Source organism: Dufourea novaeangliae, unplaced genomic scaffold, assembly GCF_001272555.1.
Source record: "Dufourea novaeangliae isolate 0120121106 unplaced genomic scaffold, ASM127255v1 scaffold57, whole genome shotgun sequence".
Classification (NCBI taxonomy): Eukaryota; Metazoa; Arthropoda; class Insecta; order Hymenoptera; family Halictidae; genus Dufourea; species Dufourea novaeangliae.
Window position 1 is genome coordinate 1,291,712 of NW_015373937.1, and position 265,679 is coordinate 1,557,390.

The 265,679-nt window shown below is 43.0% G+C and overlaps 10 protein-coding genes and 1 long non-coding RNA gene across 18 annotated transcripts; 9 read left to right on the plus strand and 2 right to left on the minus strand.

Moving 5' to 3' along the window:
• Positions 1–612: 612 nt before the first annotated feature.
• Positions 613–2,967, plus strand: LOC107185369. Its single transcript, XM_015573035.1, has 6 exons — positions 613–731; positions 792–961; positions 1,035–1,283; positions 1,345–1,505; positions 1,573–1,662; positions 1,727–2,967. The coding sequence occupies exons 1-6, from the start codon at positions 613–615 to the stop codon at positions 2,798–2,800; spliced, it is 1,863 nt and encodes a 620-aa protein (XP_015428521.1). The 3' UTR covers positions 2,801–2,967.
• A 425-nt stretch (positions 2,968–3,392) lies between these two features.
• On the plus strand, positions 3,393–5,793 carry LOC107185392 (cysteine desulfurase, mitochondrial). The gene is made up of 10 exons (XM_015573058.1): positions 3,393–3,568; positions 3,657–3,736; positions 3,811–3,927; positions 4,016–4,153; positions 4,237–4,442; positions 4,522–4,643; positions 4,709–4,866; positions 4,934–5,205; positions 5,281–5,370; positions 5,582–5,793. Exons 1-10 carry the CDS (start codon positions 3,463–3,465, stop codon positions 5,643–5,645), a joined length of 1,353 nt encoding a protein of 450 aa, XP_015428544.1. The 5' UTR covers positions 3,393–3,462; the 3' UTR covers positions 5,646–5,793.
• Positions 5,794–5,847: 54 nt separating this feature from the next.
• Positions 5,848–6,824, minus strand: LOC107185393 (ras-related protein Rab-6.2). The gene is made up of 3 exons (XM_015573059.1): positions 6,645–6,824; positions 6,229–6,473; positions 5,848–6,147 (listed from the first exon to the last, which is right to left on the minus strand). Exons 1-3 carry the CDS (start codon positions 6,822–6,824, stop codon positions 5,949–5,951), a joined length of 624 nt encoding a protein of 207 aa, XP_015428545.1. The 3' UTR covers positions 5,848–5,948.
• Positions 6,825–7,916: 1,092 nt separating this feature from the next.
• Positions 7,917–10,670, plus strand: LOC107185419 (COP9 signalosome complex subunit 8). The gene is made up of 4 exons (XM_015573088.1): positions 7,917–8,100; positions 8,216–8,286; positions 9,247–9,425; positions 9,957–10,670. The coding sequence occupies exons 1-4, from the start codon at positions 8,044–8,046 to the stop codon at positions 10,211–10,213; spliced, it is 564 nt and encodes a 187-aa protein (XP_015428574.1). The 5' UTR covers positions 7,917–8,043; the 3' UTR covers positions 10,214–10,670.
• Positions 10,671–35,823: 25,153 nt separating this feature from the next.
• On the plus strand, positions 35,824–75,622 carry LOC107185417 (nuclear receptor subfamily 4 group A member 2-like). The gene is made up of 8 exons (XM_015573085.1): positions 35,824–36,079; positions 69,407–69,633; positions 71,430–71,665; positions 71,928–72,452; positions 73,192–73,528; positions 73,749–74,051; positions 74,459–74,693; positions 75,333–75,622. The coding sequence occupies exons 1-8, from the start codon at positions 35,824–35,826 to the stop codon at positions 75,587–75,589; spliced, it is 2,376 nt and encodes a 791-aa protein (XP_015428571.1). The 3' UTR covers positions 75,590–75,622.
• A 5,269-nt stretch (positions 75,623–80,891) lies between these two features.
• On the plus strand, positions 80,892–84,642 carry LOC107185465 (importin subunit beta-1; the record flags this gene model as incomplete). The annotated part of the gene is made up of 5 exons (XM_015573149.1): positions 80,892–81,350; positions 81,916–81,974; positions 82,064–82,246; positions 82,330–82,683; positions 82,756–84,642. Coding segments are annotated over exons 1-5 (2,544 nt in total), but the record flags the coding sequence as incomplete, so codon positions are not given.
• A 3-nt stretch (positions 84,643–84,645) lies between these two features.
• On the plus strand, positions 84,646–86,364 carry LOC107185466. The gene is made up of 2 exons (XR_001516164.1): positions 84,646–84,692; positions 85,124–86,364. It is a non-coding gene; the product is annotated as an uncharacterized LOC107185466 (long non-coding RNA).
• A 7,803-nt stretch (positions 86,365–94,167) lies between these two features.
• On the plus strand, positions 94,168–99,053 carry LOC107185416 (organic cation transporter protein). Its single transcript, XM_015573084.1, is given in 12 exon segments — positions 94,168–94,239; positions 94,758–94,979; positions 95,356–95,529; positions 95,606–95,709; positions 95,781–95,935; positions 96,026–96,194; positions 96,290–96,384; positions 96,387–96,477; positions 97,016–97,230; positions 97,803–97,984; positions 98,090–98,268; positions 98,804–99,053. Coding segments are annotated over 12 exon segments (1,875 nt in total). The 3' UTR covers positions 99,021–99,053.
• A 221-nt stretch (positions 99,054–99,274) lies between these two features.
• On the minus strand, positions 99,275–104,645 carry LOC107185449. Of its 3 annotated transcripts, none has more exons than XM_015573127.1 (8): positions 104,488–104,645; positions 103,821–103,928; positions 103,437–103,646; positions 102,303–102,830; positions 101,227–101,296; positions 100,982–101,144; positions 99,542–99,772; positions 99,275–99,461 (listed from the first exon to the last, which is right to left on the minus strand). In XM_015573127.1, the coding sequence occupies exons 1-8, from the start codon at positions 104,512–104,514 to the stop codon at positions 99,434–99,436; spliced, it is 1,365 nt and encodes a 454-aa protein (XP_015428613.1). In that variant the 5' UTR covers positions 104,515–104,645; the 3' UTR covers positions 99,275–99,433. The 3 variants fall into 3 exon arrangements, with proteins under 3 accessions (XP_015428613.1, XP_015428611.1, XP_015428612.1); XM_015573125.1 differs by having other exon boundaries at positions 99,275–99,479; XM_015573126.1 differs by lacking the exon at positions 104,488–104,645 and adding an exon at positions 104,285–104,453 and having other exon boundaries at positions 99,275–99,479.
• On the plus strand, positions 99,766–120,556 carry LOC107185448 (4-coumarate--CoA ligase 2-like). 4 transcript variants are annotated; one of them, XM_015573124.1, is made up of 12 exons: positions 99,766–99,931; positions 112,215–112,542; positions 113,227–113,434; positions 113,871–114,040; positions 114,316–114,511; positions 114,597–114,751; positions 115,113–115,296; positions 115,383–115,711; positions 115,883–116,078; positions 119,369–119,842; positions 120,062–120,187; positions 120,260–120,556. In XM_015573124.1, exons 2-10 carry the CDS (start codon positions 112,294–112,296, stop codon positions 119,392–119,394), a joined length of 1,713 nt encoding a protein of 570 aa, XP_015428610.1. In that variant the 5' UTR covers positions 99,766–99,931; positions 112,215–112,293; the 3' UTR covers positions 119,395–119,842; positions 120,062–120,187; positions 120,260–120,556. The 4 variants fall into 4 exon arrangements, with proteins under 4 accessions (XP_015428610.1, XP_015428607.1, XP_015428609.1 ...); XM_015573121.1 differs by lacking the exons at positions 119,369–119,842; positions 120,062–120,187; positions 120,260–120,556 and adding an exon at positions 116,241–116,918; XM_015573123.1 differs by lacking the exons at positions 119,369–119,842; positions 120,062–120,187; positions 120,260–120,556 and adding an exon at positions 116,241–116,918 and having other exon boundaries at positions 99,766–99,877.
• LOC107185450 lies at positions 120,548–243,585 on the plus strand. Of its 3 annotated transcripts, none has more exons than XM_015573129.1 (7): positions 120,548–120,576; positions 176,040–176,184; positions 213,795–213,905; positions 219,351–219,464; positions 233,846–233,916; positions 241,531–241,806; positions 243,150–243,585. In XM_015573129.1, exons 4-7 carry the CDS (start codon positions 219,395–219,397, stop codon positions 243,264–243,266), a joined length of 534 nt encoding a protein of 177 aa, XP_015428615.1. In that variant the 5' UTR covers positions 120,548–120,576; positions 176,040–176,184; positions 213,795–213,905; positions 219,351–219,394; the 3' UTR covers positions 243,267–243,585. The 3 variants fall into 3 exon arrangements, with proteins under 3 accessions (XP_015428615.1, XP_015428614.1, XP_015428616.1); XM_015573128.1 differs by lacking the exon at positions 120,548–120,576 and adding an exon at positions 129,463–129,647; XM_015573130.1 differs by lacking the exons at positions 120,548–120,576; positions 176,040–176,184; positions 213,795–213,905 and adding an exon at positions 214,987–215,006.
• The last annotated feature ends 22,094 nt before the right edge of the window (positions 243,586–265,679 follow it).

Here is a 265,679-nt window from a genome sequence, read left to right on the forward strand (position 1 = left end):
GTTTTTAATACCATTGTCTCGAAGTTTTCAAACTGCCGATGAGTTCCTAAACGCCATCTGTGGCGACTATAGCCCCTCAACTCGACAATAGCGCCAAACTTGATGAAATGTCCGAGTGATGTTGCCAATTAAATATATAATAGATTAAAACTTTCCCCCGTTGAATGAAAGAAAAGGTAGATTTGGTATTTCTGCAGAAATTTGACTAGTTGAACTCGGATTGGGTCGAATATAACTCCTAAATTCAACGTTATTGCAAAGTAGAGGCCTTTAGAATCACAGTCTTTATAAGGGTCGGTACTGCAGATTCCTTGGTCCACGTAGTCCGTAGGGTGATAAGTCTACTTTTACATGTACCTTGTTTATGGTAAAACTACCTTACAGCCTTACAGTGAGAAAATACTTTTCAATAATGCATAATATATGATAGTATACAGAATTATGATTAACTTGCAGTATTTACATTTTTCTTCCACTGCTTAGTTAAAGTATACCTATTATCATCATGAAATGTAGTGTATTTTATAATTGTCAGTTATGGTTTGATATTAATAAAATAATTATTGTCTATTATATCTACTAATTTAAATATTAACTTATAAAAAACAAAAAATGGAAATAAGCACAGAGCCTATGGAAGAAAGTCCTGAGAAGGTCCAAACTAGTCCTCCAATGCAAGTAGTACGGGTACCAGTGAAGCATGCAAATCTTGGAATAAGAAGCCATGCTATGTAAGAGAATGTAAAAAGTAAATATTTTGTAAAATATATTAATGACTATGTATGTTGCAGGGACATGAGTACAATGGTAGAACTTACTTCCTTTAGTACACTTGGGAAGATACAACCTTTTTTAGTTACAATAACAACTACTGCTGCTTTGCTAGTAGACTTACATTGCCATTTAACAGATAAAGAAGTTTGTGGCTATCTTGGTGGTCACTGGGATATTAATTCACATAGTAAGTGTATCCATAAGATATTATATAAATATGTTTTTATAAAAAGTAAGAAATGAACTTTTTTTAATTATAGATTTGTCAATATCAACTGCCTTTCCATGCCGGTATTCTGGTAAAGACAAATCAGCTGCAGCTGCAGTTGAGGCTGAAATTGCAAGAGCTATGGAATGGAAGCGGGTCACTCTAGTTGGATGGTATCATTCTCACCCTAGGTCTCATGCATCTCCGTCACTCAGAGATGTTGACTCTCAGTTAGATTATCAGATTAAAATGAAAGGGCCTAGTGATAATGGATACACTCCATGCGTAGGATTAATATGTTGTAAGTATGTTTATTCTATTGTAAGTTTACATAGATTGAAAAGTAATATGCTTGGTTTCAGCTCCTTACAACACTGATGGCAGTTGCTATGAATCTAACTTCAATGTTTTTTGGTCTTTGCCACCCCCTGAAAATCGACCTCATGAATATCCAAGGCCAATGCTGTTAAGTTACACATTATCTCAAGAACACTTTCTTTCTCAAGACACATTAGAAGAAATAGTAAGTATACAATTATTGTAAGTGTCACAATAGATCACACAATATAGTGCTATGTCCATTATTACAGAGAAGATGTATAGAATATTATAGAAGTGAGGGAGGTATTGATTTTACTGCCAATTTTAACAACAATACAACATATCTTGAACGTTTGAGGGTAGGTATATAATAAATAATGTTCAAGTTATACCATGTATACTAAACCATATTTATATTAACAGTGTTCTCTCGCGTCAAAATTACCGGGACGAAATAGATCGAATGGTTCTTATTGGGATGTAATTAGAGAAATGATTTGTCCTGGTTCTGAAGATGAAACTTGCCCAGAATTTCTTGCTGTGAAATTTCCACTGGTACCAGTCTCAGAATCACTTATTCCTTCAGTTCCACCAGGAGTTGGACTTGCACCCAATAATGCAGCTGTCTTCCTTACTCCTGTGAACTTTAAACCTGATAGTGCAATAATTACTCCCACATCTAAGCCTTTTGTAATGCAGCCATCCACTTCTAGAGATAGTATTAAAAAAGATAGTATCGTAACTACAGATTCTGCATCAATCACACAGATCAAAGATGGAAATTCTACAACATCTAAGCAACACATATCGCCCACGGAAGTAATGCCCAGCTTTCAGTCTGGAGAATTGACTGTCTCTGTAAAGAATACGAAATGTGACTACGATTTTCCACCAGCTGATTTTTCCAAGATGCCGAATCCTCTCGGGACAGATAATGGTGTTAATAAAACACGTTCATCTACAACGCCCGATTTTCCTTTAGCGGACATAACTCAACAAATTTCGAAGTTCTCGGACTTAACGAAGTTGGCAAATTTTTCTACTGCAGATCTAGCGAAGCTTTCCGGCTTTTCCATTGCAGATTTTACAAGAACATCGTCGCCTTCGCCATCTACGTATATGCGTAATATTGCAAATTTATTTGGACCAATTGGTAAAATTTCTCCTGCGAGAGACATTGAAGGAAACGAACGTAAACCAAGCGATTTCACAATAGTGGACTCCATTCAGTCGCCATTTAAATCGGCTTCTAATTCTTCGGAATCTTGTAGGAATTTTCCTGAAGATTATTCAACCGATCGAAAGAAACTGGATATACAAAACGATAATACTAAATTGAATAGATCAAATGAGTATCAAGGAACCGAAGATCTGTCGATCTCAAACGTTAAGTCAGATTTTGGTGGAATGTTAGACATGACGACATTGCATAAGAAGCAACAATCCCAATCCAGCGATATTGTCGATTCGCTAAACTTATCGAAGGATCGCCAATAGATTCACCGTAATAATCAGTATTTTGCAATTGTGATTATTTCTATACGTTTGTATGTTGTATCGTATGTCTGAGATTAACTATCTATTATATAAACGTATTCAACGTGATTTGTACATTTATGTTTACTACTGGCGCCATGTTTTCTGCGTGATTAAGTTATTTTGTTTAACTTTGGAGGAATACAAATTAGTAATTTTGACATATATATATATATATATATATATCTATAGTGTACTTAATAAAGAAACATTTTTTATACTGACTTTCATTTACCAATCACCATTTTCAACGAAGTATACAACGTATATACATATTTGTAGGATATACAAAGAGATAATTGTGAAACAGAGTTGCATCATTTTCGCCGATAGTTGGCTGAGTTTGAAACGTCGTACTGCATCGTACATAGTATCTAAATCAGTAGTTGATAGACTATTAGATCTCCGTTAAATAGTATTAAATAAATCTTATTTAGCGTCATCGGAAAAGGAACAAACTCTGATATTTATAGTTGTATAGATAGTCTTGAAGATATTTGGATGAAAGTTGGAAATAGAATTGAACATAATATTATTTACTTAGGTTACTTATGGTTAGAACATGTTCCGGTCTGAACTGCATGGGATAATTTAAATGTATCCGTGTTTCCATAAAAATTAAAATGTTTCGACCGGCAAGAAGCCTATTAGTGGCATTAAATCGCATCAAAGAATGTCGTGCGGTGCAAACTAGTTGTCAGAATTTAGCAGAAATCACAGAATATCAATGTAAGTATTGCCTATTGTAATAGTGTTATGTGTTAAAGTCTATAATGTTTCCCAGATTTTTATATCTAAAAGCATCATTTAATTGCAGCTGTTATTACTGATGAGTACAAAAGGGGACCTGCTGAAGGCAGGGCCCTTTATTTGGACGCACAAGCAACTACACAATTGGTATCTATATCATGACAAAATAACTTCCTCATTTTCAAGGTGAAAATTTAACTTCTTCTGTAATTTATCCATAGGACCCACGTGTATTGGATAAAATGATGCCTTATTTTACATCCTTTTATGGGAATCCGCATTCCAGAACTCATATGTATGGATGGGAAACAGAAACAGCTGTGGAACTTGCTCGTAATGTTAGTTTCATATAACTTTGATCTGTTACATTTATTGATGCAAGCTATAAGTTAGAAAAATACTGATCTAATATTTTATTTACAACAGCAAGTGGCTAATTTAATTGGTGCAGATACGAAGGAAATAATATTTACATCTGGTGCAACAGAATGTAATAACATAGCTGTAAAGGGGGTGGCAAGATTTTACAAAGGAAAAAAGAATCATATTGTGACAACGCAGACAGTATGTTAACAACTTTTTTTAATGTAAACAGAATACTGCGTGTGTTGTCATGACTGTATTTGTATATGGTTTTATTCATACAGGAGCACAAGTGTGTATTAGATTCCTGTAGAGCTTTACAGGCAGAAGGATTTAAAGTGACTTATCTGCCAGTGAAACCCAATGGTCTCATTGATCTCAATGAATTAGAAGCTGCAATTAAACCTGAGACTTCTCTAGTGTCTGTAATGATGGTAAATAATGAAATTGGTGTGAAACAACCTATTGCAGAGATTGGTGCTATTTGCAGGTGAAGCAAAATATATTAGTGTTCAATGTTAGTGGTCACAATGAAAATCACTTTTGTATGTAATAGATTCATTTTACAGGAAAAGGAAGGTATTTTTTCATACAGATGCAGCTCAAGCTGTTGGAAAAGTTCCAATTGACGTTAATGCTATGAATATTGATTTAATGTCAATTAGTGGTCATAAGATATATGGCCCTAAAGGTAATATTAAAAGTCACAAATTATTTCCCACTATATATTTCCTATTTAATGTGTGGAATTTTAAGGAATTGGAGCTTTATATGTGAGGAGAAGGCCAAGAGTTCGTGTTGAAGCATTGCAAAGTGGCGGTGGCCAAGAGAGAGGTATGAGGAGTGGTACTGTTCCAGCACCTTTAGCTGTAGGTCTTGGAGCAGCTTGTGAGTTGGCACAATCAGAAATGGAAGTAAGTGTAATTAGAGATATTACATATTTTATCACATACTAGATATAAAATTTTGTATATTTTTTAGTATGATCACAAATATATCACAATGCTCTCCAACCATTTAATTAAAAAAATAATGTCAAATTTGCCACATGTTATACGTAATGGGGATGCTGTTTATTGGTATCCTGGATGTGTGAATTTATCCTTTGCATATGTGGAAGGTGAATCTCTGTTAATGGCACTGAAAGACGTTGCCTTGAGCAGTGGTTCCGCTTGTACTAGCGCTAGTTTGGAGCCTAGTTATGTATTAAGAGCAATTGGTGCGTCGGAAGATCTAGCACATTCCAGCATTAGGCAAGTTACATTTGTTGTACAATATCAAATAATGTATACGTACTGTTCCGGAGTTTACTTTATTCGTTTGTATAGATTTGGTATCGGTCGTTTCACGACGATCGAGGAGGTGGACTTCACCGCGGAAAATACGATCCGGCATGTAAAAAGGCTTCGGGAAATGAGGTACGTTTTGTTACAATATAAGTATTTACTTAAAGCAGAATTATTATATTTTATTGTTGTATATTTGGCCGTGAACGGTAAAAGTACGATAGTCATAATAAACGGAGGGAACAATTTTGGACGTTTGTTACTTTTCGATATTGAGTATTAACATAACATATTAGTCGCTATACTTAAAAACTAATACTTATTTGAATTCCTTTTCTTGCAGTCCATTGTGGGAAATGGTTGAAGAGGGAATTGATTTACAAACTATCAAATGGACTCAGCACTAGGGACTTTCAACCACATAAACTTGACTCGTATTATGTATATAGCATGGATTAAGTATAAATTTTTATTTAAACTTGTTTCCTTGTGGAAAGTTTAAAATTTACCGTAATTGTGTATAAATTTCATGTTAATATTCCCTCTCTACCCTCACCTTATGCTTCATAATACTTCCCTTCACAGAAAAATCGTTCTTAAGAATTACTTGATACATAAAAGGTACCCTTACTCCTCCTACTGTATTATTGTGTGTTGAATTTTTCAAGTTATAAAAACATTGTTGATAAGCATCATCTATTGCTAACTGCTTAACATAAGCAAGATGGATCAGCAGCTTCATCCATGTAAGAAATCTTAAATCTGTCCTTGTCCATTTCATGCAGTTCCATGCGCGATCTGTTAGCTTCAACCAAATGTTGAGCTATGTCCTCAAACATTTCATGTATTCCTTCTCCAGTTTTACATGATGTTTTATATATACCAGATATTAAGTTGTGGCATTGTTCACTGTAATTGAGAATACATAGTTAATTATTATAGAATTGCATTGTGTGTTAATGTCAACAGCTAAATTTTGATCAAATTTACCAAAATTGTTCCATTTCTGCATCTGTAACTTGTGGTCCCACACTTTCTAGATCACTTTTGTTGCCACAAAGGAATATCTTTGCATTTTCAGCATATGTTACAATATCCAATAAATGCTGAGATAAAAGGTGGAAAGATGTGGAGTTGTCTAATGCAAACACTAAAATAGCTGCTTCAGCAAATTTGTAGTAACTTGATGTTACAGATGCAACCCTTTCCATACCACCGGTATCCCATAATTGCAACTAAAGCATTAAACAATTATGTAAATAAAATTTTGTAATTGATTCATTATGTGGTTAAAATAAATAAAGTTTTGTTACATAACAATCTTTCACCCACATACTGGTTATTTATGGCAGATAAGAATATTAATCTAACTTCAAGGATTGGTGTCACATACACAGATACGTTACCCGTATGTGCCGATCTTCAACAACGTATTCTTTGTCAATATTGTCGAGACCCAGCGTCGATTTTCGATCGTTGCTTGCTACAAAAGTATTGTTTGAAAAACGTCTAAATATAGATGTCTTTCCGACTCCATATTCCCCGCACAGAATAACTTTCTGCTCGGTTACTTTAACGGTAGCCATGTCTTATGTCACTTCGCCGGTGGAACCGAAATACGAAAGCAACGTCCGTAACAACTAAGTATTCATCATACTGATATGCATTTTCTACGATAATGTGAATATCCTATGCAATGGTTGTTTGCCTCTACATGGTCACTGATGGTCACTAATAACATTAAAACGGTGACAGTCGTGACAATAGAAATATTGACACCAGCAACGGATTATAGAATGCCGCTACTACAAAACACCTATTCACATCGAGAAGAGTAATTGTTCCTATAATTACTACGTTTATATATTAATATATGTATACATTATACATTGTAAAATATGAAAGCAGTAGACTGGATGATGACCGTTCAGCGGTGTAACTGCAAACGAAACCAGGTGCAATTTGGGTTGCCGCTCCATAAGGGTCGACGTTAATACAGTATAAATATCTTTACTAATTCTGGGGTTTTGCTGTATTGGGTCGATGTATTAAGCCCTTAGAAATAATGTAAGACTAACGGCGTTCATTTTGAATGTTTAATTACTGAGATATTCGCATTTTTCCATCACTAGAAATTTTCATTCACCTGTCGATATGATTTCGCTAGCAGTTTGAGCGAATTGCCACGGGTGGCGCCACCATTCAAAAAAGTAGTGGTACTCCGCGATTAAATACGATTTTAACAGTGTTCTGTTCGTTTATTGTTATTGCCAATGACAGGGGATTAATCTACGTTCTTTACGCTACACGTCGAGTGCCTCGTCAAGACGAATGCAGTCCATATAACGCCGTGAGAACTGTCCAAATATGAAGTAAACGAGGTGTGCTTGACGTTGCCCAGTGACCCTCACGAGAAAACTCGGCTTCCACTAGGGGAAAAAGTGACGTAGGAGAAGGGCCTCCTACCACTTGGTAAGTTTATTTCAAGCACTGAAATAAATGTGAAATTGAGTGATAATTTGGCATAAATTTCAGTACCTCCCAAAACTAAACGGTATATTAAGATTTTAACATATTAAGATTTCGAAGGAAGCGCTACTTAGTGGCTCCATCTACGACGTTTTAACTCCCGTCCCGTCCACTCACGTCCATTCCCGTCCCTCAGTATGTATGGTGTGTGTCGTGTATTTAGTCCTCAGCTGTTTAGACTTCTCGTTTGACGTTCCTTGTTTCAATGTTGGCGCGTATTGTTAACACAATTACTTCTAAGTCGTTTTTTTCGCCGAGAAATAACGAAATCCCGTCATGGTACTGAACGAAGTGGATAAATTTTGTCGCGAGCTAGAGAAAGCTGAATTGGAGGTATGCTGTTCGAGCATTCGCAAACATAGGTTATGCCGAATGTTGCACTCACTTTTTTACATTAATAGTACATAATTTGAAACATAGTTTTAAAAAAATACTTATTTCTTTATAGGCTCCTGGTGGGATTGCAACGGCACGGACTTATGCTCAATTATTAGCTGTATATCTTTACCAGAATGATTTGTAAGTTTTTATATACATTTATCTTTGATATATGGTTATATCGTATACAATGCTTTAACGACAGCAGTTAGGTAATATTTTCTGTTGCACACTTATGATACAATTTCGTTTTACTATTTTTGTGACAAAATGATCGTTTGTGGTAATTGTGCAAACACTATCCATAAGTTCAGAGCTTATACTTACAGAACTTTAGTGAAATATATTAATACCGTTTAATGATAAATTGTTGGAAGTATATCTTTTTCATTAATTAATACGTAAGTATAACATATATTACATTTTTTAATCAAACTTAAACGTACTTGGCGTATCGTTTTTTTGTACTTCGAACGAATGGCGCGAAATTTGAAAGAGAAACCAACCGCGTCAATTGTATCACGTTTTTTCTTCAGACTGCGGTTTATATTTTGTTGGAAAAGTGTTCGACTCGTAACTAATTGTGGATTTTATGGATGAAATTATGCGTTGTAACTATTTTTGTGGGTGCAGTGATTTTTTATCACGCGACCGTCTATCCATTGCGTCACACCGTTGATTTACAGTTAAGTTGCATGCCGCTTTTTATCGCGTTTACGTATAACGCGTATACCACGTAATTTATCGCAAGCTCTGTCAGTCACGCCATTATATTTATTACACTCTGCGCTTCGTTGTACTTCATTTATTGTTAATTAACGACGTCGCTATGCATTCGTCTTTATGGGTTAGCGAAATGAAAACGTTACCTTCACGTTCTACCTTTTTGTTTCACCTTTCGTTTTATGGATTCACTGGAATGGCTGATGTAATTTAAACGTGTAAACTGATTCGGTCCTGTTCACCGTACGAACCTTTAAACGAACGTTTGATTTCGTAATTCCTCTTATAATTCCTTCGTCACGAAAATTCCTACCATGAAATTCCTGTACGAATGAGATTTCGATCTCTGTTGATTTGATCGAAATCTCGGCATCGCAGATGCAACGCCAAGTACCTATGGAAGCGGATACCAGTGGACGTGAAAACCGGATGTACGGAACTCAAGCAAATATGGATGGTAGGGCAGCGTATGTGGCAACGGGACTGGGCCGCGGTTCACGTTGCCCTCAACGCAGAGTGGAGCGAAGATGTTTCCGACATCATGGCTGCTCTAAAAGGTATATGTCGCGTAATATGCTGGGTGTCTGCAGTTATGTAACAGAACCACAAAGGATTTCTCTTGTCCATAGTAGGAAGCACCGTTGCAGGTATCTCTACATTAAGAGTAGCATCGCTATAATAGCTGTGTTAAAATTTCAGTTCAAATCCCGAAATTCGCGTGAAAGGTATCGCAGAACGTTAAGAAATGGCGATGGAATTAAGAGGAATATTTGATTGGAAGATGCTTACAAGGGCTGCTCTCAATTATGACATTCAAATCGTATGTTAAAACAGACTTGGGCATCAAGAGTTCTGTTTCTTTCCTAAAGCATTGTGGACTTGGTAGACATGTAAATTATTAAAATACCTTCCAAGTGTTTTGATCGCTTGAGTATATACCTCGACAAAGTTATCTTCCATTACTTTATACCAGTTTTTTTTATCGTCTTCGGTGAAACGTGCCCAACTCTGTTAAGTCTGAGGGATGTAAAACTACCTCAGACTCGATGCGACCACGTCGGTGGATCAATTTGTACCGATTCTTTCAGATAACGTTCGGGAAAGGGCGATAAAGTTAATATCCAAGGCATACTCGTCGTTGGGATTGACTGTGTTCGCATCGATGACTGGACTAACACTGGAAGAAGCGCGTCAGGCCGCCGTCGGAAAAGGTTGGACTATCGATGGAACGATGGTGCAGCCGTGCAAGATGGATAAAGATGAGCGTATGCTCGACAGCGACATCTGCCTTACCGAAGATCAGCTGTATAAACTCACGCAATTCGTGTCCTTCTTGGAGAACTGAACGAGTAGCCCGCGGGCCGACGATGACGAGGCAACCATCACGAAGACTCGTATCGACAGTACTTTAAACTTAGTTTTACCTCGTAATCGTATTATATAAAGGAGGAAGTGTGCCTCAAAGGAAGCTCCTGTGTCCTTGCCCTAAGTATACCTTGGTTCTACCTACGCGTTCTGCCCATTCGCATGGAAGAATCATTCGATGAAGCAAACGTGATGTCAACAACTCGATTAATCAATAATCGATCGCCGCGTGGAAGAGATGACGGACTGGCATTTTCCAGAAGGGACACATCCCAGAAGAAAATCCATCAACAGAATTACGGGATTCTAACGAGTATATTTCATTCATTGGTGTTCATCTTAGCGTTGACCCGCTGGAACGAATTATTCGATTGTACAAAATAATAATTACGGACGCGATAACTACCGTCCTTATACAATGTTCCAAATACAACACTTTCTTTGCCTTATCATTGAATGATCACTAACGAAATGAACCCGATATCGAACCAATTCTCCCACTGTTCGCTTATACAGTGAATTATAGCGATAGTTCTATTATTTCTTTTTCTCAAAGAAACGAAATCTTACATACATCTAAAAAAAAACCTTACAGATTTCGAAATTTTCTGAACTAATTGTGCAATTATCCAACACAGGGACTGATAAAAGTCACCGGTAACAGGGAAGAGGGGGGGGGGGGGAAAGGGTGATCTCGAAACGAGTGGCTTCGATCGCGCGTGAAAGCAAGCGGGTGTTGTATCGTGGCTTAGGTTAGGAGACCTGAAAAATCAGCGCGCGAGGAGATTCTGCCGCGCGCGAGCATTGCGTCACGCAAATCGAATCATCGCGGGTCAGAAAAATCGCGGACAGCCAGGTATGCCCGGTTTGCTTGTGCACAGCCTCGTGGCCCCCGTCGACATACCGGCGAGTAATTCTCTATGAAATCGATTCTGACCGTCTCGCATTGTAAACGCTGAATATGCACAATCGCGGCCCGATTACGTAACGTCTGGATATTCTCAAAGAAATCGTTTCCAACCAAGTCGGCAGGTAGCTGGTGTGTTCACCCACCGTCATCGGTGTCGGTTGCTCTTTTTTGGCTCTACTACACTCTAGAAAGTTGTTGCACCGGTATCACACCAATCCTACACGCTACCCGCGTTTCATATTTTACGTGTACATTGCCTACCGTGAATTTCCGTATACACATCTCGCCGGTGAACCAGGTGCTGGGGCGATGTGTTTATATTTCTAATTTTCATATTTGCGATTGCTAACGTCCATGGTCTACTTTTTTTTATTTTTTTCCATCGAACTCTGTGAATCAAGGCCTGCGTTCGGATCGATTCTCACGGGATGAGGAACAATTTATTCGAAAGTATATATATATATATATACATATGTATGTACATGCATACCCGTCGAAGAATATTACTTCCGTAGAAAATATTCGTGATAGATTGCAGATTGTCCGATACCGAAATATTCGTCAATTCACCGTTGCGGAAACGTGGGAATGAATGAAAAGAAAAGCCTCCTCGGACGTAACTGGAAGGCGTTCCCACGCGTTTGTACCACATCAAAGCGCCTATCCTAGCCAACTAGTTTATTATCAGGAACGTGCGATCGGCGCAATAATCGGTATCGAAAAAAAGGCGTTCAGTCAGCGGGGGGTTGCAAAGCGGTTAGGATGTAGCTTAGAATGAGGATGACGGTGCCCGGCATCCGTGGTACTTGCAATACGTTCGTTTCCACGGCGTATTCTGTTCACCCGTGCCTTTGAATAATGCAGATTCATCGTCGTTTCAACGAGCGATGATTGTATCGCGATATCGCGCCGTTTCTTCTTCTTCGATCCTCTTTTTTTCTTTCTCTCTAACTCGACCCATCGTTGCCTCGATAGGCGGAAAGCACGATCGCCGGGGGAGAGTATCATCACGAATTGTGCAGGATCCTCGGTGTTCCCTGTTGAATACACGAATAGAGGAATCTCTCGTTAGCAAGTGCCATTGGATCCGTCCCAGTGTAAAGAAGACCTGGACTAAGGAAACGGAAGAAAACATTCTTTTTAGCGAGACTGATACAAAGAAGTTGCTTCACGAGTTTTTTTCTTCGTACATCACACGAATGCCTGGCAATGAGCTCCGGGGGAATCGACTTATCGCTGTTCACATCTTGATACGATGGCTCCTTGTAAATATACAGTGTCCGAGGACGTGGAACAAGCTGATGGAACCCGGTGCAGTTCATTGATATCGGAACCGTTTATGCTTGGTCATATTTAAGACATTTTCACCACTGGATCGATATTCCTCCTAACATCAATCTCTTCGTGTTACAAAAAAAAAAAATAAGTGCAGGGATAGAAATGCATTTCCATCCGCGTCCAATGTGACTAAAAGTTTTCTAGAAGCTTGAGAGATGGGTACCAATCCAGGTATTACTAAAGACGAGTACCAGTTTGCAACATAAAACGCGAAGGTGAGAGGCAAGAGGGAAGGAGCCGGGTTACCAGTTACCTTACCTGACCTCCCCTCGCAAGAAGTACGCGTCTGTGACTCGCGTCTTCTTTCCCGCGAGTGTAGCTGCGCCGCGGCCTGTTGCGGTGACCTTTGCACGTCGCGGAAAACGCCGATGCTCCGTGAGGAGCGAGCGAGTGGCACGAATCGAACGCGACTAGGCGATTTCGAAAGTCCTCTGCCGCGGCGGAAGAGCCATCGGAGGGTAGGGTAGGGGAGGGGAGGGTTGGGGGGGTGAGACGACGGGGACGAGGAGGATGATGATAATGATGAAGAACAACTGGAAGGCCGAGAGGAACACGTTCCCCTTCGTTTAACCATCGACGTTACTTATACCAGTTGATCGGTATCCCTTCGGGGCGAGGACAAGGAATGCGAGATCACGACTTCGATCTATGCGTTTATTTCCCTGACTCTCCTCCCTTGGCAAGGACACGAGGGAAATTGGTTAAATACTTGATTTGGGTCCCAGTACCAGGAGGATTCGTATAAATAGAGTGACAGACAGGTGGCTTGTAGAAGATTAAGGTCAATGAATATCTACAGACATTTGTCTTGTAATTGAGGGAATTAAATGAAACTTTGAATAGAAACGAACTGCTTGGAACTGTCGAACTAACGAGTGAATATAATGTATGATGAAATTGAAGGCACGAGGTATTCAGGGAAGTATGGAGCCAAAGATTTATTCCAGAGGGACGTAACCAAATATGAATCATTCTGTTTCTGTTGTTCCCTCGTGATTCTATTTACCGTGGACGGAGAAATGAGGAGCACGGCTGCTACGACAATGTTGTACCACGCTCAATCATCCTAGAGTTGCATAATACAGCAATCCACCTAGTCAGAGATTACATCTGAACTGTGAACCCGGTGAATCTTTGATCATTCCTGTTTCGTCGATTCTGCTTCCTTGCTGCTTCACTTTTCCCTTGTCTCAACCCCTGGGTAATGTCTTCGTCGATCAGAGGGACCTGTTCATCCGAGCCACATCGTTGAGAGAGAAAAAAAAAAAAGATAAAACAGTATTGCCCGTTATCGAAATTAAAAACCGTTCGAATAGTCACGGAACAATGAGCTCTCGCGGGGCCACTCTCTGCGGGGGTTGTACCGTTAAAGTTAAGAGAATCACGACGTGTCTACGGGTCCGAGCTGAGACGGAGAGAGCCACAACGGAAAAGAGAGGGAAAACGGCACAATTGAATGTTGGCGGACTCGTAGGCGGGACGCGGTTCGATTGTTTCTTTATCGCGATCATCCACGCTCCTTCTTCTGCGGGACGGCAATGGCAATCTCACCACCCGATCCGCACAATCATTCGTCTACTCGCCGCCGCGATTTCTATATATCGTTCCCTCTGGTATCATTGTCCTTCTCGGCGTCGCGCGACGCGTCCCGCCGCGCGTGTTGGTTCGCGCCGTGCGCGCGCGGTGGGTGCGCTCAGAATGCACCTTCTCCGCGGCATTCCACGTGGAAAGAAAACCGATCGTTACCTTTTGCACAATTGCATCTTGCGGAACGTAACGGTGACTCGGGCCAGGGGATCATCGATTCGTCTCGATCCAGACACCCCCGCAAATCTTTTGAACCGTGGCTCGATCCCGTGTGGCATTTGTGAGATCGCGGCACGTGAGAACCGAAAAATTTTGAGAACGTTGGGTCAGCCCTGTGTGGAGGAAAACTGGTCGATTGAACAGGTGGTTTGTAAAGGGTGACGAATACGTTCGAAATTATCCACTGATTAACACTTCGATTGCCACGTCACCCATATATGGGTGATACGTACATTGCAGAGAGATTGGATTATTTAATCTGTGAAATTAATATCGCAGTATAATTTAAAGCAGGACCAACAACATCTATTAACTTTAAAAAAAAAAAAAAATAATAAAGCGTGTCTGGCTACGTACGACCTTTTTCACTGCGGTAGTCAACGTGTTAATAAAACGGTGTTAATATACGCAGGATCGTGCAAAGAGCGTACGGTGTGCTTGAAAGATTTTGAGGTGAAGAGATCCTATTCGTATCGAAGATGTATTATACATCGTTGATGGATCTCGATAAGTATAATAACATAGATAATAAATGGTAGTTTCGGTTGAAGCATTGGATATCTCGTAGCGTAAGACGCTTGACTTTTGCAGTCAAGTTTCCAGCTCCTTTGTCTGAGAATGTCCGATCAAAGTATTCCCAACCTGAAATCTAATACGCAACAATGCTTTCCCGTGGCCCCGCATTCGTTGGACTCCGGCCACCCTTACTTCTGCGATTACGGTCGATCAACGATAATCGAATTACCCTGGCTATGAAATATTCTCGAATAAAACGTCCTACTTATTCTCGAAGATGGATAATTAACCCAGTTACGTAATGGGATCGAAGGCGAAACGGAGAAACCCAACCTATAACACCGGTGAATTTACCTTGCATCAGGAATTCATGACTACCGCGGAGAAATTGGCTCTAAGGCGTTTCCGTGACAAATACGTAGCTATGGTATCACTGACACCAGTGACACCCCGATTGACACGATAACCTTCCTCTTGTTTGCAACAATGTTTGGTCGTGACTCACTCGAGGAAAGGAGATTCCTTGCTACCTTGTAACGCATGTTCGATTTCCACAAACAGGACATCTATCAGGAACTGAAAAACTACCAGCTATTTTTTTATTTTTTTATTTTAGTAATTTAACGGGTATTCACCCAGTATATATATAACAATTAATGACAATAAGATTACAAACAGTTATATCAATATATTATACAGTATGGAATTAGTGACAACAGGAAATTTTTTAATGAAATATTAACAAGATTAAACAGTTCTTAGTGCTCTATGTAGGGATGCCTTAAGCTATGATAATAGAGTAGCATGAAGTACCTACGGCGCTATTCTCGAATATCAAATCATGTTCAAAGAAGCTCAAGTCAAAGTAACGACTGTGATTCTTACTCAGACTTTAAGCTTGGTCTTGACTGGAATTCATATATCGATTTTCGTTTCACCAGAGTTTCAACTGAAAATCGTCTCGAATCATCAGGCTCGATACGCTCAGCTTTTCCGAGGGTTCCGATCGCCGTTTCTGATAGCTCCCTTCCTTTCGGTTGCATCGGTGGAACGCCACGAGTCAGCCGCATAGCGCAGCGCGCGCGGCGGGCGCAGACTTCTGGGATTTCGCAAGCGGCACTCTCGCCGCACTCTGGAGATAAAGAGAAATACCTGAGAAGGTGCAGGTGAGGTATGGGGCAACGGGACGGCGAGGGGGAGAGGAGGAGGAGGATAGCTTCGCGGTGCAGACCTAACACAGAACGGTCGTGGAAAGAAGAGCGAAACAGATAGAAAGAGATGGACGAAGAATCGGTCGAAAGAGAGACTGAGGGAGAACGTGCAACGGGAGAGAAGGCAGAGAACGGAATATGGGATCACCTAAGGTTAGGGTTCGCGATGCTGCGCCCACGTACCTATTGTCTCTAACTTTCGTGCGCTGCGGGAAAAAGGACGCGAGTTGCCTACGGTGTATTGCCGCGCACCACGTGCATCGACGACCCCTTCTCGCCATGGGATGCTCCGATATTCTATTTCCTTGAGTGAGAGAGAGAGATAAGGATGCGTCTACGACACGTGAAACGAAAGTGGATCCGTTGACACGATATATCTTTATGTTTTCGTTTTCTATCGTGTATTCCCGTGGAATCAAAGGATTTTTCGTGTAGGTGCTTTTAATCGAAGTCTTCAAACTGTACTCTTATTGGCGTGTAACTAACGCCGGTTGAATAACCGGCGATGTAACCGTTCTATTCTCGTATCGATATTGGTGATCCGAGTTCTACGGGTAACTTGTACATTTGTTTTTTATCCACGCACCGAAAGCAACGCGCTTCGTCTTCGGCACGCCGAACCAGAGCTAAGATGATTGCGCAGCCGTCGGTCGATTAGCATACTGACACGCGAACACGATGGAATCGGTTTTTGTAACCACCTTCTGACAAGATCGACGTCTACGAGCTAGTAAAGATGAGATGATTATGCATCAATCGTAGGAACTTTCCTTCGAAAACCTCTTGTATTTTTGGCCGGAGCGACTGACGAACAACCGCCAAATCGCGATTATACGCCGATTATGCATTCTGCGAGGTTGTTGCTGTTATTGCCACCATAATAATTTACAATGTCTTCGAGCGCCTCGTATTTTTTTCCCTCCGCGGTTATTATGCAGTTAATGGAGTTTGTAAATTACCAATAATGAATGATAATTGTTTACTTATCGGTTAGGGAGAGGCCACCGATTCGGACGAAAGTCGACAGGTGTAGCGGACGCAGGTACCTTTTGGTGGATAGATGGATCAAGATAACGTTATTACATCAGCCGAAAGCGGGAAAACCAGTCGCAGTGTTTCGTATTATTCTGGTTCCGATACATTCCGGCGAATAAAACAATTGGTTCGGTTGATTAACTGGGCATTCGTCGCGGCGTAAGGCCGTTCCGTTTATGTTCTTTTCCAATCTTTTAATTTGCGAAATGTTTTTTGCAGTGGAATGTCACCTTCCACGATGAATGTTTCGAGTTTTAGCCTGAATCGATAAAAATCACCATCGGGGAATCGAATTGAGTAAAGTCCCATGATTCATGAAATTCGAGGAAGTCACCAGTTATATGTTTCGAGAAGCATATTAGAATTTTGCATGGATGTTGGACTTTTTCTCAATGACCTAGAGATTTGCTTGTAAATAACAGTAGATTGTAAAGGTACGGAGCCCAAGGAAATCTGGTGACTACACTCTGTTGCGCCGGGTGGCGGCCACCAACGTTGTGGCACGATTTTGCCCGATGGTTCCCACCTACCGTAGCCGCCGCTATCGTCGGCTCTAAACGTATCACAGTTCTTTAACAATCGTCCCGAACCAACGTGCTTGTAATTAGACACGATATTCGTGTCAAACGCGAGCTCGAAAGACTTTCACGAAAGGCAGAGTGTCGGAGCGTGTACGGTGTTTTGTAATCTGTGACCGGTCATCCGTGCTCGAATCGGCACTACCACGATACTTTTACATATACAATCAATTGAATTCAACACTATCAGACATTAGAAGATACACACAGGTGAACAAATGTCTGAACCAAACTGTATTCTACTTAACCCCTTGGCTTGTGATTTTTTCAATTTCTCTCGTCGGAGTTAATTTAATATTAATTATGTTTATTTCAACTGTACGTTCACTCCAAAAGCTGAATATCAAAATCAACAAAGTGGTGTTTTATTTCGATTTAAAGAAAATTATCAATATTCATATTTGCTAAATCCAGTTTGGCACTCTATCGTCAATCTCTGACAATTTTCGGGGGTGTCGACAATTTTAAAGGGTGAATTCAATTTGATAGTTTGAGAAAAATACCGTGTACATTGTGCTTATTATATTAATCCACGTCGTGACGATAGCAGACACCCGAAAGTGATCAATGTCAGTGCCTTCACGCGCACGTGGGAGTGTCATCCTGATTTCTTTGGATGTCAGTGATCGATGTCGAATCACACCGACCGGTATACGCCTATCGTAGACAGGCTTACGTAAATTTAAAGGGCTAGAGGCTTCGAAAGTTCCGTCGATGACGCTATTCTGAGAACCGTTAAGTGGCGAACGCTTACACATTGTTCAGTCGCGGTTCGATCCGCCCTCCGTTGTTGCGGCCCGATATTCTTTAAACGATCTTATTGTTCGGTTTCGCTCGCGTCTTACTTTTACACACCGGAGAAAATAAATAGCCGGGTTGCATCAGCCGGCAGATAACTCTTGACGAGCTTTTTTATCGCGAACGCAACACGGTTACGTGGTTGTTTCGCAATCGGGCTTAATTTCGTTTCTTATTCGACGGTTTCCATCGTCGTTTCCGGGTGATCGTGCAGCACCTCGCCTCGAACCGTGGATTCGCATCGTGACCGGGTCCCCCGGTTTATCTAGAATCTAATCGGTTAATTAAACTTTTAACAGGATGGGCATCGCGCTGCTAGAAACAAGGACGTCGTTAAGTCGCGAAAGTCGAGAATTATTCTTTCGTTCCACTCCTTGTTCTTTCCTCATAAATCGAATAAATTATCCCCCTGATCGGTACAGATGAATACGGTACAGTAAATCATCGATGAGTGCTTGAAGGCTCCTTGGCACTGAGTGTTCAGACGTCATCCCCACTATAAATTCATAAATCCCGGTTGGTCCTGTCGTTACTGTTAATCTTCTCCGAGTACCGTCCATTCATCGACGGCCAACCAGCGATGGTAGACTTTTTCATAGACAGACCTAGCCCTTACCTCCCTCTGCCGGTTATCCCAGCCTCTCTCTAATCGTTCACGCAGTAATCGTTTCTGTCCCACTTAACTTGGATAGCGTGGGATAGGCCCTTGGGAGATGATAATTACACGTCGCGTAGCGGGTCGACCTACGGGCATGCCGGCACGACCGTATCGTACCGTACGTTATACGGCCCCGTACACTCTCTGTCCTCGACATCTCTCTCGCTTCCTCTCGCCTGGGCCCCGAGAGTCTTTTCATCTCGTTCGTTGGAAGCCCAGCCGTTCGACAGACCGTGCGGTACCTAGTCTCTGTACTATCATCGCCGACCGGTCCCGTGTCCTCGCCACGAGTAGTACCGGTTAAGTACCGGGGTCGGACGCGCTCCGCGACCTCTGTATCGTCCGGTATCGTCGAGTCCTCAGCGGCGAGTAACGTGACGATTAGCGCCGCATAATCGAGCCCCGTTGGTCGCTCCCCCGTCACGGAAACAGCTTTCCATTAAGTGTCTCTTACCTACCACCTTCCCCTGGTCCATTTTAGCGAGAAAATCTTGCGAGTCGTTCGTTTTTCCCACGGAGCTATACAGATACATATACACGTTCCATCGAAGATTGAAAAGTGTGAGAAACAACGGGAAGTTTGTCTGCCATGAAGTCTCTGGTTTCTCGTAATCCAACTTTATTATCCCCTGGGCGTATATCGTTTGACTCGGAGGGGGATGAAAGATTATTTTTTTTTTTTTTTTTTACGATTTTCGTGTAAGATTGACAACGACGCTGTGGCGTCGTCGTCACGGCATCGGTGAATTGGCCATAATATGATAATAGCACGAGGCACTCCCCACGGCGGGTCCTGTCTCTATATACGTTCGCCTTCGTCTTCGAAGTGAAAGGCGGGCGAGTCGCGCAGCGAGCACGCTAGTTTATGCCGCGGTTAGCCTATGTCTATGCCTATGCCTGAGCTATGTGCCGGCACGGCACGGTTGCCGCAAGGTCCCCGCCGCCCCTCTGTCGGGGTCAGAGGTCGGCTCACCCACTCCCCTCCTGGCCCTTCACCTCATGTCCTCCATCCTCTCGCCTCTCACCTCTATGGAGCTCTTACTGCTCCATGATCTCTCGTTGTCTTTTCACTCCTCTCCACCAGCATTTCATCTCTGTCCCTCTCTAATTCTATTTGTATTCTCCGTCTTCGCGACTTTTTTCCCCATCTCCTCTACGATTTCTGTCTCTTTCTTGCACAGTCGAGATGCAACTGTTCTGTCGTTCCTGTATAAAAGACGGGCCAACAGGATCTAGCCTCGCGGACAGATGCGCGATCGGGTCGTCTCTGACACGCTTCGATTCGCTGGGATGATCGTCGATGGCATCGACAGGGCGGATCTGGCACGGTTCGAGAAAGTGTGTAGAATAATGATCGGTTGGCTGAGATGTTATTAACCGCGTCACTGCGGGGTGTACGGATGGACGTTTGACGAATCTGTTGAAACTGCGTTTCCATTTCGAGATGCATCGGATTATTCGTCGGGATATCTATTTTATAATTCTAGGCTCAGAGTCACCTGAATCAAAAATTCTACTTATCCATAAGGATTCTTATGTATCACTACGATTTTTTTTTAGGTAACTCTGAGCCATGCAGCTGCAAGCCTCAGCGTTGTACGCAGGCTGTGCTTGTTGTAGACACGTTAGTGCGTATCTAGCATTCCACCAGCTTACACGAACGCTTGGGACGCGTGCATATCGTTACGGGATTCCCGAGGATGCACCCTGGGTAACACGTGCTCCGCGGTGAATACCGTGTATGGATGATAACGCGTTCCCTGTAAGAGGATTATGAGAGGCTTTTAGAGGCATGGACAGGAAAAATATTGGCAATCGTGAGTTCTACATTCTATTTGAAACTTTGGATGCTTCAGACAAAAATTCCGTATCATTTGATCTTAATTTATTAAAATAGTATCTTTGGGATCAATACTGTTCAAGGTCGTTTTGAGCCTGGACAAGTTACTAATAAAAGAAAGGGTGTCAAAGGTTTTTCGGGACGCGTTCCGTTCATATTCTTATCCATCCTCTTGGAACCACTCGAAAGATAGTTATATAGGGCACGGAAGAAGAAAACGCAAAATGGATAAAATATTCCCGTTAATCCGGGGACGTTCTCATAGATGGATGCTCGGATCTATAGATCAAGGAGAGGAGCCTGCACCGGCCGGATAAGATAGATGGCGTCGGTTGGAGTAAAAGCGCGTTATAACTACGGGGGGAATAAATATTGGAGTAGGTACACGGACGGTATTACCATACAATACGCATACCGCGTAGAGTGATTTCGCGGGCCACGCAAGGGTGCGACGCTCGAGACGTTGCGTTGTTTGTTGCTCCTAGAGACCGTTTCAACGCGCGTGCACACCACCGTCGGTCCCCCGTACATATATCCGTGGCTCTCTCTTTCTCCGTTTAATCGCCATTAATCACCCGCGATCTTCCACCCAGTCCCACGCAAGCCAGCCTCGCGAACACGATATCGAAATACCGGAGAATAGGTCTTACCCCGGCACCGAACTTACCGTGAAACGCGAGCTTGTGTTCCGTTTAGGCTCGACACGCGGATGGAAAATGTTCCTCGAATGGAAATTGCCCCGGCTTGCATCATCGAGCTGGAACTTTTATTAAACGCATCATCCATTCTAGACCTGCCCTTTCGGATAGTGATTTCACCTGATTCAGCGACTTCGGAGGGTTGCATTTTTACATACAACCTTGCGTTTAACAGAGGACTCAATTGTAACAGAAAGTGATTTGTAACAGAATGTTCGGTATTGCTGCGAAAGGAAGTTAAAAGATTTTGAGATACCCTAGCATTCGTACATGGATTGTTCCATAAGTTTTGTCATAACCGAAAAAGGTTGGGTTATTCAGTGGTATTAAAAGAAATTTTTCTGCTCTTTCTACCAAGGTCGTACGATAAAAATGATATAAACAACCTATGTAGAAGTGTAATATCCTAGATCATCGAGAAGTGATCTGAAACTTGACTTCACGGATACACGTTAGTTACATTTCATCCTAACTGATCAGAATGCAGAATTAGGTGGTCCCCACGTCCATCGTGATTACAAATATATTTTTCTTCAACACTGTCCATTCGAGGTCGCTTGGGCTAGGAAGAAGAGGTCCGTCGCGTTGCATCCCCGATTCCGGTCGATCCTGGCGTTCGCGCGCGTCCTTTCCTTCGTCGCCTCGGGGCGATCGTCCTCTCTCTTTCATTTCTGTGCAGGTGACAGGTGAAACGACCTATACGTGCAGGACAGCGAGGTCGTGCACCATTCGCCAGGGGATACCTAATTCCGGAGAAAAGGAGAGAACCGTTGACGGGGGACCGAGCGTAGGAGAAACTGTTGGCTCTCGCTGTAACCTAGCCATACCGCTTGCCGTTTTTAACGGAGAACGGTAAGGTGAATTCCGGGGGGGGGGGGGGAATAAGAAAAACGTGTCGTTTCGCGTTAACGACACGCTCGCGATCCGAAGAATATAATTTATCGACCGTTGTACGGGGTTTATGTCTTTCCAGTTGCTACGCGATATGGAAAAGTGTTAAAATCGTGATATAGCACCGCTTACGACTCGGTATCGACTGTATCCGATAGCGTGTAACCACCTTGGAGAATGTCGCGAATGAATCAAGGGTGAAATGTGATTTCGCGTCTCGATATCATGTCGATTACTTTTTCTCTTGTTCTGGATATTATACAAGATACGTAGCGAGATAACGGGGGGTATTTTAGATCGAAGATATAGTTAAATTAATTATGATCGAACGGAACATTGAGTTCAGTATCATTAACTTCACACGTTGTCTGCCGTTGAACGTCCGGAACTACTGAATTCGTGATCTCTTATTAAACGAAAATACCTATGGCTGGTTTGGTTCGTTGAAAGATGGTTAAACTATACAGTTCTCCAGCGATTATAAATTAGTTTCTTTCCGTTTAATCCTTGAAATACTCGACAGATGGATCACTGATCGTACTGCATTCCATTCCGTCCGATGAACGCAGAGGTAAACAGTGATTTTACAATTATCCACCGTTGGATGATACAGACGGGCGTAACCTACGATCGGTTAACAATCCAAGTGTCTATGAATTTCCTGCTCGTACCGCGAAGATTCTAATCCGGCCCAGCTAAAGATTATCTTCCGCCGTAATTAGAGAGGCGAAAGTGGCAGGTACGCGCGTCCTCGTAAACGCATAATTACCGCTTGTCTCTGCGTCGGCACGATCAAGAAGTCCGGGCGCACATGGAATCTCTTTACGATTACTTAATGTAAGTAATTGGCGACGGGCGGTAAGTAATATTACTTAACGCGATACGCGTACCCTGGCCAACGAGCGGAGCATGCTTTGAACTATTTGCGACATGAACATTTGAAACGCTGTTATATACGTTAAATCGATAAACGTTGACACGGCTCGTTGCGAAACGCTGCCGCGACGTGTGCTCCGTACAGGGCTGCTGGTATCGCAGTAGTGCATGGAATATTGCGTATCGTACTGCACGGAGAGAAGCCATGCGACTTCGATGTGTGCCATTTAATCGTCTGTTCGCTACCTAACCAGGGGAGACCCGATCTTTATATGTGACATTCAGGAGATCGAGCGGATTGCACGACGAAACATCGAAGGGATTCGAAATTATTCTAATCGGTTGAAATGGACTCGGTTAATTAAGAGTTCACGGGTAGAAACGTTCGAGGACAATGATCAACCGTCCAAGTCACATTGTGGAGAGCAGGAAGTAGATACGTAATCTAAAAAAATGTTCAACCCGTTAACTATTCCTGACCAAGGCCAAGCAAAGTTGTTAACGACTTTGTAGGCTCGGCTGAGCGTTGCCTGTTGCGGCGGGTCAGCATTAGTCATCCGTCAAATACGATGAAACCCGTATTACGTGCATCCGCGAGTCACCACCGACTCAGATCGCATCTTGTATTTCCCTCTCGGTTCCCCCGTTCTCCTTTCTGCCTTCTACCGTCTGTTACGATAAACCTATATACGTGTCTGCGATTTCACGCAACCGCTAACGGGCTTTCTGCTGTTTTCCCCATGGCGTAGCAGCGGCGACCGGTCGCGGAACCTTTTGTTCTCCGTCAGATGATCGAACGCAGGGGCGATAGTCTCGAGTGGATCGTAAATCAGCGAAATTACACAGTGGCGTAACGGAAACTTAAAACCCTCCTTTGGACAAAACTCACACAGACCTGAACCGTTCTTGCGATTTCCAGTCACGCGACGCCGGTTTTACTACGATGTTCGGATCCTTTTCTTGGGTATTTATGTGGAAACTGTTTAGAGGATTGTGCCTGTTCGACAGGCGATTTTTAACCGTACTCTCTCGATACTGTGCAGTTAATTATGGGGGCGGTAGAGAAGTGTGTGGAAATGGATAGGATAGAAATACCACCCATGAAATAGCGAAAAATTATATTTTTTAAGAGATCAGATTTCGTAGAACGAGTGCAAATATTTTTTCACACCTAAGCGGCCATCGTTGAGATTCAGCTTAAGATGGATAAAACTTTCTTTTATTCGATTTCCCCGAGTCTGTCGATTGGAATCCCCATTGTCGGTATTTAGTAACATTGAAGTTTGCTTAAGAGCTAAGTTCCGTCCGACCATGTTTGGATATTCAGATGCAGCAGCGCTGTATTTCCATACGCTTTCATAGTAAAATCGGTCGCGAATGCTTCCGGTATCGTTCACAAGAGGACGTAAGAAGAGTGGTTTCTATCTTGAATGTTTCAGAGAATATTCCCTCGGGTATTCAGCTTAACACCTTTTGTGTGACCTTACTTGGACAGTACCAACATGTCCCGTCGATCTTCTTGAATGGTCTGACACGTTAGAATCACTTATATTCATAAACTTCTATACTTTAAAGCTCATGCTGCCTCCTGTAGTCTCAGACGAGATTTCCCTAGTGTCTATAACAGAGAAACGTTCGAAGATATTCAAGATTGACTGACGCCCAATAGAAACCAGGTTCAATCATCTTTAATATACGGTGACGTCACAGCAACTTGACACCATTATGGATATCCCTTAGAGTCCTTGTAGCATCATGTCAGCCGGGACTACGCACAAAAGAGCCTCCGAGAGTGGCGCTTGTCAACAGTTTACCGTTCCTTTAAATACCCCATACACCAAGCCAGGCATTTGATATAACACGTGGAGAGCCAGCGGAACATTCGCAGCAGCAGCGCGATCGGTTGCTTCTGTCCCATTCAGCTTCCAGGATCGCGAAATCGGATCGGGCGATAGCGGTAATCCACCAGCCAAACGATAAATTCCCCCACCGGGGTTCCACGCGTGATTTTTCACCAGCGAACCTGATAGTTTCTCCGTGTGCACGGACCATTGACCCACCTAAACACAGGAGGGACACGTCTTGAATCGCATCGGTCGACGACGACGTACCGTTGTTCAATGGGGCATAAACAATCTTGATACAAGCACAAGGAGGATCCTGACCGGGTTCGGTATAGAGCGGAGGCGTTGTAGCCAGGAGCCTCGACTCCGTTGGAGATCATGCAAAAGACGACACCGAAAAACTATGGGAGAAAGTACCTGTGTGTCTCTTCGAAGGCTGAAGGGGGACGACCTTCCCGCGGTTCCCCTGGCATCTCTGTGTCCAATCGCGTCTTTCTCTTTCCTTCTTCCCCTTCTCTGCTCTGCCCTCGCGATTCCTTCCTTTCTCTCCCTCCTACCCTCCCGTTTTCATTGCTCTCCTCGCCCAACAATTGCTCGGATAGACGACTCGTAGTTGAGTACGTGTGTGCACACACACGAACACAGTGAAATCCACGGCGAAAGATAACGAGGCGACTCGTTAACGACTCCACTGCAGATCGGGTCGCGAAACGGTGCCCGTTGCAGCTCCGTAAATCGGCTCTCCCACAGAGGAGCTTATTCCTTTTCCATCTTCTTCCTCGTGTGGATCAGTCGCGAGGGTGGAGGTGGAGTGAAGGAGGAATCGAACGGCGCGGTACAACCCGTGGACGACCCCGCGTGTGACCCCACGACTCCACGTCGATTCTCTATATGGCGTTATAATCGTGACCGCGGCGCTACCAACCGGGAAGCTACTCTCTTAGGATAGAAAATCGTCGATACGACCGTACGTTAACCGAACGTCTAGCTAGAGAGATCTTGGGTGTACCGCGGGTTAAAAGCTCGTGGGGGTCGATCGTTCTGCGGTCGACAGGCTACCGGGGTACAGGGGGGTCGTAATGAACAATTGATGTCGCGATTTCAATCGGATATTTGTCTTCTGGTATTAGTAAATGGTATATACATGTTACTTCGAGAATGTTTTCTCCTTGGGGAGTCTTGAAGATTCCACTCTTAACCTGCTAACCTGGGAGGATGAGTAACTTGTCATTCTATGGTATCTACAGCAACAGTAAACCAGATCCGAATTAACACTTAATTATCCCTTAATCTAGGCCTGCAGTAAACGTTCGATATTTATCTTTAAAACATTTTTGTAGATATTTACACCCAATTGAACTTCTTCTATTTGCTGGAACCACCGATGTTCAATTATACCGATCATACTAGATTCTGGAAACAGTAGATCTCGGCTTGTCGATCGAAGTTTATCCAAGGATGGTCTTCGACGATCTCTCATTAGCATAGCAACGCGGAAACGTACGCATGGAACTCGTGAACCCCGTCTTTGTGGCTCTCGCGACGAGGATTCCGCGTGCGTGTTCGTGCCTCCGGATCGATCATCGACGATAGCGCGAACAAACCGTGGAAACAGTGGCCCGAAACAATGCGAATAACAGCTGTCTCCTCGTGTCCCGAAGATGTCAGGCGCATTTGAAATTCTTCCGGCGGTCGACCCGTCTTCCGAACAAAGTATCGATGGTGATGGGAAACTTCGAGCATTTGCGGTATTTCAGTTTGCTCGCTCTATCCTCACGCATTAGAGGGATTCTATGGGACTTATAGAGAGAGGGCAGTGGATACAATTCAGCAATTGTACCGTTGACTCACGACCGGATTCAAATCTTTTTCCATATCAATCGTTAATCGTTAATCCCATTATACAATAAGGTTAACGACGCGTTATAGAAAGAGAAGATTCTAATTTCCGTACAGGATACAAAGCTTCCGAAGAATCCTTAGGTTTCCTTGCCCGAATCCTGACCCACATATCCATGATCCTCGAAACGTAGAAGAAGGAGGTTTCGCGGTAACTTCGCAATTAAATCATCCTCTAAAAAGTTGGCCCGACGGTGCATGGGAGGTGGGGGGCCTGGAAGGTGTTCGCCAGGAGGAAGAGAGACGGGGACAGATGGAAAGGATGCAGCGAAAGAAAGAAGGAGAGAGAAGGAGTGGGCGCGCAGGAGAGACGACGAATACATTACGTACGGAGGAGAGAGTCGTTTCGAATCGTGTGCCGGGTCGATCGTCCTCCTCCGTGAACGCCGACCGCTCGCTTTCCCTTTCACACGCGGCGCTAATCGCCCATCGTTCTCTGATCTATCTGGTGGGAGGCAGAGAAAAGAGATGGGCTGGGGGAGGGCGAACAGGAGTTGAAGAGAGAAACGGTGTGGGGAGATGGTTGGCTGAACCGTGACAGACACACAGGAAGAGGAGAAACTGATAGAAAGGGAGAAAGAGAGAGGATCGTCCTGGTCCAGCGAGGCGAGAAGAAGCAACGGGGAGCCGAAAATCGTCTGCTGTGTGTATATACACGAGCCGCCGCGACGGATGCGACTTTCTTCGGCGGTCAGCCGCCACACGCTGTCCTGTCCGGTGAATTACGTAGGCGGTATGCACAGAGAAATCATAATAAACCGCGGGGGAACGAGTTAAAGTTTGCCCGTCGGCGATCCACTTGAATTTTATTCGATAGCCCGACCGTTGCAAAACAGATCCTTTTTTATCGGCGAAGTACATGAACGGGCTTTATGAACGTCGTTCCCTTGATACACGATCGCGTGCAGGTGGTCCAAGGAAGATACGTTTGTTCCATGGTTTAATTGCGCAAGCACTGATCGATTGAATTTCTGTTTTACGTAGAAGATCAGGTGTATCTATAGAGTGCCGTGTAATTGGTGGTACAACCGGGTATGGGGGTGATACTACGTGAAAAAATATGTCGAAAATATAGAATATATTAGTCGAAATATAGAAAATTAATCTGAACGTGTGTATGGTAGTAAGTAGAAATGGAATGCAATGAACAGACGCGCCAGCCAAGTCCGTATGCAATTCTTGTACCGCGTATCCAGCAGATTTGTAAAGTTGATTTTCTCGAAAATGAAGTATGAAATGAACAAAATTTTGTTCTATATTTTCAACTTATTTTTTCACGTAGAATCACCCCCTACCCTTATATTTACTACCAGTTACCTGACACTCTATTTTTGACTAGTGGAATGATAGTGTGAAGCGTCGGATGACGACATTTCGTACAATACAATTGGAACGAGATTATTCGGAATTTGAAGGCATCGAGGCGAGCATATGGCCATGATTCCCAATCAGCAGTATCGAAAACGAAGATAAGCCTCGGGGGTGATGTGCGACATCAATGAGGCAAATTAATTCAAACTGTCAGCATGAATGGAGTCATAAAATTGGTCAACTGTCTCTCTGGAATTGATCATTGATCTCCTTTCATTGACCTGGTTGTGAATACAGAAGTAGATGATATTTTCGTAATTTTCGATCTGTACTTTTGAACGTATATACCGACTATCATGTGTTGTGTCTCGCGAAGCGTTCCGCCAGCCACCGTTTCCGTCTAGCGTTTCCTTGACAGGCCTGCGCTGGTTTCGCGTATATTATACAATGTTCCACGTGCGGTTCCGTTAAAGACTCGCCGCCCACGCGAGACTGTCGCCGGCTTGAAACGACGCAGTGGAAATATCGGTGTTGCGGTGAAAATGAAAGTGCGCCGCGTTAACGCGTTATTGACCACCGATACTCGATGCTTTATGAACATTTTCATTCATGACCAAAGGACCATTGAATTGAAGCGTTTTTTTGTTTCTATTCTAGAGCAATACAGTTGTATAGGAGAAAAAAATCATGCTGAGAATATCCTATATAATCAATCCTCCATGAGTGTTTGAAGGCTCCTCGGGCACTGACAAGGATAGGTTCCCAGGTGCAACGCTGATTTTATAATAACGTTTAGCACAGCGATAGAGTTTGGAATTCCGAAGCCAATGATATTTTCACATTTCAGCCGCATATGGCCATTAGGGTATGAAATATTTAATGTTGAGTGCCAATGAGCCCTCGAAGACTCATCGGGGGCATTTATTAAAGCTTGATCACAATCGTTGAAAGCGTTGTTCGCTACCAGATTGATCGACGGAGGAAAAAGTGTATCGACTCGTACGTCGTCGTCGTCTTTGGCGTAAAGTCTACGGATAACGTAACTGCAGATGCGATCCATCGTTTTCGCCACGGTAACAGCCGACGGCGATTCGTATCGGGATATACGATTAAAAGTGGCCTGCGATTATTATTAGATGCCCGTGTGATATAATATCCTGCAATTGTAAACAAAATTTTAGCATCATTTTGTACGGCAATCGGGAGCAATTACGGGTTACACAATTGAGTGTAGGGTAATTATATTTACATATACGTTCCGTGCGTGTTGTCATTATGGTAATGAGAAGGAGGAACCGATCGTGACGATCCCGGCGTCTTCGATCGCGTCCGACGTGGACATCGTCTTGTTCGACAGTAATTCCAGATCGTCTTCGAACGTCTCGGAAAATTCAATTTAGAAAGTTTACACGGAATTCGTTCATCGATACGATGTAACGGGCCAACACGATTAAACTCTCGTGAATCGTAATTATATTCGTTCTTGTTCGGGGAACGATTTCTTCGAATCGGATGATACACCGGGCGACATAAATAATAATTATACCGTGTAACGCGTATATGCGGGCAGCCCGATGAAAAATGTCTGTCGACTTGGATTAATCATACCGATCGTGTTTCGTACGACCGCCGGTGTCTTCTCGTTTCGACGATCGTTCGGTGCATTAAAAGGTGAACGTTCAACGTCTATAAATAGTAACGTAAACGTGCGTAAACTCTCGTTGCACGAATATCCGCGCGACACTCTCCTTTCGTCGTGTATACCCGACGTTGCACGCCGGCCCAGGACCGTTGCATAATACCGTCTTGTAGAACCTCTCACCCTCGCCGGTTCTTCCTGACTACGCGAGAACCCAACCGGTTCCTCCTTCTCCACCTTCCTCTTGTTTTTTTCGTTTCTTTCTTTTACTCCTTTTCGCCGTCTCTTGCTCCGTTCACGCATCCTTCTTTCCGCGATGGACCTACTCTCCCGCGAAAGCAGCTCTCGAGATTCGGCGACGATTTCCTCATTCCGCTCGGAAACTAATCATTTTAAAGCTTTATAGAAACGGGATTAATATGAACACACGAAGCCCGATCGATACAGTTAGATACAAATATTATATTTATCCGAGAATCAATCTGCCCTTATGAAACATGCTTATTAAGATGGGTCTTGGTAACGATTTTCTGATTCCGTGCACCGTCATCAATGAAATATTAATGGAGCAGCGGATATAATAAGAAAATTTGGTTCACGACTGTTGAACCGATAGGTCAGGTCTCGCCTCTAGTCTGTACAGTGGAACCGCTTCTCGCCGAATCAAGTCGTTCAATTCGGGTTTCTAAATACTCGTGGATGGTCAAGGTATCAATCAGTTCCTTTCCAATTGCTAAATTCCGGCATGGGTGCAGGTTCCTCTTTGTGTACTGCCTCGCGAGAAACTGATCTTGAACAACTTTCTAAAAAAAGAAAAAAAAAACAGGTGGCCAGACCTTCAAGATCGCCTTGAACGAAATTGGTAGAATTTTGTGAAACTGGAAGAACTCATCTGCCGGATGATCGGAGGTTGGGACCAATGGTAAACTTGACGGATGACACGTTGATAGTCGATGTATTTTCAGAGAGATCTCTGTCGATTTGTTTCTGACACTTTACGCAATGAACACGTGCAGAATCGACTTGGGAAGGAAAAAATGTTAATCGATACTGGGAAGCTTGGATTACAGTGATAACGGGAAGTCTTAGAGTGAAAAGCGATATCACGGAGGGATGCTGCTGCTGCTGATCAAGAGAGAAAGAGAGATTCACGGGCATCCGTGCTTTTCCACCAAGAGCGCATTACACGGGAGAAAGGTCATCCCCACAACCTAATAAAAAAATTACGCGCGGTGTTGCCTCCCGAGTAACGTTACACGGTACAATGATCCTCAAGCATCGGCCACAAAGCGGCCCGGTGAAGCTTATTAAAGAAAACGAGTAAATAATTTTGAGTCGATCACGTGATCGTGCAAACAGGCCGTCAGAAGAGACGATATCCATCCCCGATATTAAAAGATAATTCCATTCTGGAATTAATAGAAGTATCCTGCAAGAATTTTTTTCCTCACATTCACCGTGCGAATGTTGTAAATTCTTTTTTTTTTTTCCTTTGTCCAGTACATCGTTACCAAAAGTGTCAGCACAAGTTCCCCCGCGCGGGCGTTGCATATTCATGAAACGATTGGATAACGCTCGGTTTCGTTGATCTCCTTGGAGTTCCAAAAGTTCTCTGTCCATCATCCAGTTCGTCACTGTGTCACTAGAGCGTGCCGAGGCAAACGAGTTTTTTTTTTCTGTGATCCTCTGCCACGGCCAGAAACTCACCGATGCTTCGGTGTGGCCGTACTCTGCAGCCGGTTGTTTCTGATAGTTCAGGCGACCTTCGGGCCGGCAATGTCTTACCGGAAGATTCCGATCCACGGAACGATCGAATCAGTGCGTAAGGCCCCAGGTTGGGAAACACCCTATCTTTAAAGGGAGACCACAACGTACAAACAAGACGTTACCGCGTGTAACGTAAATCCTCATGTTTCCAAGAACCTAGAAATTACCAGTCAAAGGGTGTTGCGGCTCGGTTCTCGGCAAAGAAGTGCCGTCTATCGAACGACCTTATACTTCTCTGCCTGGTCTCTTCCAGATCAGCGGTCCTTTCACAGGTGGCCGACACGACACGAACCACGACACGAGCCCCACCGTTTCGTCACGTGTCGAAGTGAGCCTCGTCTTACGGGTGATTAACTGGGGCGACGTCGGCTTACGCCTCCGCGTTGCCACGCGTGCACCAGTCACCGCGGTTGCCTGTGGTCGCCTGAGGATATACACCGGGTTGCTGAGGGGTAGCGGGGTAGCTTTGGAGCGATGCATGAATGAAGGCTGCAGAGGTGGTGTGTGGAGTCGTGAGGGAAGAGGGAACTGGAAGAGAGCGGGAGAACGTGGTGCGAGGCAACCCCTCGGCACGGTGAATCGTAGCTACATCTCTTTCCAATCCACCGGCAAATGGACTCTTCCCACTCTTTTCATCCCCCGTTTATTTGCTTCATCCTTGTCTGATCCCTGGTACTCCCACGTAGTTGCTTTGCCGCCAGTGAACCACGCTCGTACACCCAGAAAAGCGGTGGTAACGATGCCGCAGTAACACGCGCGCGCACGCGTTCGCACGTTAGAGAGGGTGAATTGTGACGTATTTTATACGGTGCAGATTCCAGAAGAATCCAAGTTTTAGTTCAGTCACGCGTCTGTGCGTCAGCCTGACGCTTCCATTGAACGATTTATAGAAATTTTAGTCTAAACCAGACTATATTTGTAGTCTGTGAACTCTAATTAGATAGTTTTACGACGAGGAAAATGTTGTATTCAGAGACGTCTGAGTATCTGCCAGTATCACCCTTAATGGCTCGTAATCCTTAGCAACAACGCGAACCATTGAGAGGCGTTTTACCTGTTCGATCGTGAATTAACCCAGACCCTTCGTATCGATTTTCCTCGCTCCACCCGATGCGGCTTCATTCTGTAATGTTAATAATAGAAATTGATTTATGCGACAGCAAAGCTGTCATTAAGCTCGGGGACGGGATCGCGACAAGAATGAAGAAAGGCACGCATCTCTCGAATCCTTCTGTAGCACACCGCCTACGGGCGACCGGGAACACCTGTAACTGAAGTTCGATTCGTTGCGTTTATGAAACCACGCAATTGTTTCCCAACATGTCGGAGACAATCGACAAAATTAGCTCGAAAACATATAACTTTACTGATAATAAATATACTTATATTATAATACTGTGGGATTTGGATGGGCTTCATGAAATAAGGTTTGCGAAGTGTATATAAATTAAAGTATATTTAACTAAGTATAAAATGATACATTATGCCTAAGATTATATGTAACCATTCTACTTCGCTGCTATGCTAAACTACACTGATCCACGCTATACAGTAAATCATCGATGAGTGTTTCAAGGCTCCTCGGCACTGAAGGGGGGGGAGGCGTGCAATTACTCAGTATTCTGCAAATACTCAGGTCACCCACTTCTCTCTCTCTCTCTCTCTCTCATACCCTTAAAACTACCAGACATCACCGTGCAGCGCCTATAGGCCATCGACACATCGAGTGACTCTGCAATACATTACCCAAACCTAAACTGAAGACTATGCACTTGCAATAGGCAAGCCATAAACCTGTCGCACTCCTACAATACTTCCCAACAGTTCATCAGGGTAGGATCCATAGTATCTTATAACGTCAATCCACCTGAGGACTACGCCCTCAATGGGCAGGGAACCGTCAATTTATTTACAGTTCATCGATAATTCAGCGGCGATCGTCGCTGGCAACGGCGGTGGATAGCCCAAGAACATTCTGAGCGTGTGAATCGAACCGAGAGAGAAAGAGGGAAAGAGAGACAACGGAAGATGCAAATAGTTCGTTGGAGCGACGAAGAGCGCGCCGGTGAGCAGGGAAGAAAGTTTCCGAACAGTTTCCAGAATGTTAGAAAGAGACGGGACGAAGTGTATCACATCGGTAGGTCCGCGTGCCGCTGTTGTTGGGTCGAGTCGAGTCGGGTTGGTTTGGGTTCGGTTGCGTGGGGTTGGATATCCGGATGGAAGGAGGAGGACGGGTCGGGTGGTGGTCGGTAGGTGGTGTGTTGACGTCACTGTAGCGGCATCATCGGCCGCGTGGGCCAATAGGGGACGCTCACTCCGTAGCCCAGGTCCATCGATCCGCTGCCGGCTGCTGTCGTGTGTCCCGGGTTATGACGTCCGAGTTGGGTGACGTCATCGTTAGCGCCGTTCGCCGTTCGCCGCTACCACCGCCGCCGCCGTCGCTACACACGCTACGGTTTTAATATAGCGGAGGAACGCGCGCGATCCGGACTCAGTTACGCGGCGGCCGGCCACCCGTGCGAGAGCGTGTCGCTTTCTTGTCGAAACGTTTCGGTGCTGTTGTTTTCTCTCTCTCTCTATCTTCCATCCTATCTCTCGCGCTAGCAATCGATTCTATTTATCTCTCTCTCTTCTAACCACGGCTGTCTTGTTAACAACCGTTCCCGTGGATTCCGTTTCTTCCCTGGTGCAGCGATAATTCAGCTGTTCGTAACAACAGTCATGCGCCCTGAGTGAGAGAAGGCGTTGGGATTACACACGAGGAAGAAAACACGTTGGTGCAGCGAAGGACATTGTTGTGTTTGAGTTTCGCGTGAAAAAGAAAGAGAGGTTAAAGCATTTTGACTCGCGTGGTTCCGCGTACGGGACTCGGTTGTGCCTTGTGCCGACTGGTTGGTACAACCCCTAAGGAAGAGAAAAGACTCTTCCAGGGACTGGATTGTATACGAGCCGATGCTGAAGAGGTTCGATTCCACGATCGGTTGGAAGAACTCGGTACACACGACGACGAAAACAGTGAAAACGATGTCGAACGTGTTGACGGAGGAACGATAAATTGGAGGAAGTTTTTCGTGGCAGAGGACTGAACTCAAGGAGTCTGCATGCGAGTGCCCAGGGCAGAAGTGTTTGGGCTCCTTGATGGAGCGCTGACTTCCGAAGACGTCCGGAAGAATTCGTCTAGCCCTACGACGACAAATACAGGTCGGTGATCCACGTGTTGTGTGTCACGCATCATCGCTGTTTCATCTCTGTCACTCTGTTTTCCGTGTGTTGTGGTTGAGTTGGTGTGTGTTTGGGCGTTTCGGGTGAATCGGTAGAGCACTTACGCGTTCCGTTCTCTTGTCCCGCCTTCGATCTTTTTACCAACGTCGATAATGACACACTGCTGACTGGTGCATAACCGGTGTTTACGGATCCCGTAAGAAATTATCGACCCGCGAGCTTTTCGTCGGCACGTTCCAACTATCACGTTTCATCCCCTTTCACTTTCACCCGGTTCGCTCATCATCTCCTGTTCCGTTTCGTTCGATGAATCTTGCGAACTGTACTCAGAATTGCTCGACAATTCGAACCCAGTTAGATCAGAAACGGAAAAGAACGTATCTGTTCGTCGTGAACTTCATCGATTTCCAATGATCCTATCCAGAGTTCGTGGCGAGGTACGTAGATCAGGAGTCACGTGTTAACATCTCGAACTCGCTAGTCCGTTTAGCTTGTCTCTGGTTGCGCGCACGTGTGCGCGTCTGCGTAGAGGGGCACGGGGGCGAAGGGGACGAAGGAAGGAAACGAGAAAAAAGTGTCGAGGATCAGTTCTGTTAGGATGGTCGCGATCGTCGCGGCCATCGATCGTCGTTTGCGCGGGGACATTTAAAGTGGTCCGCGGCAGGAGAGTAGCCGACCGCCGTGTGGTCGACTCGTTGGCCTGGTGAATGAGACGAGCAAAAACGAGGCGCGAGAGTGCTGATCGTACGTGCGATGCGTACCGTGGAGGACACAGCCACGGAAGCGGCCGCGGCCGATGCTGCGACCACCCATCAGCGTGCTACCACCGGCAGGCATCTACTCGTCGATCACGAACGCGATCACGATCAACGAGATCGTTCGACGACGATCCATCTGCCCGCTACACCGTACCACCAGGTCACCATCGCGGCGGACACCAACAACAATCATGACCATCATCGGAACCTCGAGCATCACGCGGCGCAACGCCACGATCATTGGAACAAGTGTAAGTTAAGATTTAAACAAAAGCAGAAAACGCAGAAAAGAGAAAAAAGACTTTGGGACCGTCCTGTAATAATTTACCCCATCGGTGCACGAAGGATTGTACATGCTCGCTCGATGGCTGGCAGGTTGTGGTTAGAAGGTGTGGTGGTGGTGGTGATGGTGGTGGTGACGGTCGGATTGACAGTGGGTAATGATGATGAAGATGGATCGATCGACACTGTAGTTTTCGTGTTGTCACGGACTGATCATCTTCATTTTAACGCTGGTTAAATTTTATGCTCGTTTTTATGTAATTGTAAAGATGTAGATACGAGAAGCTAGATTAACTAGTGTCTCCTCTCGAACTTATTATCGATCAATGTACGATTCTGCTTGGTCCCATCGATTTTGTCTTAATTTGTCTGTCGTTGATCACCGTTGCCGGTGATCACGGAGACCTTTAACAGCCCGAAGACGGGCCGAGAGACGCAAAGACAATAGCGTGTCGAGCGAAGTCGCGTGCGTTCTCGCTGGAAAACGAAAAAGGTTAATGGGTATGGCATTAAGGAGGCAAGAACGAGCGAAAAGGAGACGAGGTGCGAACGATAGAGCCAAGGGACGATTTCTCCCCCTCCTTCTCCTCTCGTTCGTTTCTCCTCAGCCAATCGATTCGAGCTGCGTAAAGGATCTAAAGGTTGCAACTCCGCGATTGGCTGTGGATCCGCTTTGGTGAGAATAGTAAACCGATTCTTATAAAAACAGCGTTAATACATCTGCAACCGCGTTCCCCGTTTAACACATTTATTGACTTCATTTTGCAATCACCACCATCATCATTATCGTCTCGGTCGTTAAATAGCCTTCGTTTAAAAAAAAAAGAGATATTTTCTTTATTGAAGAGTTGAATCAGTCGTCACGGGTGTGTTGATCGGTCACCTAAATTATTCATCCGCGTCTGTTTCTTTGCACCTAGCGACAGATTCCATATTCGTGCTCGGTTACGCGGTTTAGGCCCAGGACCTCGATACTTCTAAGCAACTTCAAGATGCTTAAACTCGCTTTTAGGTCAGTGTTTCCTAATCTTTGTAAAGATCTCGATGCCTACCATAATATTAAACGAAGCTCTGAAAAAAGTTTAACATTAATAGCTACTTCGAATAAAAAAAAGCACACATGTAGAACTGTTCTCGACGAGGTGACGAATGTCAATGTTTCGCTAGTCAAGACGTACGCTCCAAATTGGGAAACACTGTTTGAGAATCTAGAAATTCACAAAAATTCTCAAAACTTGCACGTTTCGAAGACTTCCTCAGCTTTCCGTTGTCGCGACCATAGACACCATGATCCGATCTAGACGTCTCAGGGGTGTTCGATCGGGCATAGCATACCGACAGGGGGGAGGGCCGTTTTACAGGTGTAATCGGCACGTTAAAGTAAATATAGTCTGGCAGTCGGCCGAGCGCAAGCCAGTCAGGCAGGCAGGCAGGCAGGCAGGCGGACCGTTTCTTTTCCGTGTGCATAGTTGGCCCGCACGAGACCTGCCCAAGCGCAGGAAAGAAGAGAGCACGAGAACGAACAAATATAACCACCGTGTGGAAGAGAGCGCAGGTGCGGTCACCGTGTGTCTCGTGCAACCGTGGCCCCGAGGGCTCTCCGCGCGAATTGCGAAAACCGCGATTGTCAGGTTCGCGGGAGAGTAACGGCCGTGACAATGGTAAATCACAGCCGCTTATGACTTCCGCGGCGTTGAATCGATCAGTTTGTGCCTGCGGTACAGGCCAGTTAACCGGCCGTTTCTCGAACGATAGCCTATCAGACCTGTCAGTCTGATCGTTACGTGGGCACGTGATCGGCGATATACGCCTGGTTTCGGCGATTGGAAAAACAGTGGGGAAACGTACTCGAGAACACGGGGTGTAGGGAAGCCTCGCGAATCGCGATTACAGAGACAGAGTTCTATCGAGAACGTTTACTCCCTTCCCTGGAGGATCTGTTAACCCTTTAACGGCCGGACTCTTAAATCGTTATTTGCAAATTATGAGAATAATATATATGGTATATCTTGTTATTTTGAAATCGAAAATATCGATATTAAACAGACCTATTTTGTTTCACTTATTTTTTGAGGGCATACTTGAAGTGCTCGACTGAAAACGTGATCTACTTTACATCAGTGAAACTATGGATCCTCGCTGAAAAAGTTAGATATTAACCGGGGACATAATTTGATGGACTTTAAAAATGAGTGTTGCATCGGTGCAACACGGGGCGTTAAAGGGTTAATAGAGGGCTTGAAAATTACGCGGGGTAAAACGTTTGCAGCTAAAGTTCAAGTTTCCACTATAACTTACTTACTGGGGACACTGAAAACGTTCAGTCGTCAGTTTCGTGATTTCATTCCGAAAAACATTTCGAGCCCGAGGCACTGTTCTATATTTCAATTTCCTAACCGTTCACGTGTTAACGGCGGACACGTCTCGTTCGCGAGAGTAGATGGACGTGAATAGGCCCCTCGGTGTAATCGCGCGGTTGGCGTTTCGACGCGCAAGTAGTTAGGCGCAATCAGACTCAGACATTAGCGGGACGTTCGTCGAGCCGGCGCGGCCGTCTGAGCTGGCACGTCTGTAACTACTTAATTCTTTTTAAACGCTCACGGCGCAACGCGCGCGGCCAGCCAGGCCTCTCTATGACCGAGACACATACGCAATCGACGATAAAATCTTCTCTGGTTATTGCGCGAAATAATGAAGAATTTATTCGGAATAATTATGGGATCGGTATGACGGAACGTGGTGTCGTACGATTAACATGGTAATGAGACTGTATATGGGGTTCTACAATTTCCAGATAGTAGAAATAGAGGCATATTTTTGTAGATTGACGTTACTCGGTACTGCAGCGAGAACAATGAGGTTCGAAAATTAAAATATACATTACAATAGCATTGTTTCATTCATACTTTTCGTCGTTCTATTTTCATTCTTGTATCTGCAGAAAATTTCGAGCTTTTAAAAAATGCCGAATTCATAAATATACCTCGAGTTGACCTTATTCGCTCTCTGTAGGCGATATTTCTTTTCTTAGACAAAAATCGACGCTGTTACGTAACGGCCCGCGCGAGTATCTAGAGTGTAAAGTTATGCACCCAGTTGGTCAACCGTACGCCACTATGTGAACGAGGAAAATAACCGAAATCGTTCGTAGAATCATAAAATTGGATAGTATTTTGACGGCGAACGCTCGTGGGACGGGTAGCGCTTCCTAGAGGCCAATTGCATTGTTTTACTGGCCAGACTAAATATACGTGCGAGGCGGGCGATCCGCGGCTGCTTGGCTGGGACACAAAGGCGACCAAAGAGACGTCGACGACGCTGGGCATCACGTGCCGTTACACTTTTCACGTTTTAGACGTGCTAGAACGATGAACGATCGACGATTCATGCACGGCTTTGACTGCCGTTCGTCGCCGGTGGAATGTAAAATCCGAAAGGGGGTTGTTTCACCCTCTTGAGCCAATTCCTCCGATATATATCACTCTCTCTATATTTTTTACTGCAATGAAACTAAATTACTTCTATTCGTGATAAAAAATGCAAATAACATGTTTTACACGTACTTTTTTTAATAATTACGTCGTGTATGATAACTGCGTTGTGTCTGAGTCTCATTCGGGATAAACTGTTAATGGGTTTAGTGCATTTTTACTGAACACTATCTGAGATGTTTAAGGCACTCTACCAGGTGAATCTACAGGTAAAAGACTCTTGACTTGTCTATATATGATTCTTCACATTCTCCCCAACAATGATTCACATTGCATTAAATATGTACTCGTCCGCCTATATCATCGATCTTTTCATCCCTTTCCTTCACTAGAAATCCATCCTTGTCATCTGAATCCTAAACGAACTCCTCGAATCATCTTTCCACCGATATCCCCCACGAAAAATCGTTTTCTACTCGCGAGCAGGTAATTGCGATCGCGAGTAGCCAACCGTCAGGGCATCGACATCGAGGCGTCGATTCGGGAAGGCAGGCGATGACAGGTTGTTGCTCGAAACGTGGCTCGATTGTGGCGTTGCGTTTTTCATGAAGCTCTGCGGTCTCGCGTGGGCAGGAATGGCCCCTTGTTTCCGGCGGGAGACACGCGATCAGGAAACAAGGAGAGACCGCCACGGCTCCCACCTGGGGGAGGAGGTTGGAAAGACGCGGCGACGGTGGGCGGGCCATCGATTCATATTGCATAAATGCTATACCGCTTTTTCAATTATGTATCGGCCCGTAATTCGACCGGCGAAACTTTCGAAGCGAACGCAACGCGGAACGTCCGTCGGACACGTGGCCCGACGATAACGCGAATTCCGATGATAATTAATTCGAAACCGATCGTCATTGACACGTACTCGTCGAGCGATGGGTAATTTGGTTGTTGCGTAACGACGAAATTGTTCGCCTCCTTGAAATCGTTTCAAATCAAGCGTCTCGAGACGAAAGTACTTGGAAACATGCTCCTCTTTTCGTGAAGGTTCATTCAAATTAATTTTATCCTACATTGTTCACTTCCACTGCCTGAAAAGACTTACTTACTTATTTTTATATGTCCACCCCTCTCTATAATCGCGTTCTGATTCCCGATTGATACGACTATAAGAAGGGAATACTCTACCGCTAATCGGTCTGTGGTAGCTGCAAGAGTAACATTCCACAGATTTCCAGCGGATCAGACAGGGAAGGATAGAGAACGCTGGGGACGAGGTTCGAGATTACTCGAGCCGCGTAATGAGATTGTGACTCGCGCATAATGACTCTGGAATCGATAAGTGACGTTGATGCATATGAACGCGCGTGCCAGCGGTGAAAGGGTCAGTAGTCAGACGGTGGCGCTATAAATACCGGGAGGACTTAATTCGTTGTGTTTCAGCAATGGTCGATTAACGACGGCGATCGATAGGGATCGCGGTTCGGGCCCCCCTCGTTCGATTTGTACGCAAAAGAAAGAGACACACACTGGGGGAAAGGGGGCAGAAAGAAAGGAAGAAAAAGTGGCGAGGTGCATGCAACGTCGTCGCTTCGACGTCCGCGTGCCCCGAGTGGGGTTTATGGTAATTCGGGCGTACCGAGTAAAAATGTGTAACGCGACCGACCAGCTGACGCATGGCCTTGTTTCACCTGAAATAGATTTCACCGCGGAAACGTATTCCGCGCGCGAGTTTTGACACGGTGCAACGATGCCTATAATTTCTCCTCTCGAGCCAGCCCCCTGTGGCTCGCGAGCCTCTGCGCTGCCATCCAAACGCTTTGAATTTCTCTGCGCTTTAAGGGATGCAGAAGAGTTCCTGTTTACGTGATACGTTCACTCGGTGGATTAATTAATTCAAGGTACGATGACTACACCGGATCAAATTGTAGTAATTGGATTGGTAAATATTTTATGCCGGTCGAGTTGTAATTATATAAATTCAAAAATCTGACGATTTGTCAGGGGCTGTGGCTTGAATGAAGATTGGAAAATAATTCGAACATTTTTGGCTAGCGGATAGTTGACGCAGATGATTCATATCCTCTTTATTTATGTACATGAAATATTGTCGTAGCGTCGGTTGTCCAATTATTTGAAGTGTCTGGTCTCCAACAATTCTCCGAGCGATCCTATCCTTCAGCCAAGATGTTTAGACGACTTCCATTCTCATTTGCAGTTATTTCCATAAAGCCTTATCGATGATGAACCATCTATGGACCGGTAACTATTCTTTCAAGAGACTTTTCCAAGAGAACGACCATTCCCCACGACCAAAAACATCGTGACCAATTTTGTTTTCCGGTATATACCGCCGTTTTCCACACGTCGTTAACCAGCCGGTTCGGTGATTCGCCTACGTAAGAACGCCGCTCGAAATTCACCACGGGACTATACCCAGGAACTGACTGCGTCACAGAGACGCAATCCGTCGTTGCAATTTGCATAGTCGAGTGTTTATTTAATCGATTTTAGAGCCCACGTCGTCTCCCTCCCCTCTCCGTGAAAGAATACATAACGACGCCGGATGGCGCGCGCGAGACTATTACCTCGCGGTGGTGGCTAAGTTCATTCAAACCTGACGCACGAACGGATTGTTCGCGCGCAAACTCCACGGCGTCGCGACGCTGCCAGGGTCCGGCATTAACTCTGACGTCACCGCGCCGCCCCCGTCCGTCATCGACCGACCGACCGACGGCATGACGACGTCACACGTACCGCCAAGGACGACGCTATTTCGGGCTTTATGCATTGCCGTCCTCGTCGCCGTCTTCGCCACCTCCTTCGACGTTCGTGCTTCGTTGTTCCTAACGCGTGTTTCTCTATTTAATATCGTCGACTGGTCCCGTTTTCGGAATCTCTAATCACCGCGTGTGTGTGTGTGTGTGTTTCTCGTGTCACGATCCTCGTTGCAGTGGGCCACGTGGGCCCTTTTTTTCATCCAATCGCGATCCAAGTTTGCGACCCGTCGATCCGACGAGGCAACAATGACGCGGTGAAACCATTCGGCACGAACTCTGACGGCCACGAAGTTTCGAGTGTTTCGTGAAATGTTTTTGGAACCGGCGCGTCCCTTCTCACGTGCCTCGAAGGACAACCCGCGCCCCCGACTTGGTGATAACTGGGATAACCTGTCTGGTTGAAATGAGGTAACCGAGATAGAGAGTTTCTATCGATTACTCGGTGTATCGCGAACCACCCGTTTTTCTTATTGATTCTATAAACCTGGGAGTCGACTACTTCTCTCCAGGTTCTTTATGACCTCGCGGCCAGTGTTGTTAATCGACGTAGGCGCGCCGGTAAAAGTTACCGGAGGACACACGTCGAGACTCTCGAACATAACTTATCGATTCTTCGGGGCGTTCGTTGAAAAGTTTTATCGGAGGAACGCTTTCTTGCGAAACTACCCCCCCAAGATCGTTAGACAGGAACTAGTAACGAGGTAAACAAGTTTTTTGTCACTATATTGTCAACATATGATTGATCTCAGTGTGCATTAACGTAATTCAACAAGAAGATTCTATTATGTCCATCCTTTGCTCCATGAAATCACCCATGTATTCCCTGTCAAACGATTAACGAACGATCGATTTAAATATGGTACCAGTGAATTAAAAGAAGAAGTTCCATTTTCATCGAAACACCTGAACGAAGAGCTTCCATTTCTACTGAAAAACGTCAGAATATCCCCCATTCAAGAAGAAGCGGCGCATTTCGCGCGACCTTGCCGCGCGTCACGTGGTGACCATCGTAATTTTTCGCGTTGGTGGTGACGGGCGCATGGTCGCGCAATAGTTTCCCGGAAACAACGTCGAAAACGAAGTGAGATAGAGAAGAGGATGGACGTATTTGACGGCATTAGTAGCCACGCGAGATTACCCTGCTCGGTGCTCGCGTAATAGTCAGCGTGGCAGTGGTTAAATTTAACGGCGAAGCTCGGGATTAGCGCGTCGCGAGAGACCGGGTTCCGCGTGACGTTGCCACGAAGGCAAGGGACATGAAGGGTGCAGAGGGAATCGTTGTAACCGGTGCCAAAGCTGACTTGTGACGACGCATCGCGCGCGTGCTTTGATGCTTGAGCTTTTTGCGGCTGGTCGCGAAACGTAAATACCGGTGCCCAGTCTTTGGTGAATGACCGACCTGGCGGAAAAAGATTTCTTTAGGTGATAACGTGTAGGAAGGACCAGCTGATGAAATTTTAAGGGGTTGGTCAGTTAATCTTTATTCAGGCAGTGTCGTTCAAACCTCACGGAATTCCTGTTACCGATATTTAAGAGGTCTGGTAATATACTTCACTTGATTTCTTTTTGAGAAGTGGACAGTTGGAAGCATCCATCATTCTCGAGATTTAGGTGGCACCTAATTGGTACTGATATTTTGTTAATAGATAATTGATTTAGGGAGCGAGATGGAAAGATCTAGATTAATTTTCCGTGAACTGCCACAAAGCGTTAATCGATCGAAGGTAAATGTGTCATTTCTTCCGCACTTTCTCGTCAGAAATATAACGGAACTTTTAACCTCCTCGAAGTGATTCCGTGTGATGTCATCAAGTAGAAATGCAGGAGCTATCGGAGGAGGAGGAGGTGAGGTCGCAGCTGCATCGGGACTGGTTGTCCACGATGGATCGTGTGTGTGTGTGTGTATGTTTGTGTAGAAACTTTTCCGAATGATTCTCTTTCAGATGCAAAAAAGCTGTAGAAGCTTCCTGGTGTTCTGAATCCGTGAGAATATTCAAACCTGTTAAAGAATGAATGTTAAAATTAAAGTTAATATTCTCTTGGGGTAAGCCTAAATAGAAGGGTAGTTGTTATAGAAATAAATTGGATGGTGTCTATTCGGCTGAAGCATTTGTCTGACCAGGGACAGGGACACTCCCCTTACACTCGTCCCAGTCTGGATCTTCGATTCGGTGTTTTCCACGCGACCTATTTACCGAGTTTACTATCGCGATTGTAATTTGAATGGATCCCCGCGCCGATGACAGATGATATTCGACTATGGTAGAAAGGAATAAGTTAATCCGTCTACGTCCCGCGGTGCATATACGCGACGCGTCATTTAATTTTCATTTATAAAAAAAGCTGTCGTCCTCTTGCCGTGACCTCGCCGGGGAATGCTCTCGGGGACAGTTATTTGAAATGTTGTCGATTTACCACTGTCGATACCACTAATAAATTTCTACACTATTCTATCTTGTCTCCGCGAACGGAGATTTATCGTTTTCTCTTCGATCCCGGGCTACGTCGCGCGGTCGGTAATGGTTGAAAGTCGGCTCATTAGCGTTCCCAGCGATGCATAATAATCGTGGCTCCAATCTTATTCAAACACGTGAGGAGCAATGGAAACGAAAAGTATGATGTTACGAAGGGTAACGGAAGGGGGGGTGGTTGGCGAGCCAGTTCTGTGGAACGAGTCAAGGACAACGGTAGCGGTGGTCTCCGATACCGATCGGAGGGGATAATTTCGAGTCGAAAGTTTCGCCGGAATGATAACAGTAATAATCCTCGCGAGAATAGAAGCATAAGTTCCTCCTGAATGGATAGGTATGTACATCGCAACCTCCCGAAATACTTGTTTTCTCGATTACATAATACAACGATCCTCTAAAAGGATCGACGAAGCCCTGAGAAACTACCCAAATATTGCATCACTGAATCCCGAATTGAATCGCCGGAAGATTAAACGGAAAAACTATCGAAGCTTCGTGCAACCTTCGGCTGTCATCGTAATCCAATCGGTTCTAAAATTGTAGGTAAACGATATTTCTACTTCTCGCGAAATTTCGAAGGTTCTCTCGATCGTCTCTGTTATGTCTCGAACGTCCATCAATCGAATCAACATCCGATATCCTTCGCGTTACAAGGACAACCGGAAACGAACTCGAAATATCCACAGACGTTGTCGAAGATACGTCCTTTGATGATGCGACCGTGTCGAATATGCTTGAACGAAATCCAGGAACGCTTTTGAAGTCGCGGAAAAACGAGTTGAGGACGCGTGGGCAACGGGGCCATCAGGTTTTCCGCCCCTGAACGGGCGCGGGGAGGGTAACGATCGATGAACGGAACTGCGGTACAACAATGACGTCATCGACGACGTCGCAGTATGACGTCACGAGTTCAGGGGGAGTTGGGCGGCGATCGTGTTGGAGGGAGGTCGGGTCGAAGGGGTGGAAAGCAGCTGTGCAAGGGTGGACGGGGGGTTGCCTGGCTGAACGTGTGTTGACGGCCCACACAGACGGTGATCGTCGTGTAGTCGTACGTGTCTGTGTGTGTGTGTGCGCACCTGAGTCTGTTTAACGGGGGCGAGCAAGGCCGCCGGTTAAAGAGGATAGACCGATGCGTTATCGAGCGTCGAATTTTAACAGGTGGAAGCCGGAGGGATGATTTCTTCCGTCATCGTCTGTATTTCCATACTCTCAGAATCTTCGTAAATAATTTAACACATTAATTCGAACTCTTTTTAAATTAAACACACTTCGAGAAAGTTGCGAGGACTACAGAAGGATGTAGATTTAGAGTCTTTAAGGCGAAGGGGTGAAACTAGGTGAGAGACGATGTCTCCATTAAAGGTGTCCTCGTTCTTCAGTGTACAGGCTGATTTATAAATGTTGTTAGGGAACTCAGAATCTATTTTACGCCTAGCAACTGAACGGAATCTTTTTCTGCTAAACTCGAACACTCCATTGCGACGATGCATGGTACAGTTGCACGTCAAGGAGACATGGTTTTGCAGTCTATATTTACTCTTTCCATTCGATAGATTTTGTGGAAAGGCTTGGACGATTAAGAGAAATGTTTGCACCAACAATCATTAATCCCAAAAATTAGTTCGGTATTATATCGTATGAAAATGTCCACATCTTGCCCCAAATGTTACATCATGACTAATTGAATGATAATATTTTTATTTGTTTATAAAAATATTATCATAATATGATAGAGAATTGTTATTTGTCTGGTGATGTTCCTAAGACTCTTATAAATAATTTTTGATATTCATGAACCTAGGCGTACAGAAAGTACCAGAGGGGTGGGTTCAAGATCTAATAGCGGCCAAGAATGTCGCGATAAACACATGTCCGGAGTGAAAAGGGCGGCGTTCGATTGTTTCACAATGGAAATCGGCGCGTAAACTCGGCGGTGTCGATGCGGCGTTATCAGATATGTTGTCGTTCTGCTTTTCCCGCTCGTGATCCGACGTCGAGCGCGTGTGTGTCTTGCCTGTTTGATTTGCCCGAGCGACTTTGATCAGATAAATTTCGTGGAATCGTGCTACGTGTCCCAATTTACCGTGCCCCCGCGCATTTTCTGCTTTTCTACGGTTTCGCCCGTCGCGGAACAGACGCCGAGAAGCGTATCTTTCTCGTGAATCTAGCTTTCCGCGAGTTGAACATGTTCGACATTGTTAAATTAGCGTACGCCGAGAGCTCCTGGCGCGGAAAAGTCTTGAGAATTGGACAACGAAGTGAACACCGTCAATCTTTAAATAATTTATTTTCCGTATTTATTCTGTTAACATTTGGTGTATCAGGGGATCATCCTCTATTCTCCTGATCATTGTATCTTGTATTCATTGTTTCTAGACGATACGATAACTCCCGAAGTGAGAAAGTCGTTTAGAAAATTGTTTACAACTTTAAAAAAGATTATTCTCTCGACCCCCGTTTATTAGGACTTTTTCTCATCATTTGGGGAGTACTATCTACCCAATGAGTTATGAATCCTTTTTTGTTTTCATCTTGTATACTCTAGAGAAATTGTCTCGTTGGAATTACGGCGAGACAAAGTATTCTTGGCTTCCGCCGACATAACGCGACGATTTGCAAACATTAATGTTAACGATGAATACTCGTTGGGGTACCGAAGCAACGGCGGTCGTGTCGCTCGCGACAGGTTGCAAGCGGACTCCTCGCGTCTTCGTCCCGCGCGATGAAAATCCGCTTGGTCGAGCGAGGGAGAGGCACGAATTCGCTTTACGAGCTCGACGGCCTTGAGGCCTCGAGGCCCAACGGGGTCTCAGTCGGTCACAGTCGTTCGGTATGCGGACCTCGATCTAAGCGGCTAAATCACTTCGTTCGTTTGCTTGTTGCACGATACGCTATTCGTGTACGAACGAATCCTCTTACCGGTGTCGACCCGCTACGGAGATCTCCAAGGGAGACGATTCCTGGATCTTCGGCTTACTGTCGGCTGCATTCGCGATTTCTGGATCCTCTCAGATTCTTTGCAGTTCCTGGATTTTCTACATTATTCTCGAGAACACTTCGTGCAGAAGGCATTATTACAGGGTTTTGTGTTACAAAGTAGCCTTGTGAAAATAGAAATTTGCAGAAGAACATTCGTGGGACGACGTTTATTTCTGACGATTTACAGGGTTCTCCGGTAAAGTAACAAGTCTGGGCAATTAATCTCCGTTTCTCATTACGCAGTCGGTACTAGTGACATTTATAGTAATATTGATATTAATCAGTCAGTCGTAATGTGTCCGAGTTATCGGTGCTCATCAGTTGTCCGATCGATTTGCCGTTAAAGAGCGTTCATAGATATCTCGGACCGTGATTCTTTGTCAGTAATCCCGTTACACAGATTATCGCCGCTCGTTTTCAGCGATGATTTATGTGCGCCATTTCGATCGAATCGAGCCCTCGTATTTACATCCAATTACGCGTTTGCGGATGCATCCGCCCGCGGCGGCGTTATCGAGCGAGGCGCGAGCTGTCGAACCGAGGCTGAAACGATCTAAACTTACGGCTTCGGTCATTAGGCGTTTGTCTCCAGTTAATTAGACGCGACTCGGCCGATGATCTTCGTGGATCTATACACAAACGTCGCTGCAATTTTTTCACCATGAAATAAAATACACAGTCTACGAACTAGAACCATTATTAACTATTACAACGATCTTAAGTCTATTGATTCAAACTCTAAGGTCGTCGACTTGATCACCTGCCAAAACACACCCAGAACCCAGCATCGTCAAAGATCAATAATTCTACTCTCATGATAAATTCCTTCTCCACCGAATGACCATTTCTCCTCTAACCGGTCGCGTATCGCGTTCCCGCCACAAAATCAAAACTGTCCTCCTTCATTATCGCCAGCTTTCTTCCTACGGAACGCGAATCTCTCCCCCTCGATCCGTTACCTGTTGAGAAAGCACCTGGCTCCTCGATTCGGCTCAGATTCATGGTAATTTTATTCGATTTCCCGTGGTATCGACCATAACGCTACGATTCCATCCGCATGCTACATATAATGAAGCGGTTCGATCGTCGTTTAATTACGCACGGATGTTTATCGCGTTAATCCCGGTCCTCGTGGGATCGAACGCCTCGGCGATCGGCGAGAGATCGTGTCCCCGGGTTTCGGGGTCACGGAACCTGCAGCTTGTTTCCGACCACGGTATGGGTGTCGCGTATTGCCCGCTTTGGCGCATACCAACCAGAGAGATCCTATCTAGCGCGTTGTCGCGCAGGCACGCACGCACACGTGTGCACGCTACCGCGATCGAGCGATCGAGCGAGCCGCCTCATGCTTCGGACCCAAGCCGTCCACCATCGCAACGCGTTCTTTTTCGTCTCGATCCTTTTTTTCCCCTCTCCTTCGCCCCTCCCCCATCGCTCTCTCTTTCTTTCTCTCACTTCCACGACCGTGACCAACGTGTGCCGTTCCGCGGCGGTCCGTGGATCACCAGTAGAGAAATTTCAAGGAGAAATCGAAATCGATACGGGATCGACCCCGAAAGCGGTTCTCCGATAACGCATTTCCTTCGTATCCTAGCCTTCGTAGACGTATGTAGTCACGATCGATGCCGATTTTACGAGGGAAAGTGAAAAAATAAAGGGTCCCCGTCAACGATTTATGCTTTGCTAGTTGGGCCGCCCGAACATGATAATGGAACTTTAATGGGCCCGTCTATACTGGATGATCACCGCGGAAAGTTTGGATGCTGAAACAGGTTTTGTAGAAACTGATATCGGAACGGAAGTTTGTTTCGAAGGATTTTATCGGGGCGTAAAATATCGATTGAATGTTTGTTTGACTTCTTATTACGTTGCTGGATTACGTCAGAAATATATAAATATATAATAATATTTTGATGCCGAGTGAGGTAGTATTACGTCTTTCGTAAATATGAACTAGAATAGTAAAAAATAGGAAAAAAATAAAGTTTGACAATTAAAAGATAAGTAGTAGTTTCGAAATATGTTTAAAACACCTGAAGTTGTACATATGCAAACACAGAAATCCTACCGCCAGCAATGTGTTAATCGTATCAGGTTGAGTTACAGCAGTTTTACTTGAACGGAGAACTTCGTCGTCTGCGTTTCCGCTTCTTATTTCCTGGTACCATCTTCGTCTGTACCATAATTTATATTTGTAGTGCCATTTCTTCCTTTCCCTTTTTGTACATCTCATTTAAATCTCTATTTTATTGTACTTTCTACTTCTGTTCATCTTGATTGTATCCTATTTATGGATATTTTTTTTTAATCGAGTAGCATAATTTTCTTTTTCAGTCTTCGTCTCGAAAGAAATACGCAGGATAGGTGTTATGTTAAGGAGTACATATATTAATTGAAGTAACAGAGAGCCTGTATCGATGAGCGAATTAAAAAACGTTTGACTGAAAATTGTTCGATAAACTCCGTCGAATATATTAACTCGTCGAACGAGACAGCGTTAAGTTCCTCCACGCCTTCGTACGTTGGTTTTCTTCATTAACGTTAATGCTAGGTTGCGGCTGATTAATGAGGCTAATAACTCGCTTGGATCGACGGTGAACGGCGCGGAACGAGATGGCTCGCGAAATTGTTTGACAGGTGGCACCGTGCGTTCCTTAATTCACATTGATTCTTCTGATTAATGGGCCCTATAACTCAACCGCTCGAGTCTGGTGCGTACCGTGTACATCAAGAAATCGCATCTCCCTCGGTCTCTCTGTGTTCTCGATCTCGAAATAATTCTGTTCAGTATTCGTCCCGTTGAATAAACCGTGACGGCCATTGACAGTTACGATATAGTCTCTCGATTGATTGATTGGCGCCTGTTATCTCGCATAGCAAACGAATTCGTTCTATTTGTCAGGTCTAGTATGTAAATAGACATTAAATAGGAAACCGGACGCGACGAGTCTGAAGTCTCGAGCATTTCTGAGAGAAAAACGCAGACACGGAAAATGTCGTGGGTGTGTTTTTTAGAATTTTCTTCCAGGTTACGGTGAATTCCAACCGTATAATGGATCGCTTGGTCCATGTAATGTTATTATAAGGGTAGATGGATAGTCGTTCATCATCATTTCTATGACGTCGGTGGAGGAAGGTGGTGATATTGCAAGGAAGCAAAGAAAGCACGATTATAAGAAGAAAATAGTGAAATTGCAGATCATTTTTGGCAAGTTATGGTATCGTCTGGTGGAAGATTTTTACCGTCGTTAGGAGCCAGCTAACCTGGTCAATCGATTTTTCTCGACAATCCGCAAGGACGATCACTGAAGACGATTACCGAATACTTGTATCACCCGGTTGCAACGCTCGTCCTTCACCTTCAACCATTTCACTATACTCGCGTATCTCGCCACGACCCACCACCAGCTTCACCATCGATTTTCGTCGCTGGCTCTCGTACAACCTTCTCCAAGGACATTCGAACCATCCACACCCCGCAATTTCAGCTTTTTCTTCGAATTCAGCTTGGATTTTCGCCCGACACTATGATATTCGTGTAATCATCGGTATTTATTCTGAACAGAGACCATATTTTCACGTAATTTATACAATTGCTTTAAATATTACTGGATTCGTTGGTATTTTTTCAATTTCACGTCGAATTGATCATCGGAACACAGTCTGGTCGGCTGACTTTTATTGGAATATCGCGTAGAAAGTGGAAACATCGTGAAAAAAAATGTTATTCGACTATAAGTGATTCCCTAAAATGAAATATAACTTTGTTTTACAGTTAAAACGCTTATGTTCGTTCGACGACACGTTACGGGAAAAAAATCCGTGCATCTTTTATTCATCATTCGAAACTTTTTTATCCGGGCAATAAATTTTGCCCATCCTTCGGGTACCTTAGACTGTTCCCGACCTCCACCTCCGCGTTCGTATCGCGTCCGGTCGTGGCCTGCAGTCGCTTTTAAAAGTGGGCGAGCGACCGGCCGGAGTTGCTCGTTCGCTCCTCGCCTCGTCTAAATTTACTCGTGGCAATTACACGGATTGCAACCGGTTCCGACTTTTGCTTATTGCGCTCCATTGACTCCGCCGCGAAGCCCTCGTGTTGGTCGCTTCTGGCCGTCTTTTTCCGATTTTCATCGTGTCGACGGCTTTTCCGGGATTCGGAACACGTTCTTGTCTATTATCTCGCGCCTTGGTTGCTCTGAATCATCCAAACACATATACATATGTATGTCTGTTCAGAACCTTCGTGGAGGATTTAACGGTAGACACTTTCGTTGCTTCCATTAGGTCCGTAGAAACAGCTGAATTAACACTACGATGCCAGAGTAGCGTTACGTGGTGAAAAATCATATTCTGTTAATACTTGACCAAACCAGCCTGCTACTGGTGAAAGTTATTCGCGAAACTAGCCCAGGTCGGCGTACCGTTAACGATATCAGGAATAAGTTTTATTCTTCGAAGGGTGTTCCACAGATATCAACCTACCCCCCTCCATTAAAGAAACAAAGTACCAACACGGGATCATTAAGAGATACAATCGCGCGGATAGACAATTCGCGGTTTCTGAATGGCTAGAAAATACCAGTAACCCCCGAGGAATATTCGCGGATGCGAAAGCTCGATCCTACGGTGCATAATGGGACGCGTAAGGTGATTATCGTTTACGACCCAGCGCCCGTTATTAAAAGCCACGATAACGCGTCGAGTAATAAGGATCGCGCGCAGGAGAGAATGCGCCGGGGATGGTGATTATGATATTAAACGGAGATGTTGGACGATAAGCGGTAATAAGCAGGCTGGGCCACGGCGTTAAAAGGGGGTGGGTGCGACGGTGTACAGTAATGTCCGCGTATATGACCATGCGCTTTCCCTATCAATTCCAATTCAATCAGTATTGAATTACAGGAATAAGAAAAGTATAAATTTTTAATATTTTTATTGTATTGGTACAAGAAGGTCTTAGTTGGATTATTGAGATTCGTACGTTGAACATGACACCAATCAAAAACGATCACGAATCGCTGTGAAAAATCATACGTGATTCATAAGTAACAGTTCACGCTACCTCTAGTGACCCTATACGCGGACATCACTGTATCTCTGCGAAATAATAGTACACGCGTTGATGTATTAATTGGCCACGTTGTAATAAGCCGGTCACGCCCCATCAGCGCGAGCGCACGCGAGCGCGGACCCGTTCTCCTCCGAGATTCGATAATAGGAAATCGCACGAGGTGAAAGTTCGCGGATGGAAAAGTCCGAGTCTCTCACGGGGCCGTGTGCGTTTCGATTTCGTAATGAAATCGCCGCTATAATTTGCCAGGCCACGATGCTCGAGAACATTGTATCGGCTCGCGTTCATCGCGTCGGATCGGTTCGAATCCCGTTCAGACTGTCTGCATTGTGTCGAACGATGCTTATCTTCTCTGATTTAGGATCGGTTATTACGATTCCACGCAACCGGAAAAGCTTTTTCTTTTTCATTTTTCACCTCTTATTCGCGACACAGGTGTGGCGGAATATTTATTAATTAATTTATTTAATGTAAGTATACGGGCGTAGCCCTTTTGCAGAGAAAGTTATAATAAGATGAAAATGAACAGGAAACTTTGTCTATTTATTCTTGTCTCCGGCTGGAAAAATCCTTCGAGGCGTCGAATGGCATCCGGTGGCTCTTTATGAATAAATCGGGCAGTTAAATGCAGTTTCGTAATTATAGAGAAGCTCTTACTCTAGAATTCTATATAAGTCTGTTTCCGATTCTCGATCTTTCATTCTTGAATTCAACACTCCATTCAAAAGTTTTACTCGTGATACCTGTATACATATAGGTAGTCTACACGAACCGAGCAGTGTTGGACGACAGTCTACCTAGGTGTCAACCTATTGGATATTTTCGACACTCCAGTGTATTACTCTCCGTACGCGAACAGGAAACGATATTCACAGCGACGTCGAGCTGTTTCAATATTCAGACGCGCGTATCGGATTTCTTAATTACCAATCGGCGTACCTGCAATTTTCGCCGACCAGCCACCCCACCAGACAGGGTATAGCTCTATGTTTATCGCGTTACACGCTGTTCCAAGGAATGTCTGTCCACGTTTTGACGACCGATTGTCTTCGTGGTTCGATCAAGGCATCGTCTGGTGTAACCAACTTCTCGCAGCTGACTAAAACGTATCACGTATCGTCGTGTACGTGTTCGCCACTTACTTGGCGCGTACGCGATCAACGTCCCTGCAATTACTCCCTCGTGGCGATTTAACGTATCATTAGCGCGAGTTACGTGAGCAAACACGCTCGTGAGAGACAGCCGCGAACGTTTAGCCGTGTGCCGTTGCCTCGCTCGAGGGTGAGCTTTTTTCTTTTTATTATTTTTAATATCGGCTAAACGACCGGGCCAAATTGTCGGGTAACTTTCCACGGTGATCCATTGTTCCCTCGTTTCACGAGAGATCTCTCCTCTGAATGGGAGAGTTGCGACACCTTCGGTAGATAGACGGGGTACGTGTTTATTGGAGATCTTCGGTTATCGAATCGAGACAATATTCTCTAACTCTCTGGAAGTCTCACATTTCCGTGCTGGTTTAGTTGTTTCGACACCGATTATGGTCTTTAAAACATCAGTAGAAATTAAGTGATGTCTCCTTTCATTAAATTAGATCCAGAAATGTAATATGACAAGCGTTAGCGTCATGGAAACTAGAAAAATGATAGAAGAGAATAAATTGTATCTGAACTGAAAGCTCAATAACAAATTACTTTAAAGTTACAATCATCAAGGATCAAGGGTCTACCAATGAAATTCACCGTATAGTTCCTAACGTTCATTAATAATGCCGTGTAGAAACGTTCGTTGGTACCGTGTGTTTGACACTATCGGTTATATTCCACGAATAAATCATTTGTCTATCAACCGTCTCGCTGGAAGACAGTCGAATTTGTCACGATTCTCATCCGAATCGCGTCTTCGACAGGAGAGATTGGAAATTCCCTGTTACCGAATCCGCCGCGCACGGAACAACGAGGAAGAAAGTGTGAAACGGTACTTTCGATCGGCGCATCTCAGCACGCTTGGATCGTACACTTGTTGGAAACGATATATTTAATATAATATACGTGACATGGTATTACGTAAAACACGATAATCGGATTTTATTGACCTCAGAAGAATCAAATCTATATTGTTCTATCCCTTCAGGAAAATAAAAGTTTGAATTAATAGTAATTTTTTTACTGCTACGATGACTAGAAATTCTAGTTAATATTTGGAACCTAATGGAGGCTCAGAGCACTTTACACGACAAGTTTCTGTCGATTCTTTCGTCCCAATGCTCCAAGATAGGAGTACTTCCTGTTCCCAATCGATTTCACGAGCACGATGTATCTCTTCCAGCAAGTGTACAGCGATCTATGCGTCGTCGAATCGAATGAATATGTATGCAGATGCGTGTGCGGGGGATCTGCGTGGGGAAATGCTCGGCCCTTGAAGCGTGTTTTTCTGTCGTGCGCGAACGATCGTTCGCCGCGGGCGGTGTAGAAAGCTGGATGGGATTAGGGTACCTATTACGATATTCGTTGGATTACGTCTACCTGTTCCGTCCACTTCCGCACTCGAATTCGCCCGGGCCGGGCCCGCGCTTCTCTCCAATCGCATCGTGAAAGCTGTTTCGCTGGTGGAGATCGTGAAAACGATTCGGGAACAGATCTTAACGCTTGAATGTAACGTCAGTAGTATTGGTAACGTAGAAGTATAGGTGGTGGAAGTGATCGATGAAGTTCTCAGAACTTGAATATTAGTAAGGCTTTGTGTTGCTTCTTGGTGGTAAAGCGAAATAAAGTCCAGTTCGGAACAGTTCATTGTCCATTATATTTTTTCTAAAATTTGGACCATTGTTACTGTGACACCCTGTAGAAGGCCAATGATTATTACAGATATATCTATAGAAATATACATTAGTTGTTTCCGACGAAAGAACGGAGGATCAGTTTCACGGTGACCTGTCTGGCTAGTGACCATCCCATTCTACTGACCGAGTTGCAGACCAAGCAACGCTTTCCATATTATTTTATACTATTGTTTCTTTGCAAAAGTCAGACTATTGTGAATTTATTATAGTTCCATTTCCATGTAATAACACATCACTTCGATAACTCGAAGAAGTTACCCTGAAACGCGAAGTAGACATTAATCGATATGTATTCATTCGGTATTGCCGCTATTATTAGATTTATTTCCATCGTAAAGTGACGAGGATTTTATTGAACTAATTCGATACATGATTTATTGACACATTATCTACGAAATCATCACATATGTATACCAGATATTTTGTATCGAAACAAGAACCACTTGTACCAAGATTCATTTGGATATTCATAACTTTATCGAATCTCATCTATCTTGTTCAGATTAATCTTACACGAGGGAGTATACGACGGTGCATGTAAGTGTGAAACCAGCCAAGAAGAGAATTTCATAATTTGTATATCAAAGTCGTTTCCAATGAACAAAAAAAAGTCATCTCGATCTGCTACCACGAGCCCGATTCCACGTCTGGTCGCTTTCTACGGGACGCATTATCATATTTATCCTTAAACCGGCATGTAACCAGCGGACACGTGTGTCGTTATGCGGCCACGCAAACAGGCGTCAGTGATTTCAATTACAGTATCGGGCCGGCGCGGCGGTTCTCGATTTCCTCGGATAGAGAAGCATTAGAAAACAGCGTCGGAAAAACCGGATCCCTTAATCGATCTTTGATCGCTTAATCGAGCGAGCCTGATGCTACCGGCTTGCGACATCCGACAGGCAGAAAACCAGACGTGTGCGACGAGTGATCGGTGATCGAGAAAGGCCGTCGTTGCAACGTAGTTTCTTCCTTCGATCGTACGCTTTTTTTTTTCTGCGGAATCGTCGATCGATCTCATCCCATTCCACACCGCCTATAGGCCATACCCGGCGAGATCGTTTATTTTTCCCTGTTAGCTCGCCGTGAATGGCAATCGACGGTGTCCCGTCTCCACCTGCCCGCGCATTACCCTCAAACCTGAAATCGTGGTCGATCTCGGAGATCAAAAGATTCATCGTGACACAAGATTATCGAGTATTAAACTTCTAATTAACTAAATTAATTAGAATGTATGCTCTAACTTAAGTAGAATGTATTTTACATTTTTATTCTCATATTTACAGTATTTTGCATTAAAGTATATAATTATCATTTTAGTATTATTGCGATTTGTTCCAACAATTTACCTTAGATTTCAAAGTATTGCTTTTGGTCGGGATTTCGTGTGTAACGTGTCAACTTAGCAGCTGTTGAAAAATTGAAAAATTCACCAGACTTCATAAGTAAAACAAGCATTACTCACAGTTTCATAGGTAGAAAAGTATCCCCTCTACGTGGTCGTTCAAATTTACAGGCGTGAACGTCACGTGTTAAGGATTCATTCACCACCCCTCCCCTACCTCTCGAGACACCGTACGAATCAGTCATCCTGTGGCACCGCATTAATTAATCGTCCCACCGGCGGGCTTGTCCGTGGTACGTCGATCGTTAGCGACAGGGAATTTTTAATCGATGCCCCGGCTCGTACGGGACGTTGAACGTTAGTCAGACATCGGTCAGATGGGGATTTACGATCGTTGGTGTACAGAGGAAGATCGCGGCTCGCGATACCCAGCTTCGTAAACGTTTCCCACGAAGCGGTTGTATACCCTTCGGTCTATGGCCGAGATGTGTTGCACAGCCAATACCGGCCGCGAAGAAAACCTGTCCGACAGAGTTTCTTTTTGATTGAACACACACGCTTTAGCCTAAGTGACCCTATTAGTCGGCGGTTATCTTCCTCGTGACGGGCCGCGTAGACGACGAAGCCGCCGTCTGTGACCCACGGTAAATCCTTTCTCTTCGACGTGTCGACCGGTTGCGGTCTGATCTCGCGAAGGTGCCAAGCACGTCCTCGCTCGAGCGCGCCCGCGCGTGTCCCGTCTATACCTGGCCACCAAGAAGACGTCTCCTCTCTTGTCGGGGGCCGCTGATTTACACGCCGACGACGCGAAGATTGAGGGTTCGGTCACAGCCGATGATCCTTCGTTAAGGGACCGACCGAGTGTTACGTTCCCCTTCCAAGTTTCTTCTTCGGGATCGACAAAAGGCATTCGCAGGATGCTGTGCTCGATGGTAAGATCCTCGTGATGCAATCGAACGATCGTTAACTCGTAACTCGATGTGGTTTTTTCTCTGGAATTAACCCTTGAATGGTAAAGGTGGGTTTTAAGGTCGTACTTGGTAAGATGTGGTCTGAACCGATTCGAGCTCTTTTTCGCTATTTTCAGACGGGTAGAAAAGGTTATTTTTTCTCTAAAAAACAGAGACCAGAGAATTTACAAAAACTATTACTACTATACAGGAAGTTTAACAAAAGTTCTATAGAATTATCTAAAGAATTAGTATTTACAAAAGTATTTACTAGAATATACAGAAAATTATGATTGTGTAGATAGAATTTAATTTGAATCAAATTTGAATTTCCATCAGTTCATTTCGGGCGGTTCTCTATGTTTTCACAAACGATTCAATCACTAATTTCCGCGACACACGATCCCAGAAACACACGCCGCGACGGTGAGGATAAAAAGCACCGAGGTATCGTTCGGCGTACGAGACGAGCCGATGAAGCGCGATTACAGCCTTTCACGGAGTTGATCGGAGCCGATAGGGATCTCGTCGGTGGTTTTTCAAGTCGTCGACTCGAGTCAGGACTCCCGTGGATCCTTCCTGTCCCACTTGATGACGATCGAGCCGATCCACACTCGTGACGAGGGGCTGTCGTACAGTTTGTCTGACGCGCGAACCTACAGGGTCGCGTAATTGATGGCGCGATTCGCGCCACGGAACTTTCGTCGATCGTCGTAAAGATAAATCATCTCGCGCGTGCCGGCAACGGCGCGTAAACCGAGCCGTTTTTCTGGTATTGTTTACGTGGAGATGTTGCATAAATTACCGAGTCTGGCACCTTCGGCGGGCTTCTTCGTTACGTAAACGACAACTAAAATAATTGTGCGTTTGAATCGATCCGTTTTCGATTCATCTTACGACTCTATAGAATAGAATAATATCAATTACATAAAACGTTACCGTAGATTCTGATAACTTCTACTTTCGCTATGCTTTCACTGCCAGCTGTTTTCTTACCTCTTTTTACATATACATATACATTTATGTCACATCAACGGAAAATGCATGGTTATTGGCGATAATTACTATGGAGATGATTCGTACCAGGTGTTACAGGTACCTGCTATCCAAGAATGCAAATATATGTGTAAAATTTGACAGGGTGTTAATTTTATGTTTAGTTTGTTTGAATGTACATTTCATCCATACGACAATGACTTGAAATAACAACTTGGAAACAAACCGCGTGTGCTTCTCTGAACAGACATAACGTCGCCAATACGTGTATTTAACGAAGAGGATCAGGTTTGATCGGCGGTTACGACAGCATAAAAGTCTCGTACCGGTTGTACTCCATAAATATTTCTCGCGTCTCGGTTGAAGCCGAAGGGTCAATTCGCCGATCGCCTCGTAAACATTAATTGGCACCGCGACGAGCTTCCTTCGATGCTAAGACGATTAGAAATTCACGCTTGGATCCTGCTGTGATCTCTCTCTCTCTCTTTCTGCTCGACTCGGTTGAATTTCGTTTCTGTCTCGATTTCGATGAAAGCGTTCCAGCGCCCTCCCGTGCGTACATCATCGATATCTTCGCGACGAGAGTGAGAGGAGACGAGCAACCGGTACCGTACGCCGGAACGGGGAAAGGAGATATCGGTCCCACACGAATATATGTACATATACGGATCACAGACACGCAGGATCGAATGCAGAGAGAAACAAAATTTTATTCGAGCCGCGTGAATGATGAATAAAGACAGCGTAAGGAAAAAAAGAGCCTCCTCCTACCGTTCAAGTTTAATGGAATGGTAATGATTTATCGTGAATAAGAATATTACACATACTTGACACTTTCGTATTTTGGCACGACAATAATTTTATCATTCGAAGAGAAACATTTCGTACCATTCTATAATTAGAATTCGTATTTTCATCTACGGATGAGATACGATCTTTTGTTCGTTATGTAAAACTGTGTCCGATCTGATCTTCGAGAAGGCTTTCTGGTGAGGCGAATTCGCGTGCGTACGCACGTGGACGCCGGGTTTTATCGAAATGAACAAGGAATATCGTGGTCGTCCTTGAGTCGAAACGGCGAGAAATCGCCTCGAAAATGTCCCGTCCAGCATCTGCCGTGGAACGATACATTTTATACGTGGATGGAGCTCGGCTAATGTAGCAATCGTATATCGTAACTCCTTTCCTCCTTATTTCTCGAAAACGGGCTCTTTTCATGGCCGACAGACGAGGTCTTGCGACGATCTTCTGTTATCTTTCGGATAAACCTCTGCGTAACGATACCAATAACAATAGACAAGTAAATAACAAACTCATGTTACCAAGAACAGTACAAAAGAACCATGAATATCCTGAATTTTTTCTTTCGCGGTAAAACATTCCTGTTTACCTAAAGACCAATTGCATAATAAAACTATTTACTTGTTTCACGTAATAATAACAATAAAAATCGAGGCCGATCGTATCGTCATCGGCGCCTATAAAACGCTACCAAGATCAATTTATCGTATAAATTGGTATAATTTATACTAGAACAAGAACTCTATTCTATTACGTCTTTGTTACGCAAATAATTAGTAAGAACACACAAGCCAACACTCGGCTAACAATTAATCGAATCACCGCTTGAATGGCGAAACTCCGTAATAAAATATGACTGTTGTCTAAAGGAAGTCTGGCCGGAAAATACTGAGCCATTTTGCCAGTTCTAATTGGTCACGTTGCGATCGAAGGACGAGCACGGTCCGCCGGACGAAAAAACACCTCGAGAAATCCCAAAGCTGTCGGATCACTTTCCGGCTGTCTCGATCAAACGGGGAGAAGGAGGGGACAAAACAAGAAGAAAGCGAGAGTGTTACGAGATGATCCACGTTTCGTGGATCGCACGAGATCGCGCGCGCATCCTGCGAAACGCCGCACGGTGGACAGTTATGCAAGAGGCCGCGTTTGGCGCGTCCACTCCGGGCAGGTTCAACCGGTCTTAATTGCAATCGAGCTGCCCGAACCGCTTCGCCTTCGAAACTAGTCGGGGATCTGGGCCTAGGAACGGCCGCGACAGATACGTACACACACACACACATACTCGATGCAGTGAATATTAATAAATTGTTTTCTGTCGGCACGTGTCGGCTACCGTGTTTCGTAGCCGCGAGTCACGGTACGTCGATAGTACCACTCTCCTTACGATGAAAAACTGGTCCATTTGCGTTCCTAAACGGGAGGTTTGCACGGGCTAGAGCGACCGGTGCGGTCTACCGAAACAATTTAACGTTAATACGATCGATTCCGTTTGGTCTCGCGAACGATAATTCTTAATGAGAATGTTCCATGCTTGAGGGGAGGCCGCGGTGGAGAAAGGAGCGAGCTTGTAACGTGTAACAGAAAAGTAGGAGAGACAACATAGGGACGAACGTAACAGTCTTTTTGTGTCTGTAACTTCCAAATTTTTCGTTTACGGTACATCCAGTGACATGAGTCCACGAATGATTTTCCTCGATCGAGTAATTCGATTCGGAACTGGGGATCTTTCCGGAATCCCCTCGATCGAATGGGTATTGCCAATACAGTGGATCCTCTGGCGGATGTTTGCGACAGATTTAATTACGTGTTCGATCGCGCCATAGTTGATTTCGTTATGGGGCGCGAGAATTTGGAAGGACCGTGTAGTTTGACGGAAACTCGTGTCGAAACATCGGGATTCGCGAGGAGGAAACCGGGAAAATCCCCGATTAGTCCCGGGTGATTTCGACGCCTGACAAGAGATACAACCTTACAATGCTCTGACGTCTCTCTTCTCGGTCCGCTTCTCTCTTTCCCCTGGTCTTCTACGAAGGAAACCGAAGGATCGATATATGAGAGCTTGGAACACGCATGCGAAGATCGGGATGTGGGTGGAGCCGTTTCGTACGGCCATTTTGCGTCACATCGCCATTCGATGGAATCTTGTTACTTCGCAATTTTAAACAAATGCCACTCTTGGTAAGAGGTGCCAATTCAATATCTACTAATAAGTATGATATTAATACCGCGTCTATATCACGTACGAAAATTGAGAAATTATACTCTATCTGTGTTCGAAAGTGTAGTCAAGATTCGCAGTTCATACATGAGCGTCGTTATTCTTTTTCAAAGTATTCATAGATTGATCGAAACCGTTTTCTTTCAGAGTGTTCCACATTCAAAGGGTTAAGTAGGATTAAGGGTTAAAATGACGTCGCTATAAATCCCGAATCTCCCGTGATACATACAGCACTGACATATTACGTCGAACTTCACAGGCCCACTCACCAGCCGTATATATAATTGCAACGAGCTGCCCAGCCAGTTTTCTATTTGCTTACTCTTTCATCGGAAGTGTACGGGGAATCGTTCGACGTCTAGAAAAAAAGTTGCCTACGTCCGCGGCGGCCGCGTTTCTTCAGGCAAACAAGAAAAGAGAGAAGGAAAAGACGATAACGACCGCCAGGAATTAACCCCGTCGATTAGCATGATTGTGAATTACGCGCCAACACTGCTTGGATTATCGTTACCATCTTCGATCCAGCGGTTTATTCATTGGATGGTTTATCAGGACAGGTGTCAAGCAGATCCTCGTAAAATTCCGTGATCTGCAATCACGGTAACTCCCTCCTGAAATCTTTTTTCCAGCCGTTCGTGATTTATGCGTGATTCTTGCGTTCTCTCGTTCACGGTTCATCGATAATTCACCGTTTCACCACGCGAGACCGTCCAAATTTCCTATCGCGCAGAGCAACACGGAGATTCTTCCGCGGAAGCTTTCTTAGACGTAAACTTTCGCCCAGATTTATTGGGTGTCCGTTAAACGATTCCATCAGCGAGGTCCACTAAACACGATACATATTGCGTGTCGTATAATTTCCAAGTACTTATATCCTCGGTGTCACGACTCGCGACATCCGCGACCATGAGCCCCCGTCACTGTCTTTCCCCCGGTGTCGACGCCTGCAAACACTTTCTCTCCTATCCAACGATTAGCAATCCGGAATATCCAAAAGTCATTAAACTCCGTGAGAACGGGTATTTTTTTATTACTTCTGTAAGATATTCCCGCGCGAATCGCTTGCAGTTTCGATTAGCCGTTCCGAGGCGGCCCGAAGGCCGTCGCTTTCTCTTAAAAACGATGGATCGACGGTTAATTGAACGATCCAACAGAGGCGTCGTTTTGGAATGTTAGTACGTAGTCTTTGAGGATCTTCGCCTCTACACGTACAGCTGGTTTAATTCTTCATCTCGTCCGAGGGAAACAGTACAACTATTGGGTTGAACGAAAAGTTCGTGTGTCTCTGGTGTGATGTGTCTGTACCACGGAAATTTGACGAAGATGGTATTAAAACACTCGTGGAACGGTAGGGAAGAGTAATAGAGACTAATGCAGATTAATGTCTGTGAAAACAATACAGTGATATTTATTTAGAATAAGAACACACGAACTATCCGTTTCACCCAATATGTACATGGGAGATAAGGTGCTAGTTTCGATGACAGGTTTTATGAATGAAAGTTATCAACCAGGGTCACTATTTGTACGGTCAATTATAGTATATAGCTTACAGTTTATGAAACTGTACCAGTTGCAACAAGAAAATTAGTGGAACATCGTTTAAAATCAATCACAATCGTTGCTCTTCAACCACTAATCATTCAACAAGGATCTAGCAATTCGCCAATCGAGGTGTAATCGAAACGAACCGACAGAACGATCTGTCCCCAGTAAAGGAAGAAGCAAAACCTTCAAGCACAAATCCCAAAGCACGTCGACAGACTGGGAACAATCCCCGCCGCGAGAATCATGCTTCCAGCATGTTACGAAATTCATCGGAGCGTGTGTTCGCGGAGCCCAGGATAATCCTGGCGTGCCATCGGATAGCCCCCTCGGATCGTCCTGCGCGCGGCCACTGAATGCAGCCGGGCCGCATTGCAGCTGCACCCACGAGTCACAACACATCCTTCGTCGTGTCGTTCCCTTCTATCCTCTCCTTTCTGCCTGTGGTGGTCGTGTGGTGTCACGCCAACCCGTAGTACCCTTCCCACTTCTTTATACCACGGCGCCATAGATGCACACACGTACGTACGTGGTGCATACGCGGGCGCAACCGCGAAACCGAGAGACAGCTCAAACAGAGAGAAGGAAAAAGATAGAGAGAGAGAGCAAAGGAGAGTGCTCCGACCGGAGCTAAGCCGGTCTCACGGTAGTTCTTCGGGGTCAGGGGGCGATATACCTACCTACCTACCTATCAGCCTGGCTGCTCGAGCCTGCGTGTCGCAAGCGACTCTCTGTATCCTCCTTCTTACTCTCTCCCTCTCCCTCCCTCTCTTCTCTATCTTTCTCTATCACTCCTCCCTCGCGAACCAACGTCGAACCTCTTCTTTCACCTCTCCTTCGACACCGTAAGCCGCACTCTAACCCGGACCGCTTCGCGAGTCTTAAGGCCGGGGCTTTTGTATTCTTGTTGCTGCGCCGGGGGAATCTTTTATCGAGAGAGGTCAATCCACCGGGAACGTATCTAATCTTTCCAGGGTATCTGGACAATTTGTTTCAGCCGGCTTTCCTGGTCCCGGTTGCCACTTTCACAAATCCTTGATTCCTCCTCGTCTTCTTGCGGTTCGAGCTGCTTTGGCTCTCCCTGCGACCCGGGGATTCGTCTTTCGATTCGAATTTCAGGAGACTTTTCCTTTCTTTTGGAAATCTTTTGGGGGATATCTTGAGATCGATGTTCGTGGAAGTATCAGTGTGATAAATTGTGATGTCGCGTAGATACTTAAGAATCACCCAATGGCCCCCGAAAGTAAACGATGGGGTGATGATAAACGATTATTGGAATGGTGATACGAGGATGATACAAGAGTGTACCGGTTGCCGAATCTCTAATTAGGATGTCATCAATCTTTCGCCGGGGATTTAACGAGGGAGAAAGCTGTGTGCAGCGTGTACATACGTCGGACCAATTTTAGATTGCTACCTGGAAACTTTCAGGTTAATTTATGTACGAATCAAAGATCATCGATCCCATGATTCACTTGGCTTTCCAGATTGCGGGGAAAATCATGTGACGTAATGTGCTACAGGATATCAAAGGTCCACGATGATTAACTAATCGACAATCACTACCGGAATCGTTCAAATCCTCCTAACGGGTTTCCATTAATGTCTTTCTTCTCAGTCGAATTACAAAAAAACGAGATATTCATCAAAATTCCAAGTCTGAAAAAGGAATTTTACAGATTCATCTACAGAAACATCCACTTCAATCTGAGAACTCGATACCACGAAGATGGTACCAATTGCAGGATCTGAAGCGAGCTGGTCCCAAGGTAGAACTAGTCCAAAAAATTCGGATTCAAACGGAAAGCCGAGGATGAGTCGGCACGGGACTGCTTCTACTTAGCAGTGAAAGGGTTAATTACGAGCGTCCAGCTGGAGAGACGTCTGGCTTGTGTGGGCGAACCGAGGCGAGCTTGAATCGAAGATATCTCAGTGCGCGATTATGTGTCGTATGACTCCGGGACACGATCAGGTCCTACTTTCTCTCGTGCACGCACGCGCGCACCCACCATTACAGTGCCTAATGTTGCTAGGTGAGGTGTGCCTGCATGTGTAGGGGACCAGGTGTAACAATTAAGGAAAAATATCATTCTATTATTATGTCATAATCTCTGGTCCCACACTTTTGGTCGGCAGTGTCTTCTATTAGGTCGTTATTACAGGTAATAATAAATGGTCCAGTAAATTCTCGAGAGAATTGATCATATGTTGCACTCGATAAACGTTTGCAGTATCTTTCCTCGATGGATCATCAAAGGCCCACGTAGCGAAAATGATCACGAAACGTGTTAACTGAAATTCGGACGTGAAGAATATTAAAGAAGCTGTCATAGGAATTATTGACAGACCGCACCTAGGTGTGAACATCCGCGTTGCAGTCGGAGAAATGCGTATTGTTGTGGGTCGTCGCGTAAACACGAGGATTCTCTGGCAGATTGCGCAATCGAACGCAGGTATTCCGTGAATTCGAGTGTTGCGATAGAGACTTGTTCGACCCGTCACTATCGCGTGAAAGTATCTGCATCTAATCTCCAATTCGGCTCGTCAGTCACTCGAGGAACACGATGAATATTATCCAACGTGTATATTCGCCAGAAGAAGTCTGAAGTTCTCCGTGGCAAGACCGTTTGTCGTGAAGTGTTGCACGCTCGTCGACGTCACAAAATGATTCGCGGGATTCTTACCGACATTGACGACCTACATTCGGCGATTCTATTGTAATCAACGTCGGTGACGTCAAACCAGGGAGGCACCCTTTACCGATCGTGTTCTCCACAATTAGGCATGGAAATTCCTATAAATTATCCACTAATTGCAACGATCATACCGGCATGTTTTCTCCCAACCGCGACGTTTTCATGCATCGTCGCGATAATTGATATCCCTTATGAATAATTCATCCTATCGGCGAGTTTCTTTACAGTCGGGATCGTTTTTACGAGAAAAACCGACGGCATGGAAACCGTTTATTTATAGACAGGACTTTTCTTCGGTGGCGCGTCACCTTCGCGCCTCGATGTAAAAGTGGAAACCGCGTTTCTGTCGTTGTCTCCTGAACTCGCGTGATGTCACGAGACACGGGGATTCTAGTGATTGCTTTTAGAATACTCGCTGATGTCGTCGTTGGCCTGAATATGGTGACAATCGGCGTACGTTCGGGATAGATGGATGTGAAGAGGTAAAAGGAGAACGAGAAGAAAGCAAAAGGAAGGCAGAGTTTGTACAAGGCTAGTGTCATCTTTACTTCGAGTACAATTAGTTTCTGCTTTACACGTTTCACACAAATGAATTTCAAAGGAAATAAAAAGGAAGGAGTAAACACTCCAATTGCAAAGAATTTCCCTATAGTTCACTTATTGAAAATCAGTCTCGCACTCTCGATATAGGTAACCCACAGGCGGCGCTAATATTTGAAGCATTTCAGGAATTTCTCGTTATTGCTATTTACAACTGTTTCATTGAACCACGACGATACCCGCACGCCAAGCTTCAATGAATGAATCCAAGAACACATCGTGTACACCTCGTCTGTACCTTCGTCAAAAACCGTTGAAACGCATCTATCCACGAGCCACTGATCGAACTATGCTCGAAAGAACTCAAACTCGCCCCGTTACCTCGATTCTAGAGAGCGTCCTGTTACGCTCGGGGGCACCAAGCAAGGCAGACGGAGGAAGGTACGAGGAGAAAGGGAAAAAGAGTGGTTAATTCACGAGAGCAAATCGACGAGGGAAGCGGCGGTGGTTTTGCGCGGCGTGGCTCTGCACGTGGTGGCACGTGGAGAGGCGTGGTTCGTGGGAGGGCCGTGTATACCGGTGTAATCCACTTGGCACACGGGCTGTTCGGCTAACCCTACTCTTTCTCTGCCCCCGTTCGCTACCCTACCCAGGCCACCTCTCTACCTTTACCCTGCCTACGGTGTACCGTGACGGCGCGGCGGCTAGCGTGTTGTGTAGTAGAAGTTAATCGAGTCCTTCCGTGCACGTGCACGAGCCCGCTCAGGTGCAAGGCAAACTCTCGTTCCTCTAGTATGCGCTCCCGTAGGTGGGATCGGGTACCACACTCGGCCCCTGGCTCACCTCCGTGGAAATTGGCTGCGACCACCTTACCGGCGCGCCGACAGGTTACTCGACGGGGAGAAAAAACGAAAGGTTAGAGGTGGGAGAGAGTGGGCCCCGAGATGCATTCATGACTTTTCGTCCTGGACGATCATTGGCCTAGCGAGATCGTTTTCCGCATTAGTTACAGGATTTATGGGAATCTCGAGTTTTGCGTGGATTCGTTGTATCAGGGGGAGGCGATGATCTTCCCCTCGTTGTCGCGATTTTAATTCACCGTGACGGGGTACGACCATTGTGTCTAATCGCGTTGCACCCCTTGCACCCCCCTCCCTTGCCAGATTAATCCGATATTGTCTAACAATAAGTGTGGAACGGCTGGATCGTACGTTTTACGGCGTGAAAATCACTGGGTGGTCCGATTATGTTCGCTGTTTTGAAATTAAATCGAACCTGCAAGTCGGGTGACCGTAACTATCTGCGATTTCGATCTTCTTGTACGGTAAGGGTTGAGAGACCCCAGAGATAGGGACATCTGTTCACCTGTATTGTATTACCGTATTACCGTCACCTTTCGATTACACTTTGCTGTATCTTAGTATATTCATCTTGCTGGTCGTGAGCATTTTAATTTGAATGAACAATAAAATAAAGAGCAACTGAAATGGGGAAGTCATTTTGATTGAAAGTACGCCGACTCGTACTGAAACTGTAACTACTGAACTTATGTACAAAAAGGATGTAGAAGATTTAATATAAAATTGTTCGTAATTGCCCATAGACGTATAATATAATAGTATTGCCGATCGTCTTTTTCAGTCTCAGTCTATTAATCCGCACACTTCAGTAAAACGAAGCAAACATCGTCCTTGTTGACGGCAGCATAGTCATCCCCCGGGCGTTAGGGATAATATCGCGTAATAATAATCGAGGGGGTACGACGGCTGTCTGTATAGGACGGGCTAGTATTTTAAATGCCAATGATTTCATGTCTCCCCGGGGTGTCAGAGTCACCCCTATATAGGATGAAACGCCGACGTCTAGGACCTCAGTCGACGACCAGGATTCGACGACCAATAAGTCGATCCTCGACTAGTGTTACACAGGAACGGTACGAGTATCATCAGTCGAGAGTGGAATTCGAGCCAGTGAAAGTGGTTTCCGAATACCATCGGCTGCCAGGCCAGTCTTGGCCTGGTGGTCCAAATTTGATCGTATCTCGCAGAAGCTGATTCGAGTGACACGTTCCTTTACTCAGACGATCTTATTCGAAATTTCAATCGGTAGCAGACATGATCACCATGGACACCGGCCATTCGCAATACCGTAGATACTGTACGTAACTCGTGAAACCGATTCGTTCTTGTCGCAGAAGAAAAAAAGGAATGTCCTTTTCGCGTTAGGAAAATATAGACACAGGCTATAGAAACACAATTCAGTGCAGTCTGGCACGCATCAGAAAGTTTCCATTCTAAAACGTGAATCGTGTTGTTCCATCGGGAACAATGAACGTCTTTCGTTGTGACGGCAACTTTGCAGACAGCCTGGAACAGTGTCCCTGATAAACGGTGTACGTTGCTGATGACACCATTCGCTCTGTCTAATCAATCCCATGGTAGCTAGTTCGAATATTGGAATGAAGAGTTCATTATTCAGCAATCCTATCAACCTTCTATTCGAATTGAAAGTAGTGGCAACTAATAGTGCCTGAAGCTTCTTGGTGTATGAGAGATTGAAAGTGTTAGTTCTAAGAATCTTACGAGAATTGGAATAGACAGGAGAGGAGATGTTGCTAGAGGGTGTACGATTCTGTTACAGGGCAGTTGCATTCGCCGAACGGCGACAGCGATAACAGCAACGGTAGCCAGCGTGCAGTGGCTGTTACAAGAAACGACGTAGAACAGCAGCAACAGCCGCACCGCCAACGGCACCAGCGGCCCCCAGCAGCTACTGTTCCAGTTCTCGCCTGCACGAATCACTCTTCGACGACCACCACAACCACCGCCTTCACGGTAGCGTCAAGTATGCTTCTTTTGCAGACACAGGTCAGTTAATCCCCCGACTTCCCTGTTTCTATCGAATTGTCCCTCGTCTTCTGTTTAGAATCCTGTACATGGAATCGCTGACCACATTGATCCTTTTGCAACACCCTATTTTCAATTGATCCATGACGGGAAGTTGTTACTCTCAGGAGAGAAAGAACTATTACTCAGGTTTCCTCAGGTCACCTTCTTTAGATACTCTACCCTTCGTCTCTCTTGCCCTATTCTACATTTACATGCATTGTCTGTTTCTTCTCATTCTACTGCTGTGATTATAGTTAATTTAATTTTTGACTTGTTCTCCGAACGTTTTCTTCACTTAAAACCGACTATACCCCCTGAACGAACCGCCCGTTAGCTCCGTGGAATTTGCACCGTCTAGCGAAGTCAGGCCAGTAATTATCGAATCCTGTATTTAGAGGCGCGCGATACTTTCACTATTTCAGTATCTTATCCGACACTTCGTCGAACCCCGCGAGTCTAGGCCCGACCTGTAACAAGATCTGCCCTCCTACGTCCCGGCGTTCTTGATCGTCATCTGCATTCGCTTATCGATCTTTTTCTCTCGAATCGCCGGGATTGTCACGGGTAATTAAATAGTCTCGTTGGTTAGCGTAATTAGCGGTCCTTGCCAGCGGGTGACGCTGTATGGTGTCGTAATTGCTTAGGCTTAGAGGAAGCTCGTCAGTGGGGGTGGATGGTGGGAAGGGGTGACGCTTTTAGAGGCCGTTTAGAGACCGTAGGGCCACGGAAGGCTGAAGCTTCGATCGTTGGTTCTCGAGGGAGCGATAAACGAAATGTCAGCCCAACAGCGGAACCAACCTGGTAAATTGAATATCCCGCCCCATCCTTCTTTCCTCTTTTCTGGTATCCCCCTTTCGGTTCTTCTGTCTCTAAAAATGCTTTCTTGCTTCTTTATATTTTTCCTGGTAATCGTCAGGTTTATTTTTCGGAATCGTACGAGATTCGATGTCCTCTTTTACTGACATTGATCCCCCCAATCGCATTATCTCGCGTTGAACTGCACCTGGATCCTGATTTTGAAATGTTTGTTGGATATTCATAGTTCGGGCTGATCGACCAGGATTATTTATAACAATTGATGAGATGGTGCGTCGCGAGGAGGAACGTTGTATGAGATATCGATGCCGGTGTTCGCTCAGCGTCGGGATAATAGAATCGCTATGGAACGACTGTGTTCAGGGACAACCAACCAATGTATCGACCGCGTATTAGAGGGGATTTGAGAATTCGTTCGACGCCTGTACGTAGAAAGATTTCTATGAGGCTGTCTAGGCAATGAGTTATAGACAACACGCGAACCTCGGTTCGCCAATCCTCCCCGATATCCTCACTGCGCACCTCAACTGTACATCGACGTCTCGACATAGACTGCAATTGTGGTCGGGCAATGTTACCGCCTTGCAGTCGAGTGCTTCGATTTGCCGCTCGCACGGCTCAGCCCGGGCTGTCCGACGTCGAAAGGCAAATTTGAAAAAGTGCGAATAGTTGTTTCCTTGTCTGTGACCATCTAATATACTTCACTGTATTCTATTGTAAAGGTTCTCATTGTTACTCTCTAGTGGATTTCACTGTTAGAGATAATCTAAAAATACATCAACCTATTTAAAAAATTTGGATGCTTCTTGATACGAATGTGAATCTTCTTCGATTGCTTCTTTGGATCCAGTTCCCGAAGTGACACACAGAATTGTTAATATCCAAACGTGTGCCATTATATTCGACTCGTTCTCGTTGCGAAACATTGTCTGACCAGAGTACGGAACGTTTGCTTCCAGAGTCCTTTCGGATGTAGCACTTTGGCGGATTTGTTGAGCGCGTCATACACGGATCCTGCAGATGCGGGAAGCCTGCCGGAAGAGCTGGACCCGTTCCCGGAGCTGCAGCTAGGCAATCCTCAAGTAGTACCCACGGCAGACGAATCGGCCCAGCCGGCGGTGCACCACCAGCAACCACCGCAGCCACCTCCGTCGGCGGCGCCTCTTCCTGAAGATGTTCAGGCAGATTCGCTTAGGTACCGCTCTACTGTATAATCATACTAATATTACAAAACATAATTACGATGAAAGACAGAAAAAGGAAAACAAAAGACGTGCACTATTTGGTAATATCGAACAGATTCAGCAATTTTCTAATCAAAACCTAGAGTTCAGACGTGTAAACTAACTATAAGACAGATGAATATAGAATACTGTCGAGGTGCAAGAGCAGAAGAAGGACAGTTCAGAGAATTCGGGGAGGACAAAACAACTGACTTCTTGATCTGTCTGACGCAGCTCAACACCATTGCCGAGCTTCCAAGAGACGTACACGGCTCCACGGTACACCAGACAAGAACTCCAAGTTCTCGGCATAAAAATGGACGAGGAGTGTTACGACAACGCGGTCTATCCCTGTGCGACCGGCCACTATCCCACCGAGTTCTCGCCGTCGATGCCCTACCACGATCACCAGCAACAGCCGCAACAGCAACAGCACCATCATCATCACCATCATCCCCATCAACCGCAGCAGCAACCGCCTCCCCAACAGCAACACCATCATCATCATCAAGGTTACTTCGCCACTGAAACGGCCCCCACACCGACAACGGCTGTCCCCTCCCCGTCGAACCATCGACAGGATTCTCCGTACGGTGCGGCGGTCAGTGTGCCCATGGTGTATGGACCGCCACCAGCCATCACCGGCGGTGCAACCCCTGTCGCGCCCACAGAACTTTGCCCTAATGTCGACAACGTCGTCGTTGGAACGTCCCGAGCACGGAGAGCATCCCTACCTACGCAGAGGTTAGATTCCACGAGGTAATAATGCAAAATTTGGCGATTATTTTTTTATCGCAGTTCCGTGGATAGTGTGCAATGCGTATAAACTGCTTTAGTAATTGGCATTGTACTCTATAGCTAGATCTATACACCGCTACATTCATAATTTTCATGGAACAAAACAATGGGGATTAAGATATTACCTTTGATCGGTGTCTCGTGCTTTCGTGACGTTTTCCGTCGGTTTTTTCCTCGTAGCGAGTATTAAGATTAGTGAATTACAATATTTAAATGTACACAATTAACTACGATTAAATTGAACAGTACATCGAAGAATCATAATCATTCAAGGTGCACGCAATTGTGTTACTGTGACTATAATCTTTTTGCGTGTGTCACTTACCGATGATGAGTTTAATTGTATCAACTAGTCACTCTTTACGTCAACTATGGATTTTATTTCCGTATTCGTATTATTTATTCGATGATACGGCAGGATGATGTTTCGCAATTTATTTTCCTGTAATTCTCACCACTTTTTCCGTGTGTTCGTGCCTTCCTTTTTGTTTCGATAATCGTTAGTAACCCTTGAGACATAAAAATTTAAAGGTTAAAAATTAAAATCTGTGTCTTGCATCTGCAGAAGCGATAAACTCATGTTTCAATAAGATTACCATAAAATATAAAATGTTTCTAGAAGTATGTTGAATGTTATTCACAAACTACTGCATCTGTTTTAATATTTCCATAATCGAATAACTGGTTGTTTCGTTAACAGTAGTGGCGGCACAGACTCCCCGAAAGCGCGGGGCGGAAGCGGTGGTTCCGGAAGTTCCGTGAGCTCCCTCTCCCCCGGAAGCGGAAGCGGAACCAGCAACGAGAGAGCGCCTCCGAGTCCAAGTCAATTATGCGCGGTTTGCGGTGACACGGCGGCGTGTCAGCACTACGGGGTGCGCACCTGCGAAGGGTGCAAGGGCTTCTTCAAGAGGACCGTGCAGAAGGGCTCGAAGTACGTCTGTCTCGCCGAGAAGGCGTGTCCCGTGGACAAACGTCGGCGGAACCGTTGCCAGTTTTGTCGCTACCAAAAGTGCCTGAAGGTCGGCATGGTGAAGGAGGTGAGTGACAGACTTTCTACCTCTTAATCACCACTTCCATTGACCCGTCGAAAATTCCTGATAATGAGAATTACAGTGGAACACTAACTTTACTTTTGTGTACACTGTGAAGAATCCAACAAGCGGAGTTACTTCTAACTATGTAGAAATCGAAGCTTTTAATCGATCAACCGATTCAGAGATAGAAGACTGTTCACCTGAATGGTTTTCTGTTCTTCAGGTCGTCAGGACGGACTCTCTAAAGGGACGTAGGGGTAGGCTACCCTCGAAGCCGAAATCACCGCAGGAATCACCCCCCAGCTCGCCAGTGTCTCTGATAAAGGCTTTGTTGCGCGCACATTCGGACACCATGCCTTCTAGCTTGGATTACTCGCAGTACCGGATACTCAGCCCGGACGATCCACCGATCGACGACGCGGAAAAGACGCAACAATTTTACAATCTTCTCACCCCGTCCATCGACGTGATACGGAACTTCGCCGACAAGATTCCCGGTTTTACGGATCTCTTGCGGGAGGATCAGGTTCGTGTATTGATACAGCCAATGCATATTGTCTGTCCGCAAATTTAATTAAACACCGAACGCGTTAAATAATTTACTTGTGTCGGAATACGAGTAGATGTTAATCACGTTATACATATGTGTACTTATTACGTATCGACCGGCGGACATTATCTGTGGATAGAGCTTTTGTTACAGAGATCGATAGCTTGTACATTTTATAAAAGGTCAGTCCTGTGAAGCTTACGACATGTTTAATCGACGGTCTGATTGGCCAGTTGTCTAACAGTAGCCTCTATCCGCTGGTGAGAATAACGTTTTCCGTTTGGGCAGAGTCTTTCAGAGAGTTTCATAGCAGGATTATCGGTGATCGTTGAGTTTATAGACGTGAGAATTAACAGGTTCTTCTTTTTCTTTGTTTCTCGTAGGAGTTACTTTTCCAATCAGCGTGTCTGGAACTCTTCGTCCTACGGTTGGCGCACCGTACGGAACCGGAACCCACCCAGCTGACATTTTGCAATGGTGTAGTCCTTGCGATCGAACAGTGCCAGCGTATCTTCGACGATTGGCTTCACAGCATACTCGAGTTCTCCAAGGCTCTTCATGTTCTCGACGTAGACACTAGCGCTTTCGCCTGTCTGTGTGCTCTCACCCTGGTTACTGGTAAGTTTTCAATAAAACGACGAATTTGCATGTCTCCTAATCAGTCTACTTCTCAGTCGAATATAAAATTATCATGACATTTCTGCTCTCTTAATTTTCATTTATATTTCCAGTATAATAGATCGCGAAGAATTCTGACATCAGTATCTGCATCGTCCCCTTTCATACTCGCATATGTATATGTAAATCACAATTTCATGCATAATACAAACAATATTCTCTAGTCGATCTATTTCCGTTTCGTCCCCTGGTCGAACGGATTCTTCATTACGCGCGGCCGACTTCGAGACAAATTATTTACCCATCGGTCGGTTAGGTATTAATGCGTCGACGAACGAAACCGCGATCGTTCGTCGGCTGCACGCGATACGTCTCTGTGATTTTCAGCGCGCGTGTTGCACATGTGCGTGCGCGTTTTCGGCCGTAGATCGCACGCAATATCGATCATCCGAGGCTTGTAGGAAACAGATTTGGCTGTAAATTTGATCACGTACACACGCACACACACATCCTCCATCGGTAGAAGACAAAGACTTGAATTATTAAAAACTTAAGTATAAAAAAAGAAACAATCTTCCGAATAACTGACCTATTAGATTGGTAACTGATGGAAACGCGTCCTTCTGTTTGAAATTACAGAAAGGTACGGCCTGAAGGAGCCTCACCGTATGGAGCAACTACAAATGAAAATCATCTCATCCCTTCGTGATCACGTCACCTACAATTCCGAGGCGCAGAAAAAAGCGCACTATCTGTCTCGGCTGTTGGGAAAACTACCGGAACTTAGGAGTCTTTCGGTGCAGGGGCTACAGCATATCTTCTACCTGAAATTGCTGGACCTGGTCCCGGCGCCGCCGTTGATCCAGAAGATGTTCGTCGGTAGTCTACCGTTCTAATCGCCTTTTGAGCCGCAAGCATAAAGGCTAATCACCGCGTAGAACAATTATCACTCCCGAGACCCGTGCGGTTGCGTACACCGATTAAGTTTCCTTAAGTTCTAAAAAACGTACACGTAGTATTTTACTATCTTCTTGGCGTGTGTCCTTGAACGGTTCTCGACGAACGTCGTATCCACCACCAGGTTACGACGTTCGTTTCCCTGGCTGGATACGTTTGTACGTCGTGTGTGTGTGTGAGTCGTCTGATTAGATGACGAAACAGATGGACGTGTGAGTGTGAGTGGACCAGGTGGAAGACGTTGTGCGACGCTAAACTTAAGACAAAGTTCCCTGTGAGCGTGTGTGAGAGGGAGAGATATAGGTATGTGAATGAATGTTCGGGCGCGTGATTTCGTGATGTGTCCAGACGGGCCAGTCTCGCTGCCCAAACTGTTACTATTGTTACTACTACTATTACCGCTATAATTACCTTAAAACTTATACGATGTAATAACTATTCTTGCTATCGAAAGTCCAAGCAATGAAGGTCGAACCAAATTGTTGGCGGATCATGGAGGAGGTAGTACCCCTCTCGGGGACAGCGACGGAACAAACGGTAGATCTCCTTTTGACGAGAGACAGAGTGAGGCAACGGTGTTCCGCTCACCCTTCTTGCGTCTAGAGTCCTAAGCAAGTACAGTCGACATAATGGATGGAGCTTTCCGAGAGACTGGCGACTCGTCTATTTCTCGCAAGCGTGCACAAAGGAAAACGTTGAAGAAAGAAAAAAATATATACACGAATTTTTATCACTTTTCTACCTACTTTGTATACGTCGCCACGTCGTCAACGAACGCTACGTTTCATTCCATCGCTGGTGCATCCCTCGATGATCCGGCAGGAAGATATCGATTCTCTTCTAAACGTTGAAATAAAATGTACTTATCCGTGGGTGAGGAGCAAGTGAAACGCAATTGACGACTCGGAACATATCAGAGAGCAACGACGGAAGAGCATAGGGCGTGACTGTGATGACCACACTCGAACGTCGCGATGATGCTAAACGACTGTCGACCGAATCCTTGCCATTTATGTCCTTAACACGTCTATAGTCGCTCGAGAACGCGTGTCATTTAAAGCTCTGAGGCTAAACCGGTGCTCCCCGACTCTCTTCCTCCGCCCGTAAACCTTCTCGATCGCATGAGATTTAGTATCATTGGAAACGTGTGAGTGTCTTCCGAGTCACGCGGCCGGGATCGCTCGGCTCAATTACCACTACTTTTTGCGTTAATGTGATTTTAGAGAGCTAAGGGAAAAACGAAAGAATGAAACAGAGGACTCTGGTTTGGTCGATCTGCCGACGGGCAACCGATGTACAGGAATGTAGAAAGACGGGGAGGGGGCTGGGGGTTCGGGACGATGAACGGTGATCGTCGTCATCGTTGTCGTCGTCGTCGTCGGCAGGGAGCAGCGACGGGTCCGGCATAAAGTTACCTATTACGTTATGACATTTATTTTTAAACAAACTAACGTAGAAAGTCCTATTTATACGTATACCGCGCCGCTGCTACTTATACTATTTACTTACTACTTACCTACTACTATTACTTATTACAGCATAACGCTCGGGCGTTACGATCTTACGGCGTTTACTACCGCTACTACCACTGTTACCATCTGCTACCTTCTTACCAGCACCTTGTGTTACCATTGTCCGCCTAATGCGTAAGAATCACCCGTCGAACGTTAGCACTCTCCGCCGCAATTTCTCCAATATCCATGGATCCAGATCGAAATCACAGGAAGAAACTTGAAGCAGAATCAACACGATTCGAGGAGAGCCATAGGATCGTCCGTATTTGTCACCAAGAGTGCTGACGTCGCCGATAAGTTATTGGTCGTCGTTCAAACCGATTCTGGAAGAATCATCAAAATGGCCGCCATATCCTCTTGTCGTATGTCACCTGTCGGCGTAAAAGTACAGCATCAAACGCAGCATTAACTTTAGGATGCACCTTATCGGAGAGTACCTACGGCCTCCCACGCGCGGTCGTTCACATAAAGAGAGGCAGAACACGTTGAAATATATTTATGTGCACAATATGTATAAGGTAATTACGTGTGTATACGTTAATCTAACGCCGTGTGTATCCGCAAATGTTCGACGCTTCGTGAGTGTACGTCCTCGACCCGTGATCGATGTGATCATCGATCGCGAGTTCGGGATGGTTATTCTTCGATTTCTGCGTAAAACCATGGTTCCTTCGAAAGATCGATCTTTTATTTTATACTGTTCATTCGGTGCTGTTTGTAATTACTACCCTAACCTTCCTGTAAGTACCGATCTCTCGTTACCGGACGAGTAACACGGAGGAAAGGGCGGGGAACTTAATTTATCCAGGGATCGACGACGCGTGTAAATTGAATTTAACCATTTTTGGACTGTTTGACCAAAAAGTTTGTGATTTGTTTGGATGGCGAACGCTTATCTCCGTGTGGAACGAGAGTTTCATCGGGCAGGTGAGAAACGTTTGCGGATGGATACGATATCGCAGGTGTTCGGAGAACAAGAACAAAATGCCCGGCAAGAAAGCAAGGTACAAGAATGTCCGAGAGGGAGGCGTAATCGGACGCGTTCCTCTCGGTCGAAAATGAGGCCAGCGCGGCGGAAGCGAATGGTCCGGAATTACGGGTGTCCGATCGTGTGTCTTCGATTCGTGTAATTAAGGATCGTTAAACTTTTAATTAGCGAGAGTGGTTTTTGTATTTGCAACGTAAAACGGGCCAGTCGCTTCTTACCGCGTGTGTAGATCGTGTGGAATCCGGCAGAGATTTAGCGGCAACATCATGAATTCGTCAAGTTGAACGGTGCTATTAGACTAATTCCAATTAACGAATGTTTAATGAATTCGAGTGTTCTTAAGTTTCATGCCCTATCGCGAGCAAATGGAAAATGGGTATTTTCGTTCCTATTACTTAAGAAAATTGAAGGACGCCTCACGATCGTTTCTGATCCCCTTTTGGAGCGGAAACAAATGATTCGTGATTAACGTGTTCTGGTTTTGATCATGCTGGATCTGTCCCGGACTCTGCACTAATTAACGATGTATTATTTTCTACGACGCTACGACGTGTAATTTCGCGCGCTCCTTTCTACCGTTGAAAGGGAGTTTTAAAAGAAAGACATAAAAATAGATAAAAGCGAGATGGATTAGACAGGATAGAGAAGAGAGAGAAGATATCTCGGATCGTTCGGAGCTGTAGAAATATCTCGATGAAGAACGAGGGATCGTCCCGATTATTGTTGTTACCTAATTAATTGTCATCGCTGTAACGAACAAACGGCCAATTCCGTTAGGTGTACTGTCCTCTTCCCTCGATGTAATAATAAATGTTCAATCAACGGATGAGATCACTTCTTTTTTATCGTAGTTATTTTGTTGAATAAAAATGATTTCTTTGATCAGCCACTGCGTTATCGTACACATTCGAAGATCGTTCTCCTCTTGCCTAGGGTAAAATACATAACAGACATTCGTTTTTGTATCGTTCTTAATGATTTCTCCTCCCCATTCAAATCTCATAGAATTGTCAAGGGAAATAAAAAAGAAAAAAGATGAAGACTGAAGTGGCGGATTTCTCGTTCTCGTACGGACATTTCTACAACGATCGATCCGTGGCTCTGTCGTACGAATATCTGCGGGTACAGCGTACCAATGAATGCACGATTGTCAAGCATTCGCACATCAGGAATTGTAGACGTTGCACCAAAAGTAACATTTATATATTTCTATACGGGAAATGTATCCACATGACGTTCTGGCGAAACTGCCGATCATCCACTACGCGGGAAGCATTTGTAAACAGTAATCGTATCCGAACCTTCCCTCGAAATGTACCGATCGATGCAATAATCGCGTGCATTTCCGTAACGAAAACCACGAAGAAAGGGTAATTAATGAGGAAAATATAACGTGAATGGATAAATAATATCGATCGATTGTCAACGTATTGACGGCCGTACAATTGAAAAGGTGGTGCTGATCGAAATCGATCGTTAGTTCGCCAATGATCCTTAACCGATCAATCACTGTGTTCTCCTTGCATCCGTTTCGGCGACGACAATAAAAGGAATTGCAAGGCAAGTTTCCCCATCATCGGCCTTTTCATCCCTACGACCGTCGATATATTCAACAAAAGTTTCTTAATATTGTAATATAATTTCCTCGTGTTGTTTATACGCGTGCACATTCACTGATTTTCGCAGCCTGATTCGCTATAATTCTGTGCCGAGCCACACACACACACAGATCCCTCTCGCTTGAATAATATATAAATATAATAAAATATAATATATATACATACTTATAAATATAGAAATATAAATATATAAAAAGCAGTTCAAAGGCATGACGTGCGAAAAAACATTATGACCATTATATTTTATAAATAAAAGAAATTGACATGTGATATAGATGGTAAGGCACGCGGACGATGCGTTGCGATGCATTACGAAAGCAAATGTATTCTGTATATCGTTTCATTAAATCTATTAAAATAACTGATGATTCCTCCTTTCTTCAAAGCTCGACGGGTTTTCAAGACATTGTATCTTCCTTGGTGGCTGTGTACGATGGAATGCTATTCAAGAGATTATTCAATAGTCCCGAGGGAATCTGACGGTTGTAGGGGCCCAACAAGTTTGCATAAACTGCACCTGGTACTGGAGACCAGTTTTATACCTCAAGTTCTTATGGTATATGTATGTATATATATGTATGTATGTATATGTATGTATGTACATGTATGTATAATTCTGTCCCTAAAATATACGTGTAACTTTCATCTTGTGTTTGCAAAAAATCAAGGTATAAAATTTACTTTATTTAACAATTAAAATATTTGTTTATTAAGTTGATTCTTTACACATTTATTACAGAAAAATTGAAATGAACATGAAAAAAAAAACATTCATGTATTACTCTTACAGATGCCATAATACTTATAAAAATTTCTTATTCAGGTAGAGGAACATACATCGGAAGTAGATAATCGATCGACGAGAAATTGAATAATTTCTAGAAAGAATGATCTATCGCTTGTGGCACGTGCTAAGTGAGCGTGTGAATGGAAATCGCGTGAAGGCGTGCAGATGGTAAGCGTATACAATTTCAAAATTCGTGGCATAATGGTTATTAATAATGCGCAGGCGCAGGGCGCTGGTTGAGCTGACAGATGGCGTTCGCGAATCGAATGCGCATGCGGGGAAACAAAATTCGCAGATCGCACAAAGAAAATAGTCCGCGCTCGAGGAGACACGACGATCGCGTTAGGAGAAACTTGACACTCGTGACAGTAGTTTTGCATCGTTCACGGGATTGAACCTAACCGCCTGAAGTCTGAACCACGTTACTGAACCAGTAAGGGAAACGTAAGTGAATCATATTATCGTTTCGTTTCGACCATCAAAAGAGTCGGGTGTGTGTGGTGGGCGCGAGAAAATCAAAGGAGTGCGGATATTACTGCGCGGCACGTTGTGGAAGGAAGCAGAAACTGAGCACTGGCAGGAAGTGGGTAGAAGGGGGGTATATCGTTGAGCCAGTTGATTCGGTGGTGTCTACATGTGGCTGTCCGCCGGTCGTGACAAGGAGACGTTTCGTATCAGCGTATAAAAGTTACGTATCGCAACGGTATCAGCTGAAACCAAAAGCCGAAATCATGCAGATGGATCCAACGACGGTGCAACTGATCCAAGTCCTCGAAAGGACCGTCTCGTCAGGTAAGTGCGGTTTGATTAATCATACTCCGATTGGCGACATCATATGAAACCGAGACTAATTTTTCTCGGTCATTTGTTGGGTCTCTTTGACCTTGCATTCGATCTTGTCACACGAAAGGTACTAATACCGCTTAGTCGACGATCGTTCTTCATTCGTACTCACGACCTTGCCGGAAAAAGTGTCGTCCCGCCGCGTGCGCGTCCCTTTTGTATTCTGTCCAGTATATCTGTATAGTACTCGATATCACGCATTAGTTTGTACTTTCGGCGACTTGATGGGAATTCCTGGAAACAGAACGTTAGTATTTCGTCTGAATATCATGTTTGAACGACAATATGCCGTATTGTCTTCCGTTTGGCTGTTGCTAAGGGCTTTGTTCGCGACAGAAAAAGTATTGTCCCATGTGACGGTTACTCAAACCGCACGTTCCCGTTGTCGGTTGGCACGGCGAGTATCAATGCATCGTGCTTGTCTAACCTCTCCAGTTGATATGAATATATTGAGGCGTTATTTCTCCCGATTATCGATAGTTTTAGTTAGCCTTACCTGTATTTGCGATTTCAGACAAAAATGAGCTTGAAGCAGCTCAGAATTTTCTGGAACAAGCAGCACAAGCTAGTCTTGTAAGTTATCTAATCACTTTGATAAAAGCTTTTGAATGATGGTAATAGAGTGTTTAAGAATTACTGTGATTTGCGTACAATATTTTTAGCATGAGTTCATGCAAAGACTCAGTGGGGTGTTGGTTACGGCTGCTGCAAGTCCAGTTGCCCGTATGGCAGCAGGTCTACAACTCAAAAATCAACTCACATCCAAAGATACCCAGTTGAAATATCAATATCAGCAACGTTGGCTTGCAATTCCTGTAGATATCAGGGAATTTATCAAGAAAAATGTAAGAAATCACTCGTGGAATTAAATATTCCTTCGAATTCAAATGTAATGCATAGGTGGGATAATATGTCGGTTTTTCAATAGATTTTGGGAGCACTTGGGACAGAGAACAACAGGCCAAGTTCAGCGGCCCAATGTGTCGCATACGTTGCGGTTGCTGAATTACCTGTTGGACAGTGGGGTGATATTATTCAGTTACTAGTCAACAATGTTGCGAATCCAGGCAGCACTGAGATAATGAAGGAGGCAACATTAGAAGCCATTGGTTATATTTGTCAGGAAATAGAAAGTGATGTTTTGGTACCTCAGTCTAATCAAATTCTCACAGCAATTATTCATGGCATGAATGGGTCTAGTACTTCGAATCACGTTCGTCTTGCAGCTACAAGTGCACTCTACAACTCTTTAGAATTTACAAAAGGGAATTTTGAAATAGAGGTTAGTATCAAGGAAACCTAATTTTTTAAGGTGTAGCACATTATTATTTAATACAATCATTTGTACTTACAGAGGGAGAGAAACTTTATTATGGAAGTAGTGTGTGAAGCAACACAATCCTTGAACACTCAAGTTAAAGTAGCTGCTTTACAGTGTCTTGTGAAAATTATGTCCTTGTATTATCAGTTCATGGAGCCTTATATGGCGCCAGCTCTATTTCCTATTACATTGGAAGCTATGAAATCAGACATAGATGAAGTTGCACTACAAGGAATTGAGTTCTGGTCAAATGTATCGGACGAAGAGGTAGATCTATCCATGGAAGAAGGAGAAGCTACAGATGGAGGGAGACCACCTGTAAAAGTATCAAGGCATTATGCGAAGGGAGCACTGCAGTATTTGGTACCAGTTCTGATGAAAAAACTAACCAAGCAAGAAGAATTTGACGATGAAGATGACTGGAATCCCTCTAAAGCAGCCGGAGTGTGTTTGATGTTACTGTCTTCTTGTTGTGAAGGGGCTATTGTTCCATTTGTTCTTCCATTCGTGAAGGATAACATTAAGAGTCCAGATTGGAGGTATCGGGACGCTGCTTTAATGGCCTTTGGATCGGTTCTTGGTGGCTTGGATCCTGGAACTGTAAAACCATTGGTAGAACAAGCCATGCCAACGTTGATCGAACTGATGTATGACAGCAGCGTCGCTGTAAGAGACACTGCTGCATGGACATTCGGTCGAATCTGCGAGATTATACCAGCAGCAGCGATCAACGACACGTACTTGAAACCTCTGCTAGAAGCTCTGATAAATGGCTTGAAAGCAGAGCCACGTGTGGCGGCAAACGTTTGTTGGGCGTTTACGGGATTGGCGGAAGCCAGTTACGAGTCTGCGGACGCGTCTGAACGTGGGTCACAACCAGAGACTTACTGCATGTCTCAATATTTCGATTTCATCGTCCAAAGACTATTAGAAACGACAGATCGTCCCGATGGAGCTCAAGCGAATTTAAGGTCTGCTGCGTATGAGGCTTTAATGGAGATGGTCAAGAACTCTCCCCGCGATTGTTACGTAACCGTGCAGAAGACGACTATGGTGATCTTGGAGAGGTTGCAGCAGGTACTGCAGATGGAAACACATATCCAGACACACTCCGATCGGGCACAGTACAACGATCTGCAGTCGTTGCTCTGTGCCACTTTGCAATCCGTACTACGTAAAGTTACTCCAGAGGATGCCCCTCAAATATCAGACGTAATAATGACGGCGTTATTATCCATGTTCAATTCGAACTCGTGCAAAGCTGAAGGTGTCCAGGAAGATGCTCTTATGGCTGTATGTACCTTGGTCGAGGTGTTGGGAGATGGTTTCCTCAAGTACATGGATGCTTTCAAGCCTTACCTCTTCCTCGGTTTGAAAAATCACGCAGAATACCAAGTCTGTTGCGCCGCTGTCGGTCTGACTGGCGACATTTGCCGAGCTTTGAAGAACAAAATGCTACCTTACTGCGACGAGATCATGACTCTGTTGCTCGAGAACCTTGGTAATAACACGGTCCACCGTTCCGTGAAACCACAAATTTTCTCTGTTTTCGGTGATATTGCTCTCAGTATCGGACCCGAATTCAAGAAATATTTGGACGTAGTATTGCAAACGTTGACGCAAGCCTCGCAAGCGACCGTCGACAGGAGCGATTACGATATGATCGATTACCTGAACGAACTCCGGGAGGGTGTCCTCGAGGCATACACCGGCATAGTGCAGGGTCTCAGAGGCGATGCTACGAATCCTGGATCGGACGCTGCGGTTGCCCTCGTGGAGCCACACGTACCTTTCATCATTCAGTTTATTACCACGATAGCTCAGGATCGCGAACATTCGGAAGGTAACATATCGGCCTCTGTTGGCTTGCTCGGTGACTTAGTCACGGTGTTCGGGGTAAAATTATTGCCAATGGTAGACTCTAAAGAGGTTCGGAAACTTCAAAATGCTACTAACTCAAGGTCCAGTTGGTGAGTAACATTTTATTTCTCCTATATATTCGTTATATTGAAACCATTTTTCGTGTGAACGATGTGTGGTGAATGTACTCATCTTTTATTCGTATCGATTCATTATTTATTAATCGCTTAATTCATCCATACTCTGTACCCTTTTCCGCTTTATGATATGTTTTCGTATTGACAATGTGCTCGTTGCCTCGTAAAAGATCATCAATGGCGCATGATAGGGCATTGACGGCAAAGTAACATGGAAACAAACGCGCGGTGGGTGGGCGTGATATGGTTAATTGGTATTAAATCCAAATCTGCTTTTGTAATCATTCTTGATAGGCATCCGTCCGACAGAAAAAAGCCCATCTAAAAGCAAAAAAAATTACAAAAGTATAATTATACCGGTGAGCGACGGTTATTGATATTTGGCTCGCTTTTGTTGTTTACAGATCACCCCACGGTTGTACTGTCGTGCAATTTGATTTGACTAGAAAGCTATCAAACACAATACAAAGACAACAAGATTGGATGGTGCGGATGCGAGTTGATGGATGTGCGTGAGCGTTCCGAAGCGATGACGATGATGGGGTGATGAGTCTGCACGTGTCCCTGTCTGGCGACGGTATTCGAGTACCGGCGCCTGAGCGCAGCCCATTGGTCGAGACAAAAAAAAAAATATAAATGATATACCTGTCTGCCTGCCGGATGCCGAGAACCACGGATGATGAGGAGTGCAAGTGGATGTTGCCGATGAATGAAGGCCAAGGCCGAAGCCTGTCCGAGGTGTTCCGGTGATGCAAGTATGCCTGATAACGAGCCTGGGGCTTCTACCCGCGCGTGATTGAGAAGTTGAACCTCAGGGAAAGGACGACTTCGATGGACAGTGATCGTGGCCAGTGAGAAAGAGGGAGAGAGAGAGAGGGAGAGAAAGGGATGAACGGAAGAGGACACGAAAGAATGAGAGACATCAGAATGCGACAGGGAGACCAAGAGAGACTGCGAAGCTGAAAGTCTGAGGAATAATTGAACGGGAGAATGTTTCTTTCCATGTTCATTTTTTTTTTCAAAAATGTATGTATGTATGTAAGAGAGCAAGAGAGAACGATAGTTAGATAGAGTGTCGTATAAATAAAATCGTTGTCACTATGAAAGGACGTTCGAGTCTGGGTGAGAGTAAATTATGTTGATTCGTTGCGAGCTTTAGCCGCCTAAAGCTCGTCAACGTTTAGCGTGTTATGATTTTCTCGATTTCTCGTTTGAACGATCGCATCGCTCGTTGGAGAAATCGAAGGAATAATGTCGTTTTGTCGAATGGTTGTTGGCGTGATTTGCAATCAGGCGAATAAACGAAAATACTACTAAATGGTTGTCGAGATGCTGCTGCTGACTGTTGTATGCCGATGCAACCGAGTTTCGTGAGAAAGTGAGCTGTGCTCGAAAGAGAGAGAGAGAGAGAGAGAGAGAGAGAGAGAGAGAGAGAGAGAGAGAGAGAGGATTGAATAGAAATGGATGGTCGAGTGACTGCCAAATGCTCGGAAAGGTCCGATGAAACCTGGTGACCCCTGGTCCGATCGTGCTGCGCGAGAATTGAAATGAATCAGTTGTAGTATGATGATGAGTATGTTATTTTTACCCGTATGTGAATGTCCGTTCCTGTTGATTCATTAAAATTAATATTTTGCTGGCATAAGTTATTGAGTTGTACCGAAGTCCTCGTTCGGCCTGACGAAAGTTCGAGAACAAAAAAAAAAACACGAACAACATACGACTGAACGATCGAGTGCCCAGCCCCCAAACTACCCCCTATGTAGACGTAGTCTTGCGAGTAGAATGATTTCACGTGATCACTGTATCGTCAAGAATAAGCATTACCAACGAAAATGGAATATTAGAATGAGAACATTTCACACTGCCATTATCGAGACGATACCATATTTTTTGAACATTTCTCTTACTTTCCTATCAATGCTTGAGGATCGATCAAGAATATTGTCTTGGGAATAAATCTTCCTGGCCTCCTGGTTAGAAGGGCGAGTATCGAAAATCCATCTAACAATTTTTGTAGAATATTGGTCAGATATCGTAAGCGGCTGTTACGGTGATCGCGTAAATCGGCTAACCCTGTCGAACGAGAAAGATTATCGATATAACCTAGTCTGGTAATCAAAGAATACGATTGGTTCGCGATACAAATCAAATCTGAATAGACGAATTTACCCTTTGAAACTCGGACTTTAGTCTAGATCATGTCAGATGCCTCTTTGACGAACAAGGGTTTACAGCAGTTCAGAATACCATTTCCTTTCATGCACACAAATATTATCCTGTTATCATGTGCTGTTGACGTCCTGGGACGTCCTAGAATCGAATTGGGGACATCTCAGGATCGTTCGCGTACACGAAATTCTACGATATTTCATTTCTTGTTCATATTCAAATGTTTGTGTGGCTAGGACTCTGTTCTAAGAGTAGTTAGGTGGCCGTGGTCGTTTAGCAACATTTTACGTGAAAGATTAAACGGACGGTGTGGTCGGTCACTCTAATAATACAAAACGAAGTTACGTCACGTGGTTCGAAACGTGGCTCTGGTAGTGCCATGCATTCCAAATACTTTTGCCAGCGGAAACACATACTGTGACCCGTACACTTTCGAGATATTCGATCGTTTTGTAGCGATTTAATTCTTCTACGTGTTTCTCTTTTTCTTTGGGAACGCCTCGTTCATGTCACGCTTTTAAGTGTCGAGACGCGATTAGATGGAATTGTTGTTAGTAATCGCCAGGAGGTTCAGCCAAAGAACGGGGCGAACGTGTTTCGTAAGAAAGAAAAATACCAGAACAGCGATGGGATACAAAGTACATTGGCGTAATAACAACAGACAACCAAACAACAAAAACGAGGGAATTGACTGTGGGACGACTAAACTGGGGGAAAAAAAGAGAATACAAAGGAAAGAGTTTTTATTAAATTGATTATCTTTTTTACAATTTTACATATCGAGAAAGAAAACAGAGTCTCTGCTCCACGTCTAAGTATAAATAAATATATATACATATATAATTTTTTTACTGTTAACGATCGATATTGCCAAACTTAGCGTGTAAGGGATGAAAAAGAAGTCGATCTAGTTTTTAAACGTTTGACAAAACAACAAAGCGGTATAGGGGAGGTGGGAGGAAAAATAATCGTTTTGGTGAGCCGCTGGTGGTTAGACTGGAGCCTAAAAAAAACCTTGATCTCTTTGCCGTTTTGCGCACGAATTCGCCGTATTGTTTCATTTTTCTCATCGACGGAGGATCCTGAACCCGAAATTCCATCTGACGGAAACACGGTGTCTTCCACTAAATAAACATGAAACCTCCTCGAAAGAGCTTTGTCTTGTACCGCGATCAGACGAAAACGTTACACACACACACACACACATACACATACACTGTCCTCGCTGAACCCCGTAGATTCACCGGTGTGAATCCAAATCCCCCCCCCCTAAAAAAAAGAAAAGACAAGAGAGAGAACAGAAAGAAGGGGAACCGAAAAGAATGAAATGCCGAGGCGCAAAGTATCCTTTTTTATTTTACATTCCACGTAGCAGAGAATATTCAGAGAAGGAGAGTAAGAGAGAGGGTGAACGAGAACGAAGGGGAGAGAAAGGAAGAGAAAGTGAGAATTTGAAAGTGAGAAATGAGAGAGAACAAGAGAGAAACCACGACGGAGAGGACAGCGTTGCGAGTATTTTTTTCACGCCCTGCATAAGAACTTGATCGCTCTTGCCTGTGATTCTGATTCGCAAATCAATTCAAGGATTCCGTTTTTGACGTGTGGTACACGATCCCCCTGTAATTTGTTCGTTGAACAATGTTGAAAAAGTCAATCGAGGGATAAGTCATCCAATTCGTCGTGGGGAACAGCAACAATGGTGTGTTACAATTGATCCCGGTATTTCTGAGGAATCATTTGCGAATCACGGGTTATCAGGTCTGCCGACAGAGGAGAAAGAAGCCTACTTAGGGCGACTGAAAAGGGAAAAAATGGAATAGTAGTAGGTGTCGTGGAGAGAGAGAGAGAGAGAGAGAGAGAGAGAGAGAGAGAGAGAGAGATAGAGTGAGAGAAGGGATTCGTTTAAAGAGGGTCCCAAAGAGGTAGAGAGAAGATACTAGGAAACGAAACGCCGGTCGTGCCGTGTTCGAAGTAAATGAGTGAGCGAAGTGAGATGAGAAGACTACAAAAGAAAAGAAAATTATATTATATACGCGACTGTGATCTTTTGGAGAGACTCTCGTGTGCGAGGGGTCGATGTTCTACCTTGAAAAATGGGGCGCGCGGTTTCTTACCGGGCGGTTCTCGTCGTGTCTCTGGCGTGTGATCTCTTAATCCTCGAATGATCGTCGAAGTGCTCGTGATCTCGAGCGCCCACCGATTTCGCTCCTCCGATGGTAATTATTTTTGTCTATTCACCGGTAAAACGAGTCGGGTCCGTACTCGATCTAGCCTAACGCGCACACTTACACTGTTGCTCGAGATCATCGGGACTTTCCTAATGTTTACGGAGAAGCTTGAGGTGGTGGCGCCGTTACTGTCACTTCGCGTGTACTCGAACAATAGTCTTAACGAAATACGATAAAAAATGTGTCTTACAACCTGCAAGAAATATATGCACACGTGTGCATTGTGCTGTACAACGTCAAACTTCCTAATCACAGACATCGGAGAATTTCTATTATAAATATTTATATTCTTGCCAGTTCGGGGAGACTTGTACGTGAAACGATGAACAGTAGCAAATTGTTAAATACACGTGACAGAAATCGCGTTACAACGTTCGGAGGATCGCCCGGAACCGCGCCCCCTGAATGAATAAACTCATACATGATAATATACTTATCGAACTATTAGTTGTTAGCCTTTTCATCGTCGAGACTCCTAGAGTGCGTGCGATGCTTCATAGGGAACGTACGTGAGAGCGTATTAGGTATATAAGCATTATTAAAAGGAGGAAAGGCGTCTGCATTACGCTGTATCAGTGATGATGTGCGCTGTGATCGAGTAAATCACAATTTTACATGATGGTGTGTGCTCTATCGATTGCGAGAGTGTGGCGAGAAAGAGAGAACAAAGAATAACAGAGTATGAAAGGGAGAGAGTGAGAAATTGGTGACGAAAGAGGGAGAGAAAGAGAGAGAGGATCTTTTGTGATGGAAGGATGTTGAGGAAGTTGGCTCGTGATTCGTCGTTGTGCATTGCGGCGACATTATTCACGGGAAAGGGACGAATCGTCGACTTGTAAAGTGAAAAGTAAATAAAAACGAAAATAAGAAGCAAAAGAACGGAAATAAATGAAAAAAGTTATATAAATTTTGTATCGTGACGCGGTTTGAAGCTCGGAGAACTGTACGCGACTAAAGGGAAACGTAATCCAGGTCCGGCGGTCGTTGAAATCTTTTAAGCAATTTATAGAGCGAATATGAAGGAAGACGAGGAAGAAGAAACGTTCCAAGTATGTACAGAATAAAACAGTTGAAATGTACGATAAAATGTCCACGCACGAATTATTTTTCGAGAGATTTTAGCGATATCGCCGGCCTGCCCCTAAACACAGTTGTCTTCGTTCTTTCATTCTCGGGACCGCGGTGCCGTTGTACGTACGAGACAATATTTTCGATAATATTTTTTAAACGATCGAGTCGCGAAACACGAAGCCAACGCGTATAGAGCTGTTGTTGTTCCAAAGCGTCAGAGATTCGCACGGTAATGGTGGAAAGCGTGGAAGGATCGACGACCGCGTGCGTGTAGCCTACTCGTGTATATGTGAGTGTATGATATGGTTGATGATCCTCGATATTTTTCTTCGATTTCGGGCGGATCGATCACCATTACCGTGCGTACCGTGTGATTCCAAAACAAAACAAAAATACTGAAGAACGAAGCAAAAACATACAAAAAAAACGAAAACATAGAAACGAAGTAAAAAAAATACCAAAAAAAAAAAGAGAGAGAGTGAGAAGAAGAGGAAGGAAGGAAAAATCGAGCGTGTGAGTTTGAATTTACCTGTGGCGATGCGGAGAGAATGCTGCTGTCGAGTGCTGCCGATCGACGATCGGACCAACGATTTATGATTTACGCATGTGAACAATTGGGACTATAAACGAGGGTGGAAACAAGCAAGAGAAAAAACTACAAAAAAAAAGAAGAAAGAACGAAAGAATAAACGACGAGTGTTGGATGATGGGAGTCCTGTTTCGCCTGCAATATGTAATTTGCTCACCCTCTCCAATTTTTCCCTATCGCTCGATATTCACATCGAAAACATCCTTATGAATCGGGATCTTGAGAAAAAAAACGAATTGTCCAACTAAGGCCTACTCTCGTATCGTTCAATGATCTTATGTATCCTAAATTGAACGCGCACTGCCGATCAAAAATAGGGAACTACCTGGACTGTCGTCCGAAGGTGAAAGTCTCAGAATTTAAAAACAAATTTTAATGTTAAGTAAAAATTTTCAATTAACTTCCATTCGCCAAATTTTAGTTACATCTACTGTATTTTGAAAGTCTTATTCTTCATTTGTTACAAAATTTAATCTAGCATTTTGATTTGTTCTGTGGTGTAGAAGCATCTAACGTCGACCCATCCTGCGCAATATATTATTTTATCTGGTCCCATACTTTTGTCCGATGGTATAACTCATACGAATCACTGCGATCGCCAAGAAGATGCCTCTCGATGCACTCGACAGATTATTTTTCTTATCGATACGAGATCGAGGATGGCTCTTCCTTACAGAGGGGAGACATTCTTAAGTTAGTATGCGATGCAAGGGGGGTGTAACGCTCAAAATCGTAACTAATCACGAAGACGCTTTATTCTGCTATCGAAGGAGATTTCTACGGAACGATCTCAGGCGGGCTTACCTTTTCAACCTGTCCTGAACCGTTTCGATACTATACGAAAAGAAAAAAGTAAATCATGGAAGAGGAGAGGGTGTGGCATACTCACGTACCGGTGCGAGATGTCTAACCGTATTTCTGTTTCCTTTTCGGTTTGCGTCAGAGTCGTGTGGTCTGCGAATAAAGCCTGTGTTCATGGTGAAAGATTTTCTAAATGACAACGACTATGTGACTTCGGCTATATATCGCTTGAATCTGAGTGGCAGAGCGATCGTGGAATGACTGGGAGACGATTCCTTTTTGAGAAGTGTGTTCAAACGTATAATTGGTCACATTAATGCCATGATTCCCGTGGAATTTCATGCAAAAAGAAAACACGGCAGGAAAGAGGAATTCATTTTCGACGAAATCTCGTCGATTAAACACAAAATTCAAAGGTCGCGGCTCGCGAAGAAGGCGGATCCAGATCAAAACACGTTTCTCTTAGATCTGCTCTCTCGTTCAGCCAATTAATTTCTTATCCTGTTAAGCGGATTCCTTATCGCGGGAACGTTCCGCGCGAATCTGTTTACGGGCACGTTAATCGGTTCGCGCGTAAACATTAATGTGGCCGAGTGTACCCTGTCCAGTGTGTGCAAGTAAGACCGATTATACGAATCGCCAAGCGTCAGTGCCATACGATATCGAAATAATTTCGACTGCTATATACATCGCAACCTTCAATTCGTCGTCTTGATGAAAGCATGAAAAAATTACAAAAAGATAAAAAAAAACAGAAAATATCAAACGAAGGAACAGTAATGAAAATATTAAATGCGTTAGCTGCATAACGTTCTCGGTTCCCGATATCTGTACACCGAGAGTAAAACCGAGATCGTTTCGTCCCAGAAAGATTTGATCCGCGGGAAATGCGAATTGCTTCCTTATGATTGTTTTTTCGCTGAATCCTTTCGTTCGTTTTTTGTGGAGAAAAGTAACAATGAAACAGAAAAACCAAACCAAGCTAATTGACCGTGAATAAAATTCAATTTGAATCTGTACACACGCAGTGATGCCATTATTACCAGTCGTCGCTCTTGCATCGAGCCTCCGTAGCTCGTTCTCTCTCGTCTTCCTTCTTTCGACGAATCGTTCACCTTGACCCATCGGGGTACCGATACCACGATAAAATATAATCGCGAAAGATACGCGAGAAATTCATCGTTCGATTGGATGTTAAACTTTGAACATCCGGTCGACGCGAAACTTCACAATTCCCCCGATTAGTCTTTCACTTCATTAATTGGATTAGCGCGGATCAAGACGAAGCCGTATGCTTCGTGATACAGAGAATTCTCGTGATCTTCAGTACCGTACGAAAATAGAAATTATTACATTCGAAATTCTAGAATTTCCATCGCCTTTCAACCGTTGAACGCAGTATCGCAGTATAAATTGAGGAATAGGAAGAATACCTTAGGAGTTGACAATGCATATTTACATATCTCAAGCATTAATCAGTAGTCACTTTTTCAATTAGCATTCCAATTAGACTAAAAGAAAGATCAAAATAGTCAGTTGAAGACGCTCAAAGTCTACAAAAGTTAATACCATACTTCTGATCGGTACTCCAGCAAACGATATAAGGACACGAATAGAGATGTGTGGAAGAGCAATTCTGTAGAGGGCAAGTATAGAGGTATTAGGACGAAATATTGGAAAGAAAGTTCGAACGACATTTAAATCACGTTGACGCGAAAAAGTCACGCGTTGTGACCGAAGAATGAATCGCGGCCGTCACGCAGCATGTGTCAGCAGTGTTCCTAATCTCTTCTAAGTACCCTTAACCCAATTGAATTAGAAGGGCAGACCTCGTGGCACGCGTCGCTAAAGTCTGCTATCGCCTGCATTTCCTCGATTCTCTTTTCCGCGCGTGAAACGCAGCGGCCGCGAGTGCGTATGCGGCAGAGTTGACTTTTCGAGTGTTAGAACAGAAGCCCTTGTCTCGTGCTTGATGTACTATATCCGGGAGATGAACAATATCGGTGTTTTCGCCATCAAAATTCTTGAGTGCCTCGATTCAGCGCCTTACGATTATTCCCATTAAATTCATCCCTCTCCATAGAAAGTAGAATCCACACAGTGAACCAGTATATCATTGAGACGCATTGGTTTCTTTTATACTTTTCTGTATCGTCACGCATTTGTCTCTCGCTTCACGGAATCTCCCTTTAGTTTTTCACTTTTCTTGAACGATGTGACTAGTGTTACGATTGTCAAGGGTGGAATTAACAAAATTGAAAGGTCGTCTTAGTCGAGCTGTTACGGTCGATTTCTCTGACAACGTCCGTTTCTCGTTTATTATATAGTTTTGGATTCGTGTCTTACCAGAACTCGGTAAATCTGCTGCAAGAACTGGAATACTATCTAAATACTTATACCACCCCGAACCCGGTCCACGGTGGACACTCTCACCATCGGGAGGGTGAAAAACGAGGACACGCCAGGATGGAACGAATGGCAGATTGGTTGAACCATCCACGGAAGGGAGCTAATGCACGTCACGTAACGCTTTTCTAAGGTATCGCCGACGTTTCGGTAGCCTGGACGCGGGCCGAAGTTCACGAAAATGGAGCACCTGGATGATTATCAGACCGCGGACCCTGCGAACACCAAGGAAACGTCGAACGTCGACGATGAAGTAAGTCCTCTGAATATACGTATAGAAAAGATTGCTTCTTGTAGTTGCACATAATATTCAGGGGCAGTTTGATTTTTATATACCAATTGTGTGTGGGACCATTAAACACGAAGATTATCTTTTAACATCTAACACATCTGCTGTTACTGGAACACTCATGTATTCTTAACAAAGAATCGGGAAGAGTCAAAATAGTTAGGGTTCCTTTGTCAGGCATGTTAAAAATCAACTGACATAACTAAGTATACCACGAATTCCTTATTATAAACGTCTCGAATCATCGGAAAAATACTGAACGGGCAGTGTAGTTGTTTTTCAAGACCATTTCCATGGAAATTGGCCTTGTTCGTTTCCTGTTATCAGAACAAATCAGAATTATGATTAATTACGATGCGTTATTGTTTTTTTTTTTTTATTGTTCGTTATCGATCGATCAATACGGATGGTGTACGTAAAAAGTATTTTTTACAATGATTCGTTGATCACTGCGATTAAGAGACAGGAGTTTGACATTGTAGGACGGTTTCGATCTCGATGATCTCCTGCCGATTGTCGGCGAGTTCGGTCGATATCAAAAGAAACTTCTTTGGCTGGTGTGTCTTCCGGCGTGTCTTCCGTGTGGATTTTGCGCCTTCAATCAACTGTTCATGGCCGACACGCCACCCCATTGGTGCAAAGTGCCAGGTTTGGAAAGTCTGGATGTATCCCGTCGACGAAGACTCGCGATTCCAACCAGTCAGGTGCAAGGAAATGATTGAAACTCATCATCAATCATGTTCATTATTTTATTAGTTCTATATAGGTAGTCATTCAGAATAAAAATTATCCTCCAAAGTCAACCCTTTATGCTTCTATGCGCTAGGTAGTCTGCAATTTGACGCATTCAACTTGAAGATAGAGTTCTTCTGGTAAAACCCATCCCCTGTATCAGTGCTTGTACTATATCCCGTTTGATGCATCTCACTTGTGTGTTGGACATCGAGAAAACGTTGATTTTCGAAGAATTCCTGTCATATTTCTGCATTTCCGTCCACTATCATTGGTAGAGTATTAAAGCTACTCCAAATAGTGAATTCTGTTTTGATACCGCATTCTAACAATCGATTTCGTAATTAGGACGACAACGAAACGTACAGTCAATGCACACGGTACGACATCAATTGGACAGCGGAAAATATTTCCGTCGAGACGGCACCATTCTCTATGCCAAATACATCATGGCCCGTCGTTCCCTGTGATCACGGTTGGGAGTACGATATGTCGGATATAACATCCTCCATTGTAATTGACGTACGTGTTTCTACTAGTTCCAATCAACCACGTCCTTTGTAATCTGATTATTGATATTTAATTCGAAACGTTACAGTTCGATCTGGTTTGCGATCATGCGATTTATCCAACGATTGGCCTGGTCGCCTTGAACACAGGTGGTCCTATAGGGGTGTATCTGTTCGGTACGCTGAACGACAGGTAATCGACTTCGTTATTTTTCTCTGAATCAAGTATACGTATTGTCTCATAAAATATATTTGTTTCGTTAGAATCGGTAGGAGGCTGTCTTTCTTCACTTGTTTGGCGACTCTGATCACAGGTGGATTTCTAACATCGATATCGAACAGCTTCTGGACATGGGCGGCGACGCGCGTTGTCGTGGGCTTGACTATACCGGCTATTTATCAAATACCATTTATCATATGTAAGAACGATTTAAAACCGTAGTGAAAGGAACACCGGTTTACCAGAACGCGCACGGTTCCTAAAATTCATTTTTAATTTCCCGTAACAGCTCTGGAGCTTGTCGGGCCGAATTATCGGTCGTTCGTCACGGTAATGACTTGCAGCTTTTATACAATGGGTCTGTGTATGCTGGCCGGCGTAACGTACTTGATAAGAGACTGGCGAACGCTAGCCATAACTACGAGCGCTCCGTTTCTCTTATATTCGTTGTATTGGTGGTGAGTGGTTGTCCTCGGCTGGGCCAAGATCCCGGCCAGTTCTCCGGTCATTTACACGACGTTATTCCTTTTAAAAACGTGCAAGATCATTTCAGGTTCCTGCCGGAATCACCAAGGTGGCTGCTGGCGAAAGGTCGCTTGGTCGAAGCGAATGATATCCTCGAGACCCTGGCGAAAGTTAATGGGAAAGAGAAGAGGAGAGATTACGCAACGGGCCCGGCGTTCTCTCTCTCTTCAAAACGCCGAACATGCGTTTGAAGACATGCTTGATCACCTTAAATTGGTAAATCAAAGTTCAAGTGGCCCGATAACGTCGACAAAATCCGATAAAAAGGATACCCGACCATTATTGAGGTGACAGATTGTTGTGACAAACGCACGATGATCGTGTCCGATATCCTTCAGGTGGTAGCAATTAAGATCGAGAATTGTTCTTGAAAACGTTATTGACAGAGCTTCGATGTAATCTGTCGGTTCTTCTTCTTGGTTCAAATTATTCATTAATTAACGGAACGAAATGTTCCGTAGTTTCTTAATGATGTATCATAATGTTTGAACCCGATAATGATATTAATGACATAAACACTTCACGTCACTATAGGTACAACGATTCTGTTTACGTTAAAAGTTAGTTTGTTGCTTGTCATTGCGCGAGACCATCCAAAGTTCAACAGCAGATAAAAACTGTAAAATGATTTAGATAGACTTCGTGTTTTCATAACAAAATTAAATTCATTTCGATACCATCCGAATTATCCATTTTACGATACATAGGTCTCTGAAACACGAAAATCTTTCTGAAAAGTTATGTTGTTTCCTAGGTTTGCCAATAACATGGTGTACGTCGGTTTGTCGTATTACGGGCCGGCATTAGGGAACGAGGAACATCTGAGCTTCTTCTTCTCATCCCTCGCAGAAATTCCCAGCTACATGGCATGTTGGGTCGTGATGGATCGATGGGGTCGACGATGGCCACTTTGTTTGTGCATGGTCGTTGCTGGAGTCTCTTGTATCGCCACCGTTCTTCTCTCATCCGGTACTCTAACTTCACACCTAATTGATCCGATCCTTTGAGCTCGATGACGTGTATCAACTACAGTAAATTCTCGACAAGTATTCGACGGATTCTCGGCACTGAGTCTTCTAACATCTTCCCCATCACTAGGCGTTTAACTGTATGCACAGAGACCCCCAGTGGTGGGGATGACGTTTGAACACTTAGCGCTGGTGAGCCTTTTAACACTCATCGATGATTTACTATATCCTTTCGACTATGTCCGATATCATCCAGACAGAGAACGATTTACGGTTCATAGATAGCATTCACCCCTTGTTATTTAGCGACGTTGAATTAATAGTTAATTAATCGCAACGTTAAACAATCGTAAATATAATTAGACAGCTTCGATCGAGAATTATGAAGTGACAAGTACAGATAATGGTAACTGCCCCAGACAAAAAAAGGCCAACTGTACCCCTTTCATCAAACTGCTGTATGTAGATCTGTGTTTACGTCGAACGGGTATCCAATCGGTATCCACGTAGAAAACTCATCCGCATGATCATCTAATAGCGTGCGACGATTTTAATCGGTGTTTCCCTTTTCAGACGCCGTAGCGGTCACGCTGATTCTATTTCTTTTATCGAAATCCGCGATATCGGCCTCTTTTCTAATTATATATCCATTCGCCGGTGAACTTTACCCCACGCAATTGCGCGGCGTAGCAATCGGTTTCTCGGCGTACATCAGCGGTCTAGGGCTTATCATCATTCCTTTTGTTACATATCTGGTAAGTGATCGTAAATAAAGCTCTTATCGAGGAGGGGACAGAGCGTGACCGCATGGTCATGCTACGTTACCCACTAAGATCGCACTGTCATTTTCGTCATTCCAGGGTAAGGAGAACTTGGTCTTGCCCCTCGTGATACTGGGATGCGTGTCGGTGATTGGTGGACTGTCCGGTCTCCGTTTGCCCGAGACGCTGCATCATCGATTACCGCAAACGGTCGAAGAAGGAGAGCTGTTCGGGAAGGATTGGACTTGTGCCGACTGCTTCCGTTGCGTTCCAATAAAGTATGGAGCCATTAATAGGCGATCTAGAGACAGAATTCGAAATCTTCATTCGCGTTGAGTCAGAGTTGGGCACAATTTTATTCAAATTATTTATACTATCTAAGGGCATCATTCTGAGCTGTAAGTGGTTAATTAGATTAATGGAATTTCCACGTTTAAACGATTCAAAATGACGAAGTACTTTTTCTTATCTTCTATTCGTTATTCGAAACTGTTTATCTGGATAATGAATTTGCCCATCTTCGATTCAAACCCCTCCGTTTTATCTACAATGTCATTCGAGCCTCTTACCCTGAACTTGTCGGAATCAATGGAACTATAAAGTTTACTTATCTATTCCTAGGACCTCCTGTTATAGCAGTGGAACTTTAAACACTTGAGAAACTTCTGTGAAGTCATTCGAATTACAAACTCCAATTACATACTTCGATCGCAGTGTAAACGTTCCAGTCGAATCGTTTAGCTTTCCTACTCGCGTTCAGATAATTGATCATAGAATAATCTATTATCTTCTGTCGATTTTTCCTCCTTCCAGACCCTCGTCCGCCGCAGCCTCCTACGAGGATCTATCGGCCCGGGAGACGGTAGAGATGCACGAGGTACCGGAACCACCGGTTACCGTTCCTCAGAGACTTTTGGAGGAACAACAGAGGCCTAGCGGTGCAAGCGTGCGTCGGTTGGTTCGCCAGTCAAGCGTGATGGACACGCAACGGGACTCCGACGGATCCATTAAAATGACTTACTGGTTTTAGAGTTGAGTCTTCGTGGTTCAAATAAAATTTAAAGAAGGAATCATAGGAGGTTTATTGCCCGAGACACGTTATTTTTCCGCTTATAGGAGTGATCTATGAATTTTTCATCTAACGAATCATTTGGTTATCGAAAGGTTACAAAATTCCGTGTCTCTTAACAAATTGAGTTCATAGATTGAATCCCATTTCGAAGAACCGAATTATTTCATGCCGTGTAGATTGGAAGTTCAAAGAAATTACGCAAACATTTCGTGTACATCTTGCAGTTTATTCCCAGAGTTGGTATACAAAACACGAAGGTTAGGGGGCCGAAAAATAAGAAAGTAGATCGGACCGACGTGTGTGATCGATCGAGCCGCTCGCCGTGTTCCCGATCGAATCTCTGCCCTTATCCTCCTATCCCTCGAGTCGGTTCAGAGTCGAGTGGTTCTGTTGTAGCAGCTGTAAGCAGGAGGATCACTGTACGATTTCGATGCACCGGTCTGCGTCGATTCGCTGGATATTATCCCGGTTTTATTTACCTCTCCAGTAATCGCCGCTTTAGCTCTGGTGGATAGGCTACGTAGATGTAGTGGTCGGGCATGTCCTCGTTGGACACGGGCAGATTCTCATCCCCGGATTCGCATTTTCGCCTTTCGCTCGTTCTACCCTCGCCAGGACCATTCGGATCGTGTAACGATGACGTAGTCGCGTGGTCCCCATCCGGATAGTCGAGATTTCCGGCACCGTCCAGTCTGTCCTCGTCCGCTGAACTGAAAGGACGTTCGGAGTGTAGTTTTGTTATCCCGTGACGTACATTTATGACAGACTAGTATAGTGTCGCGTGTTTCATTAGCTGATCATATATGAGGACAACGGTAACAGTTTTGTTAACGTTTCTTTGTTATGGCCAGAAGCTTTTCAGCCTAACAGTAAGTCTATTTACGAATGATCGTTCAACATCGAAAATATTGTCGGTAAAGTTTTTTTGACACTAGAAAACGAACGAAAAAGCAGAAGGATTTCACAGTGATGGTAGAAATGTGTGTCGTGTTGATTAGCATAATTAAACAATGAACGCGAATCTGACGTGTAATGTTTTTTCGGATTCGTTTCGGACACTTTGACATGCTAATAGAGTAAATAAAAATCAGCATACTTTATTCGAGTGCTGCGAATTAAATCTCTTTTACTATCGTAACTAAGTGACACGTTTCTTCTCGATAACACATATGTATATCTTCTCTTGTGAATTAATGGTGATTTATGGGTCGGGGAGTCGGTTGTGTTTTGGTGTAATATTTGTTTGGAATTTGGAAGCAAACAAGGTCGATGCGTCTTTCTCGCAGCAATTTAACCGTGTTTGTAAATAATAGTGTAATAAATAACCTGTTTTCGGTTATATTTTATGTACCGTATAAAAGGTTTTTTGGAAATATTTTTCATAGAGCACAATTGAATGTAATTTTCAGAGAACATAATGGTAAGAATATTTCTCGAACTACAGTCGCAGATGTTTTGTTTATGTCAGAGACATCAGTGTTTTACGCAACCTGCTAGACTACACTAAACGCGATATGGTTCTTATCGCTGCACTTGAGTAAATAACGAGTGAAATCAAACACTAGAAAATCGTACGACGCATCAAACTGTGTATAACCGAGCAAGTTATAGGGACATATTTTGTAAATATTGTTCTGTTCATACTTTGTGCGCGTTAAGTTAGTTCGTGTGTATTCGTTCCTCCGATCTTAAAACAACAAATTAATGAAAACTGTAATTAAATTCTCAAACAGGATAACAATACGATACATGGTTCTCTTACGAATGAAAACATAATACAGATAGGCTCCCTTCATTTGTTTCTGTTACTTGATAATAGTTTCTCAAGTGAAATTGTTTGATAATTCTGTACAACTGTGCGTGCTACAAGTCGTAGGATTTATATAAGTAGGTAAATATTATGGATTTAACGTACGTACTTGAACAGGACCCAGATGACGTAGTAGCATGCATAAATCGACATGGACAGAACAGCGAAAAAAATAGTGAGCAGGTACCAAGGTGTGTGCCTCTGTTGCCTCTTCGTGTCCTCCCAGTACCTGTCGCAGCTGAGGTACCAGCATATCGCGCGGTTCAGTTCCCCTAGATCGTGGTCAAATCACAGATAAAGTCACATTACATCATCGATCCCTTCGAGTTTATACACTCCTCTATAATTACATACCTTCGATTTCTTGGAAATCTCGTACCGAGAGATTCGTCAAAAGTCCAGCGATGCAATCGCGTACGAGTATCTGTTAATGGTATCAATAAAAAGCGGATAATCGTGAATACCAAGTTAATCGTGTCATTCGTATGTGCGTCTTATTTTATTCTACTCTATTATTCGTTGAGAACGATGATAGCGGTACCTAAATACGATTTTGGAGCTAGATACGTTGAGAATCAGATGTATTGATTACCATTGATAGATAAAAGCAGTTCACTTTCTACAAGGGAGATTCTTAATTACTTCGAATTATTATAATTACTCAATGGTTCAAGCAGTTGTGCGAAAATCGGAGCCTCCAAACGTCGACTGGTACCTGTACATTAATTTCATGCAGACTTTCTTCGAGCTCCATAGAATTCTGTCTTCCATCCGCTATCGGAATTTATTATCACGACGAGAGACCCATCGAGATTTATCGTAAAAAGAGTGTGCCTATTCCAAGACGGTAGATCTCTAGATTATATATGAACAGTCTCATTCCTATGTGTCACAGAATCAACAGAATTTTACCCTTATTATCTCTGTTTGCACGCGACGATTTTATTCCTGTTCGTAGAAGCACGATATAGGCGTCACAAGTTGAACACACAGAAGGAACGATAAACTTCCAAAAGTGTTATCAAACAACAGAATTGGACCGCTTCGAGTCGAGATCCACACAGATGTTGTGAATCATACCCTAGATGGCCAATAATACTCTCAATATTTACTATATCTTTGATGAGATAAATACCATCCCCTGACAATACTATCAATATCAGTACTACTATCATTATCATTGTATAGTAAATCATCGATGAGTGTTCGAAGACACTGACGAAGAGAGGCCCCAGGTGTAACGCCGACTTTTTAATAAAGTTTAACTTTTGTAGCCAACGATATTTGTTTCAGTTCCATATGGCCATTAGTTTACGAAATATTTAATGGGAAGCCTTGGAACACTAATCGATGATTTACTGTATACGCTTCGCTTGACGCATGTGTGCCCCATAAACTCCGGGGTTAATTTTCTCACGTTCTCAACTAACTTCGCATTGCAACTTCAGCTTCTGTAGCTCCTCTGGCTTGCAGTTGGACTTCAGCTTCCTCAGATGCAGTCCCTTGCGCCTTTGCTTCTTGTCCACGGCTGGCAGAGCCGACTCGACCAGGTTCTCCTCGTCGTCCTCGTCCTCCTCTTCATCCTCCTCCTCCTCGTTGTCGCAGGCGTTGCTCTTGTTGTCCGGCCCGGCAATCTCCACGTAATACGCCGTGCCTGGCAACCGATGATTCTCGAGGGCTCCGCTATCCTCACGGTGACAGTAACGCTGTATGTTTCTAACGGCCCCGCCGCCAGACATTGTGCACGATTTCTCCACCGGGTATGACCTCGACAGGCCGCGCAGGTTGCACGGCATCACCGAGGTGGAACGTTGCTCCGTATTTTCTTTCCACACCTGGATGTCCGTGCTGTGATGGCCCGTCTCGTCGTCCACCAGCGAGCTCTCGAAGTCACGATTCCCCAGGACGTCGCATCTCATGATGTCGCAGTAGTCCGCGAGGCACACCGCGTCCTCCGCCTGATCGTAAACATTAATTCTCATCAGTAAGTGGTCGATTCAATTATTTTCGAGGAATATGTAAAATTCTAGCAGTTCTTTAATCATTGTCAATAATACACGAAGAAGTCGTTATGTCACATGCATGTGACAAGGTCCCCTACTGGGTTTCGAATAAATGGGAATGATAGTTTTTACTTATATGTATTATATATGTATGTCTAGTGTTGTGCCTTTTCGGCCACTTTTGATGTGTACATCGCGAAGTTTAAGTCTAGTGTAGATTTCCTTTCGTTTTTTCTGTCAGTGTAAATCAGTCTAGCACTTCAGCCCATAAAACTGTCTGTGTCTGAAGAATAAGTAGTATAAGCAGACGATTAGTCAGAATTGGAAATTCCTTTCGCTGGAAGCACTGGGTGTAGCGTTTGAATCTTTTGAAACTGTTCGTACATCTTGGTCAGTTGGCAAAGTTACGCGAACAAGTACAGTTTTTCCTCAAAAGACAATCAGTTTTCTAGAAATTATAATTACCCCGGTAACACCTTGAACGGTCTCAATCTTTATATCTCATTATTCAATAACACCATATGGTTTCGTTGAACACTTGTTGTATGGTAGAAGACTCACCGTATTAACGTTACTCTTGTGTCTGTTATCGAAGTGGGCATCCAGGTGTTTCTCCGCATAGAAGGACTTGCCGCAAAGTCCGCAAGTCCATTGTGACGGTCTGTGCTGGTGTTTCGCTCTCTGTTGCGGCCGAAATATGTCTCGACTCTCGTGAAACGGGCACTCCAACGGCAGCTCTACCTGATACTTCTTCAGAATGGGCATCCATCTCTGAAATCTCGACAGAGTTGAGGGAATTGCTTCGCCAATCGCGCGTTCCAGTAATCGCTTCTCGATTGAAAACACTAAGAAGCTACTAAAGTCCGCCAGGCAGTGCACCGATTCAACTATATTCGTCGCTAGTCACGCAATTCTACCAGGTAAATAAATAGGGAATATCTTTACCTTTTGGACTATCCTCCTCACCACGGACGCTCGATCGCGGGGGCATGATATTTTAAAGACGCTGGGTCCTGGCCAGGGGATTACGGACAAGAGTAACACTATCAAAACCTATGGAACGTAAAACAGCACGTTCACACAATGGTCTTATTTGTTTGTCGTTTTGCGTAGGAATATATAGATCGGTGACGTTCGTTTTATATGGAAAAAAAAAAACAAAAAAATGAGTAATGTAGCAGGGTTTATCGAAAGTAAATCGAGCGTGAACGGTCTTGTAAAACTGCGTCGTCGTTTGGACTCGGTACAATCTATTGTCCTACATTCGCGTGACGTCTTTCGGTCGAGAAATCGAATATTCCGCCAGCGATCACTCGGGGAGAATCGTGCGTTCCGGCGGGGCAATATGTTAACGTTACAACGATGACACACGGATGAACGGAATTAAATAACGAAATATATTCACGCACACTGATTCTTTTAGTCATCGTTCCGCAGCTCTCACGGGGGGCTCCCTGATAAATCGATCGTTCGACGTCGGTCCGATCTCGACGGGGCGACGAAAAAATTGATTCGTAATGACGCAATCCCGATGACGTGACGAAAGATGACCATTCTGGCACATCGATGCAACGAAAACCAACCCCCGTCAACACCGTTCCCCGTTAATTACCTCGAGGTGAAAGGGTTGGGTCTTCATTCATAGCCCAGTTTCTCCTCGGGAGAGCGCACTGCCGCGACCGGACTGGCACTCGGCTAGAAATTGCCAACTTTCTTCGACGAAAATCCGCTTGACTCTATTCACGGTCAACTGGGGACGTACCGGGGGTTGCGGCGTGGACGAACTATAGGGATGAACGTCGACATGGCGTCGTCGTTACCCTCGATTCAGGGATGAACCGTCGAGGGGCGCTGGATGGTATGCATAAATAAATTTATCAATAGAAGTTCTTCTTTTTGTGGTATATTGTTACTCATACAGAGCCGACATTTACATTCCGATTATAAAATAATGGAAAAAAGGGATAAAGTTTGACGTAGCCTTCGTTGTCTATTTCTCTTTCAAAACACTATAAATGTTTTGATGGATATTTCTCTTTAACAAATATCTATTTCGGTTCTATCTATATAATACCGATTTTAATTACAGAATCACAATACAGTTGAAATTTCGATTCGGTGTTTACTATTCAAATGAAATGGTTGTCTAGAGTTGTCAGACGTTTTCCATTAGACTGTGGAATTTGTCTTTGAATTAGTACCCAAATACTATTGAATGTTCGAACGATCATATTCATAAATTCGTGCCCTTGGTGATAAACAGCGGTTCATAACAAGTTACTTGTAAAATCGTTCCCATTTTTCCAAAACAATGGATTTTTACGATGAATATTAATCAAGGAACGTATATGTCCGGTGTTTTGATTCAAGTACACGATTAAACAACGCGCCGATTTAATGCGGAATTTTTTAAAATGCGAATTTTCCGACACGACGTTACGGTCCTGGCCGCGCGCCGGAGGACATCGGAGTCGGCGTCAATGACGGCGCGCCGACGCAGCGACGTCTCGGCAATATGCCGGGCGCAAACGTCGCGAGTTAAATGCGTAACCGCGATCGCAAACGGGAAGGAAGAAACATAATTTTCATCGATATACGGTCACGTAGTATAGTGCATCGAGACATTGCAAAGACAATAAACAGTCGAAAAACCAATTGTTTGGCCATTCTTTTAACTTTGTTTCAAATATTCCAGAAAACGACTACAAACGTTTTCGTTTGTAAATGTTTCTATTATCACAAGAATACATATCTTCGTTAAATACTGGATAAAATAAAATCAAAAATTTAAATAACTAGATTGCCATAACCTTGACACGAAATCGAATATTACATATATGTAATGCTCGGAATCCAGTAGTACCTAGTTTGGACGAGTGACGGAAGTGTTATCGCTTTTCCAAGGAATGTCTGTATCTCTTGTAAGAATTTTCTAATTGGGAAAATGTTGCAGTCTCCATTTCGTGTGCTTGTTGCGTTTCGAATATTGACTGTTGGCTGCATCGAACGCGTGACGCGCTTTAATCGGGGCTCTTTTACCATAGCGATTTTCATAAATAAATATCGGAGACGGTCAACTGGTCGAGGTCCAATATTGCTGGGGTGTATCGTCTACCGACGCACGATAACACGGATACCACGCGACGGAAATTTCGTCGACGGATGGCAAGAGGGCCGGCATTTCCGCAGGTGACCCCGATAATCGTCCGGAATGATTCTTAATTCCTCCCGACGAATGACAATTTTGCCGGAATAATCATTTTGTTTTGTTTTTTTTCTTCATGATTCGCGAGTCGAAGCAAACAGCGTATCGATTATGTAATCGGAGAATCGAAATCTCCGCGATTCAATTACATAACTTGCAGTCGTGCACGATAAACCGTTTTGAAGCTGCAACGAGCGGTGCACGAGCGATACTCGAGGAAATCAGTCTGATTGCTCCATTAAAATAAAATTTTGATACGTCGTAGGTTCGTCGACGGATTTTCTTGCGATACTTTAATCTTGAATGGATGGCTCCATGTTTCAATTGATTTAGTATATTTTTTCTAAATAGACGAATAATAATTAGACTATGATTGCGTAATGGGGTACCATTATATGTATACCATTGTTGATATAACTGCTGTGACATTCAAAAAGATTCGTGTAACTTTTTTCTCGTAATTTCTTATGTTAATAATGTTGGAAAAAAAAAGATAGCATTTTTTCCGGACCACTGCACTGGTTTCCCCTCTTAGTATAGATCATCTACACTGATCATTTTGATTGCTTAACTGATAATCGAGCGGAATCCATCGAAGTCATTGATAACTTCGTGTGTAGGAGAAAGGCGGGTAGTCTCGGACATTTCAGTATTTTCATTATTAAACCATAGCCAACGAAGCTACTCACTGTTTACCCTGTCTAACCCTGATCTACTTAAAAAAAACACGACGCGAGGGTTACATGTAATTCGAAGGTGAAATCCTTCACATTCTCATAGAGTATATTCGATTTTTCGTATCGGAGATGGGCAAACTCAATATTAAATTTGTTTATTTATTTATTTATTGATATACGGGTATATAACCCTTTAGTATACAATCTAGTTATAATAATATCCGGACAAAGAGTTTCGAATAACGGAAAAATCATAAAAAGAAAGAAAATTCTAATTTTTATAATTAAATTATATTTTTCCAGGATGAATAGACGCTTGGCGAACTTATTACTGTCTTTTATCCTACAGTTTTATCTAATCATACCTAAAAATTCACAAAACCAAGAACAACCTATCGTACAGAGCAACGTGCGATAGGCTCGTCCCGCGGACGGTCACGATTGCACCGATCGCACGGCGGGTGATGTTTTCGCGAAAAGCCATACTCTCCCCGCTTTAGGTTTTCATCCGCAGGGTGGGACGTAGGGGATGGGGGAGAGAAGTGGAGGGCGATTGCGGTGCTTCATTCGCATGCAGCGGCTCCGCGCGCGCGGAGTTCGTTGTACACGAATAGCCTTCCTCGGGAATGTAAAATCCTTTCTTTCCGAGCACCTTGTACACACACGTCTCTCCTCGCGAGCATCCGCGAGTACGGTATGAGAGAGAGAAAGAGTGAGAGAGTTAGAGAGGGGGGTGGAGGCGGTATCTACAGGCTAGTAGAAGTTAAGTGGTTCGCCGGAGAATCCCGTAGTCTGTCAGTGAAAACAGACACGCGAGCCACGTTCGTCAGCCCAACACACGGTGTTCCATCGCCAGTGTCCGTGATCGGTATACCCCGTGTACTACGATCGAGAGAATTCGTCCGGTGTTGCGTCGAACGAAATCGAAGGTCGAGCGGTCCCTTAAGCTCGCGGGATCAACCGAGATCGAGTTGCGTAGTGTTATCGTTTTGTTTTCTGGAAAACACGAAACGTTTTCGCGCCGTAAAATCCTTCCGTTTCCTCGCCTGGGGGAACGATAGGTGCCCAAATCGATCTTCGTGGGCCCGCTCTTGCATCACGGGGGAACCAGCCGATCTCCTACAGGGTAAATTTTCTCTCTGTTCGTTATATCGAATCGTTTCCATCGAGTTCGACCGGTCCCAGTTCAGCGTCCGGTTCCTGTACCCGGGGTCCCATGTACGCGACGGTGTGTGCAACAGGTTATTCATGAGGCGAACGATCGATCGGGGAAGAATGAAATCCTACCACTTTCATACGGGGTTCCACTTGCATCTCGTTTGGATATGCATAGCTTGACACGGGGAAGAAAAGTATAGTTTTACGATGGTGAAGCTCGTCGTCTTTGATGAACGATGGGGAATTAACGCGTTTGATGTGTCGTCGGTTGATCGCAAAACTAGTACCAGATTTGTCCTGTTCGTGGTGTTAGTTTGAATTTTATATACCCGTGAAACTACAATGGACGGTGTAGATTACAAATGCACGGCCTGAACGATTGAATGTTTCTTTTATCGCGAGGATCTATATCACGCGGATAGGTAAGGATATCAAGCACGACTGCTTTATTAATTATTAGTACTTTGTTTCTTCGGTTTAAGAGTCCTGTTGGGTTTAAACTAGAGTACAGAACGTACGTCAAGGTAATATGTCATAGTTATTATTTTCCACTTTTCCGGCATATGTATACTACTTCTCGATAGATCATACATCACAGCACTCAAGATAGATGTCGCTTCTGTACGAGCATTATACGCAACTATTTTTAATGCTTAGGCCTGCTTCTCTAATGACACATCCCGAGAACAGCGAACACGTTAATTATTTTCATTACCATTAATCGTTAGATCCAAGTCTGACAACCCGTCAGTCATGCTTATACACCATTACATTGCAGTTTGTTAAAATCATCTCTCTGTCTTTCAATAGTAATACCAAATCACTAAAAGACCTGACACTCTCATCAAAACAAATTACCGGGACAACAGTAGACAATCACTCGTCTTGTACATTGTTCTACAAGGACAGACACAAGTGACTTGTGTTTTCCTTCGAGAAACTCGAAGATAAACAAGTTCAGCGAGGGCCTATTTGAATTGAAATTCCATTTCATTCAAGTTAAATTATTGTAAACGATTGGTCAAAAATGATCTCTTCGAAACCGAGCCCTCCGAATACGTTAATCTCTTCGGTTTATCGAGCACTCTGCCGTCTGACACACGACGGCAGATACTCCTCGGATCGGGTTTTTATCTCCGACGAATGGAACGTATGGGTGTTTCCGATTCTTTCGACGCGCTCGTTGTCATCTCTCCCCGAACGTTATTGCAGTTGCAATCGAGGTTCGCAGTATTCATCACAGCTCTTACATCCGGCTGTATTGTTTGTTTCGCGATACCAAGCTGACTGATAGCGTTCGCAGCCGAGAGAACAGAATGTCTCGAGCGCAACACACGGGACCTTCTGCTGGCTGGTCCGTGAGTGTCGGCGTACTGCCGGCGAACGTTCGTGTGGAAAACGGGTCGTTTGCAGGGGGGAAGGTTATTTAAAGCCGTGGCATGATTACGCGACTTCGTGCGGCCGGTGGCTCGAGTGCGCGCACGAATTTCCACAATGTCACAGATTATACGATTGCCGATCAATTTATGCGTACGGGATGTTTGTTATCGTTGCAGTTCAGACTTTACGACTGGGCGACGTCGTTCGAACGGTATCGAATTGATATTAACACCTTTCACGGTATGTCGAACAGAAAGAAGTGATTAATTCATAATAATACTAATAATAATAATATTTATTTATAAATGGGTTACGAGCCCTTTGGTAAATTGTACAGGTATATGGAAGTCTAGAAGACAAACAAAAAATTTAGATGTACAATAATGCGTAAAAATATTCCAGTGTTTATATAAACTTGTAGAAACAATACAGATAGTTTAACAAAATTTAAAAAAAGTTCTATGGGACTATATAAAAAATTACAAAAAGAGACAATTTACAGAAAGACGATATGTATCATGATTGTTACAAATTATGCATTAAAAGTGGTGTTACGAAAATTCATAATATTGACTTTCAACGGATTTTGTTAGTAAATTTTCATGCTGAATTCTCCCGAGGTTGGTACCGTAAGTTGAGGTAACTTGGTCTCAATTCAGAAATTGATCATTTTCGATTCTGCAGCTTTGCAAACTGTTACATTAATTCCATTACTACGTGAAAATGTTAGTTACATAAAAAGAACTGCAAAATCGAAAATGATAGTTTTCTGGCTTCAAAACAATGTTATCCTTGTGACTGACTCAAAATAACCCCCACCTACAGTACACACATCGGTAATTACAGATGCCACGTTTGTACGTGTTCCGGCGATGGGCAATATCTAATCACTTTGTAAATTCGTACACGCCGTCTTAGTAGCCGACGATAGATAAGAACGTTCAACGTACATGTTTGTTTTGTCGTCGCACAATCGAAGAAATTGTGAGAATGGCAGTTCCAATGACCGAGTCATCGATCATTTTGCACCAGCTTGTACGTCTATGAAACTGACAGCGTAGATAATCATGAACGACGCAGTTGTCTGCACCGGAACTACATGCATATGCTCATAAATATTTTATTGCGTAACTAACTATCGTTGATTCTTTGATAAGCATTGTATCGACTTAAATATGAACGACGCTCCCCCCCCCCCCCCCCTCATTACGACATTTGCCCTTATCGATAACATATCCTCGTAGTCACGTTCGCGCGAAGACATCACGCCCATTGAGGTGTGTCGAGAGCACGCAGCAGCTGGCGATTGTACTTTGTACCCGTTTATTCGTCATGTTCGGTTGATTCGTCGACGATTATTGTTTTTAAATTCCACGCGGAGAAGCGAGTTGCGTCGACTAGCGACCGTTCCGGGCACGCTTTCCTCCTCACCATCGCGCGCCAGAGCCCCGTTTCATCTGCCTCGATCCGATAGAGCTTGTTACGGGCATGATCGCTTTCTGACGCGGAACCGTCGCCCTTGGCATCGTTGTTTGCACTGTAATCGGATCAAAATCGACTGGCCTCTCGAGGACACTTCCTTCGACGTTTAACCTCTCCCTGCCCCACGCTGTTTCATTTGGCGACATCCTCTATTCATGGTTTGTAGTTTAACTATCAACACAAATATTCAGGGCTTTTAGTGGATGTTCGATTTTTCAGCTTACCTGAATTTAGGATAGCAAGTTCTTGTACCAGATTCGATAGGAAGAATAAAATTTCTTGGGGAAATGCGTCCCAATTATGTATGTATATGTCCAGAAAGAAGTCTGCATATCCATTAATCCCCGGATCGGTATTGATCGTTACTTGTTAGTGTCGTTATTTTGAAAGAAGTTAGCGATGAGTAGATTGTGGATATTTATTCAAACTTACCATTATCATGAATACGGAAAAAGCAAAATTGCACAGAATTTTGTTCTTCTATACTGTTATATTGTACTGGAATCTGTATTTTGCTACGTTCTGGCAGGCCGGGAACGTTATAAATGCACAAATATCCGCAGTCTAACGATGACAGTTGAATTATCGGGTTTTAGTATAATAATAATAGAAAATAAGTAATTTATCACATTCATTGGGGTCAAGCTCCACGAACAGTTCAGTTTAGCGAGGTAGTCCGAAGAGGATAGCCTCTATTTGTGACATTCAGCGGTTGCGATCATTTAATCGCTCAAAAGCCACTTACTTGTCTGCGCATAACATAATAGGCTACTGATATGTACATCTAAATCGACTGTAGCAAAAACTCCATCTGAATAATTCTGAAAGATTTCATTACTAATGAAACTGGTTTCGCGTCCGATGTTAATTACCTTTTTTCTTAACTGCGATGGTACAGTGTAGGTGAAAATTTCCATGCAACAGTTTTCAATCATTCTTCTGTAGATAAATTCACAGGTGTCTGAGAAGCATATCATCCAATAATTATCATCGCTCTCATTTGAAGACTGACGATTTATCATTTCCTATCGGTTTTTATCACTAGACGTACAGGAACTTACAAAAAATGATTTGTCGCGATTAGTTCATCTCATTTGTGTGTTTCACGACAGAGCCCTTGGAAATAAGATTTTCCAGGCGTGACGTATAAGTCACACTGGACGTTAAAGGGATAAGGGAATATCCCACGTTTCTTCTCGTTGATCGATTTCGAAAATTCTCGTCTCGTGAACACCCTGTAGATTCCCCAAGTGCATTTGCTCTGCCGTTTCCCGTGAGTTATCGAGAAACGTTTTTCCTTCTCATCGTTGTCGGCCGGTTGGCCTACATTCCTCCCGTGTATCCCACCCGCGCCCAGTTACCCGGCGCGGCTAGAAAGTCGCTTTCACACGGACTAATTTCCCGTCGTTCGACGTTTTTCTTTTTTTTCTTCTTTAGCCGACGAATTTGATGAATTGTTGAGACGACCGACCGGAAGAGGCGAAAGGTATCTCGTCCAGCAGAAATAAACACAGGAATGACCAGCGTCAGGCAAGTACTCCGATGCGCGAGAAGAAGGCTCGGCCAGCTGACGTCGGAGAGTGGGACGAAACATTTGAACCGGTCCGTGAGATGCGCGTCTACTCAGGCCCAGCACGAGATGGTCGACAACGGAAATGGGAAAAAGATTTTCACGTCGCCGTACGGCGAGTACACGCCCAGCGAGATGTTCGTACACGAGTACGTCTGGAAGAACGTGGAAAATCACGGGAACCTTACGGCCCTGGTGCGTGAAAGTCATTTTGCCCTCCCTCGTTTCGATCGGAGAAATCGATCAAAGGAAAAATTACCTCGCGTGAAAAATCAAATAATGTTAAACGTAACGATAAGCTGTCTTTCGTTTAGATTGTACCATACGAAATGGTTCTTTTGATTCGTAATTGGAATGGTAATTATTCGGGAAACGATGTGTACCTCTTCTTTAGAATGACTTAACTTTCTAGTAATACAGGGTATCCCATCTAACAATTCGTCTTGATCTCAACTATCACGCCATGATAATAAAAATATGTAGTTCCACATAAAAAAAAACATGGATGCCCTTGAAATTTCGAAAATTATGACCTTGTGAATTTTTCTCGCTGATCACAGTATTTGGCCCTCCGAATCAAATAATATTTTCTTGTCACGTTTTTTTTCTATCGTGAAAAATAAGTGAGATATTTAAGGTGCTCACCTTAGGTGGCACATCCTGTATAGTGAGGTAGAAAATTATAGCTCTGATGCTGCCGTTATGACTTTTATACTTATAAGGAGAGGTCCCTATTAAAAGAAGAAACATTTTCTATGCGACAATCTAATAGGTGTTTGTCAACGGTAATTTTTCCTGTTGATTTCCCGTCTAGCCTTCATGACGAAGGAAAATTCTGAGCGTGTTATTATTCCAATGTAATCAATGAGGCCGTTTTAGGTATGCTCGGTGACCGGAAGGAAGTACACGTACAGCCAGGCAAGGGACGCCGCTAATTATATCGGCAGAAGTTTGCTGAACATTGGCCTGAGAAAGGGAGACACTGTTGCCTTAATAGCGCCGAATTATCCTGAATCGGTTCTAGCGTTTCTCGGTATCTTGGAGGCCGAATTAATCGTTACCACTGTCAATCCATTTTACACACCTTGTGAGTTAATTGGCGATCGTCGAAGCCACTTATTACAATTCAGGTTCAATGTATAATTGTAACTTAATAGCTATTCCATTTATAATGACAAACAAAAAAATAAGTATCCCACTTAAATGAAAAAAGTAAGCAGGCGTAATAGGTGGTGTATCGCTAATTATTCTCGTAGAGCAAAATTTCGCAGAAAGAAAAGAAACGATTTCAGAATCGTGTGAAGTTGATTGTATTCATATGAGAATAGTTTGTCGTAAATCGTAGACTGTTAAATTGATTGCCTAAGGAGAGAGTAATGTGAGCATTTTACGATCTTGTTACGCATTGAGATTTATGCGAATTGATTTACGCCGTTTTTTCTCATTTCTTATGTAACATTTGCACATGCTAGTAGCACCTTGAAGCTGCTCTTAACATTGTCGAACGGTTTCATGTCATACAGATGAAATTTCGAGGCAACTGAAAAGTTCCGGGGCAGCGGCGATCATTGCGGTGACAGAAATCGCGGGTAATGCACTCGAAGCTGCGAAGGGCAATCTACCGCCAGGAGCATCCGTCATTGTCATCGATGATGGCACTGGTTCTAGTCCCGAGGGCACTATACCGTTCATGGTGAGACTGATGATTGATCAGAGAGATAATATTATTCCCACGAATCAGCTCATTAGTCAATCTTTGACGGTTGATTTAATTCTCAAGAAGTCGAATAATTCACTTTTTTGTTGAGAAAGTGAAAAAATGAAGAATAAATGTAATATAGTTTACAATGTTTACATAAACCATGACATAACACATCTCGGTTATCTGATTGGTAGAACCAATTTGTCCATTCAAAGAGTGTTTTTTTTTCCACCGAATCAAGGTTAATAGAAATGTCATTCTTGCAGGATCTTATTACACGTGGCAAGTCACTGCCACCCATAAAACACGGTGCGGTGTCTGTCAACGACGTGGCGGTATTGCCTTATTCCAGCGGAACGACAGGCATGCCAAAAGGTGTAATGCTAACGCATAAAAACTTGGTCTCCAATATGGAGATGACCGAGATGACGGTCGACGAAAGAATGTGGAAAACCAGTTCAGGTAAGGGCGCTGTCTCGAATCTTCGAATAGAAAAATTGCCCTTTATACATGTATATCCGAAACTTATGACTACGTCGTTTTCTAGCGACCTTCCAGGAAGTGATGCCGTTAATTCTACCATTCTTCCATATTTTTGGTATGAACGGCCTCACGCTGCCGCGTCTTGCCCGTGGCACGCAAATAATCACCGTACCGAAATTCGTTCCGGAACAGTTCATTCAACTTTTAGCGAACCACAAGGTGAGCCTTCGCTTCGAGCTTATGAATTATTTCGGTCTATAGAAGCTATGGGAAAGCGGGAACGTAACTTCCATGCCACATCTTTCTTATTTCACCTGACACAAGTGTGTATAAAGTAGTTGTACAGGAATGTTTGTGAAAGCTTATAATCTCACAGATAGTAACAAAAACTTGTGAAAAATATTCTCCTGAACAGAGTGCAATACCCTAGCTGAATCCATTTAATGTAATTCCTCACCGTGCAGAATTGTTTTTGATCTGCTGATCTAGATCTATTTAAAAGACCGTCAGGTTTCATAAGGATTATTATAGTCTATTCAATTATGGTCGATAGTATTATTATTTAGACATTTTCTTGCAGATGACTGGTATGTACTTAGTCCCACCATTACTCTTATTCTTCAACGCCTCTCCGTTCGTGAAGAAGGAACATTTGGAGAACATGCATCACGCTGTCATTGGCGCGGCGCCGATGGCGAAGGACGACTTCAGGAGGTTCTACGATAAGTTTCAGTTGAACCAGGACAACATGAAATTCTGTCAAGGTGAAGATCGAATCCTTGTTTGTTCCACGAAATATCGTTCGATTCTTCGAGTCTCGATAAACGTTCGATACGCTTTAACTTTCCAGGATATGGTTTGACGGAGACGTCGCCGGTCTGTTGCTTCGAGGTGTCCGGAACGAAGCCGGGAAGCATCGGAAAAACTATACCCGGATGCGAGGTGCGGGTGGTCGATCCGACTACCAATAAAGATGTCGCCAGACCAGGCGAGACTGGTGAAATATGGATCAAGGGGCCTCACGTTATGAAAGGATACTATAACAACGAGGCCGCCACGCAGAGTATGATCGTCGAAGATGGCTGGCTGAAAACGGGAGACATCGGTCACTACGACGAAGAGTACGATTTCTATATCACGGACAGACTGAAGGAATTAATCAAAGTTAAAGGGTTCCAGGTGAGTGGCTGTATTATTAAGAATTGAATTTATTCGTGATTCTCAAATAAGTGATCTCCTTCTAATAAATATACTCGAATATTTCCGAAACTGTTGACTTTGTTGAAGCAAACAATAGGAACCTAGAATTTTTTAACAACTGATCTTCCTCGAAACGAAACTTTTTTACAGGTTGCACCAGCAGAACTGGAGGCGTTGTTAAGAAGTCACCCGGGCGTAGTTGAAGCGGGTGTGGTCGGCGTTCCAGACGCAAGATGTGGTGAAGTACCAAAAGCTTTCATTGTACCGAAGAAAGGCTCAAATCCAACCGTTGAAAGCATCCAGAACTTCGTGAAAGGAAAAGTGTCGGATTATAAAGAGCTCAAAGGTAATATCACTTTTCGTTATCGATTAATTTTCCCTTTACTTAATCTCCGTTTCAAGCACCTTTCGATTCTACCGAAGAACGCAAGAACTATCGAACGGTATTTCACCGAGATCTAATCGAATTTGCGCGACACGTCGATTGACAAACGCTTCATCGTTGCAGGAGGAGTGTCGTTCGTGGACAGTATCCCGAAAAACGCCAGCGGGAAGATCCTTCGAACAAAATTAAAGGAACTGTGCAAATAACGAACGTCCCTCGTAGTTTTTTCAACAACAGGAATATACTCATGTGACATCTCGACGAACAGTACGCACGGAATGAGATCGACGTGTCGATTAGAGTCCGGTGGTGTTCGCGTACGGGCACGTTATTTCGCTAAGAAAAATCCGAAGGACGCGATAAGAATTACGTAACTGTTAATTACGACACCGATGAGGACGTGTCGATATGATTTCTTTGTTCAAGTCGATCGAGGAATTGATATCCTGCCCACCAGGACGTCAATGATCGGAGTTGTTTCACGAAAATAGGAGGTACAAAATGTAATCCACAAGAATTACGCCAAAAAAAAAAAAAAAATAGAAAAGTAATAACTTAATAATCCCGCAAGAATGTGTTTCTGGGATACCACGTTTCTGGCACGGTGGGCAATAGTCTTTAATATGGATTAGTATAATGTCTGTTTCTTTATGTGTACCGGTGCTATCTCTAACAATGCAATTAGTTTATAAGGAGACGCTCGTTCTTTTTTGGACGACACCAACGATGTGCAATTTTTATAGGTCGTTTGTACAGTTACAGTTACCAAGTACTTTAAGAAATAAATCTTTTATAATTACGCTACTGCCAGTCCCCCGCCGATAGTCCCCTCGCACTCGAAACATTACGTCCAGTATCTCTTATCGGTCCTTCCATTTCCCAGGATTACATTCCGTCACCACTGTTTTTTTCGTTCTTTTGTTCCCGTCATCGTTCGTATCGCAAAGTAGAAATTATGCTCGACATTCCCAGTCTGGCCGGGTCGTTTATTGGACTGCCACGTGTTTCGCCGAACGAGGCCGTCGGTTGTTTCTCTTTTCGCCACGGTTTTCCCTTCACTAGATTTTCCTCTCGGACCCGTAGCCCTGTAACCCTTCGTTGAATACGAGCGAAAGAACAATGACGCCAGTCCGTGGATGTTACGACTTTATGGTGGACATAAACGAGGCTTCGCGATGGGCAGCTCTCTCGACGGTCCTTTCTTCGAATCGGTTGAATGATACAGATAAATTGTACTGTTTTCAGGGAAATGTCAGGAGGTTAGAGGCAGTGGACGCAGGAATTGTGAAACTGAATGTCTTGTAGTTAATTTGGCAGTTACTCTCAAGGTGAATAAGGTTGCAATGAAATATTTCCGAAACAGTTCACGATTGGCACCGGGAGCTGAGTGATCTTGAATATTAATAGAATACAGTCGAAGAGCTTCTAAGAATGCCTTGTTTCGCCACTAATTCGAGTCGCTCAGTCTATAAATCCGAATCAGTATTGAAATTTACTGTAACTGAAGGAATTCCATTTTGTAGGTCTCAATGTAACACACTTTCATAGTTATTATTCGCAAGCTGGATCAATATTTTCCGGTATCTGTCACTAGGAGCTAAAATATTGGCAACATCCTCGAAAGGGTAGCTTTTAGGGAAGTCGGTATTAATCGTCGGGATGCGTGTTCCTCGCACAATCTACGATCTAATCAACCTTCGAATAACTTCATTTCATCGTGCACGGGGTGAAATGGAGCTCGAACGAGGGACTTCCACGATCTCGATCTTTCACGTGCCTCGACGACGCGCTCTCTCACCCCCGTCCGTCTATTCTACTATAATCACGAAGGCGTTCCAGCGTCTTGACGGCAACCGAAAACGTTCAAATTGAGTTTCCCTACGGGGGTTACGTTCAACATCTAATCTCCGCGTCGTAGACGTCTATTTGTAATAGTGTCTCTATTTTCCTTCGAGCTTCACCTCGCGATATTCAAATAGTCGACACAGGTCGAGGAGAGGTGGAATCGACGCGTTGGAACAGGGGAACAAATCTCTCTATAGACGGGCTTTTCATCCCTTACCTGCGTCTACTAACGCGTCTGTCTCGGTTCATCATTCAAAGTGGGTAAATCACAGACGCGTATTTATTCGTGTTGTCGGCGCATTAATGCAATCACGAGGTAAATAATTGAAGGGGCTAGAAGGAGGGATTGTTCGTTGGATAGTAACCAAGGGAAGTGCTTTTGAGACTACACATTTTTAAGCAATTTCTAGTTATACTTGTATCATTCATTTGTTATCAATTTTTCCTTATTTTAATTCGCATTTTTAACCTAATATGTTCACACAGAAATGACAGCTTTCCCGAAACAAACGTGTGAATCACTGTATACTAACTTTCGAGTGAAACTGTTAAGAACTATTCTTGTGAACTGTGCTGTAGCTTCAAATTTAATATCTTTTTGAATCCTTTAAAGAAGACTTAAATCACGTCACACTTAAGGGTTTATGTAACACATGCATTCAGACACAACGCTCGCGCGTCCGTTATCGGACAAGATAAAAACGGTGCGACGGTGGTCCCAGTCGGAAATGGTCGCAAACAAAGCAATCGATTCGGAATGAAATCAAACAAACGCGCGAGACGTTCCGGCCATTCAGCTCGCGTCACCTTTGTCTCGGTGTTTCTTTCCGGCGGACGAAAACGGGTGACGGAAGATGAAAAATAGGACCCGGTGAGGTCGTAGCCAGCGTTCCACTCGTTTTTTTTTTAGTACTCTATTTCTCAGGCAAGGCTTCTTCTTCTTTTTTTTCCTTTTTTGTTCTCTCGACACTCTCTCGCGGCACGGAGACACGCTCTACTAACGATGGACGATCTCGTTTCGCGTGTCGGCCCGGTGCAAACCTCTCTTGTCACTTTGTATTCGGTGCGACGGATCTTTTGACTTTTCACTGTCGATTAGAAATTGCGAGGATACTATAGATAATTGTGTAAGTGCAGCAGCAATTAGAAGAGAAATACCTTGCAGACTTCGAACTTAACTTTTTCTGTTGAATAGTCCTGTAAGGGATAATTGTGAAAATGTAGCTGCGATTACGAGAGAATTACCTTGGGGACTTTGAACTTAACTTTCTTTGTGGAATTATTCTGCAGCTAGATAGAAGAAATTTAAACAACTTATTATGTCCTGTAAAATTTAGTATTTCATTAGAAAGCAAGGGGCTATACTGTCAATATCGATTTGATACTAATCAGATTTTTATTTTCAGGTACACTTGGATTCTGTGTCGGATAAAGGCCCCCCTTTAGCTGCAACCAAACACCGGCACAAAGAGACCCCCATTCCAGCCACGAGTTTTAGTCGAGTCAGATCCCCGATACGGCGTTCCAGAGGAATTTCTTTTAAGTGTTCTCCAATACCAGGATTGAATTCATCGCGCTGGGGGCTGGCTCAAAGGAGCAATAGCAATGATGGATCTTCGAGAACAAGTGTCCTCGTTTGTGGCGGGAACCACGGCTCCTTTCTTTCAGTAATCCGCGGAGCAATGTCGGAGACGAAACACACACACAAAAAAAAAAGAAAAAAAAAAGGAAGTAGAAGGTAACGACGCTCGTGAGATGCAGCTGGGATTCGCATATGGAACGCGACGACGGAAAAACGTCTCTGCTGATGTTTTATTTGCGAGAGGAAGCATGGGCAGATGTTAGCCGCGTCGGGACGTGACACACGCGTCTTTTTAATAGTAAGTATTCAACGTTGTTCTTTTCCATTTCACGACCAGTTCTTAACCATGTCACCGTTTCTATTCAAAGGGACAAACTTAATAGTTGCTTTTACAAATTAGTCTACAGCAATGTATATTTGTATAAATATCCTTGGTACAATTAATAATTTACCTTCAATTGTTTCAGTATTATTTAGGTGTACCAATGAATAAGCCATTACTGTTTTTTAACTTCAGATTACTAAAGCGTCCTGTGACTTACGTTGTTACTAAACATTCGTTCCAATATATTTTCCCGCTTTCGTACCTGATAAAAGTGGCTTGGCGAACTGCTGAAGAACAATCGGGAACATTCCTGAGAGAGTATGTATGTTTTATTTTCTCGAAAATGAATATTGGACATTGTAAAAAATAGTGAATCACGTTTTGGTACAGCTAGTATATTCCGTCAAAAGATGACAGTGATCGACAGTGATGACCGGAAGTTGTTTCCTCCAGCTGATGACTGAGTTATCAAAGCAACTCGGGCTTCTTCGACCGCAAAAAACCAACAATTACTGGCTGTAAAATACGGCCCTGGCAACAAAAAACCGAAGAAAATAGAAAAGTGCCGCGACATATGAGTCAGTCCCGAGCCCTTGGAAGATTGTCGAAAAATGTGCAAGGGGCCCTGGCCACCGGAACGAAGCCTGTGAAAAGGGACGATGGGGAGCGGGAGGTGGACGAAAGGGTGGAATTGAATTCGCCGGCAGGTACGTTGTAGCACGGTCGCTATTATTAATTTACGGGGATCAAAGGCGGTGTCACGCGAGGCTAATTAGTCCCGTGCGACGTGACGGCAAACGCGGCCTCGCTGCGTTTCGAATGGTCGAATGTGTTCTGAAAGACTCGGTGAAAATCCAATTACGATATGGACGCGAACGACTTTTAATGATTTTCGAGTACCTACTATCCTTGCCGTGGCTTGTTAACGTGGCACTTTGATAATCATCCGGTAGGTTTCTGTGGATCGAGTGAGTTAATCACGACATCGTGCTTTCGCGTGGAAAGCTTGTCCAAATTTATAATCAAACTCGACCGTTTGGTTCTGATAAATAACGTTCAAACGTTGAATCAGACCACGAACTTGTCATTACAGGGTGACAAGGAATAAATGCTAATTAACTAAAGCTACAACCATAACTAAAAAATACAATAGAATTTGTATTCTCTATTTCGATTACGATCGGTAATTATTTTCGAATGTGATTTAAATGATCGATACATTAATTAAAATTCGACTGTAAAGATTTTTATCGGCTTCAGAGTGTTTCCACATCGGTGGGACAATCAATGTCTATCGGAGTGACAGTGAGTGAAAGAACCGGAATTCTGTTCCTACGTGTAAGCCTCTCAGGTCCCTTGTTTTTCAAACCCTGCCAGCCTCAGCGATCGTGCCGGAAATTACAGTGGCCCTCGATTTTCTTCCATCTCCGGTCGAGCTGTGGCTAGTCCCACAGCGTGTGCTCGCCTTCGGGTGGCCGTGGATTAAACCACGGGCTGCACAATCGAAGTGAACGATAACGAGAGACGATCGACGTGTTTCCACGGCGAAACTCGTTCCCCGAGCTTTCTCGCCCGCTCATTTTATTTCCCTCGGCGTCTTTACAGACAGGTAACGTGATTTCATTTTGGATTAACGAACGGTCCTCCTCTATTTGTCAGTTAATGCAGCATCTGTCGCGGGTGAAAGTTTTTTACGATTCGACCCAATATATCCCACGCATTTCTCCTCTTTATAAAACAGCCGCCATCCTCTAACTTCAGTTATCGATTAAAAGAACTTCTTTAAATTCTCGCAAGACCTCGATATCCCTTCAAGTATCGTCAGTCATTAATCATCGACCGTTCGACACTATTCTGCCGACGCAGTATCGGCGAGTTACGAGGAAAGTTGAAGTTCACCAAGGTCTCTACCCCTAATAAATCAAAATCGACAGGGATGTTATCATTTTTTTTCTTTGTTGTCCTTCGAGATGCGTTTCCCATCCGACTAAAATATCGCTTTCCATCTGTACCGTATTTTTTTTTTTTACCTCTTGCTCATCTCACCTGACAGGCTTTCAGAACTGAAATTTGATAGATAAAAAAAAGCGAACGAAACCCTTCGAGGCAGGAATACGCTGTTTTCGTTCGAACGCGTGCAATTGATGTAACTTGATTCCATAATTCTTTCGAAATTGAATCCGTCGTTTTGCCCCCTTTTTCATCGACCCCGATAGAGGGCAGGCCAGGAAAGGATATAATTCTTTGTGAATCGGTTTTATGAAACGAACGCGTTCGCATTAGCCAGGGAACGATAAGAGAGGTGGAGAGAACGTTCGTTCGTGCCGCGTCGACTTGCATTAATTTTCATAATTGCAATATCCGACGAAAACTGCACCGGCAGCGACAGCCCGATAATAAATTACCGTCGAACGAGAGGCACGATTATAGATAGACGGTTTTTGCATATCCTTCCCAGCTGGATAATTAATTCCCCTGACGGTGGAAGCTTCTCCGCGAAGGAATCTAAGGATGCGGTCCGACCCCAGGTAACTGGTCCCCCAGGTGGACGGAAAAGGGAGCGAGATCAATTCCAGTCGGACCAACTTTTCGCATATAATTTGCGACTTCATTACTTTCTCGCCCCTCAACTTCACGGGAATTTGCATTGTACCACGCGGCACGGAGAAATTAAATGAATAGAAATACATCGGCTGAGCGTGCGCTCTCGATTCCACCGACATAGTTTGATGTTCTTCGTTTACGTTGCTCCGTTCGTAAATAGGTTTTGTTCCGAATTTTCCTACTCGTTCCCGATCATATAATGATGTTCGAAGTTGATGGACGGAATTTGAATTGATATCTTACTTTTCGAGCCAACCATTCAATTTAAACTTGGTCTTTATGGATTCTTAATTTAAAGTTCGCTGGTTGAATTTACATTCGAATTTGTATTACAGATAATTATTCCAATCTGAATAACGTAGTCTTTCAATATTCTTGTGTTTTGTGATACTTGTATGTTTCTGGTGAATCAAACCACCCAGTATAACGGGTTCACCGCAGTCTCTCGTAACTATCCCATTAGAACCACGCAATCCTCTAATTAAAATTCCAACAATTATATTAGTCCTCAGCCGCTGTGATGAAAATCCATTTACTGTCCCTTATGAAAACATTTCCACCTCGCCATTTGATGGTTCATTCAGCGTGTGAAGTGTCTTCCCATAACACGATTGCTCGCACAAACGACAGCGGGGGTGTCTCTGGTATCGATTCGGAAACCGAGAGAGCTATCCTGTCGCTGGACTTGGCAACAATTCTTGCCAGCGCCGAGGCAGCAGAAAATATTTTTTTTATCCACGGCCCCACACTTGATAGGTTACAGCGTTAGGACCGTTTCATTACGTCCCATTGTGCTCTCGTGTGCACGGGCACCGTTTCATTTCGCGAACGCGGACGCCACCCTACGCCCTGAAATTTCGCTCTAATTGCAGACAAATTAATGTCACCGAATGGAGCACGCTTCAGGGGGCGTTGATTGGTGCGTTCATCCCGTATCCGGAGCCCAGAAAATCGTAACGAAAACTGTGTTCACTACGCTGTCACGCTTCCCAGTGACGTATTCACTAACCCCGATGATCGTCGTGTTTCGCGCGAATCAAGCAACAATCATTTCCAAAACAAAAAGATGACCGTGATGTTTCGAAGCGTGAGAATATTTCGTAGAAAAATGTCCACACGTTATTTTACGAATCTTTAAAACCAAATATTTTCTGGAATTGCCTCGAATTCAAAGAGGATAGATAGACAAGGATTTAAACGTCGCTCGTTTTGATTGGATTTGGACATATGAATCACCGGCAGTAAATCTTCTTCGACGATTCCTGAAGGATTTCGTCCGGGATAAGAAAGGATTTATTCTTCGGGTATACAGTGGGTAACAACGTTATTTCTTTTAAGAAAGCAGCGTGTACAGACACTTTTCACTTTAAAAAGTAACTAATGTTCATTACTTTAAAAAAGTAACAGCGAAAAATAAGGGAAAATGATTGTCTGACCATTTTCAAGGGGTTACAGTGTTATCTCCTCGAAGTAGAATGAGACAACCACAGTCAGCCGTCTGACAGACACCGATTCAAGAGAATCTACTGCGGCGTGGGCGTTCGCGACCCTTTCCCCCCTTTTTTTACGACTCAAATTCTACCGATACACGTGTGACTGACGTTTAAATTCGAAAGTTGAACACGTCACGGGACACGGAATGAATACCGAGTGGCCACCGAGACAAATTGATTTGATTTGAAACAGGAGAAGGGCCGCGCGGTAACGGAGAGCCACCGTGAATTCTAAACCCCTTGTCGGAAATAAATATATTTCGCAGACCTTTTCCAATTTCGTGAAACCCATTTGTTATTTTACAAATAATGATTCGACTTTTTTTCTACGCCCATGAAACGGTCAGATGGGATTTTCATATCAGTGTGTATTAAATTCTTCCGTTGAATTGCCCTGGATCGGCAGCACGGGGTAAGGAGGGATTCTCGCGTAACAGGTTCAAAGAAATCGAACCAACTTTATTTACATAAATCAAAGGTACAACATTTCAAAAATAGACCCCCAAAATTTGAAGGTCGAATTCCAAAAAATGAAGAAGTAGTTTCTTTAATTCTTTATTTCATAAATTCTTATTAACAAAATTTCTTAGCTTTTAAGCATGGTTTCTTATATTTCTTTTTACTCTCGTACTATTAATAATTTTTTTAAAAAGAAATTCGCAGAAAATGACTTGTTTTTAGAGATGTTATACGAGAATCCCTCCTTAAGGAAAATGTTGCGAGTCTTGAAAATCGAGCGGGCGCTCTCGGTCGGTCGCCGGAGGTTTAAGGGTCACCGTGACGTCACAAAATGCACCGTAGGAGGAGGAGGAGGAGGATGATGGACGGTGTACGATGAATAAATTACGAGGACAGTGACACGGAACCGGCTAGATGAGTAGCTGCGATAGCGTAGCTGCTCTATTTTCGAACGCAACGCGGACGGGCCCGTTTTCCGACTGATCCACTTTTTCCACTCCCCTGTGCAATTATTCGCCACGAATTCCTCGTCAAATATTTACGCGTTCGCGCTGCGTTTTATCGTCGTATTCAAGAATTCCATTATATAGTGCGTCTGAATCCAACATCGATTTACATCGTTTTCGAGTAAAAATTTAATGTACGTAAGCTTGTTTGATATATTTATTTTTTAATTTCCGTAATCTAACTGTAAATTTCAAGATGAAGGTGATTATAGGACGCATCGAATTCCGTGTTCATTTTCTTACGATTTATAATGCTATTACATGACGTTTACTTGATCGTCGAAGGGAAGGAGTTTCCCCTTGGATTCATTGAACGTCTTCCGTGGAATTAGATCGCGCAGCTGTTAATAAATTTTGCAATTCAACGGAGATCAAGTTGCTCGTCACCGTACATCTGTCGTGTATTCTACACACACATACACACACACAAGTACCGCAAGCACGCGGGTATGGTGTGTTAGTACGCCTCAATTACGCGGCGTATTCGTACGAAATCAAGTTACGAGAAATGAATTGCAATCGAGTTTGAAGGATACGGACAGCGAACGTACGCGAATAAATGAAATATGTATGGTAAATAGGTAGTTAGTAAAGCTGATACAGTTTATAACATTATACGAAGTTGGGAGATTTTAACCCCGTGTTCTTCCTCGTAATAGAATATCGCTGATACAAGGGGGAATTCTATCAGGTTCTTCATTTGAACACCTCTCTTCCTCGATAATTTAAAGTAAATTGAAAACTAATTGAGGATTTTAATATTCTTTTATTAAATACAGTATTCGTTTGCTTCAGTCGTTTTTCTATCGATGTATCTATATATTTAAATACTATTAACTACTCTGTAGACAATCGATCATCGATTCCTTGAAGACTTGGACAGTAGTAGTTCCCAACAAAATTATTCCACTATAGATCTTTGAAAGTTAGATCCAATAAACGAAATATAGAAAGAAACACCAAACTAAGAGCTGCACTTTATCTTCAAGTAACGCAGCAGGAGAAACGAAATTCCCTTCAATTTATTAAAGAAACTTAATATTCGGCTGGATAGCGGAAAGAACAAGGCGTCAGCCAGTTTCCACGCAACGTTTATTTCACAATTTCTGTCTAGATCCCCCTATTCCCTTCCCCGTCCGCCATTTTGCACCGGCTCCGTTAAATCACAGACGACGTTCCTTCACGTCGAGTGACCCAGAAACAAAAGCATACCATCTTGGGCGCGATCATGCTTTATTTCGTTTATTAAGACGTTCTCGCAAATTGCCAGATGTTGTTCCCTTTCCCACTGTTCCCTCGGTTCCGTCAACTCGAAGGGCTGACGCCAGCAGCCGGATCCATTCGACGGAGTTCACCGGATACACCGACTGGGGTATTCCTTCCGTTCGTGCGTCACGGTCCCCGATTAGCTTCCCTGGTTTCTGCCCTAAATCACTGACAACACGGTTGTCAGGGCTGACCTGAAGTTATGGCATTCGATGCCGGGAACGCGACGTGTTTGTTAAAACGCGCGCACGCGGTGCTCCGCCGTTGGACAGAATAATTTCCGTGCAGGCCAGGACGAAGATTCACGCTTTGAGGCGTCGAAGTGGGAGGTTAATATTTTTTCTTGTGCAGTGGTACCAGTCTGGTAGCTTACGAGACTGTATATCAACCGAGAGATAAGAGGAAGTGAAGCCATCTGAAGCTTCATGAACACCGTACTGTCTATCGCACCGAGTCTGTTTGAGGAAAATATGAAATTTTTCATACAGGGTACCTATTTATTAGACGAAGATTTATTAGGTAAAGTAGAGATTCTCATCTTTTAAATAGACGGCTTCGAAGAACATTTAGGTTTCGGAATCCAGAGGGCGTTCAGGATCTCGATGATTCTTTGAGGATTTCTGGGTGCCAGAGTCGCTAAAATAAAAAAGTTCACTGATTACCATTTACTAAACAGACGACGAATAACCATCCAAAGGGTATTCAAGATCTTGGACGATCACTACAGCGCCTCGATGATTCTTTGAAGATATGTGGGTGGAAGAGTTACTACTTCGAGGGTTAAATGGAGGTTTTAGGGCCCTAAGTAGTCCTTGAACGACTACTGAACGTGTCCCTCGAGTCCAGGAGGATTCTCCCAGAATGCTGGTCTTTCAGTACCGACTAAAAGTTTTTGAGTATTCCGCGATATCTCGGAAGAACAAGAAGTACCTCAAGAGACCAATGATCTATCCCTCCGTGCCTTTCAACTGGTTCGGAATATACCGGTCCTTTGTAAAAGTTGATACTTCGAAAGTACAGCAGAGATTTTGCAATATCTCCCGAACACTCTGCCCCCCCGAAAGAGTAGCAAGCCGCCGAGGGAGTTCAGAAACTCTTATCGAGGGGGAACGCTCTAGCCCAGCACCGTCGCCCTTCGCGAACTTTCTTCTGTCGCATAATAATTCCGTCGTATTCATATTCATGCAGGGCGCATGCATATTCACAATAAATTTCCCCAGCGGTATACCCGGTTGCGGTAGAAAGTGTAAATTATTTCCTGGCAAATTGAAAGCTGCCGGGAGTCGTGGGCGGGTGATCGGCTGGCGGGCAAACGTGCAACGGATCGTGTCTTCCTGCCGTCGTAAACTGTCGATTTCAGTCGGCCAGGTGTTCGATCCGATGATTTATTTATCACGAAACACCTTCCTGTCACCGTTTTTTTAGCATTGTTGATCTTGGTTATTTAGAAGAAAACCAATCTACAGACTTGAAATCCACGGAGACCTTGGCTTTTCAGCAATGATCACGCGGCAGCCGTCGCTTGCATTGTGCATTGAAACACGCTCGTTTGACCTATATTCTGCGAAATACACTGGCTTATCCCTCGGTCGGTTTGGTTATACGTCAAAATTAATTACTTTCAAATGCAAATTAATTACACTCAGTCCTATTATATGAAAATTAGCAGAACATTGTCCTATACATAAATAATCTGGTATGAAGCCGTGCAGAACGTGGGGGTAATGATGTAAATTATCAAGGCGTGATAGATCGTGTAGAACCGAATTGAAGTTGAACGATTAATATATCTTTCGCTCGAAATTTCGCTTTTTGAGAAAATTGGGTTAGAAAATTCAAACACGTTTCGTTAATGTGTTTGCCTGTTACTCACTATTACTACCTCGCAAAGAAACGCTTTTACGAACCAGATAGGTTGACGTTTCATTGTCCTTTTTTGTGTTCGCGGTAGGGCTCGCACTTCCGGACTTCCTTTTACCCCCACACTCCCCGTGTTCACTTTTTACCCAAGACAGCGAACGACTGAAGTATCTCGTCTCGGATTCTACCGAACTTTTCTCCCGGCATATAGGTGATCGCTGGTCTCGGGGATCCAATAAATCGCTGGTGTTCTTCCACCCTTGAGCGCCACTATCTCGGTCTTTCTTCCACCGCCAGCTTATTTGCGCTCCGTCCTTTCCCATCTCTCTCTCTCTCTCTCGTGGTTCTTCTTTTCTCCTTCACACACCCATGTTTTCTGACGTTTTCTTCCACTAGATTTTCCGTCTCTGTTCTCTACCCACAACCAAACTTCGTCGACGTTACTGTCTCGCCAGTACAGTGAGAGGGAAAGACGAGGAGGGACATGTTCTTCGTGCTCCGCCAGAAAAAGATTAGATCGAAGAGAATTGTATCGAGGATAGAGGTGTGGAACAGGGACGGGAAATGTGTCGAGGAAACAAAGACGGTAGTGAGCTTAAAGGGGGACAGAGAGGAGATTCTATGAAGTTGGAGGAGGCTGGGCAACTGGTTTGAAGCAGAACAACGCGGCAAGAAAGGGTTGCCGCCACACGAATGAAATGGAAGAAAGCTAGAAAGGGTTAAGGCACGGATGAAAAAAGAACGCGAACAGCGGCCTAGGTAGGAGTATCTTGATGTGATTTTTTTATAAGTTGCGGCTGAGTGGGGTACACTTCAGACATTTTTTTTTTACCAAATAACGTAATAAGTTTGTGAGAAATCTGTAATTTAAATAAAACTTCGTAGGCCCATTTATTCAGGCTAGGTATATAATACGACCAACGTGAAATCTTTATAGAGTAATATTTTTCTCTTTATGTAATTATCAAACCTGCTTCAATACTATTGGCCGGTTGAGTATGTCTTCATAGCTGAAAACATGAAGGAGATAAAAAATTCCACGAAAACACAGCGGGATGTGTAATCAATCGTTCAAAAATAAAAAGACCATGGTAAATTGCATGGAAAACCGAAACGTGATAGAAAAGCCTGGGGGTTGGGAGGGGCGGGAGTGGGGTGCAAAACAGTAGGCGGCAGGGTGAAGGAAAATAGAGGAACACCAACAGACAAAGGGCACCGGGAGGGGCGGGTTGCCTGGAGGGAGGAGGGGATGGAAACAAGACGCGGAAGGATGAAACGAGAAAGCTCGTCCGTGAAGTGGCGCGTGGAGGAAGGATAAAGAGTGGCCATGGAGTGGGAGGTAGTGGAGAATCAGCGCACGGCTACACCCCACCGTGACTACCACGGCAGTCAGTCGTCCGCGCACCTTCGTTCGGTGAGGGTTATCGTGTTCGGTGGTGAGTTCTCGTTTTCCAGTGACTGATCATCAACCACACACGTCGGTCATTGGTCGGACAGCTGATCCTTAGTGTACTCTGGTGTCATCCTCAGTCATCGTCCAACGGTACGCCTGGTCACCCCCTTGGCACACGATTCGACCATCGAATTGGGGTGAGTCTTGAACCATTTTGACCGTGATTCATGTGATGTCATCGAATAATGACTCGTGCATACTCGTAACTCCGATACAAGTAAGATTTTTGTGAATTGTCTGTTGACGCATCCCGATGGAATATTTGGCTCAGTTTCTGTGATCGGATCTGACTCTGCAGTTAAATTTCTAGGCCTCGAGAACAGGCGTGGGAAGGATGAATCTCGGTTAAATGTGTTTGTCTTAGAGGTCGAATGTGGGTTAGACCAGGGACACTGTTTTCTTTTCTTTCCCTTGTCGGTTTTTGTCCCACGCCGTGCAAGAGAAGCAATCGATACCCGATTCTCGAGATGTAACCAAGGACGCGCCGCGGCTTATCCGCAGCGACACGTTAGGAGTGAATGAATAGCGTACCATGGATTTCCCGTTTGCTTTGCCTTAGAGTGTCGTACTGTCGTTTTATTTCGTTGGAGTGTCGTCTGCATAGAAATGACGTGTAGAATCTTATCTGTCTACAACAGTAGTTTTATTAATTATATTATTTTTAAAAATAGTACGAATAATTTAACGTTTAATTGTAGTTTTAAATGTTTCGTTCAGGTGTAGAAAATGTTCCCCGTCGCCATTCGTAATTTTTATCTTGATCTAAAGTGAGAAACAATTTCCGTGTATTGCGCCGTCCGTGTTCCCGTAGTTTCCGATACCTGAATTTCTCTTTTACAACTCCCTCGGACTGTGTATTCGGGCATTCTTGGCGAAACACTCGCGGAAACGTGTTCGAAATTGATGCACGAAATTTCGGGCCGGCAGCAAGCCATAAAAGTCATTGTAATTCGTGCAACTTTAGACCACGTGTAGCGGAGATTTAATGAACGGTCTAGTACCTGGCTCGGTGAAATGTAACTGAGAAATTCGGGTCTCCTGTACCGACCAGGGGAACAGTTGACTAATTACTTTTCATTCAATGCTCGTGAAGTGAATATACAATGATCGACACATTTATTTACGTACATTCCAAAACAGCAATAATTTGCATTACTATACTATGACAATTTGCATAGATTACCATATTTTACACGGTTTGTAATTTTTCATTATGTTTCTGGTTTATTTTTAACCCCTTGCTTTGTAACCTTGATTTAGAACCTTCATTTATCGTTTATAAAAGCATGAAGTATTTTCTACATTAATACTGTTTTTTTGGTTCCCCATGCGACATCCAATTCCACATAGTTTATTATCCACTCAAAAACTGCCACGTGGAAACTTAGCGAGACCGCGTCGAACGCTCGCGGGGTCATTATTAATTATGTCTCCGTCTACTAAACACAAATTCGTCTGTGATGCCGTTTCCAACTTGTACAAATTTGCGGTTCTATTAGTTCCAGTCCGCATAGCTCGTTTATATCTGGACGTGCAGTATTATGTACGTGTAATAGTAACGTCGTCGTTTCAACCGGCGATGTTCATTCGCTTGGAAGTAATGTTTGTTCATGTAAATGTTCCCTCTCCCCTCACCCGTACTCTACCCTTCCCTCATCGCCTTGCCAATAATGGTTTCGTATAAACGTATTTGTCGTGAATCGAGCGGTTGGCGTGGCGGCGTTAACCTGAAACCATTTAACAGTGTATTTATTTTTGTTCACGCGACCTTTCTGTTGGCATAGTCGCCACTTTATGGGCGTAATGTAATGTATACAACACGGAAATCGAGAATCTTTGTGTAGAAATCAGCATGTAAACTTTAGATTCTAAAGCGTTGAGTTTCAGTATTTCAAAATCTTAGGGTAAATTTCGGTAAATCGCCAAGTCAATACAAATACATACAAGGTTTGGTACGAGGAACCCCATTGGTGTTTCCCTTTTTCTTTATTGAATCCAAGGACAAAGCGATTATCCTAACAACGTAAGCGATCCACGGATTACGTAGTCTGTTTTTACGGGTGGGCCTCGTAACAAGCATGGTAAAAAGAGTTTTCCACCTTCTTCCATGGGAACTTTCGGATCCCAGCGCGTCGCGAAGGGTCTAATGAACGGTTCGTACGAGGGTCGAATCGGAAAACCGGAGAGTTCTACTACTCCGGTTGTCGCCTCGTGGAAATTGTTCCTGAGTTATATCACGCTGAACTATCTACTCCCCGTGTTGTCGTACCCGTAGGATGTATGTACCTGGAACTTTTCGAAGTTTGCGCTCGCCAGTGGAACCGTGACGTGGTGAACAAGAAGCGCCGATCAATCAGTATTAAGACCCTCGGTCAGTTCGATCCAGGGGTCGTCGGGAATGGAAATGGATCTCGCTGTGCGGTTAGAGTGAAATGTAAGAATATAATTAAGATCGAGAGGAAGACTTATAATTAATACTGGAATATCCAAACTCATCAAAATGACGTATTTCAAATTTCTTATTTTATAATTATGAAATCATGATGGTACTTTTGTTTGAATTTATGATGACTTATGATTTATTATACATTTTATATTATATTATAGAATTTAGTTTATTATACATTTAACGGTGGTAGTCTTAATGTTAAGAATATAATAAATCGTAATATTCTTCCTTGTTTAAAAACAAATTAAATATCTTTCACAATTTGGGAAACACGCTATATTTTGACAACATGATTTTTTTCTCTTTTCATAGATTCGATAATCGAGTATGTAAACATTCTTCCGAATTTAATTAACTGTTCGGTGTTTCGACTACAAAAGCTACCTCGTTAAAGTTGATTCCAGTTATCACAGAACGTTGTATTGTGCTTTGAACAAAGCCCGAATAGACGTGTTTCTTTCTATAAAATTCTGTTTCATTAATTAAACGAAGAATAAACTCCGGAATATTTTTTTCACCCGTCTAATTAAATTCCCTTGTTTTTCAACCGCTAAATCCACCGCGACAATTTATCCCACGCACACTACTCAATGCCCCAGGGCGGCAGCCCACCCTATAAAATTTGGTTCAGACGGATCCATCAGTGAACTTTGTGTTGTTCTTTCCTCCGTTTAATTAAATTTCTTTGTTATTCCTGTGGCTTGTTTGCATAGAATGAAGGCGTGTACGCCTTCCGTGCAGGTCGCCGTTATTATAATACGGAATAGAGTCGGTTCCGCATTGTGAATGAATATATTTGTCTTTGTGGTAACGAATACAGTCTCTACAGAGTGTGTACCTTGTTCTTAATAATACGTAGAAATTGAATTCTGTAAATATCCGCTAACCTATAAAATATTACCAAATTCCCGAAACGTAACCGTTCTATTTACAGTGACTTACACATTTATTCACACACTTCTGAAATAATGATTAGGTGTCGAGATTTGTATGCAATTTCTATTTACATATTCTTTTTATCATCATTTTTATCATTTGATTTGGTTAAATAGAAGGGACAGGCTTTCGTGAAGAAATGTCTGTGTAGGTCACTGTATATCATCTGACCGTTCTTCACGCCTATACCCGTAGTGTTATTCGCACTTTTCGACGATAACCAAAATAAACACGCGTTTAGTCGGTCGTTCCCGTGCTGTGAATATTCTAACACATTGACACACGAGCGTGTGCGAGGACGTATTCCGAATTCAGGAAACAACGTCGACGCGAGACACCACCCCTCGCTCGGGGCATCGAAATATTTTTTTTTTTCTCTGTCTTCGTCGAGAATAACGTCACGTTCTCCTCATGAATTGTGCATGATGTTTTTAACGTTCGCGAGGGGAACAATAAAATGTGTGTTTAAGGTTTTGGAATTTGCGACGGAAGAAGTGTGCCATTTTCTGGATAAAAATTCGTGAAAAGATTGCTATTGTATATAAAACGATCGATACCACGCGGCTATTTCCCCCGTCAATGTTATCGTTGCGTTCCACCTGATTACCGGGAATTTCGGCTATTTTTATTCCCGGGTGAAATAATGCCGGTCGAAACGGATGATACAAATTTAATGCGTTTTAAATGAGCGGCGGACCGGCAGGGTATTTTGTTCGCGTACCATTTCCGGTGAAAAATTTTAGATACCGTTCCACCCGTGGAAAACGCGTACACCCGCGTATCTCGTTTAATTTGTTCCGGTTCGCTCGTACTTTTTTTTTTTTTTTGCAACGCGCATTCTACTAGAAACTATTCCCGTTGATTCATTTAAATTTACGAATAAAACCGTTCGTGACACTGTGGTGTTCACATTCGTGTATTGACAGCTGGGTTATATGCAGCAGTTTAGTAATTAGTCAGATGAAAAAATAATAATTGGCTTCACATACACTGGAAATCGCTTTAGTCTGAAATAAAAAATTTTACAATATTTCCTTGCTATACAGGGTAATACAGAGAAAAGGTTCGTAACTTCTAGGGTAGATAGTACTCGTCAAGAATTATGTATAACTTCGAAAATATTAATTTTTCGACCTATGTTTATCAAGATTTTTTTAGAAGTCATGAACCCTTCATTGCTACCCCTACCGTATGGTTATTAATGAGAAGGGATATAGGAATAAGGATAACACGGTCCTGATCCTTCGTTAGAAAATCCTGAAATACTGTAATTTTTGTACATTAATACAACGATGGATATCTTCAAAAAATTTCACTGAAACAAACAATAGTAGAATTAACGGATTACATGGCGAATGGAAAAGAGATTTTGCCCGTGCTTTCGCCAGCTCAGTGGGGAAAGTGACGTTAAGTGAAGAGGTATTATTTGGCCGCGTGTCGTGGGGCTTAACGAGTCGCGAAATAACTTCTCGAGACGGCGAAAAGCTAGGGTCGGGCTGAAGTGAAGGTTCGAATCGTGATTCGAGTGCTCGCGAGTCGAAAGTATGCGAGAGTTGTGAAAAAAGAGCGGTGGAATAAGAAACGAATGCAAAGTAGCTTGCGAGAGAGACGAGAGTCGTATCCAAAGATTTACCATGCTGGATCCAACCCCCGTTCTTCTCTTCCCTCGGCTGTACCCGTTTGTCTGTTTGTCCGAGCCATCTTGACGATCCCGTGTTCCCTTCACCCGCCTCTTTTCCCCTCGAAGAAACCAGTCTCCGACCCTTGGAGCCGTACATTTATGTTATGCAAATGCGATTCACTGGCTGGAGAGGAAATCCGAGAAATTTGCTCTTAGGACGGGGAGAGTTGCCTCCCTTCCGCTTCCGTGTTCGCCTCTTCGGTCGCGTTGCTCTGCCAGAGAGGGTTCTTTGATATTCCAACGGGCGCGTGCTCTATCTTTTTCTGTGTTATTTATTATTGGATTGCTTTTGGTATATACGTTGGAGATCCTTGGATCAGTTGAACTGTAATTCTTAAGAATTATAAATATCGCAGTACATTTTTTTTTATCGATAGGACTTTTTTTCATCATTCGTCGAGTACTATCTACCCTAGAAGATATGAATACTTTTTTGCATCACCCTGTATAGTCGTACCTTTTATGACTACAAAAATCAGCCAAACATTCGGAGACATTTCTAGACATTTTCAGTGAAATCATATAGCGTGACAAATTGTTCTAGATGTTCTACAAAGAAATTTCTATTTCTTTCTGTACACAGAATTATACAGAAACTTTTCACCGGTAGTGTAAGTAGATTCTTCGCCGGACGAAGATACCGTTATCTTTCGATTAAAAATGGCGGGGGAGGGGGACATATTAATCCAAATACCATCGAAAAATCATGAGAATATTAGTATTATGGCTCGCCGCAACGAACTAACGAGTTTTTCTGGAGCCATCGGGAATCGAAGAGGTTCAGCGAAGGCGGTCGGGGGCGTGTTCGGTAACCGCACGCCAGACGAACGTGTGTACGTCACCAGTGTCAAGTGGAAAACGGCTGGTTTAAAGTGGAAGAAGCAATTTGCAGGCCATCGCCTGTATTTCCATACCTGTCAGCAGCATATCTGCTGCCTACGTCACGGGTGTGATCGTGATCTTTGACCCCCACACTCTCCCCACACCGCTCGACGAGATTCGGTTTAAATGCGACCCGAATAAAGGAGCGTCGCGCGAATCCCAGGGAAAATGTAAATTCTCGACGGCACCGATTGCGATTAAGTAATTATAAATATATATAGCCACTTATAAATATGCAGTCACTCGACGGATTGGGTATCGCGTTATTCCAGGGAGAATCGTGGAAAGTTTGACAAGCTCCGCGGTTTAAAAAGTACTTCCACCGTGGGATGATTTAAGGAACTGGCTTTGGATGGAAGGGGGTAAAAGTTGAATTTAAAAGCTGACTTCTCGTCGGATAATCCTCTTTAACACTTTTGTAGGCAATATCTTGCATAAAAGATGCATTGGTCCGTCAGGGAAAAGCTTGGCTGGATCTTGCATATGCATTACTGCACTCGAGAAAAGAAAGTTGTTACAGGATCGACGCTGAATCGTTCGATACTTTCTTTGACCATACCACTTTATTTTTGTTCAGGAAAGGGATACCAATGTTGTATTTACTTTTCTGTGAATTTTCATTTACTTAGAAATGATGAAAGATGTTATATTTGCATACATATAATTCGGAGTATACTTAGGGAACGAAGTCTAGAAAGTAATTTCTTCAATCTTGATTTTCATCTTAGTTTTCCAAAAGGTGAAACTGTCCCATAATTCTATTAAAATATTCTATTATAACTATCGAAAAGCACTAATACTGGCCACCTACTTATTTCTCAAAGATCTTGATAGAATATTATAAAACTGTTTTATTAAAAAAAAAAAACGGAACCATTCCACATCATGACGCACCGTCTGGTCCACGGTAGCTGAAAGTCAACGATTCGTCTTCGTTCCATTTCCAACGTCACTAGCAGCCGTCGCGAAGGTTTCAGGGACCCGTGGTGACCGGCACGCCTCGGACGTCATCGTGAAACGTTTCTCCACGATTTTCCAGAGACGACGTGTGTGTATGTCTGTATGTGGATGTGTGTGTTAGCGGTCTCTTGTCCCAGCGAGATCGGATAATCCCGGTGAATTCGTTACGGGTCGGGCCTCCAGGCTCTTTCTGCGCCGCGTGGCGTACCGTCGACAGTGGGGTGATTTGCATAAATTTTCCACGGACGGAAATGAAATTGCTCGTGAAGCGTCAGACGAAGCCTTTCCGCTCTATTTGAACCGTGCGCTTCTCGCAATCAGGACGCAGGCGAGACGTGTACCATCGACAAGCCCACGCGCCGTTTAAAGAGGTTCCCACTCGATGCTCCGCCATTCCATCGGGTGTAAGCTCGGCACGCGGGCGAAATTTGAATTTCCACGCGGGCTTCTTTTCCTTTCAAGAATACCGCGACCGGGCCACCCGGTTCTCCTCGATTGTTGCAATTTTCTGATACCTCATTGGACACGGAATTTTCCTGGGGGGTTGTCCGAGATTTCTATCTTCCTGATTTTTAACCTCATTTCGGGGTGGAATTTAACACTAGAACTACCAAAGCAGTAAAAATGACTGGTTAGTACCTTTTTGTAACGATGTTTAAGATGTTAGAAGATTGAAGTTTTTCGTATCTTTTACGACTTGTGTTGCAATACGAAAGTGAACAAATTAATTAATTTATAAGTTTTTCATGTTTATTTGTTTGATAGGTAAAGATATATGTTTATTGACGGTAGTAGGCTGATTTTTTTCCAGGGAAAAATTTAATTTGTCAATTAACAGCGTTTAATGCGTCCAGCTGGTGTTACTGACAAGCGTAAGAACGGAACCATCGTGTTTTGTTAATCGTTTAAACGGGGCCAGGGATTATCTCGTGCGGTTTCATTACACGGTCGGAGCGATGAGACGGGATGGTGGTGGGTGCGTTAGCGAAACTTCATTTCCGCAAGACGTAATCCATTTTGTACTCGTTTTTCCGTCACTGTCGTTTCTCCAACCCATCCGAGCATATTCGTTGATAATCCAGCCGCGAAAAATCTCACGGTATTGTGATTTAATACTTGTCGCGACGGATTCACGGGATTTGCTACCCGTAATTGCCTGGGTTCTCTGGATTACTCGGTTCAAAAAGCGTTTCGGTGTTCCTCTCGTGCGACCATCGCCGTCTAGAACTGGTATATCGCTTCGCACGGTTAATAGGAAAACATTGTCCAGTGTAAATCAAACAGGAAAACAGTGAACACGTGCGTACAACGTTGACAGTTTTGTATTTCATGAACTTGTTCAAGTTGATTTAAAACATTCGGATAATAGTATATATAGGTATAGGTACGTGACATCTAGAAAGTCATATTTCCAGGGGTTTTGTCGTGAAAAAAACAGATGAGGTGCACGTATTGGGACCATTTTTGAGTTAACTAATCGCGAGAAATAATTATTTTTTCTAGCAGAGATGTTTGGGCGTTTGTGTTCCCTGTAATATTTACAAGAATTGTTAACATCTCTCATAAAATTCTGTCATCTTTTATAATATAATCCTATCAGCGTTTTCAGCACAATTTTCCCAACAATTTCGGTGACTCGTTTTGTAAGTCGCGGGTAGTCTCTGGCGTCCTTTGCTTCAGTCGCCCTCTCGAATGACTCATTAGCCCGGAGTACTCTCGTTTAACATCGTCCTAGAGGCGGGGACGGCAAATTAATTGACGTTCCTCGGTCACTTCGGTCAATTACGATACGTAATTACCGGTTATTCGTTATCGGTTCATTTAGTTCCACGGGCCGGCGAACGTTTTGGTGTCGTGTTATGGTATTGGGAAGGAAGAGAGGATTTTGTTTCACCGTTGTTTCCGCGCGGAGCCCACAAACCTGGCGGAATATTATTTTGAAGAGGAGACTGTGGTAGTATCGTTTCCAAAGGTGAATTGCGGTGAAAAAGGTTACGCGAGTCAGTGGATGTGATTCCATGGTAATTGGCTGGCCGTATTTGCGCTCAGCCAGAGACGAAATTGAAACACTGCAAGTGTCTTCTCTCGGGCGATGTTATTACGGGCAAGAAAAGCGATGGGGGGATTAATGTCTAGCATATTTTCGTTTAATTAAAAAAAACTGTAAGGATACATTTGAAATCGCAATTCATCTTAAGGAGAACGAAGTATACAGTAATGACAGGATTTCAACAATTCTTCTTAAAGCTTTATTTTCGTCAAGCATGGAATTCACAGTTTAAGAAACGTAATTTAAACCTCTGTAATTGATAGTTGGAAAAAGTTGCAAGAACACTATTTAAATCGCAGTTGGTTCCAATAGGTGCGTAGGATCCAAAACGGTAATTACTTCGAAAAAGACGCTCGGTACATTATCCTTGGAGGGCGTCTTCAGCAGCTCTCTCTGGGCCGGAAACGGGTCCTTTCCTCGTGAAAACAGGGCATTTAGGTGCGGTACTTTACCCAATTCGCGTTCTAAAAACGCCGGGGGCTCGTTTGAAACAGGTTTCCTTCTTCCGGCCGGTTTCCCGCGGCTCTCTTGAACATGGGGTGGGGAGGGCCAATTATCAAACTCAAGAAAAACCGGCGACGCAGGCAATTACGACTTCAAAGACCCCGTCCCCTCCTTCGGGTTACTCGTACACCCACTTCTGCCTCGTCTTTTTGACCTCCTTCGCATTAGCCATCTATTCTCGCAGGATTAGACACAAGTACCCTTGCTGTATCAGCAGAAGATAGTAATTTTCTACTGGACAACCACCAGAAGAATGTGTAAAAGGGAAGAAGGGCGTAGAGACTCGCGGCGTAATTAAAGCGTCGTAATTAAGCCGACACTGGTCGAAGGGGGAATAAAAAAGGGTCGCCTAAAATGGCCAGCTCTATGAGTGCATTAATTTAATGTTGCCTAGTAGATAGAGAGACCCAGTGCAATCAACATCTCGGGAAAGAAATTACTCTCTGTCTGTGAATTCTCTCTCTCTCTCTCTCTCTCTCTCTCTGGTTCGCGGTCTTCACCTCGGAAAATTCGAGGCTTTCTTATTTCACCGGAAAGAGAACCTCTCAAAACACAGAATCCCCGGGCACGGTGGAGCTGGATCCTCGAATCTTCTTTTTCGAAAAAAAAGGCTAGCTTTTCACCGTGGGCGAAATTGGGAGAGACGGGGTGGCTAACGCGGGTGGTGATAAAGGGCCGACGAAAGAATGTAATTTCGTGCGAGAACTACGTTCTTGCAGGCGGTGGTTACGCGGATGAACCTGGGCAGAAAGAGGAAAGTGGCTTTAACCGTTGCTGGGAACACCAACCAGCCTGTGAATGTAAACGCGCATTCTTGAAAAGTGGACTACCTGTGCCCGCCGCAATGGCCAGGCGAATGAAGAGAGGCTGCTGGAAGACTGGCCTCTATAGGGTGTCCTAATTAACGTGGCTATACTGAATATCAGGTCGTTCTATAAATAACGTCATTTTTTCATACTCTGTACGAACGAAGAAACAAGGATCTCGTTGAGAACACAAAAATAATTGTCAAGTGGTTTATTTTTTTTCGTATTAATTATATTAACTACTTATGTTTAAATTGTTTTGCTAATGAAAGTATCTCTGTAATAATCATACATAATACTTGAACACTTATTTCACTCACGTACGATTATATACGAATCATTACAATCGATGTGAAAATCGGGGGATAAAATCATTAAGTTGCATATGATTTAATGCGATTTTAATTGTGAATGGTAGTTAGACGAGAACCAACCGAAGTGAGAATATGGAACACTGAAATAGGGAAGGTTTACGAATTAAAGGAGGAAAAAACGGAAGGGTTAAGGGAATTGAAGAGAGAGCGTCTGTTTCTGTCTTTCATTGTTCATCCTTCACTGTACGCACAGCCTGCAGAAGCACTAGGATCGTACTGAACGCTGCAGCTTTTGCTCTACTAAGCACGAGAGCGCGTGTTTACCTCCTTTTAGCCTGGAGTGCCACGTTCCGAGAATGTGAAGTGCCTCCAACATTTTTTTTCTCTCGCCCTTTTCCTCCTTACTCTGTCACTCTCTTTCTCTCGCGTGCCCTTTCTTTCCTCCCTGTGTCCCGTTACTTTTCTTTGAGGTTGGAAGGGTCGTCTTTAGAGTCTGGAAAGTAGAGTACAATGGAAATGGCAAGCCAAATGAAACCAATTACAAGTTACTATGTATATGAATGGATATTACAGGATCTTAGCTTAGTTTTAGCAATCTGAATAATTAACATGTTTTGAGTAATAGTCATACTATTCTATGAAAAAAGCATTCTGGATACGTTAGGTCTACCAATGATTCACTAATTTATATGGGATTTAATGAGAGGAGAGATGTCTCAGTTTTTATATGAATGTAATATTCACCGTTTAACAGATAACATAATTTCAACCAAAGAAATGTTTCCACTATCCTCCTCTTTTTTTACGTGGTCTCATTTATCAGAAAGTCGGCTTCAGTTTCGTCTTATTGGTTCGTCTTTCCGCGAAACAATCCTCCCGCGGGGGGGCGGTCATCGTTTGTGCTCGGTGTCGAGGGCTTAATGGCGAAACTCGTTGTTATTCGTGCGCGGGCAGGGACGAGGGGGTTTGAACGCGAAACGTCCGGCAAGAACGCCCCTGGAATTGGGTCGTGCTCGTTTAAACTTTCATCCGGTTTAAGTTCGCCGTTAGTCTTTCCCCGTCCGCGTTAAGACCTTCGTTGCGATACCGGCAGAGGGGTTACACGCGTGTCTCGAATACTCGTCGCGGATCGGCAGGATTCTCACGATCGAGTAGATGCTCGGCCGTTTGAAAACTTTGCGATCGTATGTTCACCTGGGAATAAACAGATTGCTGATATACATACATTCAAATTTCTGTTCCCATAGTGATTTTCCATTATTTATTCAGTTATGTATCGTATGCGTTAATCCTGTTTAAACTCTGAGTTCGTTTCGTATTTCACGGATATTCTTCGTTTGAAGTAAACGTCGAAAATATTTTTCAATGAATAAATAAAAAGGGTAAATTTTGTTTGATTAGCCTGGAACTCTCTGCCTCCAACCTCGAGAACTTTTTTTTCTGTTCCGGTCATGTCAGCCGCAGGAACGAACATTCGTTTACAGAGGAAAACATGGTATTTTTATCGAATCAATTTCTGGCCGGTCGGTTGGACAAACATTCTGTCAGTCGCGTTCATTCGGTGGCTGTGTATCGCGATCGTAAATTGGACAGACTTCGTTATCAATTATCCGTGGATTATACGAGTAAGAGTCGAACGTGAAATACAACAGGCAGGGGTTCGGTCGCAATAAACATAATGAGAAAGAAAGAAGGGAAGTTTTTTATCTGTGTATCGGGTCGAGAACTGTACTGGCAGCTCGTCACGGGTTTGCTTCCATAGACAGACTGGTTAAAAACTTTTTTAATATCGCGCTACGTTCACCTCTCGCGATATAATATTTGATGAAAGTAATGAACAATTGTTTACAATATCACAATAAACGGGGAACGCAGTAAACAGTTTCGTAAGTTTTTATGAAATCGTGTAGATTGAATTTCTTTTATACTCTATTTTCAGATTTATTTTACTTTAATATTATATCTATTCGTTAGAACGAGAAAAATTTTTATAATATTGAATTCACAGCGTATAAAAGACCGGTAACAAGTTCATCGAATCGAAGATATTATAAGCTGCACACAATTTAACACTCCATTCTTCCCTCAATTAATATTCGAAGCGGATGGAAAATGTCGGGAGGCAGCCGGGAATTATCCGAAAATCCGTTTATGAACGATCTAGCCGAATATCACGCGATTTCTACGGTGTACACAGATGCACACAGAAACCGGGCTGGTGGCGTCGCGAGAATACGTATATAAAGGGTACTACGAGCGTGCATGGTAGAAACTGCGCAGGAAATCCTTTAATTTAGTGAAAGCTCTGACACAACTGGACGGCTTACGGAGGGATTAAAACACGCGGAGAATTTATAAAGCCGGTCCGCCCGCCATTTTCCATCTATACTCGCTCATTCACCTTCGTTCACCTTCTACCTTCTCTTTCTTGATCGATCTTCGCATCTTTGTCATCAATCCTCATTCATATTCGATCTTTCTGGATTATGACCGAGCGTTTCTTTCGTGAAACTTTCCCTTGTATGCGCAATCGTGTGTTGAATGGTAATTTTGCACCATTTTAAAGAAAAATGATGCATTTATCGACATATTCGTGATATGGTCAACATATTCGTCTCTCTAAAAATTAATTCTTGTCAGAATCACTTGATCTGTTGGATTTTACAAAACTGTTGTACTTTAAAAAATTCTTTCCGTTTTGAATGAAATTTAAAATAATGGAACGATTGTTCGTTAGATATAATAATGAATGGGTATAGTGGCTGCGTAAAGTATTTCCTGAAGAACATAGGCTCGGGAAACATCTCCATAATAAGTTAAAAATGACTCGTGAATTTATCTCCAATTTAGTCCCCCTCAAAGTTAACACCTTATTCTTTAATTTTCAGCGGAAGGGGCGAAACACGGGACACCTTTACGATCCAAAACGAACGTCCCCGCGGCAATTAGTACGAATTAATTGAAGAGTAGTCGTGCCCTCTTAACAAAGTCCGTCGATTTGTCGTAATTTACGAAGCTATTAATAAGAGGAAACTTCAGCGTCGCGTCGGGAACTCGAAGCAAAAGCTAATTGTTGGCGAGGTCGTGTAGAAAGTGTCTGTGCATAAAAACTCGCTTCTCTGGTTCTGTTACTGCAAGGGCGCGACTGGGCGTCGCTGTAAAATGTAAAACAAAACCGAGGGAACATTGTAAAACGGTGTAAACGGCGGGGCAAGGAGGGGTGGGTGTGAGTTGTGTCAAGAGGGTGCGGGAAGAAGAAACGAGGCTTGAATATCGAGAGATAGAGGGGGAAAAAGAAAGAAAGAGAGAGCGAGAGAGACAGTCATTTCGTCTCGGCGAGCACCAGTGACATAATCATTCCTTTTTGCATTCAGAATTTCATTTCTTTCTGAGCCTCTAGAATTACCAGTGTCGTTCATTTCTTAAAAGTCGACAGAAAATATTTACAAATTTTAATAACTTAACCGGCGACTCTGAAACATTAATTCAGCAGTATCCTTTTTGTGAATTAAAAATGTTAGTATTCCCAAAGGTTATGACTAGTTACTCCCCAATTACTTCGTAATTGACACCAAAGGAAACTTAATTAGGAATGGAATGATAAATAATAGTACCTACATACTCTGCACATTCTGAACAAAACCACATCCCAACAGCGTGGAACTGAAAGCCCAGAGATTACTCTTTTTACAGAGAAAACTTCGGGGTATTAGTAAAAAAAACAATCCCTCTGTCCGCCATCTTGGATTCCTCGTCAAAAGTGATGGAACTTTCGGTTCCACCGTTCCGTAGCCGCAGCGAACGCATTTGACGGATTAAACTCGCGGATGCTTCCGCGCGTTGACAACGGAATCAGCCTACTTGAAGTCTGCTATCGATGGAAATTAATATTCGTCCGGAAAGTCGAACGGACAAAGAGACTCTGGAAAGAGGAACGGTGGTGGGGGGAGGGTGACGGAAATTCTTTTTTTCTTCCCTACGCGCGCGGCGGCAGCACTTCCGCAAATGAATTCGATTCACCGCGCAGATTCGACGATTCGTCTCTTGCAAAGAGAACAGGCATTCGGAGGGAAGCGCGAGATAGTTCCCTGAGCTTCGAGGGGCCGGGAGAAAAATTGTGCTTTTAAGGTAAACGAGAAGCATTGTCCTTCGAGTTACTGTCGCGGAACGCTTTCTTCTTTCGCGCTCATCTTTGCTTTCGACCACGCTCCAGATCGTGAGTCCCTTTTTTCTTTCGTTCCTCCATTAAATCACTTTATCGATTGTAGTGGATGGTGGAATTATTAAGTATACTGATAATTATGAAATTTAATTATCGTACAATATAAAAGTTGGAATGACATCATCATTAATAAATTCGAAGGCAGAGCTGATATCATTTCTGGCGTGTATAATAGTTAGCGGTATGCGCTGATATTAAATTCTTTCGACTGCGCTGGATTTCGAAGAATTACTTGGACTCCTGCTAGCTCTCGATTGAACAATTCAATGGTTTATTTCTGTCTTTTAAGTGACGTGTCTGCGTCCAACCTTAGAGATTCTTTTAAAGCCACGTGAATCGAATATGCAATAAGTGGATTATGAATTCTATGCATTCATGGAATATACAAGGCTGTGAAATATAATAAAATAAGCACCTTAAGATCAATTAATGACGTTCCAATTCCATGTTTCGTTCAATAATCCCCTGCGACACACATTTCACTGGCGCGTCTGACCAATATAAACTATTTCTACTTAAATCAAATATCCGATTAACTTTTCCCTAAGTATCCAAACAAATTTCCTAATTCTCGATATTTATTTAGTCACACGCGAATAATTTCTATCTTCTCGGTCGGTAATATTCCGCGTGAACAGTCTCGAAATCGTTTCTTTGCCGACTCGCAGTCGCCGCGCGTAAATTTCCACCCGTCCCATAAACGGCTCAATCGTTCGAAATCGCGACTCGGGGGCCGGCGGCAGTCGGGGTCTGAAAAAAATTTTCCACGTTCTCTCGCTCCCGCGGCTTAATCCCCCGTCCCGTCGCCGTCACATTTTTCAATTAAATCCTCCATGCAAATTGGCTGTTGCCTGGGCCGTAGCTGAGGGCTGGGGGCGCCTGGGCGGACATTCATCGTCCGACTGAAATTTCATTTTGTCTCGCCGCAATGTCGCCGTGACATACATACAAACGCCACACAAACGCCTGTATAAAGGTTGCTTGCGCTCGGGAACACACATACACATAGCCTCGACCATTAAGCTTCGCCTTCGTGATTGAAGGGAGCACGAAGGAAATTGTCCTGCCGTCGCCGCCAGTCTCTCCCCACCCCTCTTCATATATTGTGTTTACTTTCTGGAACCGTTCGCAATTTAGTCCCAGTGGCCCCAAACTGACGTAGACGCCGAGTAATTTCTGGATAATGACAGCTAATAAATAACCGAGGAGGAGAGTAGGGGCTCCATTAAATTCCGAATCACTGTACCGTTTCTGGGTCAGAGACGACAAACTCATTTCCCTGATTCTCGTTGAACCCTGTAACCCTATAAATCCTATCGACAATGTAGATTCATACTGGGACACGAATTAATTGTTACTCGCTGGCGAATACGTGACAATTTCTGCGAATAACTTTTCGACGGAGTTGTACATATTTACCAAATCTCTTCTGTATTGTCCCACTGTATTGTATGTAAGGCGGATGAACGTAATTTGGAAGCCTCTCGTGTACCTTACACGTCGACTGCCACAGTGAAAAAGGTCATGCGTAGTCAGACACACTTTATTTAATTGTTCAAGTCATAAAGCATCGAAAATATCTTCGTTTAGTTAATAGATGCAGTTGGTCTTGTTTTAAATTATACTGTGATAAATATTTTGTAACTGTATTTAAATAATCCAGCATCTTTGCAATGTACGTGTCACTCATAGTTGGCTGATGTGACAGGCAAAGTGTTAAGTCGAAAATAACTTGAACATTTCCTGTTGCATTATCAAATTTTCGTTTCTATTACTTCGTTTATTCTGCCTCATCCAGGCAATACATTGTTGATGATTACTCCTTTCAGGAATTCATTCTGACAGTTCGCAATATAGTTTTAATCGAGTCAGCTTGAAATAAGAGCTGCACACCGACAATAGATCGAACGTGAGACTCTCGTGTCGGACGCATTCCAGTTTAAAAGTCCGCGAATAAACCAATCGAATCTCGCAACTAACAGAAATACCCGTTGTCCGAACGAAACGAAGGCGGCGGCCGGGTTTCCGTGGCGAAGTTCGAGGAAGCCTGGCAATACAAACCCTCCTCGAACTGGAACTCGATCGGTAGAGAGAGAGCAGGTTGTCCCGGTTAGCTCGTGGTATCCGACGCCTCGTGTCTTTGTTCCGAAGTCTGGTGACACTATCTGTGGGGCTAGGGTTTGTTTAGCGCTTTCCGATAGGACGTCAGGAAAACGCGCGGACGGCCGTGTCGGTGTTCAATCAATTCCCCGTCTTCCTTCGTAAACAGTTCCGTTCTGTCCTTCTCCGAGGAGGAGGACGTTGCAGCCTACCTCGAACTATTATAGTGTGTTCCTGATCGAAGATGCAAGTTAAATAGAGCACCGTGTTGAAGATAAAATTGTACGAAACAGGCTACATATTATTACGGTATGCAGCAATTTCGAAATGATACTTCTTGTAACTTTGTTGAGTTTTCAAATTTAAATTAATTATCGGACGCTGTTGAATTGAACAAAGTTCTTGAAAACTCGCGGTTAGGATGGCCCCAAATCTCGTTCTCCAAGGGTGAATCTTTAGAATTAACAAAATTTCATTCTTCATGCTGCGGGTGAGGCTCGAAGATCAGTTAACCATAATTTAATACAGCATCCTTGAATTCATAGAACGATAAAAGTCACCGATTTGTAAAAGCCCATACATTCTCCAATGTGGATGTAGGAACTCTTGGTGTAAGAAAGTTTGACGAATACCTGGGCGAGATCTCGCTGCTCGTGATTTGTGAAAGCAGCGTCTGCACAAGGGGGGCGAAAGCACAGGCATCCAGCCCGAAAGCTCAAAGATGCGACTCGAAAGTTTACGCTCACGTGATGAATGTTCACTCTCCTGTCTGGAGCGCTCCTGTATGTTGCCGCGAACGTTCGCCGTGTTGACACACGGCCGCATCTATTAACACGGTGTGACACGAGCGTGTGCTCGGTGGTAAAAACAAACTTGTGCGGGTTAACGCGCGTTTGCTCGAGCAAATATAGGTGATAACGCGCAGATAAATACAGAAGTTATTCCCAAACGTGATCGTAGTTAACGAACTAAAAAATGATGTATTGTTCACAATATCACTGTTAATTATCGCTAAAATTTTAACGAATTGTCTGTCCTGAATTTATTTATTCTGCGGGAAACTCGAATAATATAAAAGTGTAGAAATATTCTCTTCATTTCCTACATTCATAAATGAATCTTTTTTTACCAATAATTGCGAGTGGAACAATACACTCCACTTTTTACATTTTGTGTTCCTGCGGAACGTATACAATTTTCAACAGTAAACTTTGGAAGGTATTGAAAACATATTTTCTAATTAATATGGACAACGATATCATATGCACATTTTTCGTACATTTGGTATTTCATTGAATCGTAAAGTAGTTGCAAAATTTGGAACAGACGAAGGAAGGGTTCTGTCGCTAAATTTGTTTGCGAGACAAGAATTTCGTGATTCCACTTTTCTGGGATAGTGAAAGGGCGACTATTTAATCCCGGCCGTGGGACTGCTTCGCGACCCTCTTCGTTCCGATATCTACGTTACACCAGCGGCCGAAACTTCGCGGATGGTTCAACAAGAAACCGCTGTATTGTCGTGGTAACGGGGTAATTAAGTTTTACCATCGACTCGCTTTCCCTCGATGGAAAATCTTCCTTTGAATCTAGCTTTGCCACTATTTAGGGGAAAAGTGGAAACTTTAAAAAACCGGTTACGACGAGAGCCTTGCTAGTTACCTCATTATTACCCAACATAAAAACCTCGAACTTTGTGCGGTAGGTACAGTCCTTCGAATTTATTCTCTTTTCGCCTGTTTCCAGTTTTTCGTGGTGGATTTCCTAAATTACAACATTTTCGTGTGCAGGACCCGTCAGAGTCGCATATCTTTCTAAAGGGTCAAATGACGGATTCATGTTCAAGGTATCATTTCTAAAATCGGAAAATCAACCAGGATCGCGTCGAGACGAAGCAAGGTGTTCCGTGTTTCTTTCTCGCCGAGCCGTCCCATCTTCTACGCGCGAGTAATCGTTCGGGTATCGGTTCTACATAAATAGATTTTGCACGGTCGCAGCTTTCTTCTCGCTCGCAGCCCGTCTATTTTCCCTGGCCGACGGGGTATCGGGTTTTTTCAGGGTTATTTGCTCGTGTCCATTATCTTTTAAATCACAACGAAGGGAGCGAGGAGGGGAAAGAGGAAAAAATCAATTCCGTCGTGCCTCGAACCGGGAACACATATTTCCAGTTCTTTCAGCGAGAAACGTTTCTTTCATCCCCGGACACTTCGATCACTTTCTCCCCGGATTCGTTCTTCGTGGGTAGCTCGACTTCATTCGAGATTCTGCATATTCGGTTAGTTAGAATTTATTTGATTATTTATTTGTACTTGCATTTTCTAACTGTTCATTGGATTATCCAAATAAGTAATTACAAAATTACACTCTATCACACAGGATCGTAATAAAAAGAACCGAAATCATATCACCGAGAGTTTCGATCGCGTAGAATGATTTATTCCGCGATCCGTATCGAAACGTTTTTATTCAACGTTTCCCCGGACGACGCACAATTCTCCAACGTCACAGGCCGACGAGCCTATGCTGGAACTCCCCGGTAAATCGTCTGTGACGAGCTACGGTACGCATAGCATGTTCCCCTCCATTTGCGACGTACACAATGAAGCATTTAGATACGAAGTGGGAATGGGTTGCGGGATGTACGCACCATCTAACGAAGTGACTCATGGGAGCTGCACGTCGGCCAGTTGCAAATGGACCGAACAGATGCCGCGTGTACCGTACCTCTGACTAACGTTTCTGGCATCTGCTTTATGCAACGAGAGTTAATTCATGGGGTCGGCAGTTCTGTGTACCGTGCGCCAGACCCGCGCGTTTCTGCTGCGAGGAATCGATTCCTGTGCTGGCCGCGTCGGTCTCGCGAAAACAACTCTATGTTGCCTTATGTGTGTACCGAAACTTTTCGTAAATTCGTTATTCCACAAAGAAACTTTTTTTTAAATATAATTGGGCTGTACGTCACATCGATATCTATTATAGATCTTCAGCGACAAGCTTGGTTTATTATTGCTTTGGTTAGATTTCGTGGTAAAGTTGGCGTTTCATTAGGTACTCGATAAATAAGTATTCAGAAATTTTGTGCATAGTTATTTCCTGCGTAGCAAGATCCAATTCTTGACCCGAGATAACTACCGTGTAAAATATTTTTAATTAGAAACGTGATCTCTATTCCTTCATTACAATTTTATTTTTCATTATAAATTTCTATGCACTCCATTATCCCACTTGTAATTGTCCTAGAAGTACATTTCACACATTTTATTCATACCGTATTCCAATTTCGTTAATTTTCGGATACCAACTTGACGTAAAATAATCTGAACAGTGTTGAACAAATTGAGTCACGTGTTACACACGTCACTGGCTTAAAGGGGTCTTTGAGCCGTCTAGTTACGAGGAGTTGGACTAACCAGCTTCTACACTGGAATGTTCAAAAATTCCATAAATTTTGGGCGAACGCACATGGCGCCTCGCAACGTCTTGCGGTTTACGATCGTAAAGTTTTACTGTACACGAATATACGTTCGAGGTTCCGAGTGAAGGGGGCAGGGGGACCGAGGGAATATGACGCGAATCGCGTACGAAGACGCCGGTTATTTAAAAAGACGATTCTAGGTCGACCTGGATCGTCGAGAAACGATTCTGCACGGGCTGCCGGTGGCGTTGCAAGCTGTTTCTCCCCGTAATGACGCCGGTCCGCCACGGTTTGCTGTACTACTGCATCGCCCGTAGCGGTGCGCTTTGTTTCGACGTGTTGTCCGAGGCCTTATGCATTGTTCCATTACGCGTCGCACGCAATATTGACCCACGCTTCTGCCACGGTTCAGTTTCGCCGAGACAACACGGTGACTTGCGAGTGAGTCCGTTATTGACAGCAGAATTTTCTGTCACAACATAAAATAACAGTCGGTAGGACCATGAAGAGTGATATTTTTGTACGCCCGAACGTCCAAAATATAAACAAAAATATTTTTTACAACCCTAAGTGTCTCAAAATTTAATACAGAAATTGTTGGAAGAGTAGATTCGAGATGTTATACTTGTAGTTATGGAGGATAATTTCTTTGGTCAATAATAATATTAAAAAAGGTAGGATTTCGAAATGTAAATGTAGGGTTGAGACGATATTTCCTGAGATAATAAAATGGACGTTGATCAGGTGGTCCATTAAAAAAGATGTGAGTGCTCCTGTGGGATCCGAAGATGTTCTAATCGTCTTGATACTTCGATCATAGGTATTTCTAGGTATTATTCCTCCATTAGGCTTTTGAATAATTCAGAAACCGAGCGTCTTGGAGATAGCGAGTCTTCTTACCGGAGGTCCGTAGTTCTTTTCAAAATTACATTCTTTCACGTTTTCTCTTCTCTCAAGCATAAATGTCCCTAGCATATAATTTAAAACTGTAAGACCAAAGATGTGAATTATTATATTAATTTTTCATTGCGGAGAAATCGTTTCCTTTCTCTGTTAATTATATTCCTCCTCCCTACGTTTTCTCTATCTCTCAATTTCTTCCAGGATTTCTTTCGCACCGCTTCTTCGGTACAGTCAATTCCAATTTCCTCTCTTCTTTTCACATATTTCTTTGGTGAACCTTCCTCGTACTTTTCCTTCAACCTTTCCCATTCCATTATCCCTTTTCAGAGCATCATCATACTGCTTCAATTTCCTATCATCGGCACTTGTATAAAGGCATACTCTCGTCTGGCCAGGTGCAGGTATATTCTACTGCGCCAGGTTCTTCGATGAATTCCCTCTTCGTGACAATAATACGTAAGACCTGAAGGAAATATGAGCTAAAGGTTGAAGGTAATCTATACAAATCTATTTGCAATTCTTATTTTCCCGAACAATTATTTGAAAAATCCTCTATCTCTTATCTTAATTTTTTTTTCCAACTTCAGTACTCTAACCGCATTGTAACGAAAACATGCTCCCATGGACACCATAGTCATATATTTCGTTTTCTTTCCTCAAAACACGATTTGTATCTCAATACTGTTTTTCTGAATCTTCTAAACAATTCTGCAAAGACCAACGTACATTTACATCCACAAATCCATGTTCCAATTGACATTCCAATTTACATCTTCATCAAAACACCCAACTATCCAATGATTCTCGTCGCTGTCTTTGATGTCCAAGTCGCAATCACAATTAAAATCAATTACACAGCACGTTTCCGACGAAGTAGAAATTTCGGCTTCCCTGTCGGGGTACTTGAACTACTTTCGTTCGACGTTTGCGGACTCCATCCCGCGAGTTACATCTTCGTATTATGTTAATGAAATTCCGTAGCTACAGAGAAGGATCCCCTCTCGCGTTCTCATCGTCGCAGGAAAACCTATCCGACTCAGTTTACGATCCCGCCGTGCCCTTCTCCCATCGCGTTCCTTTCTTCTTTCTTTCTCTTTCCCGGTACCTCCGTGGAAATTGCGTCCGTTATATCATTCGCCGCGTTTACCATTCTCGACGGCTCTTTTGCATTTTCACGCTCACTTTCGTGCCTCCCGCGCGAACGACGGCGCCGACAAAGAGCCGGAAGAACGCGACTACTCCCCCGAAAGGGGTGGAGGAACAGAGAGGAGGCTCTTTGAAAGCCACGAAAGACGTCTGGTAACTTTACGCGAAACACGCGGAAGTCGACTCTGGAGGGTTTTCCGGTGTTTCCGACTGATTATTTAAATTGTCACGCGGCTATTCCGCCTCGTCGACGTTTCGAGTATTTTCGAAACTTTAATGAGACACACACCGTATATTCCTCTTTCTCTATATTTTTTTCCCCCGTTCCGTTCGCATCTGGGTTACGAGGACTTGCGCGCTATTCCACATTGTCTCGACGCATTCTCATCTCCGTTTCGTAGATAGACAGAGACAGGCAATTTTTTTTCTCCCCCACATACACACTGTCCCAGTTCGTTTTTAATTAGAGCTTCGGACAATATCGTTCGTGTGGTTTTCTTTCGTTCGTTTAGGTGCTCTTCTTTATTTATGATGGCGGTCTGGAACGGTTCAGACGGTGTTATCCACGATATCCTCTGGCAGAATTCAAGGTGGCGGTCAGACGGAATTGCGGGGCATTATCTACCAACGGTTTCCCGCTTTAACGGTCTACCGTTTTGCGTGAGTTTAATGGCCTCTGAGGGTCCAACGTCGGTCGCGAATTATTTGCTCGCGGTCGGAGAAATTTTCCACAATTAACGAGAACTACACCGTCGTATAAGGATGGAGAAACTGCATATTTTACTGCAACAACATTAAAGAGAAGTATGGGATTTGTTAACTCCCATTTTTTTAATGATACAAAAAATATATCTCTGTCAATTACAAAATAATCCAATAAAATATTATGCACTGCGTGACATAACTATTATATAGGTGGTTTTGTTGCCACGGCTAGTTTCCGAAGCAAAAAGATTGTTCGAAAAAGATGTAAAACGAGGAAAATGAAAGGTAAGAAGAATGGGTGCAAGCAGGTGTAAGGTATTGCACGAGCTACCCGTAAATTCAGTGATGTAAGAGTTAATATTTGCCGGTGGTCATGGTTACGTCATTGTAAGTTATACAATGCTCCAGCGGATAACACACTGTCGGCCGAAAAATCGCTGGTGGGGTCCATTTCCATTGCAAATCTTTATTGCCTGGGGTGCGGGTCAGTTTTATCAGCGCGGAGTCATTCGTTTTCTTTAGTGGTCCACCGTCTCCTCGAGGCAACCAGACTCGCTCCCTCGTTCTTTCGACGCCGAAGATCGATTCGTCAAGATCCCTTGCCTTTCCTTTTCCCCCCTGTACTTCGTTTTGTGCCCAACCCAGCCCCCTGTCAGTTACTTCACAGCTTTACTCGCGATCGTCGAGTTTCGAAAGCCCGTTTCGTCTTGCGGACATGTTTCAATTGTTCTTTCCGCGGCTTCGCGTCAATTATCGCCGGCATTTTGGACAGGGATCGAGAAAAATCACGGAAATGGTTGCCCAAGAACGTCATCTATCTCTGTGCGATTAATCTCTGAATTGCTTGATCGTTTTTTCCTTGCACGTCGTTTCCATTATAATTGATCTATTCTTGAACGTTCTGTCCAATAGGGTAAAGGGTACGTAACGTTTCTACAGAAATATACAATATAAATTTCGTCAACAAGCATGCGATTGTAACTAGGGCTGACTTATAATCGACTTATACTACTGATTTCTTAAGCGTTATTATGGAAACTCCAATATCTCAGTGTTCTTTTCTATTCAAATGATTATACAGGGCTCTGAATGCGTCGATAACTCCACTTTAACTTCCGATAGAGATTTAATCACTGGAAAATGAGTTTCAAACGTATATATGTACGATAAACGATCAGTTTCTAGATTCAGTCTCTAATTCCAGTGTCGGTAAATGGAACTCGTGGTTCTGCTCGGTGGGTCGTTTCTGGACCTCTCGTAACAGAAGCACCATACATCCCTCTCGAATAAGAATTGCAAAAATCTCGGGGAATATTCCGAGTGCACCGAGGCCCAGTGTTATTAAAGATGTATGCCGCATCCGTAAGAGGATATTGATACTTTTCCGTGAACCCGGGGGGTTTTTTTTTACCTATGCCCTCAGCGCGGAATGCTTTGAAAGGGCGCTGCTTAAAGTTCCCATCCGTCTTCGTAATATAATCCCGGATTCAATAACTCGAACGCTCCGTGGAGTCGTTGATTGAACAGGGACGGTTTTCCCGTACGCGACGACACGATCCATGCGAAAAACGAAGCGATTCGTGCTTTATCGAACTTGGCTTTTGTTCCGAGGACGGATTTTCATGCAAAGAGAAGGAAAAGAACTTAAGGAAATGCGGTTCCTCCATATTGCTGCGTCGTATACTGATCAGCGTGAGCAGCTCGAACGGTCCAGAATGCAAACTGCGACTTCCGACATCGAAGGATACTCGTCATTGTCCAGGGGAAATACTGAATGGGAAAACTATAGAAGTTCAGTTGGAAGGATAAACCATATACTCATTTTTCCTTTACAGTGTCTCATTTCGGATCGTACTTATACGGGCTCTATCTCCAAGTCGTTGACACTTTTATAGAGGCAGGATCTCGGCTGATCTGTGATCGGTACAATCTACTTCCCAGAGTCTTTAATCATTTCCATCCTTCTGTCAGAGATACGCGTACTTTTACAATAATAAGACGTGACAAGTGAACACGTATTACCCCTCTAGTGGTAAGGTGTTGTCCCCACTCTATTTTTTCTATTATTTTTTATTATTCACGTTTTAAAATATTGTTTATTATTTAGTAAACGTTCACTACTGATATTATACGAACCGTCTCCGTCTGTGCTCGGAAAGAAAACCCGTCCACGTATTGGCGAAATCGTGGGAAGAGGAATCGAGAAACAGGACCGGATTCGAAAGCCATTTACGGAACTCCGTACTCGCAACGGAATTTTAATTCAACCACGATGGCTGCCGGATCAACCAGACGGGTTCGACGGCTGGATGGAGGGAGGGATGGTTTTTGGCTTAAGGCTCCCGACAATCCAACGAAACTTCCCTTTATCCCCTGTCTTTATCCGTCGGGAAGCCGACCTTATTCCTCGCGGTCGCGCGCGCGCGGTGTTAGGCGGAAGAAATGTGGTGAAAGTTTCGCATCCGGTATTCAACTCGCGGCGGCCGATGGAAGAGTATTTGGCCGCAGGAAGTTTTTACCCGGGAATATTTGCGACGAAGTTTGGGAAGGTATGGCCGGGAATTGGCTTTTCAGACTTCCTATTGTCCTTTGCTTCGCCTCCTCTAGCTAATTAATCGGCGGTCCCTGGGAATTTAAATATTTTGACAATACAAATTGAACCGAATGATCATCTTAAGGTATCTAAGGAAATATTGCTTAGATTTAATCACTGTGTATTTTTTTAGTTTTTTTTTGGGATATATTATTGATAGAATATTACTGTAGGTAACTGTAGAATGTTTTTCTATGATAGGAATGAGTTTTTCATTAAATTTTTAGATTCAGGATTTACTTTAGTGTGGGACACCTCGATAAACTGTGTGTTTCTATTAGTGGTAACGTGAAAGAAGCTTCTAATAGAAATTGAAAATTTGTTTAATTTGAGGAAGAGTGAAATGTATATTTCCTTGACTTTGAAATGTAACTCTTAGGATATTTTCGAGGTTTCAATTACCGTTTAATACGAGTATTATCTGACTTGTTTTCGTCTCGTAAGAGACCTGTTACTTGGATTAATATTTAGCTAGTACCCAGAGGTTCTATAACGAAACTTGGTAGCCGTTGTTGTTGCAGAACTTACTCCCATATTCTTGATAACAAAATAATACCGTCACTCCGGAGGGGAATAGCGGTCCAGGGACCGTGGAAGAATTCCAGAAGGAATTCAGTTGATAAAGCCCTGTTCATTCAGAATAACCGAGAGACCGAATTAAGCGACGATCCGGATTAACGTTCGCGAAATTAATGAAGTTTTACTGTATTGCGGTCGAATCGGGGGGAAAAGAAACGGCGGGACTTAAGCCAGACTAATTGTGGGGACCGGGAGCCGTGCCGAATTAAACTGGACTTTGGAATAATTGCGGCTCGATTAATAAAGTTTCATTGCGGCCCATTAGAATATAAATTCGGACACGCGTGTCGAACGCCATTCATTCTTTGTCCCATATCCTGATGGAAATTCTTTACTTTCGTACGTCAATCATTGCTCCGGTAATATCGAAATTATATCGATATTTAATCTTGAATTATTTAATCGTAAAACCACAATCACGTCGTCCGTGTATTAAACTGAATTATACAATTATTTGTAATTACATCGTCATGTATAATCACGGAAAGTAATTCTGTTCTCGTGTGTCAACATTTATTATTATTATTTTTGATAACCACTATTTGCATGCTTTCGCTGATTAATATCAGTAAAATTTCACAACGGTACCGTACCTCTTTCTGACCACAACGTCATGTTCATTAATTAAATATAATCCGTATACGAGCTTTACAACTGTATTAAATTTCATCAGCTTCAGGCAAACTTGCTAACGTAATATCCCACCTCTGGAACCAGTATTTCAATTAAAAACCGTAACACATTTAATGAAATATTTTCAACTCTTGCACGTTGAATATGGTCAAGCAGGAGACACGATCAAAGACAGATTCCTGCCGAACGTTTAACGTAAGATTCTGCTTGACGAGCTCGGTCTACCAGAAAGAGTACCCCAGGGATCGTCCCGTCTCAAAGAAGATAAAGGAAATAAACCAAAAGGAGAACAGAAGAGTCGTTAGGTGGAATCTGTGCGATGAAAGCGGTTCGACGATATTAACGTTGAGACCTCGGTTCCGTGGAAGCTTCACTGGTCCCCCGGAATCACGTCGCTGGGACACGAACCCACAATAAGCCATTGTCAGTCGGCAAAGTAGTTTCCGATATTGGCCGATAAATTCAAATACCCATCGCCGACCATACTGGGAGCCACACCCGACGCACGTGTCCCGACAGAAAATCGTTAACGATGCTGGATCGACGCAACGGAAGATCCCTCGTGATAGCATAATCACGCGGGCGACAACTTCCGTTGGTTTGGACATTCTTTTACGGCGGGGAATCTACGTCCTTTGAGCAGCTGGGAATCTAAGATTGCTTTGCTCTTAATTTTAAGATTGCTTTGATATTCGAGAGCACCCAGTGCCAGATAGTGCTCCAGTAATAAGAAATCAAAGGTAGTCTATGAATTCTTCAAATCTCTAACTTTATCGTGATACTAAGAACTTTTTAAACTAATTAAACTTTTTTCGTTACGTTAGTTGTCGACAATAAACATTGGAACGATACACCTTGAGTGACGATAGACAATACTAGGGGATTGGTCGTTTCTTTTTCTTCGCAAAAGAGAGAAATTCACGATTTACAGCCATCAGTGGTACAAGCGTATGTAAACGCCGACAACTATTGTGTCGCTCGAGAAGTATCCAATATTTCATCGTTGTTTTCCGCGCCCAATGTTTAAGTGCTCGACGAGCACCGATGAAAACGTAATTGCGGCATTCAGGACTACGTTTCGACCGCCGTGGAAGCGACGCTTGTCGAACAGAGACGCGTGGTTCGACGTCGATAATGACGAACGTGCCGGTGCCGCGTTTATTATTTGTCACGGAGTAATTGCCTTGCGGCTGTTCTTGTTTCGAAGCATACCGCATTCGCGTAGAAATCGATTTCTGTCCACCGCAATTAGCCACGAATGTTTCGAAACGGCCCGAAAGTCAGGCGAAACGTGACGTATTCGATCACTTTCTGACGCAATGCATTGAATTATTAGGAGTTATGTCAACATTGTCTGTTGATTATACTTCATTTTATTACGTCAATCAACGTACAAGAATCATTAGAACCGAATATACATAATAGCAGTCGTACCAGTATGTGATTTATGATTGACTTATACTACTTTTCTGGCCGCACACGTTTATACTCATCAGTTTACAGTGTATATAAACATTTTTTGACCGAACATATATCTTACATCAATATTTAGCATACAATTGTTGCGATATCTCATACATAATTGACTCACACCACTGACAACTTATGTAAATTGCATATATAATTTTTTTCAAAGCACTTTGTTCATTAATTTGGAGCATATGATATATTTTCTACGATCATACAACTTTATACATATATTTGCAATAATTTGCAATCGAAGACACGACCGATCTATAATGGACATATACTACTTATTTCCTATCTGGTTCGTTTCCCATTTCGAAGTATCACTTTTTCTCATAAAATATAGTCCTCGAAGAACGTCAGACTTATAATTGACTCAAATTACTAGCGCACGTAGAATCATCCCACGAATTAGCACCTTCGAATGCGAACGTCTAGCTCGATTCTATCTGCGAATCCGCTTGATTCTCCATTAAACGACGGCTTTAGACTTGGGTTTCCACGGAAATTCTACAGCCATCCCCCCGTTCCTTTCTTCCATCTCTGAGTGTACGTCTACGCGCGCTGCAAATTACTTTGATATCCACCATCTCCACGGGGAGTATAACGAGGCAAATCCGCGGAAGACCCGATCATCAGCTAGATTGGGGACCGATCGGACTTCTTCGTCGCCTGATTGCGAGGACGTCGAAGAAGGGAGGAAAGTTCCGTGGCCGTGACGTAACGAGCAGTGGTTTTCCGCGAAAGTCGTGACTGTCCGTAAATTCGAGACGTGATTCTCCATTACCACGAACAAATTATTTTCCGTTTTATTCTCAGAAAATTAGATTCACAATTTTCATTGAAACATCCACTAAGGTATTCGGATAATGATCGCGTAATAATCCGTAGACAAAATAGTATTTTCTGCTTGAAATGTCCTCCCTTCGTTGGAAGACAGATAATCTTCACTCGTACGTGTAACAATCGCTTCGAAAGAGAATGGACACTCGTACTTTCATTAAAACCGGTTCCGTGAGACCTACAATCGTCCCCCCGGTACCTTTGCTCGTGATTCCCGTTAAGCCCTACGCTCGTTTAATTAAGAAATTCCGAGTTCTCTTCGCCCGTCGTGGCGGTATTTCGAAACCTGTTCCGCCCGAACGAACGGAACGTCGTTTCGAATGTGACGTGAAATTTTACACGATGGACAGAAGCGTAGAGTAATAGGTCTGATATATTTCGAGTAAGCTCACTTTAATAATAGTAATAATCTGCACCTTGGTTTATACACTTTTTGTGACGCGTTAAGAAACTGTAATCGAACAATTTTCACCAACGTCTATGAAAATTTTCTTGATAGAAAAAATTGGGTATCGTCGATCACGCTATGCAGGCTAGCCAATTACGCGCGAGACTCGGTTGAAACGAAGCTGGGAAACTCGTTGGAACAAACTTTACGCGAGTAATTGAAACGGGCCGATGTGTAACGGTCTTGGTGTCTTCGAGTGTCTGGGATCTCAGGGTGCGCTGGGAACACAGTGTCACTGATATTAATCCGTTGTTAGACGTACCCAGGATTAGCCTTCATTTCTCTATATCTGCCGGGCGATCGATGGGCGGTTCCTATTCTTATCGAGCGATCTCGAATCTGCCTGGACTCTCCTCGACTGATACAGTAACTTCACTTGAATCCAAGGAAATTACATCTGATTCCATGATTCCTTTTCCGTTTTTTTTTCCAGTTCAACCCTGTTCCCATTTTTCTCCGTTCGGTACTTTATCCTCTCTTTCTCTATTGACTTTCCGGCTACGAAATGAGAAGCAGAGTTTAAGGGCTGTCCATCGTGAAACGATTACTTGGAATTCTCTTTCTGGCAGAAATCGGAATTGAAGTCTTATGCAAATTGTAATTTAAGTGGATCGGCTAGGAACAAGGCTGGACTGTCGATCGCGGATCGAATATTTGTCGGTGGTCTTTGAACAGTGGAAGAAGTCGTCGTTACGAAATATTGAAAAGCCCGAGCGACGAAGGAGTCAAACGAACAAGTCGAAAAAGTTACCCAAGTTGCCATAGAATCGTAACAACTGTTCCGGCTCGTGCGTTGGCGAACTTCTGACAGAGTTTCTTTTCCAGCGACGGGCGTAAAGACTGCGAGAGAGTTCCCTTTCGTCTTCCGTGCCTATTACTTTTCACGATATACAAAGGCGTTCCCTTTCAATTCGCGGATCCATCCGAAACTGTTCGACGACTGTTCCCGGACATTGGAGAAATTCGTTTGGCACGCGTCATTCTTCTGCCTGCCTGTGATAAGATAATCATGAATTCCCTGTACGTTATTCCATCACTTTCTGTTTGCATAGTATTTTCTTGGAGCCTTGTGGTTTACCTACAAATAATCTCGTAGCAGTATATCTCCCAATTATAGAATACAAAAGCTTCGTTCAATTTCGACAATTTTTTTACCCACAAAAAAATATAATACATCAATGGTTCAAGTATTAAATTTAAAACGAACCGCGGGCAATACAAAAGAGTTTCCTGATAGGAATTTTCCACGGGCGAAGGGCAAACTTTATGTTGAAATCCTCGGATATTCAAACGAAGAAAACATATCCTAAAAATCTACGAATCTTCTCTTTCCGTTCTCTCCTTGCCCCCGCCCCTGTAAAATCGCTCGGCGCCCCGTGCAATCAACGCGAAAACAGCCGACTGGCGGAAACTGCATCAACGAATCGTTGTTTCTGAATGCATCCAATTCTCCCCCGCGTCCCATTTACGATCCACTTCGGCTCCGTGGAGCGTTACGCGAGCGGAGTCAGAGGAAACTTTCCTACCGGCGTCTTCTCGCCTGCGAGGCACCTAATGGCTTCACCTCTCGAGTACATCCGCCGTTGAAAGTAATCGCGAGATAAATTCCAAGAGCCCTGTAATCGATTACCAGCGAGAATGGACATCGATGACGATTTTCACAAAAGATGCAGCGGAACATCCAAACTGCAATTTTTGTCCACGGATATCTTCGAGTATCAGTCTCTAAGTAATAATAGGTACTCGAACCTTTCAGTTAATTTTTCTCTTTTAAGTTAATTTTCAATTAGTCGATTCAGTCACGGTCCACGGTTCCACAGAAATTTATCGTATTTACAGTAAAGATACCCTATAGAGGAATATTATACCGTAAGTTTGAGAGTAAAACACACAGAGTTATTTCATCTTCAGAAATCCTTAGATTTCCTGCTGTTTTCTACGATGCCCTCGGAAAAGAGGAAACGGCGACTCGGTGCTATTGATTTTAAGGGCACCATTCGACTCAGAATTGCCTCTAGGTGGACTTGTAGCTTTAATGTCGCGGCATGGAGTGCTGCAAGGATTTTACTCGCGGAAATAACATCGTCCACCCCTCTTTCCCGTGCGTTTCTCTCGATATTACAATTTTTACGGCCACCGGGAACGAATGTCTTTTTTTTCTTGCGTGTCGTGTTTCCCCCGTTCGTTCGAACAGCTCGAAACGGACAAACGGAATACGCGAGGCGATTCCTTTTTTCCTGGATCCTACAGCAACTCCTAAAGTTTCGCGACAGTAATTTTTACTGTTTCCTCGTGCTTCGGGTCACGAAGTGTTCTCTCGAACCAGAGGATAAATTGCTCGTCTGAATCAGCCTGCCTCAAAAGAGAGTTCGGTATGAGTAAAGACTCATAAATTCCTTTCCAACCCCTTCCTCCGGATATATATTGTGCCAGGGACGTCACGTTAACGGATGTTCTCGTCGGACGAGGGCTGCTAGGATTTTTCAACCTGGTTCACGTTGTATCGTGATCGAGATACATTTTCAAAGTGTGTTCCATAGTCGACTGTTTGTCATTTCATGACGTTCGCCACAATAATACAGCCAGATCTATGAAATATAAAATTAGAATATTACTATTATTAAAATGAATTAAATAAACAATTCATAACACAATTTCCAGAACTGTGGAAATACCCGTCGTATATCATACGTGAAAAGTGAAGAGAATATCTCCTATTCCTCTGTCAATAATTCATTTTGAAATATCTTTTCAAACCAGCTGGTTTCGATACTGTAAGTGGAACAATACATTTAAAATCGTGAACTTTTTACATTCTATTCACGTATCATCCATTTTCCGCCGTTTTTGAATATATTTTATCATTCACGCGAAACAAAAGGAAAATTGGCCAATTAATCTTTTCCAGCAGAAAGAGAAGAATCGAACCGCCGCATCTTTTTCCACCAGCGGAATATTAATGAATCCCAGGGTGGACGTTAAAATTTTTGTGCCCGGGTTAAAAGCTTCCGCCGTCTCTCGCATGGTGTATCGAAAGTGGCCAGACAAAAGCGGTCGAGTGCAACGATTGGGGTGGAGGAGGGGATATATGAATGGGGACCGGCGGGGAAAACCCGTTCGTTCCGCGTATCGAGCCACCGGTATTCGCATAATTCGCCAATAAATATCGGGGTGGGCCAGCCAACGGAGCGCGCAATTTACCAGCGAATTTGCGCCGGAAGACTTATATGCATGCACTTAGGTAAAGTGCATTTTATCAACGGCGCAAAGATATTCCTCCGCGGTGAATTTCCCGAGGCACTCGGCTCCTAGCGTGTGTGCTGTTGGTCGAAAGCGATCCCGTTTGCGATCGATGATACGGGGCTGGTCTAAATTAGCCGCTTTACTTGGACCAACCTCCGACATATGTATCGTTGCAGCTGGTGCATCTATTGATACTCATAAAAGTATCGAGTATCGACTGGAACGTTGAGAGGGTAACTACGAATGAATGTCGCTTGTGTAACATTATTGAAACTGATACAGGAAATTTCTGTCGAATGTGGAAGTAACTGGGTGAGTTTATTTTAGATTTGTGTATCTTCGCGATTAATCGAAGCTTTTGAGAGTGGTTTCGAGCTTAGATTTTAGATGAACGTTTCTTTAGGATGAGCTTTACTGGTTTGCAATGTTGCACAGTCTTGCTGTGTTTAGAATGTGTGAATTTTTGTTATTATAGATTTTAAAAGATTCGATAAACATTTCTGTTCCAAATTTGTTCGGTTATAGACTAGATACATCGATATCTGTTGCATACAAACTTCTATGTAACCTAGATTCCACGATGTCAGAATTATGATTGACTTATTCTACTTACGGTGAATACAGGACATTCGTGAAACAATTCCAAACACATTGGACATCAGTTTCGGTATATACTACGTCCATTAGGTGCTTACAGTTCATACATTCATAATCCATTTGTAAATTCAACTGTGACAGACATATGATTGACTTGTACTACTTCCACTGAATGTACAACGCGCAATTAATCCTCCTAAGTTCCCTGTTCATTAGTCTGACGCATACTCGATATTTTTTGCACAGGTGCGCTCTATGTAATCACAATCAACGATGCTGTAAAACTGTGTAAGCTCACGTTAAAAATGTAACGAGAAAAGACAGGAAATGTTTGGACATTTTCTTCATATTTCTGTACGACGAGGATCTCGCGATTGCAATTTTATCATCGAAAACTGAAGTCGATCGATGCCGTAGCAACCTGGGAAAGGGAGAGGGAGAGAGAGAGAGAAGAGAGAGACGGTCAATCGATTACCATCGATGGCAGAAGTATTTATGGGGCAGTAAAAGTTGCAATAGCAACCGGACCCTCTAAAAGTGGATGGAACAGAGCATTCAAAGGAAAACGCTGTGGAGGGATGAGAAGCGAATGAAGGTAGACAAGTTTCTCTCTCTTTCCTGCGTCGGTGTCACTCGACGGATGAGAAAGGGTGGAAAAAGGGAGGAAATTAGCAGAACATCGTAGGAGGGCAAACATAGAGAGAAAGAAAATTGATCTGTCCCGTGTTTGCGTTTCCCGTCTTTTCTACGCCGTCCGTGCTCGTTGTTAGCCCCGCCCGTGTCACTTGTACGTAATTTATTCAGGACCGTTTCACGGCTGGTACAAACTGTCCCGGGGGCGAATTATAATTAATTCTCGTTCCGGCGACCGTGGAACGAAAAAGAAACGGGAACGGAGGCGACGTAACTAGTTTTATACTACTTGCCTCACGGTCTGCGTTCACCTCCTCTTTCGTTGCGATAACGCGAATTCATTTCAGCTTCTTAGTCTCTACCAGATCTCAATGTAGTGCATTTATAGAAAATATTAGATTCTACATTGAGAGAAATACGAATGAATCTCATACATTCAAAGGGTATACCTACTTTTTACACTGCATTTACTTCCGCTGCAATTGTCTGGGATTGATTAAACGGGTCAAAATTTCAGGTACGGATCGTGTAATATGAAACGTTAAAAATTTTGGGCAACCACGATTTAATTCATCGACCATTAGAATGTGTACAAGGATTTTCTTTTTTTCAAAATAGAGATCTTTGTGATCGGGATCAATTCATTGAGCAGTGAAATTCACGAATTCATAGGGGAAATTATGGAGAGTCGAATAGTAGTGCGATAAAACAATACTCGACGAAGACCGTGGTGAAAATGTGTCAGTCTCTGGTCTGTTTGAGTAGGTAGTCTGACACGGGAGGGTATTATTCTACTGCCAGTTTCTCGGGCCCATATTGCTGGGCTATGCCGCCACCCTTTCCCCCGGGGGATTTGCAGTGCAAATGCAAAATCATCCCTCTGTCGAGTATCCTGAAACCAACCCCATCGGGAGATCTTCCCTAATGGTAATTACGGAATTATTACCAGCCATTTCGGTGATCACATTCCCGTGGAGCCGAGAGGCTGGGATCGATTTCTCATTCACTTACTTTTTCCTGGTTTTATTTCTCGAAGTTTTACGCCCCCTCGCGTTCGATATCGTTGTCGCTGTTTATACGCCGTTGGCTTTTCATGAGAAAAATATAAAAAAGAATTCGATAAATATTTGTCAGGACAAAATTTACGGAAATATTTGAGGAAGCGTAATATAAACGAAGGAGAGCAATTCGGTGGAAGTTAGTTGAAGGAAAAACAAATAAAAAAGAAACACTTGTACGTGCATTTTTGTAGAATATATTATATTAATTATTTTCCATAATAAGTTGGAGATGTAGACACATAGTAATCAAGGCTTGATTAATAGAGAAATTCGCGTTCAAGTCAGTTCAGATGGTCCAATACCGAAATTCACCGAGCTTAACTGGTTCAAAGACCAACTCCAACGAGACCGTCTTCTTCAGAGTCGATGTTAACCGTCCTTTCGCAAGTTTCCATGCTCAAGTCCGTGTAGTGCTGCTCTCCTAAATGGATCCTGAGTATCTATGAGATAATCGAACCAATTTAGATCTTAAGAGGAAGTCTGATGGAAGCAGTTTCTTTAACTAAATAATAATTTCTCATGAAATACTACGCTGTAATTGTTACGAATTATATTAAATCGCGATACAGCAACGTTTCCCCATAAAATTCTACGAAATCATGATAGCCCTACTTTCACTCTAAACTCTGCTTGTTATCGAGGTATCGTTTTACGCTCTCCACTTCCTTCATCTTCGTTTTCACTCCGTCCAGTGAGGCTCTTTTTTCCTCCCTGGCCGCGTTAAATTTGATAAAAATTGCTACCGCTTTACGGCAGCCAGCTTGTAATTTGATCGACCGTGAACTCGATCTCTCGTTTAACGTGTACGACCCCCCCGATTTACCGTGAATAAATTCCGGTACATCCTCGTCCTTTTCCTTTTACAGTGGACGTCGATTCCTTTCAACCCTTGCCGCCCCAACTCAACGCTCGCATTTAAGGGAAATCGATCTCGTCGTAAATGCGATCTATGAATAAGCTCGTTCGACGGTACGTACACCCCACGATATAAGCGAGAAAGATTGATGGGACGGACGTAATGTATTCTGAACGGACCCCGCACGACCCGTTTCTTTTTTTTTCCCTTGGGCTGCATAGAAAGTAATATCCCATTTGAGAATATCTCTAGGAATATTACACAGTAGGTACAATCCATATAAAAGTGTCGCTGATACGCGAAAAATGCATTAATAATCAATCAGGCTGGCCCATTGGGTTATTTGATAGTTCTTCGCGTTTCGCCGATTTATCATTTCCAATTTACATTCTAGTTTTATTCTGTATTTCCCCTACAACATCCTCCTATACCTTCATCGTAGAAGTTACATAAAATTTTTGTCGTTTTGACTCAATAAAATTCACCCTGCACAGAACACCCTAAACATCGATCACCCAATAAGGCAAACAGCCTCAAAGCCCCCCGAGCAACCTCAAAATCAGGAGTCTCAGTTATGAGAATCCGTTTGCTTATCATTAATGAAACTGCCGCGAGAAGTATTTAGCATTCGATCGGTTAGAGACCTCAATGAATGAATGAAGAACAGGATCGACACTAGCAAAATCATTCGTTTGATCGGCTAGTAGCACGCAGAATCGACGATCAAACGATCGTGTGATATCAACGGGAAGAGAGAAGGAAACAGAACCGGAGTGAATCGAGGATAGGCGAGTTAGAGCTGGCACGCATTAGGAATCAATTAGCGGTTCATTTATTTTGGCGGCTGTATGGTAGAACTACGCGATCGCGAGTCGTACGGTCCGGAGCGAGAGATAAAATGATTAATCGCCATAATTAATTGGGCCCTCGCCGAGGGTGAGGGAGCAGGCTTTCGCATGTCACGCCGCGAGCAACCGGTCCGCAGACACAGAGAGGAATTATTAACGACTCGCCGTTGCTCTAGCTGGACGAGCACGATTTCACTTCCGTGTTAAACGGCCTGGGTTCCTTCCGTCGTGTCGTAGCCACCGATTTTTATTTCTCTGCCCCGTTTTTTTCCGTTCACACGGCGTGGGATGATTTTCCGAGTAAATATTATCGTAACGCTCACCGATGCCTGTTTGCGCGTTTCCCACTCGCGGGAATAACACAGTAGAGAGGAACGTGAATCGGTGAGAAGGTTTATTCTGGAGTAGCTTCGAAGCACACAGCAATCGCTACTTTATTCGACGACTCAATTATAGCGATTTAATTTTATTCACACTGGCCTGAAGTGTTTGGCCATCCGGGGAAGCCGGAGGCTCGCTTTGACGTAAATAGCGTGTGCACTGCTGTTGAAAGTTGGAAGTAATGGATGGTACTTTGAAATGTGGAAGCTTCTTTGCACACGATTGTTTCGTAACGTTCCGTGTTTTCGCGAATAATACTTATAGGATGATTACAGTCGTTGATTTAGATGGTAGAGAAGGTATAATGTACAATGCAATTGGAATACTTGAAGAACCGACCGATTCTATGGCTCAAGACTCAAAGCAGTTGACTTTCGTTGAATTCCATGAGACAAAAAATACAAAGTGGTTAAGGACAAATATATCAGAAATATTATATTCAAAGTAAAGAAACTTTGTGAACGTGAAGATTGATCGATGTTCGAGAGAAACGTCTGGTTGCGTAAAAATAACGTCTCGTGCGTGTCACACGATCGAAATAAAGGTCGCAGCGCGAAATTCGTGAGGGATCAATGTTTCGTGGTGGTGGAGCGAGAAGGAATCGATCGAAATGACACTCGCGCGAGGGTAGACGGCGACCTTGTTCGAGCGGTTAACGCGCGGGCGAAGTTTAAGAGGCGCGTGAAATGGAACGACGAGCGGGGTAAAGCGCGAAACTGAGTGCAAAGTTGTCGGACATATGTGGCGGAAGTGTTGAAAGACACGGGCGAAGTGTCCCTCTCCGTCGTTCAGCCGGAAGCTTTTATCGTTCGAAACGTCGGGCAACTTTTCCTCGTCGAACCGTGGTAAAAGCGACGACGTCGATTGTGTCTTCACTGGGCGGCACTTGTGCAGCACACCGGCTTCCGGTCGATTAATCTTTATCGATTAGCTCGTCTCATTCTTCTTTTTGTTTCATGATCGTCGAGGGAAGCTGTGTGTGAAAAAAATATGGGCACAGATGCCGAGGATTTCGTCTTGTTCGCTTGCTGCGGGTTGAAACCATCGTGTCGAGATCTGTGGTTTCGGAAAACCGATAATCTCCTTTGAAATGGACGAAAGTATCGATTCGGTTGGAAATAAAAATATTAAGTCTGAGAATCATTGAGGAAACAGTCCTGATAACAAATTCAGATTTTTATCGATTAACGATTTTTCAAATTAAAGGAGATATGAAACCTTCGCCTTTTGAGGTACTTATATCAGTTGGTAAAATTGATTTCTTTCAGATGAAGGTATTACGATTTTTTTGTCGTTAGAATGATTAACTTTGTTCTTTATGCAATACTATTATTTAGTTTATTACACAATTGGTACAAGTTGTCAGAGGGATTGAAACGACAACGCAATTGCCAGTGACCGATTTGTCTCACAAATTGGATAAGTTTATAATTCCAACAGGGTAGATCCATTTTGGAGGAAACGTATCCTTGAAACAGAATCGTGAACACAAAGTCATATCGCGGAAATGTCAGTGAGGATTCCTGGCAGGATTAAAGGGATAGAAACTACCGCTCCCAGCGATTCATTAAAGTCTCAATGGTGGCTAGGGTAGAGGTGAAATCGGGTTTATTGCGCGATCCAAGGTTATTTCGCGTGGAAATGGCCCTCGTGATCGTTCTTTATCGCGCCCTTACTATACACAATTCATAGAGACAGCCTTGAGAACGTCCTCGTTTCTTCCTTTAATTTCGTAGTGACTGCGATGTAGTTCTAAAGTTTATGATTCGAATGAACGCAGAAACTCTATTATACCTTCTTTCTTTAGAGGAATCTATCTTTCTTAGATAGCGATACGAGTGACCTAACAAAATGGACTAAAATGTTTGAGGATGTCAGAAAATGTTCGCTTAACTGGTCTTGAAATTCATCGAAACTTCGCGGATCAATATCGATTAAAACCAGACTTCGTCTTATCGCTCCGTAGTTGAAACAGGAGACTAGGGAGTGAAGTAACTCAAGACACTCGCATGAGTCTGTTCTGGTTATTCCGATAGACAATAATAATCAACGCATCCGATAGAGGGCAGGTACGCAAGCCTCGAGATCAATCTCAAGAGAATCTAATTAGTTTACCGAACAATGACCGGGACGAAGAGAAACGGGTAGTGGTAACTGCGTCGATCAGTCATCCTCAGGTTGTCAGGTGGATACGTCGATTGCTTTCACTGGCTCTGATCTACCGCCTGCTCGCGTTCGATACAGTAATTTCGACGGTGGTACCTGACAGGTATGAATTCCCTTTGGTTTCCAATTAACGAAACCATACCATCCGCTATTTGCTTCAATTTATTAGAATATGTAGACTGTTATTCTCTCACGATGGTATTTTATCAGTATCGTATACTTATTCATCGCATCGATTCGAAAATATCACGTGTTCTTTAACATTCTTGAAACTAGAAAATATTCTAAACACTTTAGACAAATGAAACGAGTACTTGAATATTGCATACAGAGACTTTTGAACGGGGAAAGGAAATTGAGCAGGGAATAGCAATGAACTCGATTAAACTATTAAGACAATTACGAATCCTCTCTCTCCAGATGGGGCAGGGGGTCAGGAATCGCGTTTAAACCCTTATAAAACTTAGCACGGTTTCACGCTCGGCGAGTCACGAACGGGGTAACAAAAGCCGCTCGTTACGGTATCGTGTCGGGAACTGTAGGTCGACAAGCTTACCGATGGTTTTACGGCTGGGGGTTCCCTTTTGCTCTGGCCATTCGATTCAATATCGTCAAAGGTTTACTACTCGGGCGCCGCCGCTTTTATTGTGCCCCGTTTCCTTTCGTCGGATATGCCCATCCGCTCGTGGCCGCGCCGATGAAACCTCTGCACGGGGGCAACGCTTCTACCGGTTGCCGCATCGATCATTTTCTTGACGCTTTTGCTGCATCCTCCCCGCCCCCTTCGCCGAAGGAATGAAGACAGATTCGAGAGAAAATCGCGCAGGAAGCGGACGATAACACGCCCCGAACCGTTTGGGATTGGTTATTCGAGGGGAAGTGAACTTGGATTTGTTCGAGGTGAAGTTAATCGTGGATCCGTGAATCCTTTTATGTACTTTCAGTCAATAGGAAAAGAAAAGTATAGAGAAGTTGAAACCTTTTTAGATTGATGTGTTTTCTGACGTGTACATATGTAAATAGTGAACTCTTTTTAGTAAACTTACGACCGTAGATAGAATTCGCTGCGTGTTGTTTGAGTACCAAAGAAATTCGTGTTTCATTAATATCGTCGAATTCCCCACCGTTGGCGTTTACATTAATTAATTAGTCGACGTGTGCATCGACTTCGGAGAAGTGGCGTGAGTTTATTAATTAAGAGACAGCCCGGGAATATACATATCGGGTGTGGGGGGTAGGACTTCGATTCTGGGACGGGATACGAATTAGCCGGGTCAAACATAATTAAGCGCACGCCCAGATTTAATTTTCACGAGAAACCAACGGCGAACGATCGTGCAATATTGTAATGTGGAGAACGCACGGGGCCAGGGGCGCGCTCTCTCTCTCTCTCTCTCTCTCTCTCTCTGTCTCTCTCTCGGCCTGCAGAGGATATTAATGTATCATTTACACGGCTCGACGATGCACATCATTGTATGTACGACTGTGGAGCCTCGCGCGATATATCCTCCCATGGGAAACGAGCGACAATCTAAATAGACATAATTATTCACACTCGATGCATTGTCAGTGAGACAGTTTTCCTTTGTGTTGATTAAACATCATTTACAATTACTCACACTTCACAGTACCTGTAATTTTGGGGCAATAATATAATTGAAGGTAGAAATTGATGTTCCATTCATATTCGTGTAGTTTCGTTAGTTACTCTTGAAGTGTTCTCTATTCTACGAAGTGTTCGTAATTAGCCTCTTCAGACTTGACTTCTTTTATTTTGATGAAAACATTTTTTTGTGGTATTCTTTTATTTGGGACAACAAGGAGGCTGGGAAATTTTTCTTTAGTTACTATACGGGTATAAACTCAGTGCATACATAACAATTAAGTGAAAATCACCATAGACACAGTTACAGCAACATGAAGACTAGAAATTCGGACTTTCTGTCCTCGAAAAGGAGCACGTTTCGATTGTGGTCTGGAAAAGTAGCATGTTTTCATTTATAGCGACGAAGACGCACAGACACCGCCCTACAGTCCGTGCTCACCACCCCCTCGAACAGATTCGCTGGTTCGTGGAACCGATCGTTCGGGACCTTCAACACGGCCGGTCTAAAAATAAGATAAAGTAATAACTGCTCGGTGTACATTACAATTATTTCACAATATCTTATAACTAACATAATTAAATAATGATGACGATGAATTTAATTAAGAAGTATCAAATTGCAAAAATTACATTGCATTAAAATAAATCAACATAAAACAGAGTTAATTAAAATAAATCATACTCAAACGTAATAATTATTTAATGGAAATCATAATAAAACATAATTAATTAAAATAAATTAAAATTAGCTAATTAGGTCACCAAGTTATAGTGGTAAAAAAAAAACCTGTTAGTCGGGTTCTGATAATAGAGAGGACCCCTTGAATCCCCCTGACCAGTGTCCACCAGTGGTCAGCAGACGTGGGAAGACCTCGACGAGGTCCGCGGACGCGAAGGAACTGAGGTTTCTTCGTTGCGCGCTCGTATTTATGGGCTCGCGGTGGTCGCAAGCTTGCGCGTACAGGTGCGCGGACAGGTGCGCGAACATTGACCGCACTGGCAAAAAATTATTTCTCGATTAATTTATTCGATAATTATAATTGAAATGCATTTTCGTTATGCTTGATTTTCATGTTATTTCGAATCATAGAATCTCCCTGACATCATTTGTACCATGAAATTACGAATCACCCTGTATAGAGGTGAAAAAAAGTATCTCGGTGGCTTGGTACAAAGTGTCCATTTTTAACTTACTTTTTGTATTCCCCCTCCAGCTCTTCGTAATGTGGAGTATATGTAAACGAAACGGGATTATAATTAAAGAAGAAATAAAAGTTTGAGAATCATACGAGAAAAAAGAGCAGTTAAAATCCTATTAAAGTACAGTCTGTTTTATAAATAGTGGGACATTAATAAAATAAAAGGTGTGAGGAAATATTTCATCTCGAAATCATCCTATAGATTCTTCTGTTGTCTGTACAACCTTGAACAAGTTCCCCGACACTGTCAAAATATGGTATATGGGTTACAGAACAACAGGATCGATAAATCCCGGAAATTAAAATTAATTCCCGATGAGTTTAATTTTACTGTAAACTTCCAACCGAATCCGCGAGTGCGCGCGCGCGCTGGGCAGGGTTGGCTGTTCGCGGTGGAAACTTTCCAACCAGTGAAAGTTCGCCGTTTAGCAATTTCGCGTTCGGTGGGGAAATTGATTGGAATATCCTCGAAACTTAGGGATTGAAGCGACGAAGTTTCGCGCGGCGGTCTCGAAAGTAACGCGAATCAATGGGCAACCGTGGAAGTTCGATTGTGATACGAACCACGAGCGACCGCGATTCACTTTTCAGTCGAGTATAGAAGACGGGCGGAAGTGTTTCTCAATTTTCCAGAAATTCTCGTGACGTTGGTTCAGAAAACACTTTCCCCCTCCCATTGTTTTGTTATTGACGCGGGAATGAATATATCAGGCATGAAACGACTGGGATGAACAAACTTCCCAGTGGGGGAAGTTCAGCATCGTCGAAGTTGAATCTTGTCGCGAGTTATTCTCGAAGCCCACCGAGCGGGGGGAAAAAGCGTGCTCGAACTACTGGTAGCTTTCCAGTGAAGAAGGTAGATAACAGCGGACACTCAGCGAGTCAGAAAAGATATCCTGACCACTCCTGTCGCGACAGAATACAAACGAAAACGATTTCAACCCTTCCTGCCTCGAAACTCTCGAATTTCTCGGGCAACGAGGTCGCCGTTAATTAAACGCGATTACAGTCGCCCGCTGCCTTTCGCTGCTGGAAAATATGCAAACTAACCCTTTCTCCGGGCATTCTGTGCCGTTCAAAGCGCCAGATCGCGAGAAACGAGATGTGGGGTGGGTCGCGATGGTGGATTGTATAAGTAGGGCGTCGAAAATCGTCTGACCGGCTGGGTTGGAAAGCGAAGGAGATTTCGAAAGCAGCGTAGATTCACAACTGAGAACACCTATCGTAAATACGCTACGTGTCCCAAACGAGTATTCTTAATCGATTAATTTCCTTACCTTTTAGACAACATAAAACGAACAGTCTCCATTATCAAACCGTGACTATCTCACTGTGATAAGCAAAGTACTAATTCACGCCTGAAACCAGGGGGCTACGATAAAGGTACGGAGGAAGAACACAAAGGCGTTCCAAGATAAAATCGTGTCCACACTTTCCATTAACTCCGTTCCCCCTCCCCCTCCAGTGGCGTTTATTCACCCCTGTGAAAGGGATAGGGAACGTTCCGCGATCGCTTTCTCTTGAACACGTCAGCCTCCCGACAAAGTGGATTTTTACGAAGCGTTCGCGCTTATCTGAATGGGGTGAGGGGATGATCTCGAAGAAACTGGCAGAAAAAGAGGACTCTAGAAGCGTGTGAGACTCCGCATTCCATTCGGTCCCCTTTCATCTGCATATTTCCGTCGGTCTGACATTCATCTTGATTCTCCCTCACTTTTTTCTCCTTCTCTATCCTTTAGAGGGCCCTTAACACTCTCGTTTTTCGCCTATCGGGCGCGCGACATCGGGCCTTGCGTGATATACGCGTCTGAACGACGAATTGTAATTCCTCTCTTTATATTATATTTTTTTCCTCTCGTTCTTTCGGCAACGCGTTCATGGAAAGAAAGGTTGAATTAGAGACAGAGAGCAGGGTGGAAATGAGATTTCCAAGGGCAATTTGAAGCGAGCTTGCCTGTAAAAGGGCCGAAATGGAGGTCTCTGGGTAGGAAGAAGAAGAAGCAGCGACAGGGTCGAGGACTGACGGGATACATGAACGTAGAGAGGAGAGCACAGGGCGAATGGAAATACGGTGGGAAAATGGCGAACGGGAAAAGTGTCGGTGCAGAATGAGCTGCTTTATTATGACTTCCCGGGGAGCGGAATTTATCTCGCGAGAGACCTCTCTCCCTCCACCTGCTTTGATCCGTTTCACGTTCGCCCCGCGGCGAGAGGCGCGCGAGGGCCGATTTGAAGGGAGCTTGAAAGAACAGAACGGAATTTATCTCGCGAGAGACCTCTCTCCCTCCACCTGCTTTGATCCGTTTTACGTTCGCCCCGCGGCGAGAGGCGCGCGAGGGCCGATTTGAAGGGAGCTTGAAAGAACAGGGAAAGAAGGATACGATGAAGGGATGGTAGTGGGGGACTAGTAATGCCGTTGAGGTGGTATGAAGAGCTTTCGTTGGGAGCTTGAGATTACGAGACCTGATTAAGAGTGCGGCGAATGGGGAGGGTTTTTCAAAGGTCTCCAGAGTCTTTTTCGTGACGGTATCATTGACACACGGGGACAGTAATTTATTGTCATCTTACAAAATTATTCGATGGGTGGATAAATATTATCGTGAATGTACAAGTTCAAGGTAATGTTAAGATCAAGGATATATCATGGTCTTACAATATATATGGTATCTGATACAAGTTTTAACCGAAAACGTGACTATGGGGACACCATTGGGATTTACTGAATGTAAGCTTACTATCTACAAAGCATTAGACATTACCTTACGGCGAGATTATTATTATCTTACACGTCGAAACAAATTTACGGAACGATCTAGTAATCCAGTTAATCATACGTGGTGTGTCCAGAAAGTAATGAGAATGTTCTGTCTGTGGACGTTCACTGGCGAATTCAATTTAATAGATTCAATTACACTTGTAACGTAGTCCCGTAGATCGCGGGGTTACTGCAGTCTGCTCGGTACGTTTTCCAGATAAAGGATTAAGGAGAGAGAAATGTGCCGGATTACCTTAAGATGTACAACGTTCGCTCTCTCCGAAGTTTTGGGTTGACTTCAAACGCATTCCCGGTACCCTTACTGCGGCTTAAATCGTTGTGTAATACAGCTTTCCCCACACAATGCACTCCACCCGTTAAATTTATATCTTCTCTTTATTAATAAAGTGGAAAGGACGAATAACGTGTCGCCGCCGGTAATACGATTATTAATCTTCTTTTCGCCTGTCGTCTTTCATTTTTAATAAAATCGTCCCCGCAATTTCGAAAGGGAACCGGAGGCTTTCCGGCGTCAGCGAAAAAGTTCCGCGTATCTCGCATAAATTCGCGGGGAAGCGATGAGGCGATGGAGGGAACGGAAAAATCGCGAGGAAAGTTCGCCGCGCGGTGAAAAGTTCCGCATCCGTTACCGTTGAGATACCGTGGCATTATCGGACCAGCTGGCTGTCGAGGGGAAAAAAATCGGAATTCACCCGTATTTTCGCTCGGTAACTGAGAAAATACGTTTCAATTACTGTCAAAATATGCGATTCCTCGAAAATATTCGAGGGAAATCTGCCCCTTTCGTCGAGTCCGTCGTGAAACATGTCTCTATCCTCCTGTATGCAGTCATTTTGTCGTCTGATAGATCATAGGATCTTAAATCACTGTTATACAATTAATGGTGAAGAGTAAGATCTGGTTATCTGAAGTGTTTAATGATCCTAATTCTGAATTTACTTTAACGAAAATTAAAGGTCATTGGATTGGTCTTAATCTCAACTATTACGCCACGCTAATAAAAATATGTAGTCCCCTTTAAGAAAACTTTGATTCATAGTATTCACTCATTTTAACCAAATATAATAAAGCGTATAAAAATCTAAGAAGGCCATCTCGAGGTGAATCTCCATGAAGGTTCGTCCATAATTATCTCAGATTTGTTTATTACGTGGTACAAAGGGTCTTCAACGGAAGCATTGTCGGCCACAAAGAAATCGTGGAGCCAGTTGCGGTGGTACCAGATAAAAATCGTTTTCCATGGAGCAGGCCCGGTTGTGCCGGACGCTTTAACAAGCGGTTAATTAGTTGGCGAGTGAATGGGCGAAAGAACCGGCGAACGGTATTGTTCGTAGCGTGTGCCGTTTTCACGAGAGAACAAAGGGGGGTTGGGGAAGGGAGAGAGAGCCGTTGAGGATAAGGCAGCGTTTAGCGAGCCATTGGCACGCGGCTCGCTCCTCCCATCCCTCTCTGGGAACCACTTAACCTTAAAACGCGAATTCTCGTTTACGCCCCGCGGAGATTGATAGGAGTTGTTCTGTTCTTTTGCAGGAAGCAGCCTGAGCACCCGCGGGACAACACGGGCTCGCTGTGGGAACGAGAGACGGAGCGCGAGGGGGAAAAAGACCAGAAGAAGTGGAGGGCGGTGGTGATTGAATAATCCCCGGGGAAGCTTAAAAACGAATTCTGGGTCAAGGTGAGCCTCGCCTTTTTCCACCTGGAACCGGGGTCTGAACTTTCGAAATCTATACTTTATTAATTCCGTACATGCTCCGAGAAAATCAAGAATACTCGAGTTCGGGTCTATTGTTAAAGAAGCTCGATTTTCTACCGTGGAGGTTGTTGTGCCGGTGATCTTAAAGAGTTTGAACGAAATTTAATTAGTAGTAGGAACAATTTTACTCTGAATGTACGTTCTGGGGAACTACGAATGTTGAATGTAGACTAAATTTTAAACTCTGGGGCGAAGAAAGTTTGATGGTTATTGATAATATTTGTATCTGAAGACATTTATGAAAGCATTTCGATTACATGTAAATCGAACCGTTTCCGATACGATCAGCAACAATTGTCCCCTTAAAATGTCTGGCAGGTACACCAAGAGAGACCCGACTCCGCGGAACTTTTGAATAAACTTTGATTGCCTGTCGCCAGTGAAAGCGACCGGGAGTTGGCAGCGATCGTTGTCTCCGCCGCTAATTAATTTCAGCTCACCGATTTCTCGGAAAGTTTCAACGAGGCCCGATCCACCGTCACTTCTCACGGGACGTAACCTTGTAGTGAGCCGTGGTGGAGAAAACTAACCGGAGAGGAGAGAGGATAGACGAAGAGAGAGAGAGAGAGGGAGAGTAGACGCGACTGAAGTGCTTGTCGTCGAAATCCACGAAAGCCTCGGGGTCAGATATCAGGCTGGACGAGGCATTTCAAGTTCGCCTAAGCAGAAACAGACTCGTTTCCGTAGTTCACTCGGATTAATTCGGAAAGTTCGGGGATACAACCCTCGAAGGGTTGACCGACAGTGTCGCTTAGATGGACCTTAACAGAGTAATTGGATTTTCATACGTGAAATTCGAGTCTTTTCACTCCACGCAAGTATTTATAATTTAGAACAAAGAAAGGGTTTCTACAAAAATTTCTACGGTATCTCATTGATAAATTTCTTGATTAATTTTAAAACTAAATTTCGTTGACACTGGAATACTTCATAGGACTCTTCCTGTAAGATAATTCAAGTCGAAACGAGGGACGAATGGAATAGCAAACGAAATACAGTAGATGATCGTTGAGTGTTCGAAGGCTCTCCAGCATTGAACATTAAATATTCCATAAACTAATGGCCATATACAGCTGAAACAAATATCATTGGCTTCAGAATTCTAAGCTCTATCACTATGCTAAACCTCACTAAAAGTTAGCGTTACACGTTGGGACCTCTCGTTGCCAGTACCGGGGAGTCTTCTAACACTCATCCATGATTTACGGTACTCTGTATCTCTAATGATAGATATATAATCCCATTGTCCGGTTAACAAAGTCTCCGAATAAATATTTAGAGCTGGTACTACAACGATCAAACCTTTTTCCCCGAGTGGATAAGGCGACGAAAAGAAAAAACCGATAGAAGTAAAATTAATGGGTCTGAGTGCTGTCCAATTAATCATGAACGCGAGCTTTTCCGCCATTGATCATCTCGCTGGTACTGGCATTGCCTTCTAGGCAAGAAACCGACGGAAGTTCAGCCTCCCCAGGGTTACGATGCTCGCGTGTGTCATGCACATACATATATACGGTGTGTATGCACGCGAATCGAGCCGGAGCGAAATTTCAGACCCGGAGATTTCGTCGAACTAATACCCGCGGGGCAAGAAATTGCAAACAAGACCTCGTCGGCACCTGAAATTAATCCTTCGCGTGCAACAGATGAAACGTCGGTTCTACGTAACCCTCGCGGAACCTTTTCGGTTTTCCACAGAAAACGATCATTAGACGGAAGGTCCTTTTAGAAATTATCCGAAAATCAACTGAATATTTAGAGTGATTTTATAATTCTACCGCACAGTGTATAATAGTACAAGCTTCATTAAGTAGAATCAGCAGACAGTAGTCAGACAATGTATCAGATTGTGTTGCATTCGTGCGAGATAAATATTTAGCACTTTGACTGCCAAGTCACTCAAATATCGGTGACATAAACATTACAAAATTCGCCATAAGTGACTTAGTACTTTATCTAAGCATTAACGGGTAGCATCAAGTAGTGTGTTAAAGAATATACGATTTCATTAAAAAGAGAAACAAAATTGACTCTAGGTAACTTCCCGTGGTTGGTTGCCAGGTCGCTCTTATTTCACAGGCTGCTTTCGAGAAGAAAAGAGTGCAGCTTCGAACGTCGAAATTACTCGACGTAAAAAGACGAGCGTGGACGCGTTAGTCAGAGATACGAAAAGTTTCGGAAACGGGTAAAAAGGCAGGTGGATTTTTTCCAAGTGAGTACGTTCTGATTTTCCACCGGAATTACACGAGCCGGTGAATTCTGATCTGGCTAGCGAGAAGAGGATATCTCGTTTCTTTGTTTCACCTGAATCTCGCCAACGTGGTCTCTCCTTGTCCGTTCGCCTCCTGGCGTGCTTAAGCCCCTGATTGGCGAGAAATCAATATCCGTCGAAGACGGGGGCCCGATCGGTTGCGTGAAGATCGAATGAACACGCTTCGTTGGCCTTGACAAACAGTGGAGATTCGTGTTCAATCGTCTCAGTACTCCGCACCGATACGCCGAGAGAAAACCGTTTTTCGTGGCGGATTTAACCCAATAGTCCATTTCGATTTCTGTTCTCTTCCTAATGTTCCGTTCTTTCATGAACACATTCTTCTTCGGAGTGAAATTTTTCTTTCGTTTATTGCGAAACCCCGACTCTCAGATGACAAGAAGTCGATATACAGAAATCGTATCGGCCTGACAGCAGCGAAGGCTTTTGTTTCCCTGTTGGCTTCCGAGGTTTCATTTAATTTTCCTTGTTCTGTATCTGTCATATCGACGTGTCTTTCGTTTCTCCGGTTGGAGGATTTTCGTCAAGCTTGCTTCGTGCGCAACGGGGACAAACTTTGGCACCTGTATGGAACATGTTTTGATAAAACCTTCGGAATTTCCGATTTCATCCGGGCGTAGCCCCCGTTTTACGTGATATTCCAGCTAAATAGTATAGTTGTATGAAATTCTCGAAATGGTTAGTAAAAGTTGTTACGAAGCACCATGAATTAATCCACCGAAAACCGTGCAAATTGAACTCCATTAGCTGTGAAAATAAAACAAAGTTTACATTGTTTTCATGACTTACATTACAAATTCTACTCATGTTGTTAATGTATTTCGTACTTAAATTTAATGTTGCTCTCTACAAATGGATTATAGCTCATTATTATTTACGAAGAAGTGTCTTAATTGAAAATATTCGAAACTGCTTAGGAAATAATGGCTCGTTCGTGCTCCTGATTGGTCCCAAAATTTCCATCCCAGAATACCGAATCGAGCTCTGATTTTTCAACGGGGATCCACGTCTATTTTAGTGAAATCTTGTTCTCCGTGTTCATCTCTCGACGTCGCCGTCGCGTCGTTAAAACGACGTTAGTGCTCTCCACCTACGGGATACACGCAGTTATTTCGCCCCCACCCCACCCCTCAGGAAATTGCTCGTGAAAGCTCGCCGCACGTAAAACCTTTTCCAGCGTGTGTGGTACGGAATAAATTTTTTGAAAGCTGTTGTGCAGCTATACCTGCTCTACCGTTCTCGTACAACGTCGCAGACCGATTGATCGCGTCACAGCATCCACGGAAAAGCATTTCCCGCTTTCTATTTCCCCTTCGTTGCGTAACAAATCGGATAATACGATGTAGACCCATAGAATATTAAAGCGCTCTCAAGGGGAATACGATAGAAACTTGGGAACAATCGATACGGGACTAAACGTTGATGAAACTTTTCGATTCCGTGGATAATGTTATTCGTCGTGATTTATACGTTAGTGGATCAAAGCAAGTCCGACGTGTTCTATCGTTGAATGTACTGAATGAACACTCATCGATGATTTACTGTATTATGTGGACAAATTACGGAATGGTCCAGCTGATAACACCGTTCCTCTTCAACTATTATCCCGCAGTGTTCAGTCTAGATCTGTGGGACGTTTCAATTTCATTGGTCCTACGCGACGTTCGCGGTGCCTTTGACGCGCTAGAGGCTTGTTTCGACATTACAAAATACTGGAACGTTGCCAACCGTAGGACACGGGGAACCGAGCAACTGATAACAACCGAAGACACCACAGTTTCGTAACTTCAATCGTAGTTCACGGTTGGACTGGTGGACTTCGTCGAGCATCGTTTCATTTCACAGGATCCTCCGGATGAATTATGTCTGTATGTCTGGGTATACGGTCTCGTGTAAGCTGGCAACGGAATAGAATGCCGTTTCGATGGCACTTTACGGCGACGGAACTCACGAGAAGCTTGAACCTTCTCCAAAGATCTGAAATTATTCGCGATCCTCAGCGCCCTCGGACTAACTAGTGGATCTAGAACGATTCTATGGAAATTGAAAACATTTCAGATCGAAGGTACTCGGTTCGAGAAGTCGATCTCGTTTCCGCTCAGGAACAGAGGGGGACAAAACAAAATTTTTTCGCTGTTGAAACGCCACGCGGGGGCTCGATGGCTCGCAGCGTGTGCACGCGTTGTGCCTATGGCTTGGTTATACGGGACGGCATACAAAGTGGCCTCTCGTAGTACTTACGGGCCGGTTCTCCATCCACCTAGCACATCCCCGGTTGCTGCAGCTGTGTCAAACATTATGCCGGCAAGCAAAAGCCACTTGAAATGCAAATGTTTGCAGCGGGCGCAATTAAGGCCCTTGTAAAGTGGAAGCGACGAACGCGTTCCGCTGTTAGATCGGCACCGTTCCATCGGCTGAAAATATTGCTCGACGTTTCTGTGCAGAGGGGAGAACAGCGGAATTAGAATTGTGAGAATAGACTGGTTCCTTGTAATTTTGTGTATTATAAATATACAGAATCGAAAAATTCATATCGAAGATTCGTGTCGAGTGAGGTGCAGGTGACTAGAGGTTTTTCAACATGTCTGATCATCACTGACTGTTTCTACTTTCGCAAATATTTATAAACGTGTTATGCCATTCTATTAATATCACAATAATTCAGGTGTAAATTGTTAGAATACAGTAAGATTCATAGGACACAAATAATATCGTAACGTCACACATTATCAGAGCAAGTAGAAAAAACAAGCAGTGGTCAGACACGTCACAGAAATCGTGTTCTACGAGTCTCTGTAGAATTTTTCTTCCTTCAACATCGTTACAGACCGTTGTTTGAACGAATCCTTTCATCCTGGATTACCATTGTTGCTCCCGGGGAATGAAATTCCAATTTTCTCGACAAACGGCTCCCGCATATAGGTATACTGTAAACTTTTTTTCCAACTCTCGCGGTGAAATGGTTGCCGTTACAGAGGGTCGTATTTTGTGCGTATTTTTGCCCGTAGATGTAGTCATTCGTAAAAATCGTTTGGCATCGGAGATAAGTTCATTCTGGCGTTGTCGCGGGAACAATAGTCCTCCCATTGCGTGACGTGTAACAAGCATCGTTACGAAAATGTCTAGCCACCGTGGGCAACGTTGTCAACGATTTCAATTTACATCGCGTTTATGCTTTCAGGTACACACCACTCGACGTGATTGTTCTACTCGAGTTCGACGTGTATCTACCCACGTGAACGAGTTTCGAATCACAATTCTGGAATCCACACGACCCATCGTGGGCTGTGGAAATAGTGTTACAAAAAATTGTACTTTTTAGTTCACAAAGAATATTGGATTTTACCGGGTTAAATGTGTCAATGGCCTGGATAAATTCGTGAGAAAAGATGTGTCTCTACCGAAGTAAAAAGAAATGACTTTTAATACATCTACGTGAGGATTTCCAGCAAGGTTGACTCCCCGAAAAGTAATTCTAAGAAAATGATGAAGCTACAAAATAATTCTACGATCGCTCCTTCCCAAAAAATTCCATTTTTTGTTACCTCAATTAATACTTCTTGCGAACATAAAGCTTCCAGCCACCAAAAAAAACCCAAAAAGACCTCCTCCGACCGATTCTCGAAGAAATAAAATCAAGAATTTATCTCTCTGATACTCGATCTCAGATCCGTTTTAATTTTCAATTTCCGAACCCAGCAAAAAACCAAACTCACCCTCGGATAGTCTTGGTCCCCTTTGGGAACTATCCCAGCTGGCAATTATTTACGGAAGTGGGAACAGATTGCCCCGGATCTAGTCGATTGGAAACTCCCTGGGCGAGATTCGATGTGTTTTTTTTTGCCTAGCAAAAACGGACGAACCAACCAGTTGTGCACGTGGGCGACGTGTTTATCTCTGTGCGCGGGTAATCGTGAAAATTCGCGGAAACGAGCGAAGAGCAACGCCACGGAGACGATTTCCATCACAAAGATACGACCGCTTTCGTGGGGATCGAGCTCCGGCTACACCACTCGAATATGTATGGCTAGACACTCGGCCGAAAGGGGTTGGGACGGATCCACCTGACCTCGAAACTCTCGAAAGGCCTTCGTTCACCATTCCCCTTCGGTTATATTCATCAGAAAGCCCAGACGCGTCTTCTGCTTCCTACCTTTCGGATACTTTGTGGCCGTTGGATCAGCTCTCCTCGAGGGCTCCTTAAAATCAAGAGAGACTACAGCACAGTATGGCTGGTTAGTCGTCGGGATCCAGGGTATAATTTCAGAAAGGAGATTGGAATTATTGTGGACCCCTCTGTTGCCTGCGGGGTAGAGAAAACCTTAATGGTGAATTAGTTTTCCTGCTTTCGTTCAGGAAGTTGATGAAGAACGGCGACGGGTATGGGCAGGGTTGTTGCTTGAATTAAAAAGTTTGCAAGTGTCTGCCTCGTTTTTTTAATTTTCAATGTCATAGACAATTTTGTGGCAAGATGTCACCCCCAGAAGTCATGACTATTAACTTTTTTTACACCTTGTACAGAGAATAAAACATGCAAGTAATTTCCAAGGTATATTCTCCGGGTGAAATCTGTACTCGGTATGATAAAGGCACTAGTGGCGACCGTATTTTCAACGTGGTTTGTATTCGCGATTCCCGTTCCCGGTTAGGCCGTAGTTCGTGCACGGTCGGTTAAATACGAAAAGGCGTGTGTTCGAACGGTGGAGGTATGCCGCGCCTGAAAGATATATGGAGGCAGTTAAAGGATTTTCCAGCGTGCTGGACCCTAATTCCCGAGCTAAATACGCGGCCCGGTTATTTCGCCGCGCGAATACCTAACAGTAGTGACTTGCGACGCGATACAGTAGTTCGAAGCACGGCCTCTACGACCGTTCTATAAATCGCCCGTGGATTCTAGCGTTTCGCTTGATCCTCTCTCGGAAGGTGGTCGAAGTCTGGTGAACGGTTTTTCGAAGGAAATTTCTTTGTGGAGGAGTGGTACGCAGGACGATTTATCGAAAGATCGGATTATCCACGGGGGAGAGGCACGTTACGTATACTACAAAATGCTCGAATTTCATGGAACGACTTTATATGATCGTCGACAGGAATGGAATAACCACATACGGGAGGAAAATAAGGAGTATAAGTTATGTGGGATTCCTGTGACCCTCTTGAACCATAACCGAGAATCAATGGCCCTTCTTTTGGTTGGTCGCCGCCCTCCGATTTGGGATTTTGTTGTGCGATTGAGTGAAAGGAGGAGGATCAGAGGCGTGTAACCGAATATAACGGCGAAAATCCTTGTATCGGCTGATAAACGACCGACAGACAAGCGTTTCTTCGTGTTGAATGATTTTATTCGAGCGGGGTAAGTTTAACGAAGTTTGACGATATTTGAGAATAGTTATCGGCTAATTTATTAATAATTTTTTAGACTATTGTCGTGATTGACATTGTTTTAGTAGTTTTAAGGAAGGAAAATGATATTCTGAACGCAGTTTACAATTAGTTCGATTTTAGAAACATAAAATATCGATATCGAATTTGTAGTGAATTTAGTTCTTTCGTGTCAGTTTCATGAGATTTTTAGAAAATTCATAAGTCAGTGGTGACGCAGGAAGATAACTAAATTGTGAAAAGTGTTTAAGCCAGAATAGTGAAAGATTAAAGTAGAATCATGCTGGTACACCCTTGTATTGAAATTGTAGTCATCATCGTAGCGAATCCCAGTTTGACGGTGCACAGAACGACTATAACCTTGAAGGATGCGGTGTTCCCCAGTATCAGCGATCTCTTCGCCGATGTATCAAAACCTTTTCCACTTTTTGGTTTTCTAAGCAACACAGAGTATCTCTAGTGTCTTTTGTATAGTCGTCTTTAACTGCTCAAAATTCTTCCATTCATAAATGCGTCTCTAAAAATTTAAATTTTTAGAGGGTTAGGTTCACGGCCGTCAATAATAATCTCCATTTCCCAAGGAAATGACAACCAGAATGAGTTCATAAAGCTCTCAGATCGTTCCCGGGAACGCCCGGTTCTATTTCATTTTTCGCTTCTGAAATATTCAAAGTGGCCGCGAATGTTATCGACAGAATATTCTAGGGGTACTCTTTCTCTCTCTCTCTCTCTTTCTCTCTCTGTACATTCTCGTGTTGTTCCATGTTCCACTCGCTGATCGGAGGCAATTTAATTTAATGCGCATTCAATGTTTAATCCACTTAATATTAATCGTGGAACCCCCGACGCTTCCATTATAGTCCTCGCGGCGCACTTGGCCGGCCAAGCCCCGTAGCTTTTAAAACCGTCCGTAAATGGAAAATTCCCGTATCCACGATTTATCTCGACTTCACGACTGAATGCACACACACACGCGTGTGATAAATAAAATAAAACGGGACGAAAAGAGAATAGAAAGGGGGGTGGGTAGATTGTTCCTCATTGGCGCGCAAAAAAAAGGCTCCGTCGATCGGTCGACGGCCACTAGGAGGATTTTTTCTTCATTTTTATTTCCCATCGCTTTCGTCGACTCGCATCGTGGATCGATCGACGCGGTTTATATCGAGAACGCGCTTCATTCATACATGCATATAAAATCCATCGAGTTTATGGAGGTTCGAGTGAAAATTCCCGTTCGAGTGCAACGGAATTGAAATGATAATTCTCGTCTATCGCCGAGGGAAAATTCGTTACAATAATTCTCGTCGCCGACACTCGCGTATAACATATCGAAAAATACACGTATATAGCCTGCGAAATATCGAACGTTAATAAATTTCCCGATTGGTCGGGTGATACGTGCCCGAAAACAGGTCGAAACGATCTGCAACGAGCAACCGTTCAGAATTTATTGCCGGATCACCGAACGGGACTACATCTCCATTTTCAACTCTATCAGCCTGATAGGCGGCCTGAACCTGATATTCAGCCCGGAGTAATTATTTAACGATTAATCGATCAAATTTTCCAACTGTTGATTAAACTTTCACGTGGCGTCCGTGTAATTTTTTTCGCAACAGAATCTACGTCGTCATGGACGAACCGATTCTCCACATTCCGCCGACTATCACAACGAATTTCAATAGAATCAGGCATCGAAAAGCTTCGGGTGAAATAATCGCTGATAGTTACTACGAGGACGGTCCGGATCCGTTCGACGAGGAGGAGACCTCACTGTTCACACTGTCCGATATCGAGCTGCTACAGGTATACACGACTAACGATTCGTGCAAACAGGAGAGAGAGCTCGTAACTCGATAGAGTCTGGCACCTATAAAATGAATTCCATCGAGAGAGGTGTTCGATAAACATCGAATTTTCCCGCGAAAGTTCACTCTCCTTCTCCTACCACTTAAACCGCCCCGTGTCATACGCCCGGGCAAATATTGGTCAGTCATGGAAAGGTAATCGTGTTTATCGCGTTACAGTGTGCTCTCTTGGTCTTCAAGAAACGGATCAACGACGATCCTGGAGCGAAGTTTCGTTACATGTTCGCGGAGACTCCGAAAATATACAGTTCGGAGTTCATTGACGTCGACAGACAGGTGCATATATTATTCAAGGGTGAGTTTCGTGAAATAAGTTTAACGGTAATTTTTTATTTATCGATTAGAGGAGTTAACATTTTTGTTAGAAAAATTTAGGAATCTAAGAAGTAGGTACAATTGGAAAAGATCAGTGAGACGTGCAGATATGTATAAAGTTGTTAACCCTTTAGAAAATCATATTTCCAGGGGTTTTGTTGTAAAAATACAGACGAGATCCACGTTTTGGGAACATTTTTGAGTTAACTAACTGCAAGAAATAACTTTTTTCTCCGAAAGAGGTGTTTGGGCGTTAGAGGGTCAAAAATAAATATAAAAAATTGTTAAAAAGAATAGATTGGTTTGACACCGACATTTTCGACGTGAAAATAACAAGTATATATCAATTTCATAATTTTGAAGTAACGATTTAAGGGTTTGGACGTTAAAGGGTTAATAATAGGTGTAAATGGAAAAATATAGTTACTGAAAATTTTATAATTGCTTTACGGTGAAATTCATTTATTTTGATATATAGAAGCTAAAATGAAATTCCAGCGAGCAGTAGTGACAAAGAATTTCTCGGTCCTGGTGGTTTCACAGACAGGCAATGGTGTTTCCAATTTTGAGAATAATTCTCGCTCTACCGTTCACGTTTCTCGTTCCATAGAGTGGAACAGAACGCGAGAGGAAAGAATTCTTTAGACGGTTGCTGGAGGGGTTGTAACTTCATTTGCGTCTGTTTGCTTTCTTCTCTGTTATTTCTTCATAAATTCATTGCCTGAGAAATGAAGGTTTATTGTTCGCGTTCTTCTGGTCGTTGTAAGAAAACAAGTTTTCGTTATTGTCTACCTATTCAATTTGCTTTAACCAGATACAAGCGTTGCGTTCAGTGCACAGCTGTACTCTAATGGTTTCTGCTTTATTTTCGTCTCTTACAACATCTCTTAATTGCATCAAATACATAATTATATTAAATACCAAATTCACAAGGTCCAGCAGACAATAATTACTGCTTCAATACCGTTTCCCTCTTAACAATTCTAGAACCAAATAGAGCCGTCAGACTCGCGGTTCAATATTTTATCACGCCCACCGTTCGTGTTCGATGCCCGAATTACATTCCCTCCATTTGAGGTCCTCTTTCAAATCAAGTATCAGAAGTGCATTCTTTACGAGAAACGACGCCATTTCACGCGGAATGTAACAGCCCTAGCAACATCCACTCGAATTCATTGAGGGGGTGGCGCGAGCAATCGAAACGTCGCAATCAACCCGAAGTGGCCAATCGTTTTTACAACGGCGCCCATTTTTCTGGCAGTCGCAATTCCCCGGTTAATGTACTGCCTCGTCCGAACACGCGAGTCGTTTCTTCCCCCCCCCCCCCCCTCGATAAAACACAGAAAGTCCTTGGGAACGAGTTGGGTACGCGGTCGTTGGGAAACGAGTCGAAAAATAATTGTTCGGCTAGGCACATCTCCCCCGTGTGCACGAAGTAGGTACACAAACACTCGAGAGCCCCTCGAGTGGAGGGGGAGAGTTGAGGGATGGATCGTCCCGTGTTTACCGGGTTTTACTTGCGTTTACTTACATCGTTAATTCAGTAGGATCGTGGCATGGTCGCGCGCCGGTTGACCGAGTGAGACTCTCCCAGTATTCGGTACGTGTGTGTGTGTGTGTCGTTCGATTAAATGTTTGCCTTCTTCAATTCACCATTCCGCGAGTGGAACGAAGATCGGAAAGTACGATTCTTACGAGTGACTGAAGGTAAATTCTCATTTAATCAATCATATTGGTGGAGAATTCAATTTTTCTAATCGAAATTATTACAGTGTGTGATTTAAAAGTTTGGGGACTTTGTGTATAAATTGTTTATTATTGATTGTTACTCGCGATCTGCCAGCGTTCGTTGACAAATTAACCCTCAAGAACACGGGCAGCGTATGTATTTCGAGAAGTAGCCCATTCGTTTTTTTTTTGTAAATTTTTTTCTGGAAAAATTTCATTCTTCCTAATTATCTACCATTAAAAATAGAACATCATTAAGTATGCTAATAATATTTCTCCAGAATAGAATAGATTATAATCTCTAGAAAAAAGTGGTTCGTATTTATTTTAACCACAATATATACGAAAAGAAAATTTTAGGATGGTTTTATAATTATGCCACGAAGTGTATACCTCGTCGAATAGGTCGAGTCAGTAACTGTAAACAAAGGTAGATGATGACCATTCAGGTAGAACAGGGACAATTACCAGCCTGTGTTTAGCACGTGAATGTTTTGGTTGTTTTTACTGACTCGCCTCATTGGACGAGTCGTGCATTGTGGTATTTACTCCGTGTGATGAATGTGTTCCCTTTGTCTGCTGAATGTATCCTGTCTGATTGCATGCGTAGTCGTTGATGCGAATCAGCTTGTGATTGATTGAACGTATGTATTTGTGCAGTGGTGGAAATGAAGAATTCTCGTTGGTGTGTGTTGTGTAATCAAGATATTGACAGAAGTGTCTGTTGTGATATTTTATAATATCTGAGCGATCATCGAGTATATAAATCAGTGATTTTTCTGCGGTATTTTTATCTGGTTCTCGAGGCTCGATCGTACAGATGCCGTGTACGTGTGTTCCCTTAGCATTGTCGTTCGGTTCGACTCGTTGAAAATACGGAAACGGGTCTTTGAAACCCAAGCGGGATAAAAGGCACAGACGTACTCGGGGAGATGTCGTCGCTGGGAGTTGCGTCTCGCGGCTGTCACATTGAAATATGTAAGGATAACGTACAGTTTACATGCATACGGGATGCACACTTTACGTCGGTAACGCGTAGACTCTCCAAGGCTTGTTCTTCGCGACATTTTCACAGGCGTTTGAACACCGTTGACGTAACGTGTAGGTACTGGAAAGTGTGTTTACTCCACGGGACTTTTTATTTCCGTGTCTAAGCACAACGGTATTTTAAGACAAACTTCTGCTTTATCGTGTTTGCATTACGTTACATAATGTTCCTTTGTTTTAAGCAATCCAGGAAGAAGGTCTGTAGAGGAACTCTCTTAAATCTTCGATTTTTCTTCTTATTTCGAAGTTTACCCCTCCAGTCTTTAAACCTTGCTCTATTTCAATGAATCTAGTATAGTCTATCTTCCATTTTAGTGAATTTAGTGAATAATACCAAAACGCACAATTATAGGAAACACTGAGATGGTTCACCACGTAATCTCTATATAATGATTAAAACCTCTTCAACCGTACACTTTAATTCGAGATAAATATTGCCAGGAACCATCGTTAGATTAATAATAGCGTTTGCATTGTTAGTTCCACCCAGTCGGACATTTGAACGAGACTCCGATATTCAGCCAATATTCCCAGTTTCCGCTTTCCTTCCGCTCTATCCCCCTCTCCCCTTCCAGTGAATTATTACAATTTGATCTGACTGTGGGAGTTCCTTTTAATTAAGTATAATGTATAATGTATACCGGAGGGACGGGGAACCGGTTTATGAGACTCGTGTAACAAGCTTAATCTCGGTCGGGCGAGATCAACCGGCCTCGTAAACGAATTTTATTGTCGGCTTTTGCAGAACGCCGTGAGACAGATTATCGTCCCTCGTCGCTTCTTACCGGTATCACGCGAATTATATCGTGACACGCCTTGGCACGCACGTGGATGACGGTCTCAGTGACGATTTTAATCCTTTAATAGGTTTCCCACAACCGAAATTGAAACCGATTCATGAACCTTTCCCGGAACCGAAAAAGATCCTACATTCGTCAACGACCAGCAAAACCTCGAAAAAGAAAAACAAAACGAAATAGGGCAGTATACTTCGTATGAAAAGATGTTACAAACTGTAAGTTGTTAAAAATGTGATCTAGATTTTATACACTGTACAAGTCAATGATGAATATTTATGAAAACAATTTCTTGAATTTATTTTATCGTTTCGAGTGAAGTATTAATGTATATTTAAGTTCAATGGGAGGGGTCATCCCCTGAATACATCCGCATATATCCATTTGGACACGCTCAACAAGACAATTCCATTACAAAAGTGCATTTAAAGTCCAACTGAAAACGTGACACGGTTCTTACGTGATAAATTAGCTCGCCAGTGTGTCGCCACACTCGTGGTGGCCTAATGATCATTAAGAAGGCTGGGAAAAGTCAAAAGACCAGCCTGGCACGAGGACTTAACAAGAGTAACTTTTTTTTTTAAATGGAGTCTCCTGTGTAGTATTTCCTTTAACATCGTTGCACCTTTATCCTGTTCAATTGTCGGTTAGTGTATCCAGCCTTTTCCATTTTCATTTCGTTCCGCTATCCCCCACCAGTGATCAAAGGCGTGTCCCGTTGAAAAATTGAAAAAAAAAAAAAGAAAAAACGACAGAACCATTAAACGTCGCTGTTTGAGCACAGCGAGGCTTCGTCGCTCGAAGCTTCTGTCGCGAAACAAAATTTTTAATCCAAGAGAATATTTTTTCGCCCGGTCGGAAAATCCTTTTCCCATTTAATCCTATCGCGACGGCCGAGAGAACAAATGGCCGGGTAGATTCACGCGGGAAAATTGGTTGGATAACATTGTACGTGCTTTCGAGGTCTTTTAGCCTACTTGTTAGAAATTCAAATCGTATTAACCGAATAATTGAAGATTCAAAAAATATACGAAATCGAGTTCAGTGGTGATCGTCACAAAGTGGGAAATTGCATTAAAAATTACTTATGCCCTGTAAATTCTATTATCGACAATGTGTACTGTATCCAGACACTTATGGGCGGTATTGTATGTTATATCTGACAGGTGCAGGTGAAAAAGATTAATTTAAAAATGTATAAACGATACCACAGCACGATCGTCTCTTGTACAAAGAGGAGAATTAATTGCTCGAATCGAAAAGCGCTGGCGACAACGCTGCGTTTGACATTGTGAAAATTTTCCCCACCCGGTTAAAATTTAACCCGTTCGCGCGATAGACCGACGTAACGATTACAGAGGCGACGTGACGTCAGCGCCGTTAAGTGCTTACCCTTGTTAAAGGGGTTTCTGGAATGTACGTAGAATTCACGCGATGGCGTCAGTCCGTCGCCGTTTCGGAGGGACCGTTGATGTTTCGATTTGGCAGAGAGAGGGCAGTTCGCTTTGACACCACCTCGTCTTCCGTAACGTTTGGCAATTTAACGCGATCACTTTGATCCATGACGAGGCGCGTGAGAGGATTACGCCAGGTGTGCGACGAATTTGCGACGTGGAAACGTAGAATTTCTGTTTCATTTATGATTCGGTGGAGACGATTACAGTCTGCAGTTCGACCCTTTACAATTATTTTTTGTACTTCCTCTCTTCGAGAAATTACAGCGTAAATATTCATAACAAAGGGTATAAATGTATTTGAATATTTTACAGGGAATATCTGGTTTATAAATTACTGATGTTTAACAATGAAAATTTTCAATTTCAGTACTTCATAATTATTTTACGTTCCTCTCCGTTTGGATGAATTCCCGAAAAAAGCGTAGTGGTAGATTCTTGTTTTTTCAATTTTGTTTAATTAGGTTTGAATGTAATTCAAAGAAAAGTCTTGAAATTGATACTGATTCAAGAGTTTCTAGCACTATTTTTCTATGTTTATGCTGACAGTGCTTTGCTTTTAAAGTTAGTAGGGATCTGCGTTCGAATGGTGGATTTCCTTTTACGGGAAGGGAATATTATCGATGAAAAGTAGGCACTCCCTGTAATTTCTCCAGGGGCAGCGGCTCCGGCACAGTGTTTCTGATCATTTCTGACGCCTATGGGGGAAACAGCACGGTTATGGTATTTCGGTAACCGTTGAAAGGCTGTAAAAATAAAATGTTAGTTCATCGATACGGAGGCAGAGATTACTATCCGTGGATGTTCGTGAAGCTAAGATTATACAACGTCACATAAAATCTGCGAACGTGCGCAAGACTTTTATGTCCACCATTTACAAGCTTCCATTTGTAATTAAATGTTATAAAGTCACAAAAACGTGTCCATAAAACTAAAGGAGAAAGGATTTTTTGCAACGTCCTTAAAATATTTCAATAAATGTTAGGTCCCGTAAGATAAAATACAGATAAATAAGAGGTGCAACTGTGTAGAATAAAAAGTTATAATTTACCTTCTTTGAAAAAAAAAGTAAATTTTATACTTAATAGAAAATACAAAGATTATTTATTAAAGAAGCAGCTTATTGTTGGATACACACAAATTTTTACCAAATTGAATTCATATTTGATGTAATAATATCAAGCCCTCTTTTATCGTGTTTTAACAATCTCTCTCGTTCCATCGATACTCGACGCCATGGAACTTTGTTCGAGCATTTCGCCAGCCAATAACCATTTAGATATTTTTGCGAAGTTGCAGCGTGTAAATTGCCGGACCGGCGTACCAAATCGAAATTGGTGATCCAGGAGGCCGATCGCGGTATGCACAAAGGTCGTCCGTTGCAACGGAACGGTATTATTACACCAATCAAGAATTATTACCCCTTTGTGCCATTACTCCTCCTCCCCCGTCGAACAATGCATTTCGCGATTGCGGGCCCCATTGTCTCAGGATTTTTGCATTAACATCCGTTCACAGTTCAACAAATCTACCCCTAAACAGATAAACTTTATAATTCCTTTAAACCCTTTAACGCCCAAACATCCCCTCCGCAGAAAACATTATTTCTCGCGATTAGTTAATTAAAAAATGATCCCAATATGTCCGCATCATTTGTATTTTCACAAGAAAATTCCTAGAAATATGATTTTCTAGATGTGAAGTGTACATCATACTAGGCGTTAAAGGGTTAACACAACCTACCTCCCCGAACGTGTTAATTTCCATCAAAATCATGAATGGGACGCGCAATGCAGTTTCCGTTACGGGGCTGGGGCGATATTAGTTGGAACCGGGCGACGCTGCCAGCCACCTCGAGACCACCGAATCAATAGAAAGCGTCCGCGATCGGTAGTCAACGATTCGTACGACCACAAGTGTGGATCGTTGCTTCCCACCTATCCAGAGAATCGTCGATTAAGGCCGAGGCCACCGTGTATGTTCGCGGTGTCTCTCGCGTGTGCCCGTTAATCTCGCGAAACCGTACACCAGAGCGCTGAAATCGGCCGGCGAATATACCCCCCCATACATATACCGGGCATTATGCGAGGCTTTTGACTCTCTGGCGGCGAGAGTGTACACTCTCCCTCAACACCGCCGACGTAAAATTTCAATTATTAGGTAACGGGAGTCCGGTAACAGGATAAACGGGTCACGTCATTTGAATTTAATTTGCAACGCGAGCCGATTTAATCTACGCGCGCGCGTTCTCTCGTCCCTTGCCCTCCGACCCCGTCTACCGATTGGCCCGACTCGCGATTCAGCCTCCAGCCCCGTGTATCGTCCATGCTCGTTGATAAAACGTGTGTCGGCTGTGGAAATCGTTTTAATTGCGCCACACGGACCTGGTGAATCCACGGGTATCGCGGAGCTACTTTACGGTTCTATTCGATTGCCGGTTAATTCGGTGGTCGAATCGAAAATAACGGTGCGCAACTATTGGATTCGAGAGGGTTGGCAATCTATATCTATACTTCTATACTGTATACTAATATACAGTAAATTGGGAGTTGAAAGTTGATCGGGTAACGCTTTGCACCTCGAACGCACTTGATTCGAGTGTCTGACCATTGTCGGATGTTTCTACTTGTTGCGGTATATGTCAGCCATTCACAGTGACAGAGACGATTTCTTCTGAACGATTTGACATTTGATTAAATACTTGTTCTAGTACCCACTTCGCTGATTTGTTATTAGTAATCTTTATGTTGGAATAATTTTTGCTGCCTCGTAAGAAAACCCCGTGAATTCATTCGAAAACAATTCTATCTGTCACTGACATCGTCTCGAGGTTTCTTTGGGAGACTTCGCGTCCACGCGGCGCCGTCGGCTCTCCGTCCCTCGAGCTTTACACCCCGGAAATTCATGAAATATTCCACCGGAAAAGTGAAGAACGAGCGTCCCAGCCCGCGAAAGTGGATTATCATACGATCCTCCCCTAACATTTTCCAACGTGCTTCGCCGGAGCGTGTCGTTGGTGGCTTCTTCATTTTTTATTCGCATTATTCGCGCTCACGCTCGATCCAAGGGGACTCGAAATTAGTTCCCCGTCCCCAGCATGACTCTCTGTACCCGACGTTACGAAGACGCGCTCTTTTTCTTTCGTTCCGCGAGAGCTCCCTTTAAATATTCATCGAGCCTTGCTTTTTTACTAGACATCTCTGCTTGGGGATTGCACGATAAAAAGGCAAGTGTAAAAGAACGTCTCTGCGTTCACTTGGATTGCGACAATAAACGTTCTCAAAGTATATTTTTGCCTAACTGCAGCTTCATTCTACACTGGGGTGGGGCGAAGAATAAAACCTGCAAAAATAATCCCGAAATAAAAAGGTACCATTTTTTTTAACGAGTCTACTAAGCTATTGTATCTGGAACACCGTTTTCTGCAAAATTTCAGAAGTACGTAACTTTTTAACGCCTGCAAGAACCATTGGAACAGATTTCACGAAACTTCCATGAATTATCCCAAGTACCAAATTATCCTCCAGATAAAAATAGTATCTATCGTGCTCCCTAGATGGGACAAATTTTTTTAACAGCAGAATTCGAGAAGTGAAGAAAAAAATTATCGCCAAAGACAATATTTACTCCTTACATTTGTACAAAATATACATTTTCTCTCAGCTTTAAGCGTATCTCGTACAAATTCTTCCTCGACAGTTAGGATTTGTATGTATGGTAGTGTCGCATGAATACGACACGCGATACATACCGACGATTATTATTCTTTCGCTAAACGATACAACGTTTTCTGGTTATAATTTATCAAGAACCCTGTCGCGTACAAACGTCTCGTATTGTTGCCGCGGCCGCAAAATGGATACAACGGGATCCGTGGTTGAAAAGGCGGTGAAAAATAGACGAAAGGGGTTTTGGATCTTGTCAAGTAGACTGGCATCTGTTTGCCAGGAGAATTTCTGGCATAAAATTCCAAGTGCCGCGTCTTTCCAGGCATCTCGATTCTCGTCCCGGTTCCACTCTTCCGCCGTTGTCTACGCCCTTCTTTCCGTTCTTCTATACCTTGTGAAGTAAAGGACCGTGAGTGTCGTATGAAAATTTTTGTAAATTATTGGTTATATGAAAAAATGTTTATACGTTATGTAAATCACCCTGTATATTTAATTGAAAATTCTGCAAAGTAACTGCAGTTCCATCGGACGGATCGAAGTGCCCGATAAGTTATGGACAGCAACGACAGCTCTTTATGCCGGTGGTTCGAGCGTTTAAATTTGAACGAGTAAGCCGTGGGCAAAAAGCGGCGACGGGAGCTCGTAACAGTGGCTGGTAAAAAGTTCCATGGACAGACCGTCGTAAAAGTCCGGCTATGTACCTAGAGTGCATGGCGATCATTCGCTGTGTACCCGTCCGTGCTCTTTATTCGGAAGTACTCGACGGAAAAACGCAGCTCGTTGCTGCATGCGAACGCGGCAGTTATTCACACGAATGAGCAGAGTCTATTCCTATACTGTAGGTACCATTAAAATCATTTCCAACGATTCCTTTGGACCGTGAATTGTTCACGCGAGTCACTCGTTTAGGTTCACAATTATCGCCAATGCGAAATGGTACGGTACACTAAATCCTAGATGAGTGTTCGTAAGCTCATCGGCACTGAACATTAAATATTTCATAAACTAATGGCCCTATGTGTCTGAAGTAAATACCATTGGCTTCCGAATTCCTAGTTCTATCAATATGCTAAACCTCACAAAAGCCAGCGACCTCTCTTTGTCAGTGCCGAGGAGCCTTCGAGTAGTCATCGAGGTTTTACTGTATGTCGTGAAAGTAAAACTGTCGAGAAACGTCCTCGTCTGATTCTTTCAGTTATTCCTTCCAAATCACTACAGGCACGACATCTCTTAAACCTAGAAATTATCAAATTCTGTACCTTGAACTTTTGTTTAATTACTCAGAATGTTCGATAGAGACTGTCATCTAGAGATTCAGGCAAAGATGAGAGAAGCCTTAGATAGCTTCTCAACTTCAATATCCCCATTTCTAATCTTATTTCGCAGTGGAACGAATGTCTCCAGTCCCATCGACCTGCTAATACGCTTCGAAAGCTAGCTTCAGCTGACGCGATTACCGGCTCTGCTCGATGAATATTGCCCAACCGCCCCGATTTCGATCCAGGAGAGGGGCAACGTTAATGTAACCATGGCCGAGAGAGACCTGTGGCAAAGCGTTCCTCGAGACTTCCCGTTGAAACAATTTCGAGGAAAGCTTAGCTTGGAATATGACATCTCAATTTAAATGGCCCTCGACGTGGGCTCTCCCCGTCCTCGAATCACAGTTTCTCGTTTCACCCACTACCAAAGAACTTTCTCTGGCTCCTTTTGATCGCGGGAACTTGGCCTTGGAAGGGTGAAGCAATTATTGGATAGGGTTTCTGGATGGCTCTCGACACCGTCACCCTCGTAGCCTGGATTTTTCACTCTTCTAGTCCACTCCCAGGGGCGTCAATTACTCTCTTGAGTAGAAAATATTCTATTAAGTAAATCCTCGATGAGTGTTGGAAGCCTCTTGTGGACTGACAAGGAGCGAAACTTTTAAATAAGGTTTCGCACGATGATAGGGCTTGGAAATCGGAAGCCAATGATATTTGTTTCAACCGTATATGGCCATTAGTTTACGAAATATTTAATGTTCAGTGTCGAGACGTATCCAAAGGATTGTGAGGGTTTCATCCAGGATTTTATGGGAATCAAGATGCTTGTTATTTTACCTTTCGGCAAATTCCAATCGGTGCTCGAAATTGATGCTATAATTAGACCGCGAACCGGTGGGCGTTAATGGGCTATGCTCGCGGAAGAGCCAAGGACATCGCGCAATTAGGGTCATTAGTAGTTGAAGTAGTTTCATAGGTGCTCGATGCTAGTGCCATCCTCTGATCCACCACTTGCCCATTTCCATCTCGAAAGACAGGGGGAAGAGGGAACGGTGTCGAGGAGAATCTAATTATTGGCCACGGGATTCAGACCGTCTTCTGGGCTCCGGAAATTGGAAGGATTCGCGTTGGAATTAAGATTGGACGGACTCTGCTCGATTTCCCGTCCGCGCCCGTCCCGCCGATATTTATGTAATTGGGTCAGAGAGTGATTAGTTTGAGTGTACGGCGGTCGTGTAACTTTAGGAAAGAATCTCGGCTTCCCGTTGACCGATCATGGAATTCTTTGGCTTTGACCAAAGAAGTTCTTACCTCGTGATAATATTAATAGATCCGCGAGAGTATTCACGAGAGAGCTACGTTCTGTAAATAGTGGAAGTGGGTTTCTTGTATGCGGGACACGAATTTTTGCAATTTCAGGCTCCCATAAAGTGGTGCGAATCGACTGGGATGGAAAAGGTCAGGGGTGAGACTAGCCGGGGAGGATTTTAAAACTGGAATACGGTCTTCCGATAAACGGATCTACGAGCATGCGAATGGTGTTCTAGAATTGGTGCCCTCGTTCTTCTAATTAGAAAATCCACGCATTTGCATGAATTTTTGTGCTTACACTTGTTGTCGAAGATCAAAGCAGTAGTTGAGAATGGAAGAGGGTAGTTTATTCGTACAGTTTTTCTTTTAACTTGTCGTCTTCCAGCATTGCTACTTTTCTACACGGTGGTGTATATACAAGCTACTTTTATCGTTTTTCCTTTAGAGCAAAGTTATCTCGAGTTTCCGGGGAATATTTACAGAAACCTCGCGCAAGAACAGTTAACAGGGGAAGAGTTACGTTTACTGCGAACCATGAGGCGAAATTCTTCTTTTATTGCGAGCACTGTGCACGGGGTATCGATACAGTTGTGTATCGCTGGAAGGGGAAGGGGGTGGCGACCAATGAAAAAAAAAACTTCGCGAACGCTCCGGGCGAAACAAATTTCCTCCTGCGGTAGGCGAAAGTCCCCCCCACCTCTCTTTCTTCGCTCCGTTGATTGGCTAAACGCGGACCCAATTTCAAATTTCTCCCCCCGTTATCGACTTTTGCATTTTGCTCCAGGATCCCCGTTGGAAAAAAAAAAAGAAATTCTAGAGAATGGTAACGCAATATCATGGACGAAGGCTTTTCACAGAGAACGGAAGAGCACATAGACCGAAAAAGATAGAGAAGTTTGAAAACAAAAATTTTCATAGAATCGCAACGTTTTGTTTGCCCGGGTACAATGGATGTTCCTAGAAGTTTGACGTAATTAGGATTCCGTTATGGCGACACTCTTTCACTACGGGAACAGCTCCGTGATCGTGTTTGCTGGCGGTAATCGTGGCCTGTTCTGAAAGTTTCTATCCGCGTTAATTCGCAGATAACTACGGGTTTCAGGCGATTTCACGTTTGTTTTCCAAACAAACGCAGCGTGGAGAATTTTATTTCGAGGTTAATTGAAATAATCAGTCGCAAAATTTAGCCTGAAAGTAGTTCCACTTGGATTTATCACCTCAATTAAAATTAAGCTATTCTAGCTTTTTCTCACTTCCAATCGTATACCAGTCGCAATTATACAATTTATTCCTTGTCAATTTTTCCACTATTATTTACTCGTTGATTTTATATATTATATTAACTCATTGATACAAGGTTCTGAAACATTGTACCATAAATTTATTTCCATTATTCACATTCGAAAGTTGCTTACAAATTCTGATTATTATTGGTGTTCGGTATAATTTTTGGAAAATATGCATAATTCTATTTATTGTTTGTAGCTTGTAGACCATCGATTAGTTGACGTGAGATTGTGAGACAATATAGATCCCACTGATTGCAGTTTCTTCGACGTCTGACTACTAACACTTAGCTCGTTGATATTCAATTGCCGGTGTCTTGTATGATCAATCACCAGGTAACTCGGTTACCCTGTTTATTTACGCTGACTGATACGCGTATTATAATTACCGTCCAATTAAAATTAGATTAGCCCCCCTGTCGTTCACGGATAATTGCGTTGCGTCCAGGTAATAACCGGGGCCGTAGCATTAATCAGGAAACGCGTGCACGCATGGCATTGCCTTTCGTTCAGGGAATCGCCAGTAATTGCGCGGCTATTCGATTATATGAAATTTCCCGATCACAATGCTTCCTATTAACAAGATCTTCTTAATATCTAGAAGAAAATAATCTTGTTAACAAGATCTTCTATTAACAAGATTTTTTAATATCTAGAAGAAAATAATCTTCAGTATTATCGTCAGTAGTAATACCTAGTGCCGGAGATGACGTCTGAGCACTCAATGCTTAGGAGAATAACTACTAGTAAATTGCTAACGTATTAAGAACTACTAACTTTTCGAAGATATTCTATTTTAGAAGATATTCTGTTTTATCGTAATTTTCTCTAATTCTTTTGTGTAATTCCCTCCGAGCAGTTTCTTCAAAGACCTGCATCACGATACACTTTTTGTTCAGGACCACCCAGTGACCTAAGATCCACGTATGGTAACACATATACCTCTAAATATATTTCACCCATACAGAATCAAAGCCAATTACACTGGAACTCGATTATGGGAACTTTTGGACCCACCGATTGCAGTTAATTCTGCGTTTCATTAGCCAGGACTTTTAACCGCACGCGTGCCGCCCATAAAAACCAGCTTTCACGCCGAGTGACCTTATACTCGAAAGTTCAGCCCAGGATACGTCGATTTTTCCTCTGCGCCACGATCGAACCGTGGACGGAAGCTCGCCTGTGCGCGATCGCATTATAGGCGAATTTATCGACGCGTTAATAAAATCGGGAGGTGACTGGATCGACCCACCAAGTTTCCCCGTCGGAGAGAAACGTATTCGAAAAATGCTAAATCACGGTGTAATATTTTATTTAAAATTAACTCGTGGAAGCTACTTATACACGTCACGGTGCGCTTTATCGTAAAAAGGTTTCCGAGATAGAAAGACTCCTGAGTGAGAAGTCGTGTCACAGGCTACTGGAACTTTGTCCGCGACGGTTCCGTGAATAAAGATAAGGCGCGGCGGGAACTTGCTGCAAAATTTCGGTGACGTTAGTGCATAGAACTTTCCGTTTTAATATCTTAATCTATCCTGGAAACGCTTAAATCGTGGACGGATACGCCCCCATAAAGACTCGAATTCTTTACTCGTCGACGAAATTCTCTAAGGTTTTAATCAAAATGTGGGACACATTTAATTACATGCAAATGTCGACATATTGAAAAAGTAGTATTATTTGATTATAAAAATTGGAATTGCCACGTTTAAACGATTAAAAATCACGAAATACTTTTCCAATCTTTAATATAGATATTGAATTTGCCCTTCTCTGTTCATGGGACGAATACGGTGCTCATGAGGGCGACAAAACTAGCTGGGGTGCACGTATTCCCGTGTGAATGCGCGCGGGAGATGGTGCATACACGGGAACACGAAACGACGCCGCTGCTGCATAATCGCGCCCACATCGTGTGGTGGTTTGTTAGCTCGACACGCGCGCAACGGTACACAATGTAACATGCGTGGGCATAAATCATGAAGGGAGCGAGACTGGGACACGCTGAGGTTAACGATGACTTGGCTGCTGATTATGGAAATGCATCGAAGCTGGTTAGGGTTCCCTAATTACCGACGCACTGTATTCTTTCGCGATCACAAAGCAGAAATGCTCCCTAGTTTCTGTGTGTGTCGCTCGTGTATTCTTGTAGACCTGTTTTCTTGGTTCTGTGTTCCATATGCTCCCTTCACCAGGAATCAGATCCTTTGTACTGGAAATAAACTATAACTAAAATAGTTATAGTTTCCTTCAACGGACGAAAACCTTATCTGTAAATTTACTAACAATACAAATACCATATCCACCTGGGAATCACACTTACCACAATAATATCAAGGACAGTCACCGTTCTAAAAATGGTCAAAATTTATACAACTTCTATTAACCCTTTTAGTGCCGGAGGCCGATATATCGGCTCTTGCTGCACTGGCGAGAAGTGTCAGAGCCGATATATCGGCCCGCGACTCATAGCGCTTTACTATTCGCATTGCGGGAGAACTCTATCTCAAAATAAATTTATAATACGTTATAAATGGTATATTTTCATTACGAGAGAATTAAAAAAAATTAAAAATTAAAAAATGTTGAATCATGTAAATATTGTTTCTTGTTTGGTTTTTATGACCATTTTCCCAAACCCTAGTAAAACCGTGAAATTCGGCCGGTTATTCTCGCATAGGCACCTCTTTTTCGCCTGGCACTAAAAGGGTTAAATCTAACACCGACCTAATATACAATTCAAAACAGTCGGAGGTACATGTCCGAGACGAAACCAACGCGTAATACAGCAATAAAGCTTCTCCCTGGTTATCAAAAAAGTTCGTCGCATAAAAGTACCATATATCGCGGGTGCCAGTGCGCGCTCTTCGGAATCCTTCGGTCCGTAAATCACTGTCCGTTTTTACGATCCGCCTCGCGAAACGGCCATGGCCGGAGAGAGAAAGACAGCCTCGTCGTTCCATAATTACGCGAGCACGCACGACGTTTCTCGTGGGCAGCTTAATTCTTCGCGGCGAGGGTAGCAATGCTTGCTGGTGGGATAAATCACGGAGGTGGCGAAGGAGCAAGGATATTATTGGGACAGTAGTCGGATGCCAGATAGTGGGAGCCGGAGGAAACGCGAACGAGTGAACGCCTGGTTTCGGTGAAAACCGTGGTGGAAACGTATATAGAGGCGGTTCTAACGTGGCTGTAAACGAGGCCAGGGTGGAAAGAAAGAACCGACAGACGGGGGTGGGAAGAAGATTTATGCCTTCGAGCTGGTACGAATGGGGTGGGCTACAAATCAGTTATCGCTGGAATAACTCTGGTAACTCGAGATCTCTCGAGAAAGGGAAACGTTTCCTTTTGCCTCTTTTAGGATACCCGAAGAAAACCTGGTGATTATATGGGGTGTGCTTGAAACGGTAATATATTCAGAATGGAGGGATGATTCTTCGAGGCCATAGTAAGTCGACATTATGTAGATTGTAATTTTTTTTTGTGGAAAAGATTTCTTTTTCGATGTAATCGATTTCTTAAAAAAATCGTACTTTTAGTGGAATATATACAGAATCATTTCATACCTCATCACAATATTCAAAGTTCAAATCGGACCGAGAGCATTTCTTTTATTCGTAAACTAAATCCCACCGTGTGTAAATTGTCGGTATTAAGCACTTGACATTTCATATTTTAGGTATGGATTCATCGCACTATGACGCCAGAGTTAAAACGAAATACTGTTTCAATTTAGCGGGGCCGTTTTTTTTCCGCAGAATAAAATCCCTCCCCGAGCTCACATCGATTAACCTCGTGTTTCCCGGCAACCCATTCACCATCCTTCCCCAATGGACCGACAAAATATCACAAATCGGCCGGGCTACTCCATTTACAGGGCTCTGCCAGGGGATACGTGGCGGGCACAATGGACCCGTGCACTCGGTTTATATCTCTGGGACGTAAATTCTACCCCCATCCCTCTGATCCTTCGTCACCATCTTGAGCCACCGCGTGCTACGCCGTTCTACCCGTTATTGGTCTGATTCGGTGCACAAAGAGAATTCGTGATAGCGCCGGCTCGCATCGTCGCGTTTCCCAGATATGCTGGCGGTGTTACGACGTCCGAGACATTGTCGGCCCTCGTGTCTGCGCGACAGCGATAAATTCAACGACTTCCGTCTGCGATAGATCGCGCAATCTACGAGCCAGCTGAAACTCCTAAAACACGCTATTCCCAGAATACGGTCTTAATAGGAAAAGTTTCGTTGATACAATCGACGGGTGGAACGAGTGCGTTCGACCGTGCGTGGATCCTTGACGGACTCGTGAATCTGATGAACCCCAGAGATCGAAATTGATCAGTAATATCTCGGGAATTGATGAATAATTGTAGTTGTTTTAAAGACGTCAAATTTCGTTAAAACTCGACCCATAGTTTTGAATCCATCTGTAAAGTTTTCTCTGATTCGACTGGGAAACTCGTTTAAGCATTACTTAACGTCGACATCTTGAAGGCGAAATTTCAAGGAGAACGGGATTAAGGATATTCTTAAGGAACAGGAGCACTCTTTTGTATCTCTTTCGAAAGCGGTCGGGCACGGAGGGTTCGTCGTTTCTTGTACCCTGCTGATAAACGTGCCAGTTCTACCATGAAGAGGGATGCACAATAATGGAAAGTTAAAGGCGAAATTTCAAGAAGAGCGGGATTAAGGATATTCTTAAGGAACAGGAGCACTCTTTTGTATCTCTTTCGAAAGCAGTCGGGCACGGAGGGTTCGTCGTTTCTTGTACCCCGCTGATAAACGTGCCAGTTCTACCATGAAGAGGGATGCACAATAATGGAATACGAGTGGTGTTCCATTGTGGTGAACACAATGAACCTCTCGTTTGAGCATTCCCAAGGAGAATGTCTCTGGCAGTTCGATGCGATTCAGGAATAAATGCCGCGAAACGCCGTTGTTAAACAACTTAGCGGCCCGGGGATGTATATTGCCGGCGACATTTACGCTGATCTATATCACTTGTCCAAACTGGTGAAGTGATTTGTGCCATTTCGTTCGCGTTGAAAACGGACAAATAATTTTGATTAATGTATGTGGTTCTTTTTCGGAATATCTGTAAATTAAGATTCCGGAATTCTTTTTAGAGTACACCGAATTTTTAATCAAATTAATGCGTCCAAGATCTCTCAGATGAGAATAAATTAAAGTCATCGACCATTCACCGGATTGGCTCGTATTTTACAACCCCAGCCCCGGCGAAATTCTACTTTCTAGGCAAGCGTCTCCGCTTTATCGATGGAAAATCCGGCCCCGAACGGCGTCGTTGGTTACTTAATCCGCCGATATATCAGAGTTACCCTGACGCCAATGGCGTCCACTGCTTCGAATTTGTACGACACATTGTCATACTGGAGTACGTGTGTATACGAATACAAGAGGCGTGTGTATAGCGACAACCGTCATATACACGGGTTACCCTGTTCCAAGCAGCTTAACCTCGGCCAAGTGCGTGACAGATCTGAGAGAAAACATCGGGTGTGAAGCTAGCCGCGTCACTCTGAGAAGAAATAACGCGCTGTGTTCTGGGACTTGGACTGGAATCAGTTATTTATTCTAATTCTACATTACTCTAATAGAAACGTCACATATCCCGATTAAATGGAAAGTTGCATTAATACATATTTGTGAACTTAGACATTATCGTTGGCTTGTACGACTTGAGGAGGCAATTTATAGATCGAATCTACAAGTAAAGAAGTAAGAATCTAAAAATAAGAAGTTCAATAAAAGATTACATCTCTGGATTAAATATAATTTAAATATAAGATAAAATCAACATTATATAACAGTCTATATACTTATTATACATACTTGTAGATTCGATCCACAAATTATATCCTCAAGTAGTATAAGTCAACGATAATGTCTTCGTTCACAAATGTTCACGCAACTTTCCATTCAATCTAAAGAAATGTGTTTTTAAAAGTGAAATAATTACATCTCCTGCTTCACTATACGTTTACTGTCGGAAACCAACGGCAAGCAATTACAGATGCAAATCGCTGAGATATGGTCGAACCGAATGAAAATTCCTAAGAATATCTGGAGCAACGATGAATTTATTATTAAACGTCGAGGAGTGGAACATTAAGGAGAAGCAGTGCATTTGAATACGCAGATTGAAACTTCGCCGAAGAATGGAAGGCATCAGCGTTCCCGGTGCATTATCATCGGTAGCCATTCACGAACGCCTGCCTCTACTATGAACTGAATACACCTCTTTTTATAGGTTGCACGAACAATAAGCGTGTATCTTTGAACGAGGGTGAGGGGCGTGTCGACTAGCGTGTGTGCTATTGAACGAGGGAAAAAACTCGGATGTCCCTTTAAAAGGAGGGCTCCATCATGTCTAATTAGAATTCATCGGTAAATCGATGTTTTCGCTCGCGTAAATCGACCGACGACCTATTTTCTCCTTTCTTTTTCGTCTGTGTACGTTCCCTGTCCATTTCCGTCCGAGTTTGTCCGGCAACAGCTCCAAATTTTACGGAAGCACAAGAGTCTGCAGACGATTAAACGTGTGAAACTTTCTTGTCTGAACCAATTATCCGCGCACTTAAGTGCGCCCTGGGCTTTACCGAAGCGAGCGTGTTCGCGGCGGAAACTCGTAATACGAGCGATTTAAGCTTCGGTACGGACGCACCGACGCTACCGTACTAATGTTTCGGGACAGCGACGCAGAGTTTATCGTACGTAGGAACGATAATAATCGCCGCAATGTGGCCACCGAGGCTTGTACACGGATCGTTGTTAATAAATCTCGCGTTGTGACGTCAACTGCGTTTTTGGACATTAATACCACGCGCCCGATGTAGAAATTGTGTACTCTGATTCTGTAGATTATTCAGAGAGCTAAAGCCCGACACATCGGTTCCTAGGTACCATTTTGATCGATCACGATTTCTGTCACTTCCTCGTTAATTGTATTCATTATCGATCAGAGGAACTTAATCTATATTCTTTGAGCTTCAAATTGAGAATTTGGTGAAGAAAAAGCTCCACGGGAAAGCGTTCTAAATCGCAGCGATCGCAAACCCTTAATCTACCTTAAGGCCGGTGGTGATCAGATCAAATTTCCGCTACTTTCTCGCAACTTATTTTAATTATCAATTAGAGGAACTTAATCCACGTTCCTGAAGCTTTATAGTGCAAACTCGATTGAGAAGAAGTCCCATAAGAAAGTATAGAAACTATTTGGTTACTTATCAGTCACACATTTCCTGGTTCGAACCTTTGTGACCGGCTCACGTTACCCTGCAACGAAAATTACCCACTTATATCCAACGAGAGAAGAATACAAGAAACGGAAAACGCCGTGCACGTGAAAATACCAATCTCCTAAAGGATTGTTCCCGACAGTTATCCACCCCTCAGGATGCATCAACCCCATTACGTCCAAGCGTCGTCCACCGCCGCCCTCGGAGAAGCCCTTCAGTCAGCGCGTGGGAGCACGTCACTTCGAGGTAAACGAAACCGCTCTAAAACGAGGCTGTAAGAGACAAGACGTGGATGTCGTGTTAAGACGGTACGTGACGACGACGTCGGCGTCATTGTTTCGTTCCAGAGATGGCGGAAAGTTTCCTTGCCGTGGCGACGGAATGACAAACAACTTGGGGGAACTTCAGAGACCAGAACACAACTGGACTGCGATACTTCAGTTTTCCCGTTAGCCTCGGTGTAACCAGAAACTTTCCGGTTAATTAAGTTGAGAATCCGGTGGAATAAAGAAACAGTCGTAGGAATGAATACAGTAAATCATCGATTAGTATTATCGAAGGCCTCCTCGACACTGAGTGCTCAAACGTCACAGGGGACCTTTAAGAGTTTTTCTGTATTTCTCCCTGAAACACATTCACATCGATCGTACTTTTAACTTCTATCTATTTTCACTCTAAAATCCGAATTAGAAATCATAGTGTGTTTACAATCTCTTTGCCATATAGCTTCAGTAAACTCTCTGCAGAGAAAGAAAATTCTCTCGTGGCTTTATGGTCATAAGGGTTTTGATTCATCCGAGGAGAATCAACCCAGGATTCCATTGTCGAGAGAGATCGTATCTCGCGGAATTACGGTCTCGCGTTGTTTATTTACGATGTAATGCTGCTCTTCTGCTGTTCAATTGTTTTTCCTTTCTTTCCACCTTCTCCCACCATTCGTGTATCCGCTGACGAATGTTAAGTGACACGTTCCGTGAAACTGGAGCGCTCGTGATGGATCCACACCGTTTTCGTTTGTTTCTCCGTTCGAAAACGATATCCGTTGACGAGAGAGGAGATGAGCATAGTTTCACGACGGAGGATTTACTTCGTTATCGAAGCCGTGGAGCCACTTTGCCGAAACGAAACGCGATAAAACCCAGCGTTAATGCACATCCATTCCAGTTACTGTTCCCGAACGAAGGCTCCAGCGACGCGTCGTAATGCACTTTAATTGCAACGGGCATTCCGCGTTACGTGCGCTCTGTGTTATCTAATATTCCTCTCCCCTTTGCAGGCGGAAATGTCGAGAACCGGTTTCATTCACCATAAATAATGGCCGTTAACGTCTCTCCGCGATCGGTAATTGGGTCGACATATCTCGATAACAACGGATCCATTGTTCTGTCGAATTTCCAATTGTTGAGGAACGTCGACGTGTAATCTTCAATTTACAAAATATGACTTATATTTAGTGGACCAACAATACTAACAATAGTATATCTTCGGATATACTGTGATTACGATAACCAGAATTTATAGGTCTTTTATACATATTTTCAACGATTTATGACTTAAAAGACGAAATAAAGTATGTCTGTGTGCGTACGACCTTTTTCACTGTGGCAGTCAACGTATTAACTCTACGGAAAAAAAAGATTCTAGATAAAGTCTCTTCCAATGAAATTCTTTCAATATTCATATGATTATCTATTGTTCGTTCTGCATTAGTAGTTTACGATTAAATATCGTAATGATCAATATTGTTCTAGAGTGAAGCAATCTGTTCTCGAAATTACGAGGGGCGTCTTACGTGAAAGATATACGAGGTTTACTGCATTCCCTCGCCATGAAGGGCGTCGCTAAAGGGGGTGGAACCGAGTATGATGCCTATGACACAAAAGACCTGTTACATAATACAGGGTGTTCATAAATTCTAAATCCACTCAGGCTAGCTCGTACCATCAAAGATATTATTTCCTCTTCGTTCTCGCTCGATACTTTCCTCGTCGTACCCAAGACCATCCCTTGAATATCAAGAATATTCACGGGATATCGCGAAGCAGACTATAATATTAATAATTTACCACGTATCTATGAAACTCATCGACCTTCACATTCGATCGAACCATTACTCACGCTGAAAGTTTCACGCTGTACGGAAATCCTATTAATTTTTAGCAAGTCCACGTTGATTGGCGTTAATTAAAACGAATCAGTGCCGGTCAAATATTCGCGCTCGTGATTAATGTACGGGACACGGGATTAACGTAGTCGTTTAATTAATTATATTCGTCGCAATTCCAACTATGATCCTCTCTTTTCCCTATTACTTCTCTCACGTAGTCCACATGTGTGTTCTCATTCCCGCCCCTCATCGAGGATGGGGTTTGAGATTATTACAGGATTGTTCATGAAGTCTCTTCATTTCGAGTTGTGATTTTATTAAGATCAAGGCCTGAATGATTCATCAGCTCAAAATCTCCATCCAGTCTCTCCCCTGCCGTTTTTAAATACATTCACCAGCCAAGAGGTGATTCCGCTAGGATATCTGTGGATAAAATAATTAATACCCTCCCACTCAGGAAACTATTTTAATTAGCATTCGTGTTGTTGCTCGGGGCCAGTTCCGCCCCCGCGAGTAGTATATACAGGCGGCGTCTGCGGGTTGGCTGGCTTATTTTTTCAACCGCCCCGCCCCACCCCCCTCCTTCCAGTCACGAACTTTAATAAACGGATGCCCGCGAGCGTCCGCGAAATTTCATTTGCATCCGTATGCCCGGAGGTCGTCTCACGAAGTTTCTACCGGTGGCCAACGGGAATTGCTCGGCTTTTCGACCCTCTTTAGGCTCTCAAAGGACGTCTGTTGCCGGTGAGAAGGCGAGCATGCTCCACAGGTGAGAGGAGCTAGTACGGACACACAGGTGAAAAATGTGTAACGCGTCGATTAGACTGCGGACTTTATGCATTTATAACACGCACGATTTTCTAGAATTTACTATATATATAAGAGATTGATCAATGTTGAAGAAATTTTGTATTTTAGCGATGTGTATATGGACGTACCCGTAAAAGCATCCGAATAAATGCGACCGTCGTCTACAATAGCGAGAAAAGACGCGGAGGATGAAAAACAGAGGGATGGGGAAGTATTCGAAGGAAACTGAGGAGAACTAGCGTGTGTATGAATATGTGGGTAGGGATGAATGGTGGAGGGCGGTGAGGGAGGGGAGGAAGGAGAGTCGTAAAAATAGAGAAATATTCGGGCGGAGTGTAGGAGATGTATCGGTAGGACGATTCGTGTGAAACCACGAGCCCGACGATCATATTCGTACGTGTATTTTTTGTGGATCGATCTTGAGATGAATAAACGAGCGAGAGAGGTACGATAAATAAATATTAAAGTATACTGGGTATTCACTGGAATTCGGTGTAATAGAAAGTTTAACGAAGCTTAATTAGACTTTTGCTGTGTTTGTAATACGGAAGTTGCTGTTTGAGTAACTTCATTGTTGTTTAATTCCAAGTATTTTGTAATAGTCTGTAAATAATCGGTTTAATTCTCGATGTTTCGGATTCGACTGTATTACTACGATACTTTAATGTAATTTCGTACCGATCGGATTCCAGTAAATTGTTCAGTTATCTGGAGCGTTGATTATTCGTTGAAACGGAATAATCGTTATCGATCCGATAACAGAAATTACACGCACAAATTAGACAGATCCGAACGAATATCGTACGTGAGAACGTAAGCCCGCTGCTGCGTGTACGTTGCACCCAGGGAGTGATAACGGAGATAGTGTCACTCGTCTAGCTAATTACTAGTCGCCAACTATACGGCTCCTGGGAACGAGCTCATGAATGAAGCACGTGTGTATGTAACAGGGTCGGCTGGGTTCGCTGGTTGGGATCTTGATGCTTGCATAATTCACGAATAAGGATACATGACTGGCCTGGTCATGTATCTATGTGGCAATGTTTTGAATTTACGTTTGATTACCATTATGAATGTTTAGTTACTAACGTTATTTAAATCAGGACACTCGGGTCTATAGATATTTGGACGCGAAGATGTGTAGGACATTGAACCCCCTAAATGATAAATCTAATTTTTTGGAACCCTAAGTCTGTGGATCTTCAAATTTGAACATTTTGGACACATGGATTCTTGAAAATTACGAAATGCTCTTTTCGGACATATTTAAGATAACACAGAATAAGTTTAGAATACTACCTAATCATTTTCCAATATTGTTATGAAAATCTGAACACTCAATATCGCGTTGTTTTTCCATAAAGCCCACAGATGTACGTCTAATTTCGGAAAACGCGTACCAATAACTCCAATATGACTGCCGCTGGAAAATCTGATCGTCTGAATGGTATCGGAAATAACGGCGTCCTCGTTTGCTTTCGCACCCGGAGAAACGTTTTTCAATGGCGGATATCGCTCAGTTATCAAACTACCCGTAACTCGTCCGCATTCCATTCTTCTTCCATCGATAAAAGTCTCACACGCCTATCAAATTGCCAGTGACAAACCAACTGTTCGATTCACCAAAAGAAACCCCGTAATCGTTCACCAAAAAAAAAACCCAATAACAATATCTTAATAACTCAAAAATAATCTAAATGACTAAAAAACCCTAATCTTCTTTTAGCAAAACGAGAATAATATCTTTGCAATCACAGAATAATTTAATTGACCGAAGAACCCTAATCTTCCACAAGAAAAAAAAATAAAAAATAATTTATGAAATCTTGTTTTCCCTCCAGAAGATAAATAAAAAATAATATCTCGAAAATACCTACTGTAAATCCCTAAAGATTAATGTTCAATGAACACCATATTCAACTGAATCCCACCGAAAATTCAAGAGAAACAATTGACGGTACAATGTACGTAGGTACTATCGCGTTATCGTCGTTTCTGTCGGCACTCGTCGCTTCACAAAGACCGACACCAGATGCATCCAACGATGGATAATGGCCTCTCCATCCGTACATCCGCTAATTCAGGCTACCAAGCCCGGGAACTGAAGCAGGGATGAAAACCTGACAGGAGTTGGTCGAACGGTCGTACCGTGAACCGGTAATTGGTCTCTGAAAGCTGTTTTCAGGCGGAAACCAATCGTCCTACCCGACGAAAGTTTCACAGCTACTGGCTGTCGAAGTTTCCACCGGTTGTCCAAGCTACAGCTTGAGTTAGAGCCGTGGGACGTGGTACGGTGACGGGAAGCGGGGAAGAAAAATTGGGGGCGTTGAAACGTGAAAACCGTCGTCGAACATCGGCCGTTTGGTGTCTCCGGTCCAAGTGGGACCGCAACAATGCTTGGACGACGAAGATAAAGAAATGGTAGGGGTAGGATCACATCGTTGATGTCCCGTCTGGAAGATAAAGGGTGAGTCAATAAAAACTACGATCTAAAGTAACTCGTTACCTATTGGTTGTATCAAAATACATTTTAATGAATTATGTAGCATTTTAAGGGACGCATCGGAAGGGTAGAAAAAGGATTCATTAACTTTAAGAAACTCAAGGTCACCTTGATATCTAAAAATGAATAAGATATAACAAATCAATTTGTATCCACTCGATGTGTTCTTTAAAATGCTGTGTAATTTATTGAAAGTTTTTTCGATACCACTAGTAGGTAATGAGTTATTTTAGATAGTAGTGCTTATTGACTCATCTTGTATATTCTTTATGGATCCTGTTAAAACGTATCGAAGTAGAATGATGAATTTATTATCAGTCCTGAGTTCCTCCTTTCGATCTTGACATTTCTCCTGCGGTGTAAAATCCTGCAAAGAAAAATTTCTTTAAAACCCTGAGGATATAATGACGATTCAGTCATTGCACAATATTGTCGAGTGTTTGTTAGAACAAATGGGAAAGGAAGTACCACCAGATTCTATAATGAATTCAAGAGGAAGCAAAGTACTCCATAATGACTTAAGAATAGTTATGAAATGAGTAGGTTGTGATAAATTATTTCTGTCTAAGTTTAGTATATTAGTTTTCTAAAATGGCAATGAGAACTTCCACCTGTATTTTCGAAGAATCACTAACAGTTGTTATCCTCGGTTTAAAGTGTGCTAATGAATTCAGTGTGCAGTCGCGCGAGAGAAATTGTATTTCCGTTGGTAAACGTAAGTCACAGCTAGAGAATCACCTAGGAACGAGGGTGAACGAGGTGAAAAAGTAGAGATTAAGAAGAGAGAGCCCGAGCATCCCTTATCTTGTAACAGCGCCAAGCGCAACGGAGTGGGGAGGGGGTGAGGCCAGGGAGAGCGTTAAGAGATAAAAGATTCTTCGTCCCGGAATTTACGAGCAATTTCGTCTCGGGGCCCCATTCGGGGACGGTTACAGCGCATTTCGAGGTTTCCCCCATTCACTTCGACACGAGGCTGACGTCAATTACATTAATGTCGATCCTTTTTTCCAGAGTGATGCATACATCGAACCCAGAAAAATTAAACATTTAAAAAAATACATTCCATATTTATACAGCGGAAAAGTATCGTGTGCAAATAAAAAAAAATTGAAAAAAAAGAGAGTATCGCCGTGTTTGCTTATCACGAAACCGACTAATGGAATTCAATATTTCCATTAATTTGTGCATCAGTCGATAAAGCATAGAATTTCTGTTATGTAGAGAAAAACACATTCGGTGCATCGTAAATCCAGACCCCACGATCGAAACAGCTCGTTCGTTTCGTTATGGCGTCGTTTGTGAAACAAACAGAACGGATGAAACTTGATCCAATGGGTTACGAGATGAAAAGTTACAACGAGCAAAAGGGGGACTAGGCTTTCTAGGTTGAAAGTCGACGTTTCGAGGAGGCTGGTGCCTCACTTGCCTGCTCCTCTTGTTTGCCGTTGCGTGGTCTGCGGTGCACATGCGTCTCATCACACGTACCCGTACCAGGCACACTTGCACGAAGTCTGCAGGCCTGTGCTATGCAAGTCGGAACTGCATTATGCATTTATCGTACGCGTGGTGCACGCTGGTCCTGTGACGAGCACGCTTTGATGCACGATGGAAGTAAATTTAGCTTAATAACCCTTCAATAATTCTAGTACTGTCGAATTGCTTTTCCCTTGTTCTCGTTGGTGAACGTTGTGTGTTATTAGAAAACAATGACAGATGTTATTGTTTAATTGCGTAATGTGCCTACATTGAATAAAGAAAAGTATAATCGTAAGAAAATGGTTCTAAAGTAGAAGAATGATCAGCTAAGTATTCAATAATGAAATCATCAATTGAATAAGGGGAGAATAAAAATTGGATTTTGTATCACATGGAATCCCTGTTTCACAAACTAACAAGCATGAATGTATTTTCCACCTCACTGGGATATGTTGAATAAACGGAAAGTCAAGTTAGATTTATGTTCCATGCACGAAAGTCTGATTGTTTGCCTCGAGTTGACGTGCTCGGCCAACGGTGCATGTGCATACGGGTCGTACGTCTTGTACGTTAGTTGCATATGCAGCTGACGAGGTCGTCAGTCGAAACACATAACTCTCGAAGTGTAGTATCGTGACGGAAAATAATTTTACGTGGGGAAAGAATGGAAAGCAAGATAACTATTCGCTAAACAAGTAGAACAGACCTTGTATTGGTCAGACAAGACAAATATAATTCCAATCTTGGTCAGACCCGCACAGTTCGAGTTTATTTTTGATTAGGTAAGGGAAGTATGAATCTGTATCTAGCCAGACAAATGAAACCGAAGTAGATGATGTTCACCTCTAGTCAGACAACTAATAAATTTTCCTTAAAGAATTCGAAATTAGGGATTCAGGATGTATTAATTACTACTGAACGAAACTTTACACATAATTGTATCTGCAATACTTGTATATTTAACGGATTTTTTATTACAATTTTGTCAAAGGTTCGAAGAACGTCTAACATCGGAACGATGTGAGAGGATTATATGGGTGAACACCAAACGGGCAAGAAAGACTCGACGAAATCACGAACACGTGGCGAGACGTGAAGCGGGGTGAGTTGACATACGATAAAGTACCGTCACGTATTTACACGCAACACTCTATATACAGGGTGGACCACGAAACGTGATCAGCTTAGATTATTCTATTGCCAGCTGTTCGATCGAACATTTTTTTTAGCTAATATAACATGATTCGAGGTGAGCTTTAAGATGAATGTACCAATTTTTTTGTCAACCCTTCTTTCCACGGTAATTCTTTTACGGTACTTTTTTCACAAACAAATAACTTTTTTTTCTAAACTGAAGAAACATTAAAAAGAACATCATTTAGCTTAATTAAAACGATGTAACCAATTTTTTTGTCAACCCTTCTTTCCAGGGTTTTCAAGGCCATCTTCAGTTTTTTTTATAGATAAACCGGTAATTCTTTTACGGTACTTTTTTCACAAACAAATAACTTTTTTTTCTAAACTGAAGAAACATTAAAAAGAACATCATTTAGCTTAATTAAAACGATGTTCAAAATGGTGTTCATCAGATACAATACACTCGCGTAAACGTAAATTTGCACCGATGGTTAAGCATCGAAAAATTTGTTTGATCGTACAGCTAGCAGTACAATAAACTAGGCTGATTACGTTTCATGGTCCATCTTGTATACATTCATAGCTTCTCGATGCGCAGGCCTGTAATAATACGTAGCTTTCCGAATCCTTAAAGAACACATCTCTGACGGGGGTCCATTATCCTGTCTTGTGCGGTCTCCCACTAAGAAATTGGATTTTCAGACGCCAGCTGGTCACGGGCTATCGGTCGCGAAAGATATCTGGTCTCGAAGATAAACGGGTCACGAACGTCGTTCGGATAAATAAAATCCCCCTCCGAGGAGCTCCGGCGAGCTTGGAATTTCCACGATCGAGCCGTGCGCGCCGGTATTGAGCTTCGTCTCACGTATCTTTGCCGGGAAGCCAGTGGATGACGCATAAAGAATGGAAAACGCCGCGATCGTAAAGGGTTTCGTTGCCAACGTTCGACGTATAACTATGTTGCTCTTTCTTTCTGGCGAAACCGTGGGTCTTTTCTCGTAGTGGATCACGAAGACACGAGGATGGATATCGCAGAAACACTAGAACGACGTTTACGTCGCAGAAGGTAATCGTTTCGGGAATTCCCCGTTTCGGATTGACAGTTCTATACTCGCGTAGAGTCTCGAAAACGCGGCCCACGATCGAAGAATATGCGACGGCCGACGAGTGTATGTCATTGCAGACGGGATCACGTTTGGAACGAAAAGTTCGGTTGGAATTCGAGCCGGTTTGTTGAGCAGAACGCGAATAATTTCTGTACGCGACCAACGGGGGACGTCGGCATTCAATTCCGATCGCGACGATATCTGGGTAATATGTTTCCAAAATAATGCGGGTCCATGCGTTTCTCTTGGTTTTGCCAAACCTGCTGAAGCGCGTTGTTTCGAAACTATTGTTACGAGTCACCAGTACGTAAGTGATTTATACGAGATGGATTTTATTTCGAGACCAAAGTGGAAGCTTTAGTAGCGCGAACAAAAATTGCTCTGTGTGTGTGGCCCGTCAAATTGAACGGGCCAACGTATGGTGAGTCAGGTGGAATAGAAATATCAGTGGACGTATAGATAGAAAATGGATCGAGTATAATGAAACAACTAGAGTTGAGTGGCTATTTAGACGATCGAATAGAACAAGGCTCGTGTATGGTCAGACGAACGCAATGGCAGTTTTATCCTAGCATTATCGAGTTAGTTATGAAATCTAGTTAACTAAAAAACGTCATCTATGAAATTTCCCTAGGCAGCAAGCTCGCGTGAATCTATCTCTGTAAGTAGAGTAGACCCATATGTAGTCAGACATCAGTCGTACAGTCGCCCAGCAATCAAGGCACTTTCGTTTCCTCCTGCAATGTACTAAATTTCTCCCTCCTTGCTATTCTCTCTCCTCTATACAGAGAAAAGTATTTTTCACCCTAGTAACGGAATTTCACCGAATTTCACAGCAAAAGGTGGGGGTCACACGATTCTCGCCACAATGCCTCCGCAGAAATACGACTGTGGATTCTTCGAGTCGAGTCGGGGACTTGAAAGCCGCAATTTCATCTGCAATTGCGGCTCACGAATTTGCTTTGAAAGTATCCGCGAACTGAGAGAAGGCGACGGAGCTAAGGTCGGCCGGGAAAAGATTAGAACGCGGCCATGACGTGACGCTAGGAAGAAAACGGGTCCCGCTCGATCTGGCCGGCACAAAAGAATCGAGGAAAAAGAATCAAGAAGAAAAAAGCTGGGAGGGGGAGAGAGGAAACGCGCACGAGCCCGTTCGAGAATCGAACGAGACAAAGCGATCGTTCGATGGCTGGTCCTGGATTCGATGCCCGATGCTTCTTGGCTTTTCGGTTGCCGTCAAAAGGAGGAAAATTGAACTACATGAAGCCGGAGGACCCATGATTCCGAAAAAGTTTTACTACTGAAAGGACCAAAATTCGCGCCACCAGAGAAAATAATAGGTGTACACATTAATTCGTGGCATCCACAATTGATTATTGACTCAAAACCACCATCATGTTTGCGAGAAAGGATTCGTCAACTGGCCGAGAAATGACGTAAATGTGTAAAAAGTGATGGGGAATATTTTCAAGACTGCACTGTATTTTGGTTTCTTGTAAATAAACAAGAAGTCTATGAAAAGAAGGCCACGAATTAATTTGTACGCCTAATAAGACGAGGAAAAGAAGTCCGTGTGTGGAGGGGAAAAGAGGCTGAATCCTGCGAGCCGATGACAATAACATTCAGTTTACAAAGATCACGAACGGAAAACGTGGGTACAAGCATGTTCAATTACCGTCCCCGGTATTTCACTTTATTCTCCAGGTGGCTATATCGATGATTGAAAGGATAAAAGGAAAAGCTCCCTCTTTCTACGTTGATGAAAGAACACCGTTAATAGAAACCGCGCGCTCTTCTCCGCGATACGTCAATACTGGTCTTACCCGGGAACTCGATGATCGTTTCCCGGAAATTTTCTATTTGTATTTTGAAGCTATTATCGATGATTGAAGGAGATAAAAGGAAGCTCTTCCTCCTACTCTCGGCTGTGGCGGGCAGACTAGAGTAATAGAGATGGTTCTGTTCCATAAAGAAACCGCCGCCTCGATCACGTTTCGACAAATTAAATGATCGTCGCTCGTGCTCCGGCATCCTGAGAAGCAGTTTCATCCCTTTGGGTAGCGTGGAACGGAACGGAACAGACGGGATAAAGTGGTGTCTTTCGAACAAAGTGACTGGGCTCATTAACAAACCGGTGGACCTGTTCCACGAATAATGGATCGATTCATTACCGTACAGAGGTACGATCAACCAGAATGGTGCTGCATAATTCCACAATCTCCACACTGGACAAACGAAGAATTACTCAAAATCACTGGGATCCATTAAAAAGTTCTAAGCAAAAGGAACTTGTGAACATTTGTTCCCAACGTGGGGCAACTCGAATATTTTGAGGGACAAAGTTACCAAATTACCAGTCACGTTATCGACAACGGTTTTCAACAACAGCTATTAATATTAAACTTTTATGAAAACATGGTTTACTATGATACTAATCTTTGAGACATTCAGATGAGGTATGATTCATAAAAGATTGAGAAACACTGTTCCAGAGGGTAGAATTATTTCCATTCGTTTACCCTTTCGCTCGCACGAAAGCTTATCAAATGTAGCGACCGCAAAAGTTCCCACCCACAGGACGAAACCCGCCAGTGGTACGACCAGCCGAATCTTGAACGTTGTCCCTTTTGAGTGGAATATTTAGGCGGCTGCGAAATTAATCATGCAATCTGCACCTAAAGCCTGTTACTGTCGCGGAAACGACGCAACGGTACTGTTAAGACTCTCTTTCTGGCTGATGCTCGGGGCACAAAGGTGAAATAACATTAGCCGTACTCGGGGAAAGCCGGAACATGCGCATTCTCCCCGTGTTGGGCAGGTTGCGCGCGAGTTTTCATATGCACGGGATCACGGAGCAGACGTGTACACGCGCGTGGACGCGGTATTACGCTTGAAGAGCATTCCTAACGCATCCGGAGCCCTGAACGCGGGGTCTCACGCGGATAGGACGAGGCTGTGATGGGGTCCCGCAGTGACGAGTGTGTACACCTTTAAGCACGGCTGGAGCTTGCTGGGTCGATGGTAAATCGCGCGGAAAAGGAAGATACAAAGTGTTGCGAGACGCTTGGTAACGAGTGAGAAGTTGTCTTAATCTTTGTTGGATGAGAATACATAATTATGATACGAAGGAGGAGGAGAATATTGAATTTATGACTCTATAATGTAGAAAATTGACCGTGAATGAAGAAGGTGGAAACAGAATATTCATTGGATAGACCGATGAAGTCTATAAGTTTGTATAATGGGTATTAACACTAGGTTTACGGGACGCGTCATTTTGACGCATTTTGAATGCTTTCTAACCTCGAAATTCTCTATGTGGTATACCTATCTCTATAGCTATGCATTAATTTCAGAGATCATAAATTGTGTATTATATTAAATAAGTTGTTTTTTAAAGAAAATCTGCGGGTTCGTTGACGCGTGCTGTGGAGATACGTACACGATAAATGCCCGTAAACCTAGTGTTAAGGGGAAGAAGTCGCGTATTAGTCAGACAATGGGATGGAGATGTTTCCTGAGCAAGGGAGATAGAATATTTATTGGTCAGTAGTCAGAGAGAAGTGGAAAGCGTAGAAATCAGAAGCATAGATCAAGTTTCCCGTCGAGTCGAACAAATAGAACGAGAATTCACGTATCAGCAGACCGACAACGAAACATTCGCGAGGGAAACGTAATCGTAAGTGAAATGAGACAGTGCTGTGTCAGACAGTAGAGACTTCTATCGGCCCACTAAAGTTTTCCAAACTCGATTTTATGGATAGTTGTCGAGTTCTCGAGAGGGCAACCGTTCTTATAAATATGTAAACTGGATATTTGAGTTCCCGGGTTGAGCAGCGTAGGAATGGCAAGCGACTCACGCTCCCGAAAAATACTTCAATCCCCCAGAAGATTGATCTCGAGTAACTTCAGACATACTAGGTTATCCAATCATGATATTATAATAATATCATAATAATTACCTTCCTCTCTATGGATCTTCGTGGAGCCTGGATTACTACACAAATTTTATTGTATATCACGTTTATATGAAAATTGATCACTGTAAAGGAAAAGTATAACATATCATCCCTGGCGCAATCAAACCAATAAAACTACACAGATTGATCTTACTACTAACTAACAGATGAAATTCTTCTATTTTGTAAATAATTGGTGCTTGAAATTATGAACAAAAAATCCATTATTCCTCGCTATCTTTGAATTTCAACAATTCATTTTTTTCAACTCGTTTCCATCGAATCCCATAGCAACACCTGTCAGAAGTGGCTACTCGACGAATGATTTCTCGTTTCTTGTTTCAGCGTTGAGCCTGCTGTGCGTGAAGAAATTCTCCGGGAGCGGAACGATGCTAGAAGCGCCGCCCGGGAGTCGCGAGGACCTTGTGGAAGCAGCAAGAACACCATGCACGCCCACAGGTTAGTCGTTGATGGTGGTTTACCATAAAGTTTAAATGAAGACCTAAGGGGAATCCCGCGAATCTAACAAGCCTGGTGCACGTGCGCGTATATGAAAGCTCGTAAGCCGAATAAATAAATAATATGCGTAACGAGCATGCTACTAATATGAATAAAACGGGACTGAATTTTGGAAAGTCGAGTATCAAAGGCATCGTTTAATTTTGCCCCGGGAACGACCGGATGATTCCTCCACTGAGAAATATCGGGCTGCGTGTTTATCATAAAGTTTTAAATGGTGATCTAGTGTCCTCGGTAAATCCAGGGAACGAGTTAGGTCGGCGAATAGACCGCTGGTATCCAGAAGTTTCAGGCTTGTCGTAAATTTCACCGGGATAAATAATGAAAACGGTGAAAACACCAGTGTAACAGAGCCGGCCATAGTTCACTGAACTTGCTGGAAATTCGAGTCCAGAAGCCGGATATATAAATTAAAACTATAGAGGGTGTTGTGCCAAACAGATTAGTACCCCGGATTAATTCGGAAGGATGAAGTTTTGGGAAAAAATGTTTGATACAAAGGTTTTATGAGTTAACAAAGGGCATCTGATGGTTGACCTTGAGTATGACATAGAGGTCATTTTCAGGTGAATTCGATTTTTTTGATTGAGAATCCCCATTTTTAGCACCAGTGTTTAAGTTTCAAATTTTACGTTCCTTCCATTTCTGAACCTAAAACTGGGAGTTCCCATTTAAAAAAAATCGAATTCACCTGAAATTGACCTCTATGTCATAATCAAGGTCACCGTTATATTCTCTAGATAAAAAAAGTGGTTCGTCTTTATTTTAACCTCAATACATAAGAATTGATAATTTCGGGGTGGTTTTATAGCTATGCCACGTAGTGTAGAATGTTTTCGAATAATCGGTCGCTACAAAAGTATTTCTCAACTATTTGAAGATAGTAATTTCATGTTTTCTCGTGTTTGTCGTATCTCTAGCGCGGTTGAACGTATGTTAACGGACGCTTCGAATCGGCAGCAAGAAAAATTCCTCTCACCTGAAACCTGAATCGCGAGTGATTAACCCAGTTTCTCCCGTTCTCGTAATTAAAGTTTAGGCCACGCGGTGGTCGCCGTGAATGCGGAAAATAACGTGTTTCACGGGATCCTGACTGGCTGCTTTTTCCTCCTAATACTTCTCTGCCCAAGCTCGTGATATTTTTATTATTTCACTGGTCCCTCGAAAATTTCCGACAGTCGAATACCTTCGCAGCCACGAGGACCAAACCGTGCGTGTATTGATTGCATACGCTCGCACAGCGGTTAATATTTATTTGCAAATTCATTTTCCCAGGTCTAGGGATGAACGACGGGGATTAAAACGTTCTCGTTTATTCGTTCATTCCGCGCAGATAAAGAATTCCTGCAATACTGACGAAAGATAGAGGATCGCCGGGAATCCGAGAATTTCGTTTCGTTTTATCGATCAAAGTGAAAAGAGCCGAAAATTTGTTGGTAGGCTGGAGAGTGAGAAGAAATCACGATTATTAGTCGATTAAGGGGGGCGGAGCGTCATCTCGTGAATAGAGTCTGGTTATTCCAGAGGACAACAGGTACCAGATTTTCGAAGCTGGACATTTTTCAGATCACTTTGTCCTCCACCCCCCTGTGTCTCGCTCCCTTTCATTATTCCCCTCGGTTTCACCCGAATTCAGGTCCATTCAGACGCGTCAGAAAGCAAATTATTGACGGAACGTATCAATCACCGTTGAAATCGGTCTGATTTTCCACGGACCAATACCACTCGTTCCTTTATTCGTGTGACACTCGTGGAGGGGACAAAGCGGAAACGGATGAGGTAGGTGCTCGATCGATGAACCGATCCCCCTTCTTCTTCCCGCAAGCATCATTATCGCCGCAGGCCTACTTGTAACGGAGCCAATGGACGGCTCTTTTTATGCCAATAAAACCCCGGTTTTCCGTGATGATTGACGGGGTCTGTCTTTGTGGCGCGTCATTCGCGGAACAGCTACTTTTTGTCGCCGTCTATGAACGCAAGCAGTCGATTGTTTCTATTGTAATTAAGTAATTTGGTTCTTAGCGGCTGATGAGAACCCGAGAAATTGAATGACGGCAGGGAAGGACGGGGAATCGAAGAATCAGGGATAATAAGAAAGGGGATATGAATTACATTATACGTCACAGGGACAAATGTTTGTGAAACTGAAGGCATTACGGGTGATTATGATTTGTAACGGAAGTAGAAGTGGTCAATCAGGCCACTGAACCAAATTGGGTTCAACTCTCCTGTAGATTTTCTCCCAAAATTGAGAGCTATTAATCCTAAAGATCGTAGTGTGATCGCGAATCTTATTTATAGACCACTAAACAAGGAAATTTCGAGGGACGTGACCGGAAGTCGATGCATCGTATGGCGCTTCGGATCGACTCGTTAAATTATTCACAGAAGAGCCGTCGTCTTAGACGGTATCGAGAACACCGACGACAGTAATAGACACCGCTATCAAGGCTAAACCGCTTTCCAATTTTCTCCTTATTTTCACGACGTAATAACTTACCTGTGTTGACTGTGTTCCGACGCAAGGTTCGGATAGAAGGAGGAGGGGAAAATGGGCTGTTGCTACCATCGGGCGGCCAGTAATGGCCACGTATATATAGATGCTTCTTTACAAGGTGGTGAGATAAGCTCTCATTGGCGACCGAAGCGTAATCACTACGGCTTCCTGAAATAGCCCGAACCTTCACCCCATCGTCCCATTCGATCTCGTCATTTCCCTTTCCTGGGATCCTTGGCAAAGGATCTTCGATCTCTCGTCTAACGTCCCCATATTAAAATTTGTTAAAGCATCCGCAGACGAAATGGAAGCGACAATATTTGCAACATTCCTCGAATAACGTAATACAGTAAATCTTCGTTGCGTGTTCGAAGGCTCTTCGGCACTGAGCATGAAATATTTTATAAACTAATAGTCATGTACTAACCATAACTAATAGCCTGTCACTGTGCTAATCGTTGTTAAGAAGTCAACATTACACCTGAAGACTTTTACTTGTCAGTGCCGAGGAGCCTTCGAACACTCATCGAGCATTTCCTGTATCAGTACAGAATTACCATTTGCAATAGCTACTTACATGTAACATTATACCCTGGCGACGAATCGTGAACATTTTCCTCAGGTACGAATATTCGCACGAAACCAAATCGATTCTTTCTTCCGTATACAGGGGACCATAATTGGATTGGAATGTTCATTACACGGCTGCTACCGATACGGGATAATGCCCCTAAGAGGAGGAAAACTAACGGCGAACGATACAATGGTAATCGGATTCGTCAATTATTATCGATAAATTATGACCGATACGTATGTAACGGGGAACGTTTGCTAGTCGAATACATACTGAAAGGGACAACTTGCAGCGTATCGGAGAACGAATTATCATCGGCCCGGTTCGACCAACTTTTGGCCTTCGGCCGCCGAAAATATTCTCGCTGGCCCCAAACGTATTTATTCATCGGTATGGAATCGATATTATTCCGTATTGACACAGGCCGTAGGAAATCGCGCAAACGTTTCGCTCGGAGATTTTAGTACGGGGACGAACTCTGAAAAACAAATGAATGATTCATGCTCGAGTTTCGTTCAGAAAACCGCCGCTCTCGACGATGAATTGTTAATTTCGAGCCGTCAAAATTTTCGCTGCCCACTATATGATTTTACCGAATGCTTTTCTTTCACGAGATCCAGGGAAACATGCAGAATTTTCTCGATTTACTTGTCAACCCGCGGCCTGTATCGATGAGTCCTTACTTGTACAATCCTAATTCTTTTTTCATTGACACAGAAGGGGAAGAATTCTATTGTCTTCGTCTTTAACACGTTGATTGCCACAGTGAAAAAGGCCGTACGTAGCCAGACACGCTTTATTTCGTTTTTTAAGTCATAAATTGTGGAAAATATTTGTGTTTAGTTAATAGAGGCTGTAGGTCTTGTTTTAAATTATACTGTGATATTAATTTCATGCAAACATTTCATAACAGTGTTTAAATAATCCAGACACTTTTCAATGTACGTGTCACCCATATTTGGGTGACGTGGCAGTCAAAGTGTTAATCAAGATTTCTTCGGATTCTCTGTCGAACAATAAGATTGTTTCAGTTCCCTTGTAGGTGAATCGAAAATACTCGTATCTCCGTGTTATTCAAGCCAGCCGCTCGTTCACCAGCCGCCCAAGCCTCCCACAATTAGTTTTTCAACTTATAACAACGGGGGTTTCCGTGCCTCGTTAACGAGGCAACAAATATCCAAAGAAGCCTGCCCCCCTCCCAGCGTGTCAAACTGCTATACTCCTCACTCCTTATAAATTTTAAGGAGTTTAATTCCGCGTAATTGCCTAAGTTTTCGCCGAACTCGACGGCCAACGAGGCGACCAGGATCCCGAGAAAGGGAGAGGGTGAGAAGAATACGGGAGAGGGTTGGAAACTTTTTAAGACCGAGATTTTTAATGTCGCCCTTGGCGCCAGCCTTTTCCAACGATCGTTATTTACCTTTCCATTGTGGGGGGGGGGGAGCACAGACGGGGAACCGTGGCGGGAAAAAGTGGGCTGGCGTTCGGTCGAATCGACGACATTTTGATTTATAGCCGGAAAATGGAAATCTCGCGTTAGGATCCGAGCCGAGGTCGTGTCCCGTGGGGATTACCAGGTTTTTCGGCGCGGTTGAAACGGTATCGAATGTGATATCCGATGCTTTTTTTCCCGCCAGATCGACCCCCGACACCGGGTAAAAAGCCCTTGGAAATGCACTGCGACACATTTAATCAACGTCGTATACGTAATTCGTACCGCACCGTGTATAAAATATTAATCCTCGGTCCTCTTGCGCGTCAGACAAATAAATTGCAGACGAAATAAATTACTACGTTACGTACGAGATACATTCGTAACCACATCCATCCAATTCAAACGTGTATATATTGCGAATTATTTACACGTAGTTGTAATTATAGCCAGTCGGTATACAGCGAGTAAACTATCGCAGATGAAACAATTCGGCGTCATTTTTCTGTCAGTAGTATGAGGACAGTGGTTAGTCAGACAGGCGGAATGGACATCTTTCCCAATTACTAATACGAAAGAAAGAAAATAAGCCACTTCAAACGCAAGTAGAACAAGTACAGTAAATAAACAGACAAGTAGAAGCTAGGACATTTTAAGTTAAGTAAAAATTTTGTAAAAATTCAGTCAGGACGTGACGCAATAAGGTACTATATCGCAGTCCATATAATTCCTTTCCAATACACCAGGTAACGCTTAGAAAGTTAACAAACACAACGCAGAAGCCTTCCCAGACGAAGCAGTGTGTTCTGAGAAAACACGTCGGGAGCGTGACTTATCGCTGAGGGGGAAACGTCGCCGCGCTGGGGCGAAAGAAAAGCTTGTTTTCCGGGAGGGCAGCAAAGCGATAACAGAATCCAATTAGTCGACATACTTCTCGTCGCGGCGGTGAGTCATATCAGTGGGGGGGAGTGGCCTCGTCTTGTTAGAACTAAGTCGCCAGCGTCGCGAGTGCTAGAACTTTTCTGCTCAGTCGGAAGAGGGAGGAGGGGTGTCCTCGAACGAAGGAAAGAAGCTGCGCTTTTGTTTCACTGGAAAATAACGGTGAATCCCGCAATTACTTCGCGTTGTTGCTTAATAAAGACTCCTCGGTTGTGGGAGGAGGGTGGACGCGCTTAGACAGCATCTCGAAAAAAAGATGGGAAAAAGTTGACCTCATTAATAAAAGATCGAGAACGGGAGACGAGGGTTGTACAATTGCCAGGCGGTAAGAGCTTATTACGTCAACCGCGGCTTTATATAACGGATGGAGATTTATGGTACGCACTCCAATAACGAGGAGGCCTTCGAAGTGAATGCGGAAGCGTTTATTCAACGTGATCCGAGGAGGCGGATAAAAGATGTTGCACACACCTTCTTTTCACCGAAGCTAGTCTTGTTTTCATGCATTCTGTAAAAACTGTCTGACATCATCCGTGTCACAATAATTTCACTGCAATTCTATTTACATTTTAACTTCGCACATGTCTGACCTATGACACGTTCTTCTACTGGTTCTGTACTAGTTCGAATAACAAGATTAATACGATCCAATTTTCGGTAACCTTTTGCACAACATTTAATTCCATAAGTCTGATTTATGTTGATCCGTTCTACTGACGATAGATTAGTCAAACAAGGACAATACTTAAATACCGTACACCATTCTCGTATTTATGCTAAGAAGAATTTAAGAGAGATGTATACTTCAGCCTGTTTTGTATCGCAAAACTTAGGGGTGCCAGATGACACCGGACCGTTCAGTCCACAGTATTTTTCGAGAAGCATAAAACTAGAGGCGGAACCTCATGAAGCCCCATGAATTATTCAGCGCGCACTGGGCTAACTACATCCCCCTCCAGTATCTACGAGCCCTCCAGGAACCCACGAGTTTCCGTTTGTGATTGGCAAATGTCATACGTCGCCTGATTGCGTTCGGTTTCAGGAAGTTAGCACGGCGGAGAGAGAAGGATCGGACTGGGAAAGCTTGAAGTCCAATCAATAGTCTGTGATGAACGGTCCAATGACTATTGGCAGCGCGCACCGGCTCCCCGTATAGACATTCCGGCTGTTCTATGAATTATTTAGCGTTACCCAAGTGGCCCTCGGTGTATTTGCCCTCAAACCGAGGCGGACTTCGTAGCATTCAGGTACCTCGCTTGATTTCACCCTCTAATCTATCGTTCCTATCGGTGTCAAATAGCGTAGTCGGTTTCATTCATCAAGCCTGGTTTCCAATAATGAACGGTTGTGAAATCGAATCGCCATTTACTAGGGTAACGATCGGTTTCGGGTATTGTAAGCTAAATGGTAGATAACGAGGTTGGAATCTTAAGAATTGGATCAATTATTTTCTTAAGAGACATCGAAAGAATATCACTGAAGTAGCAAAAGGCATCCAGAAACTATCTAACACCTGTATATAACAGAGACATCTACCAACATTGAGGTGTTCACGGTTGAAACTATTCAGAACCCGGCTGACTTCGACCCTTGACCTATCGCCTTTGCCGATATCAAACGCCATAACTTAATACGCTCCACTGACCCCGACAAAATCAATCTCCAACTCGGTGCTCGCCTCTGAATTACGATCGTACAATGGACCGTGGAAATGAGTTCTTTATAGTCTCGTACAGTTTTTACAGATCACTTTTCGTCATACTTCGAAGTACTTCACATTACGAGCTTTATCCGTTTGCCTCGTTTCACTCTCTATGTCACAATCGCTGAACGCAATTCTGTTCACCCCGAAATCAAATAAACCTTACACGATAACGGTGTCTGACGAGGGATATAAATCGAGATAAAATAATACAGTAAATTCTGTATGAGTGTTTGAAGGCTCCTTGGCCCTAAACAGTACTTTATAAACTAATGTCTATGTGCTGCTCAAAAAAATATCGTTGATTTCCGATTTCCAAGCTCTATGCTGAACCTCGTTAAAAAGTCAACGTTACTCTCATCGACGATTTACTGTATCTTCCTATTATTCAGTGTCACGAACTAACCATGACATTTGCGCGATTGCAAAAAGATCTAGCCTACTTCCTTCAGTGAATACTCGATGCTGGCCCCGAAATCGGTACCAAAGTCGGGACGAGTCCCGAATTTGTGGACAGTCGATTGGCCGAGAAGTGCGCGCTTTATCTGGCGCGGCGTTTCGCCCCCCTTCACCCCCGGGTATAATTTATTCAGTGCAGTAGGGTGGCCGTGCTCGGATCGCGGTGGCATCCGGCCCTCCTAATGCAATATTGATTCGATTTCGCTGCACGACGTGCTAGGTCGTAGCGCGCAATTTGCATATGGAACTACACCGCTCTCGCAGAAACGGTCCGCAGCCGACGTAGTCGGAGGCTCACGGCGTCGACGGCATCGGCGCAGTGTTTGCCTTTTGATTGCATGGAAATTGCATCGGGTACCGGCTACGTATGCGCCGATGACAAGGCTTATTTCCTCTGGATCCACGCTTCGTTAGGATGCGCCCCGCGCGCAAACTTTGCCCAGCTCGTCGTTAACAGACGTGTTCGTGTCGTTCCGATCGGACAGCTGTACACCGTTTCGTCGTGTGCGACAAGGTTTCGATTGCAGAAATATAGAAAAATTAGTAGTACTTGAACGGACACTACGATGAGACACTTGGTACCATACGTGTATCAATAGACAATAAAAGATCCAAAAAGGATCTGAACAAATACGCAGTAAATCGTCACTGACACGGAGATGTACACAGGTGTAACGCTGACTTTGTAATGAGGTTTAGGACAGTGAAACTGTTCCAGATTTTCAATCAAAAATCAATCTTAAGAGTTCGATGCAAGTTTGGATCAAGGAAACTGTCTGATGACAGATGTAAAAGATTCGAACGTCAGAGTTTAAGATATGAAGGAGGTCTCGGATTAACGTGTAACAGATTTAGATTTTTAAGTTTTCACACGCGGTCCCCGTAAAGCATCCGGGTTACGCAAAGTCTTAAGACCTTTCATAAATTACATTGGCAACGTTAATTTCGCTCATTGAAACGCAACCTAATTCGGAGAAAAAGCTGCGGGGTCCAGAGGAAAAAAAAGTTCCCTCCTCCGAAACTTCCGGATGCCTTCCGCCGAGAAGTTTTCCGCTGGGGCGAACCAATTAACATGCAGACGTAGAACTTAAGCGACTTACCGAACTGCATAAAATTTGCATCTACACGGGGAATTACAAGCAAGCTCGTGGGCTGGAGCAGGGAGTATATTGTGCTCTCTTCCCGAGAAATGGCACAAACAGTCGACAGGCCCTGACGAAACTTTTGCAAGTGATATGAGGCAATCACCAGCCAGACACGCGACGACTATGTCGAACAAGTGAAATACTGTCAGTTTCTGGTGGGACAAGTGCTCGAGTTTCTAGTGCGACGAGTAGATACAGCTAGGAACCCTTCTCAGGCTAGTGGAATAAGGTCAGTCTTTGGGCAGACAAGTGGTATAGAGATTGTTCATGATGAAAGAAGGTTATAGTAGAGACAGTCCCTGCTTGGATGAATGGATAAGGCTGTAAGCTACAAATATATTAGTGTGTGGAGGAAACTCTTCTTGGACAGACAAGTGGAATAGGGTCTATAAGACAAATGATTTAGGGGAAATTGACCAGAATAAGGGAAAGAAGGGCTCATGGCCCTGACTCCTTAACGTAGGATCATTATTAACTATTGCATGCGTTATAGTTACTGCATTCTTAATATATTTCCACGAGAAAAGGGAATTATGATACTACAGAAGAACCTTTACCATGATGTTTACTGTAAAGATTAAATATTGGAAACATTTACTATAATGATTAACACGTTGACTGCCACAGTGAAAAAGGCCGTACGTAGCCAGACACACTGTATTTCATTTTTTAAGTCAATAAATTGTCGAAAATATTTCAGTTTAGTTAATAGAGGCTGTAGGTCTTGTTTTAAATTATACTGTGATATTAATTTCATGCAAACAATTTATAACAGTGTTTAAATAATTCAGACACTTTTCAATGTACGTGTCACCCATATTTGGGTGACGTGGCAGTCAAAGTGTTAAATATTGATAACAGCGAAATAGCAGTTTATTTCGTTCGATACGTTTAGTTTGAAATCAAGGGGGGTAATGAAATTCAATCCAAAATCACGATTGGGAATGTCGTTAGCTGATGTACGAATATTCATCTGTATGTTTCCTTTGATCCGATGCGGATCTTGAGATCGAAGGGGAGATACGCGGTCCCGGAAAATCAACACGAGCGATCAGAGGCTCAATCACATTCGAGTTCCGTCGCTCAATGAACCCCGTGCGCCACGAATGCATCGTAGTGGAACATCGTACATTGCGGAGCTAAGCATGATAAATCTTCCGGCATTACGTGAAACAGGACGAATATATTCGAGGGAAAGCCGATCCTCTGTATTCCGGTGCACGTATTGGAGGTTATTTTACCAGACGAGAATAAATACTTTCTGCTGGGTAAAGTGACTTTAGAACGACGGGGAATCAGTGAAAACCCGTATAGTATGTCCTATTGGCTTCATTTAGCGCAAATATAGTCAAAAGTCGTATTTGTAAGACCTACTCTGTTGCTCGTAGATGCAAGTTATTACATATAACAACTAAATAGGAGATATATTCTCTACAGTATTTCATTGCTTAATACAAGGCAAGGGGTTAAATTGTACTGCGATATTAATTTTACGTAAACAGTATTTAAATAATCCAGCCCTCTTTATAATATACGTGTTACCCAGATTTGGGTGACTTGGAGCAATCAAAGTGTTGAAATTATTTTCGTAGATATATAAGTTGTGAAATAATATTTGTATTCCGACGATGAAAAATCAGCATCGGTCGTACGAATGTTCAGTTAAACAACTACATACCTACGATCTCTTTCTTCCAGTCCCCACGAGATTTCCGTTTTTTCCTTTTACTCCCGACGGTCCACCTATCGTCGCATCCATCTTCGTAGCTGCGTTTTACATTCCACCGAAAACCGTACTATTCGCCGCATAAAGAAAACGGGCCACGTGGTACATCAGGCGACGCGCGAGGATTTATTGCTAATTACTTTTCTATGCTGACCTATACGCGGCTCGTCCTCCTGTCTCCATAACCCCGCAAATTTATCGCCATTATTTTTCCCGTGGCTCGGAGCTAAATGTACGGGAGCGTTCGAACAATCGCGATATGACACGAAAATGAGATTTATCGCCGGGAATTGTTACACACAGCTGACAACAAGATACCGGGGATGTATAAACAGGAGCAACGAAATTTACAAGGTGCGATAATGCGGCTCTGCTTGCCGAGTTTCAAACGAATCTGCAGATATGATATTTAACAAAAAATATTCGGGGATTAACCCACCCTGACCGCTTGAAAATCATAGGTATCTTCGTGAATTTTTTCTGAAAATTCAATAAAGTAAATTGTAAATTATTATAATTATATATTTTTTCCAGAAGAAATTTGCTAGGGAAGTACGTGGGATTTTTTGTTGCGAAATTATTTTCCCTTAGTATAATCTAACGTCTATCGATAATCATCGATAATTATCGACGTTCAGTCAGACCATTGATCCATTAATTGGCACTCGTGTACGTCCCCGAATACACGCTAATCACGCGCGTATCAATTTCGTAAATCATCGAAGACGCGACGTGGTGGGGGGGGGGGGCCGAATTAATATTATACCCGTAATTGCAATGCGAAGTATTCAACTATGACGATGGATCGTCAGTGGATCCATTTAATGCCTCACAAGCATCCGCTCTGCTGATCCGCAAATTCGTCCAATTAATCGCGGTTCTAACAGTAACGAACCACCGGTCCCGCCCGTAATGGCGGCCCCTCGCCAACACACTTCGCTAATAGCAATAACATTACTCGTTCGCGGCTAATTTATCGCCGGGCATCGTGACACGCCAAACGTTTGACGCCTCGTCAACTATTAACCGACCACTGTTTTCAGACAATCGTGAATCACTGGAACATCGGTTGAAATAATCATAGAACGTAAATGAACGTTCACAGAATCGTTCCATTTCACTTGTCTGACCAATAAGTCTTCATGTACGTTCCCTCTGATCAGTAACATACTTTCGTACGTGTTTCATGCAGACAGGACAATCGATAACTGCTGGTACAATAGAAAAGGGGATGATTCGACATAAAAGTATAAGTCTAAAATAAATAATAAAATTGTTTTATTTGAGACTACGTTTATTGAGAAAATCGACGTTTAATTGAATAGGATTTTCCTTAACGCATCCGTTTCTACTAGAACAACAAGGATCCACTGTTAAGTTTGTGTTTTTGGTGGGAGCTGGCCGCGTGTAAATTTCGCGGACAAAACGAGGTCACTCGGTCGGATTGCCGTTTATCATAACGAGTTCCACGCACGGCTGGACGCAAAACCGGAAACTCCGTAGTATCGAACTCTCGAGGACCGGCTGGATCCCCGTACGATAATTAACGTTCGTCACAGAAATGAAACGGATGCCGCGCACTCGAGAGCTGCTCGAACGTGGCGGAACGGGCAATAACGTTACACCTGTGTGCGCGTACGTGGCGCGTTCGGTGACCGCCATTGGTGCAGAACAGTCGCCGGGACAAATTCATTCGTTATTTCCGGCTCGGTTGCCAGCTCGGCAGAAACTGCCGTCCCGGAATTAGCTGACCGAAAACTGGATCTCCTCCGTGACGCGAGGCGTGTCCCGCTGAAAAATATTTCGCCGTGGGGAACGCCACCGAGGGCACCGGCGCATCGTTTAATCGTGGAATGCACCGTATAATTGCCGTCCGTAATTTTTACGAGTGAGACCGGATACGGTGGGAAACGCTTTGATCAACAGGAAGTATAACTTTCGTAACGTTTCGAATTAATAATTCGTTCGCAAGGCCGGTGAAACGTTTCGTTAGAGTTTGTAATAATTACAGGGAGCTCGTCTTAACAGAATTTTACCGTGGAAGTGGAATAAAAAAGGGGGTTCAAGATAGAGACCAATGAACGGTAACACGATAAGTAAGTACAGTAAATCGTCGATGAATGTTCCAAGGCTCCTTGGCACTGACAAGGAAAAGTCTCCAGGTGTAACGCTGACTTTTTAATAATGTTTACCACAGCGGTGAAAAATTTCCTTTATACCATTGAATAACCTGGCCATATATCCCAAACACTGTAGCTAACGTGTCAGTTTACTGCGAGTAATCACAGCTGAAACCTCGTGCCATGGCAACTCTCACAAGGCGCCTCTCGCGTTTCGAATTACGGAACAACCTATGTAGAATAGGTACATGATAGGGAAGGGTAGAACAGGCTTGGAACAGGACAGGCATGTAGGATTGGCATTCTACGTGGCAATTATGTAGAATAGGTCAGTGTGTAAACAGACAAATAGCCTTTAGGGAGACAGTCGGATACATGTCGATGGCAAGATAAACATGTAGAACACAGACTGTACATATTTGGACAAGTAGAAGACGTCTAAATATTGTCTCCAACAGTATCACTCACTCTTCCAACTATTCACAGAAAGGCCAATGTATTTTTTCACCAATTTGCCACAACGAAATCGTTCAAGTCCATAATGACTGTGAAACGTAGATGCTCTTAAGCGTCCCAAGATGAAATTGCTAAACGTCGAACCCTCATAAAAGCTCGTGTGTCATAAAGCGCGGCTTTTCGGCCGGACGAAATTGAAACACCCGCCAAATCGTCGGCGGCCAATATGAAAGCGCAGGAGAGTCTCTTCGGGCCGTGAACGGTGATCGATTTCTATGAACGATCCGGAAATATCCGCGCCGGTCCGGATGACCTTTCCAATCCGATTGATTCCCATCTAGGTGTGCGTGCGATATGTAGAAATTTGAAGGGGGGAGTGGGGAGGGTTCGAGGTGCAGGATGAAGGATATTTCGCATGGAAATGAATCGCGATCCGGGGGCCAAAGTGGCTCTCGTCCATCGACGGATAGCCGCACACGCCGGGCAATAATTCTGAAAAATCGTTCCGTTCCTCTGTGCTTGGTCTGAGATTTCAACGCATAAATCGTCCTCGTGCCCGCTATTCGTCCTGGATATATCGATGTTTGCAAGTGTTCCACCAGAGATATTACAATCGTATATTCTCGATGTATTGATACAAAATGGCTTTGCGTGCCCGAGAAGCTTATTGGCTCTCTTACTTCACTCTGTGATCCAGTACCGGTTTACGTATACACGTGATATGGTAGGGCATTCTATACAGATAGCTATTATTATTATTTATTCGTTTATTTATTTAACGAGCAAACGCGATGAATCATTCGGCTAACCCAGGAAGAAAGTTTCACCGAAGCCTGGACATTCTCCTTAATTGTATTCCGTCCATCGATAATCTTTTTTCTCATTTAAATATTCGCGGCAAGGAAAGTTCGTTAAAGACTTCGGTAAAAATCGCGTTAACGGAAGTTAGGATGCTGAATAGTTCACTCTGTAGCAAGCGAGTAATCACATTCACCATGATTTCCCACGAGGGAGAATCTTATAAAGAAATATTCAACCGAGACGGTCAGAAAATAGAGGTTTGACGAATTTAAACCACCGTTCAATTTCCTCGTTTCGTATCGAAGATTAAGGAGGAACGCGTCGATAAAAAAACACCCTGATAACGCGAACGTAATTGGAGCATTGAAGTTACGCAGCTGGCTAACTATGCATAGGGGGGCGTTAGTATTCCGTCGCGTGACCAAACGGTTAGATCCAATTTAATGTTCTGCTCGCTCCTTGGATTTCAGATCTGGACACGATGCTATATGGGTACACGAACAACATATACGTGCTGGACCACACGCCCGAATCCTTGCCGGTGAGTATGATTCAGCACACGGCGGCCAATTAGACGCAACTGTTATTGCGGATTGCGTTCCCTGCTGTACGCGTGCTTTTAAGTTGATTGCGGAGACTGTAATTTGCGCGACACGTACACTCGGTCGAAATTGATATATCAGTGAACAGAGGCACACATAGACACGTTTCGAAATCGAATGATTCGACGTCGATGGAACCGAGAAGTTTTAATAGTTCATCGGGGCAATCGTGACGTGTGCACAATGCAATTTTCAGTGATGAGCTGTTTAATTATTAGTCTGTGGATTTTCATGCAGATTGGCATTTTATAAAGTAATTCAAACAAATATACGAATTTCTTTTTTTTTTTTTTTGTTAAATATGTTCTTGGTTTCTCGTTGGATCTAATGAAATTTTTGTCTTTTATTATATTTCACAGAGTTCTATGGGCTATAAATGCATAGAATCCGTAGACCATTAATTACTTTTTAGACAAATGTTACTGATCACGAGCAGTCATTGATGGATCGTAAGTGATAACATTGAACCCGATACCTAGTGCAAAAAGTGGAAAAGAGAATTTAGAATTAATTGCTCCGGGAGAGATATTACAGACCTCTGTCAACATGGCTGACCATTCCTCGGTATTTCTACTTGCAGCACATAAATGTAATGTACATAAATGTTCGCATTAATTTCCATCTATCTGCTTACTGACACGAACATGTGGAGTTTAGTGATATCGACTCCAGAGGACTGAGTAATACCGTACCATTGTCAATATTTGAGACAAGTAGAAGCATCGAGTAATAGTCAGACACACGGTCGAAGCAGCAGCACGCGTCAGTTCGAAACTTCCTGAACAACAAGGCAGGGAATCCACGTAATCTACATTACACTTTCCATCTATTCCGGTACTAGGAACTAGGAATCCCCCTACTCACATTTACGATAAACATAGTTTATTCTTCGTCTCATTTATGACCGTATTTTTTTATCCTCAAAGACAAGTGAGATACTAAAGGTGCTCACCTTATATAGGACACCCTGTATAATCTCCTCCATGTATCGTGTGTACAGAGGGCTGAATGTAATTCGCAGGAATCTCGATCCGATGGTGACATAGACATTGAATTACCGGTATCTCAACGTACTAGAATTGAATCGATCAATCAGTCGTCCGTTCACGGTAATTAGGTTGCAGGATAAAGTGTTTATCCGGCCGGTGTAAGCGGGACGCGTTTCTGTTTCGTGCGGAACCTCTTGTTCGGCCACGGATAAATTTATTTCGGCTCAATTACAGTGCAGTATGTAGGGGGGAGGGGGAGGCTTAGAAAAATATTTTACTTGCAGAAACGATGTGGGAAAATTAACACCGATAGAAGCCACCGGGGGCGAGCTTATTTATTCGCGACCGAGAGCAGGGTCTGCTTCGATATTTGAGCACGTTTATCGGGCCACGGTTTGCGGATTTCCGTGGACACTTCGCGAGAGCCCGGCCGCTTTAATCGGTCCGCAAACCGAGTTACGATAATTCGTGTGTTCCTCTGTCGACGATAGTTCGGAATGGTAATAACGTCGGGATAATTGATGATTAAGGCCAGAAGCTTTTGATTCGAGTCGATTACGTTTAAGGGGTTGGCTTACATTGACCGCTTCAAAATCATAGGTACCTTTGAATTTTCCTGAGTATAAAATAATATAAAGTGGAAATCAGTTACGACGCTTGTAATATTATATGTATGTTCAAATATACAAAAATATTGTTTTCATATAAAATGGCGGTGCTGATACCACTTCTGTAGAGCACCTTTCGGGCGACTGTTTTCTAGAAGAAATTTGAAATAAAAATATGTACATGTATTTTACAGACTTTGCCATTCATTTCTTGTTTTCTTCGTTGTATTCCCAGAAAAAATTCAAAGGTGTATATGATTTTTAAGCGATCAGAGTGGGCTAACCCCTTAAGTCGAACTACCACTAAACGAATAAGGGGGTTGTGTCTGACTAATACTAGTTATTTCTACTTGTAAAGAAGAAGTATCTCTTTTCTGTCGATAATACTAGATCTGTCTATTAATGTATATTAACGTAAACGAGTAATACTGTATTTATTAACATTTAGTTAGGCGAAAATAATAATGGTGTGGTAGTCTAACAAAAGATCGAATACTTTAAGGCACGGTTGTATACACTGAAGTATATCTTATTTGAAGAAGTTTTTCTTACTTCATTCTACCTTCTCGACCACGTTTCCTCTCGGAACTATCCAATCAGGGCACATAGTGTACAAGACCCTGACAATGCTCGCCAATACATAAAGAAACTTCGAATACCCGGTGCCCGAGGTTTGAAACTCGGTTTCGCTTCGAAAACCATCCCAGCAAGAAAACTTCCATGAAAATAGTCAACCGCGGTTTCTGTGGTAACTTCAATATACACGGGCTCGTTAAAGGATCCCCCGTATTCAAGAACATTTGCCTTCAAAAACGAAAAATTGCCCGCTGTGATGTGACGGGTAGGAGCACGCAGAATTTCTTAATATAAATAACACTTCATAGACAATAATATAATCTTTATTGTAGTGGGATAACTCCTGTCAACTGATGAAAATAAGTCCTACTAAACATAGATCGAAAAATTGTTTATAACCTTGAAAATATTACCTTTTCGACCCATGGTTTATTACAACATTGTTTCATCATTCGACGAGTACTATCTACCGTAGAAATTATGAACATCCTTCTAATTTCATTACAAGCGTTCTCGTAGCTTTCAATTCCAAAGAAAAAAAAAAAAAGAAATTCTTCACTCTCGCGAAGATATAAGAAAGAATTTTTAGATCTCCAGGGTTTTACAGTGTCGCCGGGAATTCAGCTCGCATGCTGCCTCCAACAGAAATTTTCCCCAGAAAGGTCGGTGTTAACTTGTCCCTTCTGTTCCGGCTATTTATCAGGGTCGAAGGACTCACGGCGAGTTGGCCAGCTCCTGGAAATACGAGAACAGCCGGGAATACGTTTCCCCGGGGAGCTGGAACTAGAGTCTAGCCGACGCGTCCGATACATCGAATCAGGTTGCGAGTTGTTATCTACCAGCATTTGATCTCCTTGCCATTTCTCGTCCGCCCTTTTGTCTGCTGCACAAGATCCTAGGGGGAGATGATGTGTTTTTGTCCGGAGACTGGTCCTTAGTCACAGTGGAAGTAAGGATCTTCCTTGGAAGGATAAAGGAACCGTTTTTTCCTTGGGGAAGATAATTGCGACGAGATAGTCCTCGGAGATCAAATTCTTCTCTCTATCTGTATCACGGTACGGTTGTTTTCTTCTTTTTCTTTTAATACTCGAAAGAAATCATTCAACTATTGGAGGAACAACGTGAATTGAAGATCGAAGTTAACGATTGAATCGATTGGTCCTCTGGGACCAGAGACGAATCCCAATTTATTCCAGAAGGGACAAAAAATCGCTGAACCTTCGTACACATACAAATGTTTCATTTAATTCTCGTTGTTCACTGGTATTTTGTAACATGATGGAATTCATTCTAACATTTTTCGTAATTTGATCATCGTGTAGATCATTCTGTTATTTGAAAAAGGAATATTATGATCGAATTGACTACTATTTCGATTTGAGAGACGATTGAGGGATAACAAAATGTTGTTCGATATTTGTACAAGTATTTAGGTAAACTTTTAGTGTTCTTAACTATGTAGAAGCTGCAGAACCAGTCACGTTTTCTTTACCGATACGTCTCAAACGTGTCCAATTCGGCCAGACTGGTCCCGAAATGGCACGAAATCGCTGCCAGTCTCATGAAACTTTAATCAACGGTAGAAACTTCGTGGCTCCGCGACATGAACTTCAACTGGACAGACCAAATATTAACTCTCGGTGTTGCTCGGGTAACTAGATCTTCGTCTTGCCTTTTATCAAGAAAAAAATAAGTAACTGGAGATTTTGTTAGATCATCAAATATATACTCTGAGCAAATTTAAACTGAAGAATGTCAGAGTTTGAGAATGATTAACACGAATCCATCGTACTTACATTATAATTAGAATCTTCGTATAATGATAGTGCTCCTTAACAGTTAGTCAAAGCATAATGAAGACATTAGTCTTAGGTATATCGCAGAATCCTTCGCGAAAGTCTCTAATATATTTCTTCCAACACAAATACTCTCCACTTTAATATTGAACCAGTTAACGAGTTAACGACAGAACCTTTTAACCAGTTAAGTGTGTTTGACGTGTATACACGTCGAACCAAATCTTTATTACGGTGCGTTCGACGTGTATACACGTCGTGAGAAATAAAAAATTACCATTGACTATAAAATCTCTAAATTTTAATGAAATCCAATAAGAATATTATTTGATGGAATGTTTCCTTTATATTACCAATAGAACTGCTGAGTATTTTATACAGAGGGGGTGGTGGGATGATAAATAAAAATGAAGTTCTTCCTCGTTTTTCATAAAACTTATAATAGGACCATTTTCACGTCATAGCCTGATTTTAATTCCGCACACGGTGGAGGGTTTTTAAAACTAAATTCCACGCTTAACTGGTTAACCCCTTAACACTAGGTTTACGGACATTTCTTATACTCCTATCTCTACGGACACGAGTCAGCGAAACTCCACATTTTCTTTAAAAAATCACTTATTTTTTTTAATACTCAATTTACGATAGCATCACATTGTCGCGTATCCGTAGAGATAGGTATATCGCATAGAGAATTTCGAGATTAGAAGGCTCGAGAAACCATACGAATGTTTTTAGTTTAGATACGAAAATATCTACTTTTGTATCAATTAATTCTATTAAAACTTCCGCGTGTCGTATGGGAGAAATTATACTCATTTCCCGACAACCGTCGACGGTAATAAGTCACGGTACTAGGTCAGCTTAAGAAAATACGATTCTTTGACAATCCGGTCTCCTCTGAGGAACGATGGAAACGGGGCGACTTTACCGGGGCGCCGCGTGCAAAGGCCTCGTCACCGGTTTCCTTTGAACGCTTCTCTCTCTCTCTCTTTTCCTTTTTCTTTTGCGAAACAGGGTGACTTTTTGGCGTGGCTCATCGCGGCTTCGTTAGAAAATCCCTTTCGCCCCGGGGGTGTAGCCGTTTGCGTTCGCAGCGGATGGTCTCAAAGAGTTCCTGGCCGATGCGAAACGAATGAGACAGCGGAAAGAGACGAGATACCCCGCGAGTACGTCTTACCTCGTTAAGTGAATAATGCTCTTTCGGTGCAACGAGCTCCTCCCCCCATGGCGAACTGACGAAAGTAGATGCGGAAACGTGAAAAAGGACCGGGGACATCTTCGACAATGGCTAATCGAATCGTCTTCGTGACCGTTCGTGTTATGGAACTCGGTGGAATTCAACGTTTATAGATGCGAACGAATATTTTATTGTTAACTAATATATAATGACTAATTGCATATTATGGTCAACTCTTAAACTGTGAGGGGATGTCTCTAAGACCTAATTGAAATCTTTGAATACAGTGTAGGTATTATTCGATGAACTGATTTGATAACTATGAATTGATTAACACGTTCCGTGCCACAGTGAAAAAGGCCGTACGTAGCCAGACAATCTTTATGTCGTTCTTCAAGTCATAAATTACCGAAGATGTGTGTCTTTTGTTAATAGAGGCTGTTGGTCTTGTTTTAAACTACAGTTCAACATTAAGACGTTCAGTGCCATATGGTACACGTTAAATTCAGGCTGCGTGTACCACCGGTGGTACATTTGGCACGGAATGTGTTAAAGAAAAATTCTGAAAATGAGAATTTTCATCGAGATATTCTCTTCGGATGATTATCCATCGGACTGTACTACAATTCCGACCGAAAGTTCTGAAATAGTATTCGCGTATACATGTTTCTCGGTTTATGAATTATTTATCTAATAATGTCTGAGTGATTCTCTCCGGGCCAGAAATAGCAAAAGAATCCGAGAGACGTTCAAGTTCCTAATAAATCCTCCCAAATACGGAAATCTTGGGGAATACCGTGGCGATCGAGAGAGCCCGCGGGCCAGAGAACGAACGTTGATTAAATTTCGCGTGGACAGAAGACGGGCGTGCTTAATTATCGATGCTGGGTCATTAAAACTCTCGTTCGCCACACCGACGCGTACACGGGACAAACGATCGTGGTTAACGGTATTACAATGCGAACGCCGGGGGATCGTTTCACCGGAAGAAAATAATTGGAACGATTCCCAGGTTTACGAGCGAAGAAACATTCCGTGATACGCCATGGATCCTCTCGTAGCCTCGTTAGATCGTCAGGGGGTTGTTAGAAAAATTCAGTGACACGTGAAGACGCGTTAATGTAGGTACTCGTGCGCGCTTTGGATGTAGTGTTCTTAACGAACGTGGTGAAAGGGGACTGGACGAGAGTCCCAAAAAAGTTCCAAATCTGATCTGAATGCAATTAGTGGAGATAGAATCAAATTATATTAGATTTATCAATAAGCGATTAATTATTTTCTGTTAAATTCAATACTGATTTTCTAGGAAATTAGAAATCCATCCCTTTTCAGTGATATATGCAGCCCTATTTTTAAAAAAGAAAAGAATTATAACATATTTCGAGTTTAAACTATTTTATTATATTATTCAGAAAACAGGAACAGTTGATCATTAATTAATTCTATTCCTAGTAGCCCCCACTAATTCTAAGTAATATCAAAATTTCTCATACGTCTCCAAGAACAATGGTGCTCTAAGAGTCTACTTGCGTTGGGTCGCAACTGATTCTGTCGTTTATTCATTAATTGTTTCAATAAAAAAATGAAGAGTTTTAGAGCCTGGTGGGTTTTACACGAGAGATAATGTGACAACGAATCCCATCGTCGATTCGATGATTATATTTTAATTCGTCGCGGCTTTAACGTATCCGACGCGATCGGTGAATTCCTCTCGAAGGCATGGAGAATCGCGGGCATGAAAAGGAATCGAGAAAATCGCCGCGTTAAAAGCGTTTCCGCCCCGAAGGCCGACGGTTTCCCGCTGTTGGCCACCACGTAAACGTCCACGAAAAGGTAAGATGCGCTTTTACCGGGGGGTGTTCTGTTACCCGAACCTACCCCGTGGCTTTAACGCGCGTTCAAACGATCCACCCCCATGAAAAGGATCCCGAGAACGGTTTGCGAAACTCGACACGAATTGAATAGATTCGGGAGCAGCTTGAGAAAGTTCATTCGTTACACCTGCTCTCGGTAACTACTTTCAGGTGATCTTTACAGATTTCTGCCGATTTCGATTGATTCGCGGTGTCTTTTCAACTGGTAGCTCGACTACCTTAATTGGGAATAGAAATTTTCTCGTCTGAAGGGTTTATTAACCAGTTAAGCGTGGAATTTAGTTTTAAAAACCCTCCACCGTGTGCGGAATTAAAATCAGGCTATGACGTGTATACACGTCGAACGCACCGTAATAAAGATTTGGTTCGACGTGTATACACGTCAAACACACTTAACTGGTTAAAAGCGAACATCGAGACGACGTACCGCGTCGAACGCGTTCGATCTGTGCCGGAGCAATAGGGTAGACTTCGCTCTGAAATGCGGTTACCATGAATGTTCAATGGCTGATAATCACCCTCGACCGCAGGACATGGACATGCTGCAACTGTTCGCCTCGCCAGCGGGTCGAGCGCTGCTCTCCAGTGACAATCGGCCGAGAGGATCGACGTCGACCTCCTCCTTGTCTCGAGAGTCCTCGTCGAGGCTGAAGAACGGCAGAAGACCATCGGGCACTGGTACAGTCAGCGCACCGACCTCGCCGCCGAGGCAACGGAAATCCAGCGCTGAACTGTACAAAGAGGCCGTCGAGATACTTGGTCTCACCTGTTCGTTGACTGATAGCTGCCGATGCATCGACTGCCAGGTGATATTCGTTCTCTGTCTCTCCGATATTTTATATACAATTCATGGAAGACTTCTTTCATCTCCCACTCTGAAAACAATACCATATCCACCAGCAGAACAATGTCCTCTTTCTTCTTCAATTTTGCGAATCGAGAAAAGAATTCCAGAAAAGAAGATATTATAATAAATCAACGTGGATGATCCTCGAAATTTGCCGGACACCGTGTCGATTTAGAAAGTAATTGGCAAACATTCGTGATAGAATAATAGAATATCGTCGAGGCTCGAATATACTTTCGTCGATCGACATTTCCCGCGTAAATATTCGACCGCGCTAGTGTTATCAGAGACGCATGGTCCACCGGTGTTCTCGTTTCGGAACGCTAATGGAAGAGAATGAAACGGGAAGGAGGAATGGAAACCGTTGGTCGAATTTAATTAAAAATTTTATCGCTTTGCCCTTCGGCTTTTTTGTGTTCTGCATGATTACAGGGAGAGTTCGAGGACCTAATGAAACGTTTCCTGTTTTGATTTCTGATTGATGAGATTTTCTGGATTGTTCTTCTGTTAATTTTAGAGCTTCTGGATACTAGGCTTTCAGAGTGATGTCATTTTTCTGTCGAAATTTTCAGGATGTAAGATCCGTTGAGCAACGGATTTTAATGTCAAATACCCTTATGAACTAGAAAAGTCAAAGTTTTTTGTCTATAAGCTTTCAAGATTAGATCCTGATCCTTAAAAATTGAAGCCTTCCATTCTCCAGCTCCAAAGACCTAACTTCCCGAAGAATTTCATAACTAGGCTGCGGATTTAATGCATTTATAGCATAAAAGGGCTCTGTGAAATGCAGTGGAATGGTAAATTGTCGATGAACGTTTGAAGGCTCCTCGGCACTGAACATAAAATATTTCCTCGTTTTCTTCAGAAATCCAAGATCCATCGCTGTGCTAAACCTCATTAAAAAAAGTACCGAGAGGAACCTTCGAACACTCATCGACGATTTCCTGTATATCTCATTTTATTTTTAACACGTTAAACTCCTTATAAGAACAAAGATGTTTCTATTTTTAATTCTGCCTTTGTAAATTACTTTATAAAATTTCAATTCGGACAAATATCTAATGCAACATCCCTACAACGAAAAATCAGACTATTCTTTGAAAGCTCATAAAATTTCGCATCCCTTTTCTCCATGCTCTCGGTTCCTACCATCTCCTATGAAACCAAAAGAAAACAATTCCACGAAGAACACTTCGGAATCAGTCCATTGTCATTCGAAGATCATATCTGCGATCTTTTCATTCTCATCGAGTAGTCTCGATCGATGTTGTAACCTTGACCACTGTATCCCCTGATTTCCAGAGCAATTACTTCGACTGCGACGACGACTGCGGGGAGGCGAGAACGGAATTGGCTGCGGGCACTCCTATTCTGCTGGACCACGCTCTGTCGCATCCGTTGACGTGTTCCATACAGTAGCAGCCGAACTGTCGCGTAAACATTCCGAAATCGGCCCACTTGTTAGAACGCCCCCTACGGCGACCACGAACACGGAGACACGTCATCGAAACGTAAGGATCACGAGGCGACGTCTTTGATCATCTCGAGGCGAACGATCGACGGGAAAATCGCGTGAACAGAAAGTTGAAAGAGTCGACAAGAAAAACTTCACCAGGGTGGACAAAACCGCCGTACGCTTCCGCGTCTTTGATCGGAGGAACGATCGACACAGCCAAAATGATCGTGAAACGGCGAGAGCTTGCACGACGGTCTTGATACTCACGCTTCATCGACCAGTACCGAGCTTGTTGTATTAATTCTATTCGTTATGTTTCTGGATAAATACCTACTCGTGTCGGTTCAGTATCCTGCGGATGTTTATGCATTTGTAGCATCATTTAACTTGAGAAATGCAATAAAATGAAGGTTTTAATAGGTAGTAAAGCCTCTAGCAGAGAATTCAAAATTCTGCTCCGTTTTAATTTGTGGGTATTAATATCTGAAATTGTGAATTTGCATAAACTTCCGCAGTCTAGTGTTCAGTTTCGTGTGTACGTACCGATGCGTACGAATAACTTTTTTAACCCGTTCACTGCATCTTTTTGGTATCTTGTATCTTCAATCTTGTCTATTTAAAACATCGTTTTATAAACAATGTGCTTGCTCATGATAAATAACGAACTAGTAGTCACAGTAACACCGTTTTTCTAATGTTTGGATGTCGTTTAAAGAAGTTTCGTACCATCGAGCGACCAAAAATGTTCCAGATATTGATACAGTGATAAAGTATGCGTTTACTGTAATATACAGGTGCAGTTAGCGGGTTAACAGGAACCTTTGTAACGATTTGGATAAGTGTATTCTGAGTTGTATTATTTCCGGATGCGTATGCAGACGGATAATGGAACGGTTGGAATGTGTAATCGCCAGGAATATCTCGTCGAAAGAAAAAAGAAAAAAATACCACGAAAGTTCCGCAGATAGAACGTTGAAATTCAAGTAATTCCGTATGCATACGCGTGTACAGGTAATAATAAGATATAAGTTTGTAAGGTGTTTGTATGAAAATTTCGTTCGACCATCGTGCATTTTCCGATCGTCTACCGTATAAGTAATTATAAGCGTAATTATTTGCAGTCGACAGATGTGATTCGCGGAACAGTGTCAACTGAACTAATGGGTACTCGATCGTTCGATATAATTATGTTCTCTTTTTGTACGAGGACGAAAAACGTGGTGTACAATACTCCCCTCGCGGATATCGATGTGAACAAGTTTCACGTGCTCTGCATTTCACGTTTCTAGATCGTCATCGACCACGCGTAGGTACACATAAATCATCGTTCACGCGATAAACAGAAGAAAAAAAAAATCAAGAATTATTAAATACTCACTGGCCTGGCTCAAGAAATCGGACGAATTTAATCGACGCGGAAACGAGACACATTTCGCCAAAAAACGTCACGCGCCAAACTTCTAATTACGATTAACGATAACGATAATAGTATTAACGGTAAAACTCTAACGGATAATTCCACGACATCCCTGGTCAGAAAGTGTATCGCGATCTACGATCGTTGGCTGAGAAAAAGCTAGAATGGTTTATCGACGTAACACGATGTGTGGATTCTATATTATATGTATGTTATACATATACATACGTGTATACATACGCAGAATATTTACTACACGTTTTATTATTATTGTTATTATTATTATTACAACTTACTCGATTAAGTATCTAATAAAGTGTGTTGTTGAACGTTTGAGCTCGCGAGGAAACTGAAGAGAAGACGAGAAAGAGACGGCATATAGTGTGGGGAAAAAAAATACATTATAAATCGTAATGTTATATGTATTATATTTATTATATATAGCGGTTGTACGTAACGTCGATACGTATATATTGAATACATGTGTGCGATTAAATTTTATAAAATACTGACCTTCTGTTATAAGAGTTTCGCGTTTAGTTACATATTAACGCGTTGACTGCCGCATCGATTCTCCGTTACGGAGGGCATCGTTAAAATTTTAATGAGGACGCAAAGTCACAATTTTTTTTCTCCCGAAACTTCGCGGCTGAGCTAGCACGATTAAGCGTTCTTTACATCGCCACGTATCTCGAGCATTGTGTAACGCAATCCGGAATTTTCATGCGTAATACTTGAAATCGTAAAACTTGCATTGCTAGAGCTCGTTAAAAAGTCAACGTTAAGGGCCTTTCCTTGTCGGTGACGAGGAGCTTTTGAAAACCTATCGAGGATTTACTGTACAATTTATGGAACACGGTGAAAAAGGGACGTTCTGATCCAAGCGAAAGTGACCAGATAATAAACGATATATATATACACTTGTGCCAATCGTAGAGATGTAAATTATATTATAGAGGGATGCGCCAGTCAACGTATCAAGATGTAAATTGTAACTGTAAACGACGTAACGATAAACGAAAGCTAGGCCTGAGTTACATAGGATCCATGGGTGGATTGAAGTACGGTGAGAGCGAAAGGGTAGAGAGAAAGTGGAGTAAAAGGAACGTATCTGTGAATTAATAGGAAGGGAGAGAAAAGATGACGAAAGTGATAGCCTGTAAATCTATGTTAAAAAAGAGAGCGGGAGACTCGCGTTTAAAATCGGTGTAAGTGCCAAACTAAAGTTTAATCGAGGCTCGTAACTTTAGTTCGTTAACCTATTTGCATCCTATGAAAGAAATTACAAAATAGGCCCTTAACGCGAAATCACTTTTTATTAAATTTAATTAAAAATATCTCAGAAAGTACAAGAAACTTAATACTTGATTGACTAGAGCAATCAAGACTAATTGTTTTGTACAATATGAATGCGCGTGCATATACGCTTCCGTGGTAGTGACCAGAAAAGTTGCAATTAAAGGATTCGAGATACGTACTTTTCTCTGAAATTATCGATATAAAGTATATAACAACGTTGCATTATTTTACATTTTCTAGAAATCTTCTCCAATCGACTCTCTGATTCGTTGCCTGAGACTTTATTTTTATCCACAGACTGTTTATTAGTCACTGGTCTGTCTTGGATCTCGTCTGTGATCGAAATATCTCGTTGGAGTATCCGATCGATTACGATACAGCGATGACACAAAGCCGAGGATCCATGAGTATTTTGTTCATCTTTTTAACTAGTTACTCGAACACGTCACTGTTTATCTAAACGTCCCTTGTCGTTGAGCTTTTGCGATGATCTATAATCGATCGAAATACTCGCGTAAGTCCCGAAGCGTTCGCGATCGAATTTTATACATCTCCAGCGACGAAACCGAAGCTTTTTTATCCGTCATCGTATTACGATAGAGACGCGTGCAGGACGAAATCGATGCACACAAGCACGCGCAGGAAAGGGAGACGCAAGGATGCAGTGTTTCTTGAGTCTTCCGGCTCGGTGCTGTCTATTATGAGCTTGAGAATTTTTTTTACACTCTGTTCCTTATTCATTTCTCCCCTCTAATCCTATTCATTCCGTTATTTTTCATTTTTATTACTTGATACAAATTTCTTCTCACTCGAATAAAGTACCTAGGAGTTCGATATTTTTTCCCGTAGGAAATACTAAGCACTTTATTCTAGCAACAGTGTAAATCATCGAGAAAAATGATTTCCTAAATCCTTTCCCGAAATTTCTCTTCGTTTAATGTTAGACAGGAAACAGTATAATTCCAAAAGAAGCAGAAAATATGAACAGCACTGTGGGCACATGAAAGTTCATTCGCGATGTTACTTTTCTACAACGAGGCAAACTATCGACACACGAACATGACGAATTGATATCAACGATCCATAGACTTCTTTACAATGTCGCGAAATTAACAGGAGTATTTTTCATCCTACCACTGACAAGAAAGTTATGATAAATGTCGAATCTTAAATTTATGAATGTTTCTCTGGAAATTTTGTAACGCTCGTTTAGAACCATCCTTTGTGTATTCAGGAATAGATTCACTCCGTGTAAAGAGGATCTACAACGAAGGCTTCATTTACCCGCGTCGGTTCGTCGTGTTTCTAAGGACTTTAAGTTACGAAATATCGCTGCCATTGTTTCTTCTACATCCCCACGATGTACAACGCCGATGTAATCGATGCTGTTTTTGTAACACAATTCATGGGAAAAGATCGAAAACGACAGGTGCATAAGTCCAGAACACTTACGACGGTTTTTCATAGTGAAACGTTCACTCGTCTGCTTGGCAGAGGCAAACTGTAGCGACGTGTTTGTATAATCAGAGTATTATTACCGATGTTATTACGTGTAGATAGGACGGAGATAAGGGATCTTTAATCTGTTATTTAACGAGCGGAAGAGAGTCAATGAAATGGGAGACTGGTTCGTTTTATTATAGTTCCGTTATGTCATACATTCATTTGTGCCAATTAGACTGTGAACGAAAGTCTGAGTATCAAGTATTTCGGACTGTCGACGATATTTCGTTTACTCGTGATACGTTCGATAACATTTCCGGACTCTCTTGCGCTTAAAATGTCTGCGGCCAATCGATTTCTCTAGGGTGATCGTTCCATCGAATTGGCTTTCTCTCATCGACGAAAGTAAAAGCGCCAATTAATTATCTTTCCGAATATTCGAGATACGCGTAACAGACCCTTTTGCGGGGGAACTTAATGGTAAACACGTGGCTTCTAATCATTTTATAGTAATGTAAATCGTAAGCACGGCGAGCAGAATGATTCTCGCGGCGTACTCTTGGATATGATTACCATTAAAATACAATACAACATACTGCTACTTGGTATTACTTGGAAACCTCTTCCCGGTTTACGAACTTTAAAATTCCATATACATACGTGCCCGTTGCATCCCTTTTAAAAATTATATACATTCGATTGCTTAACAATATACGTACAATCTTGTATGAACAATGAAAAAAAAATCAAAATTTTGCTTAACATATTCCTTACAATATTCCTTCGGGCTGTAAAATACGTTTTAATTGTCAAACGAACGGTTGGAAAATTCCTGTGTTTATCATCTTCAGTTTATCGACATGGCTCCTCTACGCATGATCGCGCTAGGTGTTCGATCCTTCATGGAAGCCTTCGCCGACAAGTGCGTAATTACCTACGTATGCTCGATGCATACCTGTATCGGTCAACCTTTCGAAATTCCTCATCCCCGCTCTCCGTATGGAAATATGGCTCTTGTTACAACCCATCGTGTACCCACCCCGAGTATGTGTGCTGCACCAAGCGGTCAATTCCGGCATAATAGAGCGAATTCGAGCTAATCGCAGGTATACGTAAAACATAGGTGGTACGGAAATATAATAATGTGCTGAAGGATCAGTCGTTTCGAACAAGTGAAAGTGATAAGACGTGAAGTGAACTCGCTCCTGTCGAAGTGTACGTGTACTTTCTCTCGTAAGGTGATCGGTCTTCGCGACTTCCTTTATCCAACCCCGTACTATTTACGCATATTTGATTCCATTTACAATCTTTTACGGCACACTTTGAGTACAATAGTCATTTGTTTGAAACGAAACCTTTGTTAATTTAATGTAATTGTTTGGAGTAAACGCGTTTATTTTCTGCTTCAGAGCACCGGCTGGGAAGGACGTGTCATCGACGCCATGGAGTAACAACACGTCGGAAAACTGGTGAACCATGGTAATTTGTTACAACAAAATTATCAGTTTATATAATCAAATATGTAATACACAAATGGGACATTTATATTATAAAGTGTGATAAGAGCGATTATAACATTTGCCGATAATGTTAGCGCGAGGGATACGTATACATATACATTGGACACATTATAATAGCTATAATAAGAGACTGGACTTGAGCCAGTCAGTTTTGATTGGTTCGCCGAATCTTTGATGTTCCCGTTCATTTTTAAATCTATGAATTATACTAATCTCAATTGTAATACAATTTTAAGAAAATAAATCTTTGAAAGTTAGTACAAAAGAGTCTTTGTTATATAATTCTAATTTTTGATAATATTTATTTATCTTAAAATGCAAAATTGGATAGTAACAAACGTTTTTTAATCTTGGATTGCAGTAGTATCTGCAGAACCTGCCATTGTTGCTGGGGTTATTATCTAACGTGTTCACGGAAGCACGCACAAGCATCAGTCCCAATTCGACAGTTGCACGAGAAACATTGGACCGAGTTTGAGATTTGTACGAGCAACAGCGATAAAGGATCACGTTTCAATCGTGTACTGACGCAAGCCATTTCACTACCGTTCATTGTCCCGTAATCCACGTGTAATAACAACAGATTGAATCCGGCAGAGGACTACTGCAAATTATTACACACGCCTATCGTATGCCACCGGTAATCAAAATTTCGACGACAAACTTATCAAACCTTTATGAAGCTTTGAAGACGGTACGGAAGATTTGCAAGTTACAGGGGAGAGAATTATTTGCGGTACATAAGTTACAATATTTAATAAGCCTGAATAATATCTAAGCCTACTTATTCCGAATTTATATAAATATCATTACAAGTATATTGTAGAATCATATAGATAAGTAGGATTTAAGCAAAATAAGTATCTAAGGGCACTTTTATTGAATCTATACAAATATTATTATAAATATATTGTAAAACATGTATGCAAGTAGTATTTAAGGCGATTGTTGTTAAATTTATAGAAATACTATTGTAAATTGTATATTTTCGTACGTTTCTTTCAATAAAAAGCAGTTATAATCATACATAGGCGTTATTCATTAATCCCGGCATTATTTCCACTCCAATTTTCGCCACAAAAGTGGTGGAGGCGCCACAAACTTGCAGGACCTTCTGCGGGGTTCTGTGACCCCGCCGTTTTCCGCCATTTTGGATTTTGCAAAAAGCGCGGGAAAAATTGAGATTCATGGGACATACTAGTGGCGCCTCCGAAAAAGTGGGTGGCGAAAGTTGGAACTAATTCTAAAACATTTAAACAGCGCCATCTGGTGGCGACTTGGCGAACTATCGAAAAAGTTCTGGCTTTAGTTCCAACTTTCGCCACCCACTGTTTGTGGAGGCGCCACCGTACTGCAGGTTTTTCCGCCATCTTGGATTTTGAAAAAGCGCGGGAAAAATTGGGATTCATGGGGCATACTAGTGGCGCCACCGAAAAAGGGGGTGGCGAAGTTTGGAACTAATTCTAAAACTTTTTAGCAGCGCCATCTGGTGGCGCCTTTGCGAACTACCGAAGAAGTTCTGGATTTAGTTCCAACTTTCGCCACTCGCTTTTTTGGGGGCGCCACTAGTATGCCCCATGAATCCCAATTTTTCCCGCGCTTTTTCAAAATCCAAGATGGCGGAAAAACCTGCAGGACGGTGGCGCCCCCACAAACAGTGGGTGGCGAAAGTTGGAACTAATTCTACAACTTTTAAGCAGCGCCATCTGGTGGCTTCTTTGCGAACTATCGAAGAAGTTCCGGCTTTAGTTCCAACTTTCGCCACTCGCTTTTTTGGGGGCGCCACTAGTATGCCCCATGAATCCCAATTTTTCCCGCGCTTTTTCAAAATCCAAGATGGCGGAAAAACCTGCAGGACGGTGGCGCCCCCAAAAAAGTGGGTGGCGAAAGTTGGAACTAATTCCAGAACTTCTTCAAAAACTTAGAAGTTTTAGAATTAATTATTATTTATTTATAATTTCTTATTAGTTTTTACATTAATTGATATTAGGAATAAGAGTGGAGATAATGCCGGGATTAGTGAATAACTCATGTATGATTATAACTGTTTTTATTAAAAGAATCGTACGAAAATATACAATTTACAATAGTATTTCTATAAATGTAACAACAATCGCCTTAAATACTACTTACATACATGTTTTTACAATATACTTATAATAATATTTGTATAGATTCAATAAAAGTGCCCTTAGATACTTATTTTGCTTAAATCCTACTTATCTATATGATTCTACAATATACTTGTAACGATATTTATATAAATTCGGAAAAGGTAGGCTTAGATATTATTCAGGCTTATAAAATATTGTAACTTATATGCCGCAAATAACTCCCTCCTCTGTAACTTGCAAATCTTCCGTACCGTCTTCAAAACTTCATAAGGGTTTCATAAGTTTGTCGCCGAAATTACCGGTGGCATACGATAGACGTGTTTAATAATTTGCAGTAGTCCTCTGCCGGATTCAATCTGTTGTTATTACATGTGCATTACGGGACAATCAACGGTACTGAAATGGCTTGCGTCAGTACACATTTGAAAAGTGATCCTTTATCGCTGTTGCTTGTACAACTCTCGAGCTCGGTCGAATGTTGCTCGTGCAACTGTCGAATTGGAACTGACGCTTGTGCGTGTTCCCGTGAACAAATTAGATAATAACCCCAGCAACCATGGCAGTTTCTGCAGATACTACTACAGCCCAAGTTTAAAAGACGTAGGCTGTAGTTAGCTTCTGTAGTAACCTGTTGAACCAGACAACTATAATTAGTATATGATTGTACAATATTTACGTAGTTGTATTTAAGACAATTCGATGAAATGAAGCTTATATTACTTTACGTATGTTTTTTTTTTAATATACATATATACATATAAATTATAGTAATATAAAAGTTTGAAATACAATACGATGCGCTACGGTACAATACATCTATTCGATTCAATTGCTCTATTGCGACTACAACATCATGTTATCCGCGTTTGGCGCAGTACGCTAATACGGAGGCCAACGAAATATCACTGTGACACTTAAAAAAATTTTAAAGTTCCATTTATGTCATTGTCCTGTGAAAATATTCATACTTCGAGTAGTATTTATATTCCAATCAAAGAATTCACAGAATGAGGAAAAGGAATCTAAAGTAATTTTCCGTAGTTCCATACATCTTTACCTCGAATAATTTTCTAAAACATTCAGAGTACTAGACATTTTTACACTTTGAATCTCATATAGATTTCTAAAATAATCCTAGTTCGATATAATATAGAACGTGGTTTTATGAGATATATTCAAAGTTCGCAGCCATTAGCTCGATATTGTCTTCAGTTTACAGTATTTTACCGATGACAATACCGATTGCCCAGGCCTCACCACGAGGAGGTTGCTGCGAGTGGAGGCCCAAGGCAAGTAGATGGAATCACAAGTTCTACATCTACCCACCTTTCACAATAAACCTTATAAATTACTTAAATCTTAACTATATAATACTACCGATACTAAAATCCCTCGGCGGATGACTTCTTTCTTGAGCCTAAACCTATAAAAAACTAAGTTCCCTCGTCGGTTGTCTTCGTTCTTCAGCTTAGAACTAATATTATCTTAATATTCTAATTAATACGAATTAATGCTAGTAATACGAAATAACAAATTTAACGCAATGTAGTCGCTAATACTCAAACGAAAGAGATAGACGGAATGGAAAAAGTTCCATCGATCATTTCGTTTACGCACCTAATATACCAAGCCAAAAATTAATTCTACGATGAACCACGTTAAACTACAGTATGAACAAGTATCGCGATCAAAGTGTTGCCAGAACCTGGTTTAAGAAAATAGGAAAGACGGGCGCAACCTCGCAAACCCGAATCCATCTCTCACTTTCCAGGCCCTTTGGGCTGGTCACCTACGTACCAGACCCGAGCACAGGTCATGACCAAGTATGGTAGTGCAAGCGAGATCCCCTGTAAAACAGAGTCCTTTTACGGAGCAGACTCCCGTCTACTCCGTAGGCGGGTACGTTGTACCCAGGCGCGCACGAGCCTTTACTCCAAATCCTACTTACCAGGCAAAGACTAAACACGTCCGATATCTGGCTTCTCAATAGAAACCAGAGGGATCGGCAAACAGTCTTAGTGCACAGGCCCACTGCCCGTACCATAATAGGTACAGACCCACTGCCCATACCCCAAGTCTGTGTAGAGAAATCAACGAGCAAAATGAATTAATAATAACTTGGTATGCACAATGGCTGATCACAATTTAAGTCTATTAATAGATAGACTAAAATTAATAATAAACGATGTGATGATGAATATGAATATAACAATGAATATCGAATTATGATTTAAGTTTAACTTACAGTAACTTAACGCAGTGGTAGACGCACGCTTTGAAGATGTAGACGTTGATCGATGTCTTCTTTCGATGGAATAACTGTTTGGAAAAATATTTTTCATTATACAATACACATAGAATACATAATATGCACAGTAAATAAATCACAGTAAATAAGAAAATAAATATCGAAGCCAATGGTTCTCGAACATCTGTAACATACAAGGAATTAGTAACAAGAGAGGGGACACAACAATATGCACAGTATATAGATTAGTAACATGCACAGTAAATAAATAAATAATATGCACAGTAAATAAATCACATTAAATGAATCACAGTACATAAGAAGATAAATATCGAAGCCAATGGTTCTCGAACATCTGTAACATATAAGGGATTAGTAACAAGAGAGGGGACACAACAATATGCACAGTAAATAAATTGATGGTTGTCGAATGCCTGCAACAAACAATGGGTTAGTAACAAGAGAAAGGACGAGTATGAGACGCGCGACCACCCTCCGCGACGGTTCACGACAAAGTGAGGAAGCAAGCACAGACCTGCACGGGATGGTACGACCTTGGTACACGGCGTACACGGCTAAGTCAATAAACTGGGTGACGCAACTCACTAGCGCGTTGGATCGACGGAGAGCACCGATACTCGGCACGCTCTACCGTACTCTCTCGCTCGCACACCTCCCTCCCATAGACCACCGAAATTCCTCGGCACCCGTCAACACCGACGGAGAGCACCGATACCGCGGCTCGCTCTACCGCTCTCGCTCGCACGCCGTGACGTCACCCGATTCCCGGAATCCCGCGGCCATGAGATGGCTCACTACGGTAAGGCATTCCCGCAAGGAAAATTGTAAGCCGAAAAATACTACAATTTCGCAACTGTACGTAGGTATAATCATATTACATATAGATATATGTATAGAGAAACTACTGGTTTTTCCATAAATAATTATGAAACGAAACAAACTGAACATTTTGTACAGATATGAGAACCGTATGTAGCACTTTCAAAATTGGAATGACATTGAAATTAATGGTACTTTGACTATTTCAATCTACTACAAAAATGAATGGGATTTAAAATCAATGTCAAAATTCCATGCGTACCACAACAGCTTCTCGGAATAATCCAAATGCCATTAATGCTGACAATCTTATTATCTGATACGATAATTTTAATTGTATGTCTCTTTGTGCTCTTATATTGTAAACTGTATATTTCCTTAGAATTGTTTAAATAAAAGACAATAAAACGGTACATATGCGTTGTTCATTAATCCCATAACCACCTTCCTCCCAAATTTCTATTACGTTATTTCTTCTTAAAGAAATCTGTGTAAATAAGTACAATAATAAGCAGGTAATTACTTTTCTTAATAAAAATGATATTTTAATTTATTCTTGTATCAACAACCTCGAAACTTGTGAAACCATAGTCTCGGTTCATAAATTAATATCAATATTCTAAAAATTACATGAATTGGTAACGTATACGTAAGAGACCCCGTGTATGAGAACGTGGGGTCAAGGAGCCCCCGGTGGAGGCTCCATTGAACCTGTACGGTGAGAACGTGGGGTCACGGAGCCCCCGGTGGCGGCGCCATAGACCCCGTGCGGTGACATCGTGGGGTCACGGAGCCCCCAGTGGAGGCGCCATAGACTCCGGACGGTGAGTGCATGGGTTCACGCAGCCCCCGGTGGAGGCGCCATAGACCTCGTGCGATTCATCGTGGGGTCACGGAGCCCCCAGTGGAGGCGCCATAGACCCCGGACGGTGAGTGCGTGGGTTCACGCAGCCCCCGGTGGAGGCGCTATAGACCCCGTGCGGTGCGATCGTGGGGTCACGGAGCCCCCGGTGGAGGCGCCATTGACCCTGGACGATGAGAGCGTGGGGCCACGGAACCCCCGGAGCATGCACGAGACACCCCGTGTGAGTGCGATTGTAGCGTTGAGGGACGCTAGGGATATCGCGTCCCAGCTACCGTATAAAGGCACTAGATTATCTTTTACGAATCTTTTATTACGATTTCGCTACAGCTTGCATATATACAAAGGTCAATCTATGGAGCTCCATGTAGCTACACGAACAGGTTATAGTTAACAAAAGGTAAGTACAAAAATTCGTAGATGAATAGCGGACGTTTGCGGATTACCAATCAACAATGATACAAATTCAATAAACACTTACAACCGTATAGTATCCTGCTTCTAAGAGAAACGAACCTAAATCCTCGTAAGGGAAGAAAACTTCGAGGAAAATTCTATTGTTGCACATATTCGTAATATCTCGTTATAAAATGCTTGCATCCGTCGCGCAATGTACTGGGCACACTCGTGTATACGTATTACAGTTCACGTTAACATACCGTAGATTCTCGTTACAATATATGTATATAATAACCTAGACTTTTATTGTATAGTCAAAGCTTAACCAGATAGATTTCTTTCTTTCTCCTCATATACATTACACGTAGTGCCTTAGATTTAAGTTTGCAGCGAGCAAAATAGGAACTGTGATCGCCTGATGTACCTGATTCGTCCTCGCTTCGAACACCCCACGAATCTGACAACATCTACCCCTTTAAATATTAAATGTTCAAGGATCAGTATTAAATATCATTCCATCAGTATTGTCCGCATACGATTAGCGTAGCTGCCATTATTTCTCAACACTATAAAAACAATATTTTTAAATCGATACATAATCAATTATTAATATAGTATTAAGAAACACTGACAGTATCGTTAACACGTTGGCTGCCATATGTGTTATCAATCATCGAGGACGTCCAGAATTTATTAAAATCCTTGCGTCAGGTAAGCAGAAATATCTGTAACCTTATCAATGCCATCAATGTCGCGTCCTAGTTTAATTATTTCCCAGAACATATTATATCATCCATAAAAACGAAAATCTCGTATCGACATCTTGGATATGGCATGTACAATTTACTAGACAGTAAACGTGTTAACCACGTGTAGGGCCCTCTCGATTTTGAGACACCTTGAATACAGTGAATCCTCGATGAGTGTTCTAAGGTTAATGATCTTTAGCACAGAGATAGAACTTCGAATTCTGAAGCCCATGATACTTCTTTCAATATCATATAATCATGAAACATTTAACGTTCAGTGCCATGAAACCATCGAACACTCAACGAGAATTTACTGTACTCGTGGAACGTTTCTATTCGCAGACCCTACCTGATCTCGCGAAAAACGAACGTATACATATTGAACTCGGTGAAACGAGCGATTGGACGAATTCAGTGGTGCAATTTGCGTACAAACAGGCCGCAAGAAGGCACCGAGCAATGCACCGCACGAGCTCCTGAATCTCCGAAGGATGACCACGCCGCGGGAGGGACTTGACCCGCGAGGAACGGTCGAACGATAATAAGACTTACGTCGCGAGAACGCAATAAAAACGCCAGCCTTTGTTATGTCGAGACGACTTCTCATTAAGTTAACGAAAAATTCTCGTCCAAACACACAAACGTCGTTCCTAGGAAAAATTGTCTCATTCCTCCCTCTGCCCCTTCGTCGACGACGGACGTCTCGTCTCGCCGCGAGAGGCGACACGCCGACGATTCGGGACGATTCGCTTCCTACGGAGGAGGGAAATATGTACCTTGGGTTCACGATGTGCTGTGAAATACGCGCGCCCCGCTTCGAAATCGATGGGAACGTACTGCGCGCGCATCCGTATTAAAGCCGATGGCTTTTCTCCCGAACCGCGCGAACGAATCCTCGTCGATTCAGGCCGTAAACTCGCGGGTCCTGTCGATTAGATGAGCTTTAAGCTACCCTCTCTTCTGGGAATATTATATACTTTCAATCGATTAAATTTATAATAGATCGATCAGACCGTCGGAAAAAAATACAGGAAGTCACATCACAATTGATCGTCACAATCGGGTAGGTGATTTTACGTGAAAAAATAAGTCGAAGATATAGAATAACATTTTTTCAATTGAGACTTCGTTTTTTTTTTTTTGGAGATACATCGAATTTGAAAATCTGCTGGACAACCGTACAATTTAATAGGACTTGGCTAGTGCGTCTGCTCGTTGTATTCCCTTTCTACTTACTACCATAACGAATATTATATTTTCTATATTATATTTTCGACTTATTTTTTCACATGGAATTATCCCCCCCTCCTGGTAGTATCACCGTCAGTTTCGACACCCTGCATATTGACGATGAGCATGAATCAGATATGGGCGCGACTCGTAGAAGAAACAGAAAACAGGGGATACTTTTGAGAATTTTGAGAAGTTATTCGAAAATTTAATAAATAGCCCTCAGCCATTGGGATTTTAGTTTCAATAACAAATCGTCGAATTGAATCCACAGTATATATACGAAAAGTACAATCGACCAAGAACGCTACCAATAACATACCGAAGAAGAGATCGTGGTTTACCTTAAATTCGAAATTATTCGAAGCAACGTTCGATGGATAGGATTGTTCAAACACTCGACACAGAGTTTCCCAATTAATCCCAATGGCGAGCGAATACATTCCTGTAACGACATCGGTAACGAACGAATACGACAATAAAAAAGACGCGTGGGGTTTGTAATTTACATCGTCGCGCGGTAATCCCCTCGGTTTCACCGATCGCTTTCCCTATCCTCCGCGGCCGTCACGGTTATTCTAGCGATCAACTTGGACACACACATATCGGACGCGATTAACATTACCTTACGCAAAGGAATCTGACTACAGCCTACTTTTACACGCGGGCGATCTGTAACCATCCCAATGTGCCGTTCGAATCTCCCTTTTCCCTCCTTATTAAAATACTACGGCGCGGGTTGCGTCGGTTTCACGCTCTCTGACCGATCGGAGACAACTGCCTGGCCGATTCATTATTCGTGAACGCTACATGTATAATATATGCCGATGAAACGTCAATGGGTTTCGTACGCCGCGGTGGATCAACACTCGAACCGCCAGGAACCAAGAATGTTCGATATCGATTCGATTCTTCGGAAGATCGATTCCGTTGGATAACACGTCACTGACATGTGTAACACGTACACCAACGGCTGTAAGTATAGGCGCAGAGTTTACGATTAGACTGCGGATTTTATGCATTTCTAGCGGATACTCGGTACAATAAAATAAAAAACACAAATTTCATTAAATGCAATGGGTTCTCTATTTTTATTCTGGACGCAATAACACACTTTAAAGAAGACAGAAATTCCTAGATTTGTTCTTGTTTGTATAAATTACTTTAGAAAATGTGTTGCATAAAAAACCACAGTTTATTCATGATCGATGGAGCAATAAATCATTAAGTATTCTGTTACAATGAAATAAAAGTTACGGAATCAGTACGCATCACTTTCTATCGACTTTAACACGGTCCCTTCATTAACGCCATATTTTTTTTTCATTGACGTTTCTCTTTCTTTAATTATCAGACCTGGTCGCATATTTCTGGTCGTTAGTGTAGAAGAATCGAACCGAAATCGAACATCCTTACTTGGAATACGTTGCTGGGAGCGATAGAAATGTGGTCGTGGAATCGAAATTGAGACCTGGCGTGTTGAATTTTTCTACCATAAGATCGTTTGGTCACTGAGCTGAGATCTAATAGAGATCCATTAACACGATTTTCCGATTCAGTCGACCTGCCTAGTATCGGCTAGCACCATAGAGGTAGCTCTATTTGATGATATAGGGGACCAGGAAGATCCTATGAGAAAAAGACTATTAGGATATAATGGGACTTAACGGTGTCATTACGACCACACTAGATATATCCTTTCAACCAACTACATATATCCTTCGATATCTATTTCGTCCAAGGAAATTTCTCGTTGGTTCCATTTTCGATTAGGACTCTCTTCGAGGTAGCCGTGGTTTTTCTCGATCCGAAAAAAACTTTTGAATCCTCGGCTTGCGATCTCTGATTCTCTAAATCTATTTTACGGATAAATTTTGTACTTTGACCGAAACATGGAATGCATTTCGGCGGTTCCCTGATTAGTTTCCTGCGGTTGGATCGACAATTTCGACGTACGACGAGCGCTCGATTACAAATTCGAGTGGATGTCGATTTCGCGGGCGTTCACGACACAAGATCGGCGAATGACACGGTTAATTTCGAATACAGGACTCGAGAAATCATAAATGAGACGTTACAGAGAGAAAGAAAAAAGAAAATAATTTTGCGATGGCGTTTCTTTTTCATTGGAAAGACTCGACAATTCCCTGAAGAAGAATTTTAAAGGAGATACTTACGTTTGAACACAACAGAAGGAACTGAAACAAATGGGCGTAAAAACTAAAGGCATCTCACACCGGTCTCTTGTTTCTAAACATATTTATTGTAATCGTATTGGCAAGTTGGATGGCTTACATGCTAAGAATGGCAAAAAAAAAAAAAAAAAAACGTAAAGAACATAAGTAGTAACGTAGTACGTGCGTGGATAGAGGAAAGAGAGTAGAGGGGTCGATAGATCGAGGATTACAAAGAAAAGGTAGGAAATAAGGACGGTAAATGATAAAGGGTAATAAAAGATAAATAGACTACAACTGATATTTACAAAGAAAAGGGATTAAGAAAAGACGAAAAACATTGAACAGAGGAGGAAAAGGAGAGGGATTATAAAAAAAGAAAATGACATACTGGCTCGTTCACGTACAAGCAAGACACGAAGTCTGCCTCTGTCTCGTTGGCGAGAAGCGTGTTTTGCCAAACGGAAAAAAAAAAACGTCTTACAAAACGATCAAACCGAAAGAAAAAGGCTAAAACATATTGATTTCAAGATTTAAAAAGTCCTCTTTTTTTTTGTCTCATACGACTACAATTTTTTCTTTACAAATACGTTCGTCTCGATTCCCTGCCAGGAGACAGACGTACATCCTTCCAACGTTCGATCTAGCGAAGCTAAAATTATTAATGAAATGATAATGATAATAATAACATTAATATTAAATGACGGTAATAAAAAAGGTGGGGGTGGAGAAAAACGTAACAATATTTGAAGCACCTTAATGATAGTTAACCGTAAAAGTAAAGAACGAGGTGGCTGTGTCTCGATGGACGGGGGCGCCCGACGATCTTTTCCATGTTTTCCATTGCTACGACACGTTCGAGACCGCAGTGTATTTCTTTTTTCCTCTTTTGTTTTTTTCATTTGTCTCTAATGTTAACGTTCACGCTTGCTGTTTCCCGCGACAGGATCGATATGCAGACCCACGCCACCGCCGGTTGGCGAAATGGGGAGGAATCGCAGCGGTTAGAGAGCCGCCGATAACGATGTAACAAGCGGATCGATAATACGGTATCGCGGGCAGACGGCGTGTTCTGTTTGCGATCATGAGTCGATCCGAGAATTCTAAGCGATTCGTTTGGTCGGAGGAAGCCGCGATCGAATGATTCTCCACGAAGGAAATCACTGTTTCCTTTGTTCCACGGACCGAGAAATCGTGAACCAAACGCAACCGAATATCTGATCGAGACAAGATTTTTTAAGAAATTTATTCCGGTGTCGAAAATAATCCAGATTTCGAGAAATATTCGCGATAACAAAATTACGGTGTCGAGACGAAATACTAAAACGAATAATCTTTTCTTCTTTTTTTTATATAATACCATTCTTTTAGCCACGCCGTACGTCGAGATTGCACGCTCATTGATTTTCGCCACGCGACCGTGTTACTCAGATCCGACATGAATTTATAAAATAAGTTAGATGTTACAGTCTCTATCACTAGAAAGACTATATATATAATACATATATATATATATATATATATGTATATATGCCTAAGGTTACGACGCGTCCCTGATTATGTTCTCTGTAAAATATCACGTAGATAGGTATATTTTATATTTTTTCTCTTTTTCTCACTTTCTAATAATAATAATAATAATAATAATAATAATAATAATAATAATATATATAATATATGTGTATTATAGGAGGCCATTCGAACGTTTACCCCATTCTTTTTCTCACTCTCACGCACACAATTGTTAAAATCATTTTCACACGATGTACCAGACACAAATATGCACTCCAATTATATCGTTCGTCTTTACGTCACTCATTTTCTCTCCATCTCGCGCGCGCACGCTCTCTCGATACAGCAGTAAAATCACTAACCGGTGTTATATCGACGTGTCAACGCGTAAAAACGACTGTAAGTGCAACGTATTGCATTGTGATTTTGGAATTCAGCACTGTCATTCGCGGAACAACCGAGCCGATCGCGTTCTTGGCAGTGAATCCGGTACTTCCAACTATTCACGAGGGGAAAATGCAACGCGAACACGTACAACTATATGTATATAAATATCCGGCTCTCGTACGGTCTATCGTTAAACTGAGGTAGCTCCATTGTATTTTGTTCCTGGGACTGAAAGTCGAGCGACCCCCTTTTCGACCTGAACCGCCCGAAACCGATCGGTGGGGGTAATCCAGGGGAAAATACGGGGTGCAATGTATCTGGTGGTACAACCGGATACAGAATTATTGTACGTGAAAAAATAAGTTAAAAATATGGAATAACATTGTTTCATTTAAAACTTCATTTTTTCGAGATAATCGCATTTGATTATTTACGAGATATTCCGTATTCAGCAGATATTCAAAGTCGATTTTACTAGAAAGCAAAGTTTCAAATGGACAAATTTTATTCTATATTTTCATATTATTGTTCCACATAGAATCACCCCCTACCCGTGTATATCATCAGTTATATGACATCCTGTATTTGTTTGTTTCTACTACACGCCGATATTCTCAATAAATTCTATTGATTTTTTTACTGAGAACTTTCAGATTGGTATGATATTGAAGATTTTGACCAAAAATGAATTACTTTTCGAATTTGCGTTTCTCGATATTTCTATTCTACGATCGATTGCATTTGTTTGATGTTTAATCCTTTCGAGCGGTACAATCGGTTCAATTTCGTTCGAAGATAATAGGGAGTCTAAACTTATCCTCCAGGATCCATCGATTGTTTTCATCTCTTTCTCTCTCTGTCGTCCATCGTCGTCCGTCTATCTACATTTTATTGTGTCTCGCGTCGGCTCGACTGTTCCGCGCTAGGAGGCAGACTCTTAAACCTATATAATCCGTGGAAGCTATATTACCCTCGCGCTCTGACTATGTGTAAATATTGTGTATACATAATTATATATAATATATATCCGCTACGGAGACGTTTGTTTCCGGCCGACTGTGCGGCCCGCGAACATCGTAAAATAACATATGCTTTAGGTAATATGAGCGAGAGTATAGCGCGAGAAGAAGACTGATATTTAATAACATGGAGGTAGCTGTGGTGATTTTCACAATCATTTCTCATTGTTTTCTTTTTTTCCCCGGTTTGTATCCTTTCACCGTGGCGCGTCCCACCCGTGAACTCACTCCGATCGTTCAATTAAAACGTTCAATCCTGTTACTTAGAAGGATTTACTTATTAATTCAGTAGTTTTAATGTTAACAATTTTTGCCCCGATTTATCAAAGTGAATAGTTAATATATTTTTACCTGACTCGATAATAATTTATAAATTGAATGTTGGCTAAGCGTTATCGTGATGACGCTTTAAGGATTTAAAGAAGAGACAGTCTGTTGAATATTGGACGATTCGAGTAAGGTTCACGCGAAGACACGCACGGTTACCGTGTGTGCACACACGGTTTGCCACAATGCCAGTGTAAAATCTCGTAACAAACAAGAAACAAACAAACAAACGAAACAAAACAGAATCCAGACGCCGAGCGTCCGGTTAACGCAAGAATCACACCTGTCGTAGTAAATAGTAGCAGTAGTAGTTTCTATAAGTATAGTATATCACGGCCTGGCTGCTTAAGATTTCCTGAGTTTGTTATTACATTTACATAATGCGTTATTAAAATCGTGCCCGGTCACCTGTGTGCACCTGAGATGGTAGCTGTCGTCGCCCCGCCGCGGCGATCCACTCTTTGCCCCGCGTAGTCAACCATAAAGCTTCATTTAACCGAACCTGTAACGTTCCTGAATTCCCAATTACAATATTTCAGAACCTAGAATCGTCTATAACCAGAACAACTACAAACTACAATAGTAATTCCCTGAAGTGAACATAGTGATCTTTGCGTCATCGAGACTTGTATATACGATCCAACAATCGGAATTATTCAAATTCTAATTATACAATATCTCCCAATCGTTCGAACGATCTTATACAAATTTAACTAAATGAAGCTTTACGATCAACCGACGATACAATTGTTCTCGGAATATTCTGTTCTCTATCAAGGATAACGCACGGGCAGACCGTCAGTTTCAGATGAAAATATTGTTTTAAAAAAAAAAAGGGGAAGGCGGAAATGTTTTTTCTAGGTTCTTTGCTTTTTCGTTCGGAGGGGATCCTCCTACTTTTTATTTCGACGCGTTTCGTTAAGTTAGGTGTCTGTACGCCCCTTGGCCAGGGGGATACGAAGGCGGTTGATTTGCATTCTCCCCAAGGACAAGGAACTCTCTGGATGCTGGGTTCGCGGACGATTCGTGAAAGGCTTGCCGCGTTTACGGCGTCGTTAATCCGCCTTTATAATCACCGGTGAACCCGAGGGGAAGAAGAGAGGCTTGAGGCGGACTCGCGCCGCGGCGATTCGGCGTTTACGAGCGGAAGGCACGCCCGTTTATTATTGTCGACACTGAACGGTGGCGTTCATCGCGCGTCTCCGCGGTTCTGCCCATGCGTTATCCTTGTTATTGTTTTTCTTCCCTCTGTTTTACGTACAAAAAACCAAGTTTGATCCTCGTCTGAGATTCGACGGGTTTTGATCACTTTCCTGAAGTGTCGAATAAAAGTCCTCTATCTACATCTCCGTTTTACAGTTTTATGGCTTACTTTTTTGAGTATGGTTTAACTGAAAATAGTATCGACGAATTTTTATGCTATTATGCTACGTGCGTTAATCGAACGAGCTATCCACCTTTCATGTGGACACAGGTAGCATTAGCATAGACTGACAAATGTGTCAGAATTCTACAAGACTGATAAATAGACTGGGGAAGTTTATGCAAATTCACATTTTCAAATACAAACGGGACAGAATTTTGGATTATGCACTCGAGACTTTACTACGTTCGTAATAACACATAAATAGTATTAAACTACATTAATATCTTCGTTTTATTGCATTTTCCAAGTTAAGGAATCCTATAAATGCACAAACATCCGCAATCTACTGATAAGTACTGACTAAAATACGAAAATTCGAACGGACCACACCCTTAAATTTCGAGGATCAAATCGTTCATGCAACTGCACTCGAGCAGGATCGCCTCGGACGGAAGCATTTAACGCGCGCACGATTGTCTCTTTCTCTAACAACTATTGCAATACTGTAGTTGGTGGTATTTATTCCAAGTGACTATTGCGAACTATGTTCAACGGACTATTACTTTAACGTGAGGATGGAGCGGGGGATAGACCCTGCGTGGGGTTGACGGGGTCTTTCTCACGGGGGGATGTTTCGTGTAAAAATATTCATATGTATATATGTACAATCGGTATATACATATATGCTTCTGTTCTGTATACATATATATATATATATATATAACTATATATAAATACTGTCGTAGAAAACTATGATCTGCATCACGGGGGCGGGAAGGGATGAATATTTGTGGTTCATCGTCAAATGTTACCCCGCCAACCCCTTCAACTATATGCTCTCTTAACCTGTATATAACGTGTGTACGCGTGTACCTCTAGCTTTGACGAGTATATACTCGTGTTATTATTTGTCAGTGTGAACGTATGTCTGTGTATGTATATGTGTACATATGTATATTACAACGCGACAATTGGTGAGACTGTCGCGTTCCTATTCGTATGTAAAAAAAAAAAAAAAAAAAAAAAAAAAAAAAAAAAAAAAAAAAAAAAAAAAAAAAAAGTCTATCGACGAGATCACTGTTCTTCGTCAACGAGCGAATCATCGACGCCTGATGGATCCGTTGACGATCGTCATGGGGGGGGTGGGCTTCGATTTGGATGGGAGAGTCACTTCCTGTATTATATCACTACTTTCCACCGATTTTCAATGAAGTAAAAAAAAAAAAAAAAACGAATGAATGTATCAGACCTGATTAATGTAAAATGGCACCAAGAATAAACGATTCGATTTTCTCCCTTCGTTACGGAACGATACCATGGAAAACCTGTTTTTTTTTTTTGCTTCCCTCCTTCGAACATCGTTTCTCTTTTTTCTTTTTTGTAGATTTTCTCCTCCTCGGCGAACACCGCGAATAAATTTGTACTCTGTATGATTCTTCTTTTTTTTTTTTTTTTTTTTTTTTTTTTTTT

What these genes read in the sequence shown, in the direction of transcription:
- LOC107185450 (XM_015573129.1), top strand. Translation starts at nt 219,395, where the DNA reads ATGCTAGAAGCGCCGCCCGGGAGTCGCGAGGACCTTGTGGAAGCAGCA. An exon ending in AACACCATGCACGCCCACAG is followed by an intron (nt 219,465 to 233,845) that starts GTTAGTCGTTGA and finishes CTTGGATTTCAG; the next exon opens with ATCTGGACACGATGCTATAT. An exon ending in GCCGATGCATCGACTGCCAG is followed by an intron (nt 241,807 to 243,149) that starts GTGATATTCGTT and finishes CCTGATTTCCAG; the next exon opens with AGCAATTACTTCGACTGCGA.
- LOC107185369 (XM_015573035.1), top strand. Translation starts at nt 613, where the DNA reads ATGGAAATAAGCACAGAGCCTATGGAAGAAAGTCCTGAGAAGGTCCAA. An exon ending in CTGGGATATTAATTCACATA is followed by an intron (nt 962 to 1,034) that starts GTAAGTGTATCC and finishes TTTTAATTATAG; the next exon opens with ATTTGTCAATATCAACTGCC. An exon ending in AAGACACATTAGAAGAAATA is followed by an intron (nt 1,506 to 1,572) that starts GTAAGTATACAA and finishes CCATTATTACAG; the next exon opens with AGAAGATGTATAGAATATTA.
- LOC107185417 (XM_015573085.1), top strand. Translation starts at nt 35,824, where the DNA reads ATGCGTACCGTGGAGGACACAGCCACGGAAGCGGCCGCGGCCGATGCT. An exon ending in TGCTTCTTTTGCAGACACAG is followed by an intron (nt 69,634 to 71,429) that starts GTCAGTTAATCC and finishes GTTTGCTTCCAG; the next exon opens with AGTCCTTTCGGATGTAGCAC. An exon ending in AGGTCGGCATGGTGAAGGAG is followed by an intron (nt 73,529 to 73,748) that starts GTGAGTGACAGA and finishes TCTGTTCTTCAG; the next exon opens with GTCGTCAGGACGGACTCTCT.
- LOC107185419 (XM_015573088.1), top strand. Translation starts at nt 8,044, where the DNA reads ATGGTACTGAACGAAGTGGATAAATTTTGTCGCGAGCTAGAGAAAGCT. An exon ending in TAGAGAAAGCTGAATTGGAG is followed by an intron (nt 8,101 to 8,215) that starts GTATGCTGTTCG and finishes ATTTCTTTATAG; the next exon opens with GCTCCTGGTGGGATTGCAAC. An exon ending in CATCATGGCTGCTCTAAAAG is followed by an intron (nt 9,426 to 9,956) that starts GTATATGTCGCG and finishes CGATTCTTTCAG; the next exon opens with ATAACGTTCGGGAAAGGGCG.
- LOC107185448 (XM_015573121.1), top strand. Translation starts at nt 112,294, where the DNA reads ATGACCAGCGTCAGGCAAGTACTCCGATGCGCGAGAAGAAGGCTCGGC. An exon ending in AATGTGGAAAACCAGTTCAG is followed by an intron (nt 114,512 to 114,596) that starts GTAAGGGCGCTG and finishes GTCGTTTTCTAG; the next exon opens with CGACCTTCCAGGAAGTGATG. An exon ending in GGATTATAAAGAGCTCAAAG is followed by an intron (nt 116,079 to 116,240) that starts GTAATATCACTT and finishes TCATCGTTGCAG; the next exon opens with GAGGAGTGTCGTTCGTGGAC.
- LOC107185392 (XM_015573058.1), top strand. Translation starts at nt 3,463, where the DNA reads ATGTTTCGACCGGCAAGAAGCCTATTAGTGGCATTAAATCGCATCAAA. An exon ending in CTGTGGAACTTGCTCGTAAT is followed by an intron (nt 3,928 to 4,015) that starts GTTAGTTTCATA and finishes TATTTACAACAG; the next exon opens with CAAGTGGCTAATTTAATTGG. An exon ending in GAGATTGGTGCTATTTGCAG is followed by an intron (nt 4,443 to 4,521) that starts GTGAAGCAAAAT and finishes TTCATTTTACAG; the next exon opens with GAAAAGGAAGGTATTTTTTC.
- LOC107185393 (XM_015573059.1), bottom strand. Translation starts at nt 6,824, where the DNA reads ATGGCTACCGTTAAAGTAACCGAGCAGAAAGTTATTCTGTGCGGGGAA. An exon ending in TTGAAGATCGGCACATACGG is followed by an intron (nt 6,474 to 6,644) that starts GTAACGTATCTG and finishes TTAATGCTTTAG; the next exon opens with TTGCAATTATGGGATACCGG. An exon ending in GCAGAAATGGAACAATTTTG is followed by an intron (nt 6,148 to 6,228) that starts GTAAATTTGATC and finishes TCTCAATTACAG; the next exon opens with TGAACAATGCCACAACTTAA.
- LOC107185449 (XM_015573125.1), bottom strand. Translation starts at nt 104,514, where the DNA reads ATGAAGACCCAACCCTTTCACCTCGAG. An exon ending in AGCTGAAGTTGCAATGCGAA is followed by an intron (nt 101,297 to 102,302) that starts GTTAGTTGAGAA and finishes TACCATTAACAG; the next exon opens with ATACTCGTACGCGATTGCAT. An exon ending in AGATTTCCAAGAAATCGAAG is followed by an intron (nt 101,145 to 101,226) that starts GTATGTAATTAT and finishes ACCACGATCTAG; the next exon opens with GGGAACTGAACCGCGCGATA.